This window comes from Myxocyprinus asiaticus, chromosome 24 (assembly GCF_019703515.2).
Source record: "Myxocyprinus asiaticus isolate MX2 ecotype Aquarium Trade chromosome 24, UBuf_Myxa_2, whole genome shotgun sequence".
NCBI classification, from domain to species: Eukaryota; Metazoa; Chordata; class Actinopteri; order Cypriniformes; family Catostomidae; genus Myxocyprinus; species Myxocyprinus asiaticus.
Genome location: NC_059367.1, coordinates 44,996,028 through 45,229,692, shown reverse-complemented (window position 1 = coordinate 45,229,692; position 233,665 = coordinate 44,996,028). Strand labels below are relative to the sequence as shown.

General features: G+C 39.8%; 2 protein-coding genes across 2 annotated transcripts; one reads left to right on the top strand and one right to left on the bottom strand.

Annotated features, from left to right (window-relative positions):
- Window positions 1–60,489: 60,489 nt before the first annotated feature.
- On the bottom strand, window positions 60,490–183,794 carry cfap74 (cilia and flagella associated protein 74). Its single transcript, XM_051652871.1, has 38 exons — window positions 183,720–183,794; window positions 183,556–183,637; window positions 181,248–181,394; window positions 178,358–178,456; window positions 178,179–178,283; window positions 162,108–162,281; window positions 160,676–160,786; window positions 160,462–160,564; window positions 159,609–159,766; window positions 157,690–157,867; window positions 153,619–153,807; window positions 142,475–142,633; window positions 141,037–141,155; window positions 139,383–139,449; window positions 139,096–139,185; window positions 138,197–138,355; window positions 135,335–135,455; window positions 133,514–133,629; window positions 131,566–131,688; window positions 131,201–131,322; window positions 124,437–124,565; window positions 106,035–106,122; window positions 98,741–98,914; window positions 96,862–96,995; window positions 88,299–88,569; window positions 86,757–86,903; window positions 86,573–86,661; window positions 86,333–86,461; window positions 83,672–83,781; window positions 82,647–82,702; window positions 81,571–81,690; window positions 80,968–81,120; window positions 74,124–74,235; window positions 73,328–73,482; window positions 72,960–73,098; window positions 61,377–61,492; window positions 61,148–61,282; window positions 60,490–60,853 (listed from the first exon to the last, which is right to left on the bottom strand). The coding sequence occupies exons 2-38, from the start codon at window positions 183,576–183,578 to the stop codon at window positions 60,758–60,760; spliced, it is 4,716 nt and encodes a 1,571-aa protein (XP_051508831.1). The 5' UTR covers window positions 183,579–183,637; window positions 183,720–183,794; the 3' UTR covers window positions 60,490–60,757.
- An 11,463-nt stretch (window positions 183,795–195,257) lies between these two features.
- LOC127415226 (gamma-aminobutyric acid receptor subunit delta-like) lies at window positions 195,258–230,956 on the top strand. Its single transcript, XM_051653882.1, has 9 exons — window positions 195,258–195,568; window positions 207,233–207,348; window positions 215,382–215,449; window positions 215,608–215,828; window positions 218,048–218,130; window positions 221,017–221,154; window positions 223,646–223,801; window positions 223,983–224,191; window positions 226,801–230,956. Exons 1-9 carry the CDS (start codon window positions 195,501–195,503, stop codon window positions 227,110–227,112), a joined length of 1,371 nt encoding a protein of 456 aa, XP_051509842.1. The 5' UTR covers window positions 195,258–195,500; the 3' UTR covers window positions 227,113–230,956.
- Window positions 230,957–233,665: the final 2,709 nt, after the last annotated feature.

Genomic DNA, 233,665 nt, shown 5'->3' with positions numbered 1-233,665 from the left:
AAAATACAATTACAGAGGGTAACAGGTGCATATTATGGTCATGTGTCCTAAGGGTCAATGAAGTGACGCACATTTTTGTCCTGATCTATTCAATAAAAAATGCAATTCACACAAACCATTTACTTCTCTATGATAAACATTTTTCAATTGCTGAGTTTAAAGTCATATTGATATTTTTCAGGGGCTTAAATTAAAAAATGTGATGTGGTGTCCAGAGACAGTTAAAAAAAAAAGAAAAAGAAAAGAAAAAGTCAGTCTCAATAAAATCTGAAATTCCTGAAAAAAGAAATGTTGGCATGACTAGTGCAGAATAATCTTTTATTGTTACTTCTTAAAAAAAAAAAAAAAGTTAAATAATTATTTTAAAATATAATTCATATTTTAAAATGCTTTTTGTCCACCAAATCAAAATCTTTGGGTGTAACCAACATGTAGGTAGCCATTTTGTTGTTTATGTTGACCATAAAAACTATAAAACACAGTAAAATAGTGTTTTGTCAGTATTTAGTTTGCTGATATAAACAATGGTACTGAGACTATTTAGTATAGACGGGCCACTTCTATTAAAATGAATGGAAGAAATTGGAATGCCCAGCAATCAACGGTTGTAGAAAGGAACATGTTTTAAAAAAACATCTGATATTTATTTTGACATGTTTATGAAAAGGCACATTTTGTTCATATGATGTAACCCTGAGTAAAATTATGTATATTTTTGACTCAAAAATTCATAATATTTATTTAAAAAATTACTTGAAAAATTTGTTTGAAAACTTTTTTGGAAATTAATGAATAAGTTGTTTATACTCTCATGTATTGAAGGTGTAAAGAAAGTATTATAATACATTTTACTTAATGGTTACACCACATGACAATTTGAAAGTTTATTTGTTATTATTATTTTTAGAAAATGGTTTAAAGGTTTTTCAAAAATGTATGAAACCAAATTGGACAAAGATTACATTTCTGAGAATATGACATAAGTGTTTTAAACTAGATTTTTAAAAGGTTTCTCATTTTAATTTTGGGTGTAATTTGTCAATGACCCATAAGTCAATTAACTATATCTGTCTTAATTTTACAATTTTTATTTTTTTCTAACCAAATTCTAAAAGTACTATTAACAAATATTATCTATTGATTTAAATTTGTTGCTTTGTTTGGGTAAGAAATGGGATATAGGTTCCCCCATTTGATAAATTTACATCTTCCTCCATTTCACTTTAGATTCTTCATTCATCCAAATCGATATAGGTTGAATTTGGGCAGCTTTATAATAATTTACTGAATTTGGGGATTCTAGTCCTCCAAGCCTTTTTAACAACTTAAGAATTTTAAGACTAATTCTAGGTTTCCTATTATCCCATATATATTTACAAAGTATCTTATTCCATTGCCTAAAAACACTTTGATATACAAACTGGTTGATTTTGAAAAAAGGAAAATAAACTTAGGGAGAATATTCATCTTTATAGTCTCTATTCGTTTTGTAATCAATAGTAGCCTATATTTATTTGTAATAGTTTTGAATGATATATGAAGTTTTCAATTCAAATAAATATAAAAGCTTTTATATTTTAAATAAATTTAAGCTTTAAAAATTAATAAGCCTGTGTGTTCTTGTTGTGGGCCTATATGAATTCACTTATGCATCGATATACCAGCTGTTTTATATATTTTTTTAAAATTATTAACAGTTTTATTGATTCCATATAACATATATAAATATAATAATAATAAAAAATACCAAATATATAGAATCACATTATATTATTTACAACCCTTCCTCCTGAACATTAACCCCCCACCCAACACGAACAGATCCCTCAGTGGTCAAACGTAATTGACAAGGACACACAAAAAGACAATAAAACAGTAGAAAACATTTAGAAATACATAATGGAAAGTATACATTCAAAAACAAAAAGGCTATAACACACACATTTAAAACAACACGTCTCCCTCCACTGCCCCTCCCCGAGAGCCCTCCAAAAAGGCCAAATAGCCACCCCACTTCCTGATGAACATATCCATGTTGCCTAGCCTTCTATATGACAACTCCTCCAAAGCCGCTACCCTGCCCATCTCCTCGTACCACTCACGAAACGAGGGGGCTCCAGCTGACTTCCATCCTCTAAGGATAACCTGTCTCAGAATCAGAATCAGAATCAGCTTTATTGCCAAGTATGCTTACACATACAAGGAATTTGTCTTAGTGATAGGAGCTTCCAGTGTACAACAATACAAAAACAATACAAAAACAGCAGCAAGACATAGATAATAATAAAAAATAAAAAATAAAAATTACAACTAACTATACACATACGTACAGACACACACATACATACATACACACATACACATGGGTAGTGCAAATCTAATACAATCTGTTATGTACAGTGCAAAAAAAAAAAATTTTTTTTTTTTCTTCAGAGGAATGAAATGGCAGAAGAGGTTGGATGTGTTGGATAAATATAAAAAAGATGAAACTGTGTATTGCTCATAGTTATTGCTCAATGGGGCAATTTAACTGTTCATGATATGGATAGCCTGAGGGAAAAAACTGTTCCTGTGCCTGACGGTTCTGGTGCTCAGAGCTCTGAAGCGTCGGTCAGAAGGCAACAGTTCAAAAAGGTAGTGGGCAGGGTGAGTGGGGTCCAGAGTGATTTTTCCAGCCTTTTTCCTCACTCTGGAAGTGTATAGTTCTTGAAGGGGGGGCAGGGGGCAACCAATAATCCTCTCAGCAGTCCGAGCTGTCCTTTGTAGTCTTCTGATGTCTGATTTCGTAGCTGAACCAAACCAGACAGTTATTGAAGTGCAAGGACAGACTCAATGACTGCTGAGTAAAACTGTATCAGCAGCACCTGTGGCAGGTTGAATTTCCTCAGCTGGCAAAGGAAGTACAACCTCTGCTGAGCCTTTTTCACAATGGGATCAATGTGGGTCTCCCACTTCAGATCCTGTGAGATGGTAGTGCCCAGGAACCTGAATGACTCCACTGCTGCCACAGTGCTGTTTAGAATGGTGAGGGGGGTCAGTGTTGGGGTGTTTCTCTTAAAGTCCACAATGATCTCCACCATTTTGAGTGTTCAGCTCAAGGTTGTTTTGACTGCACCAGACAGCCAGCTGTTCAACTTCCCTTCTGTATGCTGACTCATCGTCATCTCGGATGAGGCCAATGACAGTGGTATCATCTGCAAACTTCAGGCGCTTGACAGAGGGGTCCTTGGCGATGCAGTCATTGGTGTAGAGGGAGAAGAGTACTGGGGAGAGCACACACCCCTGGGGTGCACCAGTGCTGATTGTACAGGTGCTAGAAGTGAGTTTCCCCTGTCTCACAAGCTGCTGCCTGTCCGTCAGAAAGCTGGTAATCCACTGACAGATAGACATGGGAACAGAGAGTTGGTGCAGTTTATTCTGGAGTATAGCTGGGATGATGGTGTTGAAAGCTGAACCGAAGTCCACAAAAAGGATCCTTGCATATGTCCCTGGTCTGTCCAGATGTTGCAGGATATGATGCAATCCTATGTTGACTGCATCATCCACAGACCTGTTTGCTCGATAAGCAAATTGAAGGGGATCTAGAAAGGGTCCAGTGATGTTCTTCAGGTGGGCCAACACCAGTCTCTCAAATGATTTCATGACCACAGACGTCAGGGCGACAGGTCTGTAGTCATTAAGTCCTGTGATTTTTGGTTTCTTTGGGACAGGAATAATGATTGAGCATTTGAAGCAGTATGGGACTTCACACTGCTCCAGTGATCTATTGAAGATCTGTGTGAAGATGGGGGCCAGCTGGTTAGCACAGGATCGAAGACACGCTGGTGAGACGCCATCTGGGCCTGAAGCCTTCCTCGTCTTTTGTTTCCGAAAGACGTGGCTCACATCATCTTCACAGATCTTAAGTGCAGGTTGAGTAGCAGGAGAGGGGAGGAGGGGGGTTGCAGGAGGTGTTGGTGTTTGTGTGAAGTGAAGGTCAGAGTGGGTGTGGGGTGTGAGATTGGGCCTTTCAAATCTGCAGTAGAACACATTCAGGTCGACAGCCAGTTGTTGGTTCCCTACAGGGTTGAGGGTAGGAGTCCTGTAATTTGTGAGTTGTTTCATGCCACTCCACACTGATGCTTCTCAAAGGATCTTCTTTTAGCCACTCTGATTTCCCTGTTCAGTGTGTTCCTGGCCTGATTGTACAAGACTTTATCCCCACCCCTGTAAGCATCCTCTTTGGCCTGACGAAGCTGCCTGAGCTCTGCTGTAAACCACGGTTTGTTATTGTTGAACTTTAAATAATTCCTATTAGGAATGCACATATCCTCACAGAAACTGATATATGATGTAACAGTATCTGTGAGCTTGTCCAGGGGTGTGGCTGCAGCCTCAAAAACACTCCAATCCGTGCAATCGAAGCAGGCTTGTAGTTCCCACTCTGCTTCATTGGTCCATCTCTTTACAGTCCTTACTACTGGCTTGGTTGATTTTAATTTCTGCCTGTAGGTTGGAAGAACCAGACAGTGATCAGAGAGTCTCAAAGCTGCTCTAGGGACAGAGCGATATGCATCCTCTATTGTTGTGTAACAATGATCCAGTATGTACCTGTCTCTGGTGGGGCATGTGATGTGCCGTTTGTATTTGGGCAATTCACGTGTGAGATTTGCTTTGTTAAAATCCCCAAGAATAATAATAACTGAGTCTGGGTATTGTTGTTCCATGTCTGTGATTTGATCAGCCAGCTGTTGCAGTGCTGTGTTCAAACACGCGTTTGGTGCGATATACACACTCACCAGAATAAACGAGGAAAATTACCGCGGCGAGTAGAAAGGCTTACAGTTAATAAAGAGCGCTTCCAAATTAGGACAGCACATCCTCTTTAACGTTGTTACATCTGTACATCAACTTTCATTGATATAAAAGCATGTTCCACTGCCTCTTGTTTTCCCCGTTAATGATCCTCTCTGAACAGCTGGAAGCCCGGCAGATGTAATGCGCTGTCCGGAATGGCTTCACTCAGCCAGGTTTCTGTGAAGCACAAGGCAGCAGAGGTTGAAAAGTCCTTGTTTGCACGGGTGAGGAGATGTAGTTCGTCCGTTTTGTTAGGAAGAGAGCAGAGATTCGCAAAGTGAATATCGGCAGCGCTGTTCGAAATCCGTGCTGATGGAGTTTGACCAGCGCACCGGCTCGTCTCCCCCGCCTGCATCTCTTGAACAGGAGAGCTGCGCCTCCAACTAAAATGTCAGCAAAACATCTGAATATTCGAAAACCGGGAAAAGATTGTGTGGTACATGCTGCTGAATGTTCAGCAGTTCGTCTCTGTTAAAACTGACTGGAAAAAGATTTCTAAACACAGGACAAACAAACAAAAACAACAAAAGAACTGAGGAGCTCCACACCAAGGCAGCCATCCACGGCGCTATCATAACACCAGCCATGATCCAATTCTTCACGTATTTATCCCCTACAGCAATGACCGGCCCATCAGCTAAAATACAGAGTCTGGGGTAAAATGAAATTTGAGTACCTAATACATCGCCCATAAAACTCTGGACCCTCAACCAAAATTCTTGAATTGTAACACATCCCCAAAAGACATGGGTTCTTCTGATTGATATTGGCAGCATGTGGGTGTGTCTTTAAGACCAAGCCTATGCAATCTAGAGGGGGTCCAATAGACTCTATGTAAAATTGCATAAGGCGAACCCTTGCATCTCTAGATGCAGATTTGATGTTTTTTAGAATCCTAGCCCACACTCCCTCCTCCAAGTTTAGAACTTTCTCCCATAATCTCTTAAGAGAAGTTGAAGTTCCATCCCCCAGACTCTGAATTAGCAAGGAGTAATACACTGATGCCTCATGACCTTTTCCAAAAGCAGTAATCACCACTCCCAGAGTATCTGCCACTTTAGGGGGGTGTAAACCACTCCCAAAAACAGTACAGAGCAGGTGGCGCAGCTGTAAATACTTATAGAACTGAGATCTAGGAATCCCAAAAAGTTGAACCAAATTTTGAAAGGATCTCAACACTCCATTCTCATATAGGTCACCGAGTGTAGTAACCCCCCTCCCAATCCACTCTGACCAGCAAAAAGGGGACTTGTTGATGCATAATTTGGGGTTCAGCCATATGCTCGAGGCAACATTTAAAAAAGTGTCCGAATTAAACAGTCTGGACACTTTTATCCATACCGAGTTCAAGTGTGAGATAACGGGATGTAACTTATTTTCTCCGATTAATTTGATAGAGAGGCTCTGAAATGGCGAAATAGGGGCAAGAACTTCCTGTTCTATACAGAACCAGGGAGGGGCTCTCTCAGGTGGAAGCAACCAATGAGCCAAATGTCTGAGACCAAAAGCCCACCTTTGTCAGTCGGTCTATATAACTTATTAAAATGTAATTTGGGACGCTTATCATTCCAAAGGAAGGACTTCGCTATGCTATCAAATTGCTTGAAATAAGAGAGGGGGACATCTACAGGGAGAGACTACAACAAGTAATTGAATTTTGGAATACAATTCATTTTAATAACATTAACTTTCCCAATCATAGATAAATGTAATGAAGCCCACCTGTCCACATTGCTCGAAATTCATTGTTTTATTAAGGGGTCAAAATTAACTCTAACTAAATCAGACAATTTTGCTGGGAATAAGATGCCCAAATACTTAATGCCTTGTTTGGGCCACTGGAAAGCACCCGGCTGGAAAGCCGTTACTGGGCTGAGGGCTGTCAGAGCCAAAGCTTTGGATTTAGACCAATTGACTCTATAACCTGAAAATTTAGAAAATGAATTAATAATTATGTGGAGGCAAGGCATAGATCTAGTGGGGTCAGAGATGTAATAATAAAATATAATCTGCATAAAGCAAAAGTTTATGTGCCATACCTCCCGCCACCACCCCTGGAAAATAATCTTCCCTTCTTATCGCGGCTGCTAATGGTTCCAGGGCAAGACAGAACAATAACGGGGAAAGAGGGCAACCCTGCCAAGTGCCCCTATTCAGAGTAAAATAATCTGAAATTAGTCCATTTGTTTGTACCGCCGCTACCTGGTGTCTATAATGTAACTTAATCCATCCAATAAAAGTATTCCCGCACCCATACATTTCCAAAATCTTAAAAAGATAATCCCATTCTACCATATCAAACGCCTTTTCGGCGTCAAGTGAGATGGCAGCGACCGGAGTCTGATCATTCGCTACTGACCACATTATATTGATGAAATGCCTAATGTTGTCAGAAGAGCTGCAGCCCCGAATAAACCCTACCTGATCTATATGTATAAGAGATGTCATAACTTTACTTAATCGGTTAGCCAAAATTTTTACATCTAGCTGGATCAGGGAAATTGGACGGTAACTCTTACACTCGCTTTGATCTTTGTCCCTTTTAAGAATCAGACTGATCCGGGCTTGCGTCATGATTGGAGGAAGCTTTCCATTTTTTAATGATTCCATATAAACTTCTAACAAAAGTGGAGCCAGTTCTTTAGCATAAGATCTAAAAAAATTCAGCGGCAAAACCGTCTGGCCCCGGATATTTGCCTGTGGGCAAGGCATTAATTACCTCGTCAAGCACCTCCAAGGTTATCTCAGAATCAAGAGAATTTTTTTGTTCAGTTGTCAGCTTAGGAAGTTCTAATGATTCCACAAAGTGTCTAATATCCTCATCAGTAGACGAAGACATGGAACTATAAAGATCAAGATAGAATTCTTTAAAAGCATTATTAATATCGCTGGCTGAGGCAAATATTTCACCACCAGCAGATTTCACTGAGGGAATGGTAGAAAAAGATTCTCTCTGTTTTATATATCTAGCCAAAAGCTTCCCTGCTTTGTCCCCCAACTTGCCCTGAATAACCAAAACTCCACTTTCCATGACAAAATAGCATTATATCTGTATTTCAATCGAGTCAATTCTCTGAGGCCATTAGACAACATTCGGCGCTTCAGCTCTGCCTCTGCACTTTTAATATTCTCTTCCAACTCCACAAGTTCTCGTGCTTTGGATTTTTTGGTGATTGAGGCATATTGTATGATCCGACCCCTAAGAACTGCCTTAAGTGCCTCCCAGGCTACGCCCACGGAGGAAACTGAGGACCAGTTGGTCTCCATATAAACACTGATTTCAGTCTTTAACATCTGTTGGAAATCAGGATTTTTCAAAAGGGATACATTAAAGCACCAGCTGTATGATTTATTTTTCTCCGTATGCGGCAATATCTCTAAACTCACCAGGGCGTGATCTGAGACTAAAATGTTTCCAATTGAACAATCAACAACAGATGAAATGAGAGACTTAGATATAAAAAAAAAATCTATTCTAGAATAAATCTTATGGACTGATGAAAAAAATATATAGTCCCTACCAGATGGGTTCAAAAGTCGCCAGATATCAGCAAGACCAAGATTTTTACATATCCTATGAAGTGTCAGTGTTGCTCTAGTGGGCTTACACACTTTTGCTTCACTATGATCAAGGACTGAGTCCATCAAAAGATTCAAGTCTCCTCCCAATATTATATCATGAGGGGTGCCAGCGGCTTGCAACATCCCTTCGAGATCTATAAAAAAGGGCTGATCATCAGCATTAGGTTTGTAAATATTAGCCAAATCAACCTTTGCCCCTGAATTTCTCCTAAAACAGTAATGATTCTCCCTAATTTATCTTTAATCTGTTTGAGACATTTGAATTGTAGATGTTTACTTATCAATGTAATGACCCCCCTGCTCTTACTTAACATGTCCACCCCATATCTTCCCAAATATTTCAGCTTCCTGCGGGGAAAGATGCATTTCTTGATAAAACACTATATCATATTTCTTACGTTTAAGAAAAGAAATAACTTTTCTTCTTTTTATGGGATGCCCCAACCCATTCACATTCCACATGGAGAGAGACAATCCACTCATATTAACATTTGACATATTGATATAATAAAAAAAATAAAATGTGTGTCAAAAACAAAATTACACAGACCACGTTCCCCATAAGTGCAACAATCAAACCCCAAACTTCCCCCCGAACAAAACAAACAGAAAAAAGGAAAAACGTGCGCATTATCCCCACGCACGACAGCGCCAACCGGCATCAATCCCTCTAAACTCAAAAGGTCCATGTACGCATACAAGAACCCCCGCGACAACTTTGCCATCGGATTTCTCAAGTCCGGTGTTTCTATACAAATTCTGTGAGGCAAAATTACATAACAGAAATACTTTGTAAAACAAACCCCAGCCAACAGGCAGAATAAACACAAAGAACATGTAGATTCATTCACAGAACTGTCTTGAAGGTGTGTTCCTCCACAAAATAAACTCCAGCTGATATAAAGCCGTTCAGTTTCCTCGGACAGACAAACAAGTGTTACAACTGTTCAGTGAGCCAGCTGTTATGAGTGCAGCAGATGACGTAATCATTCTAATGTCCTTTAAAAATACTTCACAAAAATAAACTCCAGCCAACAGGAGGCATAAGCACAAAGAACAAACAGATTCATCCCTGTACCGAAGGAGTGTTACTCCACAAAACAAGCTCCAGCCACTAGGCGGAACCAGCACAAATAGAACAAAACAGGCGTCCCGGTTTCTCGAATGGTCCAGTGTGTATTAATCACTCGGAGGTCGAATAAAAACAAAATACACCATGACTTACTCAGTCCATCAACTTTATAAAAGACATCCTTTGTGTAGGCATGTATATATTTTGCAGTCCTTCTTAATATCTATTCTCAATCTGGCCGGGAACTTCAGTGTAAAGCAATCTTCCGTCCATGCAAACGTTTCTTGGAGTGTTATTCCACAAAACAAACTCCAGCTGCTAGGCGGAACCAACACAAACAGAAACAAAAATGGCGCCCTGCTTCCTCGAAAAGCCAAAGTAAATATAGCGAGTAATCCACTCTGGAGCTACATGAAAAACCCCAAATGGCTTACTCACCCATTGTTTTTATAAAAGACATTGCTTGCTTTGGACACATAAATACTCTGCGACCATCCTTCGTTTCTATTCTCAGTTTGGCTGGAAACATCAGTGCAAAAGCGATCTTACGTTGATGTAAGAGTTTCTTGCATTCCTTGAACCGATCGCATTTCTCTCATTGCATTCACAAAGTCCAGGAACAAGAAAATATTGTGATTCTTCCAAGAAAGCTTTCCTTTGCTCCTCGCCTGGTGCAACACGAGATCTTGATCTCAGAAATTTGGCCAGAATTGATTGGGGCATGTCTCCCTCAGCAGATCTGCGAGCCGGGACTCTGTGAGCTCGCTCGATTTCCAGTTTATGGCCTGTTATGTCGAGCAGACTCGGGAAAATCTCGTCCAGGAATTTCACCATATCTCTGCCCTCTTCATGCTCAGGAATTCCAACAATGCGAATACTGTTCCTTCGATTTCTATTTTCGAGATCTTCCAATTTATCCAAAACATATTCCAAGTCTGTTTTGGATGCGGGCGGATTAGCGGATTATTCCCTTTCCGACGACTCCAAATAATCGATCCGTTTCTCAATGTCTGCGACTCTTGTGACCAACTCAGAGAATTTTGTTTCTATCGCTGTAATCGATTGACGTATTACAGTGAGATCCTCCAAATCAGCAACAACCTTCATCAGCATCACTGAGATGTTGGACAGTTGACGCTGGATTCATCTCCCAACGATCCTTCCAAATCGAGTCCCCGGTCCGCAGGCCTGCCAGAGGCCTCATCTTGAGCACGTAAGTGTCTTTTAATGTCTCCAGAGTCTGAGGATTTTGACTCCTTTGCCATGTTTACCTCAAAGAGCAAATATGTAACTGGGTGTTTCGAATCTCACCGGATTAAACATGAAAATAATTAAAAAACTAGCAAAGTGCGCAGAGCCAGTCACTCACACGTCTGCTTCTCGCATGGCGTCACGTGACCCCCCTGTTTTATATATTTTTTTATCACATTAAGAATTTGTTTGCAGCAGTCCTCTTGAGCTCTCGTAGCAGCCGCTGTTTCTTCTTGTTGTGTAAAAGTCTTTAATTGCTTCATAATTTTACAGTTATCCCTTGTACTGTGTATATAATGTGTTTTAAGTCTTCATGATTTCATGCAGAACTCTTGAGCAGTGTAAATGCATTTAAATTTTTTAAAATATTTTTAAAACAATATCTTATGCAAAATAAATTTAAATTCTTATTTTCATAATCATCAGCTTTCAGCCCAGAGGTAAATCCCGCTGATTCTCTCGCGAGAAGTGAATCGCGTTCTCTCACACGATTGGTTGTGCACTACGAGCGCGTAATCTAATCTTAAAGTCAGGATCGAAGCCTGAGTTGACAGAGAAAGTTGATGAGCTGCATCATGGTACCAATTAAGCCTGACTGGACTGGTTTGAATTTGTCAACCTGAAACCAATCATAAAACACTGAGTTAATTCAGCAACCTTCATGGTACAGGCCTCAGGTCTAGCATTTTCTATATAGATATCTATGGTGTTGATGTCAAAGGGTAAGTGGATTTACAGGTTGTAGAGTTGCCAATACTTATCATGAGTATTTTAAAGTATTCAGGGGATGTCATAACAGCCCTTACAAAAAATCTAAACTAGCCGCAAATTTACCACTCATTATTTTCACATGCAAATCAGCTTTTGATTCACATGCAAATGTTTGCCAGAAGTTTGCAGATCTTCGCAGGTAGTGGTGAACCTCTGGGAAAGCTTTGGCAACAATGGACAATTTGCTGCAAGTTTGCCACAAAGCTCATTTGCATGTGAAAATTATCAGTGGCGAAATTGCCACAAACTCTCATTTTTCGTAAGGGAACTGGAAGCACAGCGGGGAGATTAAAAAACATGAGGACTACACACTCCTAAATCTACAAGATCATACCTTCACGCTGTGGACTTTTTGATGTCATGTCATTCACCCATCGTGTTATAAGCAGATTTTTTCTTTTTTCTTTGGTAGTTAACCAGGACTGGAGAAGAGGCGACACTATATTCATACACACTCACATATAAATTACATGTGAAAGTGTATGTTTTTATTTTATATTCCGTTTACAACTATTTTAATCACATTTGGGGGGAGTCACGTGACACCATGCGAGAGTCGGACGTGTAAACAACGAGCTCTGTGCACTTTGCTAGTTTTTAATAATTTTTATGTTATAATCTGGTGAGATTCGATACACTCTGCTACATATCTGTTATTGAAGTTAACATGGCAAAGAATTCAAAATCCTCACACTCTGGAGATGTTAAAAGACGCTCAAGCTGAAACCTCTGACAGGCCTGCAGACCAGGGACTTGGTTTGGATGGTGTGGCGGGATAGATTCAACGTCAACTGTCCAACATGTCTGTGATGCTGACAAAAGTGGTTGCTGACTTAGAGGATCTTGCTGTAATACGTCGATCGATTATGGCGATGGAAATGAAATTCTCTGAGCTGGTTACAAGATTGTTGGATGTCGAGAAATGGATCAATTATCTGGAGTCACCGGAGATGGAATTAGTTGCAAATCCGCTAACGACCAAGATAGACTTGGAACGCATTTTGGAAAAACTGGAAGACCTTGAGAATCATAGCCGGCGAAACAACGTCCGAATTGTTGGAATTCCTGAGCATGAAGAAGGCAGAGATATGGTGAAATTCCTAGACGAGCTCCTCCAGAGTCTGCTCATCATAACAGGCCACAAGCTGGAAATTGAGCAAGCTCACAGAGTCCCGGCTCGCAGATCCGATGAGGGAGACAGGCCCTAATCAATTCAGGCCAAATTTCTGAGATCATCCGATAAAGATCTTGTGTTAAGCGAGGCGAGGAGCAAAGGAAAGCTTTCTTGGAAGAATCACAACATTTTCTTGTTCCCGGACTTTGCAAATTTGACGAGAGAAACATGATCGATTCAAGGAATGCAAGAAACTCTTACATCAATGGAAGATCACTTTTGCACTGATGTTCCCGGCCAAGCTGAGAATAGATACTAAGGCTGGCCGCAAAGTATTTACATGTCCCAAGCAAGCATTGTCCTTCATAGAAACAATGGAATGAGTAAACCATTTGGTGTTTCTCATGTGGCCCCCGAGTGAGCTGTCTCGCTGTACATACTCTTGGCTGTCTGAGGAAGCTGGGCACCATTTTTTGTTTTTGTTTGTGTTGGTTCCACCTAGCAGCTGGAGTTTGTTTTGTGGAATAACACTCCTTCAAGAAACTTTTGCATTGACGTAAGATCGCTTTTACATTGAAGTTCCCGGCCAAATTGAGAATGGATACTAAGGATGGCCGCAAAATATCTGCATGCCCACAACAAGCGATGTCTTTTACAAAGTTGATGGATTGAGGAAGTCATGGTGTGTTTCTTATGTGGCCTCCAAGTTAACTTGACTCGCTCAATATACTCTTGACCATCCAAGGAACCGGGACACCTATTTTGTTTCTTTTTGTGCTGGTTCCACCTAGCGGCTGGAGTTTGTTTTTTTGGAATAACACTCCTTCGGGACAGTTGTGGATGAATCTGCTCGTTCTTTGTGTTTATGCCTCCTATTGGCTGGAGTTAGTTTTGTGGAGTATTTTTTGCAGGATATTGGAAGGATTAAGTCATCTGCTGCACTTTATGAAACAGCCGGCACACTGAACACTCGTTTGACTGCCTGAAGAAACTGAACGGCTTTTTTTTTTTTTTTTTTTTTTTTTTTGCTGGTTCCGCTAGAGGCTGGAGCTTTTTTTGTGGAGGAACACACCTTGAGACAGTTTTGTGAATTAATCTACATGTTCTTTTTGTTTATTCTGCCTATTGGCTGGGGTTTGTTTTACAAAGTATTTTCTGTTATGTAATTTTGCCTCACAAAATCTGTACAGAAGCACCGGACTTGAGCAATCCGACGGCAAAGTTGTCGTGGGGACTCTCGTAGGCGTACATGGGCTTATTGAGTTTATAGGGATAGATGCCAGTTGGCGCTGTCATGCGCAGGGTTAATGCGCACGTTTTTCTTTTTTCTGTTTGTTTTGTTCAGGGGGGAGTTCGGGGTTTGATTGTTGCACTAATGGGGAATGTGGTGTTTATAATCTTGTTTTTGACACACAGTTTATTTTTTCTAAAATATAAAAATGTCAAATGTTAATATGAGTGGGTTATCTTTCTCCACATGGAATGTGAATGGGTTGGGGCACCCCATAAAAAGAAGGAAGGTTATTTCTTTTCTTAAGTGTAAGAAATATGAAATAGTGTTTCTTCAAGAAACGCATCTTTCCTAGCAGGAAGCTGAAATATTTGGGAAGATATGGGGTGGGCATGTTTTCTTTAGTGCTGGCACAAGTAAGAGCAGGGGAGTCATTACACTGATAAGTAAACATCTACAATTAAAATGTCTCAAACAGATTGAAGATAAATTAGGAAGAGTCATTATTGTTTTAGCTGAAATTCAGGGGCAAAGGTTGATTCTGGCTAATATTTACGCACCTAATGCTGATGATCAGGGATTTTTTTATAGATCTTGAAGGGATATTGCAAGCTGCTGGCACCCCTCATGATAAAATATTGGGAGGAGACTTTAATCTTTTGATGGACTCAGTTCTTGATCATAGTAAAGCAAAAGTGTGCAAGCCCCCTAGAGCAACATTGACGCTTCACAGGATTAGTAAAAATCATGGTCTTGCATATTTGGTGACTTTTGAACCCATCTGGTAGGGACTATTAATTTTTTTCAACAGTACATAAGATTTATTCTAGAATAGATTTTTATTTTTTTTATCTAAGTCCCTCATTTCATCTGTTGTGGATTGCTCAATTGGAAACATCTTAGTCTCAGATCATGCTCAGTTGAGTTTAGAGGTGTTGCCACATATGGAGAAAAAGAAATCATATAGTTGGCCCTTTAATGTATCCCTTTTGCAAAATCCTGAATTCCAACAAATGCTAAAGGCTGAAATCAGTGTTTATATGGAGACCAACTGGTCCTCAGTATCCTCTGTGGGTGTGGCTTGGGAGGCACTTAAGGCAGTTCTTAGGGGTCGAGTCATACAGTATGCCTCATTTAATAAAAAATCCAAAGCACGAGAACTCGTGGAGTTGGAAGGGAATATTAAAAGTGCCGAAGCGGAGCTTAAGCGCCGAATGTCGTCTGATGGCCTCAGAGATTTGACCCAATTGAAATACAGATATAATACTATTTTGTCATGGAAAGTGGAGTTTTGGTTAGTTAGGGCATGACAGTCATATTTTGAGTCGGGGGACAAAGCAGGAAAATATTTGGCTAGATATATAAAGCAGAGAGAGTCTTTTTCTACTATTCCCTCAGTGAAATCTGCTGGTGGTGAAATATTTACCTCAGCCATTGATATTAATATTGCTTTTAAAGAGTTCTATCTTGATCTTTATAGTTCCATGTCTTTGTCTACTGATGAAGATATTAGAAATTTTGTGGAACCTCTAGAACTCCCTAAATTGATGACTGAGCAAAAAAATTCTCTTGATTCTGAGATAACCTTGGAGGAGCTTGACGAGGTAATTAAGGCCCTGGCTACAGGCCAGGCTCCAGTGCCAGATGGCTTTGCCGCTGAATTTTTTAGATCTTATGCTACAGAACTGGCTCCACGTTTGTAAGAAGTTTACATGGAATCATTAAAGTATGGAAAGCTTCTGCCAACCATGACACAAGCCTGGATCAGTCTGATTCTTAAAAAGGACAAAGATCCAAGCGAGTATAAGAGTTACCGTCAATTTCCCTGATCCAGCTAGATGTTAAAATATTGTCAAAAATTTTGGCTAACCGATTAAGTTATGACATCTCTTATACATATTGATCAGGTGGGGTTTATTCGGGGCCGCAGCTCTTCTGATAACATTAGGTGTTTCATTAATATCATGTGGTCAGCGGCGAATGATCCGACTCCGGTCGCTGCCATCTCACTTGACGCTGAAAAGGCGTTTGATATGGTAGAATGGGATTATCTTTTTAAGATTTTGGAAATATACGGGTTCAGGAATACTTTTAGTGAATAGATTAAGTTACTTTATAGACACCCTGTAGCAGCGGTACAAACAAATGGATTAATTTTAGATTATTTTACTCTCGATAGGGGCACCCGGCAGGGTTGCCCTCTTTCCCCATTATTGTTCTGTCTTGCCCTGGAACCATTAGCAGCCGTGATAAGAAAGGAGGATGATTTTCCAGGGGTGATGACGGGAGGGATGGTGCATAAGCTTTTGCTTTACGCATATGATATTTTATTATTCGTTTCTGACCCCTCTAGATCTTTGCCTTGCCTCCACAGAATTATTAATTCCTTTTCTAAGTTCTCAGGATACAAAGTCAATTGGTCTAAATCCGAAGCTTTGGTTCTGACAGCGTACTGCCCAGTAACAGCTTTCCAGCCGGGTGCCTTCCAGTGGCTCAAACAGGGCATTAAGTATTTGGGTATTTTATTCCCAGCAAATTTGTCTGATTTAGTTAGAGTTAATTTTGACCCTTTAATAAAAAGGTTTTCAAGCGATGTGGGCAGGTGGGCTCCATTAAATTTATCGATGATTGGGAAGGTTAATGTTATTAAAATGAATTGTATTCCAAAATTCCTGCTACAGTCACTCCCTATAGATGTCCTCCTCTCTTATTTCAAGCAATAAGAGCATAGCGAAGTCTTTCATTTGGAATGGTAAGCGTCCCAGATTACATTTCAGTAAACTGCATAGGCCGATTGACAAAGGTGGGCTAGGCTACCCAATATTTTTTAAATTTAATTTATTTAAATGTTGCCTCAAGTTTATGGCTGAACTCTAAACTACGTATCAATAAGTCCCCTTTCTGCTGGTCAGGGTGAATTGTGAGGGTGATTACTTCACTTGGTGACCTATATGAGAGTAGTGGGTTGAGATCCTTTGAAAATTTGGTTCAACATTTCAATTATCTCAATTTTTTAGGTATCTACAGCTGGGCCACTTGCTCTGTACTATTCTTGGGAATAGCATTCACCCCCCTAAAGCGGCAGATACTATGAGAGTGGTGATTACTGCTTTTGGAAAAGGTCATGAGGCATCAGTGTATTACTCCCTGTTAATTCAGAGTCTGGGGGATGGAACCTTGACCACTCTTAAGAAATTATGGGAGAAAGATTTAAACTTGGAATTGGAGGAGGGAGAGTGGGCCGGAATTCCAAAAAACATCAAGACTGCATCTAGAGACACAAGGGTGCACCTTATGTAATTCAAGATTTTACATCAGTTCTATTGGACCCCCTCTAGATTGTATAGGCTTGGTCTTAAAGACACACCCACCTGCTGGCGATACCAATCAGAGGATGGAGACATAACTCATGTCTTTTGGGGGTGTGTTGAGATTCAAGACTTTTGGCTGAAGGTTCAGAGTCCGGTGTCCGATGTATTAGGCACTTGGGTATCATTTTCCTCCAGACTCTGTATTTTGGGTGATGGGGCAGTCAATGACATTGAAAATAGATGCATAAAGAGTTGGGTCTTAACCAGTGTCATGATCGCCAGACACATCATTCTAAGGGGCTGGAGGTCGGAGATGAGAAGGGTGGCGGCCTTTGAGGAGGGGTCGTTTAGAAGAATGGGGAAATACAATGGGGAGGGTATATATCATTTATGGATGGGTGATTATTTTTATTATATTTTTTTTATTTGTTTATTTATTTATACATTTTTTTGTATTTGTATTTTATTTTATTTATTTTTTTGTGTCTGTGTGTCTATATCATTTGCGACCACTGGGATGTTGTTGGGGCCAAGGGTGGGGTTGGGGATTGGGAGGGGGAGGGGTAATAGTGGGGGTTAAGATTGATTCTGTGTATATATGTTTTGTTTTTCTGTGTTCATTTATGAGAATCAATAAAAATTGTTAATCTGAAAAAAAAAATGTATCACATTTAAGCCTTTTTAAAATGTGGAGTGACAAATTAATTTTAAAAAGTGCAAATGTAATTTCCTTTAATGCATTTGCAAGTTAAATAAGCTGTCATTGTTTGAAATTTCATGTCAATTACACATTTTAACACAAATTATTAACAAGTTGAAACCTAAAAAATAAAGCAGAATTTCACGTATAACAATTAAACGTTTTTATTATGAAAAAATGCAGTTTGTCACTGCTGTCTGAAGATGTAGAAAAACTAACATTTACAGTGACAGCAAAACACCTCACTAGCATTTTCACGTAGAAAAGGGGTGGTTTAGACTCACACCATCAACACAAAAATAATTTCTGTGTTCCCACATGTAATCCATTTTGATCGACTCTTCTCAGTAGCTTTAACCAGGAAGTAATTTTTTTTTTGTTGTCATTAATTGTCTATTAGTTTAAGTTTTGCGTCTTGCTTATTTTGTTTACCACTTGAATGTGTGACATGTCGAAATAACTAATGTCTGACTCAGAGGTAGTCTTCCCATGTCCACTTGAAAGCAGCATAAGGAATACAACAGTTTTCTGTTTTGTCAGGCACAAATCCTTACATGCTTGTGGTAGTTGTAGTCCTTATTTAGCAACTTGTTAGCAAAATATATATATATATATATTTTTTTAAACACTCCAAGTATCTTAAAAAAATGTTTAGCACATACCTTATTTTACACATAAATTGAAAAACCCTATTACAAAACCTCCTAAATAAAATTGCAGAGGGAACCCATGGCGATTTAGCCTTCTGGGTTCCCTTATAAATTTAAGTCATGGCTGAACAGCTCTATTTCGGACACCACAACAGACAGGATATGATGTCACACTCAAGGGCTTCTAGTTTAAAAAACAATAAATCACAAATAACAAAATGTATATTATATTCAAAAAGTTCAAATATATTGTATACTCACTTTCCTGCAACAATAAAAACATGCAGTTTTGAAATATTTATTCTTTGAACCAAGAGGTCAGTGTGTGACATTTCAATCTTCTATTATCACATTCGTCATTCAAATTCGTAGGTCTTGGTCACCAAACTTGAACTTTATTCCGCAGCAGAATGTGAAATTTCTTTGCATGAGCTTGCGTTTGCGGTTTCCCGTGTTCAGTGCATTTGAATCAGGGCTGGGCAAAGCTTTTGGTACAGGGATCACATCGGGCTTTAGATAGTATATGGGGGGGCACATTGTATTACTTTTGAGATACAATATATCGCATTGATTGATTCTTGTGTCTTTTAAGCACAGAAATACAGTAGGGGGTAGGAGAGAGAGAGAGAGTATACAGAATACAGTAGTCATCCTAATGCATGATGCACAGTGTTCTTAAGTGTATAGACCTTATTCACATTGCCAGCTTTGATTTTTGATGGGAATGACAAAGAGGCTGTGAGGGATAGGCGTACAGTCTCTTCAATGGGTTGTACAGTTATTTAAAGTGTTTTTGGATCGTTCTGCTGACAAAACATTGAAAAAAATTCCCAAGAAATTTCAGTAGACAAAAATCTCCAAACAACACGAGTTTTGGAAAATTACATGTGATCTAGGAGCTTTTTGATCATTTTAAACGCTGCATGTTATTGAAGATATGGTAAGTCTATTCCTCACAGCAAAGTTTTCATTCCCATCACAGTCAAAGACGGCGCTACTGTAAATAAGGTCTATATGTTATTGATGGAACTATTCTGCAACTGCCTGATTTATTGCTCTACAAAGATAGTGTTATATCTATAATCAATATATTGATAAATATTTTCTTATTACTTTGCTGTCACTCCATGCATTGACCTTTTCTTGACATTCTCTGTGTGTGTTTGCATGAGATAAGTGTGGTGTGGAAACTTGTGTTTCTACAAGAAGTGCTGATGTGTGACAAATCGCCGACCTTTTAGTGTGTGTGTGTGTGTATGTGCAAACAGACGTCTCATGACTTATGTGGTCACACCCCCATCACCCATTTAGAGGATATAAAAGTACAAGTACAGCTGTTGTTTTGCAGATCTCTCTTCATTTGTATATCAACCAGTGCTTGCTTGAGCTCTAAAAAAAGCCACTCTTTGGAGTCCTTCATCCTCGGTGTCGTGTGTCTCTTTCTGGGTTAAGAGACAAACATCACTCTGCTCCAACATTCTTGGCATAGTCGGCAGGATAGAAGACGGTGAACTGAGGGAACCTGGACTCATTTTCACACTGCAAGACTACGAAGGATAACGAAAGGTGCTGAGGAACTGAATGGTCTATGACGTCTACAGCGCATGCAATGTGTGAGTTGCTGACAATTTTATCTAGTTTCATCTCTCTCTAACAAAATGAGCAAAAAGGGGACAGAGAAGCTAGAGGCATCAGGTCCGGGATGAAGGGATCCGATCTCTCCTTAGAGGAGATACAATCATTATATGTAGAGCAGGTACAAAAATCCATGAGTTTAAAAGAAATCAAGCAAAAGATGTTAGTTGATATAACATCTTGTAAAAATGTAGTTGAAAGGTGGACAGCTCCAGAAATTAAACAAGCATACAAGAAAAGGCCAAAAGGGGTTTTAGTAAGAAAATTGCAGTGGGATTTTGTTGTTCTGTGTAAGGTTCGAATGCATGCAGAGGAACAAAAGAAGGAAAGTGACAATAGGGCTAATACAATTATGCAGACTAAATTGAAAGCTTTGTCAGCTGAATTGGAAAAGGCAAAAAAGAAAGTCACTGAGCTCGAACAGAAGCTGAAAGAAGTGAATGACCGAAATGAAAAGCATAAAACAGAAGAGAAAACTCAGTTAAACCAACCATGCAAGCCTTTATATCCTGTGTCTGAGCTAAAGCAAATGATGTGCATAGGGTATAATGATAATACTGACGATGATACCAGCACAGACCCCGATACAGACACAGATACGGAGGGTGATGAGCCTATTGGCCCCATACATGAGATTATCTGGGAGGGAGGTGGTCTTGAGACTAGCGCGCAGTTCAGACCCCTCAATGTCAAGCGAAAGGCGAGGAGGGCTGGGGAGGGTCGAGAAGAACAGACGGTGCATTATGTGTACACTGCTCTCAAGCTCAGAATGGTCTGCACCCTAGCTAAAGAGATTGATCCTGTAGGGAAGCCTACAGAAGCCCTAGAGAATATTCTCAACTATAGAGACATGTATAATTACTCATACAGGAATGCTTACAGCATAGCCATGACGTCAATGGGGGGTAGTAAGGCTCAGAAACGTAAATTAAAAATGTCCAAATTTTTTGCATATCATACCACCTTGGAAAATAAGAAGGATGGATGGAATGCACTCAGCCAGTATTTTAGGGGTTTGAGAAAGAGGAAAATTAATTGGTCAAAGATTACTGAGATAAAAGAGCAAGGGAACCCCGGTAAGGTAATAGACAATAGTACGCACAATGCAGCTAGACACGGTGATGACTATAATTGACAACCGCCCTGCACGTGGCAATATCCAATTGGCAAACAGACAGAAGATCAGATTATCCAGGTGGTAGAGGACCTTACAAAACAAGGTATTCTAAAAGAAAACAACTCTCCCTGTAATTCCACTGTCTGGCCAGTCAGAAAATCGGACGGTTCCTGGCACCTCAAGGTAGATTACCGGGAGCTAAATAAATGTGTAGATAAAATGACCCTATTAGTCGCTGACCCCAGTATTATATATTCAGCTGTCCTACAGCATGTGAAAATATTTTCAGTAATTTATATATCTAATGGACTTTGGTCCGTCCCGCTCCATCCTGATATTCAACACTGGTTTGCCTTCATTGTCAGAGGTAATCCATATATGTGGACTAGGCTCCCACAGGATTTCCATAATAGCCCTACTGTCTGTCATACAGCGTTGAAAATTCAATTGTCTGACCTACATCTCGAATCCACAGTAATTCAATATGTGGATGACATTTTAATATGCAGCACGGATTTTGAACAACATAGTTAAGATGTTGAGTCACTGCTAAACTTTCTGAATGAGAAAGGACACATAGAAATCTTCAAGAAAGCTCAACTAGGACAAAAAGCCATAGTTTATCTAGGACAGCAATTGACTGAGGGTGCTTGAGCACTCTTACCAGATAGAACAGCTGTGATCAAAGAAATGTCACCCCCATCGACTGTTAAAGAACTGAGAGCTTTCATGGGCATGTGTAATTACTGTAGAAATTGGATCCTAGACTATGCACACTATAATGCGCCACTCAATTAACTGTTAAAAGGAGATCCTAACAGCAAAACACCCATAGTGTTAGATAAAAACCAATTACGAGTGTTTACTTCTCGTCACTAGTCCAGCCCTGGGTATTCCCCGATCTGGTCAGCCGAACCACTTGTATGTTGCTAAAGAAAAAGGTTTTATGTCTGCTGTACTCACGCAGGAATGGGGAGAAAGGAAGAAACCAATTGCTTACTACAGTCAGAAGCTAGACTCAGTGGCATTGGGGTGGGGGCCTTGCTTAAGAGCAATGCAAGCTACTTGCTTAGCAGTAGAGTTAACTTCAACCTTTGTGCTAGATTCAGAGTTACATGTATACTGTCCGCATGCCGTGGTAACGTTACTATCTATAGGACAGGCGACCCGTGTTACAGCACTACGATGGGTGTGGTGGTCCACAGTACTAGAGGGGTCAAATATCAAAATACACAATTTAGGTCACGGGGGGCAGATCAGATGGTACATCAATTTAGGCAAACCTGGTGGGTGCCTGGTGTAAAAGCTAGGGCAGCAGATATTTGTAATAGATGTAGGATTTGTCAAAAACACTCTGATGCCACGACACCTGTGATCATGAAAAGTCTAACCGGACCACCAGGCCCTTTTACACACCTACAAGTAGACTACATCAGTCTGCCACCATGCCAGGGTAAGCGAGAAATGTTAGTGATTGTAGACATATTCTTCCGGTGTGTTGAGGCCTTTCCGGTAAACAGAAGTACTGGCACTCGGACTGCAAAAATATTGGTACAAGACTACATACAATGATGGGGTTTACCGAAAAAAATTGACTCAGACCAGGTTATGCATTTTACAGGAACAGTGTATCAGGAATTAGCTTGAATGCTAAAGCTTGACTGGGATTTTCATTGCCCTGATCACCCTCAGATGAGTGGTATGGAAGAGAGAGTAAATCGAACCATCAAAAATAGATTGTACAAATCACAAAGTGACGGACTACCATAGCCGGAAGCTCATCCTATGGTTCTATACTCTATTAGGGGGGCACATAACAAATCGACAGGGTTTAGCCCCTTTGAGGTGGTCACAGGAAGGCTCATGTATGTGCCTGGACACAATAATCAAATATTGTATGCAACTAACAGAAGCAGTGAAGGGAGTTGAGGGGCAAGTTAAGGCAGCACAAAAACCAAATGATGAGAGTGCAGCTCATGGGTTTTACCCAGGACAACACATTTTTGTTAAAATACTTAAGAGATGCGATGGGGCCAAAGTGGGAAGGACCATATACTATTCTGCTAATCACTTCTACCGCGGTAAAGGTTCAGGAAAAGAGACATTGTGTAAATGGCTCTCATTGCCAGCCAGTCCGAGGTGGGGATAGAAACTAGAGGCATGAGAAAGCTGTCAGGAAGAACTCACCTATTTGGTGAGGGGCCACCCTGCATGGTGAAGATATTCAACTACTCCATGTTTATGTTAGATTGCTCTACCACTCACTGCTGGTGCTAAAACAAACAAATTACTGCAGGGAGGAGTGAATACACTGGTCAATCCTCTGTAAAACAAATTACTGCCTATGTTTTTGTGCTTATGTTCATAGCTAAAATGTCAAAATTGAAGTAATTACGGGAAGTTCGCCAAGGGGAAGGACGACTCAAAACACACCCCGGAATTGGATGTGCAGGCTGTTTGGACACAGGCATGACTTCCAGACGCTGGAGGGCTGACTCGTCCTCTGGCACCAAATGAGCAAAGACTGGATCTCTTGGCTGATCGCTCAGAATCAACTCACAACAGCTCTTAAAAAAAAGACAACACCAAGATGAGGGAAAACACATGAGTTAGACAGATCTCTTGTATTTTTTCCACCCATGGTCTTTGAGTGAGCCTCGACGATATAGACTAGAATTGCGAAATTTACCAGAGGTTGTTTTGATGTAACTGTCTGGCCGTGCTTCGACACAGAAGCATATTTGTAGATACTCCAGGTACCTGGGTATCTTAGGGTGGGAAATGTGAGTGTGGTGATGTGGCGTGGTCATGTGTCTGTCTGCGGGAGAGAGAACGAGTGTGCAGCATTGTCAAACTGTTTACATTACTAAGTGTTTGTGAAGAAGTTTATGTTAATTTTGAGAGTGAATTATTGAACTGAGTGAAAAACCCAAAAGAGTGTATCTGCTGCACAGAAGGCAAGAGAATAAAAGCCTTACATGCAGCGTGTCACTGAGAGCCCACCCCGGCTGTCCAACCGGTCACCCTCGTCAAAATGGGGCCAGCCAACGATCCAGAAGCATACCTCAACCTCTTCGAGAAGACAGCCGAGGTGTGGGAATGGTCGCCTGACCAGTGGGCAGCCCGTCTGTTGCCACTACTCTCCGGGGAAGCACAGCTTGCGGCCCAACAGCTACCTGCAGCCAACTTCCTCATTTATTTGGACTTGAAGAAAGCCATTCTGCAACAGGTTGGCCAGACCCCCAAACAGAGCCGACAGCATATCCTTGCCCTGAAGCTGGGCAAACACGGCCGCCTGTTCGCCTTCGCACAGCAGCTCCAGGACACCTGCCGGAAATGGTTGCTGGCGGGGGAGCCCCACGGCACCCAGGACATTGTGGACAAGGTGGTACTGGAGCAGTCGTCTTCTCTCTCTTTCTCTCTCCTGCCCCCAATCCCCGCTTCCGCCCCTCCTCTTTCCATCCGATTCCTGCCCCCAGGAGGCTGGGCGGTCTGATGCCCAGGTTTCCTACCCGCATAGGGAGGTCTTCTCCCACCCCCTCTGTCTCCCCTGCTAACTCTGCCTCTCTCCGCTATCCCTCCCAGGTTGGCGAGTCCATGCCCATGGGTTTAGGAGGGGGGCCTGGGCCGGTCTGATGGAGCTGCGGGGATCCAGGGCATTTCCAGGACCGTTGCCCCGTAATGGAGGTGGGCACTCTGGTCCAGATTCTCGATGCTCCACAGGCTGCCCCTGATTGAGCTAGGGCATATCGGATACCGGTGAGTACACAGGGGGATACATATCAAGCTTTGGTGGATTCTGGCTGTTCTCATACCTCCATCCACCAATGTCTCGTACAAGATGGGGCATTGGGCACAAATAATTGGGTGAAGGTGCGGTGTGTGCACGGGGATATTCACACGTATCCAGTGGTTACCATAGAGATATTATTCAGGGGTAGAAAACATAGAATGGAGGCCGCAGTTAATTCCTGCCTCACCCATCTGTGAAATAATGTCTCGGTGTGTGATGTGCGATGCTATTTCTGGGGAGGTGGTGCCAGGGCCGTCTACGTTGTCTCTGCATCAAGATGATGCAAGGAGGGAGGTCCACGCCCTCAGGGAATTCCCTGAGGGGGATTACCCTCTAGAGCAGTCATGTGACGAGTCCCTCAAAAATGCATTTGACCAAGTGAGAGTAATTGATTGTCAACAGCTCCAGCCTAACGTCATGCTCACATACCCGTATTTTTCAGTTATCAAAGATAGGTTGTATCAAGTGATGCAGGACACTCAAACAAAAGAAAATACAACTCAGTTATTAGTCCTGAAGAACTGTTGGGAAGCGCTTTTCCAGGCTGCTCACCATAATCCAATGGCTGGCCATTTAGGATAGGAAAGAACATTTAAACTGAATAACGACCCATTTTTTTGGCCAGGCATTCAAGGGGACGTTCGCAGGTGGTGTGCGGCATGCCATGAATGTCAGTTGGTGAATCCACCGGCCATCCCAAAAGCGCCATTGCACCCTCTCAAGGTACACTTTGAAAGAATTGGTATGGACCTCATCGGGCCATTAGAACGGACCACATGTGGACATCGCGTTGCATTAGTTCTGGTGGATTATGCAATGCGATATCCAGAAGCAGTGCTCCTCTACAACTTCTCAGCACGTAGTGTTGTGGAGGCACTCTTCAGAATAATCTCCCAAGTGGGGATTCCAAAAGAAATCCTCACTGACCAGGGCACTACATTTATGTCACTAACAGTACGCAATTTGTACGACTTATTAGGTATTAAATCGATTCACACCAGTGTTTACCACCCACAAACCAATGGGTTGGTGGAATGATTTAATAAAACCCTGAAAAACATGATCCGTAAATTCGTACACGAGGATGCTAGGAACTGGGATAGGTGGCTCGAGCCCCTGTTATTTGCAGTGCGAGAGGTCCCACAAGCCTCCAAAGGGTTTTCCCAATTCAAGCTGCAGTATGAGCATTGACCACGCGGCGTGCTTAACATCATATGGGAAGCTTGGGATGAGGGACCTTCAAACAGTAAAAACGAAATTCAGTACATTTTTGATCTTAGAGCAAAACTCCACACTTTGTGTCAATTAACACAGGGAATTTGCTCCAAGCTCAGGAATTCCAAAGCCGGCTGTGTGACGGGCACTCGACTACAGGAATTCGCACCAGAAGATAAAGTGCTTGTATTACTGCCCACCTCAAGCTCTAAATTACTCGCCAAGTGGCAAGGGTCCTTTGAGGTCACACGGTGAGTTGAAGATCTCTATTTTGAGGTTTAGCGAACAGATGGGGCGGAGCACGTCAAGTTTACCATCTCAACCTCCTAAAATCATGTAGGGAGGCGGTCCATGTGGCTTTGGCAATGGTAGTTCCCAAGAGGGCGTAACTCGGGCCAGAGGTGACGTTCAAACCTAATCAGCTCACCCCGGTCCCGTGTGGAGACCACCTCTCACCGTTGCAGCTCACAGAGGTAGCCAAGTTGCAAGTGGAATTCGCAGACATGTTCTCACCTCTCCCCATTTACACAAACCTCATAGAGCACCACATTGAGACCACCCAGGGGGGTGGTGGTTCATAGCCTCTCCATTGCCTTCCTGAACACAAAAAAAGGTAATTCAGGAAGAATTAGAGGCAATGCTTGAGATGGGCATAATAGAAGTGTCACACAGCAATTGGGCCAGCCTGGTGGTTCTGGTACCTAAGAGTGACGGGACGGTACAATTCTGTGTGGACTATCGAAAAGTGAATGCTGTGTCTAAATTTGACACATACCCAATGCCCCGAATTGATGAATTGCTCGATCGGTTGGGCGTGGCTCAATTTTATTCAACACTGGATTTAACAAAGGGTTATTGGCAAATCCTCTTAACTCCAATATCCCGAGAAAAAACTGTGTTTTCCACACCATTCGGTTTACACCAATTCTTGACCCTTCTGTTCAGTTTGTTCGGGGCTCCTGCCATGTTCCAGTGTCTCATGGACAAAATTCTCAGGCCACATATGGCATATGCCGCCACTTATCTAGATGATATCATCATTTATAGTAATGATTGGCGGCGGCACATGCAACATCTGAGAGCCGTCTTGAGATTGCAGCGGCAGGTGGGGCTCATGGCCAACTCGAAGTATGCAATTGGGCGGGTGGAAAACAGCAGTGATCGTGGCCTGCCCAGCGCCCAAGACCAAAAAGGTGGTGGGACAGTTTCTGGGGCTGGCTGGCAACTACCGAAGGTTTGTGCCTAGTTTCTCTGATGTTACCAGCCCGCTGACTGATCTCACTCGAAAGGGAGCTCCCGATCCAGTCCAGTGGACAGAGTGGTGCCAACGGGCTTTTCTGAAAGTGAAATCTATGGTTGGTAGGTATGTGGTTATGGCGGCGTGGTCGTATGTCTGTCTGCGGAAGAGAGAACGAGTGTGCAGCATTGTCAAATTGTTTACATTACGTTTTGAAGCTATTGAGTGTTTGTGAAGAAGTTTATGTTTATTTTTGAGAGTGAATTATTGAACTGAGTGAAACACCCCAAAGAGTGTATCTGCTGCACAGAAGGCAAGAGAATAAAAGCCTTACCTGCAGCGTGTCACTGCTCCCCATCTCCTCATTTTCCATACCCGAACCTGAAGGTCTTGTTACAGTGAGATCTGTAATCAATATATCGATAAATGTTTTCTTATTACTTTGCTGTCATTCCATGCACTGACCTTTTCTTGACATTCTCTGTGTGTGTTTGCCTGAGATAAGTGTGGTGTGGATACTTGTGTTTCTGCAAGAAGTGCTGATGTGTGACAAACCACCGACCTTTGAGTCTGTGTGTGTACGTGCAAACAGATGTCTCATGACTTGTGTGGTCACTCCCCCATGACCCATTTAGAGGGTATAAAAGTACAGCTGTTGTATTGCAGATCTCTCTTCATTTCCAGTGCTTGCTTGAGCTCTAATAAAAGCCACTCTTTGGAGCCCTTCATCCTCGGTGTCCTGTGTCTCTTTCTGGCTTAAGACAGAAACATCACTCTGCTCCAACACTAGATATTTTTCATGCACATTAAAAATTTTTTAATAAAAGCTATGTTTTATTATAAATTATTTATTTTCCCATTCATAATTTATCATTCAAATTACAGTAACACACTCTACATCAGGGGTCGGTATTATTAAATAATAAAATAATGATAGAAAGATTCTGTAAGCTTATTTTATATTTGAAGCAAAGCACACTGGTTTACTTAATTTATTCTCAAAACATTTCCCGTTTACATGCTGAGTGGGTCATGATGCAGGCCTCGCAAAAAAAAAAAAAAATAAAATAAAAAAATAAAATGAGTTACGTTTTACTCATTAAAATCTCCATCTAGGGGCGTAGCCAAGGTGGGCCGGTTAGACCCAGGCCCACCCTTAATTTTAGAGATTATTCTTTGACTTCAAATATATATTTATAAACAGTTTTAAAAATGCATAAATTCTCATTTCTGAAAGTGTGAAAGAACTGTTTGAATGCATTTTTTAAATTTGATAAAAAAACATTGGGTGAAAACTTGGCCCATCCATTTTTTATTGAGGCCCACCCAAAAGTAATTTCCTGGATACGCCCTTGCCGCCATCTAATATTCACTTTAAAAATCTTGTCTGATTATGACACCATTTCACTCGCTTTTGGCGCCCCCGCTGGACATTTCACTAGGAAACTGCAACAAAAAATGTAATGAAGCTTGTAATTTCATTTTGCAAAAATGTTGCCACAGTCACGTAATTTTCAGGCTGATAATTTGACCTTTTGTATAAAAGGAGTTAACAGTTAATGACACAACTTTGCTTATTTGATTAATGATGTAGAAATTTTGTGGAATCTTAAAGGTGCAATAAGCGATTTTAGCTTTCTGATGCTTTCACATGACTGAGCTGTTGAATTAGCAATGCCCCATCATTCCAACCCTGCCCTCCAAAGATAATTTTGAGACCAAAACTGAGCAAAAGAGCAGCATTGTTTGTGGTTGTCAAATTCAACAGTGGAACAACAGTGCCCTCAACTGACAAACATTATGAATCATAGCCTCAATAATCCACTTCAAAATACAACACTATGAGAACAAACAAAATGATTGACAGGTGAAAAGCGTCAATGTCTGCGGTTTGCGGACACATTTTTGTTTGCTGTTTACAAAGTTTACATCTGTCAAAGTGAGATATCTCACTACACTTATTTCATTAATATCTTTAAGGGAGTAGGAAAATTTTTTGCATACTTTTCCATGAAAAAAATCGCTTACTTATCGCCTTTAAGTATTTCTATTCATTTTATGTAATACAATTTTAAAAATCCTGAAACCTTGTTGATTTCCAGGATTAATTTACATTTTGAATCAGATTTTTGAACTGCACTGTGTTTTTTCCTTTAATTATGTAGTTTTAGATTGAGAGTCTCCGTCATTGTGGATTAAGCAGCATGTAATGTGATTTAACATTGATTGCGTACCTTCTTATTTAAAACAAGTGTTGTTCTGAAAGCAAAAAGCAACAAATAAAATAAGAAAATGGATGTCATCCGCTTAACCGCACAGTGCAACCGACGCAAAGCAGATGCGTTTAAAAGCGAAAATTATTTAAAAGTGAAAATTATTTACATGCGCAATCTCATAACATTTTTCTGATGAAATTTTTTTTTTATTGATTCACATATTAAACACAGAAAAACAAAACATATATACACAGAATCAACAATTAACCCCCACCATTACCCCTCCCCCTCCCAATCCCCAACCCCACCCTGGCCCCCACCAACACCCCAGTGGTCATGACACACACAATAAATAGATAAATAAATAAATATATAATAAGCACACATATTGACAACTACACCTCTCTCTCCACTGCCCCTCCCCAAGAGCTCTCCAAAAACACCAGATATCCACCCCATTTCCCCATAAATGAGTTCAATTTCCCCAGTCTTCTAGATGACCCTTCTTCAAAAGCCGACACCCTCCCCATTTCTGAGCACCACTCCTGAAATGAGGGCACTCCAGCTGACCTCCATCCCCTTAAAACTATCTGTCTGGCAATCATAACACTGGTTAGGATCCAGCTCTTTGTGTTTATTCTCTATAACGATGACCGCCCCATCGCCCAAAATACAGAGTCTGGGGCAAAATTGGGTGAGTGCCCAATATGTCACACACAAAACTCTGAACCTTCAACCAAAATTCTTAGATCTTAACACACCACCAAAAGACATGGGATGTGTCTCCATCCTCTGATTGGCATTGCCAGCAGTGGGTGTGTCTTTAAGACCAAGCCTATACAATCTAGAGGGGGTCCAATGGAATCAATGTAAAATCTTGAAACGCATAAGGAGCACCCTTGCATCTGTAGATGCAGACTTGACGTTTTTTAGAATCTTAGAAAAACAATCCACTCTGTTAGTCGGCCTTTGTAATTTATTAAAATGTAATCTGGGACATTTACCATTCCAAATGAAGGACTTCGCTATGCTATCAAATTGCTTAAAATATGAGAGGGAGACATCTAGAGGGAGAGATTGCAGCAGGTAGTTACATTTTGGAATACAATTAATTTGAATAACATTAAACTTCCCAACCATAGATAAATGTAATGAACCCCACCTGCCCACATCGCTTGAAATCCTTTTTATTAAGGGGTCAAAATGAACTCAGACAAATTTGCTGTGAATAAAATGCCCAAATACTTAATGCCCTGTTTGGGCCACTGGAAGGTGCCCGGTTGGAAAGCCGTTATTGGGCAGTATGCTGTCAGAGCCAAAGCTTCGGATTTAGACCAATTGACTCTGTATCCTGAGAACTCAGAAAAGGAATGAATAATTCTGTGGAGGCAAGGCAAAGATCTAGTAGGGTCGGAGACAAATAATAAAATAAAATCTGCGTAAAGCAAAAGCTTATGCGCCATACCTCCCACCACCACTCCACGAAAATCAACCTCCTTTCTTATCGTGGCTCCTAATGGTTCCAGGGCCAGACAGAACAATAAGGGGGAAAGAGAGCAACCCTGCCGGGAGCCCCTATCCAGAGTAAAATAATCTGAAATTAATCCATTTGTTTGTACCGCCGCTACTGGATGTCTATAAAGTAACTTAATCCATCCAATAAAAGTTTTCCCGAACTCGTATATTTCCAAAATCTTAAAAAGGTAATCCCATTCTACCATATCAAATGCCTTTTCGGCATCAAGTGAGATCGGATCATTCGCCACTGACCAAATGATATTGATGAAACGCCTAATGTTATCAGAAGAGCTGTGGCCCCGAATAAAGCCCACTTGATCTATATGTATAAAATTTTACTTAATCCAGAATTTTTGACAATATTTTTATGTCTAGCTGGATCAGGGAAATTGGACGGTAACTCTTACACTCGCTTGATTCTTTGTTCTTTTTAAGAATCAGACTGATCCGGGCTTGTGTCATGGTTGGCAGAAGCTTTCCATTCTTTAATGATTCCGTATAATCTTCTAACCAAAGTGGAGCCAGTTCTGTAGCATAAGCTCTAAACAATTCAGTGGCAAAGCCATCTGGCCCTGGAGCCTTGCCTATAGGCAAGTATATACTTTTAATATTCTCTTGCAACTCCACGAGTTCTCGTGCTTTGGATTTTTTGATGAATGAGGCATACTGTATGATCCGGCCCCTAAGAACTGCCTTAAGTGCCTCCCAAGCCACGCCCACAGAGGATGCTGAGGACCAATTTGTTTGAGACATTTTAATTTTAGATGTTTACTTATCAGTGTAATGACTCCCCTGCTCTTACTCAAGCCAGCACTAAAGAAAACATGCCCACCCCATATCTTCCAAAATTTTTCAGCTTCCTGCGGGGAAAGATGCATTTCTTAAAGAAACACTATATCATATTTCTTACATTTAAGAAAAGAAATAACCATGATTTATATTTCAGTGATTATTATCATAATTATAATTATTATTTTTACATCTAGAATTGTTTTTATGTCATAATTTATATAAGTAATTTTCCACCTGCATGTTTAGACGGATACTTGCCTGACGGTAAATGGAAAGGTGTATACATTATTCTTTTATCACATTATTTTATTTGCTTTTTCATTTCGTTTGGAGTACAATTTGAATTTAGAAATGTATTTGATTTAAGTTTTTCTTTTTTAAAATAAATTAATTACATTTTCAATGCAAAATCACTAAAGCAAGAATATTCACCAATCCCTCAGCCCAGGGGTTGCCAATGTAATTGGATATTGCGAGATATATCTATACATACATACATATATATATATATATATATATATCGTGAAGGAGGGAACAAAACGAATTTATTCACACATGGTGTATTTTCCCGGACAATGAAAAAACCGATGGTAGAGAATGCACAGATTAAGTAGGTTCTTTGCCAGAGAGATGTTGTCTTTCACAACTGTTGTAAAGCCATCTTTCAAAAAGTTGAACAACACACATTTTAAATGCACTTATTTTTTTTCCAGTTTCATTTGAATTTTTAGTTAAAATAAATAAAAAATAAAGTTCTAAGTTTGAATCAAGGTGTCTTGCTTTATTGTGTAGGCTTAACCCTAACCCTGCTTAACGAAAATTACCCCATAGTAACACCTAGCGTCCAACCAGCGGTAATATCGGTGTTCAGCAACGTCCTCCGTCAGCATTGCCAACAAGTTCAACAATTCTTGCCGAATTTCCTGCATTGCTCCGGCCAAATCGAGTCCCTGGTCCGCGGCCATGTCAGGGGTGTCAGCTTGAGCACGTAAGTGTCTTTTAATGTCTCCAGAGCCCGAGGACTTTGAATTCTTTGACATACTGTCTTCCTAGTACAGTTAAGGATCAGAGTGTATCAAATCTCACCAGTTTAAGACATAAAAAGTATTAAAACCAGCAAAGTGCGCAGAGATCGCCGTTCACAGGTCAGAACCTCGCATTGCGTCACATGACTCAATCTCATAACACTTTAACAGTGTTTAGCTTATCATTCAATTCATAACCACATAAAACATGCAGCATGATTATGAGGAAGGATTACATCAAGAGGTGCAAGGGACTTCATATAAATATTATACTAGTTCCGCTCTCTTGTTATCACATGCAAGTGATTACCCCTTTGCGTGCCAATGATGGTAGGTTTACCATAGGTTGCTGACTCCTGATATAAAGGATGTATTTGGACAACTGTTTGAAAACTACGTTTATTTTTGCAATTTTGTTTGGTGGCGCAGAAATTATAAATTTCAACTTTAAGAGATGTTCTCATAGGGCACGTTTTTATGTTCCATTTATACAGATTAAACGCAATTTTGTTTGAATTGCTCTGTTAGTAGGAAAATTCCTGATTAAGGTGGTGTAAATTAGTGTTAATTTTTTTTTAAAGTGGCATTTAAAAAAATAAAATAATTAATCGCACTAAATTAATGCATTATATCGACATCCTTACAAAATACATGGCTTTAGACTACATTTTTTCAATTCACACTCCATTGGCAGGTATGGCTAAAAGTTACATTTTAGACTTATTTCTCTGTAGACTTGAGTTTTACAGTAAATACAGTTCTGGCACTGCAGCTTGACTAATGGAACAGGCAAAATGCTTTCTAATTTCCAGTGAACCCTGATGATGCAACTGGTCATTCAGTCAACACAGTCTGTGCAATTACATTAAAATTTGTATTTTATTTTTTATCAGAGAAAACACTCATTGGCTGGGATTGAGTAATTCATCCCGATTTATTTTAACGTAAAACTACAATATTAGCTCTTCTCACAATTATCTGGCATAAAGGTTTGGCTGCAAATTAAAGAATTGTTATTAGTGAAACATTTTATAAGTTAAATTATTATAAGTATTATTATTCATTATTATAATACTAAATAATAATTATTATAATGACTTATACATTATTATAAGTTCCTTAGATATTAGTACAAAACAAAACAAGAACTTTACAACAAACAACCTCTGCTGCCTCAGCAAGCCATGCGGGCAAATGAAATGGATCTCTAAATAGAGCATGTTCGTTGTCAGTGTCTCATACACAGCACTTGTTTTCGTTGACCACATGTACTCTCAACAACACTCACTGCGATCAAATCCCTCCGGACTGAGGTTGAAAAGAGTCGAGCGAGGCTATACTGTATGTGAGCCCTGTCGCAAAACAATAAAAGGAAAAAACAAACGACAAGTAGACAAGAGACCACCAATCTCAGGGAGCGGCGAAAGGAGACGGTTTTTAACCCACAGCAAATTATCATCAGCAGCTCGACTGAGATATTATTCCATGGAGATTTAGACGCACACTGGGTTACTTAGAGACGAGGAACACAATATACCCTGATCGATTACCCAAAGGATTTATTGGGCCCCTTGCATCCCTAACTCAGACTTTACCAAGGAGACTGGTATATCAACACATCTCTCTTATAGGAGCTATCATATAAGTACTACCAACCCACATTAGTTAGGATGAGGCAACTAAATCCAAAATCCAGATCTCTTGAGCATGAAACTACTGGATGAGATATCAAGACAAAAAATTATTCATGATGAGTCTTCTTCTGTTTAAACAAAAAATAACAAAATGATTTATACACAGCTTAATGACAATACTTATAATTTTGGGAGTTCAATCGGTCACATGTCGATGAAAAAAAAGAGCTTTAATTAGATTAATTTATTGTGTTTTGTAATTCTTTTTAAAAATGTAATGCTATACAGTAGACCTGTAGTCTGTATTGTGAATATCCTTTTATATATATATACACATAAGTAAATCTGTCTGCACGAGGCCTAAGTTTTTTTAATTTTTATTTTTTATTTTTATGATAATGCTGTCTAACCATGATTTTACTAGTAAAATAACTTGTGTACCATGGAAGAAAGAAAACTTTGGGCGTAGCACGAGACGAGGGAAGCGTATTACAGGTTATTGACATCAGTCATTTGTACTGCATAAAGAAATATTTGTTCACAGACGTTGCCTTCATAAAATAAAAGGGACTTTAACAACAGCTTTTGAAAAGACGGCTATGGCGTTCTGTGTTATATTGTACATGCACAACTTTAACCTTGTGCGACCCCACGTCCACATGTGTGGATGTTGTATTTTGGCTTTGCTACATGAAACGTATAATTAAAATTAATTTAAACTGACTGATCTCAGTTCAGAATACTCTGGACTGTTAGTACAGGGTTAAACTTTCAATGTACGGAGTCATGTGACCAAACAACATGGCGCAGATCACAGCGGAGTTTATCTTTGGGAGGAACACCAAGAAAACCACATCTGGAAAGAAACCTCATTACGTTTTTACATTGAAACATTGTTTGAGTCAAAACATTAGAGTCTCTAGTTTCATACGATATGCCATTTTTTAAATTTGAGTGATTTATCACAAAACGCCACACTGCTAAACACAATGTACACTAATGTGTACTTTAGTGCATAATTTCCTTAGATATCTTATATTCACTGTGCATTTTCACATTGAGAATAAATGGATTCATCCAAAAGCTGAACATTTTTGCTTTCAGAGGCTTTATATAGAGTTAGGATGAAAATAAGGTGCATTTCAAACTGTTCTGAGACCAGTGCAGACAGACAGCACACTAGAGGTTAAGTCATTCACTAAATAGGGAGCGAGGGAGCAGCTTTCTATGCAGCTAAGTGTAGTTACTCCTAAAATCCAACCAAAAGTTCAGTTTCAGGCTGCAGATGATGTTTGGATCACTCAACATGTTTGACAGACATGTGACAATGATAATCAGTACATAGATTCAGAATTTATAATGTATCATTTTATTTTAACATGGTTGGCAGTGATTGGATGATGTTGGACATTACTTTGAATCAGAATTAATTATGCTTATTTCTGATCTATTGTCTATAACGTCTCAAAAACATGAATAGCCAACACTTCTGGAAACATATTAAACCATTTGAAAAAATTAATAAATCTGACTTTCTATAGCTTTGTATTATTTAAAATTTCACAACTTAGTCTCACTGTCCACAGATGTGTACATCAATTTTACGAAAACTATTTGCTCTAGAATCTTTTTTTTTTTTTTTTTTTTTGCTTATTCATTAGGTGCTACTAGTTACAAATCAAAGAAGGAAATAGAAAATGCACACAGCAGTCACTCAGGTCTCAGAAGGTTAATGGTACTTCGGTACTTCTTGAACCAGAGAAACGCTACTTTTCTATAGTTGATACTACATGACAGATTAGGGAAGTAAATGTCAAGTTTTACAAGAGATGAAGTGAGCATAGTAATCAGCTTTAACATACTCCTCAACTTATATGTTGAGTTTATTACAAATGGTTGGTAAGAACAGACTTTTGAATGAAAAAAAAAACAAAACAACAATAATATTAATACTTTCTAGGTTTTTATACTTATTGCTAGAGTAAAAACTCTTCTGCTTACAGTAGGTTATTAATTAAAGGTGCACTAACTTTTGTCTTTGTGTCATCTTGGACTTACACTGGCACCAAGTGGCTTGGATGCAGCATCATTTTAAATCAGTAGTTTTACTGTAGTTTAAATCAGTAGTTTTACCACTGCCATTGTAATTAATTAGGAATGTTCCGATACCATTTTTTGGAGACCAAGAACGGCACCGCTACTTTTGTGTTTTTTTTGGTACTCGCCGATACCGAGTCCGATACCTGTTTTTTTTTTTTTTTTTTCTGAACTGCATATCAACCGTTCATTTCAATTTTATCATCAAAATGGTTTAAATAAATAAATGCATTACATTTTGATTAGATTCTTTAATCAAATGAAAGTATAACAATCAATTTTCAACATGAAACTGTATTATTTTTTATCAAATAAAGTGCTTTTATTCAGAACCTCACAGCACAGTCTAAAATACATTGGAGTTATTTTTTGTCGAATAAAGTGCTGCATAACAGAGCATCACAGATGTAAGATATTGCTTCAATATAATACAATTACTATTGATTTATAGTTATTATTATTATTAGTAGTAGTAGTAGTAGTAGGAGTAGTGTACAGTGAATATTACATTTCTGTCATACTTTTTTAATTTAAATTGAGCTTTCATTTTGGCAGAGCTTTTATTTTGAAGTGTTTCTGTGTTGTTATGACCAAGGAGCTCTTTTTCTCCTGAAAAGCCAGTCGCTACGTGACTCAAAGTGATTGTTAAACCACAAAAGGCTGCTATTTAAATAAATAAATATGTCAATGGAAGTGCCTCGCGCTACAAAGCTCTGTTCACCGTCTTCTGCTACAAACAGAAAGCTCAACTGTCTCCACACATTCACAAGTGCTCACATTTGCAGCGCGCTGCTCATGCAAACTATAGATTTATATCATTAAATCACAGCTTTTGCTGTAAAATAATCTCACTAGGACATAACGTGATTTTAATTTGTGTGCTGAATGTTTCTGCAAGGACATTCGTACATCAGATGGTACCGGTTTTTGGTATCTGAGCATTTTTACGAGTATGACTACATGAGCGCGGTATCTGACCTGATTCCGAGACCAGTATCGGAACATCCCTAACTTTAATCAATGAGTGAAAGTGTCAGGATGGTTACTGAGATTAAGTGAGTAGTATTCAGCTGGTCATGTGATTCTAACATGTGTGGACCCTCTCCATGTAGAATAAAACAGCTTTTATCAGGTTACTGATATGACTGGAGTCTTCATTTTAATGTGAGTGATCATGATTTCCTACATATATTGCAAAATTACAATTCATGTCTTTAGGAGTTAAACTTTTTTAATGAGGAAAAAATGACTTTTACAGATAAAAGCTACCCTTCTGTTGTTTTAAATGACATTTTTATCGTACTTGAATGAATGAGTGAATGTTCCATTCAGCCGTCCTGTATATTGATACTTTGTGATTTTTGTGTTTCTCGGTTACGGCGGTTGATCAGTTCACTTCCAGTCACCGTAGCCGTCCCCTCTGCAGCTGTAACTTAAAGTCCCTAAAGCGTTGTATGATTGCTTAGTCTAAAAGTCTTACCTTTTTCATACGAGCCAAGTCAAATGATATCTTACGAATTTGCCATCTTGTACAAATTATTATGAATTTGAACTTCTACGAGTTAGGGTTTGGGTAAGGGGTTATGTTTTATGGTTAGGTTTAGGTTTGGGTTAGGCATTAAACGTAGAAAAAAATTATTCGTTATTTCTTTTATTTTTATGGGAGTAAAAGTTGTACAAGATTTCTTATAAATTCACAATCTCGTTCTATTATTATATGTTGTCATGAGACCAGGTTGAGTCAGCCCTTACTGTACAACATAGTATGTTGAATGAATAATCCAAAGCAACTGAAATTAAAATATCCAATTAAATCAGGTTTTGGCCTCATTATTTTTTAATGGCTTGTAGATGAAACTGCACAATGCTTTATTTAGGCTGTAACTTAAAAAAGCAAAATATAAAATAATGCATTTATTGTATTCATGAAGAGGTATGTCTACTACATTGGTTAAAATACTGCTGAACTGACTTGGACTCAGCTGGAGGTAAGAAATTGCCAAAGGTGGATGTCAGTCCTTTTGAGAATTTGTTGTCCTGGATACGTTCTTTATCGAATGTGTTGTGCAGACACATAAAACGTCCCTCAAGAGCCTTTAGCAAAGCTGTTGCATTATTACCTGCCTCAAACAGGTAGACTGCATTACACTTACCAGCCAGTCTTGAAAGTTCAACTTATTCTTCGGTTCGGTTAATTCTGGAATTCAGTACTGAGGTTTTCTATCCTGACTTTTTAGATCCACTAACCAATAAAGCGAAAGAAATACCTCCTCAAATCAATAAAATGTTTCTAACTAAATCATACAGGTTTAGAACAATGTGAGGGTGAATAAATTATGACAGAAGTTTCCTTTTTGGATGACCTAACCTCACTATAATGCTATTGTTTAGTGTGTTGTAAGCACAAACAGACTTTAGGACATATTGTGCACTTTATTTATATCAAAGTTAATTAGTAGTTTATTTCCAACACACAGTGACACATTAAGTTGCTTAAACTTTCTAATACGTAATTTTCAATATGTAAATCTGGAAGTAGCAGTATCATTTGGCATTATCAGATTAGTCCTTTAAAAGAAAGTGAAATGGTACTACAAATACAACGTACTATGAGGCATTTCATAAAAGAGACTAGCATTATATTCGGCTAAGCTTATAATAACCTTGCTTTTTATAGCATGGTTGAGGATGCAGTAATCTGATTTAAAGTAATCTGCTCAAATCTGGCATACTGTAAATGCTGACCGTATGCTGACCGTATGCCTCTCTCTGAATGCATTGATCCTATTGGCTGAACCGCAGCATTACTGTTATGTACTGTGAAATTGGAGCATGTCATACTGACATTCAGTATTAGATCAGTCTCAAGGCTACCAGCTGTATCGCTCCTGAGATGGAGTCAGATCTGTTTGTGGTACAGTTTACACTACAAGGCCTAAATGAGAGCTGTTAAGCCATTTGTGGCAGTATTTTATATTTTAGAGCAATATATATCAGGTTATTTATGAATATCCTCAATAATCATTGGACCTTCCATGTATGTTGCCTAGCATCTTCTTTAAAATCTCCATTGTCACAAATCCCCTTTTAGTCCATTTGGACCTCATTGCCAGCATGATCATTTGCCTGTGTTGTCACCAGATTATTGCCAATGAGTAAAACTGAGCAACTCAAACTATTATGCATTTCACAAGAGTCTATATTCTCACTTTCAAACCAGATGCCACAAAGATAGCAACTTTTGGCCTCTAGTGGGAACCTCAAAACAAAGGTGAACTCAGGCCTGTTTACACCTGATGTGTTTTGGGTGATCCAATGCAAGTGGACATGCGAGACACATCACTGTTTACAGCTGGTTTCTTTTACCACTTGTGTTCTGATTTCAAGGGGAGAGTCTCTGATTTCAACACAGACGACATACATTAATCATTACATCAGTGTATAACTGGTTGATAATAAAGCGCAAAATATTAAAAGATGACAAATAAAGCACTAAAACCCAGCACAATGTTTCACCTTATTACACAAAAGGGATAACTGTCCTTTTTCGTGAGGTTCTTTACCTTCACGTTGTGCTTTAAGTAAGGGATAATGTACAGTCAGCTTGTTGTTGTACATTATCCAGCTTATTACAAGACTACTTGCCAAATTAATAAATAAATGTACATCAAACATTGATTTGAGTTGAAATGATTTTATTATCTTACTAGATATCACACAGTTATCCTCACAATACCCAGATGACCGATCTGATATGTCTTAATCCCCAAATGTGCGGTTATTATTCAGAAATATTAGACTGCTAGATGACGCCATTGACCAATCAGAATCGAGTATTCCAGAGACCTGTGTTATAAAATCATTTAATGCACAACTATCTGTGGATTATCCCACTTATACCATGGCCACTTGTCAGCATTGAAAAGTTAAAGATGTCATCGATTTTTGCAGCACAAATTGTGATTGGAAGAATAAAAATAACGATTAAATTTATATAAGATCTAGAATTCTGTCCGCTCTAAATCAGAAACAAAGATAAAGTAGTGCTAAAAGATTACATTTATTTGAATTAATTAAATAAAAAGCTGTATGTATAATTTGAAAACTAGACATGAGTTTTTGGGAGATCTCACACTCACACTTGGGAGAAAAATGCACAATCCAGAAATAATAATAGCCACATAATATACACTATATTGCTAAAAGTATTCGCTCATCTGCCTTTAGACACATATGAACTTAAGTGACATCCCATTCTTAATCCATAGGGTTTAATATGACGTCGGCCCACCCTTTGCAGCTTTCCACAAGGTTTAGGAGTGTGTTTATGGGAATTTTTGACCATTCTTCCAGAAGCGCATTTGTGAGGTCAGACACTGATGTTGGACGAGAAGGCCTGGATCACAAACTTCGCTCTAATTCATCCCAAAGGTGCTCTATCGGGTCGAGGTCAGGACTCTGTGCAGGCCAGTCAAGTTCTTCCACACCAAACTCGCTCATCCATGTCTTTATGGACCTTGCTTTGTGCACTGGTGCGCAGTCATGTTGGAACAGGAAGGGGCCATCCCCAAACTCTTCCCACAAAGTTGGGAGCATGGAATTGTCCAAAATCTCTTGGTATGCTGAAGCATTCAGAGTTCCTTTCACTGGAACTAAGGGGCCAAGCCCAGCTCCTGAAAAACAACCCAACACCATAATCCCCCCTCCACCAAACTTCACAGTTGGCACAATGCAGTCAGACAAGTACCATTCTCCTGGCAACCGCCAAACCCAGACTCGTCCATCAGATTGCCAGATGGAGAAGCGTGATTCGCTCTAGAGTCCAGTGGCGGCATGCTTTACACCACTGCATCCGACGCTTTGCATTGCACTTGGTGATGTATGGCTTGGATGCAGCTGCTCGGCCATGGAAACCCATTCCATGAAGCTCTCTACGCACTGTTCTTGAGCTAATCTGAAGGCCACATGAACTTTGGAGGTCTGTAGCGATTGACTCTGCAGAAAGTTGGTGACCTCTGCGCACTATGCGCCTCAGCATCCGCTGACCCCGCTCTGTCATTTTACGTGGACTACCACTTCGTGGCTGAGTTGCTGTCATTCCCAATCGCTTCCACTTTGTTATAATACCACTGACAGTTGACTGTGGAATATTTCGTAGCGAGGAAATTTCACAACTGGACTTGTTGCACAGGTGGCATCCTATCACAGTACCACGCTGGAATTCACTGAGCTCCTGAGAGCGGCCCATTCTTTCACAAATGTTTGTAGAAGCAGTCTGCATGCCTAGGTGCTTCATTTTATACACCTGTGGCCATGGAAGTGATTGGAACACCTGAATTCATTTATTTGGATGGATGAGTGAATACTTTTGGCAATATAGAGTAGATGGGTTGGCACTCATGTAATGTAACATGTAACACCCTGCTACATATCTGTGTAGATATTAAAAGACACTTACATGCTCAAGCTGGTGCCTTGGATGGGCCCGCAGACCAGGTACTCGGTTTGGACGGTGTGGCAGGAAAAATTAAACGGCAACTGGCGAGCATGACTGTGATGCTGACGAAAGTTGTTGCTGACTTAGAGGATCTTGCTGTAATACGTTGATCGATTACTGCGATGGAAATGAAATTCTCTGAGTTGGTTACAAGAATCGGGGACATCGATAGACAGATCGATTATCTGGAGTCATCGGAGAGGGAATTAGCTGCTAATCCGCTAGCGACCAAGATAGACTTGGAACGCGTTTGGGAAAAAGGATTTGGAGAATCGTAATCGGTGAAAAAACTTCCGAATTGTTGGAATTCCTGAGCATGAAGAAGGCAGAGATATGGTGAAATTCCTAGATGAGCTCTTCCCGAGTCTGCTCAACATTACAGGCCATAAGCTGGAAATCGAACGAGCTCACAGAGTCCCGGCTTGGAGATCAGCTGGGGGAGACAGGCCCCGATCAATTCTGGCCAAATTTCTGAGACCATCCGATAAAGATCTTGTGTTGCGCGAGGCGAGGTGCAAAGGAAAGCTTTCTTGGAAGAATCACAACATTTTCTTGTTCCCAGATTTTGCGGATTCGACAAGAGAAAAACGTGATCGATTCAAGGAATGCAAGAAACTCTTACATCAATGGAAGATCGCTTATGCACTGATGATTCCGGCCAAACTGAGAATAGATACTAAGGATGGCCGCAAAATATTTACATGCCCACATCAAGCATTGTCTTTCATAGAGACAATGGGGTGAGTAAATCATTTGGTGATTTTCATATGGCCCCCAAATGAGCTGTTTTGCTGTACATACACTTGACTGTCTGAGGAAGCTGGGCGCCATTTTTGTTTCTTTTTGTGTTGGATCTGCCTAGCGGCTGGAGTTTGTTTTGTGGAATAACATTCCTTCGGGACAACTGTGGATGAATCTGCTCGTTCTTTGTGCTTACGCTCCTATTGGAAGGAGTTTGTTTTGTGGAGTATTTTTTGCAGGACATTGGAAAGATTAGGTCATCTCCTGCACTCATGAAACAGCTGGTTCACTGAACATTCGTTTGACTGTCCAAGGAAACTGAACGGCTTTATTTATTTATTAATTTTATTTTTTATTTTTTGTGTGCTGGTCCCGCTAGCAGCTGGAAGTTGTTTTGTGGAGGAACACACCTTCTAGACAGTTTTGTGAATTAATTTACACGTTCTTTGCGTTTATTCGCCTATTGGCTGAAGTTTGTTTTATAGAATATTTTCTATTATGTAATTCTGTCTCACAAAATTTGTACAGAAGCACCGGACTTGAGCAATCTGATGGCAAAGTTGGACTGTTTGAGTTTAGAGGGATGGACGCCGGTTGGCGCTGTCGTGCACGGGGTTAATGCGCATGTTATTCTTTTTTCTGTTTGTTTGGTTCTGGGGGAAGTTCGGGGTTTGACTGTGGCACTAATGTTGGAATGTGGTCTTTATAATTTTATTTTTGACACACAATAAATTTTTTCTAATATGTCAAAATGTCAAATGTTAATATGAGTGGATTGTCTCTCTCCACATGGAATGTGAATGGGTTGGGGCACCCCATAAAAAGAAGGAAAGTTATTTCTCTTCTTAAACGAAAGAAATTTGATATAGTGTTTCTTCAAGAAATGCATCTTTCCCCGCAGGAAGCTGAAAAATTTGGGAAGATATGGGGTGGACATTTCTTCTTTAGTGCTGGCTCAAGTAAGAGCAGGGGAGTCATTACATTGATAAATAAGCATCTACAATTCAAATGTCTCAAACAGATTAAAAATAAATTAGGAAGAGTCATTATTGTTTTAGCAGAAATTCAGGGGCAAAGGTTGATTTTGGCTAATATTTACGCACCTAACGCTGATGATCAGGGCTTTTTTATAGATTCTGAAGGGATGTTGCAAGCCGCTGGCACCCCTCATGATATAATATTGGGAGGAGACTTGAAGCAAATAAATACTGAACTGAAGCACCGAATGTCATCTGATGGCCTCAGAGAATTGACCCGATAAATACAGACATAATACTATTTTGTCGCGGAAGGTGGAGTTTTGGTTATTCAGGGCAAGACAGTCATACTTTGAGTTGGGGGACAAAGCAGAGAAGCTTTTGGCTAGATATATAAAGCAGAGAGTGTCTTTTTCTACCATTCCCTCAGTGAAATCTGATGGTGGTGAAATTTTTACCTCGGCCATTGATATTAATAATGTTTTTAAAGAATTCTATCTTGATCTCTATAGTTCTAAGTCTTCGTCTACTGATGAAGATATTAGAAACCTTTGTGGAACAATTAGATCTCCATAAACTGACGACTGAGCAAAAAAATTCTTGATTCTGAGATAACCTTGGAGGAGCTTGAAAAGTTAATTAAGGCCCTGCCTACAGGCAAGGCTCCGGGGCCAGATGGCTTTGCCGCTGAATTTTTTAGATCTTATGCTACAGAACTAGCTCCACATTTGTTAGAAGTTTATACGGAATCACTGAAGAATGGAAAGCTTCCGCCAACCATGACACAAGCCCGGATCAGTCTGATTCTTAAAAAGGACAAAGATCCAAGCGATTTTCTCTTCGGAGCCGAACGGTCATGCTCATTGAGCTGAATAGCACTGTTCATTCACCTCTGCTGGATCTGACAGTGCATTTCAGCGGCTTCTCCCTCCTCTGCTCTGGTGCACTGCAGAGAACGCCCCTGGGTGCTTCGGCAGAAAAACTAGAGAGTATATTTTCTAAAAGAGCATTTTTCCCCTCTAAAAGAGTATATTTCTCTAAAAGAGCACACGCACGGAACGTCTTTTTAAAGACGCGTCTTTCTAAAGATGCCTTTCCGTTCGTGTGTTATTCCTGGTTGCGGTCGTTTTCTCTCAACTTCGGATGGTCATGATCGCTGTCTTTCGTGTCTGGGTGCGACCCACACGGAGGCAGCGTTTATGAATGGTTCATGTTCTCACTGCGAGAACATGACCATGGCAACGTTGTGGTCACGGCTTGCTTTCGTAAGGAAACAAGCCACCCCAGCAGCTCCCCGCCTTGGTCCTCCTACCTACGGGTTTGAGGTCAGCGCGGCTGGCGCTGGGGGCAATTTGGGGACCTCAATGGGATCGCCTCCGCCGGGTATCCCCCCGCGGACCTCCCATTCCCCAGCACGCTCGTCTGCCCCAATCAGGCTTCCGGATGAGTTCGTCGGCTCGTCGCACGGCGAGTCTGGCTTCTTGTTCGAGGCCCGCGAAGATGATGAGCTCTTGAGCGCAGCATCGGAGAGCGGGCTTGTCCAGTCGGACGCAGAAGCCTCAGCTGGGCTTCCCCCTTCGGGGACGGTCGCCCAGTTACAGGCCAATGCCGAAATGATGGACATGCTTTCCCGGGCGGCCGCGAGCGTCGGGCTAGAGTGGAACCCTCCGCTCTCCCCTGAACCCTCGCGGCTTGATGATTGGTTTCTGGGCTCGCAGCGCTGCTCAGACCAGCCGTGCCCCTCTCCAGTGCCATTCTTCCCGGAGGTGCATGAGGAGCTGACGAAGTCGTGGGAGGCACCTTTTACTGCCCGACCCCGACTCCGCAGTTCCCCCGCTCTCACTACCCTCGATGGCGGGGCGGCCAGGGGCTATACGGCGATTCCCCCGGTGGATAAGGCGCTCGCGGTGCATTTATGCCCGCAGAGCGCCGCCACCTGGCGTGGACGCACTAAGCTCCCCTCCAAGCCCTGTAGGCTCACATCGTCCCTGACGGCCAAGGCCTACAGCGCTGCTGGACAAGCCGCCTCTGCCCTGCATGCCATGGCTCTCCTGCAGGTCCACCAAGCCAAGGCACTGAAAGAACTGCACGAGGGTAGTTCCGCCCCAGATTTGATGCAGGAACTGCGCTCGGCGACCGACCTCGCCCTCCGGGCAACGAAGGTCACGGCGCGGTCTCTCGGGTGGACGATGGCCACACTAGTGGTCCAGGAGCGCCACCTGTGGCTCAACCTGGTCGAGATGGGCGAGGCCGACAAGACACGGTTCCTTGCTGCCCCCATTTCCCAGGCGGGCCTATTCGGCGACACCGTTGAGGACTTTGCCCAGCAGTTCTCGACGGTAAAGCAGCAGACGGAGGCAATCCGGCACATCCTGCCCTGGCACGGCTCAAAACCCCGCACCCCGTCTGCTCGTCGCCAAGGGCGTCCCCCTGCGGTGACTGCACCGGCTCCGCTGCAGCCTGCCCCTCCGGCCCGGCCCCAGTGTGGCGCCCACCGCAGGAAGCCGACGCCACCCGTCTCACAGCCGGCACCGAAGAACCCACGGAGGTCTTCGAAGCCCCCCAGAGACAGGCAACCCAGAGACGAGGGAACCCACTCACCTGGAGCTGGTAGAAAGACCACTCCATCCCCCGGTGGAGGGCGGGTGGAAAATCTTTTGTTGCCTTTTTGTTTGATTTCGCCGCACGCCTAAGTGGCTGCGGTACCCAACAGTTCAACAAAAGAGCGGCTTCCTTCCTCCCTGGGTCACATACCCGGTGTGTACGGTCGTCACCACGACTACCGTCCATGGGCTTTATCTTGCAGAATTGGCGCTCCAGCGGTGCCCTTTCCGCCCCTGAGCGCCCAGCTGTGGCACAAATCCACCCCCGATGTGACAGCCTCCACGGGTCGCGAGGACAGGCCTCTTCCTCCCCCGTCCCAGGCTGTTCCGGGGGTGGTCACAAGGAGCCAGGTAAGTGCTTCAATGTCCCTAGACTCAGCACGGCCACGACGTGCTGTGGCACCTCGCGCTCCACCCCGCTGCGAGGCCCTACCTGCCGGTACGTCCGACGACGTTGTCCCCTTGGTCCCCCTCGCACGGAATTTGGACGCATGGCTTGCGCTTCCCAATCCATCGCGGTGGTTGATCCGGACTGTCCGACTCGGCTATGCGATTCAGTTCGCCAGACGCCTGCCCAGGTTCAGTGGTATTCACTTCACCTTCGTCAAGGGCAAAAACACTATTACCTTAAACACTACTTACACTTAGCGGAAATCGCTACCCTCCTACGGAAGGGCGCAATAGAACCTGTCCCTCCAGCCGAGATGAAGAAAGGGTTTTACAGCCCCTACTTCATCGTACCAAAGAAAGGCGGTGGGTTGCGGCCAATCTTGGACCTGCGAGTACTGAACCGGGCTTTACACAGACTCCCGTTCAAGATGTTGACGCAAAGACGCATTTTAGCGAGCGTCCGGCATCAAGACTGGTTCACGGCGGTAGACCTGAAGGATGCGCACTTTCACGTCTCGATCCTTCCTCGACACAGACCCTTCCTGCGGTTCACGTTCGAGGGATCGCAGAGGCTGCCCTTGCCCCGTTAAGGGAGGTGGGCATTCGCATTCTCAACTGGCTAATCTTAGCTCACTCTCGAGACGTGTTATGCGCCTCGCACCTCAGCCGACTAGGGCTTCGGGTCAACTAGGAAAAGAGCAAGCTCCTCCTGGTTCAGAGCATCTCTTTTCTTGGTTTGGAGTTGGACTCAGTCTCCCTGACGGCATGCCTTATGAACGAGCGCGCCCAGTCGGTGCTGGCCTGTTTGAAGACGTTCAAACAGAAAACAGCAGTTCCACTGAAACTTTTTCAGAGGCTCCTGGGGCATATGGCATCCTCGGTGGTGGCCACCCCGCTCGGGTTGATGCATATGAGGCCGCTTCAGTACTGGCTCCAGACTCGAGTCCCGAGATGGGCATGGCAACACGGGACACACCGTGTGGCCATTACGTCGGTCTGTCACCGTCTTTTCAGCCCTTGGACCGACCTCTCGTTTCTACGAGCAGGTGTTCCCCTAGAACTGGTCTCCAGGCGCGTCGTGGTCACAACAGACGCCTCCAAAATGGGCTGGGGCGCTGTTTGCAATGGGCATGCAGCCACCGGCCTCTGGACGGGTCCGCGGCTGCGTTGGCACATCAACTGCCTCGAGTTACTGGCAGTTCTGCTCACCCTGCGGAGGTTCCGGCCGTTGATCCAGGGCAAGCACGTGCTAGTTCAGACAGACAGCGTGGCAGCGGTAGCATATGTCAACCACCAAGGCGGTCTGCGCTCCCCTCGGCATAGACGCACTGGCACACAGCTGGCCCCCTGAAATTCGCAAATACGCGTTTCCCCCAGTGAGCCTACTTGCACAGACTCTGTGCAAGGTCAGGGAGGACGAGGAGCAGATCGTCTTGGTAGCACCCTACTGGCCCACCCAGACATGGTTCTCGGACCTCACGCTCCTCGCAACAGCTCCCCCCTGGCAAATTCCCCTGAGGAAGGACCTTCTTTCTCAGGGACGGGGCACCCTCTGGCACCCGTGCCCAGACCTCTGGAATCTCCATGTCTGGTCCCTGGACGGGATGCGGAAGACCTAGGTGGCCTACCACCCACGGTGGTAGACACGATCACTCAGGCTAGGGCCCCCTCTACGAGGTGCCTGTATGCCTTGAAGTGGCATCTGTTCGCTAAGTGGTGTTAGACCCCCAGACCCACGAAGACCCCCAGAGATGCGCAGTCGGATCAGTGCTTTCCTTCCTGCAGGAGAGGTTGGAAGGGAGGCTGTCCCCTTCCACCTTGAAGGTGTACGTTGCTGCCATAGCAGCACACCACGATGCAGTTGACGGTAAGTCCTTAGGGAAGCACGACCTGATCATCAGGTTCCTAAGAGGCGCTAGGAGGCTGAATCCCTCCAGACCGCCCCTCGTTCCCTCATGGGATCTCTCCGTAGTTCTTCAGGGCCTACAGAGAGCCCCCTTTGAGCCTTTGCAGTCAGTCGAGCTTAAGGCACTCTCCCTGAAGACTGCCCTCCTGACTGCGCTCACTTCCATCAAGAGGGTAGGTGACCTGCAAGCGTTCTCTGTCAGCGAAACGTGCCTGGAGTTCGGTCCGGGCTATTCTCACGTGATCCTGAGACCCCGACCGGGCTATGTGCCCAAGGTTCCCACCACTCCTTTTAGGGACCAGGTGGTGAACCTGCAAGCGCTGCCCCAGGAGGAGGCAGACCCAGCCCTGGCGTTACTGTGTCCAGTGCGCGCTTTGCGCATCTATTTGGATCGCACGCAGAGCTTTAGACTCTCTGAGCAGCTCTTTGTCTGCTTTGGTGCACAGCGGAAAGGAAGCGCTGTCTCCAAGCAGAGGATCACCCACTGGCTTGTTGATGCCATATCTATGGCATATCTCGCCCAAGACATGCCGCCCCCGGTAGGGCTACGAGCCCATTCTACCCATGGTGTAGCGGCTTCTTGGACCCTGGCCAGAGGTGCCTCTCTAACAGACATTTGTAGAGCAGCGGGCTGGGCAACACCCAACACCTTTGCAAGGTTCTACAACCTCCGGGTGGAACCGGTTTCATCCCAGATAGTAGCACGCAACCTAAGCGGATAAGCCCGGGATAGTCGGCCGGGTGTATCGCTTGCACATAGCGCCTTCCACCTCCTTTTGAGCTGAAGACGTGCGCTATTAATTCCCAGTAGTGTTCACAAAAGTTGTTCCCTGGTTGACTTCCTCCGAGCCCTGTGGCAGTCGAGTTTTCGGAGAGACTCACTGCCGGCCCAGTACACGCACTAACTAAGAACCCGGTTCTGGGGTAGGTGCTCCGCATGTGGCGGTTCCCTGTAAGGCTAACCCCATGCAATCTATTTCTTCCGCTAATTCGTTTCCCTGCTGGCAAACTGCGTCTTCCTTGGGCAGAGCCCCTCTGCCCCAGTCTCCATGTTGTAGTACCTCCTCCCCCATTGGGCAGGATCTACCTTGAAGGCTCTCCACATGGTTGGAAAGACCATGTGACGTATTTTTCCACTTAAATATCCCCCCCTCTCTGGGGTGAGGTGTGGTCTCCGAGGTGTCCTCCCCTTGGGAGGGACACCCCCCGACTAGACCTGGCGGCCCAGTCGGATAATCCCCCTTCTTTTTTTAGGGAGTGGAAAAAGAGAATGGGAAAAGAGGCCACGACTGGGTTAAGCCCGTCTCTATCTTTGGGTAGTCGACTTGTCCCCAAAAAGGGCCATTCGACACTCATAACTGTGTTGGGGGAGGTTACGTGTCGACCTGGTGTGCTGGCTATGAGGCACACAGAAGTCTGTCCACCACACAACGCCAGTTCACGTCACACAGCTCAGCCTTGTGGCGTTTTGTATAGGGACCCCTAGTGTCACTACATCGACACCAACGTCGAGTGAGTGACAGATAGGGAACGTCATGGTTACTGGTGTAACCTCTGTTCCCTGATGGAGGGAACGAGACGTTGGTTCCTCCTGCCACAACGCTGAACTACCCGCTGAAATGGCCGGACCTTATATTGGCTCCTCAGTGTAAAACCTGAATGAGTGGTTGCATACCAGCTCCTTTTATACCCGTATGTTCGGGGGAGTGGCATGCAAATACCACTCGCCAATTTTCATTGGCCTTTTATCAAAGACCAGAGGTGTCTTGGGCTCCCAAGAGTGACCCCTAGTGTCACTACATCGACACCATGTCTCGTTCCCTCCATCAGGGAACGGAGGTTACACCAGTAACCATGATGTTATGACATCACTTATACATAGATCAGGTGGGGTTAATTCAGGGCCGCAGCTCTTCTGATAACATTAGGTGTTTCATCAATATCATGTGGTCATTGGTGAATGATCAGACTTCGGTCGCTGCCATCTCACTTGATGCCGAAAAGGCGTTTGATATGGTAGAATGGGATTATCTTTTTAAGATTTTGGAAATATATGGGTTTGGGAATACTTTTATTGGATGGATTAAGTTACTTTATAGACACCTAGTAGCGGCGGTACAAACAAATGGATTAATTTCAGATTATTTTACTCTGGATAGGGGTCCAGAATAACCATTAGCAGCCGCGATAAGAAGGGAAGATGATTTTCCAGGGGTGGTGGCAAGAGGTGTGGCGCATAAGCTTTTGCTATACACAGATGATATTTTATTATTCGTTTCCGACCCCACTAGACCTGTGCCTTGCCTCCACAGAATTATTAATTCCTTTTCTAAGTTCTCAGGATACAGAGTTAATTGGTCTAAATCCGAAGCTTTGTCTCTGACAGCGTACTGCTCAGTAACGGCTTTTCAGCAAGGCGCCTTCCAGTGGCCCAAACAGGGTATTAAGTATTTGGGCATTTTATTCCAGCAAATATGTCTGATTTAGTTAGAGTTAATTTTGATCCCCTAATAAAAAGGTTTTCGAGCAATGTGGGCAGGTGGGCTGTATTACATTTATCTATGACTGGGAAGGTTAATGTTATTAAAATTAATTGTATTCCAAAATTCAACTACCTGCAACAATCTCTCCCTGTAGATGTCCCCCTCTCTTATTTCAAGCAATTTGATAGCATAGCAAAGTCCTTCATTTGGAATGGTAAGCGTCCCATGTTACATTTCAATAAGTTACATAGGCCGATTGACAAAGGTGGGCTAGGCCTAACCCAGATTTTTTTTATTATTATGCATTCGGTCTCAGACATTTGGCTCATTGGTCACTTCCACCTAAGAGAGCCCCTCCCTGGTTTGGTATTGAACAGGAAATTCTTGCCCCTATTTTGCCATTGCATAGCCTCTCTATCAAACTAATTGGAGAAGTTAAGTTACACTCCGTTATTTCGCATTTGCACTCGGTATGGACAAAAGTGTCCAGAGTGTTTAACTTGGACATTTATTTAAATGTTGCCTCGAGCATATGGCAGAACCAAAATTATTAATTAACAAGTCCCCTTTCTGCTGGTCAGAGTGGATTGTGAGGGAGATTAATACACTCGGTGACCTATATGATAATGGGTTGTTGAGATCTTTTGAAAATTTGGTTCAACATTTTGGGATCCCCAGATCTCAGTTTTATAGGTATTTACAACTGTGCCACCTACTCTGTACTATTTTTGGGAGTAGCATTCACCCCCCAAAGTGGCAGATACTCTGGGAGAGGTGATTACTGCTTTTGGAATAGGTCATGAGGCATCAGTGTATTACTCCCTGCTAATTCAGAGTCTGGGGGACGGAGCTTTAACTTCTAACAAGAGATTATGGGAGAAATATTTCAACTTGGTATTGGAGGAGGGAGTGTGGGTTAGGATTCTTAAAAACATCAAGTCTGCATCTAGAGATGCAAGGGTGCGTCTTATGCAATTCAAGATTTTACATAGATTATATTGGACCCCCTCTAGATTGTATAGGCTTGGTCTTAAAGACACATCCACCTGCTGGCGATGGAGACATGGCCCATGTTTTTTGGTGGTGTACTGTGATCCAGAAATTCTGGTTGAAGGTTCAGAATGTGACGTGGTGGGCACTCGAGTTTAGTTTTGCCCCAGACTTTGTGTTTTGGGCAATGGTGCGGTCATCGATGTGGGGAATAGTCACATAGAGAATTGGGTTCTGACCTGTGTGATGATCGCCAGGCAGATTATTTCGAGGGGTTGGAGGTCAGCTAGTGCGCCCCCATTTCCGGAGTGGTGCACAGAGATGGGGAGGGTGGCGGCTTTTGAAGAGGTGTCATTGAGAAGAGGGGTTACTTAGATTTGTTTGTTGGGAAATGGGGCAATTATTTGGAATTTTTGGAGGGCTCTCGGGGTGGGGTGTGGAGAGAGTAGTGTAGTTTTGGTTAAGTATGATTATTATATATATATATTTTTTGTTTGTGTGTTTGTTTTTTTCTGTATCTCATGTGTGGATATGATGTTTGTTTGGGGGTGGGGTTGGAGGGGGGTGGTTGTGGGGTTTAAATGTTGTTTGTATATATATATATGTTTTTGCTTTTCTTTAATATAAGATTTAATAAAAAAATAAATAAAAAAAAAATCATGAAAATTTCCAACACAGTCATTTCCAGCTAATTTTAAAAACACATATATACACACACACTGCGTGCACAGTTATTAGGAAAATTGTATTCCTCAGGATTAATTTTATTGTTGAACAAACACAATGCTCTCAGTCAATCCAAAATGTTATTGAACTTCAAACCTGAATGTTTAACAAAGGAAAAGTGAGTTTTGTCTTTCTCAGGGGAATATATAAGTGTGCACAATTATTAGGCAACTATTAGTGTGTACAATTATTAGGCAACTAAATGACATAAAAAAATTCTCCCAACTCAATTGTTTATTCTCAATTTTTAGTGTAAGTGCAACAAATAAGTAACACAAAATGACAATTAAATAACATTTTTGGCCTTTCAAAAATATTCAGTGACCAATATAACCAGCCTTCTTTTCAGTAACTGCCATGAGCCTTCCATCCATCAGTTTCTTGATCTGTTCATGATCAACTTTCGCTGAAGCAGCAACCACAGCCTCCCAAATGCTGTTCAAAGAGGTGTATTGTCTTCTCTCACTGTAAATCTCACGTTTGAGAAGGGCCCACAAGTTGTCAATAGGATTTAAGTCAGGTGAGGAAGGGGGCCAAGTCATTATTTGGGCATCTTTGAGGCCCTTGCTAACTAGCCAAGTAGTGGAGTACTTGGATGCATGTGATGAGGCATCGTCCTGCATAAAGATCATGGCCTTCTTGAATGCTGAGTTCTTCTTCCTGTACCACTACTTGAAGAAAGTACTTTCCAGAAACTGGCAGTAGGTTTGGGAGTTGAATTTTAGTCCATCTTCAACTCAGAAAGGTCCAACTACCTCATCCTTAATGATAGCAGCCCATACCAGTCCCCCTCCTCCACCTTGCTGGTGCCTGACTCGAAGTGATGCCCTGTGTCCATTAGTGATCCAGCCACGGGCCCATCCATCTGGTCCATCAAGAATCACTCTCATTTCATCTGTCCATAAAACCTTTGAAAAATCTGTCTTCAGGTATTTCTTTGCCCAATCTTGACACTTCAACTTTTGAATCTCATTCAGTGGGGGTCATGTTTCAGCCTTCTTGACCTTGGCCATGTCTCTGAGCACTTGACACCTTCTACTTCTGGACACTCCAGGTAGGCTGCAGTTCTGGAATATGGTGGCATTGGAGGATAACGGGTTCCTGGTAGCTTCATGTTTAATTCTTCTCAAGTCTTTTGCAATTAATTTGTGCCTTTTCTTCTCCATGCGTTTTTTGCGCCCTAGTTGACTATTCGCAACAAAACGTTTGATTTTCCGGTGGTCACGCCTCAATAGTTTAGCTATTTCAAGAGTGTTGCATCCATCTGAAAGGCATTTTACAGTTTTTTACTTTTTAGTGTCAGTTAAATCTATTTTTTGGCCCATTTTACCTGAGGTAATGAAGCTGCCTAATAATTATGCACACATTGATATAAGGTGTTAGTCACTTTCACCACACCCTCCCTCATTACACAAATACATATCACCTGAAAATGATTGAATCCAATAAGCATTCAAGTTTATAAGGTTTGCAGTTGGAAAATGTGCATGGAAATAATGATAAGATCAGAATACTCACTTGCCTAATAATTGTGCACGCAGTGTATATTTTTGAGAGGCATATTAAAGCATTCTGGGGGGGGGGCACGCTTGTGAGTGTTTTCAGCTGTTGCAGAGCAGTTTGCAATCATTAAGCTATGATAAACAATCAATTAACAAAGCAATTAAAAACGTTTTTACCTTTTGCGCCAGAGAAACTAGCGTGCAGCCATCTTGAAACTTTGGTCTTTTCAGGTCTAGCGTTTTCTAAATAGATATCTATGGTGTTTATGTCAAAGGGTAATTAGCTAACAAAGTGGATTTACAGGTTATAGAGTTGTCAAAAGTTATCATGAGTATTTTAAAGTGTTCAAGGGATGTAATAATAACTGGAAACAGAGCGGAAGATTTTAAATAAGTATTTCATTCATAAATACACAAGATCCTGCATTCATGCTGTGGACGTACTGATGTGCCTCTGTGCTCATGAAACTCCAAGAGACAACACAAAGTCATTAAAAATATCTCTGTACGACACCTCTGATCATCTTTTCATGTCATTCACCCGACTGTGATCCGGTTAAGGTGAGCAGATTTTATGAGTGTTAAACCAAGACTGGGGAAGGAGTGCCACTATATTTATACACACACACACACACACACACACACACACACACACATACGTACGTACATGTGAAAGTCTATGTTTTATTTTATATTCAGTTTACAACTATTTTGATCACATATAAGCCTCTTAAAAATTTAATTTAATTTTAAAAAGTTCTAATGTAACTTTATTTAATGTAATGAACTACAATCTGCCACTGTTTGAAATTTCATTACTACACATTTCGACCAAAATATTAACAAGTTGAAACCTACAAATTAAGCGGAATTACACATAACAATTAAATGCTAGTATCATGAAAAAGTGCAGTGTGTCATAGCTGTCTGAATGTGATCTGCCAGATCCAGTTTACCTCTGCAAGTGTAGGAAAAAAACGAACATTTAGAGTGACAACAAAACACTTTACAAGCATTTTCACGTTAGGGGTGGTGCAAACTCACACTATCAACTCTTGGGGAAAAAATACTTTGAGCTCCCACATGTAATCCATTTTGATCAACTCTTCTCAGTAGTTTCAATAACAGGAAGTTAAATGACAAAATGCAGAAGAGCGGCACGCTGAAAAGAGGCGGGGCTGAAAAAGGTCAGTTGGCCGGCGATGAAAATTCAGTTCCGGAGTTTTTTTTTTTCTCTTTGTTTTGAAGTGCAAAAAACAACCCAACGTTGTTTTGTTAGGTTTTTATTGTTAAAATAGCCAACTCTATCTGATATTTCTCCCCGTTTTCCATATACGAATGAATGAGTGACTGTAACAACAGAGCTTTTCTTTCCCCCATCAGTGGGCTGGGCCTCCTTGCCAACTTTATCTAATGAGGTAAAGACAGTTTCAGGTTGGATATTCGATGGATATTCGTACTGTCAAACCTCAATAGCTTTCAAACCAGTTGAGCCACAGACTCCAAATAAGTGTCATGATATTGAAAAAATGGCACACAACATTGCATAGGTCTTATTTTCACAATTCGGACATTAATTCGCTTTCCAAAGCTAATGAAAACGTGAGCAGCATTCTGTATTCCTAGTTGAATTAGTTAGGGAGCATAAACAAAGTACAAACTTTTTTACATTTGAATTTCAATAGCTCCTTGGTCATGTGAACTACTGACCTCAAACAAGGGTGAGAATGTTCATTGACTACCCTTCTGTATTGCACACCCTTTAGTTTGTCCATTTTAATCTCAGGTGATTTTAAATGAATTATTTGAAATTTAGAAATTCAATAGCTTCTTGGTCATGTGACCTACTGACGTCAACCAAGGTTTAAAATGTCCACTCACTACCCTTCAATATTGTACACCCTTTAGTTTGTCCATTTTCATCTTACATGATTTTACATGAATTTTATAAACTTTCTAATTTCAATAGCTCTTTGGTCAAGTGGCTCAAGCCCCTATTATTTGCAGTACGAGAGGTCCCACAAGCCTCCATGGGGTTTTACCCATTTGAATTATTGTATGGGCATCAACCGTGCGGCGTGCTCCATGTCCTTTGGGGAAATTCAAACAGCAAAAATGAAATTTAATACGTTCTTGACCTGAGAGCAAAACTCCACATGCTGGGGCAATTAACACAGGATAATTTGCTCCAGGCTCAAGAACGTCAAAGCTGGCTGTATAATAGGGATATTCGGCTATGGGAATTTACACTGGGAGATAAAGTCCTTGTATTGCTCCCCACACTGAGCTCTAAATTACTCGCCAAGTGGCAAGGGCCCTTTAAGGTGAAACGAACGGATAGAGGCTGAACACATCAGATTTACCACCTCAACCTCCAAAAACCGTGGAGAGAGGTGGTCCCCGTGACTTTGGCGACGGTGGTTCTGGAGAGAAAGGAGCTCGGACCGGACATGTTCTTGTCTCTTCCCCATCGTACAAATCTCATAGAGCACCATATCGAGACGACCCCAGGGGTACTGGTATGTAGTCGTCCCTACCCACAAAAAAAAGTGTGGTTCAGGAAGAATTAAAGGCCATGCTGGATATGGGGGTAATAGAAGAATCCCACAGTGACTGGGCTAGCCTGGTGGTTTTGGTTCCTAAGAGCGACAGCTCGGTCTGGTTCTGTGTGGATTATAGAAAAGTCAATGCAATGTCTAAATTTGATGCATACCTGATGCCTCAGATTGATGAGCTGCTCGATCGGTTAGGCGTGGCTCACTTTTCTTTGACACTGGATTTAACAAAGGGATATTAGCAGATCCCCTTAACTCCCACATCCCATGAAAAAACGGCATTTTCAGGATTACACCAATCCGTGATGCTTCTGTTCATTTTGTTCGGGCCCCGGCTACATTTCAGCGGCTCAAGGACAGAATCCTCAGACCGCACACTGCTTACGCCACTGCCTATCTGGATGAAATTGTCATTTTCAGTAATGCGGCATCTGAGGGCTGTCCTGAGGTCGTTGAGATGGGTGGGACTCACGGCAAACCCAAAGAAGTGAACAAATGGGTGGGTGGAAGTATGGTATCTGGGCTTCCACTTGGGTCATGGGCAGGTGCGGCCCAAAATTGATAAAAAACCAGGAGGTGAGACAGTTCCTGGGTCTGGCTGGCTATTATCGCAGGTTTGTGCCTAATTATTCGACCATCACCAGCCTGCTGACTGATCTTACTAAAAAGGGGACACCAGATCTGGTCCAGTGGACGGAGCCATGTCAGCAGGCTTTCAAGCAGATGAAAGCTACACTTTGCGGCAGGCTGTTATTGCACTCTCCTGATTTCTCTCTCCCTTTTATCTTGCAGAAGGACGCATCAGACAGGGGGTTGGGAGCAGTACTCTCCCAGATGGTGGAGAGGGGGAGGAGCATCCCATGCTGTATATTAGTCGTAAACTCTCACTGAGAGAGACTAGGTACAGCACCATAGAGGAGGAGTGTTTCGCCATTAAGTGGGCGGTCCTCACCCTCTGGTACTATCTGTTGGAGCGTGCTTTCACCCTCTGTTCGGACCATGCCCCGCTCCAGTGGCTTTATTGCTTGAAGGACACCAACGCGTGGATCACTCTTCAGCCTTTTAAGTTCGAGGTAGTCCACAGGCCAGGGGTGCAGATGGCTGTTGCGGATTTCCTCTCCAGAAATGTGGGGGTAGTATGTGACAGGCCGGGGAGCCATCCAGCCTGAGTCAGGCGATGGGGGTATGTGGTGATGTGGGTGTGTCCGAGCGATATCTGAGGCCAGGAGAGGAAGAACGGTAAGGATTGACACCTGTGGGAAATCACCTCTAACATCTGTTTTGTGTTGCAGTGAGAGCTGGAGGGGGATAAAAGGGCAGTCCAAACCACCGGTGGGGAGAGAGAGTGAGTGAGTGAGAGAGAGAGAGAGAGAGAGAGAGAGAGAGACGCACGCACGCAGCAGTTTTGATGTGTGCCTTCAGTTGCATTAGTAAAAAAGTAGTAAATAGATTGATTTACTTTAGATTTTCAAATCACATCTTTGTATTTATTTTAAATGCAGTAAGTAACGTGTTCAATCGAAACCAGCTGTTATTAATTGAAAGGACAATCACACCAGGAAGCCAAAATGATATTATTGGCAGAGGTGCAAAATCATGCAAATAAATAGTGTTTAAGAGTGTACATAAATCAAAGGTTACTTAAAAAAAAAAAAGACCAAAAGCTAGACCTGATTCTGGTACTAGAGCAGTACACACTCCCCTCCCTCAACAATGGATGGCGGAGTTTCCTAAGCGTTCCAGCAGCGTTAAATGGTTTCACTTTTCATCTTGACAGCAGTCTCCTTGGTGATCATGACTTCAAGCTTGATTACACTTCCTAAAGTGCCATCTAATGCTCTGTGCATGCGTCAAGCACTAGGACGTGTAATCAAGCTTGAAATCATGATTGTGCCTAGAGACTGCAATGGCAAGTATTAAAATGAAAAACAAGTTATATTTTGGTCTGTTCTCACCCAAAACTAACTGGATCCCTTCAGAAGACATTAATTTGTATGGATTAATTTTATGCTGCCCTTTTCTCCTTTTTGAAGCTTCAAAGGCCTGATCACCATTCATTTGGACCTAAAGAGCAGTAATATTCTTCTAAAAATCTTTGTTTGAGTTCAGCAGAGGAAAGAAAGTCATACACACCTGGGATGACATGAGGGTGAGTAAATTATGAGAGAATTTTCATTTTGGGTGAACTATCCCTTTAAGCAGAACCTTGCCCCATATGCTCGAACACTCTTCGTCCATTTTTATCTCTCCTTCTAGTGGTGGCTAACTTGTACACATTTTCCCCATTGTTAAAAAAATTAACCCTCACCTCCCAAAGTTACAATGCATATAAATAATAAAGAGCACTTTTTGCCAGTCCTGTCTGGTCCAGTGAAGGTGGGTTTGTGCCCATAGGCGACGCTGTTGCTGGTGATGTCTGGTAAGGACCTGCCTTACAACAGGCCTACAAGCCCTCAGTCCAGCCTCTCTCAGCATATTGCGGACAGTCTGAGCATTGATGGAGGGATTGTGTGTTCCTGGTGTAACTCGGGCAGTTGTCGTTACCATCCTGTACCTGTCCTGCAGGTGTGATATTCAAATGTACCGATCCTGTGCAGGTGTTGTTACACATGGTCTGCCACTGCGAGGACGATCAGCTGTCTTTCCTGTCTCCCTGTAGCGCTGTCTTAGGCGTCTCACAGTATGGACATTGCAATTTATTGCCCTGGCCACATCTGCAGTCCTCCTGCCTCCATGCAGCTTACCTAAGGCATGTTCACGCAGATGAGCAGAGACCCTGGGCATCTTTCTTTTGGTGTTTTTCAGAGTCAGTAGAAAGGTCTCTTTAGTGTCCTAAGTTTTTATAAGTGTGACCTTAATTGCCTACTGTCTGTAAGCTGTTAGTGTCTTAATGACCGTTCCACAGGTGCATGTTCATTAATTGTTTATGGTTCATTGAACAAGCATGGAATACATTGTTTAAACCCTTTACAATAAAGATCTGTAAAGTTATTTGGATTTTTACAAAATTATCTGTAAAAAACAGTGTCCTGAAAAAGGGACATTTCTTTTTTTTGCTGAGTTTACTTGGTTGAGATAACATATAGACATAATGTGCTTATAAGTTCTATACAAGTTTATTAGTATATGGTCATGGGTTCTGGCTGATACTCACTGGATGAAACTATGATGCTGCTGTTGTCATTTATGCAGTATTAGCTTTGACTATCTGTCTGTGAGTGCTGTGATGTCCCTGTTTAGTTTTCTTGCTTTTTTGCTGCTGTTCGTTGAGACATGTCTCCTTGTCTTCCACAAAAGAATATTAAAAAAAAATCCTTGTTTATTGAAATATTTGTTTTACAGCATTGATTGTACAAAGGAAGCAAATCAGAAATCATATGTACCAGTAACCTACAGCATAAACACCTTGACTGTGTGTGTGTGTGTGTGTGTGTGTGTGTGTTTGTGTATATATATATATGTTTTATTATATAAAAACATTTTTCACAAGCTCAGACAATAAGTGTCAGGATTTAAATTGCTAAATGTAATCATGCAATAACTAATTAATGATATAATAATGAATAATAGCAAACATTGTAAATGTAATTCTATGCATGTGTATGGGCTGTTAGAATGACGCTGTATTCATCGGTCTCCTCTCCTCTCATGGTCAGCAGAGCATGTGCTTCAACGACTGCATACGGCTGAAGACAAAAAACACACATACACACACACACACACGCACACACAAATGACTACCTTACAATACACACTTCTGAGAGTGAATGCACATACACTAGCAGTCAAATTTTTGGACACACCAACTCATTCTTTATTATGACTACTTTCCATAATTTAGAATGAAAATAATGAAAACTATTAACACAAATGGGGTGTATCTTTAAGGTGCATCTTGGGATGCTTTTTAAACAGTTTTCCTTCACTATCTACCCCAATTCATCCATTAAATAAATATATTTCAGGAGCTTAATACTCACAGCGAGACCATTAGGAGGCATCCAGGTGACAGTGATGGTGCGTCTGTGTCCTGCATCTACAGTTCCTTGAGTTGGAGTCACACTGAAGCCCTGCTGCTCCACAGGCGACACATTCTCCCACAGAAACTCAATCGTCTGAGACGAAAGATCACATAAGCATGAGTCGGTTACCAACCGGTCACTACACGGACTGATCAGATGATAAAATGTTATTTAAATGCTTTCTTACTCTTTTTGCATTTGGCTTTGAGCTGTAAACGCATCCCACCTCGAGTTTGCGCGTGACAGTGATTGCTTTGCCGTCTCGATATTCACCACTCAGTGTTAGCAGCAAACTCTTTCTGTCTTCATGTGTTTGTTAAAAATAGAGAGACAGATCATGAGTAATATGCAGCTCAAAGCAATGACTGAGTTTGGAGCTGCACCACCCACCTATTGGTTTGTTTGACCAATGGAAGACTAGGGAGGGGGCAATTCTGTTTTGTGCCGCTATAGTGTGCAGATATCACAGATATATGTAAGAGTTGGGAATCAAGAACCATTCAACTTTGTTAAATCCAGGAGCTGAATGATTATATATATATATATATATATATATAATTTAACTTTTTTTTTTATTCATAAGTTAACACAAAAAATACAACAACATATATATATTGAATCAATCACTTTAAACATTAAACCCCCACTATATCCCCTAGCCCTACCAAACTCCCACCCCACCCTGACCCCCCCACGAACACCCCTGTGGTCAATAGAATATAGACACACACACAGATAAAAACACAAAACTAAAACAACAAAAAATAAAATAAAATACAATAATCAAGTATAAAAAAAAAATAAATAAAAAAAAACGAAACTCTAAATTACTCCCTCCACCGCCCCTCCTCGAGATTCCCCCCAAAATGCTAAATAATTCCCCCATTTCTTATTGTAAGAATCCCTAACTCCCATCCTTATGCTCGACCCCTCCTCGAAGGCAGCCACCCTCCCCATCTCCGCGCACCACTCCGGGAACGAGGGTGCTCCATCTGACTTCCAACTCCTCAAAATAACCTGCCTACCAATCATCACACTGGTCAAAACCCAGTCCTTCATGTACTTATCCTCCAAATCCATGACCTCCCCATCTCCCAAAATACAGAGTCTGGGGCAGAACGAGACCTGAGTGCCCAACACATCACACACAAAACTTTGCACCTTCAGCCAAAATTCTTGGATCTTATGACACCCCCAAAAAACATGGGTGGTGTCTCCATCTTCAGAATGGCATCTCCAGCAGATGGGTGTGTCCTTAAGACCAAGCCTATACAATCTAGAGGGGGTCCAATAAAATCTATGTAAAATCTTAAATTACATAAGGCGAACCCTTGTATCTCTAGATGCAGACTTGATGTTTTTTAGAATCCTAGCCCACACTCCCTCCTCCAATAACAAATTTAAATCTTCCTCCCATAATCTTTTGAGAGAATTTAAAGCTCCGTCCCCCAAACTCTGAATTAGCAGGGAGTATCACACTGATGCCTCATGACCCTTCCCAAAAGCAGCAATCACCACTCCCGGAGTATCTGCCGCTCTAGGGGGGTGCGTGCTACTCCCAAAAACAGTGCAGAGCAGGTGATGCAGCTGTAAATACTTATAAAATTGAGATCTGGGAATCCCAAAATGTTGAATAAAATTTTCAAAAGATCTCAATACTCCATCCTCATACAGGTCACCAAGTGTATTAACCCCCCTCACAATCCAATCTGACCAACAGAAAGGGGACTTATTAATACATAGTTTAGGGTTCAGCCATATGCTCGAGGCTACGTTTAAATAAATATCAGAATTAAACACTCTGGACACTTTTGTCCATATCGAGAGCAAATGCAAAATAACAAGGTGCGACTTAACCTCTCCGGCTAGTTTAATCGAAAGGCTTTGCAGTGGCGAGATAGGGGCAATAACTTCCTGTTCAATACAAAACCAGGGAGGGGCTCTCTCAGGTGGAAGCGACCAATGAGCCAAATGTCTAAGACCGAATGCATAATAATAAAACAAAATCTTGGATAGGCCTAACCCACCTTTGTCAATTGGCCTATGTAACTTATTGAAATGTAACCTGGGACGCTTACCATTCCAAATAAAGGACTTCGCTATGCTATCAAATTGCTTGAAATAAGAGAGGGGGACATCTACAGGGAGAGACTGTAGCAGGTAGTTGAATTTTGGAATACAATTCATTTTAATAACATTAACCTTCCCAATCATCGATAAGTGTAATGAAGCCCAACTGTCCACATCATTCGAAAACCTTTTTATTAAGGGATCAAAATTAACTCTGACTAAATCAGACAAATTTGCTGGGAATAACATTCCCAAAGACTTAATTCCCTGTTTTTGCCACTGGAAGGCACCCGGCTGGAAGGCCGTTACTGGACAGTACACTGTCAAAGCCAAAGCTTCGGATTTAGACCAATTGACTTTGTATCCTGAGAATTTGGAAAAGGAGTTAACAATTCTGTGGAGGCAAGGCATAGATCTAGTAGGGTCGGAGACGAATAATAAAATATAATCTGTGAAAAGCAGAAGCTTTATCACACCTCCCGCAATCACCCCTGGAAAATCATCCTCATTTTTTATCGCGGCTGCTAATGGTTCCAGGGCAAGACAGAACAATAATGGGGAAAGAGGGCAACCCTGCCGGGTGCTCCTATCCAGAGTAAAATAATCTGAAATTAACCTGTTTGTTTGTACCGCTGCTACAGGGTTTCTATAAAGTAACTTAATCCAACCAATAAATGTACGCTCGAACCCATACATTTCCAAAATCTTAAAAAGATAATCCCATTCTACCATATCAAATGCCTTTTCGGCGTCAAGTGAGATGGCAGCGACCGGAGATTGATCATTCGCTACTGACCACATGATATTGATGAGACGCCTAATATTATCAGAAGAGCTACGGCCTCGAATAAACCCCACCTGATCTATATGTATAAGTGATGTCATAACTTAATCAATTAGCCAGAAATTTGGACAAAATTTTTACATCTAACAGGATCAGGGAAATTGGGCGGTAACTTTTACACTCGCTTGGATCTTTGTCCTTTTTAAGAATCAGACTGATCCGGGCTTGTGTCATGGTTGGAGGAAGCTTTCCATTCTTTAATGATTCCGTATAAACTACTAACAAAAGTGAAGCCAGTTCTGTAGCATAAGATTTGAAAAACTCAAGAAAGCCCTGGAGCCTTGCCTGTAGGCAAGGCCTTAATTACCTCATCGAGCTCCTCCAAGGTTATCTCAGAATCAAGAGAATTTTTTTGCTCAGTCGTCAGTTTAGGGAGATCTAATGGTTCCACAAAGTTCCTAATATCTTCATCAGTAGACAAAGATGTGGAACTATAGAGATCAAAGTAGAATTCTTTAAAAGCATTATTAATATCAATGGCCAAGGTAAATATTTCACCACCAGCAGATTTCACTGAGGGAATGGTAGAAAAAGACTCTCTCTGCTTTATATATCTAGCCAAAAGTTTTCCTGGTTTGTCCCCTGGCTCTAAGTATGACTGTCTTGCCCTGAATAACCAAAACTCCACTTTCCGTGACAAAATAGTATTATATCTATATTTCAATCGGGTCAATTCTCTGAGGCCATCAGATGACATACGGCGCTTCAGCTCTGCCTCGGCACTTTTAATATTTCCTTCCAACTCTGATTTTTTGGTGAATGAGGCATACTGTATGATCCGACCCCTAAGAACCGCCTTAAGTGCCTCCCAAGCCACGCCCACAGAGGATACCGAGGACCAGTTGGTCTCCATATAAACATTGATTTCAGTCTATAACATTTGTTGGAAATCAGGATTTTGCAAAAGGGACACATTAAGGCACCAACTATATGATTTTTTTTTCTCTGTATATGGCAACACCTCTAAACACACCAGGGCATGATCTGAGACTAGGATATTTCAAATTGAGCAATCAACAACAGATGAAATGAGGAATTTGGATATATATATATAAAAAAAAATCTATTCTAGATTAAATTTTATGGACTGATGAAAAAAATGTATAGTCCCTACCAGATGTGTTCAAAAGTCTCCAAATATCCGTAAAACCAAGATTTTTACACATCCTATGAAGTGTCAGTGTTGCTCTTGGGGTTTACACACTTTTGCTTCACTGTGATCAAGGACTGAGTCCATCAAAAGATTAAAGTCTCCTCCCAATATTATATCATGAGGGGTGCCAGTGGTTTGCAGCATCCCTTCAAGATCTATAAAAAAGCCCTGATTATCAGCGTTAGGTGCGTAAATATTAACCAAAATCAACCTTTGCCCATGAATTTCATCTAAAACAATAATGACTCTCAATATTGACTCTAAAGACAATAATGACACTAAAGATTTATCTTTAGTCTGTTTGAGACATTTGAATTGTAAATGTTTATTTACCAATATAATGACTCCCTTGCTCTTACTTGAGCCAGCACTAAAAAAAACATGTCCACCCCATATCTTCCCAATTTTTCAGCTTCCTGCGGGGAGAGATGTGTTTCTTGAAGAAACACTATATCATAGTTCTTACGTTTAAGAAAAGAAATAACCTTCCTTCTTTTTATGGGGTGCCCCAACCCATTCACATTCCATGTGGAGAGAGATAGTACACTCATATTAACATTTGACATTTTGATATAGTAGAAAAAATAAATTGTGTGACAAAAACAAAATTATACAGACCACATTCCCCATTAGTAAAACAATCAAACCCTGAACTTCCCCCTGAAAAAAAAACAACAAAAAAAAAAAAACGTGCGCATTAACCCCGTGCACGACAGCACCAACCGGTGTCAATCCCTCTAAACTCAAAAGGTCCATGAACGCCCACGAGCCCCCACAACAACTTTGCCATCGGATTGCTCAATTTAATTATATAACAGAAAATACTTTGTAAAATAAACCCCAGCCAATAGGAAGAATGAACACAAAGAACGTGTAGATTCATTCACAGAACTGTCTCAAAGGTGTGGTCTTCCACAAAACAAATTCCAGTCGATATAAAACCGATCAGATTCCTCAGACAGACAAACGAATGTTCAGTGAGCCAGCTGTTATGAGTTCAGCGGATGACGTAATCATTCCAATGTCCCGTAAAAATACTCAACAAAACAAACTCCAGACAGCAGGAGGAATAAGCACGAAGAACGAACAGATTAATCCACAGCTGTTCCAAAGGAGTGTTATTCAATAGAACAAGCTCCAGCCGCTAGGCAGAACCAATACAAAAAGAAACAAAACCGGCATCCCGGTTCCCCGGATGGTCGAATCAATTCACTCGGAGGCCACCTAAAAGTATATACCATGACTTACACAATCCGTCAACTTTATAAAAGACATCCTTTGTGTGAGCATGTAGATATTTTGCGGTCAACCGTAGTGTCCACTCTCAAACTGGCCAGGAACTTCAATGCAAAAGTAATCTTTCGTCAATGCAAAAGTTTCTTTAAGGAAAAGTGTTATTCATAAAACAAACTCCAGGCGCTCGCAAAAAGAAACCAAAATGACGCCCAGCTTCCTCAAAAGCCAGAGTAAGTACAGCGAGTCGACCCACTCACCCATTGATTCAATAAAAGACATTGCCTGATTGGGACATGTAAATACTTTGCGACTGTCCTTCATTTCTATTCTCAGTTTGGCCGGAAACATTAGAGCAAAAGTGACCTTTGCTGATGTAAGAGTTTCTTACATTCCTTGAACCGCTTGCGTTTCTCTCTTTTCGAACTCGCAATGTCCGGGAACAAGAAAATATTATGGTTCTTCCAAGAAAACTTCCCTTTGCTTCTCGCCTGGCGCAACACAAGATCTTTATTGGATGATCTCAGAAATCTGGCCAGAATCAATCGGGGCCTCTCTCCCTCAGCAAATCTGTGAGCTGGGACTCTGTGAGCTCGCTCGATTTCCAGCTTGTGGCCTGTTATGTCGAGCAGACTCGGGAAAAGCTCGTCTAGGAATTTCACCATATCTCTGCCCTCCTCATGCTCAGGAATTCCAACAAATCGAACATTATTCCTGCGGCTTCTATTCTCAAGATCTTCAAGCAATTCAAGGAGATGTTCCAAATCAACTTTGGTCGCGGGCTGATTAGCGGTTAATTCCCTCTCCGAAGATTCCAGACAATCGATTCGTCTCTCAACATCCGTCACTCTTGTAACTAAATCAGAGAATTTTATTTCCATTGCCATAATCGATCGACGTATTACAGCGAGATCCTCCAAGTCAGCAAGAACCTTCGTCAAAATCACCGACATATTGGACAACTGACGCTGGATCTCCTCTCCCACCGCGCCATCCAAATCGAGTCCCCGGTCTGTAGGCCTGTCGGGGCTTTCATCCTGAACACATAAGTGTCTTTTAATGTCTCCAGAGCCTGAGGATTTTGACTTCTTTGCCATGTTATGCCGCAAAGAGCAAATGTGTAACTGGGTGTATCAAATTTCACCAGATTATAACAGGAAAATAATAAAAAATTTAGTAAAGTGCTCAGAGCTTGTCACTCACACGTCTGCTTCTTGCATGGTGTGAGGAGCTGAATGATTAATTTTGACAGTTGGTTCCATAAATGGTTCTTATCCGTCTGCATTCTTCTGCCGATGCGTGTTTGCCCAGTGTAAATACATAAGCGGTATTGCTACTGAATCTGAGTTGTGAGTTGGCAGTCTGAATTGAATGTGATAAAGAGAAAGACTGCTACACCTTCTCATGAATAATTGAGGCTGTACAACAGTGTTGGGGAAGCTACTTTGAAACAGTATCTTGCCAAGCTACTCAAAACTTAAAGTAGTTCAGTCATGCTAACTCTTGAAAAGATTTAGCATGTGAATGTGGGTATGACATTGATAGGATATTGGTGGACTAGATCTGCCTCGCTGCTGCAGAGCAAGTACGGAGTTCGCATATGGACATACTGCTGCTGCACAATGAGACAAAACGCAAGACCTGCTGCATCGAGCATGTGATGCATGCTGCTGCACAAACAATTCCCCTACAAAGCAGGGAAGCTGCACAAATGCATAACACATAAACACAAACCCCCAACCAAGCAGATCTGTTGCCAAGACTTATGTACTGCTGCTGCTCTGAAGAGCTGTGTGCACTGAGTGTTTGTGTAATGCTAATTAACAAATTTTTATGCGTGTCTCGAGTTGCTTAGCCGAATAGCTTAAACTCTAGTGACCTAACTCATACTTTGTACCTGAGCTAGGAAAGCCCGAAGATTATTTAACTAGTGACTTAAACTAGCTATGCATGGATTTATTTAATCTAATGACCTAAAATAGTGATGTGGGCCAGCCAGATTTGGCAAAAGCTTACCTTATTAAGACGCGCTTCTATGCATCATGGCCAAAGCAGACCTTACCGTACAAGCTGATAGAAGGAACCCCCAGCAAACCACCTGAGCACCTTTTTTACAGAGAAAAAATCTCACACAGTGTGCTGCAGAGAAACCAGCTTAACTACAAAATTGAGCCATTTAAATTAAAGACAAGGAGAGAGATGCAAGACGATTGTCACATGTGAATGAACTGATTGGCTAACAGTTAACTATGTTGCGCCACATAGAGATGCATGGTTGAACTTTGGCCATTTAAACTACAGTCAAGCTACTCTTTTAAAAAAGAAAAAAAAAAAAAAGAAGTTAGCTACACTACAAGTTACTAACAAGAAGTAACAAACCTCTACTAACAAAAACTACACTGAAGCTGTTTAAAGAAGAAAATATTTTTAGAAATATAACAGTTGGATGATGTTAACTTCTGCAATCAGTTCTTTTTTCAAAATTCCATAATATCACCTAATAGTTATATATTTACTAGGGCGACATTCCCATAATTATAGAAAATAACCATCATTTTACCATGGTATTCGTAGTAAAACCATAGTAACCACAAAATTAACCATGGTTACTACAGTCATGTTACTACAATATTACTATAGTAAAACCATGATTAATTTCTGTAAGAGTTAAACAATTATGGTGTCAAAATTAAAGCTGCTGTATACGATTTTAGACGTTCTAACTTCCACAAGACTGAGCTGTTGATTTAGCCATGCCCCCTCTTTCCAAAACACCACACCGAAACCGTTGAAATTGGCACATGCACAACAGTAGTGAAATAGCGCCCTCAACTGACAAATTATACATCAGAATATGGCATTAGGCCTCAATAATTTGCTGCAACGACAACACTATGAAAAAGTGCAAAATGAAAGCGTAAGAGACCGTGGCCCACGGACACATTTTTGTTCACTGTTTACAAAGTCTAGCGCTGTCACAGAGAATGGTGAGATATCTCATGACACTTACTTTAGTGATATCTTTCAGGGAGTAGGAACATTTTTTGCATACCTTTTCATGAAAGAAAAAAAAATCGCTTACAGCACATTTCAACTGAACAAATTTATACTTGGTATACAGTAATAAACTAGAAAACACCCTATTATATTTACAGTAACTGAATGGAAATATAGTGATAAACAGCAGCAGTTAACTACTGTCACACAAAAGTTGTTAAGTCAGTATTACTACTTTTAGACAAATCCCAACTCTGTTTTGCATATCATGTTTATCTCTACAACACACTGCGACATTCACTCATTACTGATTTCAAAGCCAGATAAAAATATTCCAATCCCTATTCCTGATTTGCTAAATAACAAAAATTTTCTTAAAATGTAAAATTCATTAATGTTATCATCATAAGCATCTTTTTTTTTTTACTCAGAGACTTAACAAATCAAGTTGCTGTTTGATTTCATGTTTACAAATGTTTCCATAAAACATTTAAAATTAATGATTCGACTTTCAACAAAACATGCAATAAGTAACCCAAAAGTAATAGATTACTTAAAAAGTGTAATCTAAAAGACAATGTAACTGATACATTTTTGTAATTTGTCATCAGTACCTGATTACATTTTAGAAGTAATCTACACAACACTGACAAAAACAAACAGGCAGTATGAACGATTCCTGAACTAATGACTGTTATGGATAGGTTCTTTCATGAATTGGTCAAAAGGACAAATGATCAGTCTTGAACTAATGAGTTATCGGTTTAGTTGCACTTAAGGCATGTTAGACGTAAAGAGGTTATGGCATGCCTTTTTTATTATTTGAATATGTTGCTTAAGGTTCACAAAATATTAGTAAAGGTTTTTTTTTTTTTTGGTTTTTTTTGGTTTTTATAATAATTTCCACCCTAATTCTGACCCTCAGTCAGTGAATTTGCTGCTTTGGTGCTGCTTCTCCTTTATGACTTGACAGTAAATGGCCAATGTTATGATTGGCTCTCTGCTCTTGATTGATCTGCTCTCTCCCTCTTGCCATCTCACTGCTAGTGGGAGGGCTATGAGAGTGATTAAAGGTAAATTAGGCATTGATGTGGTGTTATTTAGAAGGTCAGATGCAAATGTCTACCACAGTGTGACATCACAATGTGGAGGAAGTGGTGAAAGCAGCTTGGTTCAACAAATGCTCTTTTGCAGTGAGGAGGAAGTTTTGAGTTCTGAAACTTAAAAGTATGATTTTATAGTACAATGACCTATTATATGTCAAAAGATCAAGGAAAATTGTATTCCTCATGTCATGACCCCTTTAAAGCAATGTAGTTATTGACTGGTTGATCATGTGACAATGTGTAGTAAAAACATTTCTTTTTGTTTAGCATTTTTATTGAGTTAAATTAACTAAATAAAAAGGTAATGAAAGAATTCCTAAGGAACCAAAATCATTATGTTTTTTTTTCTTCTTATCCTTATGATTCCCTGCCCAACCATTTTTATGTAAAACAAATGTAATTTATTTCTGGTCGCATCCTTAGCACTGTTGCCAGACTCGTTTAACATTTTCCAGCCCAATGATTGCTCAAAACCTGCCTGAATGCATTAAAAACCGCCCAAATAGTGTATATGAAAATGAAATGCACATTAACAATAATACTACAGCATTGCCTTTACAACCTTGGCAACAAAATTAAGCGACGCAAATATAAAGTTTCCAAAAACCTTTCCATTTACCCATTTTTCTTTATTCACAAATATAAACAAACACACACGCACAGAAAATGAACAAATATGCTGCCCTGGGATTTCAAGAAGCCAAATAATGCAAGTATGCCATTGTGCTATGATTGCAGTTATGTTTTTGCCATTCAGTAGGCCTATTTTTGAATTAATATGTCATATAAAGGATATATATAATCTGTCCTACGCTATTATGGCTCAATCCAAATTCCAAGAAAAATTTAAATCTTTGTAGTCATTTAAGTAAGGTGAATTCACCAATACATAGAACAGTCAAAGTTCCTACATAGCTGTCATTGTGGACGTAATGCAGCTGATTTTCAATCATTCCATGATCCTGTGCATGAATCAAGAAAGAGCAGCAAATTCAAGAGTCACGTTTAAGTCGTGTTACTTTATGAAACTACTATGATCACCATGAGTGCCAAATTCACAATATATCCCACAGTGTTCTCAACAGCATTAAACTTCTACCAAAAGGCATCAGTGTCCTGGTCATGGGAGAAACTCAAAAGTGCAATTTCTCCAAGAAAAACTCCACAGATAAGTCCTGGCATTAACCACCACTTGATATCAGGGTCATTTCCCCATTTTCAATATGTTCTCTTACATTTTTACCGCTTTGTCATTGTTAAGATTGCCTCATTTCTATCACAAAAATCAACGAGCAACACCTGCAGATCGCGCACATTCAGAACTTACTGGTGGGTGTGGCAACTCGTAGCTCCTCTGAACAGGATTAAACACATTTTCTGTCAGTCAGTGTTCTGGCTATTTGATTGAATGATTGTGTGTGGAGACATTTTCTTTATTTTAGTTGCATGGGCATGGAAATTCTTAATTTTATCATTAAAAAACCTGCCAAAATCATTCCAAAGCAGCCCAAATTTTGACCACCCACCCAAGCACATTTTTCCCCGCACAAATCTATTGAAAGTAGCCCAATTGTGTGGGAACCCTAACCTCTTTTCAGCCATTGGGCCGAACAGTTCTCGTTGTGAATCCGTGCCGTTCCACATTTTGTTTTCCTACTACAGTGCTGAAAAATTAGCATTAGAATGTGCGTAACAAATACATCAGTTGGCAACGCCGCGAGAGGTAGACATTAAAGCGAGTGCGCTATGGATGAAGATCACATATTCCAGTTTTCAGGACTGATTTTTCCCTGGTTTTTACTCTGCTAAAGCACAGGAGATACATGTCTCCATGTTGCAAAAAGGAAAGAAAAGAGAAAAAGGCGAGTCTAATGCTGAGGGTTCATTTATGCCACCAAACACAAAAACACAGAAAAGGTAAAAGTTCCCAGACTAGCTAAAAAGGACAAAATATTATATGAGTAATGTATTGACATATGAGTTTTAATGAGCCAGCTAGCGTAATCTATTTTCCTGACGAAAAGGTTTGTAGAAAATTCATGTATTATTCTAGTTAAACCAACATCATTAAATAATGAGGATACAATAAACATACACACATTTTTATTAACTTTAAGTTTACCTTGGCATTGGCAAATTGACAATCGTGAGTCGCCACATACTAAAGTCATTCCACCTGCACGGTTGAGAACGGTAAGATAACCGTACTGAGAAATCTGGGCCGAGAACAGATTGAAATCGTACCTTGATGATCCATGATCAGAAGCGTTTGGCCCAATGGTGGAAAAGCGCTTCTTGTCTTGTGAGTTAAATAGAAATACAACCTTCACACAACTATACACAAACATAAAACAGAGAATCAAGTACCTTTGTGTTTTGTGTGTCCTGAAGTGTAAATGTGAGACGGGATAAGTGATTCACAACACACATTTGACGGATCGCCACCACAGGCAAACATGTTGTTTTCAAATGAAGAACCTCTGAGCTGCAACACATACACCGTTTGCTATCGGCAGGTTCACAAACACACACACAGACACACACACACACACACACACACACACACACAGAGTATTCTCAGTTATTCTCACTGTAAAAACATTGTCAGAGGCACATATATAGTATATAATCTTGACTTTAAATAAAAAGAATTCATGCAAAGGAAGGTTACAAATCTTATTCTATAATCATAGTGTAGTAGTGTACAGTATATGTGAAACAGGAGTATGTCTAACTTTGTTGATGAGTTGCACTCTGAGCACATCTCTGTAATGAAGGCTCTGGTGGTCTGGATGAAAGGTCACAGTAATGTCAACAGTATCAGCAGGCCATATAACGCCCCCTGAGGGTGTCGCACCAAACACACTCATCCCGCTGTAGTTCTGAACACCTGAGAGGATGGAAGAGTACTAAATTAACTGATGATTTCACACATTAGGGCAGGTCACTGTTTGGCCCTTTTTTCACCAATAGGGAACAAAATAAGTTCTGAAACTGAAACTAAAATAAGTCATTTTTTGAGAGGTGTTGATTGTCAACCATAGGAGGTCAAACTGAATATTATATGAGGTTTACCATTTTTGTAACTCTGTTACCACATGTTGGGACATGTCTCAATTCCTAAAACCTTGATTTTTGTGTTTTTGTTATTTTCAAGCTATGAACATTAAATAAACATAAAAAAATTAAACTGACCAAATGTAAAATAAATAAATAATAATGAACAAATCCTATGCCTTAGTTTGCTAATTAAGTAATAAATAAATAATTAAGTAATATTGGCATCATATTCATGTTGTTAGCCAGAGGGGAACTGGCCTCCACAGTGAACCTGGTTTCTCCCAAGGTTATTTTTCTCCATTAACCAACATCACATGGAGTTTTGTGTTCCCTGCCACAGTCGCCTTTGGCTTGCTCACTGGGGTTATGAATACAATTATTGACCCCCGCCAAAACTCCCTGTGATTCGCACCCTGCTCACAGGCAGAACCTCCATTGACGTGTGTGCAGCTGTGTGTGACTCTCACTTACCCACATGTGCTGTAGAGTCTGTGACCGCTGGGAGCCAGCCATCTGATTCATTACGACAGTGACTCTCTAACAGCACACTGAACTGTACAGTCACAGACGACATGTTCTGCAGCTGAGAAATATTATAAGAAAAATAAATAGTACAAATAAGAAATAAAAATAAGACTTCTGTATAATAGACAAGCAATCAAATGCATTATTAAGAGCAGAAATCCATGCATACAATGCAAATCTTATAAATACACATGGCAGAATCTCACGAAACCTGTCAAGAACATGTCCAGGTTGTCAGAGCTGTGGTGCAATGGGTTGTGCATAAAAAATAAAGACGTTTAAGTATATTTATAATTACCATTATTATCAATGATGATTCACACTAGATTATTTTTGCTGTAATACTGGAATAAAACTTTTTACTGTTTGACATTAAAAACAGTATACTCTAATACAATGGTTTGTCTTTAAATCCAAAAGGCAGTACAAACAAAAACTGCCATGTATCAATACTTTACACTTTAAATAATATATACATGTAAAAATATATACATATTTGCAAATGGAATAAGAAAAAGAATATATTTTCCCTTCAAATCAAGTTTTTTTCTTACCCAATTAGCAAATAGTTTTTTTCTGTTATAAGCATAAACATTAAAAAATTGTTTTACATTTCTCTGAAAACAAGACAAAATATCTGATGTAAATTTACTTCTCAAGTAAATGCATCTTGCTTCAAGAATGTTTAAGTATTTTTAATGGTAAACAAGACAAAACCATTTTTTTTATTTTTTTTTATTTCACATTACAGTATTGAGATTTTGGGGGAAATGTGCTTAATTGTCATGCAAATGTCACAAGACAACAGCATCTTAATGGTCCAAAAGTAGGTTTCACTGACTTTATGCAAAATATTATTTATTACATCTTTTGTTTGATTTGGGGATGAAATATGAGTCAGATATTTTGTTAATATGTTTCATGAGATTCACCTATATTGTAATATGTCCAGTAACCACCACAAGCAGCATATAAATCCAGGAATAATGAGTCAACACATAATCCTAATGTTAAAGTAAATACAACGAGATGCAATCAGGAGTGATAACACATACAAAGGTTTGCAGGGACTAGACAGGAGCAGTACATTACATGCAGAGTACAGTAGACCTATATACATTACTAGGTAGTACTCAAAGCCACAATGGTGACTGGAGCTATAAATTCGTGACAACCTGCCATACCTTTAACCTTAATCCCTTAACCACTCCACAACCAATAATACACACTAGACAGGGAGTAAAACAAAGACCTACAGTAAGCACTAAAAATGCCCAGAAACTATGACAATGGAACTAATCTTATGGTAACAGCGACCTCTGGTGTTGAACTTAAGTGTAGAAAACACTTGACTGAATTTAGGATTCTCATGATTTTAAAAACATTTCTAAAGGCTTTTGATTAAGTGCTTGAAATTAGCTTTGTCGTCATATATCAGTTTATTTACAAAACCAAAATACTTCTTCATATTACTCTTTTATGAACGAGCTGGAGCAGAGAGAGAGGGGAAAGCAGTCAGACAAGAAAAGCAGTGAACAAGTATCCAGCTTACATGTTCACTTCTTCAATACTGTTTAAGAAGAATCTCAGGATGAAGCACCTCATGAACTTGCTTGAGGGTTATTCCATGTCAAATCAACAACATTTCAGAAACTTCCCCGGCTGAAATGTTTGACTTTTAAAATAGTTTTTCTAAAGAAAATGATGATGATGATGAAAGCCAAAATAATTAAATGCCATGAATCAATACTTACTGAGTAATCTGTTAATCTGTAGAGGGGGGTAAACATATTCACCTATAATTTTGGAGCAAAACTTCAGCTAAAAAATAAGCTTAGAAAGGTGGCAGCATCATTATTTTATAGGTTTATTACTCAAATCTGTTCCTGATACAAGTCTGAAAGTGGAAAAAACACCTTTTTTGTGTTGTTTTTCCAAAGTTGTAGAGTCTATAATTCCAGAAGTATTAAATACCTGTATATCTTAATATACTTTTAGATTCTGCTTTCCTTTATACATTTTCATTTTGTAACGCCCTATTTGGTTAAATCCCAGATATATGGGACTATCACTGTGACTCCATCTGTAAATTGTTGAATTTGACATATTTTCAGTGGTCGAAAACCAAACGTGGGTCACATGGTATGAAGCTAGTTTTTCTTGTCCAACTAAACAAAGGTCAGAAATGTACTTTTACTGATTCACATAAGAACACAAAATGTCAAAATCTCAATTTTCAAGAGTCCAAAAATACACTATTATTAAAAATAAGTAATGTATATCTGTCAAGCTCTGTAATGTATCATTAGGGATCCAAACACCAAAGGTGGTGAAGCCCAACTGTATTTGTTCTTATTTTCATCATCATTTACATCACTAAAAAAATGGGGAAAAAATTTGAGCCGTGAACCTCTGGTTGAGTTGACACAGAACGACCATTGAGAAAATAAAAAAAGTGTGCAGAGCTGTAATCTACACAAAGAAGCACAAATATGAGATAGTTTTGTTTGTTCAACATTTTTGGGTCATTACATAATTCCCATTCTGTTTGTGTTATATTTCATAGTTTTGATGACTTTATTATTACTCTAGAATGAGTGTCTTGTAGAATGACAACCTTTTGACTGGTAGGGTACACTGTAAACCCTAAAGTTGTCATTACTGTAAAAAGTTGTCTTAATTATTACTTGAAATGTCAAGTTTTGGACTCATAACTCAAATATTTAAGTTCATTGAACTTATTTTTCTTAAAAATCCATAGACTTAAGATTTAAAGTGTTAATAACTCAAACTATTGAGTACAAAATTGAGGCTATGGGGAATACCCACAATCCCTTGCTGCTTGAATTATGTTTTCTTGGTCAGAGGGAACAGATTGGGGAATTTAAATAATTGTTATTAAGAATTCATAGATGTTTTAGCTCTTTTGTTGTATTATTTATGCTTTGTTGCAAATAGTTGTTTGGTGTAATGTCACCATAAGGGTGATCTGTGTCTCTTTGGTCAAGTTGGACCCTGGTCACACTATCTTATGGCACTTTTCCACTGCACGTTACAGTTCGACTCGACTCGACTCTGCTCGCTTTACTTTTCTGAGCTTGCTTTTCCACTGCAGTTTAGTGCCACCTCAACTTGGATGGGATTATGTGGTGATCGTCTTAGATGCGCCGCCTCTACTGCCGTGACATCATCTTTAACGCGACACAAACATTACTGACCATAAACAATAACACGACTGCTAGCTGTTAGCTACTAGCTCATTATGCTGCATAAAGCAGTTGTTGCATGGTGATTTTACACAAGTGTAACAGTTAAATTGGCCTGGTTGTTTTAGAAGCAAGCTTTCCAGTAGCTGGTCAACTAAAAGTGAAGCTTTCAAGCAGAATATAGAGTTAACGTAACAAAACGTACCATCCTCCATCGTGGACTCCAACAACGCCGAGTCCAGGGCACTCTCCCTCCCATTGCTCGCCGGGCTATTGCCATAGATAGCGTCCATTTGGTCGAACCACTTCCACTTTCTTCTGTTTGAACTACTCTGGCTGTTGTGGTCTTTGATGGTTCTGTAGTCACGTAAGTTTTTTTTAACTTTTCCCTACACTGTTGGTAGGTCCGGTGGTAGCCGTGTGCGGCCAACAGCTGGGACACTTCCTGAAAGACTTTTTCGTTTCGCGTCGTTTCGTTCGTTGCTAACGAGAGGAACGTCTGCACCTCGTTTATTGACCACGGCGTGGTTTTGCGCACAGCCATTTCTTTTTACAATTCGAAAGTTGCGTGAACCAATGATACTGCTATTACTGTTGCTAACTTTAAAACTAGCGGGTTGATGTCCCGTGTCGCAAATCCAGTGACGCTGGTAGTGACGATTCTCTCTGACCAATCAGTGATCTGCAGGGTTTTGATGTCACATTTAGTATCGGGTCACTTGGAACCTTGACCGAAGTGGTACTAAAAAAAGTATCAGGTACCAGGAACTATCCACAGTGGAAAACCCCCAAAAAGCGAGCAGAGTCGAGTTGAGCTGTACCGTGCAGTGGAAAAGCCCCATTAGTTCTCTTTGTGCATGTGAGCTGAAGTGCATATATGCATTTCTGTAAAGAATTATTTAATAACTGACCTAGAATCAGTTATCATCTTTATTTGAACTGTGCTGTTGCTTGATCTAAAATTTTATCAATTCAATTAAAATGTACAACAGTAGAAACAACAATATTTAAATTCAAATCTGAGTTAAGTCTACTTGCATGTAGTTAACTCAGCTTAAATAGTTAAGTTCACTCTACTTGAAAACCAAGTTAATTGAACTTAAATACTCGAGTTTTGGGAGACCCCATTACTCAATTGAATTGAGGAAATGAGTTTACTCAATCAAATGAGTGCAATTAACTTATTAGGGTTTTCAGTGTATATTAAAACATAATTAATTTTCTAATCACAAATACTCAGATTTATGTACTGAAAAATAGTTATAAAAGTTATATAATCAAGGATTAAGCTGAGCATTCCAGTTTGTGTATGATCAATTTCACACATTTTATCTCCATTTAGGCCCCGTTTCCACCTGGTATTAAAGGAATAGTTCACCCAAAAATGAAAATTTGCAGAACATTTGTAGTATTGTTTTGTTTCTAAAAATAATCAATCATTTGGGTTCAGAAGAACTTTATTTGTCGACTGGAGTCGTGTGGATTATTTTGATGCACCCTAAATATACATTTTGGACCGTCAAAAAATGGAGTACATTCACTTGCACTGTTTAGAGCAGGAGGCCTGAAATGAAATCCTAAAAATCTTAAATTCTGTTTTGATGAAGAAAGAAACTCAGATACATCTTGGATGGCCTTAGCGTGAGTAAATTATCAGCAAATTTTCATTTTTGGGTGAACTATTCCTTTAAGATGCGTTTTGGGTGATCTGATCACATGTGGTCAGCCCTAAATACAGGTCTAAAACATTTTGTGATCGGATCACAAAAACCACATACGAATGTGGTCAAAAACGCATGTGACCACATCATATTTGAGAGGTAAACACTAATCCGTCCTGGCAGCAGAGAAGCGCCACCCCTCACCTGTCAATCAACTGCTGCACCAAAACAAGAGTTTAAACTTTGTCGTTTATGAATGGCTTTAAAAGGAAATAACCGTCTGGTCATAAAATAAAAAAAGTGGATACACAGCTTCAAAGAGCTTTTTTAGTGTCTGATATCAACACAGATGACAAGCACGAACACCTGAACCTCCTTTAATACAGCTGATCCACTAAAATAACAGATAATTCTGCTTGACATGTTGTTTTTATATGCTTAGATTAAATTTCAATCGCATCAGCGCACCATTTTTTCCGCTTTCTTTGTCTTTTCTGACTTTGTGCTTTAATATCTTTTAACACTGACATAGTGATTGATGTATGTCATCATGAAACCGATACCCTCCACTCCAAATCTGAACACAAGTGGTCACAGGAGATGCATTTAAATGACCAGGTGTAAACAGCCATGTGTCTCACCTGACCACATGTGATCACCTGAGACGCATCTTAATACCAGGTGGAAACGGGGCCTAAGTGAGTGTACTTGCTCAAAGAATCTTTCAAGTTCATACGCTTCGCACTAGGATGATGGTTTGGAATTTTACAGTGGGCCCCACTAGTAAAAATGCTTTTATTTTGCACTCTTTTATAATTTAATATATATATTTTTTGAATGATATCAGTGTAACAATTTGAGTAAAAGGTTAAAAAATATACAGAATTTCCAAATACCAAACACTTAGAAAGCCTTTTATGCTGATAATATAATGATAAAATCTTATTATAATGGTTTTTGGGGGAGGGGGGTCATGTCGTATCTCACTACCTGATTTTAAGATTCCAAAATCCAGTTTTAACCACTGTACATATTAAAACTACAACGATTTAAAGGTGCTGTAAGCGATTTTATTGTTCTGAAGCTTTCCCTTGACAGAGCCGTTGAATTAGCCACATCCTGTCATTCCAAAACCCCACCCTCCAAAGATAATTTTGAGACCAAAGCCGAGCAAAAGAGCAGCATTGTTTGTTCCCGTGGCTGTCAAATTCAACAGTGGCACAACAGCGCCCTCAACTGACAACCATTATGAATCATAGCCTCAGTGATACGCTTCAAATACAACACTGTGAGCCTGTTTACATGCATACCAATATGCTGATTACTCTCTAAAATCAGCTTATTTAAAGAATCTGACAAGGCAAGAAATACGTGTTTACATGACATTTTAAAATAATTGCATTATTCTCTACTTCTGACGTCAAACTGTGAAGAATCATGCGCTCAACACTTGCTCTCATTGGATGAGCCAGTAAGAACACCGGGTAAGGTGTTTACATGGCACGCGAAATCAGCATAATGGCCAAAAATCTACCCATGCCGATCGGTTATTCATAAGCCGTTTATGGCTTTTATGCCGATAAAGGAACATGGTTTATTGCATTTACATGACCACATGCGTTGTCGGCTTATTAAGCATAACTGATGTAAGAACGTGCATGTAAACACAAGAATGAGCAAAATGATTGACAGGTGAAAAGCGTCAATGTCTGCAGTATGCGGACACACTATTGTTTGCTGTTTACAAAGTCTTCAACTGTACAATTATTTCACTAATATCTTAAAGGGAGTAGAAATATTTTTTGCATACTTTCCATGAAAAAAATCACTTACTTTAACTAATTATATAAAAAAAATTAACATAGATATCACTTGATTTTTGTAAGAACACTGAGCATAAAGTTGGGAGTGTAGTGTGAATACCCTGAACACTTGAGTGCTGCTCTCATTGACAGGAACACAGTGAAAGTCCATGTGTCCATCATTAGAGCATCTGATAACAGGCTCCACAGCTTCAGCACACAACACGAGATCCAGTGACATCTGACCACAGCTCACCTCAAGTGTCTCATGATACTAAAACAATCATACAAAACACACAATACTAGGTAAATATAGTTCTTTGTGTGGTGACTGTAAAAGTGTATTTCTAAGAAAAAAGGACTTCTATCATGGTGAATTAATAGGCTGGCGAAAAGTGATCTCTTTATGACAGGTGGTTGAAAAAAAGAGGGAGCAAATTATTATGTGTTAATGAAACATTAAAAAGACACAATTTTATTCTTTGCAATAATATGCACTGATAAATAATGCACAATAAGACCAGGAATATCCGTGGGTGATTCTCACGAACCCCGTCAAGAAAATGTCCTGGTCCCATTTTACATGTTGACTTACACATTTCTCTTTAAATTTGAATGTCTTGCCTAATAGTGTCTAAAGTCTTGAATAAAACAGGATGAAAGGCAACAATGAAACAAGACTGTTTGCTCTCATGTGTTGTGTATGATTGGCAGCAGTGCTCACCTTCTTTTCCAGCAAAGGTGTAAATGCGATCAGGAGTGTGTGTGTCTCTCCAGGACAGACGGATCGCATGGCGTTCAGCACAGAAAACGGCCCCGTCACATCCAGCAGTGATGATGAAAGCTAAAGCTCAGGTTAAGACTCATACTTTTCAAAAACAATAACTGAACATGGCCCTGTCATTTACTGGTGGCAGGAGTATTTTGAGAAAGAACACCGCAGATGGGCTGTATTTAGTGTAAAACTACAATAACCTTCATTAATAACATTAACAAACATCATTACACATTACATTACATAATGCTTAACAGGTCAGTAGTTACTTCACATTAAAATAGTTAGAAATGCAATAAAACATTAGTCCCTTTCACACATGCATGAAATACTGTATATTGCATTATTGTGGCAGACGAGGAAAGCATTGACAGTACAAAGTGTGGCTTTAGAAGTCAATATATTGTTTGTTTAATTCCCATATCATTGAACAAGCCAACAGTCAACAATCCATTTTGCAACTGAGTTCGTCAATATGTCCTGTTTTCACAGGACGTGTTTTTATGCTCCGTCTGCACTATTTTTAATTATATTTATGGTCTTTGTACATATGTGTTAGACAGACACTTTTGAAGCATCTCACCGGTTTTATAATGTCATAAACACCACGCTTTTAGGAAACTGTGTCAAGTTAAAGTGTAAAACAAAAATCATGATCCCTGCATTCTGTCGTGATTTATCCAGCTGTCAAGAACACGTCCTGCATGAGTGACTCTCATTCTGTGGCTGCGCTGCTTTAATGTTTGTTGAGGCATGCTGACTGCCCCCTACTGGCTTGTAAAAATACAACGTTACATGTACTTCAAGCTTGAATTGTTCCAATTGTTGTAAAAAACTTTTATTACTAAATTTACACACGGGTTAGGACGCATGATAAATTACATAATGTTTTAATGTGTTATTTTGTCACATTTTTAACATAGAATTGACAGCCCTAAATATTATTATTATTGATATACTGTTTGTTTTATTGAATTAATAAAAAAGGTTCTTCCCTGGCGAGTAAATAGCAGGTTAATGGATACCTTCAAAGGCTCTGTGGAAATGTTCTGGATTATCACCTTCTTCAACACCTTTTGACCTATGAATTTCAACACAATTAAAGTGACATAAAAATTACACATTAAGGGTGTGTGGTGATGTGGGTGTGGCCAAGTGACGTCTGTGGAGAGCAAGGCCAGGAGAGGAAGAGCGGTGAGGATTGACACCTGTGGGAAATCACCTTTAACACGGTTTTGTGTTGCAGTGAGAGCTGGAGAGGGATAAAAGGGCAGTCCAAACCACCAGCGGGGAGAGAGAGAGAGAGACGCACGCAGCTGAGTTCTTAAGTGTGTGCACTTGATAAGGTGAAAAGCAAACCTGTTTGTGTTACACTGGAAAGTGTGGGAAAAAAAGACTTGTGTTGTACATATACCCGGCCCTTGCTTCCTCCTTGAGAAGAAAGTCAGAGACCTTGTCACAGGGTGCTTTCACTCTTGGTTCAATTGCTTGGACTGAACCATAGTTCATTTGCTCCCTCTCTCGCTGCCCCGCTGGTCTCTGTTCACATCATATTCGAATCGCGGTCCGATTACTTCATTAACGTGAGTACAAGCGGCAGCTGTTTACTGCTGTAACTAGGTTTGTCTGTTTGGATTTACCACGAAAACTTGCCATGCACAGCACGACACTTGTGTTTGTCTCCCACGGATGCATTGAATGTGCAATGATGTGATGAATGTTAGCGTTTGTCTGCCGCGAGCCTGTAGCATTGCACGAGTTGTGAAGAATGTAAGCTGCTCTCCGATGGCAGTTTATTTTGAGACAAGCAGGTATGAGAAATGCATTATACCATAATAATTGTGCTAGCGAGCAGGCAAAAAAGCTAAATATACGTCATCACAAGTGGTTCACTTCCGCGATTTGGTATGACTGGGTTCATATCAGCATTCACATCATCCAAACAAACCGAACTTTGACATTATTCGAACCCGGGTGCGCACCAAAATTTCTAGTGTGAAAGCACCCTAAGAAACTAGAAGAACAGGTAAACAGGTTAAATGTGCATTACCTACTGGCACCTGGTTAAAGTCAATGATGTTGTGTCCATTATCAGAGATGAGCAGTAGTGCTGGTCTGACGGCTGGACAGCGCAGCTCCACATACAGTGTGTCATGAGGCCTGTAAAACAATGTTGACTCTAATGTGTTTGATTTTTCTCCACTATTGTTCAACGTTACCAGTACAAGAAGATCATTGTCCAGATCTAAACTTTTATCGCAACTTCTACTTATTTATTTTTTTTATTTTTTTTAAGAAGTTTAAAGGTGCACTTTGTAATTTTATCCTCTTCAAAGGTTTTCCTCCTAAATAAATAAACAGCACTTGTGACAAATCAGTTTAAAATGTTGTACACTCACTTGAGATCTCTAGTCATATCAGTGTCCTAGAAAAAGCTGTTTTATAAGTGGGGTCCCTCATCATGGTGGGGGCCATTTTGAGATCAAAAGACCAGCACAATAATGTAGAATTACCGCTCTACTATCAGACACTTTCCGTTGTTGGAAAAATGAATCATGCATGTGAATGGAGTATTTCAACAAAGACATCAGTAACTTTTGCTTTTGCCGAGCTACAATCGCATTATCTAGATCTGTTAGTCCGAATTCACAAAAAGTTTAAAAACATTTTGCAACACACACAAAAGTTACTGCTGTCTTTGTAGAAAAACTCTATTCACATGCATGATTAATTTATTTCACAACTGAAAGATTTGTCCAATTGCAATAAAACTTTTAAAGTACATGTAAACATACTGAGTATAAAGTCTAAGACCACTGTCATATCAATGAGAAAAACATAAACAAAGATTACTAAGTGTATGGCAAGCTGAACTGACTTTTAATAATTTGCAGGATTTAAATTATAGGTATCAACAATTAAATTTTCACTTTTTGATATAAATACATTTCTACTACTGAAACATTAATTCTTTATATTCAAAAACAACGTCATTACTTGAAGAAATACATTCTTAATATAAAATGGAATTTCAAATAGTTAAAAACAAAATTATTGATATCTGTAACTGCATTTTTACTAGTATAATATCACAATGATCTGTCATTCACTCAAAACGCAATTAAAGATATATAGAATTAATTTCTTGCTAGTTCAAATTTCACATATTAGCTATGTACATTTTACTAGTAAAAATGATCATTTTTGATATGAATAATTGTATTGTTACTAGTGTTACTAGTTCATTCCTGGTACAACAACTAGTGAAAATGCTAATTTTTAAAACCTGTAATATAGTTTTCATTAGTGGCAATGTTTATTTTAGATTGATTATTTTAGAATGATTTTTTGATTTTAAAATACATTTACAGATATAAAAAAAATTGCAACATGGTCTCAAAGTGAATTTATTTATTTATTTATTTTTTTTTGCAAAATTATTTTTACATGCCACTTTCCAAGAATCGCTTCAGTTCTCTGGTGAAATGAACACTAGAGATGCTACAACAACAATGACATTTATTCACCTCATAGATTAGACACACTGTACTGAATTTGTTGCTCGTGGTATTAAAAAAAAAACTTTTGGTAACACTTTCTATGAAGCCCATATTTATAATCCATTGTAAAGGTATTATAATTCATTAGCAATGTCTCATACTACACCTTAAAATATATGTTAACTTCTCATAAATAATTGCAACCACAATTATAATACATTATAATACTTACCTATTCATAGTTATACCTTGGAGTATAATGAATTATAACACAACAAACATCTAATTTTTTCTGCAGAAGTTATAATGTATTATATATACTGTATTTGTAATATATATATATATAATAGGTATGCTTTAAGTAAAGTGACAAAAGCAATGCCTCCTTATAAACATCCATAAGATATTTACAAGTTAAGCTGGAAGTTATATACCGTTATATAGCCAATCTTCTGGGGTGTAAACACACCCAAGAATACTATTTTTTTTTTAAATCAAACTGATTCTATACTAGACTCTATTCAATAAACTTTAATGTTTATGCATCTTATTTGGAGACTTATTTTATAAAAAACTTCCATTACATATGTTTGAATTGAAATGTATTTTATGTTTTTATTTTTATTTTTTTATGGCTGTTTATAAGAAGAAACTGAATGTTTCTTGTGTTATAATGCATTACACTAAAGCATAACTATGAATACGGAAAGTCTTATAATGTACTATAACTATAGTTATAATAATTTATGATAGGTTATAACTTATTATAAGGTGTATCATGAGACATTATTAAGTCAGTATAATACATGTAGCCATAAATATGGGCTTCACAGAAAGTGTTACCAACCTTTTGATCTAAAGGCTTCTGCTTCAATGCTTCAAATTAATTTTATAGACAGATATTTATTGTGCCTATGTATGAATTTCTTTTTCAAACTAACATTTTATTTCTTTTTAAATGGATGACTTTTTGCAGATAGTGAAGGAAAAGCAGTGAACAATTGTTCAACATTCATTTGAACTCCTGCAATACTGTTTAAAAGGCATCTCAGGATAAAGCACCTGATGAAGTCTTTTGTTCTTTGATTTAAGTCACTGCATAATTCCTACTTCTGCTTGTTCATGGTTTCATTGTTTTGGTGACTTTACTATCATTATAAAATCTGGAAAAAAGTTATATTAAAGAATGTCCTGTGCATTTCTCATGTCACCTGTATGTGGGTTCCTCTGACATGTCCAGCACGGAGTCTGATGAGGTAAAGCAGGGTATGATGTAGCGACTGGAGCGCTCAGTAAAGGACTGCAGAAGCGATACCTTCCCAGCCAAATATTCTAAAGAACTACGAAGGAAAACATATCAAATGAATCATATTTTCAATTGTTGTTTGAACAATTCACTTTTTTCCCTCTAAATCACGCCCACATCATTAAACACAGTTTAACGTGTGTACCCTGTTTGAATGTCCGCTGGATTCGGCGAATGGAAAGGGGTGGCCGCTTTGGTGCCTTGAACATGCTCTAATGGAGTCTCCATTTTCCTCTAAATGTACAAAGACAACACAGCAGTCACAATGCTTCACAATGTTTTGTCTGAAGTTACATGCTTGTATTTGTGGATCTCGAGAAGGTTTTTACTCTTGTTTCTGGTTGTGTATGTTTGCTACTGGTGGTGTCAGTTTCGGCTCTATGAAGATCCTCATTAAGACCATTTAAGCGAAGAGTCTCTGCTTTGATGGCATCATCAGAGAGTGTTGGGCTGAATGTGACCTGGACCAGACATCTCTGTGGAGATACACACTGGCAAGATGATGATACAAGTTTTGCTCCTGAACCTGGATTTTACATTGGACATCAAGTGGCAACACAACACATTACCAAACCTGATATCCGTATTTAATGTAGTCTGGGTGGTATTTTCTTTAACCTTGTGTAGTTTAGTTCATGGTTTTTGAGGATGAGGGCATGTTACACAACCTGTCCATTTTGGCATCTATCTGATTTATATAGCTTCTACCAAGTACCCGATAGATTTAGACCAAAATGCTCTACAAAATATATGGGAAGCGTCCCTTTTAAAAGTTATTAAGCCTTTTTCTTTCGCTATCATATTATTCACATTCATGCTGATCACCCACTTTTTTTTTGAGAGACCTTTTTTATTTGTTTTTATTTTTGAATATTTTGTTATAAACTTCAAATATATTGTATTAAAAATCATTTGTACACTGAGTATTTTGTCTCGTTTTCCAGTAAAAAATATTAAAAAATATCTCTTCAGCATTGATATGATAGGTGTGGGTGAGAGACAGATCAATATTTTAGTTCTTTTTTTACTAGAAATCTCCACTTTCCCTTTCACATTCTTCTTCTATTGTTTTTGGCGATTCGCATTCCTTGTGCATATCACCACCTACTTGGCAGGGAGGAGAACTGATAATAAAAAAAGAACTTTCTTTTTACTAATATTGATCTGTTTCTCTCGCACACCTATATTATCGCTTCTGAAGATATGAGTTAAACCACTGAAGTCATATGGATTACTTTTATGCTGCCTTTATATGATATTTGGACCTTCAAAGTTCTGGCTACCATTCACTTGCATTGTATGGACCTACAGAGCTGAAATATTCTTCTAAAAATCTTCATTGTGAAGAAAGAAAGTCATACACATCTGGGATGGCATGAGGGTGAGTAAATGATGAGAGAATTTTCATTTTTGGGTGAACTATCTTTAATATCTTGTCATTCTGCATTTTTTTTCTTGCTTTAAGGATGTTTAGATATTTTAACCAAAAAAAAAAAAGATAAAAAAAGATATATATTTTTTTAAAGTGTATTAGTCAATGACTTATAGTCAGTAGTTTTATACTGTATAGTCATTGCTGATTTAATAACATAATTCACAATTCAGGCATTTTTCACTGACCACCTGAATATTTGAGACTGGCCCCTGCGGATAAACAGACCCCAGTTTAAGAAATACACCTCAAAAGATTGAAGATGCAAAAATTGCCACTATTCACAATAATAAAAAAAATTATTATAATTTAAGGCAAACAAATAATTGATGTAAGGCTGAAGCATGAACAAACTAAACCAAAACAAATGTTTAAGAATGAAAAAAAGGTTTGTGAAACAAAGACTGTAAATTGCAGCCACATTATTAGCAGATAGTACCTGTCCAGGCAGCACACGTCCTGAAGCAGGTGTGAAGGTGATTTCAGAGTTTTCAGGTACAGAGAACGCAAAGAGCTGCGCACCTGCACCAGACCTCTTGTTGATATTTGTCAGAGGTTGTGTAAACTCTTTCTGTGTAGCGTGCGGGTTCTCCACATACATCACTGCAGTGGACCGGTCACCTACCGCTGTCCTTCCAAACTTAACCAACCAATCAGAGAGCTTCAGTGAAGGCTGGACACCAGTAGCACGACAAGACAGCAGGAAGTCTCTGTTTGGAAACAATTACCATAGAATTAGACAGTTTATGTTAACTATGCCATGTGCAATGTTTACTCTTAGCAGTATCCTTTCAGAGTAACCACAGGTAGAGTACAGCACATGAAATATTAAAATGTTCCAGAAACGTTTGACAACCACAAAGTATCAGCTATACGTTTTGTTTTCATTTTGAACATCTATGGCTAGAGATTTTCTCAGCGCTAACTGCACTTTGCTGAGCACCTTTTGCTCAATGACTTTTAAAGGAATATTCCGGGTCCAATACAAGATAAGCTCAATCGACAGCATTTGTGGCATAATGTTGATTTCCACAAAAAAATTATTTTGACTCATCCCTCTTTTTCTTTAAAATAAATCTGGGTTACATTGAGGCACTTACAATGGAAGTGAATGGGGAGGGTTTATAGGCAGAAATGTGAAATGTACATTAATTCTACTGTTAAAACTTGTGTATTATTTGAGCTGTAAAGATGTTTAACTTGTTGTTTACCGGGATTACAGGGTTTACGGCGTTATGTCATCATGGCACAAAGTTGTACAATTGAATATATCTTAGAAAAGGTTAGTAAACTATTTTATGACACTAAAATCATGTTAACACACACATCTTTTTTACAATCTTTTGGCTATACTTTTGATACAATAATCTTACATTTATGAACTTTTTAAGCACTCTGTACAGTGAGTAACTAATTTAAATAACCTCTGACCATCGCTTCATGTCATTCACATACTCAGGTGAGGCACTGTAAAAAAAACGGTCATCTCAACTCTGTGAAGTATAGGCACCATATAGCCACATGTTTTTTGACAATTTCTACAAATGTAATACTTTGCTCGCTAACAATATACGCAGATGTGGGTGAAAACACTGGAGACCGGAAACTGAAAACAGGTGAATCGTGGAACACTTCCGTGTTCAGAAAAAAAAGTATGAGTAAAGAAACACAAACCTCTAACTAGACTTGAATTTTTTTATTAAATAACAGTATAGCAGCAAAATAACAGTAATTCCAGTTAAAATCTTCAGTAGAAAAGAAGCCAGTTCTCTTTGCACATCTTCTTTTTTTTTCAGCTTGTATCTGGATTGAAATGGATTCTGATCTCTTTGTTGTTTACTTTAGTTATAACAGGATAAAAGTCCACTTTTCATTCACACAATAATGTTTTGGAACCCAGTCAACTTTTGTCAAATCTGTAAAATAATAATAATAATATTGTATTATTATTATTATTAGTAGTAGTAGTATATCTAAATATAAAAAATATATATACAAAAATGCTATATTTCAGTTTTAATTTCTTAATTTAAAACCCTCAGACTTTTATTTAGGTGAAACAGTCCAGAGAGACTTTTGAGCCTGGAGTAGAATTGGAGGAGACAGGGGGCACACGTCCCATTTTAATATTTTTTAGCTGTGGTGATTTTAAAGTGATGAATCAAAGATGCCACTTTTTGTATTGATTAAGCATGCTGGCAGAGCGCAGTGCATTTGCGTGTTACTATCAGTGAGTAAACTTTGAAAAGTTGCGTCTTAAATCGTCCTCATTATTTAAAGCATTGCTTCTGTACAAATTCACCGCATTCAACAATAAATGTCAATTTTAGTCATGATCTTTAAATTGCCTGCTGTAAGCAATGTTTTCGTTATTATGCTTATTTGTAAGGTGTTGTGGACAGTTGTGGACAGTAATTTTATAGAGTCTGTTTCCGATTCTTTATGTTGGGGTGTCTGACAGAACAATGGATTGCTTTAATAAACTGATGCAGAAGAAAAAACTGTTTAATGCCGTGAACTACACATTGCACCCCTACAATAATCTTACATTTACGCACTTTTGAAGCACTCTGTTTACACTTAAGCACATCACTGAGCTCGGGATGTGCATAAGCGGTGTTGTGCCCTAGATTAGAGCGTCTCTTATTAAGTCCTTTGTGTGTGTGTGTGTGTGTGTGTGTGTGTGTGTGTGTGTGTATTTATCAGTTTTTTTTATTATAGGGCTTCCCTAGGTGTCCACATACACCCCAGAAATACGTCCACTTAGACATTTAGACAATTGTTATATGATATGCACCCCACCAAATCTACGCCATTGCTTTTGAGTGTTTGAGACACCTCGGCAGGCAATACATCCACCTGAGGAGGGTAACAAGGAAAGGCAGGTGAAACTGATAAACAGACAACGAGGCAAATGAAGGGCCGGGGTTTCACTCAAGACTGAACAGACAGGAGTGTACATGACAAATGAGAACACACAAAGCCAAGTGCACTCACACAACAAGAGACATAACACAAGTGCCAGGATTCAACCACAAAATCATAAACCAGGCCAGCTGAAGTGGCCGAATCCTGACCCAAGAGACACAATACAGAAACAAACACAGAACACAGGTGCCAGGTCCCGACACTAAAGAAACAATTAACTACAGTATCGGGAACCTGACACTATCCCCTCTCCACAGGAAGAATTCCAGGCATCCCAACCTGACCAAAGATAAACAAATAAAATAGAGGCAGGTATTAACACAAACACACAAAAAGGTTTGACAGATAAAACAGTTCAGGGCGGGGCCAGAGGCACAGACCAAAGCAGAGCCAAGCAGAAGAGGGCCGGCAGGGCAAGAGGGGAGTAGACAGCCCAGGGGGAGAGGGTGGGGGAAACCAAAGGGAGGCTCCAAGGTGGTAATGGTGTCTGGCGGCCAGGGAGGAGGATCCAGGAATGGGGCGGGGTCCGGCAGCTGTGGAGGAGGGTCCAGGAAGGAGGTGGGGTCCAGGCAGCCTCAGGACAGAGATAAAGTCAGGCAGCCTCAGGACAGTGATAAGATCAGGCAACCTCAGGACAGGGTCGCTGGGACCCATCTCTTCCTCCTCCTGCTCCTCCTGAGGGTGGAGGAAATAGCAGTGGGCTCGTTCGCCTCCTGGCGGTCAGCACTGAGGACAGGCACCCCCTGGTGGACAACACCGAGGACAGGTGCCTCCTGGCGGGGGTCAGACGTGGGCTCGGCGGACTTCGGCAGGGGTCAGATTTGGGCTTGGTGGACGCCTCCTGGCAGGGGTTAGACTGGGTGGCAGCTGCTGGGCAGGGGTCAGACTGGGTGGCAGCCACTGGCCAGGGGTCAGGAACGGCTTCTCTCGAAGGGTCAGAAGAGACCTGTCTCTTCCTCCTCCTGCTCCTCTTGAGGTTGGAGGAAATGACAGCAGCGGGCTCGGCCGACTCCTGTCGGTCAGCAGCGGGTGCATCCAAGGGGGCTGTAGCAGGACCGTTCTTCCTCCTTCTCCATTTACGGGTCATTGGAGGGCTGGGGACTTGGCTAGTTGAGGGTGGGGTGGTGGTACGGTCATCATGGGGGGGGGCTTCCCATAGTGGGGGGTTATCCACTCTTTCCGATGGGACACATATCCCACAAACCCCAAAATGAAAGTATCCCCAGCCTTCCCATCTCCCAGGGGCCAAGGGGGTTCTCGATGCAAGAATTAAAAATGTCCTTGAGAGTGGCTTCATTAAAGTCTAGCCCTTCGCAAGCAAAGTCCCTCACGTCTGCCTCCCCTTGATGGAGGGAACGAAGTCGGCCGAGCTGGGCCATGCGCTCCCTAACAAAACAGCGGGTGGTAGGAGATGTGAAGAAGATGATGCCCATTAGCTCTGCTGAGTCCTAAACTGGCCAGTTTGTTCTGTCAGGTGTGGGTGAAGGGAGGAGAATGGACTCAGATGCAGAGTGCTGTATTGGACTTTATTATAAAAATAAGCAAAAACAAACAAAAACTACCCTGAAGGGGAAAAAAACAGTCCCAGGGCAACAATCCAAATGGTCAGGCTGGGCTGGAGAAGAGAAGACCCACAGGCCGCACAGTCCAAAGCCAAATGGACCAGGATCAGCCGGAAAACAGAAGTGAGGCTTCAGCCAAATAGGAACAAATAGACGGGCGGACGGACAGACATACAGAGGGTCATTTAGGGTCATGATTAGGGTCATTGTCATGGTGAAAAGCGAACCAACTGCCCATCATCAGTATTCAATATTCAATATTATTTATTGTAGTGCCCCCACTAAACATCTAGCTGTGCGTCAACTACAATCGGCGTTTGATGTAGTGCAATATAGGCTTTATAGTTTAAAACTGGTTTTAAATGTGGATAAACGAAATCCATGTCAACTCAAAGAAATCAGCAACAAATCTTGCTCTACTCTGCACTTTGCAGGGTAATACGATACAGTCTGTCTGAATATAAATATCTTGGTTTTAAACTTGATGAATCATTATCTTTTAAGTTTCATGTAAACCAGTTAAGAAAAAAACTCAAGGTAAAGCTAGGGTTCTGTTACAGAAATAAGTCCTGTATGTCATTTGATGCAAAAAAGAAAGTAGTTTCTGCCACTGCTAGATTATGGAGATGTTTTGTATAAGTCTGCACCTTTTTTGATTTTCTCCCCAGTTTGGAATGCCCAATTCCCAATGCGCTCTTGGTCCTCGTGGTGGCGTAGTGACTCGTCTCAATCTGGGTGATGGAGGACGAATCTCAGTTGCCCCCATGTCTGAGACTGTCAATCTGCGCATCTTATCACGTAGCTTGTTGAGCTACCCAGGCCCCCAAGTCTGCACCTTCTTGTCTTTTACATTCCCTTGATACTATTTATCATGGTGCGTTAAGATTCATCTAACAAATTGTAATGTTGCTACTCATCATTGTGAGTTGTACAATATAGTTTCTTGGCATTCTTTGTCCACACGCAGACTTATGCATTGGTATTTGTTCATCTACAAATCTATTTTGGTTTTATCTCAGTTCTCTTATCCAAGAAATATATTTCTCTTAGAAAATTGTTGCGACGTATTCCCTACGCTTTCAGAATACTTATATCCTCTCGGTTCCATTTCTTCAAACTGAACTAGGGAAGCAAGCTTTTCGGTATGCTACCCCTTATGATTGGAACACTTTACAAAGTAATTTAAAGATACAAAACCTGGTGACAATAAGTACTTTCAAATCTGTCATTCGAGAATTTGAGAAAGATTTATCAATTTGCAATTGTTTTTAAATACTATTCCAACTTTTTGTAATTACCCTTGAGAATGCATTTGCATTTAAATGTCGTTTGCACTGTGCCTTGATATGAATTTACTTGATACAAATAATAATAAAAAAAATGTATAATTGTTTTATGTTATTTAAAACTGTAAACATCTGTGTTTGCCTATTTTAGCCAGGACACTTCAGCAAAAGAAATGTTTAATCTCAGTGAGTTTTATTCCTGGTTAAATAAAGGACAAACAAAATAAATACAAATAAATCTTCAGCTGTCGAGCAGAGGACCACAGATTTTCCTCAAGAATTTTGGTGTACATCGCAGCATCCATTTTCGCTTCTATCCTGACCAATTGCCCAGTCCCCGCTGAAGTGAAACATAATGTTACCACCACCATGCTTCACAGTAGGTATGAAATGGTCAGGGTGGTGTGCTGTGTTTGGTTTTTCTCCAAATATAGCACTTTGAGTTCAGTCCAAAAAGTTTATTTTTTGTCTCATCTGACCATAAAACCTTTTGCCACATGGCATCAGAATCCTCGATCCTCTAAGATGTCTTCTTATTGAGTTAAAAATGTATCCACCTCAAGGGACCATAAGAAGATTTCATGTAGATTTTGGAGATTTTATTCACATCTTGGCATTTCCATCAAGCATTTTTTATATGATATCACAAAATAAAAAAATAAATAAAAAAATGTGGATGGAACCCCCACTGATATATGGCATTTGAAATGCAGGGCTCTATTTTCGTAAGTGCGCAAAGCGCAGTGCTACGCACTATGACCATGCACAGTGTCTTATCCAATTTTCATGAGAGCGCTAATTCTAAGTGCAATTTTCGTGCCAGAGCAAAGTGCAAGTGAGCATGCTACTGTGGGTGTACACATGCAAAAAGAATTTGGTATCTCAGCGCAAAGTTTAAATTCAGTTCCGGCTTTTGCAGTTTGGAGATTCCACCAGCAGATGGTAATAAAGTTCATGTCCAAACTCTTTAAATATAGTGGAACATGAAATTGAGTCCCTGACCATCACTTTCATAGGCGTTTTGAAAAAAAAAAAAAAATGATGAGTCATGGCTTATTTTTCATTTATTATCACTATGTTTATATTTACAATTGTATTTATGATCTAAGTTAGATTGTTTTGTTTTTTTGTTTGTTTTTAGTGATTTTTAAGTCACTGCAAAAGGGGCCGGTGGAACAAGTTGGACAGAGCAAAATGTTTGGATTTGGTATGATTTTTTTTTACCACTTCATTATTTGTATTATATTTTCGTTTCATTTGAAGTTAATTTATAAATATATTTGGTAGAAGTGAGGTGCGTTCCAATACAATCACTGTTAATACTAGCCATGGTTTGTGTGTCAGTAGATGAAAATAAGTTAATAATAATTACATTCTCTATAATTTAAAGAAGCATACATCCGAATCACATTTTCTGTGTGTTTAAAAGAAGCGTGTCACTGTCATAGAAATATGCCTGGCATTCATCAAGGACGCAGTTAATGCACAAAATAATGGAAGTCCATATTTCTATTCTTTTAATTCATTGCATACAGTCCATTTAGGGGCAGTGGTGGCTCAGCAGTTGAGGCTCTGGGTTACTGACCAGAAGGTCAGGGGTTCAAGCCCCAGCAACACCAAGATGCCACTGTTGGGCCCTTGAGCAAGGCACCATATCATGGCTGACCCAGTGTTCTGACCCCAGCTTAGCTGGGATATGTGGAAAAAAAAAATTTCACTGTATATGTTCATAATGTGTGACAAAAAATAAAGGCTTCTTTACACTACCAGCTTCTTATTAATGTGCTGTTTTAATTTAAACTGTTGGTGCTCGAGGGAATGGACTATATAATAGGACGCAGATGGTGGAATAACCGGAGATGAAGCTCAGAATTAAACTACACTTGGTCCAGCCTTTTTGCGCATTGCACCCGTGATTTTCCCAAACCCACTTGCGCCTAGACTTAGCACATGCTTGCAAGAAAATACCAAAACTTCATGGCCATGCCCACTGACTTGCGATTATGACTTAAGGCACTGCATTGCACATAACGCTTGCATTCTTAAAATAGGGCCCGCAGTGTCTGTTAGTCAAATGCCATGTTTAAGTCAAGCTCACTGATGTCATTTGCCATTATCCTATGATTCCATGAGAATATCAGGAAGGATTTAGTGGGACGGCTGCCAACATTTGTCATGAAATCATCCTGTGATTATAGATGACATCATGCAGTATGCAGAAGTACCAGATGTGGGCCCCAATCAGCTTAATATAGAGCTAGAACAATGACTAAAGTATTTGAATCTAAACTTTGTTCACTGCAATTCTAGACATGACATTTCACAAAACTGAAGATTTCTGTCACTTATTTTATACATTTGTATTTTTAAACAGAAGATTTGTTTAGATTTTTTTTAAAGGTTGAATTAACTGTAAATATTCAAATTATAAGATTACAGGTTCATGTTTTCAGCTTAAAAAGAAATTCAGAACTCCAAATGCAAATCTCTCAAATTCATATACAAACTAGGTCAAAGGTCAAGCCTACGTTTTCCACAGGGGAAAATAGGGGTTATCAAAATAGTCAAATTTAATATTATATCCGATGTAGACATTGGACAATGCCAGAGAATTCTGTTAGCTCTGTGATAGGCCAAAATGCTAAGTTCGACTATAAACTCTACTTTTCTCAATACTGCTTCTCACTCCTCAAAATAAAGCTTCCTTGTTTTCTCTCTCCTCCGTCCTTGAGCCTGTGACCTGGAAATCAGCCGTCACCATGAAGGACGTATCAGTGCACTGGGAGGAGGTGAGGATAATAGAGAGGAAGCTTCCAGAGGAGCCTTGAGTGAGGATGTACAGGAGCATCCTACACGGAAGTCTCTTTTGCTTTACACTTTGCTTTGATTCCTCCATCCTCACATCTAAAGAGGAACGAGGTAAGACACAAGGAAAGGAAATGAGGATGCACAATTTTAGAAATAAGAGTAAGTACCCAGAGTGTCGAGGAGGAGAAAAGAGAGATAAATCCTTTACCCACAAACCTCAAGATTAATTTAGACTGTTGCCCACAAGAGGGTGCCATTTGAATATGATCTAGTTCCTGTTGTAGATATACGTTAAATGTGACGTGTTTTATATCTGAATATTTTAAAGAAAAATAATAGCCCAACAGTATGCTGTCTGTAAGTATTCAGTCGCTGTGTTGCACAATAGAATTCTAGTAAATAGTTTCTAATGTCTTACCTGTTAATGCCTGTCTTGCATGTAAGAGTAAACTTGTATTCACCCGCTTTTGACACGCTGAAGATCAAATGAATGTTCATGCTTTGTGAAGGCAGCAAAGTGCCAAAACCATCATTAGGCTGGACATCAATAAACTAGAGAGAAAAAAAAAAAACCTATTTTAATTATGTAACCATCTCTGAGAGTAAATCCCATAATCAAAACTGAATCTTCACATGTGGTTTTTTTTTTTTTCTTAAATTTTGTCTCTCCTTCACTTATATACTGTACAGTGGACTCAAAAAGTATCTGTACACTTAAAGCAATATTCCGGGTTCAATACAAGCTCAGTCGACAGCATTTGTGGCAAAAAGTTGATTACCACTAAATTAATTTAGACTCCTCCCTCCTTTTCTTTAAATAAAGTAAACAATGAGGCACTTACAATGGAAGTGAATGGGGTCAATCCTTAAACGTTAAAATACTCAGTTTCAAATGTATAGACACAATACGTGTTAACTTTTTGTGCGATAAAATCGCTTACTAGCTTTTTTTTGGGTAAAGATTTGTCCAATTTTTCAACTTCATTGCCATGACGACATAACGCTTTAAACTCTAAAAGCCTAAAATGACTAAAAATTACTTTTTTTAAAAAAGCTCTGATAACACACAGGTCTTAACAAAAGAATTAATGTGTGCTTTTATAAAATTATAAGCTTCACATTTCTTCCTTTAAACCCTCCAAAATGTACCCCATTTACTTCCATTGAAAGTGCCTCACTGTAACCTCCATTTTTCCATTTTTTTTTTTTTTTTTTAAAGAAATGGATGTCAATTTTTTTGTTTTTTTTTGTTTTGTGATAATCAACATTATGCCACAAATGCTGTTGATTGAGCTTAACTTGTATTGAACCCGGAATATTCCTTTAAAAGTCATCAAGCAAAAATGGCCCAGCAACATGAAGTCCTGAGAAAAGATTTCAGTCATCATAGATGACACTTGCTTTGATATTTTGTTATCTAATGCAGTGACACTCAGACATTTTTAAGTGTTCAAATGCTTTTTGGGTTCACTGTATATTATATTTCATTTATTTTGATTTATCTGATAATGGTACATTTAACCAGAATCACAACACTCTAAACTTAAAAAAATCATAACATTATAAAGCCAGAATGTATCTTTATGTTTGTTGAGCAATATTACATGTTATGTATTGTTTTGATATATTTGAGAGCTATTGTAGTGTTACATGTGTGATGCACTTGTGGGATTGCAAATTTAAGTGTCACTATAAGATCAGGTGGTCCATGGTCTGTCATATTACATCACATACAAAAAACTACAGTTATATACAATTCAATATACAATTCAGGATAAGCACAGATAAATGTTACCTGTTTCTTAGTTTATTCTTGATAAGAATCAAACTGTGCGTGAATGTTGACCTGTCTCAAGTTCTCGGGACCAGGTGGGCCTCAAGCCCTTTGGTGATACTACTCATCTAGATTAGGCATGCTGGAGCTCACAAGGCCTCAAGCCATTTGGTGACACTTATCCTGATTAGGTCTATTTGAGCTAACAGTCAGGGGTACATTTTCTCACCTCTGTTTCATCCCTGTTTCTAAGGCCAATATGGATAAGGACTGCCCACTGAATACCTATAAAATACAATGTATGCCTCCCTTAGTTAGACTTGTTGACTGCTGCACAAGACAGCACATTCTGACCTGTAGACTGATGCCTTGTGATGTTCTACAATAAAGAATCCTGGTTTACCCAAGTCTCCTGGTCCTCTCTGAGAAGCTTCCAACACACTGAACTGAATCAGGCGATGCTGTATATGGCATTTGTTTACAGTATATTTTCAGTGTTTTGTACAGTGGATATTGTGCTCACCTTTGGAACACCCACAAAGCCAAACTCCTGAGGTAATAATGAGCAGTTGGTGAGACGTACAGTAGTCTGAACAGACTCGTAAATGGAGCAGTGGCCAAAGTCCACGTCAGTGCGGTCGAACTGCAGGTCAGAGCTGGTGACCACCGCGTGAACCGTTACCTCAACAGGCCTCACCTGATTACAGTATAACATTTATTACAATACATTTAACGAAGTGACTAATGGTTCAACAAATGTACTGTACAGGGAAAAACCAATCTAAACAGTGCTGTATCATTATAAGGAAGTGTGCATTTCTATGTGATACACACCAACAGCCAAAAGTTTGAACACAACTGACTGGATCTAAATTTCTCATGTTCTTAAAATCCTTTTGATCTAAAGGCTTATGCTTAAGAATTTGAAATTCATTTGTAGATAAATATAAATTGTGCCTACATATACATTTCTTTACCAAACTAACATTTTGATTTCATTTTATATACGTTGGATAAGATGAAGCAGTCGGTAAAAGCATTGAATAAGTGTCCAGGATGCACATCATTTAGTTGCTTGAGAGAATAAGTGTCCAAACCTTTGATTGATAGTGTAAATTCCATAATTTATTTTTATAAAACCATCACAAAAAAATCATATCTCAGCAATTCAAGTAATGCTATCAAACATGTATAGACATGTACATGTATAGAAACATGGTACAGAAATCTTTAACATTTTAGACAACCACGTTGTCAATTTAATTCATTGCTGTGATAAAAACAAAACACATGTTTTTCCCAGGCATATTTTGGCTGAATATATTCTGCTTTGCTTTATAATGTGAGCTAGTAGCAAAGAGTTTCGGCTAGAAAGAAGGCCGTAATATAGACAGGGTTTTAGTGCTGTCTTCAAATATATTCAATCTTTATGAAATGAATTACCCTTCTAGATTATTAGGAGATCAGGGCCTGGTTGCATACAACACTTTAAGTTTTTCCCTTAAGTATAACACTTAAAACATGATTTCCCCTTACGTAAAGAAATTACTTGAGGGTGTTGCATAAACCCCCTTAAACTCTTCTCTTAGGTAAGGGAAACCGTTAAGAGATTTACTACAGTGAGCCAGGTTTTACTGTACTTAAATTTGACTGTTACCATGGATACGACATGTCCCTACCAACTTTCACAAGATCGGAAATGTCCCGACCAACATTTGGGCAATTTTACCACATAGAATATACTTAAACTATATACTACGCTTTTATTTAGATTTTAATGATTATTAAAGTTCACAGCGTTTGTGATTACTGTTTTCAAACAAATTTCTGGAGGAAATCTGGGCGGATTTCTTTTGTCTCTGAAGTACAATCCTCGAAATTAATAGATTCAAACACTTTTTTGTGTTCAAATCTTTCCCGTGTAAGTAAAAAAAAACGTCCTGAGTTTTGCATGCAGACCAATTAATGAAGGATTCTGCTTTCGTTAAGCGCCCCCCTGAGGAAGACACCTTTGAATTTGAATAACTGTGCAGAGAACTGTTTGTCATCCCAAATTACGAATATTAGTGGTGGTCAATGAGGCTGTAGGATATACAGTATAGCCTATATACATATTCGCGTTATATCGCAAATGAACTTGCGGCATGATTTTAATGCATCCATCCATTCGTTCAGTTTATTAAGAATAAAGATGCAGAGAGCAGAAAATACTAATAGCTATTTTCTGCAACACCCTTAAATTTAAGGGAAACTTTAGGGTTATTTTAAGGGAAAAATTACACTTAAGGTGCTTTATGCAACCGGGCACAGATCCTAGAGTCTCTTAACAAAGCTTGTGTTATGCTATTGTGCTCTGTTCAGGTACAGTATGGCAATCTTTTTTAATGTGTCTATTATTAGGTTTTATACAAGGTTATCCTTGTGTGGAATGCCACAGGCTCTGTTCCCGATATGGTCAAGTGTTGGATGTTAAAGTTGAAGTTTTATTATTCAAATAAAAAATTGCAACTTGGTCTAATAAAATTACGTTACTAAACCTACATTTTTGCAAAATAATTTGTATGTGGCTTGTTATACGTATCGCTGTAGTTTCCTGATGAAATGTACACTAGAGGCACTAGAACAACAATTACTTTTATTCACTTTCACACAAATCATGAGTAAAATGGCAAATTATCAGTTCATAAACACTTACAGTACTTTTCACCCTGTTCCTCAAAGTTCACAATGATACCTTATGACATCAAAACACTTTTACTATAGCACATGACTCATTTTAATGTTTGCATTACATAATCAACTACTGTGATGAGGAGGAGGGCGTGGCCGGGCCGTGAGGGTGCACGGCTGGCGCTGAGTTGCCCCAATCAGCGGGAGAGAGAGATAAGGAGGAGCCATGGACGCCAGAGAGCGAGAGAGAGAGACAGACACAGAGACACACACGGAGCTGTGAGTGTCTCTCTCTCTCTCTCTCTCTCTCTCTCTCTCTGTCTCTCTCTCTCTCTCTCTCTCTCTCTCTGGCGTCCCCGGCTCCTCCTTATACCTCTCGCCTTTTACCCCGATTTCCCGTAGCACGTAAACACCTATACCCGCATACATAGTTTTTGTTTCAGGTTTCTGTTCTTGTTTGGCTTTGTTGAATATGGCAAGGTGGTATGTACTGTAATTTGCATCCCATTAAGATTTCAGCAGCAGATAAGCCATGCTCAAGTGGAGAAGCTCGGTAGTTCAACAGAGCTAAATAGGGATCTGATCTACTGTTGGCTGCTTTCTTGAGTAGTTGTTTAAATATGTGTACTCCCTTCTCTGCTTTTCCATTTGACTGGGGATAAAGCGGACTGGAAATTACATGCTGAATATCATACTGCTCTGCAAAGTTCTGAAATTCTTTGCAACTATAGCATGGTCCATTGTCACTGCAGACAACCTGTGGGATTCCATGTCTTGCAAAGATTGATTTTATCTGTTTGATCACACAGGCAGCAAATGCATTGGGGAGCAGTGCCATCTCTGGATACAATCTATCACAAGCAGATAATTCTTTCCATCCAGGAGGAACAGATCAGTCCCAACTTTCTGCCATGTTTCATCTGGTGGTTCAGTGATGTTCATGGGTTCCTTTTGCTGTTTAGCCTGATGCTTTACACATGTCTCACAGGTTGACACCATCCTGTCAAATTCTGCATTTATTTCTGGCCAATAAATAGCAGTTCTGGCTCTTCTTTTACATTTTTCAACTCCAAGGTGCCCCTCATGCAGTCTTTTCATCATATCCCGTCACATTGATTAAGGAATAATAATTCTGTTCTGCCTCAGTAGAAGTCCATTAACAACATTTAACTGTTCTTATGTTGTAGTACTGTGGACACCCCTCTAGGCCAGCCCTCTTTCAAATGTGTGATAACCATTTGTAGTCTTTTGCTGTTTCCACTGTAATCTGCTTGGACTTCATGTCTGTGACTGGAAGAGCTGCAACAACCATATTCACATGGAGATTCACATCAGCTTCGGAGGAACTATCATTGTGTGCTTCATTCTGTGTTGTAGCCCTGGACAGGGCATCCGCCAGCACAATATACTTTCCTGGTGTGAAAATCAGTTTAAAATCATATCGCTGAAGCTTCATCATCAACCGTTGAATTTTTGGCGAAATTTCACTCAAGTTCTTTTTAATGATGACTATCAATGGCTTGTGGTCAGTCTCTGCCATGAATGTTGGTAAGCCATACACATAGCTGTGGAATTTTTTCACTCCATATACCAGACCCAGGCATTCTTTTTCAATCTGAGCATATTGACACTCAGATGGAGTCATCGTTCTTGACGCGTATGCGACTGGCCTCCAGTTCTCTCCCTCTGCCTGTAAAAGCCCTGCACCCAATCCATCTTTGGATGCATCTGTAGATATTTTAGTTCTCTTAGTTGGATCAAAAAATTTAAGTACAGGCTCTGTAGTCAGACAAGTTTTCAGTCATCCCCATTCTTGTTCATGGTTGTCAGTCCACTTGAACTCACACTTGTCATGCAAAAGCTCTCTCAGGTATACCGTTTTTGAAGACATGCTTGGTATGAACTTTCAGATGAAATTTATCATCCCCATTACTCTTAATAAAGCCTTTTTGTCTGCGGGCTTGGGCATTTTGAGGATTGCCTGTTTCTTAGTCTTGTCTGGTTCCACATCTCCTGTTGACAACTTATCTCCAAGGAATGTGATTTCCTTCACCCCGAACTGACATTTTTCCTTATTTAATTTCAGTCCATATTTCTGCACTCTCTGTAGCACTTCAGTGAGCCTTTTATAGTCCTGTTCCATTGAGGATCCCCATAGCACAATATCGTCCACATAAACATGCACTCTTTCTATGCCTTCAATGATGTGCTCCCTGGCTTTGTGGAACACTTCAGGAGCTGAAGAGATTCCGAAGGACATCCTCAAGGAGTATCGGGCATAAGGTGTGTTGAACGTACAGTACTGTGTGCTATCCTCATGTAGTTTCAGCTGCCAAAAGCCCTGGGATGCATCCAATTTTGTACAAAATGTGCACCTGCCATCTCGCTTATAATTTCTTCTCTCGTCGGAATCTTATAATGTTCCCTCTTGATATTTGCGTTTAAGTCCTTTAGGTCCATACACACACACACGTAGATAACCATTTTCTTTTTTTTCACACACATCATAGAATGCACCCACTCTGTAGGCTTTTCAACTGTCTATGTGACTCCAAGTGAAGACATTCTTTCTAGCTCTTGCTTCAGTTTGTCACGAAGCGGTGCTGGAACCCACCTGTGAGCGTGGACTACTGGCTCTGTGTCTTCTTTCAACTGTATCTTATAGGTGAATGGTTGAACACCAAACCCTTTGAAGTTGTCAGGAAACTGCTTCACCATATTATCTACACTACTCTTTGCCTCTGTGTTATTAATGATATACACCCATTTAACAAGACCCAAGTCTTCACATGCCTTGTCAACCAACACCTGGAACTACTTCAAACAGAAGGTGATGTTCTCTGTTTTTTACTTTTATTTTAAGTTGACATGTCCTTTGTGTTTCAATGCATTGTCCATTGTAGGCTTTGAGCAGAACAGTTCTCCGTTTAATGTGTGGCTTTATTTTCACTGCTCTACTATCATGCCCACAGATCACATTGGCTTTTGCTCCTGTGTCCAACTTGAGTGAGACTACTGCTCCATTTATTTACAGAGCTGTCATCCACTTATCCTGTGCAACACTATTTACATTAGACTGTTCAGTCTTACCTTGATTGGACTCGACCTGCTCCACCATGCCTATAAAGAATGTGTCACTGAGATCAGTTTCTTCCACTGTATGGACACATTCACCTCGGCTTTGTCTGCTCTTGGAAAAGCATTGTTTGGAAAAATGATTCTGTCCTCTGCACTTAGCACAGACTTTGCCATAGGTTTGGCACTGTTTTGGCAGATGCCTTTTGCCACATCTCTTGCAATTGAACATTTCACTCTCCTTATGCTGTTTTTGCTTACTGGCTCTGTATTTCTGTGTTTTCCCAGTCACTGCAGCTACAGATTTACTGTCACTTATGCTCTCACTGAACGTCTTGGCATGCTGAAGAGCCAACTCACTGGCGTGGCATATCCTCACTGCTTCAGTTAAGGTAAGCTCTGTCTCTCGCAGTAACCTCTCTGTCACTTATCTGTCATATATTCCAAACACGATTTGATCACGGAGCATTGAATCCTGCAGCAATCCAAAGTTGCATGTTTTAGCTTTCATCTTTAAGTCCATTAAGAAACTATCAAAAGTCTCTCCCAGCTGCTGCAGACGAGAACAAAAAACATACCTCTCGAAGGTCTCATTCTTTTTTGGGCATCAAACTTCTCCATAACCACATTTATCCTTGTCTTCTACTTGATCAAATACGAACGTGTTAAATACCTCTATTGCCTGAGGTCACGCGGCAGTGAGTAGCAATGCTATCCTTCATGCTTTGGACTGCCTATCAACTGCTCTCAGATACAGCGTGAATCTCTGTTTAAATGTTTGCCACTCACAATCAACATTACCAGTGCAGTTCATGTCGTCAGATGGTTTTACACTTTCCATACCGGCTATAGGCGATCATCAGCACTCATGGTAAATCAATCAAGAAACAGTTTCATTCAATCATGTTTATTCCAACCTCTGGCATAGCATTACAACTGACAACAACTCTTCTTTAGTTGTCTAGAGCACACATAACTTATAGGTGAGTATGCTGCCACTGGCACCTAGTGGTCAGACTAGAAATATACTAATAGGTCATAAACGTTTTAAGCATAAACCTATCGGCACAGGTAGATTTACGCCTTTTGCCCCGATTTCGCATAGCATGTAAACATCTTTACCCGCGTTCTTACCGGCTAATTCAATTTGCGCAAGTGCTGTGCATATTTACGTTTTGATGTCAGAAGCTGAGAATAATCAAATGATTTCAAGTCTTCCATAAAAGGGTTTTTCTTGCGCTATCAGAATTTTTGAATCAGCTGATTTTTGGTAGTTATCAGCGTATTGCTGTACATGTAAATGCACTTAGTGATGCTTGAATTAACAAACACAGCTAATAATTTATAGATATGGTGCACATTTGTAAATGTCCAGCTAATTCCTGCAGTAGAGTTCATATGTTGGAATGAAGACGAAGGTTATTTTGAGATGAGGCTGGTGGGGCAGCAGGGTGGTTGTGGGTTTGTGCCAGCGCTCTGATCCGGGCACAGGCTTGACACCAGTGAGTGTCCTGGCACAGATGAATAGTCTGACCGAGGAAGAGGATGAGAGGACTAGGTGAGATCTGATCTGTGCGTTCACATGCTGAGATATAGCGATGATAATCAGCGGCTAGATCAGAGCATTTTGGCACTCTTATCACACGGATGTGTGGGTTTATAAACATTGTAAAGGTCAAGAGTGCGGTTAGCTCATACATTATACAAGTGTTGTGTGATTAATTACAGTGTTTGCAAAACAGTACTTTTATTGAGATTCCTCAAACATTCTGGTAAGTCTTGGTTCTGAACCCCTAGCCCACTTTGTGTGGTGCCCCTACGTATTGCATACATTGCATATTTAGTTTTTGTGACTCTAAGTGGTGCATGCACTGAAACATTTAATCCGCAAATCTAGTTAATGTGTTGTATTAAATGAATGCACATCATGATTGTTTTGCATGTCATTTTTAGGCCCAGACCGTATCTGCTGAATTTTTGTTTTTTTTTGCATTGATTTTAGGGGTAACTCTGTGGAATTATTTGGAATGTATTTAAAGATGACAAAACATGTTTAACAGAGAATGTGCTACCTGATCTGCCACCTGTACAAACAAAGGAACCTCCAAAACTCCTGTGGCCTCATTGAAGAAGCGCTTGGCATCCATATACAAGCTCTGTCTATAAAGAGGGAGACAAAATATAAAATATAATTTGATCAAGAACTGCAAACAAAATGTGATTATTAAAGCTATCATTAATGTGACTATAAGAATGTGATTACAAAAGGATTTGGTTATAAAATTACAAAACATATTTTAAAACATCATTTGGATTAGTGTTGTCACGATACCAAAAGTTCAGTAGTTGGTACCGGTACCAGTGAAATTTCACGGTTCTTGATACCAATATCGATATTGCAGCAAAAACATGCTAATATGGTAATGTACTATTGAACATACTCTTTTAACCTATTTAAAAAGTTATATTTCGTGGGTCTGGGTAGCTCAACGAACAATGACACTAACTACCACCACAGGAGTCGTGAGTTCGATCCAGGGTGTGCTGAGTGACTCCAGCCAGGCCTCCTAAGCAAACAAATTGGTAGGGAGGGTAGAGTCACATGGGTTTCCCTCCTCGTGGTCGAGATATAGTGGTTCTCGCTCTCGATGGGGCACATTGTCAGTTGTGCACGAAGATTGCTGGGAATAGCGTGATTGCCTACACATGCACTAAGTCTCCACGTTAACATGCCGAAAAAGCCACGTGATAAGATGGGCGGGCTGACTGTCCCTGAAGCGGAGGCAACTGAGATTTGTCCTCCGCCACCTGGATTGAGGTGAGCAACTGCGCCACCATGAGGACCTATTGAGCTTTGGGAATTGGGCATGCACAATTGAGGATAAAAAAAAAAAAAAAAAAGTTACATTTTAATAATAAAATAAAACAAAAGCATGCGTCCTTCAAGTTTTTCTCAAAAGATTATGCATTGCTTAAGTGTTTTTAAGTAGGGCCCTACAGAAATCTGTGTTTTCCCTTTTTATTTTATTTTTTAGAATTACATTTTTTAAAGTTTAATTTAATTTCATCATCAAAATAGTGTCTAATTAAATTAATTCCTAAAACTTTTAACAAATGAATATAGAATAATTACTTTTCAACATACAATAAAAAAAATTTTACCAAATTTTATTCAGTACAACAGCACTCTTGCTTGCAATATATTGCTTAATTATTATTATTACTTATTATTATTATTACTATTACAGTTAATATATAATTTTACTATTCAGGTGTAATATATTTCTGTCTCAAAAAGCTTTTATTTTGAATCGAGCTTTTACTTTGACGTGTGTTTTTGACGGAAGCTTCACTTGTCTGAAAAAACTGTTTGCTACATGGCCCAGTGTGACAGCGCATGCAGACAAAGTTTGCAGTCTCTTGCGGTTTAATTATCACATTAGGAAATATCACGATTTTAATTTTATTAATCATACATTAATTATTTCTCCAATATGTCAAATTTGTGTGTGAGCATTTTGAAGCATTTGTGTGTCAGTCAGACAGCACGCAGGTCTCGAACTGAGTCAGTGCTCAGTACTACCAGTACTGTGGAAACACTGGTATCATGACATCTTTTTTATTTTAATACTGACTTGGTACCAAAGTACTGTTAATTTTGACATCACTAATTTGGAGTCAATCCAAAAGGATCATAATATGATTAAATAAGAATCTTCTAAGAATCAATCAAGAATGAAGAAGATACTGGATGAACCAGAATTCCTAAAGGTGATTTCTGTATATTCTTATTTGATTATTTGAGTCCTATTAGATATTGTTTGATCTTTATCAGAAACCCTACTTGTTGTGTTGGAATTGTGTCAGAGAACAGCGTAGAGAAATCTCATGCTGTGCTATAGATTTGATGTGCATTTTATCCTATTGTGATTAAAATAGTCACATTAGGAACTGTGTGTTCTTACAGATCTAGTATTTGTTGGAAACCTACAAGAAATTCCCAAATAAATCCTTTAGGATTTACCTTTAACAACAAAAACTAACATTTTGGGAAATGTTCACAGAATGGATGTTGGTGTGTGGAACTGCCTCATGGCGAGGATTGTGAGAAAGACAGAGATGCTGTTGCTGAAGTAGGTTGAAACTCTGGTTACCATGGTGATATGGGGTATAGTGTACAGCGAAGAGAGATGGGTGCACATGTGAATGCAATGCCACTAAATAAAACATTCAAAAATCTTGACAAACACTGTTCTGATGTAGTTGTTGAAGAGTTTGTATTTTCTCTTCATATTTCTAAATTTGGTCATTTAGAAAGTGTAAATCTGGTAAGCTATAGCAAGTCAACAGCAGGTCCCAGAGATTTACATTTTGAACCAGTACCCTGTGATATAAATGAAAGGGAAATTATTCTGCAGCAAAGATTAATGTTAAGAGCCCTGCTCTAAAATCTTTTCTTTTCATCTCAGGAAAGCAGTCAACCTGGTAAATGCTTTGACAGCAGCTCTGTCAAGACAATCAGCGTACATCCTGCTTTCTGTCTGCTGCACATACGAATTAACAATTAACATTTGAGCATGTAATTAATTGTTTCATGTGGTTGTAAAAAGGTAAAAATGGTTTTGCATGTAAATGCATTTATGCTGGTCCTGGATAGTATTAAATAAGCCTATGTAAACACAATGTGTATATGCCTCTTAGATGCAGTGTAAACACACTTCAGATCAGTGCTCCAGACAAAAAAAAAAACTGCTAAACTGAAACATTTAGAATGGCTGTTTTATAGAATTTCTCGATTTAGATGGATGTTTAGAAGCAAGATAGAAAGCCGAAGAAACACAGCTGATAACTGGCCTATAATATATACAGTACATATCATGGCAGAAGCTATTTACACTACAGTAAGTGCAAATAACAATAGATGCTATTTGCACTGTGTAAATAGCAACAAAAAGCATTTTTTTTTTTTGCATTAAGTGCAAATGCTATTTCAGACAATGAGCAGGGGACGAATTTCCGAAACATAGGATGGCAGGGTAAGAGTCATTTATATTCATGAGGAAAGCGATACCTTAATGGATGATTTGGTAATCTTCATCAGGAAAGTGCTACCTGATTAGTTAGAGAAAATACACTTACTGAGGAACACCTGTACGCCTACTTATTCTTGCAAGCTGACAAAATGTCTATGGTAACTCAGATAAGCCCTCTGTACAATTTTAGTGGACGGAATATCATCTCGGAGTGCACAACACGTCGAACCTTGAGGCAGATGGGCTACAACAGCAGAAGACTACATCAGGCACTTTATTAGGACCAAAATGTTCCTAACAAAGTTCTCAGTGAGTGTATAACACATGCCTAAACCTACGTAACTCTAACCAATCAGGTAGAACTTTCCTCATAAATATGAAGAGTCCTCCCTTGCCATCCTACGTTTTGGAAACCCACACGTGGGGGAGCCAAAATGAGGTAATACAAATTGATCTGTAAGATTCTCCTTATTTGTGTAGTTTCTTTCTCTACTCACTTTCCCTTTTGACCTATTAACCAGATCAGCCAGTGGTTGTCTTGTGATGTAATCTACGCAATGAGCACCCCTGCCCTACACCAACTCCTAACCCTAAACCTAACCCTCCTTTACAAAAATTAACCATGGTTTTTCTACTGTAACCATACTGTAGTATCAACATGGTATTTTGTAGTAACCACAAAATTAAACATTGTTACTATATTAACACCATATTACTGTAGTAACACCATGGTTAATTGCATCAAAACTATTAGTTTCTGCCAAAACATTGTTACTACAATATTACTATAGAAAAACCATGGTTAAGTTTAGTGGAGCGATACAGTGTACACATGACCGATAGAGCTGAGTTGCACAAGTTGTAGGTTAATTGTGTTTTTCCACCCACTTTTGATTGACAGGAATTAGTCAGCCCTGATCATTGACAGTTTTTATACAATCTGCCGGTGTCCGATAATGCAGAAAATTGCTTGCATCGCAAATTCTTTTAGAATAATAATAATAAAAAAAAATTAAAGACCTTTTTTTACATTTTCAAAGAAATGCGATTATATTTAGCTTTTCATAAAGAAAAAGTACTTTAACTGCTGTAATCTTCAAATTTATATTTGCCTGAAAAGATAAATAAATATATTCAACAGACAGACAGAATGTCTTCAGTTAATGGAGTCAGTAGGATAAGCTCTTGAATTAGCTTGGCACAGCACTGTGGAAAAGCTTTGCGGGACGCCACACAGCCCATCTGTCGAATGGAACAAACACACCTAATGGGAATCTGATGAGATCTTGCGGGTGAATATACACCGACAGCCTCTCTGTTCAAAAAAGCTGTTTATAAAATCTGCTTCTTCAGAAATCATGTGCTTTTAACTGATTTTGAACTGAAAACACTTCAGACATCCATTTTTGCAAGCTACTGACACAGCGTTGAAGTGTCCGACTTGAAAGGGAACCGTAACAAACTAATGGACTGTTCCAATCAATTCTTTCTAGATTTCTATTTCTTTCAAAAAAATAAAAAAAATAAAAAAACAATAAACAGTGTTAGTGCATTGGTAATATCTTGCAGTATAATTTTTCTCTTCTTATTTTCATCTACAGTATGTTTTAATTAAAACTGTTTGATTATTGTTATGTTGCGTCTTTTTCATCAGTTATTGAGGAGATTAACATTGAACAAAACAAAACAAAATCAGCTCATGTAATATTTAGTTTGACCTCCTGAGGTTGACAATCAACATTTTCTAAAGGTTAAGCACCTCCTTTCATTGTTCATTTCAATTGTGCATGCAGCAGAGTTCTATATCACTGCAGAGATTTTCAAGCACAGGACAGATGTAATCAGCAGTAATGAGGGAATCACAGCTGGAAGTGTGTGTGATTAAAATGGCCAGTGTCTACCGCTGTAAGTTTCACAATGATCAATGCCGATATAATATCTAGAGATCAGAGTGGCAGATGGCTGATATAATGCAAATATACTACACTCACCGACCACATTATTAGGTATACCTTTAACATCTCAGAATGCACGACATGTCGAAATTTGAGGATAATGTGCTACAACAGCAGAAGACCACATCAGGTTCCACTTCTATCAGCCAAGAACAGAAAGCTGAGGCTGCAGTGGGCAAAGGCTCACCAAAACTGGACAGTTAAAGACAAGAAAAACATAGCCTGGTCAGATGAATCTCGATTTGTGCTGAGGTACACAGATGGTAGGCCCACTGCAGCCTCAGCTTTCTGTTCTTGGCTGATAGAAGTGGAACCCAACGTGGTCTTCTGCTTTTGTAGCCCATTCACCTAAACGTTTGACATGTTGTGCATTCTAAGATGCTATTCCGCTCACTACAATTGTACAGAGTGGTTATCTGAGTTACCGTAGTCTTTCTGTCAGCTCGAACAAGTCTGGCCATTCTCTGTTGACCTCTCTCACCAACAAGGCAGAACCACTGCTCACTGGATGTTTTTTGCTTTTTGCATCATTCAGAGAAGACTCTAGATACTGTTGTGTGTGAAAATCCCAGGAGATCAGCAGTTACAGAAATACTCAATCCAGCTTGTCTGGCACCAAAAATCATGTCACGGTCAAAATCACTGAGATTTTTCCCCATTCTGATGGTTGATGTGAACATTAACTAAAGCTCCTGATCCATATCTGCATGATTTTATGAATTGCACTGCTGCCACACGATTGGCTAATTAGATTGCATGAATAAGTAGGTGTACAGGTGTACCTAATAAAGTGGTCAGTGAGTGTATGATACACATAATACTATTCAATGACAGAAAATGAGACACAAAATTGCTGAAATAAAATCCATTATATCCAATAAAATCTATTTTATCCACAGATAAATCTTTATTAGATTCTGAAACTGACACAAGGTGGAGCTGTACAATATAACACTTCTGTTATACAGACATGGTTATCTGCCAATGCTGATAATCTCAAAAAGTTGAAATATTGGACAGTTATGATTGGCTTGGCCAGTCATATATCAGTCTAATTCGACTGCAATAAAAATAGTAACTATATCATTTTAACACACGCTCTTATAGTCTATAAAACCAACCCAAAAAAGGCACAAGAGATAATGAGGCATGTGAAGTGCATTACATAAGCAGAAGTCCAGACAGATCTTCGGGTTTTGGATGAGAGGAAGAAGAAAGAGAAAGAGAGAGAGAGAGAGAAAGAGATGAGTGAAAAAGAGTGGATGCTAGTAATGCTGCTCTAATCTGCATGGTAAAGCCCTCTAAAGCAGATTAGTGCATTTTGACTCCCTCCACTGCAGTCCGTCAGCTCACAAAATGTTCCATTAACTTTTCTCATGTAATGACGTTCTGACCTCAAATCTTCTTAGCTATCAATATGCCGCTCTGTCAGATGAAAAATGTGGGCGAGGAAAAGGGCACAACATTCACACACACATACACACTTGTATGCCTCTCAGGAGCCTACAGCGCTGGAGCTCAGCATGCTGCAGTTTGGGTTTAAAAATATCTGAGCTGCCTCATTCAAATTCAGCTCCTCAAAAGGGTCCAAATGTTCTCACAGGAGCTTTTGTTTGGAAGGTTTTATTGCGGTGAGATGTTTGTTACGATCCGAGTCAACTTCTTCGAGGAGGGGAATAGTTAATTTTTCACAACTGTCATGGTCTTATAGGTTAGTCATTCTGGTCTGCTTAAGGACCCAGATTTTACTTTAGACATTAAGTGGTGACCCACCAAAATTGTTTATCCAACAAAAGTAAACAAAAATGTCCTTGGAATCAAACATTGAAATGTATATTACCATGAAATGGAGTTAGTTAACAGAGGTTCAGGAGGAGCATGTTAATTTTAATCTGAGAAATCACAGCCAACGAGCAGGAGTATATAAACCGCTGCTTACCTGCTTCCTGTGACAACTCTCCTCCCATTTCCCACGAACAGTCCCAGGCAGACGGATCATGGGATACAACTTCCCTGCAAAGCATTCGGCTCCACCAGAACAGCTCTTCCATCCAAACAGTCTCATTATTCAACAGAAGCTGCCATAGCAGCTCTTTGTTTTTTAACAGTATTGACGGCTACCATGTTAAGTGATATATATATATTTCTTTTTTCTTTTTTTTATTTACCCTGTCTGTCTTTCTATGCTCCATTCGACGAAGCAGTTTATAGCGTAAAGTTGCTGCCACAAACTGGCGCTCCTGCACTTTAAAACCCACCCGGAAAGCAGTGCCAGCTGCCTCCGCGAACGGGCACCGTTCTGGCTTCATGCCATTAGAATTACATTTTTTGAAAGCGAGAGAAACAAAGATTAAAGGTGCAGTATGTAAGATTCAGAAACCCTTGTTATTAATGACACCTGTGGCCGTTAAGTGAACTGCAGCCAGCTACCTGTTGCTCGTGCTCGCGCACACACTCCATAGGGATGTAACGTACAAAGAGGTTGAACGTGATTCACCGGCATCATGATGACAGATGAGGTAGCATAATTAAAATTACACAGTTATGATTGTTTACTACAAACTTTGAGACTGTATATTATATTTGACTCTCTGGTGCTGGAACAGGGCTAAAACAAAATGTGGATATAGGTCTGACTATGTGAGACTGTAGTTTGAAGTAATCACTTTTCTTTGCATGATACATTGACTGCATTCATACAATAGCCTATGTCGGCGTTAGCTAGCTAGCCTGCTTTATCAATAGCTGTTAGCTAAGTTTGGTGGATGATGACAGTTAGCTGTTTATAAAATAGACTGTACATTATAAATATGTTGACACAATTCAGTATTGATGTGATTCCATCACAACTGTCATTTTGATATATCGATGCACTGTTGTTTTATAATAATAGAATGTATATATTTTCTGTATAACCAAGTTACGTTACACTAATGAATGGAGCTTTTTGCATTATATTGAACATTGTCTAGCATTCATTTAATGTATTATTGTAGTTTACCTTGCTGAATAATTACAGATTAACATTGACATTAACCTGACTTTTAGAATAATGAGAAGATCGTTGAAATTATTTCAAAGTTAAAATCCCCAAAACTGGTTTTGATCCCCAAAACCGAACGACGGTCTCTCCAGGAATCAAATGCCCTGCCGATGTTCACTCTAGTTTTCGCTCGACCACGATCACATTCCCGCTTAGCCAGACGGGATTTAGTAGATAAATGTTTTTTGGCTTACTCTGAGTTTGTATAGGAGTTGGTGTTGTGCTGGGATCCGGACATTCGCTGGATTCCATCTCTAAGATAACGTTACCTAGCGTTGCAGACTGTCTGTTGACGCTGTTGAATAGTGGAAGAGAAGCTACTGTCTGAGGCAAGGCTCTCGGGAGCACGTATAAACACCAAAAGCGACCCGCTCCCTTTGCATGAAAATCAGTCTACAGGATTTAATAGGCAACCTAGGAAGTCCGGGAAGGGCTCATTTTTTAAGTTGCATTACAAGCCATTCACACACTGGCAAAAAAAAGGCGAATATTACATGAAAAATGTAACATATTGCACCTTTAAATATTAAATCCAACCACCATTTCAACCCCCAGCATTTTTAATCTAGTTCTGCCGCATAGGTGATGCCCGTCAGCCTCATTACCTCGCTGCAGTTTGTTCAGGGCGTGCTCTATTCAGTGATTGTTCTTCATCTTCTAACATGAATATCACGATTATTTCTCCCTCCAAAGTGCACAGAACTCCTTTCAATCGACCGATAATCTAAAGACAAATTCTTTACAAACCAACGCAGACATTTTAATGCAAGCTTGCTGCCGCGCAGCACTCGCTCTGACCATTCCACACTGTAGTTATACATGGCCTCTGTCCGAACAGACATGAGCCAAATTCGGCTAAACAAGAGGCGGATCATGCGCCATGTCCCAACTCATTCATAAACATCCTGCAACGTGTCTCGCTTGCTTTCAGCATTATTGACATATATTGTACAGCAGGGGGCAGTCATACTCCTAAGGAGTGAATGACCACAAGTGTATCCTTCAGTAATGATTGCAAGTCCATTTCTCCTGCATATCTGCATGCAGTACAGAGCCAAAGCTCTTATTTCTCAGATCATTTTATGCTGTTTTTCACATTGTTTATTAAGACGTACTGTATTTCCCAGCACATTTCTCCTGCATTTCTGTATGCAGTGCAGAGCTGCAGCTCAATGCACTCCTAGATAATTCACACCCATTGTTATGCGAAGCATTTCCTATGCAAGATGTATATTGTACTACAGGTGACAGTTATACTCCTAAGGAGCGAATGGCTTAAAGTGAATCCTTCAATGATGATTGCAAGCCCATGCATATCTGTATGCAGTACAGAGCCAAAGCTCTTATTTCTCAGATCATTTTATGCTGTTTTTTTCACACTGTTTATTATGATGTACTGTATTCCCTAGCACATTTTTTCTAAAGTTTCACCTAAATATTATTATTTTGTCTTTTCTACAGCAACGCCTGAAATTGTGCCTTCCGCAGGGGTCACACCAATATTACTTCCAGCAGGAAAAAAATCAGCAGAAATCAGCAAAAATCCAGCAGAAATCCCTGTCACTAGACTGTACGCAGGTTTACCTCTCACTTTCTCTATCTAGGTGTCTTTCTAAGACATCACCATTACCTACCGAGGAGCCAAAGATGGCAATCATTTTAGTTAAGAAAGCACAACTGAGGTGCTTCTGCCTTCGGCTCAAAACATCCCTAAGCAGCACAAATGTGCTGTCCATGTGCCACAACTGTGGCGTCTTTTGGGTCATGTAACAAACTCCCATGACACCACAAAGCTGCGCAAATGTGCTGTACAGGTGCCGCAACTGCGGTGTCCTTCGGACCATGCGACAAACTCCCACCACACCGCAAAGCAGCACAAACGTGCTGTACAGGTGCCGCAACTGCGGTGTCCTTCGGACCATGTGACAAACTCCCACCACACCACAAATCAGCGCAAATGTGCTGTACAGGTGCCGCAACTGCGGTGTCCTTTGGAACTTGCAACAAACTCCCACCACACCGCAAAGCAGCGCAAATGTGCTGTACAGGTGCCGCAACTGCGGTGTCCTTTGGACCATGCGACAAACTCCCACCACACTGCAAAGCAGCACAAATGTGTTTTTCATGTCATGTGAATGATTTCATGTCATTCACTCCATGGGCTCTCCAGTCCGAAACGCAGTATGAGCTCTCCTGTTCGAGTGCAGTGGTGGTGCAGTAATCTTAAGAGCCTTTTAGCTTTTCCCGTTAACCTTGGCATTGGCATTTCCTTTGCTCATGGTCGAAATGAGCCCGACACACAATAAGGTGTGCCTAAATGTGATAAACCATGTGTGCCCTATTTGATACTGCAGCCACAGTGCCCCAGCAGATAATGTGCTGCAGCGCCCGCCCACGCTCGATACTGCCACAGCATTGCCCTCATACTCTCGGTAATGCCACAGCATCACCCCTTTCGCATTTTGATACTGCCGCAGCAGTGCCCTGCCATGACAAACATAATAAAGTTGTATTCTTAACTAACCTTTCGCTTCCCTCAAAGCTGCATATAAACGTAATTGACACGTTTCCATAACTAACCTTTTGCTTCCCTTACAGACATATAGAAAGGTAATAAATTAACATATTTCTAACTAACCATTTGCTCCCCCTACAGGTAAGTACAAACTAACCTTTGCTTCCCTTATAGGTGTTAATAAATCTAATGAAGTCTTTTGTGCCCTACTCGATACCACAGCAACAGTGTCCCACCCGTACCAAATGTGTGTACACGGTTGTTAATATTTTCTCCACAGGTGCTTTCAATGTCTAAGTTCCATACTTTCTTAGAAGTGTATCTACAGCAATGGAAACACAGCAGCGCTCCCACAGGAGCTCCTTCACTATGCCCCCAAATACTCAATCCACTGCCGCAGCAGTGGTTTAAACTCTGCTCCCGCAGGAGCACCCCTCCCCCTCCTTTTTATTATTCCATCTCCTCTACTCCACTGCCACAGCACCGCCTTAACTCTACTCCCACAGGAGGCCAACTTTACTCTACTGCCATAGCAGTAGTTTAAACTCTGCTCCTGCAGGAGACCCACTTACTCTACAGCCGCAGCAGAGTTTTACCATGCTTCCGCCGAAGCCTTTTGTCTTTGCTTCTCAGCAGCTGCAGCTAGCATTACAGGAGACAGCGGTCACCACCTCCTCTTCTCAAAGCACCATATTTCCCTATCTACGGGTATTCTATTGAGTGAAGCTACCTCTACAAACAAGTCCCGTTCAATCGCTTGCTGGGCTTACCCGTTCAAATGCCGTGAGCTCTCTCTCTTTATATAGCAGTCTCCCATTCAAATCGCAGTGTGAGCCCTCCCTTTCGAACGCAGAGCGAGCCAACTCTCATTCTCACCTTTCCCATTCGATTGCTTGCTGGGCTTACCCGTTCGAATGCCGTGAGCTCTCTCTCTTTATAGAGCAGTCTCCCATTCAAATCGCAGTCTGAGCCCTCCCTTTCGAATGCAGCATGAGTCAACTCTCATTCTCACCTTCCCCGTTCGATTGCTTGCTGGGCTTACTCGTTCAAATGCCGTGAGCTCTCTCTCTCTATGAAGCAGTCTCCTGTTCGAATCGCAGTGTTAGCCCTCCCTTTCGAACGCAGCATGACCAACTCTCGTGCTAATTTTTCGCCGTTCAATTGCTTGCTGGGCTTACCCATTTGAATGCTGTGAGCTCTCTCTCTCAATAGAACAGTCTCCCATTCGAATTGCAGCATGAGCCCTCCCTTCCGAACACAGTGCAAGCCAACTCTCGCACTTATTTTCCCCACATGACTGCTTGCTGGGCTTACCCGTTCGAATGCCGTGAGCTCTCTCTCTCCATAGAACAGTCTCCCGTTCGAATCGCAGTGTGAGCCCTCCCTTTCGAATGCAGCGCAAGCCAACTCTCATTCTCACCTTCCCCATTTGAATACATGCTGGGCTTACCCGTTCCAACGGCGTGAGCTAAACCGCTCTCTCTTAGAACAGTCTCCCATTTGAATCGCAGTGTGAGCCCTCCCTTTCGAACGAAGCATGAGCCAACTCTCATTTTCACCTTCCCTGTTTGCATACCGTGAGCCCATCCACTTCTATGACGAGTGGTGGTCTCTCGTTTGAATCGCAGCATAGCCCTCTCTACCAGCCATCGTACAAGAATACACCTTCAAACAAATGCATAAAGCACTTCCTCTATACAGATTTTGAGGGGGAAGAACAATTCAGAAGCATCCGCCAAGCCAATTACCATATAGAATTGTTGCTGGCTTGCTGTCCTAAATACTTCCTGCCATAGTCATGGTACTGTTCTTTCATCATAATGCCTTTTTGGGGGTAATCAGGACTCGAGTTGAGTCTCGAGCTCCGAGCCCTCCAGTATATGGACAGCAAGCCAAATACGTTTACTGCTTCAACACAAGATTACATTAATATACGAACTACTGAACCGCATAGGCCCAACCATATGCAAAATTATCAATATGCTTGGTCTCTTGAACTTCAATGGTTTCATAATAACCACTGAAGTTCAATAAATAACCACAACAATCCTAGGTGTTTATTCAGTACTATGGCTAAATTGGTTAGGAATAAAGCCTCAACTGAACCAGATATTCTGTTGCAGCACAATAGTAATAACTTCATGAATTTCTTTATTGATAAAATTGAAATAAGAAATAAACTTGGAATTATGCAATCATCTGTCACAGTATCTCAGAAAACAGTGTCTCATAATTTTCTACATGTGAAACTTCAAACCTTTGCTGTCATAGGTCATGAAGAGCTAACAAAACTTCTAAAATCAAAAGCCATAACATGTATGTTAGATCCAATACCAACTAAGCTCTTAAAAGAGGTATTCCCTGTAATCTCAGAACCTCTTCTTAATATTATTAACTCCTCACTATCCTTAGGACATGTCTAAAGAAACTTTAAAATGGCAGTTATCAAACCGCTTATTAAGAAGCCACAACGTGATCCTGGAGAATTGGCTAATTATAGACTGATTTCAAATCTCCAGTTTATGTTGAAAATACTAAAAAGTTTGTGTCCTCTCAATTATGTTCATTTCTACAGAGAAATAGTATATATGAACAATTTCAGTCAGGATTTAGGCCACACCACTGTACAGACTTCACTTATCAGAGTTACTAATGACTTGCTCTTATCATCTGATTTCGGCTGCATTTCTCTTCTAGTGCTTTTAGATCTTAGTGCTGCCTTCGACACGATAGATCACGATATTCTCTTGAATAGGCTAGAGAATTATGCTGGCATTTGTGGACTTGAATTAGCATGGTTTAGGTCCTATTTAGCAGACTGCTACCACTTTGTCAGTGTAAATTAGGAATTGTAAAATCAAACAAAAGTTAAGTATGGAGTGCCACAGGGATCAGTTTTAGGGTCTCTGCTTTTCTCCTTATATATGCTCCCCCTGGGAGATATTATCAGGAATCGTGGAATAAGTTTCCACTGTTATGCAGACGATACCCAAATTTATATTTCTTCGAAACCCGATGAAATTTCACAATTCTCCAAATTAGCAGAATGTATCAGTGAAATCAAAGATTGGATGGCCAGAAATTTTCTTCTACTCAATTCCGACAAAACTAAGCCGCTAAAATATTATTTGACTCTCGATGGATGTACTGTTACATCATCTTCAACAGCAAAGAAATTAGGTGTTATATATGATACAAATATGTCATTTGGCTGCTTTAGTTAGGTCTGCCGGAACCTGAAACATTGATCATGATCTATAACGCTGCAAAAAATGTAATGGCATCTACGCTAATATTATTCTATTTGTTTCCATGTCTCAACCTCGGGTCTCCTATACCAAGGTCACCAGAACCGGCCGGATCCAGCTCCATTCCTGCTTGGTATCGGACTCCACTGCTATGTGTCTCTGAGTGATGATGACAAAATGCAAACGGTGCCAGCCAGACATCACTTCAGTCTATTATGATGGACCTCAGAGGATGAACTGATGCCAACTCCAACCATAAGACATGGGATACTTCATATGCCATAGCCTGAACCTTTGACATAGGATAGACCTCACCGAAATTACCGGCCGGTTGAACTGCGAAGCACCTCACTGATCTCGGCCTGCATCACCTTGGTCTAATGATGGACTACACTCTTAAAATGGAATACATAGTCTATCAATAAATTGCCAACAAAAGCCTTCATCAGCCAACTAACAAAGGACAATGCATCTATATGAACTTCTGCAGTAAATCCAGGATGAACTTCAAAGACATTAGTCATTAATCTTACAGTTCTTACAAAATCTTTGGTTAAACACTGGCCTTTAACGTTTAGTTTAATCATTTTAAACCATGACTTGCACTACACATATATAAGTAATACTGGCATTATATTCATGCTGTTTGCCAGAGGAGAACTGGCCCCCACAGTGAGCCTGGTTTATCCCAAGGTTATTTTTCTCCATTAACCAACATCTTATGGAGTTTTGTATTCCTTGCCACAGACGCCTTCGGCTTGCTCAGGGGGATTCTAAATACAATTATTATTTAATTACTTATTTTTATACACACTTCATAATTGTATTTAATCAAACTATTCAGTGATGACTCTAAGACTTTATAGATATTACGGTTTCATTTTCTGTTAATGCATGATTATCTGTAAAGCTGCTTTGAAACGATGTGTGTTGTGAAAGGCACTATATAAATAAAAATTACTTGACTTGACTTTCATGGTCACTCCAGCCAATAATTCACAGCACAAAACACATAGTGGTCTTAGTTAAGACCGTTACCTTGGTTCCCTGAAAGGAGGGAATGAGATGCTGCTTAGCTTTGCCAAACTACTGATTTCTTGCTGTCCTTATCATGGGAGGAACACCAGTAAGCAGAATTTGCTATTTTAAGGCATAGAGCCACCTCATTGAGGGAGCCCTGGCCTGTAGTAACCCTACAGTGCCAGACGAGTCCCGTTCTTGGGCCAGACATGTAGTTTCCACATCTCCGGCTGGGGATGCCAGATCGTGCCTCAGGCTAGCGAGAGCAGATCCCTCCTCAAAGGACTTTTCCATGGGAGAGCATCCAAAAGCTCTACCAGCTCCGGGAACCAATGCCTGTTGGGCCACTCCAGCACAACCAGCAGCATGGTTTCCCTGTCTTCTCAAATCTTGCACAACACTTGGTGTAGCAACAGGATGGGAGGGAATGCATATTTGCATTTCGCTGGCCATTTGTGAGCTAGGGCGTACAAGCCCAGTGGAGCCTGGGTCATGGAGTACCACAGGAGACAGTGTATGGTCTCTAGGGCCACAACTGCAGTACTGTCCATGCAGATAAGACCGTTAACCTGCATGTCTTACCAGAAAGCTCTCAGAGCCAGGAGGACTGCAAGCAGTTTTAAGCGATTATGTGCCACATAGTTTGTGCATCTGTCCAAGTGCCAAAGATCAGACAACATTCGAACAGGGCTTCCCAGCCTTTTTTGGATGCCTCCGCCATAACAACTTTAGGTCTGGCCACTTGGCAAAGTGCAACGCCCTTCTGATAGAACGCAGGCGTTATCCACATAGCTAGCGCGTCTAAACAACTGTGCATCACTGGGAGGCGTAATGTCGCCACATGTGATGAGGGACTCTCGAGTTGACACAACATATGTAAAAAGCCAGGAGGGGTTATGGCAGCCACGGCAAACTGTCGCAGTGGTAGGGCTACCCCCGTTTTGTAACTCGTCAAGCACAGGAGGATAGATTGAGTGCGTTTGTCTGTGAGATATTTTGACATGGCCATGAGTCGAGTTTCATTCCCAAGAAGGAAACTTGCTGACTGGGCACCTACACACTTTTGCCCAATTGACTTTGAAGCTCAAACGCTTGAGATCCCTGTGCTTGCATGCTTGTTCCTCAGATTGTGCTAAAAGCATCCAGTCATCGAGGTAGTTCAATACATGAACATGGAAACATTTCGTAAATGTGCGGGTAGCCAGGGACAAGCTTAAGGCCAGGACTATGAACTGGTATGCAGTCCCCTCGAAGGTGAATCTCAAGAATGGCCTGTGGCGAGGGACTACATGCATATGAAAATACACATCTTTCAGATTGATTGACACTAACCACTCCAACGAACGGACTTGAGACAAAATCTGTCTCTGGGTAAACCATCTTGAATGGAGACTTTCTGAATGTTCGATTCAAGTGCCTCAAGTCCAGTATAGGCCAGAGCTCACCGTCCTTCTTAGTGACTAGAAAATAGTGTCTGTAAAAGTCTTTTTGTGAGTTACATGCTGGTACTCTCTCTATTGCATCTTTGGTGAGGAGATATTGTACCTCTGAGCATAAAATTGGTGCATCCCACACGGTGCAGTGGAGGAGAGGACAACGTAGAGGCGAGGTGGACACCCCGTGAACAGAAGCGAATAGCCGTGTATGACTGTGTTCAGTACTCAGCTGGAGATGCCCGGGAGATCGCACCACACATCTGCATAGCGGGCCAGGGCGCACAGGGCTCACCTGTGCCCACCAGGGTCCAAATGCCACTCTCGCCAAATGCGGTCCCATAGCACAACCATGTTTTTCGGTTAAAGCTGGAAATTCGTGAATTTTTGTGTGTAACTTTGTGCTTTGTGCAACAGGGTTTGAAAAGATAGATATTCCACTTGCTATAAGGGTGCGAAGCAGTGATTTGTGTTCAAAAGGCGTTGTGCTCCGGTTTATATACCCACGATGATGCAAGCACAGGGGTGGAGCATCAAGCTCCACCTGCCAATTGCAATTTGCATGATGTTATCGGGTTTCAGAGATCGGCACTCCCGAGAGGAGCACCCATAGCATCGTAAAGTCTCTAAGGCTGCGCGGGACTCAGAACTGTAAATCAGTGGATCATTTATGTGAACAAGTTCATTTAAAAGAACTTTCTGATGTAGTGAGCCTCTTTTTGTTAGTAGCTTGTAGTGTAGATAAGTACTTCTTTAAAAGAGTAGGTTAACTTTAGTTCAACCGCTTAAAGTTATGAGTAAAAAATTGAAAAAATTACAAACCTCAAACAAAACTACTTTTTTTTATTGCAGTCATAATTTGTCTTTTGACGAACATGTTCTTTAAAGGGGACCTATTATGCAAAATTCACTTTTACATGGTGTTTGAACATAAATGTGAGTCGGCAGTGTGTGTACACAACCACCCTACAATGTTAAAAGTCCACCCACTCCTCTTTCTTATATTTCTATTAATCTAAAACAGTGTCTCAAAGTGATTGGTTTTCGTTTCTGCTCTAACGTGTTCGCCCACGACTGGTGACGGACTCCACCCTATTATCATAGATCCTCCCCTGAGTGATCTACACACAGTCCGCCATTTTTTTCCACGCTGGAGCAACTACGGTGAGAAGAATAATGTCTCAGCTTCGTAAGCGTCATAAGTGTTCTGTTGTTGGCTGTAAAAGTGAACATAAGAGTCTTCATGTACTCCCGGCATCAGAGCCACTGAAGACACAGTGGACAAGTTTTGTTTTGAAGCAAATGTGCCCCAAAACATACCAAAATTCGTGTATGTTTGTGCAAATCATTTTACACCGGACTGCTTTGTTAATGAGGGTCAATATAAAGCATGACTTTCCAAAAATTTAATTCTCATGCATGGATCAGTACCAACTGTTTGTGTTCCCGCTTTATATCCTGAAGATGTATCTCACTTTTTATTTTGTGAATGTTTGCAAATCGCCTTTCCGAATGTGCTTGTTAGCTGATTCCACGGCTAATGCAGCTAGAGCTATGTCATTATTTTTATGCTTACTGTCTGTGTAATTCATAACCACACCTTTATTATGCACAATACAGTAAAGTGATTGTCTTTTTGAAAACTATGTACGTTTTCTGTGAACATAAGAGAGTTGTACTAAAAGTGGTTCTGATTTGTTGTTGCTGTAGTATCCGAAGCGCAAGCTGTAAAGGCACAGCCCTCTTCCGGAAAGGGGGCGGGGAGCAGCAGCTCATTTGCATTTAAAGAGACACACAAGAAAACAGCGTGTTTTTGATTCCACCAAAAAAGAGGCATTTACAACATGGTAAAATAAATTATCCGTGGGGTATTTTGAGCTGAAACTTCACAGACACATTCTGGGGACACCTGAGACTTATATTACATCTTGTAAAAAGCGCGATAATAGGTCTCCTTTAAATTTAGTCAAAATTTTGTCATGTCACATTCATTAATTTTAGTCAATTGTACTACAATTTTACTTGACTAAAATAGCATATAATTTTTGTCAATGAAAATAACATATTTTAGTTTACGATAATAGTATAGTTGTATAATAGCTAGTAGCTTGGCAAACAACAGTTTCAAAGTAGCTTCCCCAGCACTGCAACTGTGTACAGTGTGAGAAATAAAAAATATTGATGCGTACATAAGTTATATTATAGAGTAGATGATTATTGAGATTACCTGGGCTGGAATTTGAGCTGAGCACTGAAACTATTTTTGGCCTGAATAAAGCCTGTTTTAGGCAGGATGGACATGTGCTTCTTCATCTCTTTACACACTCTGAACATCAGCCGGAGAAGTGTGCTCGCCCTGAAACAAACAACACACATATTCACATAAACAATCACATAGGAATAACTTGTAAAGAGATATGTACATTTTAATGTTTGCATTAAATAACCAACTACATTTATAAGTCATACACTCTAGAAAAAGTGTTTAGATGTCATAAGATAGCACTGTGTGAGGAACAGGGCAAAAAGTGTTAATTAACTAATAATCTGTCATTTTACTCATGATTCGTGTGAATGTGAATAAAAGTCATTGATGCTGTAGTGTGCATTTCACCAGGAAACTGTTGCAGTAAGTACAACGAGCCACGTAAAAAGAATTTTGCAAAAATGTAGGTATAGTAACAGGATTCTGTGAGACCAGGTGGCAATAATAATACATAGTATTATTATTGCCATAGTAAGGCAATGAGGCAATATTTAAACATCAAGAACCATCATATTCTTACTAGAAAGATGAATTATATTCATTTTAAATATTAATTTTATGTAATCTTCCTGCAACATACAGTACAGCCAATGATTCTCAAGTATTATTTAAACCTAACAAACTTCTTTTTGTGTTTGGTTGAAATGTGTTTGTGCTTTCTTTCTATTTAAAGAGACTTGCTTTGAAATGTTGTTATTTAAAGCAATGACATACAGACATTTGGAATGCATTAGGGTCACTGACAAACAATGTTGTCTAAGTTAATAAAAATGTGAAATCTTAAAAAAATATATAATTTATATATATATATATATATATATATATATATATATATATATATATATATATATATATATATATATATATATATACATATAGCTTATATATTTCCTTAAAAAAATGATTGAATGACTTAGCAAAATGTTTCATAAATTATAATATTAGTAATTTAAATGATAACAAAATTATTATTATATTAAAATAATTTCCTTGCACCTTGAATACATGAGTGTACACAGCTTAATCATTCATTTCACAAAAGTTTTCAAACATATTTAAAAGTAAAAAAAAAAATTTACAATTAAAGAAATAATAATAAATATATTAATAAAAAATATACATGCCATTTCTTTTTCAAGAATTTCAGATTTTAATGTGATTTTTTTTTACTGTCTCCAGACAGTTACACCACATGACATTTCTGACATAAAGCCCCAGAAAAAATATTAAAATGACGTTGAACTCAGTAATTGAAAACATCAACAGAAAAGGTGCACTCAAGTAATTGTTTTGTGTGAATTGCATTTTGAATAATTTAATAGATCTGAACAAAAATTAGCATCATGTCACTGATCCATTACATTTATAAAAAGAAAAATATTTAAGGGATGCAATGCAGAGGGGTGTTGTATAATCCTGAAGAGATAGAAGAGATAATGAGTGTCTTACTGTACATTTTCCTACTTATTACATGGCTACTTAAATAATGAAATACATGGACATGAAATATTGATTTGAGTTGAAATTATTTTACTAAATTTCTTGTAAAGACTGCGGAGAGACAGAACATGAGCACAGCTATCCTGGATGAGTGGTCAGTTATACAGTGTTGCCAAGGAAAATGTCTTCCCTGGTTCCCTGAAAAGAGGGAATGAGACGCTGCATCAGTAGCAATCCCATGTTGACTGTATCATCCACAGACCTTTTTGCTCGATAAGCAAATTGAAGGGGATACAGAAAGGGTCCAGTGATGTCCTTCAGGTGGGCAAACACCAGTCTCTCAAATGACTTCATGACCACAGACGTCAGAGCGAAAGGTCTGTAGTCATTAAATCCTGTAATTTTGGGTTTCTTTGGGTCAGGGACGATGGTGGAGCATTTGAAGCAGCAGGGAACTTCACACTGCTCCAGTGATCTGTTGAAGATCTGTGTGAAGATGGGGGCCAGCTGGTCAGTACAGGATTTTAGACAAGCGGGTGAAACACCGTCTGGGCCCTGTGCTTTCCTTGTCTTTTGTTTCAGGAATACCCGGCACACATCCTCTACACAGATCTTAAGTGCAGGTAGAGTAGCTTCTTTTAGCCACTCTAATCTCTTTTGTCAGTGTGTTTCTGGCCTGATTGTACAAGATTTTATCCCTACTTCTATAAGCTTCCTCTTTGGCCTGATGAAAGTGCCTGAGTTTTGCTGTAAACCATAGTTTGTCATTGTTGAATGTTAAATAAGTCCTAGTAGTGATGCAAATATCTCCACAGACTGTAAGCTCGTCCAGATTGGTGTCTGCAGCTTAAAAAATACTCCAATCAGTGCAATCAAAGCAGGCTTGTAGTTCCAGCTCTGCTTCATTGGTCCATACCTTTACAGTCCTTACTACAGGTTTAGCTGACTTTAGTTCCTGCCTTTAGGTCGGAAGAAGACAAACCAGACAGTGATCAGAGAGTCCCAAAGCTGCTCTTGGGACAGAGCGATATGCATACTTTGATGTTGTGTAGCAGTGATCCAGTATATTTCTGTCTCTGGTGGGACATGTAATGTGCTGTCTGTATTTTGGCAGTTCATGGGTGAGGTTGGCTTTGTTAAAATCGCAGAGAATAATAATACGTGAGTCCGGGTATTGTTGTTCCATGTCTGTGATCTAATCAGCCAGCTAGTAGAAAGGCTTATGGTTGATAAAGAGCACTTCCAAATTAGGACAGCACATCTTCTTTAACTTTGTTACATCTGTATACCAACTATCATTGATGTAAAAGCATGTTCCACCACCTCTCGGTTTCCCCGTTAACTCGCAATGCGATCCGCTCTGAACAGCTGAAAGCCTGGCAGATGTAATGCACTATCCGGAATGGCTTCACTCACCCAGGTTTCTGTGAAGCACAAGGCAGCAGAGTTTGAAAAGTCTTTGTTTGTACGGGTGAGGAGATGTAGTTTGTCTGTTTTGTTAGGAGGAGAGCGGAGATTTGCTAAATGAATACTCGGCAGCGCTGTTCGAAAGCCGCACGCCAGCTCGCTTCCCTCGCTGGCGTCTCATAGCGCACTCGAACGACACCGCTGCTCCTCCAACTCAAATGTCCAGCAAAACATCAGAATACTCAAAAAACGGGAAAAGAATGTCTGGTATGTGCTGCCGAATGTTCAGCAGTTCATCCCTGGTAAAACTGATTGGAAAAAAATGACTAAACACAGGGCAAACAAACAAAAACAACAAAAGAATTGGAGTGCTCCACAACAAGGTTGCCATCTGCAGAGCCATCTTGAATCAACATAAGCTATGACACTGGCCATCTTGGGTATTGAAGCATTGCAGAAAACTGTATTACGCACATAGTGGTAAGGGAAGCAATAAAAATCGGTCATAGACTGTTAATGTAATGCCATGACACTAGCATACAGGGTAGTGAAACATGGATAAATATCACAGGGCTCACCTTCAGGGGCAGTTGTTCAGCACAACTGTGTTTTTTGGTTAAAGCTGGAACTTTGCTAATTTTTGTGTGTAGTTCTGTGCCTCATGCAACCCCAATGGGGTATGAAACTTTGTTGGAATGTGACAATCATGACACGGAGCCAACAGCAACACAAACAGTGAACACACTGTGACCGTCTCTCGTTCCCAGCTCGTTGATGGCGGGGAAGGGAGAAGACTGCTTTACCAGGCCTTCTTGAAGAAGGCCTGAAGAAAGCACTGTGTTCGCCTTAGCACAGTGTACACCTTAAAATCCCCATGTACGACATAGCAGTGTTCTGGCATGGCACCAGCAACAGTTAAACAGGCACTAAAAGTGACCTTTGTCATGCCGCCAATGCATTGCCGCTTGCAACACCGGGGAAAGCGAGAGGGCTGCATTGGGAACACAGAGTTGTTTTTTCTTCCTTGGCCTTCTCGAGGGTCGATGAAAAACACTGCATACATCTTAAGCATGTCACTAACAGCAGGACAGGTAACAAAGTGACCAGCGTTATGCCGCAAACTCATTCGGAAAGCAGGGAAAGGCTGCTGGGCGACATGGAGGCCCCTTAAATCTCTGTGACATGGTAGTCTTCTGGCATGCCTTCAACATTAGTACAACAGGAGATATCACACTCGTGTTTCCGGCTCACATGGCGGGGAACAAAAGAAGTGAATTCTTGACAAATTTTGCCAGGGGTGTCACTCCACAGACACTGGACCGTCCATAGTGCTGCAAATTTTCTGGGCAGGGACCTTGTTGGCTGGTGGACCAATTTGTGATGCGGCACATTTAACAAGCACTGAAAAGGCTGTGATTGCCATGATTGAATAGGGCTTCAGAGATTGGTACTCCTGAGAGGAGCTACCGCAGCTTCAGCTACTGATGCAGCGTCGAAGTGACTTAAAAGGGAACAGTCAGAGAGCCGTGTAAAATAAAATAAATATGAAATATGGAAAGCAACAAGAGATACAGTGGTGTGAAAAAGTGTTTGCCCCCTTCATGATTTCTTATTTTTTTGCATGTTTGTCACACTTAAATGTTTCAGATCATCAAACAAGTTTAAATATTAGTCAAAGATAACACAAGTAAACACAAAATGCAGTTTTTAAATGAAGGTTGTTATTATTAAGGGAAAACAAAATCCAAACCTACATGGCCCTGTGTGAAAAAGTGATTGCCCCCTAAACCTAATAACTGGTTGGGCCACTCTTAGCAGCAACAACTGTAATCAAGCGTTTGCGATAACTTGCAGTGAGTCTTTTACAGCGCTGTGGAGGAATTTTGGCCCACTCATCTTTGCAGAATTGTTGTAATTCAGCCACATTGGAGGGTTTTCGAGCATGAACTGCCTTTTTAAGGTCATGCCACAGCATCTCAATAGGATTCAGGTCAGGACTTTGACTAGGCCACTCCAAAGTCTTCATTTTGTTTTTCTTCAGCCATAACAGAGGTGGACTTGCTGGTGTGTTTTGGATCATTGTCCTGCTGCAGAACCCAAGTTCGCTTCAGCTTGAGGTCACGAACAGATGGCCGGACATTCTCCTTCAGGATTTTTTGGTAGATAGCAGAATTCATGGTTCCATTTATCACAGCAAGTCTTCCAGGTCCTGAAGCAACAAAACAGCCCCAGACCATCACACTACCACCACCATATTTTACTGTTGGTATGATGTTCTTTTTCTGAAATGCGGTGTTACTTTTACGCCAGATGTAATGGGACACACACCTTCCAAAAACTTCAACTTTTGTCTTGTCAGTCCACAGAGTATTTTCCCAAAAGTCTTGGGGATCATCAAGATGTTTTCTGGCAAAAATGAGACGAGCCTTAATGTTCTTTTTGCTCAGCAGTGGTTTTCGTCTTGGAACTCTGCCATGCAGGCCATTTTTGCCCAGTCTCTTTCTTATGGTGGAGTCATGAACACTGACCTTAACTGAGGCAAGTGAGGCCTGCAGTTCTTTGGATGTTGTTGTGGGGTCTTTTGTGACCTCTTGGATGAGTCGTTGCTGCGCTCTTAGGGTAATTTTGGTCGGCTGGCCACTCCTGGGAAGGTTCACCACTGTTCCATGTTTTCGCCATTTGTGGATAATGGCTCTCACTGTGGTTCTCTGGAGTCCCAGAGCTTTAGAAATGGCTTTATAACCTTTTCCAGACTGATAGATCTCAATTACTTTCTTTCTCATTTGTTCCTGAATTTCTTTGGATCTCGGCATGATGTCTAGCTTTTGAAGATCTTTTGGTCTACTTCACTTTGTCAGGCAGGTCCTATTTAAGTGATTTCTTGATTGAGAACAGGTGTGGCAGTAATCAGGCCTGGGTGTGGCTAGAGAAATTGAACTCAGGTGTGATAAACCACAGTTAAGTTACGTTTTAACAGGTGGGGCAAACACTTTTTCACACAGGGCCATGTAGGTTTGGATTTTGTTTTCCCTTAATAATAACAACCTTCATTTAAAAACTGCATTTTGTGTTTACTTGTGTTATCTTTGACTAATATTTAAACTTGTTTGATGATCTGAAACATTTAAGTGTGACAAACGTGCAAAAAAATAAGAAATCAGGAAGGGGGCAAACACTTTTTCACACCACTGTATGTGTATGCCACTGACTGACATGTACATCAGTGGGTTTGTAAATGTGCAGCACCCCCATACTCTCCCTCTCTTTTTCTCTCTCTGTGGATGTATATGACCCATTTTCCCTGGGTTGGGAATCGCCTTCAGCAAGAAACGGATATAATGGAACTCCATCCTGGGAATTCTCCACATAAATCATACCACACACACCTACATGCATGAGCTCAGATCATGCTCTTCTCGCTTATAGGAGGTAGGCTGCTGTTTTGTCAACGTTCAAAAGAACGGTCTAGCAATATTTATTGAGGCAGAAAGTAAGTTCAGGTCAACTGATTAACGAATAAATACTCAATTTACAGACACAATTTAAATATTTATGTTATTAATAATAATGTTCTGTAATGTGAATCCTGAATTCATCATGAATCTCATGTGCCTCCCAAAAAAGAAAGGAGTTTTTTTCTCTCTCTCTCTCTCTCTCTCTCTCTCTATATATATATATATATTTATCAGTATATACTGTATATATATGTTCTGATAATTAGTTTTAGCTGCCAGCAGCAGCAAATCCGGCTTGGTGAGGTAAGAACACACACACACTGATGGCAGTATTTTCTCAGTGTAGTGATGACTACGTCATATATTTTAAGAGTATAGGTTTTATCCTATACATGAGTTAATGTAGTAAATGATGAAATTCACCTGCTTTGAACTTCTATGTTGTCCTGATAAAGACGATCATACATGCAGATTTTCAGGTCAATATTTGGCTTGGTCACCCACACAGGTGCACTCTCTGCCACCCCACAAACTGAAACCACAATCTATACATAAAAAAAGAACCAAAAACGTTTAGTTAAGCTGCTGTGCGATGGACTAAATACATGTAAAACAAAATACCACTGGATATGCCAAAAATATATATATATATATATATATTTTATGTAAGAAGTCTCAAAATTCATCCACAAACCTTAAAGACAAATGAGAAAAAAAATCTAGATATTCTAGTCGACCATCCTGACCCGTTCCTAATAATGCTGTTTATTACAGTTTGAGTACTTTACCAGTTCACAACCAGGTTGAGAAAACATGATTTGGAAATCCAGTTTTGCCTCCCCGGGGATGGTTGGTGTGAAGATGACAGGTAGTTTGACGGTCATAAATGGGCCGATTTCACCTTCATAAACCTGCTGAGAAATGACATACTCAACACTTACTCTGAACACTCACTCTAAGGGCATTTTCACACCTGGCTCATTTGGAGCAGCTGTTAAGGAACCTGGTGCGTTTTCACCCTTAGTTTGGTTCGTTTAGGCATATATGAACATGGCAATTGCACTCGGATCTGCACCAAAACAATCAGTCTGAGACCACCAAGATGAGGTGGTCTCGGACCGATTGCAAACGAACCCTGGAACGGTTCGCTTGTGGTGAGAATGCAATCCAACCCAAAGGACCAAACAAAATCCCTATAAAAACCATGAACATACTTGATGGATCTTTGAAGAAGACATCTGTAGGTCAGCACTTCACTGTAATTCATCATCAAAATGCGTATATAGCCTTTTGGGGACTAAATTGGACATAGTTGCATGTTTGAAATAGGAGCTGTTTTATAATTCCTGAGGTAATTTTAGTATGCTTCTATCAGATAGCAGCAGAACACAGGTAGGACGTGTCAGCAACTTTTTGACAGATGAAAAAAACAATCTGTGGCTTCAACCTTGCTGTCTGTGTGTGTGTGTGTGTGTGTGTGTGCGAGAGCCAGCACTGTGACTGTGAGAACAGGCACTTTTCAAAGCAGAAATAATGCAAAAGATGGATTAAAATAGTAGTGACAAATTTTACATTGCATTTAATTTGTGTGTCAGATAAAGTGTATTTGCCGCACAACCTCTGACTGGAATGTGCATTCTGTACCATGCAGTGACGTTTTGCATAAGTGTGACAAAAACAACACTTGAAAATGTGTTACAGTTGGCACAATTTTACAGGTATATCATTTTAACCAGTATATCAATGGATGCGCTAAATCCCAGAACAACGCCCATGCATTCTAACCAATAAGGGGACAGTTTGCTTACATGTGCCTTTTATGTGCTCCTCATAGGAAAATCTGTCAAAGGACTTTAAAAGACTTGCAATAACATTTGTACGGACCATATTTATAATCCTCAGTCCCAATGCATTGTAATTGCATGGAAAAGAGCGACTACTGCAATTCTGCAAAATTTCTCCTTTTGTGTTCCGTGGAAGAAAGTCATATGGGTTTGGAACGAAATAAGGGTCAGTAAATTATGACAGACCCTTACAAAAATTTGGCAAACCCCTGTGGCAAACATGCCACCAATTTTCCACTCATTATTAGCACATGCAAATGAGCTCTGTGCCAGATTCTTCATTGTTGCCACAGATTTGCCTCCATTCTCTGACTGGATCATGCGTAGTGTAGTTCTTCACCAGAAATTCTGCTATTAAACACGATTTCTAAAAAATTGTTGAAATAATGTGGACTGATTGCTTAAACTGAGGCATAGGACCATATTATTGATTAACAACCTGAAAGCTCATGTTTAAGAATGAATTCGCCTATGGAGAAAATGAATGGGGCTTTTACTTCCGGAACCAGACTGCTGCGCTCTATTGTTTTGTTTGCTGCAAACTAACCACATATTAAATGTCACTTTGTCACAAATAAACAATTTTTGCAAGGTGAATTTTCATTTTGAGCATACTATTTCTTTAAGGTTTTAGTTCATTTGATTTCTCTTGCTTTTTATGACCGCTTACTACAGAGATACACAGGATACTAATTTTCTCCTTTTTTTTTCACTACAGCAAAACATCAGTTATATATTCACATTATTCATACTGACACATTTCTGCATTTGGCCAGAAGCTGGTTTTGCTCATGCAGTCAGTTTTCATGTGATATTTTAGATTAAATGCTCGTCATTTCTCAGTTGTTCAAAGAAAGCAGTAAAGTAAGATGAGGTCATAATATGGTAATACCTCACCAATGCTGAACTCAGTCTGCTCAAAGCCACTCTGCTCTGCTTTAATATCCTCTGATCCTGGACCAGCCATCAAATCCTCATCAGGACTGTGAGCACTCACAGGACAAACATCTGACATCATAAACACAATTTACTAATAACAGCAATGTTATTCACACATTTAAGTTCCATTAAGGGCTAGTTCACCCAATGGAAGTGAATGGATCATTCTCCATAACATCTCCTTTTATGTTCCATGGAAAAGAAAGAAAATCATACATTATGTTCCAAACGAACAACATGAGGGTAAGTAAATGATGACAGAATTGTCCTTTTTGGGTGAAATATCCCTTAAATACACATAAAACAAAAGAGTAAATGAATGCATATTTTGATAATGTTGTTTTAATATATATAAAAAATAGGTAAATGTCAAAGGCAAAAAGAACATGTGGACTAAGGTTTTAGTTGTTATGATTGTGAGTTCTGACAATTTAAGAGAGTTTAATTATAGATTGCTGTTCTCACACTTGTTTATAACCATATTGTGTGTGAACATAGCTGTATTTAGCACTCGATAACAGGACTGACAACCGTATTCTGCTGATGTGTAAATGTAGCCATTATTAAAATAATTGTATCATATTGCCATGGAGTTTAAAAGGATAGTTAACCCAAAAATGAAAATTCTCTCATCATTTACTCACCCTTATGCCATTCCTAGAGCTTGCCGCATGTGCAGAGTGTTAGATGGCACTATAGGAAGTGTAATCGAGCTTAAAATCATGATCGCCAAGGAGACTGCTGTCAAGCTGTACAATCGAAAAGGAGTTACATTTTGGTCTGTTTTCACCCAAAACCAACTGGAGCGCTTCAGAAGACCTTGATTAAACCACTGAAGTCTTATGTATTATGTTTATGCTGACTTTATCTTTTGAAATTTTTGGAGTTTTGGTCACCATTCACTTGCATTGTATGGAGCTACAGAGCTAAAATATTCTTCTAAAAATCTTTGTTTGTGTTCAGCAGATGAAAGTCATACACATCTGGGATGGCATAAGGGTGAATAAATGATGAGAGAATTTTCATTTTTGGGTGAACTATCTCTTTAAAGGAATATTCATGGCTCAATTGACAGCATCTGTGGCATAATGTTGATTACCACAAACATTTATTTTGACTCATTGCTCCTTTTCTTAAAAAAAAAAAGAGCAAAATCTGTGTTCCAGTGAGTCACTTACGATGGAAGTGAATAGGGTCAATCCGTACACATTAAAATACTCACTGTATCAAAATTATAGCCACAAGATGTAAACAATATGAGTGTTAACATGATTTTAGCGTGATAAAATCACTTGCTAACCTTTTCAGTATAGTCATATCCAATTTTACAACTTCATAACCATGACAATGTAACTCCGTAAACCTTAAAACATACATAAAAATTACATAGAAATATACAGCTCAAATAATACAGTTACAGTAAGTATAAGTTTTAATGGTAGAATTAATGTGGTTTCTTTTATAAAATTATAAGCTTCACATTTCTGCCTTTAAACCCTCCAAAAATTGTCCCCATTCACTTCCATTGTAAATGCCTCACTGTAACCTCGAATTTTGCTTTTTTGATAAAAAATCATCGTTTGTGGTAATTAATATTATGCAACAAATGCTGTTGATTGAACTAAATTTGTATTGAACCTAGAATATTCCTTTAATGTTAGCATTGATATTATTTAAAAATATTTGCCACTAAAACGACAGTGAATACAAATTTGCCTAGAACAAAATGCACAATACAAGAGAAATGCATTGTGTCAATTTACACAGAGTTCACCTGGTCTGAGGTCAGTGTGAGCAATGTTTTCTGCGATTTCTAAGGCTGATGGGATTTCTGTTGCGTTCTCAACAACTGGATTCCCACTGCACATCTGAAAACTTTCAGTGTTACCAGGAACCTGGAAAGAGAGACTGTCTGTAAAAATGAAATCTGAACAGTACAACTGTTAGGCCCTATTTTAAGAGTGCAAGCGTAAAGCACAGCGCAATGCTTTAAGTAATTAGCACAATGTCAATGGGCATGGCCATGAAGTTTTGGTATTTTCACGCAAGCATGTACTAAGTCTAATTCAAGTGGGTTTGGCGAAATTGCCCGGGCAACGCGCAAATGGGATGGGTTAAGTGCAATTTAATTCTGAGCTTCTTCTCCGGTTATTCCACCATCTGCGTCCTATTATATAGTCCATTCCCTCGAGCACCAACAGTTTAAATGAAGACAGCACATTAATAAGAAGCTGGCAGTGTAAATGGACTGTATGCAATGAATTAAAAGAATAGAAAATTATGTTCTTTTGTGCATTAACTGCGTCCTTGATGAATGCCAGGCATATTTCTATGACAGTGACACGCTTCTTTTAAACACACAGAAAATGTGATTCGGATGTATGCTTCTTTAAATTATAGAGAATGCAATTATTATTAACTTATTTTCATCTACTGACACACAAATCATGGCTAGTATTAACAGTGATTGTATTGGAACGCACTTCACTTCCACCGGTCGACATTGATTTTGAAAAATTGTATTTTTTACCGAAAACAATTTATTTAACCAAAAATATTTCTAAATTCAAATTACACTTCAAACGAAAAGAAAATATGATCAAAATAACGAAGTGGTCAAAAAAATCATACCAAATCCAAACATTTTACTCTCTCTTTCTTCCACCGTCCCCTTCTGCAGTGACTTAAAAATCACTACAACAGGTAGAAAATTACTAGTAGGCTACAAATAAAATAATAAATATTATTGTAAATAAACAATAATAATAATAATAATTCATATAAACATAACAATAAAAATAATAATAATAACTGAAAAATAAGTTTAACACATCTCATAATTTTTAGTTTCAACAAACGGCTTCAACAGCGATGGTCAGGGACTTAATTTCATGTTCCACTATATTTAAAGAGTTTGGACATGAACTTTATTACCATCTGCTGGTGGAATCTCCAAACTGCAAAAGCCGGAACTGAATTTAAACTTTGTGCTGAGTTAAGACATGGTATCGAAATGTCTTTGCACAATGGCATGTTTCTCAGGAAAATAGCAAATTGCACTTCAAAATTGGCACTTCATTTACATACAATTCACCCACAGTTTGCGTGCCTACACCCACTGCAGCGCAAACACTTCCACCCATGCCCAGTTGTGCTTTGTGCTGGCACAAAAATTGCACTTAGAATTAGCGCTCTCATGAAAACTGGATAAGACGTAACTTACGGAAATAGAGCCCTTCTTCAGTATAGGTACATTTGAAACCATTTGATAACACAGATGCAAACAGTTCTCTGTGTCCATAGACAATGTCACTGTTTACAAACAAATGCTCAGTCGTGGCACTTTTGCACTTTATTTTTTATTTTTTTGGTACCCTCAGAAAATAACTGCTTTCAATGCATTCAAATTGAGCTAAGAATGCCCAAAATGTGCTGTTTGAGTCAAGTCATTTTTATTTGCATAGAGATTTTCACAACACACATCATTTCAAAGCAGCTTTACAGAAAATGATGCTTTAACAGAAAAAGAAGCTCTAATATAGCCAATATTAGTTATTTATGTGTAGTACAAGTCACGATTTAAAATTAGTAAACTAAGTAAGTGTTAGGAGCCAGTGTTTAAACAAAAATATTTTGTATGAACTGTAAGATTAATGACTAAAGTCTTAGAAGTCCATCCTGAATTAACTGTGGAAGTTCACACAGATGCATTTGAGCAGTTGAAACACCCTGTTTCCACAAGATTATTGGAAATATGGGATTTTAAAAATTTCTTGAGGATCAGGACAAACTTGGGGTCTGACATAACTTATGATATTTCACTGATCTCCACCACTGTTATCGCATCTGCTCTAATAAGACCTAATTGCACTGCAGCTGCTGTTGGTAGATTTGAACTTTGCACAGAGAAATCGCACAAACTCTGTTCTGTTTTTAATTTAAAAAGTGTAACCACCGTGACAGAAATGGGGGTAAATATAATGTAAAAGATCTAACAGGACCTCATCTCCACCGCCGCAACATGTTCTGGCTTTTTGTGAATGGATATGCAAATAAAAATAATGTACTACTACTATATTTATTTTGAATGCAGTAAGTAGCCTAACTTGTTTTGATCTAAATCAGCTGTTTGCATGTCAAATGCTATTATGTAGTGTACTGTATTTGGACCAATAATTAAAGCAGTAAAGACACATATGATGGTAGTTGTTTTATTTTGACATACCACATTTCTTAGGCTTAGAAGTGTGTTAATTGTGTGAGGATGCATATTCATCGCTCTCTTACATGTCCAAACATAATCATACAGGCCTAATGAATCAAGTTAAAACTGATTTTGTCAATAGTAAAAAAAAAAAATAAAAAAAAAAAACCTACTTTTTCTTCACTATAAACCATAGACAAACTTGTATCAACATAAACATTTTTAGATTATACAGTATAATGCTTAAAATATTATTCCTGTAATATAATCTGCTCATATCCACCATTGAAAGCTGGTGACGTCATGGTTATTTCATCTATACTATGCTTAGGCAGTTGGTTAAAAGCAGAAAACATTTCATAATGTATCAATGGCTACCATGTATACTGGAGACAGCAGTGTAGAAAATAGTGGTGTGTAGTCTTCTGTTACCTGTGTGCTTGTAGAGGTCTGTTGAAGGGGGCCAGTGATGATGGGGGTCAGTGTGTAATGAGTGCTCAGGGCCCCTCTGTTAGTCAGAGTGATGATTCGTGAAACTGTCTGCCCGACCACATGAGTACCAAAGTCCACAAGACAGCGATCAACAACTATCTGAGGAACGATTGAGTCAAAAACAAATTCAAAACTTTTCAAACCTCAAAAATGTGCATTTATGTTGAAATATGAAAATAACTAAAACGGAATACATGAATGATATGTAACTTAATGTAAACCATAAAAACCCTCTTAAATTAGAATCATTCTTGTGAATTCTATCCTAACAAAAATTTTAATGACATATTTCTTAATAGCTGTTGGGTAAACAAGCAAACATAATCGAACCACAGCGGCATACACTGTACATTCAGGCAAAGATCAGATATATAATGACGGTAGATTTTAACCAAAAGTTTGAACTATGTTGTCAGAACAAGAGTACATTTTATAAAAGTAAGGTTGGGGCAAGTTGCCACATTTTTACTGGGGCAGGTTGTCACATGTGTTTTAAAAGTCAAACATGTATACAATTTATTTAAATTGCAATATTTGAAGGCCAAAACAATGGTTCGATAAGTTTATAAGTTACCATTTTTGCTGTTTCATTAATCATTTTGAGCCTTATAAGTGGGTGGCATAGATTTTGTTTTGGTGGTGGTGATGGTGGCAGTGGCGGTTCAAGGGGGGGGGCAGCGGCCTTAAACAAACGGTATCTTTTTACCTGGGCATTAATAGTGGAAATGTTCAATAGCTTTTTTTGTAACCAAGGTATGTGGCTCTGCAGAAAATGAAAGAGTCACTGCAGTAACAAGTGTGACAACTATCCCCAGTCACCACTATATGTGAACTCTTACCTCACATTTTTTCTTGGAGCACTTTATGTTTACAGAAAATGAGCCTGTAGCTGATTGAAACTGAATCACACCGTCCAAATCCACATCGAGCTAAGAGAACAAATACTGAACATTGTGAAGAAGAATTCACCAATAAATTATGTGAGAGCAGACAGATCAATGCTGTCTGAAACTTAATTCATTTTGCATTTCATTCCACAAACAAGAGAAAAGTTTCTTTATAGAGATTTTCCAATGTGATGACCAACACCATTGGTGATTGAAGTATGGAGTGGTGACAAACTTACCAAAGGTCTGAATACAGCCTCCAGTTCACAAGCCATTCCTGCAGACATGGGCCCTGGCGGCTCAAAACTGTTGGAAGAACAGAGTTCCAATACTTATTAAAATTTAAATAAAAGGAAAAATTTCAAATTCACAGAGAGCGACTCAGTAACATTTAAATGAAGAATTGCATAACAGACTCGCCCTACGTTTACATCAGACTTTGTCCACACATTAGCTAGCTACATGTTAAAGGGATAGTTCACCCAAAAAGGAAAATTCTCTCATCATTTACTCCAACTCATGCCATCCCAGATGTGTATGAATTTCTTTATTCTGCAGAACACAAATGAAGATTTTTAGAAGAATATTTCAGCTCTGTAGATCCATACACAAGTCAACAGGGTCCAAAACTTTGAAGATCGAAAAATATATAAAGGTAGCATAAAAGTAACCCATTAGACTCTGAGATAATCTGTATCTTCAGAAGCGATACGATGGGTGTGAGTGAGAAACAGATCAATATTTAAGTCCTTTTTTACTATCAATTGTCCTCCCTCCCAGTAGGTGGCGATATGCATGAAGAATGTGAATCGCCAAAAAAAATAAATAAATAACAAAGTAGAAGAATGTGAAAGTGGAGATTTATAGTAACAAAGGACTTAACTATTGATCTGTTTCTTACCCATACCTATCATATCACTTCTGAAGATATGGATTAAACCACTGGAGTCTTATGGTTTACTTTTATGCTGCCTTTATGTGCTTTTAGACCTTCAAAGTTCTGGTCACCATTAACTTGCATTGTTTGAACCTACAGAGCTGAAATAATCTTCTAAAAATCTTTGTGTGTGTGTGTGTGTGTGTGTGTGTGTGTGTGTGTGTGAGTGTATTCAGCAGAAGAATGTCACACATATGTGGGATGGCATGAGGGTGCATAAATGATGTGAGAATTTTCATATTTGGATGAACTATCCCTTTAACATCACTCCATCAAAGCAAAGTATACATACCAAACACAAGTATTGGGTGATATGCATCTTTAAGTAGCAGTATCAATTTTCTATCACCACTGTTAAGTGCTAAATTAAAATATACAATTTAGAAAGAAATATTTTCAAATCCCCTTATACTTATCAGGTATATGCAATGAAATGTGTTTGATAAGCTAGTTACAGTAAAGGAGACTCAAATTTGAGTAAAAATTATGTATTTTAGGAGGCAGTAGAATCTGCTGCCAGTAACTGTAGTAACCAACTTTACTAAACTAAAGTAACTAAAGTATCTATTCTCCACTCTGTTCGATTCTGAAGTTTGCCATTCTACATTTCATAGCTTAAAGGATGCAAAATTCACTCATTTATATTGTTCGGGGAGCGTACAAATTCAAAAAACATGTTTGAGGAGATACACAAAATACAACCCAGCACTAAAATGTAACTGATACATTTGTCAGGAAGTAACATAGAATACTACAAAAGTAATTATGTAAATAGCACAGAAAAACATTTCTCATCAAAATTTGGACAATCATGGCAGTATCAAACAAAAATAACAATTCCTACTCAAACAATGGCAAATAAACTAATACCTAAACATATGGTGTTGATATGATATTAAAAGCACTAAAGCAACACAGGGTAGATTTGAGCATCTGATTATATTGAGCAGCTTTACCTCACTGACACATAATCCTTCAGATTGTGTGAAACTCCCAGTAGTTTACAGTAATTAGTCATGTATGTGACGTTTGTCAGTGTGACTTTCTTCTTGTATGTCTTTCCAATATCAAAATCCTGTAAATATAATGCAGAAGCAATATCCAATTACTATTATATTACTTCTGGAGTATATTATGTGTAGCATAATGAATTCAAGTGGTAAAACTATAGAAGCATGATGACCCCATGAAGACCCCATGAAATCAAGTGCTTTTCATTCATGTCTGACAGCTTTGAAACCATCTACATGCTAGTGTCCTCCTACAGTTTGACTAGATGTACTTTAAGCAGACAGATGCATTTAAAATGTACATTCTCTTCCAATAATACAGATAAAAAATAAATAAATAAATAAAAATATTATGACTCGCACAACACACTCACTTTGTCCAATCAAATGCTCTTTAGAATGAGAGACTCCCTCCCCTAATACCACCTATCTCTGACTAGCAATATCAAGTAGAAAATCATGTTCATTGCTGTGACATAAACGAAATGATGTTGGTTATTTAAAAAAGGGATGAGCCCTTCGATATGTCCCACCCCAGCTTCCTGTTTCGACAGAAAATATCTTTGTATCTCAATCAGCTCCCTAGCTTATAACATACTTTCAACTCCCTAGCTTTTATCCTACGAATTTGTGCACTGGCAACTGGCAAAGTTGATCCACTGAGCAATGGGACACTGATGACTTAATCACATCAAACTACAAGGTCGCCCTTTTAAACACAGCTGGTGTTAATCGGCAACATCACTTTATAAATGACACAATCATGTGTTTTCGTTTGTAATTTTCAAACGTACAGTGTTGTTATTAAGGATAAATGACATAAATTAAAAAAGAAATATACATAGGAGTGTATTTTTTATCTTTTTTGACAACTCTAATATTAAAAATATTGTTTTTAAAGAGAAAATAAGGCTTTGACATCCTATATTTACACTTGTGCTTGTCCTCTAACGACTTGAGAGACTTCAGAAGACCTGATGACATTTCCAGTAAGGGAACAACGCGAGCAACGATGCTCTCTGGTTTTTTATGCATACTGGGAAATTTTATGAAGTGAACGTTTCAGTGCAATGGAACAATTTTGCGATTGGGACAGCCCTAGAAATGGCCTGATAAGTGCCCTGACTACTAAACTAGGGAGCTGATTGAGACGCATTCTATGTCACCACAGGAAATAAAACTGCACTCATCAAGCTATTTTATATGGTCTTTAATGCAATGATGTCTTTGCAGATTTGCAGGTTTAATGAGATGGTTGTTTCTCAAAGGCCACATTTACACTGCATCAGAATACGGCTGTCAGTCCTGTTTTAATGTAGAATGCTAAATACGGTTACGTTCTGTTATTTATGAGAGTGACAAACAAGAGTAAAAAGTTCTGTACCTTAAACAAAATTATCTCTGGTTTGCTGATGAACGGAGGGCCTTTTGATTCTCCAGCCTTCACAGATTTCTTCATTGCTTTTGAAACCAAACCTTTGTCCATGTCTGTCTTTATAGTGGTATAAGATGCATTTAGATGGAAGTTTTCATCTGATGTTGCCTAGAGAGATGGATTTGACAAACACACACACACACAGTGATTTTGTAATTTTATGAAAGAATTATATTCAATTTGATGAATCAGTGATCAAAGCAGTATTGACAGAAAGTCCAAAAATTAAAACCAAAACTAGATTTTTAAATTTTCAGTGAAGAACTGCACCTGTGTTGTGCATGGTTTGCCAAGGTGTTTTCAGTGGTTTTTAATGCATTGCTATGTGGTTGCTATGTAATCCCAAGTCAAAAGAGTCCACCCCTAAGTCTCTCTGATATTCTGGTTTCAAGATATGGCTCAGGTCCCTCTTTCAATATAAATCTATGGGATTATACACTCACTCAGCACTTTATTAGGAACACCTGCACACCTACTTATTCATGCAATTATCTAATCAGCCAATCAAGTGGCAGCAGTGTAATGTATATAATCATGCAGATACTTGTCAAGAGCTTCAGTTTATGTTCACATCAACCATCAGAATGGGAAAAAATTTGATCTCAGTGATTTGGCCCATGGCATGATTTATGGTGCCAGACATGCTGGTTTTAGTATTTCTGTAACTGCTGATCTCCTGGAGTTTTTACTCACAACAGTCCCTAGAGTTTACTTAGAATGGTGCTAAAAACAAAAAACATCCAGTGAGCAGCAGTTCTGCAGATGAAAATGACTTGTTGATGAAAGAGGTCAACAGAGAATGGCCAGACTGGTTTGAGCTGACAGAAAGGCTACGGTAACTCAGATAAACAACTCGACTCAATTGTAGCGAGCAGAATAGCATCTCAGGATGCACAACATGTCGAAACTTGAGGCGAATGGGCAACAACAGCAGAAGACCATGTTGAACACTTTATTAGGACCAAAGTGTTCCTAATTAAGTTCCCAGTGAGTGTATATTCTTATTTTAGCATCTGCCAGATCAAAACTGCAAATCTGATTCCTAAAAATAGGAACAGCACACCTCTCCTTAACAAGCCTCATAATTTGAAGTATCACTCATATGTATAGCACAGACAGTGCAAGTTATGCAATAAAGTTATTATACTTTGCGTTAGGTGTCGGTTCAAATCCAATAACCATAAGTATGAGCAATGCTTGCCTTAGCAAACACAAAGAGCAAATTACAGATTCCTGAATATAATAGACCATTTCAAAGGAAGTGATGTCTTTGTTCCTTAGTTAGTTGTCAAACACATGTGGCGGGGTGAACAAGAGACAGACACAATGGGTGTGGCGTCAGGCCTCGGAGAGACTTTATTGGAAAGAATTATAGACATAAAATGTTAAAAATGGGGAAAATAACATTTCATGGGGAAAATGTGTTCAAAATAAAGGGGTATCTGGCGTCCTCGCGGTAAAAGGGGGTGTTATGTAAGATGGGGAGTGTCCAAAGATATGGTCCAGCAATGGGGCGGGGTCCGGCAGCCGCACGCGCTCCTCTCATTGGTTTCTGGGGGGCAAGGGGCGGTAACTTCTTTGGCGGCTCTGCTTCCCTGGGGCTGCATTGTGTGAGTGGAAGGGCGGCACATCATACATGCCCGTCGGCTACAACGCATCTCATCTAACTTGCGCCAGGGTTTCCGGCAAAGCGTTTAACATAGCCGGACTGTCAAGGCTCCGTTACTGCACATGCCAGGATGCCAGTGTGTGCACACAAGGAGATAGAAGCCGGCTTCCCGAGTAGAGGTGCATTCTGCGTTTTTATGCCAGAGTTGATGAGGCTCCACTCACATCAGGTGTGCCTCATCATCCGCTGCCCAAACGAGGCTCATAAAGTCTCCTCTCTCTTTTGCCCACTCCCGTTGTGAGCCTGGCTGAAGGATGGCCCTAAGAGGAAGGGCGACGATGATGAGAGGGAAGGGCGGATCGTTCCGACATAACCCCCCACCCCCCAAGGCACCTCCTCCCATGCCCCTATTCAAACATGGAGTCCGGCTCACTCCCTCGCTCAGACCCGGGCGTAGACAGAAAAAACATGGGTTAAACATGACAATCAATCAACCGCAGGGTAAATGCTTATTAAGTGGCACTTAACCTTTTGGCGGTTGGGAGGCCGTCCCCATGGATTCTCTGCTCCGCTCCGCTCAAGGCTTTTCATCTAACCGGTGGTCTCTGAAAGATAAGGAGCTTGGCAGAATAGATCAGGGGCTAAATCTCCCCAAGGAAATAATTGTAAGAATATAAGAAATAATTGAGAGCATATAAACTACTTCTACGCTTGTGTAGATGCACACAGTGTCAACAAGACAGTGGTACACATCAGGATGAATTTCATCAGGTAAACCTTAAATGTCCTTTGAGAAAATTTGTTGCCTCAAAGTCTTAAAGCATCCAACACCGTAACGACACCTCATTGTTTATTTTGAGTTTTTTGCATAAATCGTCCTGGTTACTTTCATAACCTCCATTCCCTGATGGAGGGAACGAGACGTTGTGTCGATGTAGTGACACTAGGGGTCAGTCATGGGAGCCCCAAACACCTCTGATTTTGAAAAAAGGCCAAGTGGCTCGCAACCACTCATTCAGGTTGCGAGACAAGGTCCTGGCCATTTCAGCGGGTAGTTCAGTAGGCAAGAGGGTCACAACATCTCGTTCCCTCCATCAGGGAACGGAGGTTACGAAAGTAACCAGGACGTTCCCTATCTGTCAATCACTCGACGTTGTGTCGATGTAGTGACACTAGGGGTCCCTATACGAAACGACAAAATAAGCTGAACTGTGTTACGTGGACTGGCTGTGCGAGACGGGCAGACCGCTGTGTGCCTCGTAGCCAGTGCACCAGGCCGTCACGTAACCTCCCCCAACGCTCTAATGAGTGTCGAATGGTCCCTTCGGGGACAAGTCGACTGCCCAAAAAATAGGGACAGGCTAGCCCAGCTGTGACCTCTCTTTCCTCCCCAAAAAGAGTGGAATTTGTTTACCGACTGGGGGCCATAAGTGTCTATGTGGAGGGGGTGTCACTCCCAAGGGGAAGACACTGCAGAGACCACACCCCGCCTGGGGGGGGGGGGGGTATTTTGAGTGGAAATATGTCACATGGTCTTACCGAGTTTTGTCGGAAGTATGTCATGTGGAGAAGTCCCATGGTAGGTCCTACCTAAAGAGGGAGGAGCTCTACAAACACAGAGGAACCTCTGCCCAAGGAAGACGCAGTTTACCGACAGGGAAACGATTTAGCGGAAGATATATCACATGGGGTCACCTATGGGGAACCAGCGCATGTGAAGCACCTACCCCAGTACAGAGCTTAGTTAACACATTTACTTGGCCGGCAGCGAGTTTCTCCGCAAACTCATCTGCCACAGGGCTAAGGAGGAAATTCATCCAGGGATCACAACTTGGAGTCAAAAGCGCACGTCTTCACCTCATGGGAGGGGAAAGGTTCTATGCGCAAGCGGAACACCCGTCCAGCTGTCCCGGAACTTACCTGCTCGTACCTGACAATACACAGGACGAGACCGGCTCAACCCGGAGATTGTAGAACCTCGCAAAGGTGTTGGGTGTTGCCCAGCCCGCTGCTCTGCAGATGTCTGCCAAAGAGGCGCCATTGGTCAGGGCCCAGGAGGCTGCCACACTCCTAGTAGAGTGGGCTCAAAGCCCCACAGGGGGCGGCACGTCCTGAGCGTGATATGCCATCACAATGGCGTCAATGACCCAGTGGGCGATCCTCTGTTTGGAGACAGTGCTCCCTTTCCGCTGTCCGCCAAAGCAGACAAAGAGCTGCTCGGAACATCTAAAGCTCTGCGTGCGATCCAAATAGATGCGTAAAGCACGCACCGGACACAGAAACACCAAGGCTGGGTCTGCCTCCTCCTGGGGCAGCGCTTGCAGGTTCACCACCTGATCCCTAAATGGGGTCGTGGGAACCTTGAGCACATAGCCCAGTTGGGGTCTCAGGATCACATGAGAGTAGCCCAGACTAAACTCCAGGCACGTTTCGCTGACAGAGAACGCCTGCAGGTCCCCTACCCTCTTGATGGAAGTGAGCACAGTCAGGAGGGCAGTCTTCAAAGAGAGTGCCTTAAGCTCAACTGACTCTAGGGGCTTGAAGGGAGCCCCCGTAGACCCCAAAGGACTACAGGGAGGTCCCACGAGGGGATGAGGTGTGGTCTGGAGGGATTCAACCTCCTAGCACCTCTCAAGAACCTGATGATCAAGTCGTGCTTCCCCAAATCCTTACCATCTACTGCACTGTGATGTGCCGAAATGGCGGCTACATTCACCTTCAAGGTGGAGGGGGACAGCCACCCTCCTGCCTCTCCTGCAGGAAGGAAAACACTGATCCGACTGCCCATCTCTGGGGGCCTTAACGTCAGGAAGAACGCCCCTAGCCTGAGTGATTGTGTCTACCACTGCAGATGGTAGGCCACTTAGGTCTTCCGCATCTCGTCCAAGGGCCAGATGTGGAGATTCCAGAGGTCTGGTCGCGGGTGCCAGATGGTGCCCCGTCCCTGAGAAAGAAGGTCCTTCCTCAGGGAAATTCACCGGGGGGGCTGTCGCGAGGAGCGTGAGGTCCGAGAACCACGTCTGGGTGGGCTAGTAGGGTGCTACTAGGATGACCAGCTCCCTATCCTCCCTGACCTTGCACAGGGTCTGTGTAAGTAGGCTCACTGGGGGAAATGCATATTTGCATAGTCCCGGGGGCCAGCTGTGTGCCAGCGCGTCTATACCGAGGGGTGCCTCGGTCAGGGAGTACCAAAGTGGGCAGTGGGAGGATTCCCAGGAAGCAAACAGGTCTACCTGTGCTCGACTGACTCGACTCCAATTCAGCTGGACCACCCGGGGATGGAGTCTCCACTCTCCCCTGAGCGTAACCTGTGTGACAGCGCGTCCGCTGTGGTGTTGAGGTTGCCCGGGATATGAGTGGCTCGCAGCGACATGAGGCGCTTCTAACTCCAGAGGAGGAGACGGCGGGCGAGTTGTGACATGCAACAGGAGCGTAGGCCGCCTTTGCAGTTGATGTACGCTACCATTGCCGTGTTGTCTGTCCGGACCTACACATGCTTGCCCTGGATCAACGGCCGAAGCCTCCGCAGGGCGAGCAATACTGCCAACAACTCGAGGAAGTTGATGTGCCAATGCAGCCACGGGCCAGTCCAAGAGCCGGTGACTGAGTGCCCATTGCATACGGCATTCCAGCCCATCTTGGAGGCATCCGTTGTAACCACGACGCACCTGGAGACCTGCTCTAGGGGAACCCCTGCCCGTAGAAATGCCAGGTCAGTCCAAGGGCTGAAGAGGCGGCGACAAATCGGCGTGACGACCGCGCGATGTGTCCCTCGGAGCCATGCCCATCTCGGGACTCAAGCCTGAAGCCAGTGCAGAAGCGGTCTCATATCCATCAACCCGAGCTGTGTGAAAAAGTTTCAGTGGAACCGCTGTCCTCCATCTGAACGCCTTCAGACAGTTCAGCACCGACTGTGCGCACTCGTTCGTGAGGCGCCCCGTCATCGAGACTGAGTCCAACTCCAAACCAAGAAAAGAAATGCTCTGAACCGGGGAGAGCTTGCTCTTTTCCCAGTTGACCCGAAGCCCCAGCCGGCTGAGGTGCCTGAGCACCAGGTCCCTGTGCGCACACAACACACCCCGAGAGTGAGCTAGGATTAGCCAGTCGTTGAGATAGTTGAGGATGCGGACACCCACTTCCCTTAGCGGGGCAAGGGCTGCCTCTGCGACCTTCGTGAAGATGCAAGGGGACAAGGACAGGCCGAAGGGGAGAACCTTGTACTGGTACGCCCGGCCCTCAAAAGCAAACCACAGGAAGGGTCTGTGTCGAGGTAAAACCGAGACGTGGAAGTACGCGTCCTTCAGGTCTACCGCCGCGAACCAATCTTGATGCCGGATGCTCGCTAGAATGCGTTTTTGCGTCAGCATCTTGAACGGGAGTCTGTGCAAAGCCCAGTTCAGTACTTGCAGGTCCAAGATTGGCCGCAACCCACCGCCTTTCTTCGGTACGATGAAGTAGGGACTGTAGAACCCTTTCTTCATCTCGGCCAGAGGGACAGGCTCTATCGCACCCTTCCACAGAAGGGTAACGATCTCCGCACACAGGGTAGCAGCGTTCTCGTCCTTCACTGAAGCGAACGCCGTTGAACCTGGGACGGCGCCTGGCAAACTGAATCACGTAGCTGAGTCAGACAGTCTTGATCAACCACTGCGATGGGTTGGGGAGCGCAAGCCACAGCCCCAAGCTCCGAGCGAGGTGGACCAAAGGGACAATCGCATCGGACGTACCTGCAGGAAGCCTGAGGTGCCACGTTGAGGGGGCTGGAGCCCCGACTTCATGGCCGTGCTGAGTCTGGGAACATCGAAGCACTTACCTGACTCCGGATACCCACCATAGGGCCGGTCAGGGAGGGGGGAGGAAGAAAGTCATCCCCGCAGTCCGTCAGAACCGGCCTGGCATGGGCGTGTTTGTGCCACATACCTGCCATAAAGGAACGGTGGCCAGTGGTCATGATAACGACGGCCGTGAGCACCGGATATGTGACCCAGGGAATGAGGAAACCGCTCCTTTTTTGAATGTGTAGGTGCCGCAGCCCTTCGGGCTTTCGGCGAATCAAAGAAAAGGCAAAGGATTCTCCTCCCGGCCCTCCACCAGGGGATGGAGTGGTCTGCTTACCATCTCTAGGCCTGCAGCAGGTCTCCACGTGCCTGGGTCGCCCATCTCAGGGGCGCTTCGAAGCCTTCCACGGGTTCTTGGCAGCCGGCCGTAAGATGGGTGGCATCTGCTTCCTGCGGGTGGCTCCATGCCGGGGCCGGGCCGCGGGGGTGGGCTGCGGTGGAGCCGGTGTTGTTGCAGCAGGAGGACACCCTTAGCAAGGAGCAGACGAGGTGCAAGGTCTTGAACCGCACCGATGCAGGATGTGCTGAATAGCCTCCTTCTGCTGTTTCACCACCAAGAACTGCTGGGCAAAGTCCTCGACGGTGTCGCTGAACAGGCTGACCTGGGAGACGGGGGCATCAAGGAACTGTACCTTGTCAGCTTCCCACATCTCGACCAAGTTGAACCATAGGTGGCGCTCCTGGACCACCAGGGTGGACATCGCCTGCCCGAGAGTCCGCGCCGTGACCTTCGTCACCCAGAGAGCGAGGTCAGTCACCGAGCACAGCTCCTGCATCAATCCCAGGTCAGAACTACCCTCGTGCAGTCCTCTTAGCGCCTTGGCTTGGTACACTTGCAGCAGAGCCATGGCGTGCAGGGCGGAGGCGGCCTGTCCAGCGGCTCCGCAGGCCTTATTCACCAGAGACAACGTAACTCTACAGGTGCTGGATGGGGGTCTCAGGCGGCCCCGCCAGGTGGCAGCGTTTTGCGTGCACAGGTGCACCACAACTGCCTTATCCACCTGGGGAATCACCGAGGGTAGTGACCGCTGGCAGCCCCACCATCGAGGGTAGTGAGAGCGGAGGAGCTCAGAGACCGGGTCTGGGCAGTGAAAAGGTGCCCGCCACGACCTCGTGAGCTCCTCATGCACCTCTGGGAAGAAAAGGACCGGGGCAGGGCACGGCCGTGAACAGCGCTCCGGGCCCAGGAACCAATAGTCAGGCTGTGAGGGTTCAAGGGGGTGGAGGGTTCCACTCCAGCCCGACACACGCAGCCGCCCGGGCAAGCATGGCTGCCAGCTGCATGTCAGGCTGCAACTGGGCGACTGCACCCGAAGGTTGGAGCCAAGTTGAGTCCTCAGCGTCAGACTGGACAGCCCGCTCTCCGATGCTGCAATCGAGAGCTCATCCACTTCGCGAGCGCCGAAACGAGATCGCGAACTCGCCCTGAGATGAGCCGGCAGTCTCATCCCAGCAGGGCAAACAAGCGTACTGGGGAATGAGAGGTCCGTGGGGACACAACGTCAAGTGAGTGACAGAATGCTTAGTACCACACATGTGCAGTAGCATTGTAATTCGTTAAGATACTTGAAAAGGCCTATAAACAATGTGTAGCCAAACTACTACTAGAAATAATTATAATAATAATGCACATCACATTGCACATCATTTAGAATGTATTCAGCATCTCAAGAGGTGTATAAAGTAATGAGAAAATTGACTTTTTCAAGAGAGAGAATGAAGAATAGTATTTCCCTTCAGATGTAAAATTAAAAAGGCATCTTCAATCAACTGAAACTTGAAAAAGGGCAAAAGTCCCATCAGAGCAGTGCCAGTATTGTTGAAGGATATATTGCTGTCTTTCAGTCACTCTGAATGAGAGTTAGCTCTGTCCTGACACTGAACTGACAGAATGACTGACAGCTTGGAGAGCAGAAGCAGACTCTGTCCATCTCACGAGTCTTATCATCATGACCTCTCCACAAAACCAGGATTCATAACCCTCCCTGCTGTTCAATCACATTTGACAAACTGGGGGTGAAATCTAGCTGCTGAACTGAACCTTGTCTGGCATACAGGAGACTTCTGGACCTTTACATCATACATGCTGAAGCAGAAGGTACGTGCAGCACAGACTGACACTCCCTTAACCCACTGTCTCAATAGCTGACTCAAAACAATTTCATTTTGGCTGAGGGTGTCAAACCTACCTCTGTTCAGTCTGATGTCTGTCACTCTCACTGGTTCAGAATGGAGGAGGGGTGACAGACATACCAACTCCCTAGGACTTTCTCTCCGATTCCTTGTCACGTAGAGCTTGCCGAATTTGTATGTGATTCATACAGTTTCCCCTTGAACGTGAATTTGGAAACAGTAGGTTGACATTTCTTGAGCTAAACTTGGTCTGTGCTTACTGAAATTCTAAGCACTGCCCCCAGTGGCCAAAGGGAGAAGTATTTTTGAATAAATGTGCATGTGTGAGCTCCAGTTTCCAGGTGAAATGCCCACAAGGGGGTGCCAAAAGTGAGTTGTAAAGCAAGTTTTTTTGAGGTAATAATGTGAAGAGGAATGCATATTCAATTAACTCTACCCCCAAACTCAAACCTCAACCATAAACCTAAACGTCAGTGGAAAAAGAATATATTTTAGAGGGAAAATGGAACCTCTGAATCATGCTCATCGCTAATTACGCAAACTCACTTACTTCCTAGTTTCAATGGGGGACGAGACCCCAGGTCTCCAATGCTGCTGACGTAACATGCTACCAGTCGCATCACAGGAGAATGTAAACATTTTTGAACCAATGCAAAAATGTCTAATGGGATATGGCACTTGTCAGTTCTAGGGTAGTAGAAAAGTCGGAAGCAACATGTCAACTTAACGTGTGATCATGTTGGTGATTGTGTACTTTTTCATTTGGGATTTCCATAGAAAGCATCCATATGCTGCTGTCAGTGAGAAAATAAACAAAGACTGTTCTGCCTCCGCTTTCTGATTAGTAATTTAAGTGTAGGAGAAACCCAGAAAACGCTTGGTGACACAATCACCATGGATTACAATTGGCATTTGTAATATGTGGCTTTTTTTGCGTTCGCTGAAGAAAATGTTCAGATCGCCAATTTTAGAGTCCTCGATTATGGACTGCTTGATCTCCAGGGTAGGGTTGCAACAGCTGTGCATAAGGTCGCACTTAAGATTGGACGTAAAGTTCACACTAAAGGCTTAGTAACTACTAGTTAGTTTGTAGCTAAGTCAGTGCTTAATTTGGTTGCACCACCTGTTCTTAAGCAAGACTTAGCTAACAGGTCGTAAACTCTCCGTAATGTAATGCATAGTTGCATAATGTGAAGCTTACCTGTATTGATCCAATAAGCCCTGCTCGCCACATTTCTCACAGAGGGAGAAAGAGAGAGCAGAGAGAGAGAGAGAGAGAAGAGGGCTCAGCCAGCTGGACTGCCTGCGTCAGCAACAGCGGGTGATGGCAATAGACGCACTCAGTTGTCCCTTACGGTCGCCAGATGACGAACTGCTCCAGCACCACCACCATCACATACTCCATGGCAGCCCATCCTTCCTCCTCCAAAATCGCAGGTTTCGGCACTAATGTGGCAGACCTCTGCCTTTCGTATGAAGGAGGAAGCGGGAGTCGGGTAAACATTAAAAACACTTTTCAGTGTCACACATAACGGTGTGCTTTTCAGCACCCTCCTCAACATAGACGCACACAAAGACAGCTTTGTGGGTCTCTCTCAAACTGCGGCTCTGGCTCCTCTTTATCTCTCTCCTGGCTGATCATAATGATCCACCCCAGCTGTCCAACCTTATCGCTCGGCCACGCCCTGCTCGCCACATGTGTTAACGCATTAATTCTGACAGCTCTAATTTAAAGTGATTTATATGTAGTAGATCATGTGTAATTTGTAATGTTTACCTTCTGCATTCATGGCGCTAATGCACTAACATGCTTTACATGGCCATCATAAGCACCGGTTATCTGTTATTTTATTTTATGATGATACTGCAAAGATGGGTATATAAAAGGGTGCCTGACAGGAGTCAATGGGCAGAAAACAGATACAAGAATGATGATTAGAGGTGTATCTCGCTATGGGCAGAAGGTTGAATAGCTTTCGGCTGCTGACGGCACATGAGTGAAGCAGCACAATAAACAGCAGATTGAATGGGCACTTAAGAGTATTTGAGTATATTTGGTATAGTTATATTATTACTCAAACTCATTGCCAAAAAACCATTGCATTGTTTCCTGCTTCTAACACTCAAAAACAACCCAAATGCCTTGCACATGATGCACACAGCGCTAAGAGGGTCAACATGTCATAATGGATTTACAAAACTCTCGTGAGTGCCAGCAAAAGATGTGTGGAAGAATTAAGATCTGATCACAAGTGCACAAGTGAGACGCATCAGTGTTTACACCTGGTATTAAAATGCATCTCAAATGTGTCTTCTGTGACCTCTTGAGCTCGGTTTTCGAGGAGGGTTTCTGATTTCATGACTGCATACATCTCTCACTAAGTGCATGTGTTACCGCATGATGATAAAGCACAAAAAATTAAATAAAGGAAAAAAAGTCTCTTTTCTGTGCTATATTGAAATAACCTAAATGATGCAAATGTATGTGCTTGTGTATTTTATTGAATTGATACCGTATCATCTATGTGTTTGTGTTTCCAAAGGCCAGTAAACTCGGGCTGGGCCAGACTCCGCTCTTCTCCATCCTCTTCCTCCATGTCCTCTCGCTCTGCCAACATCATCTCTGCTGAGTCTGATGAGAAAGTGACATCACTGCCGGGTCTGACACAGGATGCTTTGGGGCTTGAGGTTACATGCCTTTCCTGAATTAACCACAACATGTGAAAAAACAGTGATTGTGAGTGATTTAATGTTATATACTTTCAACAACAGCTTTAGTTTGGGAGTTAATTGTACATTACAAGCTACTGTATACATGACTCTGCTACTCTACATTAATACACTGCAGACATCTTTCGGCCCGACATGGCCTGATATAATGCAGTTACTACTGCAGAATTCATACGCTTACTATTGTTATACTGTATGTTGAGCAGATAGCATCATACAGTCACCTAATTCATTATATTACTTACATCTGTTCCACTGTCTTACATCAACTTCATCTGCACAGACAATGAAGCCACTGAACAGGTGAACTGAAACAAAATTATGCGCTAGTCAGAATGCTTGTCTTACGTTGTGGATGCGTTGTTTCCTTACAAACTACACTACACGTAATGCAATATCCTAAACTGTCTAAACGTGAGGGATTTACAACAGAGTAACTTGTAAAAGTAGCTCATAATTTAGTATACTCATTATACGTAATTATTTCAGGAGCTCAGGTTTTCCGGACAGTTTTCTCATGTTGTTTAATCTTACATATTTAACATATTAATATTTAATATGCTTGATACATGTTTAAATATTTTTAAGTAGTTTATACCTTTTTCAGAATATTTGAATATTTGGTTAAAGTTTGGTCTGTTACAGTGTGATAATTTTTTTTGTCATTTTGCACATTATTATCAACTTATGTATTTATGTTCATTAAAATTCTATGCCATTTTAGTCAAAGTAAAACTGACTAAAATGAATAAATATGACAAGATTAAATATTGATTAAATATAAAGGACATTCCCTATCTGTCACTCTCTCGACGTTGTAGTGACACTAGGGGTCACTCTTGGGAGCCCGAAACACCTCTGGTCTTTGAAAAAAGGCCAATGAAAATTGGCGAGTGGTATTTGCATACCACTCCCCCGAACATACGGGTATAAAAGGAGCTGGTATGCAACCACTCATTCAGATTTTCTCTTCGGAGCCGAACGGTCGATGCTCACTGAGCTGAATTCTCACGGTTGTTCATTCACCTCTGCTGGATCTGACGGTGCATTTCAGCGGCTTTTCCCCTCTGCACTGGTGCACTGCAGAGAACGCCCCTGGGCGCTTCAGCAGAAATAAAAGAGTATATTCTAAAAGAGCATATTTCTCTAAAAGAGTGGCACACACGGAAAGTCTTTTTAAAGATGCCCTTCCGTTTATGTGTTATTCCTGGTTGCGGTCATTATCTCTCACCTTCTGACGGTCACGATCGCTGTCTTTCGTGTCTGGGCACTACCCACGCGGAGACAGCGTTCGTGGATGGATCATGTACTCATTGCGAGAACATGACCATGGCAACGTTGCGGTCGTGGCTTGCCTTCGTAAGAAAGCAAGCCACCCCAGCAGCTCCCCACCTCGGTCCTTCTACCTACGGGTATGAGGCCAGCACGGCTAGCACTGGGGGCGATATGGGGACCCCAATGGGACCACCTCCGCCGGGTATCCTCCCACAGACCTCCCATTCCCCAGCACGCTCATCTGCCCCGATCGGGCTTCCGGATGAGTCCGCCGGCTCGTCTCACAGCGAGTTCGACCTCTTGTTCAGAGCCCGCGAAGGTGATGAGCTCTCGAGCGCAGCATCGGAGAGCGGGCTCGTCCAGTCGGACGCGGAAGCCTCAGCTGGGCTCCCCCCCTCGGGTACGGTTGCCCAGTCACAGGCTGACGCGGAGATGACGGACATGCTTTCTCGGGCAGCCGCGAGCATCGGGCTAGAGTGGAACGCCACTCACAGCCATGCCCCGCCCCAGTTTTTTTCTTCCTGGAAGTGCACGAGGAGCTGACAAGGTCGTGGGAGGCACTGTTTATTGCCTGGTACCGATCTTTCAGCTCCCCCGCCCTCACTACCCTCGATGGTGGGGTGGCCAAGGGCTATTCGGCGATCCTCCCGGTGCATAAGGTGCTCACGGTGCACCTATGCCCGCAGAGCGCCGCTACCTGGCGCAGGCGCCCATTGCTCCCATCCAAGGCCTGTAGGTTTACGTTGTCCCTGACCGCCAAAGCCTACGGTGCCGCTGGACAAGCCGGCTCCGCCCTGCACACCATGGCTCTCCTGCAAGTCCACCAAGCCAAGGCGCTAAAGGGACTGCATGAGGGTAGTTCCGCCCTGGGATTGATGCAGGAGCTGCGATCGGCGACCGACCTCGCCCTCCAGGCGACGAAGGGGGGGTTACGTGTCGGCCTGGTGCGCTGGCACAGTTCAACACAGTTCAGCTAGTTGTGGCATTTCGTATAGGGACCCCTAGTGCCACTACATCGACACAACGTCAAGTGAGTGACAGATAGGGAACGTCCTGGTTACTTTCGTAACCTCCGTTCCCTGATGGAGGGAACGAGACGTTGTGTCCCTCCTGCCACAACGCTGGACTACCTGCTGAAATGGCCGGGACCTTGTCTCGGCTCCTCAGCACAAAACCTGAATGAGTGGTTGCATACCAGCTCAATTTATACCCGTATGTTAGGGGGTGTGGTATGCAAATACCACTCGCCAATTTTCAATGGCCTTTTTTCAAAGACCAGAGGTGTTTCGGGCTCCCAAGAGTGACCCCTAGTGTCACTACATCGACACAACGTCTCGTTCCCTCCATCAGGGAATGGAGGTTACCAAAGTAACCAGGACGTTTCCATCAAAAGACAACATGAATGACAAAAAAAAAAAAAAAAAACCTTAATGCCATTGGTTCATGTGTGCCTAGTAACTGAATGTGATGTGTCAAGTTTAAATATGCAGAAGTATGAATGAAATATAGCGTACATATTGTACCGACCATTTATATGTTGCTTTACTGTCCTTTTTGGAGTTTTACAGCCTGTGGTCATTGTATACTCTTATTGTAACTAAAAAGAACAGAATATATATTCTGTTAAATATCTTTTTTTTTTTTGGCCTGGGAAGATCAGCGAGTATTGACGCTGACTACCACCCCTGGAGTCACGAGTTCAAATCCAGGGTGTGCTGAGTGACTCCAGCTAGGTCTCCTAATTGGGGAGAAAAGGGGATAAAAAAAAAAAAAAAACTTTTTTTTTTCACTGCAGAGAGAAAAGGCCCTCTCCCACTGCAAGTACTAAAGCCCGTTTTATGTACTTTTACAAAAACTTTTCGTCGCTTTAGCTGTTTTAGGGGACATTTTTAGGTCCTACTCCAGGGTAGTAACAGATTGTGTTGATAAATAGGTTTATAGTGCATTTTCAACATGTTGCTGAGTTCAGTGTGTGCTGACTAGAGGCGAGGCATCTCTCCTATCACTCTTGCTGCAGCATGGAGCACGGCATGCACCGCTCACGTGCTTAGTTTAAACTAAAAACTGGAAAATGCTGCCTTCGGAGGCTGTATAATGAGTTAGGATGAAATAAAGTGATTTTAAAACTGTTTTTTCTTCAGAGTTCCATTCATACAGCAATGCTGTCATTGAAACCATTAACTAATTAGGCATTAAGACAGCTGCCTAAGTTTTCGAATGCAGCCAAAGTTCACATAAAACAGCCCTAACAAAAGTGTAGCTCCGATCCTGGTGTCCTCCATCAGTGCTGTTGATTTTGTTGTTGCTATTGAATCGCGAGTTGCAACAACATCAGAAGAAAAATGGTTGATAATAGATGACGTCACTACAGGGGGTACCCTGCAACAGGGGAAAAGTCCCTCGGGTGTGCTGTTCCTCGAATTCTCATCTAGAAAGTTACTATGGGAAAAGTACCGGGACTGTATGTGGGAAAGGGCCAAAAGTCATACAGGTATGGAGCGACATTAAATGACAGTAAATAGTGACAGAATTTAAATTTGGGGTGAATTATTCCTTTAAGCATCACACTAAACACTCACTGTCATCCCTCTCCATGTGTGGGATGATGGAGGAAGAAAGTTCTGCAAGTGTTTCTCCTCATGTTTCTTCTCACGGATCAGCGCAGGAGATTTTCTACGTCTCTCTTTCATGTCTTTTTCTGACAGCAGTTTAGCCACGATCTCCATTCTCCCCATCCTCTGCTGCTCTGCAAAATGCCTTTACAGATGAAGATAGAAGACATGAAAATTATACACTGAAAAATCATATTCTTAATGAGCATCTTTGTCTTGTTTTCCAGTAAAAATATTGAAAACATCTTGTATGGCTTCCAAGGTTTCTTTCTAATTTTTTAGAGCATATAGATCCTTGCCCATATATTCAGTATAAATTCTCTGAAAACAAGTCTTCGTATATTATACAGTTTTGCTTTTTCATCGAGTTTTAAGGATGTTTAGATACACTATATTGCCAAAAGTATTCGCTCACCCATCCAAATAATTGAATTCAGGTGTTCCAATCACTTCCATGGCCACAGGTGTATAAAATGAAGCACCTAAGCATGCAGACTCTTCTACAAACATTTGTGAAAGAATGGGCCGCTCTCAGGGGCTCAGTGAATTCCAGCGTGGTACTGTGATAGGATGCCACCTGTGCAACAAGTCCAGTCGTGAAATTTCCTCGCTACTAAATATTCCACGGTCAACTGTCAGTGGTATTATAACAAAGTGGAAGCGATTGGGAATGACAGCAACTCAGCCACGAAATGGTAGGCCACGTAAAATGACAGAGCGGGGTCAGCGGATGCTGAGGCGCATAGTGCGCAGAGGTCGCCAACTTTCTGCAGAGTCAATCGCTACAGACCTCCAAAGTTCATGTGGCCTTCAGATTAGCTCAAGAACAGTGCATAGCGAGCTTCATGGAATGGATTTCCATGGCCGAGCAGCTGCATCCAAGCCATACATCACCAAGTGCAATACAAAGCGTCGGATGCAGTGGTGTAAAGCACGCCGCCACTGGACTCTAGAGCAGTGGAGACGCGTTCTCTGGAGTGACGAATCACGCTTCTCCATCTGGCAATCTGATGGACGAGTCTGGGTTTGGCGATTGCCAGGAGAACGGTACTTGTCTGACTGCATTGTGCCAACTGTGAAGTTTGGTGGAGGGGGGATTATGGTGTGGGGTTGTTTTTCAGGAGCTGGGCTTGGCCCCTTAGTTCCAGTGAAAGGAACTCTGAATGCTTCAGCATACCAAGAGATTTTGGACAATTCCATGCTCCCAACTTTGTGGGAACAGTTTGGGGATGGCCCCTTCCTGTTCCAACATGACTGCGCACCAGTGCACAAAGCAAGGTCCATAAAGACATGGATGAGCGAGTTTGGTGTGGAAGAACTTGACTGGCCTGCACAGAGTCCTGACCTCAACCCGATAGAGCACCTTTGGGATGAATTAGAGCGAAGTTTGTGAGCCAGGCCTTCTCGTCCAACATCAGTGTCTGACCTCACAAATGCGCTTCTGGAAGAATGGTCAAAAATTCCCATAAACACACTCCTAAACCTTGTGGAAAGCCTTCCCAGAAGAGTTGAAGCTGTTATAGCTGCAAAGGTTGGGCCGACATCATATTAAACCCTATGGATTAAGAATGGGATGTCACTTAAGTTCACATGCGTCTAAAGGCGAATACTTTTGGCAATATAGTGTATTTTCACTGGACTAAAAAAAGATTCTTGTTAATATCATGGGTTCATGTAGCTCAACTGGTAAAGCATTGTGCTTACAACACCAAAATCGGTGGTTCCTTTCCCAGGGAACATACAAACTGATAAAATGCATACCTTGAATGCACTGTAAGTCGTTTTGAATAAGAGCATCTGCCAAATACATAAATGTAAGTGTAATATCATTTTCGTCAAAATACATTTTTTAGCATTCACATGAAATGTTAGTAGAAAATCCTCACGCATTTCTCTTATTCAGATCCTCCTGTAGTTTCTGTCGGTGGATGAGTTCAGTGCTGTTTAACCCTTTGGCCTCTAGTGTGTCTCTCATCTGTTGCTCTTGCTCTTTCTGTTTCTGTTCATAGAGTTTCTGTCGTTCTTGTCTCGCACGTAGAGTCTCCTACACAGATAGAGTGCGGCTTATGCATGTTCTTGATCTTCTGCTAAAAGAAGTCTTTCAGAAGCACTAACAGCTCTTCAAACACAACTAACAGCACAGAACCTCAAGGATCACCTACTTTAGCCTAGACTTGTCAGATTTTGTGACCAATCAATGCATCAATGTGTTACTCAAAAAAGTACTCAACTACAAATTACTAACTACTCTAAAATTTTAATGAGATTACTTTGCTAATCACCTCATCAAAAAAGTAATCACATTACTCAACTTTGAAGTTCCTTTCTAAAACACTTTTCTCAGAAAAGTTTATTTTTTCCTTCAACGGATTCAAAATAATGTCTATATTTCCTCTTAGTTTATTGTTAGCACCACTCATATCTCCATAACAATGACTCGTTAGGAGGGGCACACACTTCAGCTGTCACAGAAACACTAACAGACATACACATGAACAATTCATGTTTAAATGTATTCTACATAAATATTATTTTGGAAATACAGTATGTGAAACCCAACTAACGTACTTAAAAGTAATTAACTTAATTGAAAGTCAGTAACTGTAATCTGATTACAATAATTGAAAATGTTTTAATCTACTTTTTGACTAAAAACTAATTAGGTTACAGTTACTAATTTGTAATCGGATTACACCCAACACTAATAGTTTCGAAAACACACCCAGTGATTCACTGTACCTGATTGGCAGTAATACTGGCTTTGAGTGTCATCACTGCAGTCTGTCTCTTCTTCATGAGCTCATTCCTCTTCTCTTCTGTTTCTGCCTCTTTCTGTTTCATCCTAAAACCCATGAGCTCTAAGAATAAGCTCAATATGATCTATATTGTACACATTAATGTTGTCACGTTCATCAAAAGTGTGTGTGTGTGTGTGTGTGTGTGTGTGTGTCACCTCTGTAGAGTGTGTTTGAGGTAGACAGCTGCTTTGTGTCGACTAGCACGAGTCTGTTCCTGTTGTTTCCTGTGAATTTCCACCTGCTGTTGTAAAGCCTCATCATGTGCACTGTCACATACAGTTCATACAAGTTAGTCTGGAAAATCTCAACAACTGCTATAACTACAATCTGCAAGAATATGTTTGTACATTAATGGTTCAATCACACAAAACATATTTCACCCCACATTTTTTAAAATGCTATTTTTAGACTATTTAAGGAATAATACGGTTTCAGTACAAGTTAAGCTCAATCGACAGCATGTGTGGCATAATGTTGATTACCACAAAAATCATTTTGACTTGTCCCTCCTTTTCTTTAAATAAAGGAAAAATCTGGGTTGCAGTGAGACACTCAAGATGGAAGTGAATGGGGTCAATCCGTAAACGTTAAAATACTTACTGTTTCAAAAGTATAGCCATGAGATGTAAACATTTTACATGTTAACATGATTTTAGTGTGATAAAATAGTTTACTAACCTTTTCTGTTTAAAATGATATCCAATTTGACAACTTTTGCCATGACGCCGTAAGGCAGTGAACCCTAAAACCCTAAAACAACCGTAAAAACGACGATTTACACAAGTTTTAACAGAAAGAAATAATGTAAGTGCTTTTATAAAATTATAAGCCTCACATTTCTGCTTTGAAATCCTCCAAAAATTGGCCCCATTCACTTCCATTGCTCCCATTCCATAATATGTTTTGGCATTGTAACATTATTTTCATGACAATCAAGCACATTCCCCCAAATTCTTATTATAATGAGAAAAAAATCTCTGTAATTACTGTAATACATCCAGACTCAATTTTACTGTTGAGTTTTGTTATTCTGATTATTCTTAATGGTGATTCTCATTACAGTTTCATTAATGTACAGTATTGTTTTATTTATTTAAATCATAAATTAAAGATGGTACAAAAATGCCACATAAATACTTTATAATTATAAACTGTATATATAATTATACTTTTAAATAATATGACACGCTTTTCGCATTATAGTAATATGAATGAGATAGGGGGTAATGTACAGTACTTAAATGTCATGAAAATGTCACAATGTAAACAAAATCTTAATGGTTTCAGCATCATTTCCTTTAAGCAAAATATAATTTAATATTTTTTCTTCTAAATTTTGAGGAGAAAAATGAGCCTGACATGTTCTTGACAGGTTTCGTGAGATTCCTCCATTTACTGTAAATATTCGTCCATATCTTTCCTGAAATCACATGTACTAAACTTCCACATAATGGAGCGGACAAGAGATTTTAATACTAGCATAAAGTATACTAGTATACTAGCTATTCTTTTTGCTCCAGGTAAACATCAGTGGGTGTCACAAAAGCTTTTTGCCATTATCAGAAACATTTCACATGAAGCTCTTACATTTTTTCATGTTGTGCTTTGTGTTGTCGTCCTTTGATAATAATCTTCTCATGCTGGATTCTGAGCTTCTCTTTCTTATTGTCTTGAGATTGGATGTTCTTCTCCTCCAGCTGAAGCTCCTGACGCAGCTCAAGGAAGTGACCCATTTCCACCTCCACCTGAGACAACTCCAGCCTGAAAACAACAGCCGAATGCACTTTAATCCCTTACAACGATACACTCATGACCATTTTATAAGGAACACCTGTACACCTACTTATCCATGTGATTATCTAATCAGCCAATCGTGTGGCAGCAGTACAATGCATAAAATCATGCAGATATGAGTCAGGAGCTTCAGTTAATGTAAACATCAACCATCAGAATGGGAAAAATTTGATCTCAGTGATTTGGACCGTGGCATGATTGTTGGTGCCAGATGGGCTGGTTTGAGTATTTCTGTAACTGCTGATTTTCACATACAACAGCCTCTAGAATTTACTCAGAATGGAGCCACAAACAAAAAAATATCCAGTGAGGGGCAGTTCTGCGCACAGAAATTCCTTGTTGATGAAAGAGGTCAACGGAGAATGGCCAGGGCAGCGTTTCCCAAAAGCATTGCAAACTTAAGTTGATCGCAGAGACCAATGGCTAATGGTTTCTACGATCTACTTAGGCTTATGATGCTTTGGGGAAACACTGCCCAGATTGGTTCGAGCTGTCAGAAAGGCTACGGTAACTCAGATAACCCCTCCGTACAATTGTAGTGAGCAGAATAGCATCTCAGAATGCACAACACGTCAAACCTTGAGGCGGATGGGCTACAACAGCAGAAGACCACGTCGGCAACTTTATTAGGTGTTCATAATAAAGTGCTCAGTGAGTGTTTATCAAAGGCTTTCCTATACATCATAACTATATATCAAACTATATAACAAAAGCAGCCATAATATAATTTTTATGTTAAAGAGTTAATCTAATGTAAAACAGGATTTTCCTTATTCTAGTTTGTACTCTAAAATTATTTAAAACAACATTTTGCTGATACTTTTATTTTAACTATATTTACTGCATGCAGTTTTACAATCTCAAGTAAGAGACTAAAGAGACTTTTTTTTTTTTTATTAAACAATGATTCCATTTCTTCTTCCCTGAAGTATTAACAATAAAATGATGCACTTCTTTTGGAATTTTATGCTATTTTGATCTTATTTACAAGTAAATGTCTCAATTTTACCATTATCTGCATATGCAAATGAGCAAATTTATGAAACTTTAGTACAGAAAAACACACTTCTATAAAATAAAACATTAAGAAAATATGAGAATGTGACATATCGGAGGCAGATTGCTGCCATCTGGTAAACAAAATATAAATAGCATGACTTGAAAATCATGTCGTTACAATAATAGCCAGTAGACGGCTGCAGGGTCTCATGAACATTAAAGCGTTTTATTATGGTGCTGCTACAGAACGAACTGTGAGCAAGGCTGTGTTTGTCTGGAAGGTGAGGAACCTGCATCTAAGCATGAACTTTTCCACAGTGGAAAAGGTATACTTTCGTTCAATGGGGTCACACAGAATTTGTTTTTTGATCTTTGTTCTTTGAGTGTGTGTGCATGAGTGTGTGTGTTCTGTGTTCACCCTTCTGGCTGTGTTAGTCTCACCCATTTATTTCTTTGTGTGTATATGTGTGTGTGTGTGTGTGTGTGTGTGTGTGTGTGTGTGTGTTATGTTGTGTGTTCTGCCTCCCGGCAGTTTTATTCTCACCCATTTATTTATTTGTGTGTGTGTACTAGTAAAAAAGGCTCATAAATTGGCCAAATCATGTTTAGCTTTAAATCTACTGATGTGCACAGGTTTCTGTGAGGGTTAGGTTTAGGGGTAGGGTTAGGGAATAGAAAATATCATTAGCCTCTATGAAATCAATTGACATCTATGAGATGTCCTCACTTATATAGTTAAACAACCCTATGTGCGTGTGTGTGTGTGTGTGTCTTTTGCACTCTGCATGTTTTCTAGTCTCATTTCTGTGTGTTTGTTTTCTGCATTGTGGCTGATTTATTTATTATATTTGACAGATTTTGTTTTGTGTTATGGTCTTTCAATTTTGACAGCGAAGACAAAAGTTGTCACTTTTTTGACCACTTAGACTTATAAAATCATGCCCAATAATTTTTTTTGTATGTTCAGATGGCAAGTGGAGGAAAAGTCACCAAGTCTTGTACTGCTCAGGGGTGCTTTCCCAAAAGTATCGTTAGTGAAATACGGTCGTAAGTTTCATCGTTACCAACATAGTTCAACTCTTTGACTGTAGTTCCAACGAACATTCCACTTTGTGAGCTTTGGAAGGCTTAAAGTTGTGGGGCTCAAATATCACATAATTCACATTTTAAGTTATTTTTATTGACATGCAGTTTGACACAATCTTCCAGCATGACTGTCACAAATGTTCTCCCTTCGAAGTGCCCTCTGAAGGCATTATTCATGCTGTTTGGAATGCAGGATTGGCTTCATTTCCACATAGAAAAGGTGAGTTATTTTATTATTTACAAGCGAATATCTTTGTTACAACATTCCCAAAGAGAAATTTCACATATGGCAATATATGTAAAACACAATATGCATGTTAATGGTTTTCACCAATATAAAAATGTATCTGTACTGTACTATACATACATTATATGCAACATATCTGCAGTATTTTGAGTTTAGTGTCAGAAAAGCGCTATGGAAGTGTAAAATTCATTCATTCACATATTCCAAAATATTACACTTTAATAAACTGTATGTAAAACATAATTTCCCAAATCACAGTGTAAAGATATATAGCCAATATGCCCAAATAAATAAACAATAATTGTAGAAATATGTACATGGCCATATATCTGATTTCTGTATGGGATTACATGTCTGTGTAAGTGGTTTTGGTTTATTGTGTCATGTTCACAGAAGTAGAATATAATAGAATATGGAATATTCTCAATAGGCTTTGTTATAGATAACAAATGTACAGTAGGCTTCTTGTATGTAGTAGTCTTTCAATTAATGTTTGCGGGGGGGGGGGGGGGTTAGGCAATTACACAAAATGTTTATTAACACAAGTTATGTCAGTCAGATGAAATAATAGAAAATACAATATATATATATATATATATATATATATATATATATATATATATATATATATATTTAAATAATAATTTGTTGTATTCTGAATTAAATGTTCTCTGACTTCTGCTCCTGCAGGATGCATTCTGCCTTTATGTCAGTTCAGAGGATCATCATAAGCAGCAGCATCATCATCAGCACCAGCATGAACCCCCTCTTCCTTCTCAGGAAGTTGAACATGTTCCCTGACTGTAATGTTGTGGAGAATTGCAGTAGCCACTACAACAGCACAGGTTTTGGAGGAGTTCAGCTTCAGGCCGCCACTGGACTTGCTGATGCAGGGAAAACGTTGTTTCCACACATCTATAGCCCTCTCCACTACAGAGCGTGTCCTTCCATGGGCCTGATTGCACCTTTCCTCTGCAATGGTTGCTTGATGCTGCACAGGTGTCAAGAGGTATGGGTGAAGAGGATATCCACTGTCTCCCAACAGCCAGCTGTCACCAAATTGCTGAATTGGCCCACTTAAAAGAGTCATGTGTGCTTCCAGGCCATTTTGCCACAATGTCAGTGAAGACCCCCAGGTGATCACACACTACTTGAACATTAATGGCTGGATACCCCTTCCTGCAAATGTACAAGGACTCATTCACCACGGGACTTACCACTGGGATAAGGGTGCCATGGATGATGCTAATCACTCTGGGGATGTTGGCAATATTATGGAACTGTTGATTGGCCCGCTGGATTTCTTGAGGCGTTTTGGGGAAAGTCAGCGTGGTGTTCATAAGCTGTAAAAGCAAAGGTGTTATTGCTGTCACAGCTTGCTGACCGAAGATTTGCTAAGCCAAAGGCCATCACCAACACCTCCTTAAAACTTCCCACAGCATTATAACAGTGCAGCTAAGAACTGCATTGCTGGACTTAAGGCATAGTTTCTTCTTGTGGCCCTCTCAAGGATCTATTCTTATGATGTCGTCATCAGATAGAGAGTCAAGTGGGGTGAACGTTGTCCTTTTGTAGGCATTTATGTACACTGCCTGACTTCTGCGTCACCTTCTGTGCTCAAGCTATAGAATACTTTGTAAAGCCACCATTGCTGAGTATTTGAAACAACGCATAAATACTGTTTTATTAGGAGAGTTATTAATACACCTGCTACTGATGTACCTGAGGGATGGATAGAAACACCTTGGTGGCTACTAATCATTCTAAATTAACTAGCTAAACATGGTCGATTCATCAGTGATTTGTGACAGTAATAGGGCACAGCTTAATTTGATTATCAAATTACTGTATTCATCTGTTAATGGGTTTTGGTTTTAAAATAGGCTGTTTTCATGCTGTTTTTTCAGTTTTCATGCTGTGGCTTGGGAGAAATGAGAAGTAAGCCTCTCTTGAGAATTGTCTGAGGATTTAAATAAAGGATATATACATATTATCATTATATTATCATGGCTATATATTGTGTATTGAGAAAATCTTTACATAGTAAACTTTAGTTACTTGACTGTTGTAGTGTATGTGATGGTGGGTCATCACTGCAAAACAATAAAGGTTTGTATTTCATTCCATATGATTCATAATCATACTTATTTAATTTATTAATGACATTATTATGGTAGTTAATATTGAAGGGATGACATTGCATCACATTTTGATCTGACATGCAACTGTGATGCACCAAGTCACAAGTATCACCTATTATGTGCTCATTTCTATATGTTAAACTTCTGGATGAATTCCCAGTGTATTAGAAAAGCACTAACTCAAAACACATGTTAAAAAATGATAGAGTATTTTTGGTCATCAAATGGGATATTATATTTTGATTTTAAATTCAGATCTTGAAGGGTTTTAACTTCTCTGTCACTGAAAAGCATGTTGAAAATCATATGTTTGTTGCCATGCAACACCACACAGCTTCACCAGAGCCCCATTTGCCAGACCCAGTCTGTATCTTTCACTCCATATATGGGTGCTTCTCAAACGGAAGGCTGGAGCCTAGTAAGGCTGTGTCCTTCCTAGGCTAGTCATTCGGAGGCTGTAGGCTAGACTCCTCCTCAGCATTTAGCGCTAGAATGAGATGAGTCTAGTAAGTGCATATGGCGAACCATAAGCTTAGAACCATTGATATTTTACTTTGTTTAGAAAACGCATATACTTCAGAAAACAAGAAATATGTCCTTAATCCCTTAATTATTTTAGCAAAATGTTTTATTCACAAAGCTAGAGTCACTCCAAAGCCTGTATATAATACATTTTGCAACACTGATCTTAGAATTTACATTTAAACCCTTTAAAATATGAAATATGAACCCTAAGCTTTTCAAATGTATGCAATTGCCCTTTTATTAATTTTTTTTTATTTTTATTTTTTATTTTTTGTTGTGCTTTGTATCTTCTAATTTGTTGTATTGTCAAAACTACTTGCATTTTTTTTTTCTTTAAAAATAATTTGGGGCATGTGCAAAGGATTGTGGGTAATTGAAGGCCACGAAGAATACACCCAATGCATCCTCCAAAATATGCCAAACGAAGGCTGCAAAACGAGGCTGCCTTCCAAGTGTCCTCACAATTGAGATGGCCTTCGACGGTGCTTGATTATGTGGCAGTCGAGATATTCAGCCTAACGAGGCTGCAGCTTTCTGTTTGAGAAGCACCATATATTTCATTCTATATCTCTCATTGTGTCAAGAATAATAGTGGCGTTCTTGGTTTTTGAAGAGTGCACATATGTATGTGTTCAAGTGTGGTAAAGTGAGGTAAGAGGACATCCCACTATTGCTGTGACAGGTCACGATGAAAACAAACACACCAGCAACAGAGGGACATGTGAAAATAAAGCGAAACAACAGAGAACAGAAAATAGCGAAGTAGTCCTCAGATGCCATGTTCATTATTAACAGCAGCGTCGTGGGGAAATAACGTTGCTATGGAACTGCTTACTGACCAAACCACTTGTATACTGGAGCAAAGAGTATGCCACTTACAAAATGCATATAAATGTAAAGGTTTATTTCGTGTCTTAAACAGCTGTCTCACAATAAAAGGCTTTCTGACCATGTACACTACCGGTCAAAAGTTTTGAAACACTTGACTGAAATGTTTCTCATGATCTTAAAAATCTTTTGATTTAAAAGCGTATGCTTAAATGTTTGAAATTAGTTTTGTAGACAAAAATATAATTGTGCCACCATATTAATTTATTATAAAACTAAAATTTTATAAAAATAAAAATAAAAAGTTTTGAAATTGATGACTTGGACCAAATAATAAAGAAAAGCAGCCAATAAGTGCCCAGCATAGATGGGAACTCCTTCAATACTGTTTAAAAAGCATCCCAGGGTCAAGAGTACATGTCTGAAAATTCTAGGCAAAGGGTGACCACTTTGAAGATGCTAAAATATAACACAGTTTTGATTTATTTTGGATTTTGTTTAGTCACAAAATAATTCCCATAGTTCCATTTATGTTATTCCATAGTTTTGATGACTTTACTATTATTCTAAAATGTGAAAAAAATTATAATAAAGAATGAGTAAGTGTTTCAAAACTTTTGACCGGTAGTGCATATGAGCTGTTATAATTTTATATCCATTCGATCTCTGCAGAAGTTATTACTCAACCCCCCTGCGTAACATCATTAATGACACCTCTACATTGTTGAACTAACGTGGTTCGAACGATGGATGTGCGATATAGTTACTATGGTTTTGGGAAACAGTCGTGACTAGCTAGTTAGCTTCTCTAACGATGCATCATTCTATGGTGGTTCAACAGTGAGTTATGTTGTTGTACTGGAAACGTACCCCAGATAATGGAAACCATGTAGGGGGCCTGGGTAGCTCAACAAGTAAAGACGCTGACTACCACACCTGGAGTCGCAAGTTCAAATCCAGGGTGTGCTGAGTGACTCCAGTCTGGCTTCCTAAGCAACCAGTTGGCCCGGTTACTAGGGTGGGTAGAGTCACATTGGGTTAACCTCCTCGTGGTCGCTATAATGTGGTTCTTGCTCTCGGTGGGGCGCATGGTGAGTTGTGCATGGATGCTTCACGCTATTCTCTGTGGTAACACGCTCGACAAACCTCGTGATAAAATGCATGGTTTGGCTGTCTCAGACACAGAGGCAACTGAGATTTGACCTCCGCCACCTGGATTGAGGCAAGTCACTACACCACCACGAGGAATTAGAGCACATTGGGAATTGGGCATTCCAAATTGAGAAGAAAAGGGGAGAAAAAAAAAATGGCTTCCTTTGGAGGTCACATGACACCATGCAAGAAGCAGACGTGTGTACGACAAGCTCTGCACACTTATTATTCTCATGTTATACTCTGGTGAAATTCAATACACCCAGTTACACATTTGTTCTTTGAGGTAAAACATGGCAAAGAAGTCAAAATTATCGGGCTCTGGAGACATTAAAAGACACTTACGTGTTCAGGATGAAAGCCCCGACAGGCCTACAGACCAGGGACTCGATTTGGATGGCGCGGCGGGAGAGGAGATCCAGCGTCAGTTGTCCAACATATCGGTGATGATGACGAAGGTTCTTGCTGACTTGGAGGATCTCGCTGTAATACGTCGATCGATTACGGCGATGGAAATTAAATTCTCTGAGTTAGTTACAAGAGTTCAGATGCTGAGAAACGAATCGATTATTTGGAGTTGTATGGCTTTACTGGTTGTTTAGATCAGTGTTACTATCAGAAATAATTAATAATTATTTCTTTAGTTATTAATTAATATGTAAATTAATTAATTGAATCTAACTCATTAAAACCTCATATGGGGCTCCAGTAAATGTAGTGCGCTACGTTTAGGAGTGGGTTTGGTTATTAGCAATAATTAATAATTATCAAAGATAATTATTAATTATTAAAATCAATAGAACATTGATGAGAATCAATGTTAGCATTTTTAATCCTTTAAATCAACAATTATCAAAGATAATCACCAATCACTAACATCTATGATACATTAATTAAAATTAACACTAGCTTATTGATCCTTCAGAATCAACAATCGTCAAAGATAATTATCAATTATCAAAAATCAATAGAATATTAATAAGGATCAACATTGACGGGGCACCACCCTGGAATCAGGGACTAATAACCAGATAGTATAACAGTCTCAATATTAGATTGTTTTCTTAGGAAAATTGACATCCAAAGAATATCGATTTTTGGGGAAAAAACAATGAATGAAGGCTTGAATCCGAGCACTGACTTCCCATCAGCATGACACAGATGTATGCAAAACAAACCAAAACACTTCTCTTTGTAATATAACGTTTACTTATGCAGTAATATCAATTAATAATGAATACAATGCAGTCAATAAACTTCCAACTTCCAACTACAAACTAAACAGTGATATGATTAGATATGGAAATCAAAATAATCCTATAACGCATGAGGGTGTGTGTGTGTGTGACAGCGAGTGTGTGTGTGTGTGTGTGTGTGTGGCGGACGTGACTCTCGTGGAGATTATGTCACATGAGACTTCTGGCCAGAGAATATGGCCGTGAATGTGGGCGGAGAGAAACCAGTCAATGGCGTCTACCAGTTACCGCGTGTATCCGCTTGTACGATAGCTTAGGGACAAAGCTGAGCTTTATCAAAAAGCTATCTACTAGCCAAAAATGTGTGCCAGAATGTTTGTGAGCGGTCGCGTGTGTGTGTGTGTGTGTGTGGTTAGTATGAGAGAGAGAGAGAGAATTAATCGGCCCCAAAGCCGATTTCGCGATCGTGGGAGAGAAAGCAGCTGTTAGTTTATCACTCAGTTTGCCGGTCTCACCCGCGATGGCGGAAATGCACAACAGCCCAATGTGGTTGGACCACAATACAGCAAATCAAATTTGTGATAATTAATACCCTGAGTATTAATAATGAGCGGACATGGCGGTCCATAAACTGTACAAGCAATAACCTCGGTACACAAGAATAACACACTATAATATTCTATCTCTGCCCAGACGTAAATCTCTTACTTGAATCGCATGAGGATGCAGAATGTGTGTTCATCCGTCCTTTAACTCAGACTCGGTTCCTCGAGGCTTGGGTAATGACGGGAGGCCGTTTCCTCGCTCTGTCGGTGGGCGGTACGGCTGCTGATTCTCGGTGGGCTGGCGGAGAAATTAGCAACATCGACTTGATTGAAGATGGAAGAGAAATCTTTTATCTCTTCACTTCTGTAGGCAAACGGATGAAGATGCGGATTGCTCGGCGGTCTCCTTCGGATCCGTTAGTGTTCGGTGGAACACAGAGTAATCTCAACTCGTCCAGCGAGATGGAGATTGTATGGCCACAGTTTCAAGTCGGACGTTACTTCCTTGTGCCACGAGGCTGCACCTGAGAGCAGCGATGAGCTGCATCTACACACGGCGAGCAAAGTTGCTGGAATCAAATCCCGGAAGCATTTCAGAGGTATTTCTACTCCTGATGATGTCATGGTTGAGGTGCGTTCTGTCGTGTGCCTCATCCAATAGGAGTTGAGAGTTCGATCCTTTAGTGAGCAAGGCTTCATGGGATTTGTAGTCTGTTTTGGACTCCCTTTGTTTGATTTTGGCGCGATTTTTATCAGTATAATTTATGACCTGGTATGTGGGGGCCTGAGTTAGGTTTTACGACTGTGTTAGGCCTGCCTTTGTCTTCTATCTGAATACATGAGGCCCAACAGAGTCTTCGGAGAGGGAATTATCCGCTAATCCGTCTGCGACCAAAGTTGATCTGGAACGTATTCTTAAAAAGCTTGAAGATCTTGAGAATAGAAGCCGCAGGAATAACGTCAGAATTGTTGGAATTCCTGAGCATGAGGAGGGCAGAGATATGGTGAAATTCCTAGACAAGTTTTTCCCGAGTCTGCTCGACATAACAGGCCACAAGCTGGAAATCGAGCGAGCTCACAGAGTCCCTGCTCGGAGATCTGCTGAGGGAGATAGGCCCCGATCGATTCTGGCCAAATTTCTGAGGTCATCCGATAAAGATCTCGTGTTGCGCCAGGCGAGGAGCAAAGGAAAGCTTTCTTGGAGGAATCATAATATTTTCTGCGAGTTTGACAAGAGAGAAACGTGATCGGTTCAGGGAATGCAAGAAACTCTTGCATCAGCGTAAGATCACTTTTGCATTGATGTTCCCGGCCAAACTCAGAATAGAAACGAAGGACGGTCGCAAAGTATTTACATGTCCCAATCAGGCAATGTCTTTTATTGAATCAATGGGTGAGTAAACCATTGGATGTTTCTCATGTGAGTGGGTCGACTCTGGCTTTTGAGGAAGCTGGGCGTCATTTTGGTTTCTTTTTGCGTTGGCTCCGCCTAGCAGCTGGAGTTTGTTTTGTGAATAACACTTTCCTTAAAGAAGCTTTTGCATTGACGGAAGATTACTTTTGCATGGAAGTTCCCGGCCAGTTTGAGAGTGGACACTACGGATGACCGCAAAATATCTACATGCTCACACAAAGGATGTCTTTTATAAAGTTGACTGATTGAGTAAGTTATTGGTATATACTTTTATGCAGCCTCCGAGTGAATTGACTTGACCATCCGGGGAAACGGGATGTCGGTTTTGTTTCTTTATGTGTTGGCTCCGCCAAGCGGCTGAAGCTTTTTCCGTTTACAGGACACTGGAATCATTACGTCATCCACTGAACTCATAACAGCTGGCTCACTGAACATTCGTTTGTCTATCCATGAAACTGAATGATTTTATATCAGCTGAAATTTGTTTTGTGGAGGATCACACCTTTAAAACAGTTCTGTGAATTAATCTACATGTTCTTTGTGTTCATTCTTCCTTTTGACTGGGAGTTATTTTACAAAGTATTTTCTGTTATGTAATTTTGTTTCACAAATTTGTGAGGCAAAATTGTGCAATCCGATGGCAAAGTTGTCGTGTGGGCTTGTGGGCGTTCATGGACCTTTTGAGTTTAGAGGGATTGTCGCCGGTTGGTGCTCTCGTGCACGGGGTTAATGCGCACGTTTTTCTTTTTTCTGTTTGTTTTGTTCGGGGGGAAGTTCGGGGTTTGATTTTTTCACTAATGGGGAATGTGGTCTGTATAATTTTGTTTTTGACACAGTTTTTTTATTATATCAATATGTCAGTTGTTAATATGAGTGTACTATCTCTCTCCACATGGAATGTGAATGGGTTGGGCTACCCCATAAAAAGAAGGAAGGTTATTTCTTTTCTTAAATGTAAGAAATTTGACATAGTGTTTCTTCAAGAAACACACCTTTCCTAGCAGGAAGCGGAAAAATTTGGGAAGATATGGGGTGGGCATGTTTTCTTTAGTGCTGGCTCAAGTAAGAGCAAGGGAGTCATTATATTGGTAAATAAACATCTACAATTAAAATGTCTCAAACAGATTAAAGATAAATTAGGAAGAGTAATTATTGTTTTAGCTGAAATTCAGGGGCAACGGTTGATTTTGGCTAATATTTACGCACCTAATGCTGATGATCAGGGATTTTTTATAGATCTTGAAGGGATGTTGCAAGCTGCTGGCACCCCTCATGATATAATATTGGGAGGAGACTTTAATCTTTTGATGGACTCAGTCCTTGATCATAGTGAAGCAAAAGTGTGTAAGCCCCCTAGAGCAACACTGACACTTCACAGGATGTGTAAAAATCTTGGTCTTACAGACATTTGGAGACTTTTGAACCCATCTGGTAGGGACTATAAATTTTTTTTTTAGTCCATAAGATTTATTCTAGAATAGATTTTTTTTTTTATATCAAAGTCCCTCATTTCATCTGTTGTGGATTGCTCAGTTGGAAATATCTTAGTCTCAGATCACGCCCTGGTGAGTTTAGAGGTGGTGCCACATAAGGAGAAAAAGTAATCATATAGTTGCCGCCTTAATGTGTCCCTTTTGCAAAATCCTGAATTCCAACAAATGTTAAAGACTGAAATCAATGTTTATATGGAGACCAATTGGTCCTCAGTATCCACTTTGGGCGTGGCTTGGGAGGCACTTAAGGCAGTTCTTAGGGGTCGGATCATAAAGTATGCCTCATTCACCAAAAAATCCAAAGCACGAGAACTTGTGGAGTTGGAAGGAAATATTAAAAATGCCGAAGCAGAGCTGAAGCACCATTTGTCATCCGATGGCCTCAGAGAATTGACTCAATTGAAATACAGATATAATAATATTTTGTCTCAGAAAGTGGAGTTTTGGCTATTCAGGGCAAGACAGTCATACTTTGAGTCGGGGGACAAAGCAGGAAAACTTTTGGCTAGATATATAAAGCAGAGAGAGTCTTTTTCTACCTTTCCCTCAGTGAAATCTGCTGGTGGTGAAATATTTACCTCGGCCATTGATATTAATAATGCTTTTAAAGAATTCTACTTTGATCTCTTTAGTTCCACGTCTTCGTCTACTGATGAAGATATTAGAAACTTTGTGGAACCACTAAATTGACAACTGAGCGAAAAAATTATCTTGATTCTGAGATAACCTTGGAGGAGCTTGGCGAGGTTATTAAGGCCTTACCTACAGGCAAGGCTCTGGGGCCTGACGGCTTTGCTGCTGAGTTTTTCATATCTTATGCTACAGAACTGGCTCCACTTTTGCTAGAAGTTTATACTGAATCATTAAAGAATGGAAAGCTTCTGCCAACCATGACACAAGCCCGGATCAGTCTGATTCTTAAAAAGAACAAAGATCCAAGCGAGTGTAAAAGTTACCATCCAATTTCCCTGATCCAGTTAGATGTAAATATGTTGTCAAAAATTCTGGCTAATCGATTAAGTAAAGTTATGATATCTCTTATACATATAGATCAGGTGGGGTTTATTCGAGGCCGTAGCTCTTCTGATAACATTAGGTGTCTCATCAATATCATGTGGTCAGTAGCGAATGAACAATATCCGGTCGCTGCCATCTCACTTGACGCCGAAAAGGCATTTGATATGGCAGAATAGGATTATCTTTTTAAGGTTTTGGAAATATACGGGTTCGGGAGTACGTTTATTGGATGGATTAAGTTACTTTATAGACACCCAGTAGCGACAGTACAAACAAATGGATTAATTTCAGATTATTTTACTCTGGATAGGGGCACCCGGCAGGGTTGCCCTCTTTCCCCATTATTGTTCTGTCTTGCCCTGGACTCATTAGCAACCGCGATTTTCCAGGGGTGGTGGCGGGAGGTATGGCGCATAAACTCTTGCTTTACGCAGATGATATTTTATTATTTGTCTCTGACCCCAGTAGATCTATGCCTTGCCTCCACAGAATTATTAATTCCTTTTCTAAGTTTTCAGGATATAGAGTCAATTGGTCTAAATCCGAAGCTTTGGCTCTGACAGCGTACTGCCCAGAAACGGCTTTCCAGCCGGGTGCTTTTCCAGTGGCCCAAACAGGGCATTAAGTATTTGGGTATTTTATTTAGTTAGAGTTAATTCTGACCCCTTAATAAAACAGTTTTCAAGCGATGTGGGTAGGTGGGCTTCATTACATTTATCTATAACTGGGAAGGTTAATGTTATTAAAATGAATTGTATTCCAAAATTCAATTACTTACTGCAGTCTCTCCCTGTAGATGTCCCCCTCTCTTATTTCAAGCAATTTGATAGCATAGTAAAGTCCTTCATTTGAAATGGTAAGCATCCCAAATTACATTTCAATAAGTTACATAGGCCGACTGACAAAGGTGGGCTAGGCCTACCCAAGATTTTATTTTATTATTATGCATTCGGTCTCAGATATTTGGCTTTTTGGTCGTTTCCACCTGAGAGAGCCCCTCCCTGGTTCTGCATAGAACGGGAAGTTCTTGCCCCTATTTTGCCACTGCAAAGCCTTTCTATCAAATTAATCAGAGAAGCTAAGTTACATCCTGTTATCTCACACTTGAACTCGGTATGCACAAAAGTGTCCAGACTGTTTAATTCTGACATTTTTTTAAATGTTCAGCATATGGCTGAACCCCAAATTATGCATCAACAAGTCCCCTTTTTGCTGGTCAGAGTGGATTGGGAGGGGGGTTACTACACTCGGTGACCTATATGAGAATGGAGTGTTGAGATCCTTTCAAAATTTGGTTCAACTTTTTTGGGATTCCTAAATCTCAGTTCAATAAGTATTTACAGCTGCACCACCTGCTCTGTACTGTTTTTGGGAGTGGTTTACACCCTCCTAAAGCGGCAGATACTCTGGAAGTGGTGATTACTGCTTTTGGAAAAGGCCATGAGGCATCGGTGTATTACTCCCTACTAATTCAGAGTCTGGGAGATGGAACTTCAACTTCTCTTAAGAGATTATGGGAGAAAGATCTAAATTTGGTATTGGAGGAGGGAGAGTGGGATGGGATTCAAAAAATGTCAAATCTGCATCTAGAGACGCAAGGGTTCGCCTCATGCAATTTAAGATTTTACATAGAGTCTATTGGACCCCCTCAAGATTGCACAGGCTTGGGGGGATAGTAGGGGTTGGATATTGATTCTGTATATGTGTGTTCTGCTATTTATATTTAATGGTTGAATCAATAAAAAAAAATTAATAAAAAAATAAAATAAAAAAATAATAATTATTTATCTGCAAAAGTGATTCCGGTCAAAAATTACCGAAGACCATAGGAGGGTAAAAGTAAAAAGTTAAAGTTAAACCCTGGGGTAAAATGCACAACCTTGGAATTGGGGCTAAAGGCCCCCAGTGAAATGTTGTTTCTGGTGTTATTATTATTTAATTTAAAAATTATTATTATTTATTATTATTGTGTTCGATTTAAAGCATCTTCACAAAAATATTTACAATCCATAATAACCTATACACTTAATTGAGTGAAAAGTTTAATAAGTATTGCTATAATGACATTTCTTAGATCGAAAAAATGTGGGCATCTAAATATGTATATATTAATAGGCCTGTTCAGTATAATTCACATAATACGTTTACCTCTTTTTATCTCTTTGGGATTCTGTTTTTTTATTTGTCTGTCATTATTTAATTATTCAATTATAAATTAGTTTGATTTAGTATTTTACATTAAATTATATATATATATATATATATATATATATATATATATATATATATATATATATATATATATATATATATACATATAAATAAATAAATATATATATATACATATATATATATATATATATATATATATATATATATATATATATATATATATATATATATATATATATATTATTTATTTTTTTATTTTTTTATTAAGAATGATATCAGATGTATTTAATACATTGTGTAAAAATCAGATGAAAGCTGGGTTCAAGTTTAGCCCGGGGGACCTCTTGCTCCAAGTAGGGAATTATCTTAACCCAGTAGTGGGGTAAGATGGCCCCTTTTGTGCTATGACAACTAAACTGCAAATCTTTCTACTTATTTCCCCTGATAATATAGTGGATGATGCATCATCATCCTGTACATGCTAAACGAATAGACAGTTGTCCTGACCAACCGCTGGACGTAGCCATGATGATTCTGATTGCCACTGGACTGTTTTCTGATTCCGATCTCCATAAGAAGCAATGTAAAACTATGGAAACGTGCGTTCCAGACAGAGAACAACATATATTTTAATTGTTAGTTGGAGTAAAAATAAGTTCAGGCTCCACTTGTGCAGTTATTGGCTGTCATGTTTAAAGTAGGGCCATCGCTTCACGTCATTTTTACAAATTTAATATACTAAACATCACATTTTCTGCTAAAAACATACAAATAAAGCTTGAAGGGGAAAAACATATGCCGATATGAGTGAAAACCCTGGAGATGAAAAATGAAATCAAGGTTCCGTTATGAATTGTGGAACACTTCTGCATTCAGGAAAAAGGTGAATATGTAAATATGTTAAATGTAAAATTTTAAATTCCCCCATCTTTCCCTACATTTTAATCTAAAATCTTGTTAAAATAATTGATTGATTAAAACAAAGCTCATGGAGATGTCATGTGTCAACTAGCTATAAGGAAATTTGTGCAGGTACTGTATGAACTCACTCATGCTCTTTCAGAATCATTGCTAAATGAGTGCCCAGATCTTCCTCCACCTGCAGCTCGGCACACACACGCTTGTGTTGAGCACGCAGCCGGAATACAGCCACACTGCACACAATACAGCAGAATAAGAGATTTGTCTTTCACGGGGATCTCTTTATCAGAATACTTTAGAATTTCACCTGTTCTCAGCTTGTTTTTCTCTCTCTATATCCATCTCAATCTTGTCTCTCATTTCCACTAAATCTGCCATATGAAGGTGAAATACTTTCAGTTCCTCCCTAGAAGAAAACACAAGGAATTCTGTAATGATCATATACATTTTAAAGTAGATATCAGACGTATATTCTGTTTGTTGACTTAGAAATGCTGTTATTCTCATGTTATTTTGTACATTATTTAGCAAAACGAGATTTGGTCCGTTATCCCAAAAGCTGTAGCGTTAAATTGAACATACACTGTAGATAAATCCTACATGCTACATCTTGTATGAATTATTCTGGATCATATGGACACATTTTTCCATTGATTGAAGACATTTTGGCACCCAGCAGTTTTTAGCCAATTAATGATTCAAATAAGTCGCAATTAATTGCAAATATCAACATTTGCTGAGAAAGGCCCCCAAATTAAGATAATTTAATATAAATAATACATAATAATTCAAATAATTGTAAATAATATAAAAATAATTCAGATATTCAGATTGAAATATTTAAATTGCATTATTGTGGCAGACAAGTTGATTAGACAATATAAAACATGGCTTTAGAAGTCAATATATTGTTTATTTTATTCCTATATAATTGAACAAGCCTAGAGTCAACAATACATTTTGCATCTGAGTTCATCAATCTGTCCTGTTCTCACCAGATGCATTTTTATGTTCTTTCCGCACAATTTTTTTTTCTCCCCAATTTGGAATGCCCAATTCCCAATGCGCTCTAAGTCCTCGTGGTGGCGTAGTGACTCGCCTCAATCTGGGTGGTGGAGGACAAATCTCAGTTGCCTCCATGTCTGAGACCATCAATCAACGCATCTTATCATGTGGCTTGTTGAGCATGTTACTGCAGAGACATAGCGCATGTGGAGGCTTCACGCTATCTCTGCGGTAACACGCTCAACAAGCCACGTGATAAGATGCGCAGATTGACGATCTCAGATGTGGAGGCAACTGAGATTCATCCATCACATCCACGCACAACTCACCACGCGCCCCACCGAGAGCGAACCATATTATAGTGACTACAAGGAGGTTACCCCATGTGAATCTATGCTCCCTAGCAACTGGGCCAATTTGGTTGCTTAGGAGACCTGGCTGGAGTCACTCAGCATGCCCTGGATTTGAACTCATGACTCCAGGGGTGGTAGTCAGCGTCTTTACTCACTGAGCTACCCAGGCCTCTACACTATTTTTTTAATAGTGTCGGTCTACATGTATGTCCTTCTGCATCAAATGGATACTTTTTGAGCATCTCACTGGTTTTCATGGTCATTAACGCTGCGTTTACGTTGAAAGTATTTGAAACTATAAAATAGGCATCTGGAGATCCCTGCAGTCTGTTGTGCTTCATCCAGCAGTCAAGAATATGGCTGAATTCGAAACTGCATACTACCCATACTACTCGTACTATATCTGCCATATCTGTCTACGGCAGAAACAGCAAGAGTAGTATTTCCGAACTCAGCTTGTGTCCTGTTTGAGCGGCTCTCATTTTGTGGCTGCACTGCTTGTAAGGTTTGTTGAGAGGTGTGCTGACTGCCCCTTGCTGATGCAGCTCGTAAAAACACAAAGTTACATGTACTTCAAGCTTGTAAGAAAATACATACTTTTACATTACAAAATTTGCATATCAGAAGGCATGATTAGTTCTGTTAATCTATTCACGTTTAATTTTGTATAGAATTAATCACACTAAATTAATGCATTAAATAGGCAGACCTCATTTTTACTGATCAGATATCCAATTATGAAAAGTCTAAGAGCAAATGCCATCCAAAATGCACTCAGACAGCAGTACAATCACTCAAACCACTTCAGGAGTTTGTTTGAGACGCACACAAGACGCGACCTACTCGGCCAAGTAAAAATGCATCTGGTTGTTCAGGTCACACGTGTAAACTTCTCCTAAACAGAACTACGTCAGCATACAGTAGTTGGGGAGCCCCAGAATCACTGATGGAGCTACTGTGAAACTCAAACACTATTTGTCCAGCATTATCATCATTATCACGGAAGTAAACTCTCTTATGCTTACATTTAGTCGGAGACTGTTTAGCCAGAGACGGAGCATGAATGGGAGAAATTAAAACACCCAATATGACGGGTATGGAAAGGCGTGATCTTAGCTGAAGAAGCAGAATTTATGATACCATTGTTGTCAGATTTTACTGATGATTTGAAATATGTTACTTGATCGTAATCTTGAACCATTTTGGATATTTCAGTCTTTCTCTATTCAAGCAGATAGGAGCTGTACTTTTATGCTACTTGTATACATAGAAAATAGCTGCCAGGGTGCGTGTCAAGGATGGCCACTAAGTGGACAGACTTACCTTGAAAGGGACTTTGATACAGTGCAGGAATAATAGATTGGATTTATATCCTTTTTACAGGGACACATTTATGATGCCAGGTATAAATGGAATTTGCATACCCAGTCGTATAGCAATCCAATCGATCAAGATGCATTAAGTGACTAAAAGTAAATAGGCCCTGAGACATCATAACAAATCACTGTGCCACAGCCATAACCAGAAATGCTGTGCCTACTCAAAAAATAACTGCTGTTAATGAACTATTTTTAACTGAGATGGTCATTCTAATGCATTCAGCCTACAGTACATACAGTCATACTGTACATGGTGACAGTTCTGAACTCCCATCAGTCCACCTACATAACAGCTTTTCTATGACATCAAATACACTTGATAACATATTATGGGAGATAGAATTCCATAGTTTTATTTGTTGTAAATATTTTGGTAATATATTGTCACTTTTGTCATGCCAATAAAGCACATTTGAATGGAATAGAATTGAGTTCTTCAGGTTTGGGCTGTTATACAGACCTGGCTTTTAGCACATTTAGTTGCTTCCGCTGATAAAAGCCATCCAGTTGGTTCAGAATCCTTCTTAACTTGAACACACGCTTCTTGTCAGTGTGGCTCTTCTCCTCTCCTATTTCTGTCCCATTGTCTTCACAATCACTCATTTCCCTTATGGCAGACAAGAGAAAGTAATCCAGACAATTTATGGACTACATTAATATCACTGGTGATTGAGGCAGTTGTAAAACAAAATGTAATAAATGGTTGCAATTAATTTAACAATTATAATATGAATGTCAATATTCTAATTAATAACACTAAAAAAAAATCGCTTTCACACTTGTCAGTTTTACTGAATCCTTCCATGTTCATATTACTCAAAGAATGCATGTTAACCCCTTTAATAAAAAGGTTTTCGAGCGATGTGGGCAGGTGGGCTTCATTACATTATTGATGATTGGGAAGGTTAATGTTATTAAAATGAATTGTATTCCAAAATTCAACTACCTGCTACAATCCCTCCCTGTAGATGTCCCCTTCTCTTATATCAAGCAATTTGATAGCATAGTGAAGTCATTTATTTGGAATGGTAAATGTCCCAGATTACATTTCTTTACAGTTCTTTAAGTATTTACAGCTGCGCCACCTGCTCTGTACTATTTTTGGGAGTAGTATATACACCCCTAAAACAGCAGATACTCTGGGAGTGGTGATTACTGCTTTTGGAAAAGGTCAAGAGGCAACAGTGTATTACTCCCTGCTAATTCAGAGTCTGGGGGATGGAGCTTTAAATTCTATCAAGAGATTATGGAGAAAGATTTAAACTTGGTATTGGAGGAGGGAGTGTGGGCTAGGATTCTAAAAAACATCAAGTCTGGACTACAAGGATCCGTCTGATGCAATTTAAGATTTTGCATCGATTCTATTGGACCCCCTCTAGAATGTATAGGCTGGGTCTTAAAGACACATCCACCTGGTGGCGGTGCGAATCAGAAGACGGGGACACAACACGTTTTTTTGGGGATGTGTAAAGATCCAAGAATTTTGGCTGGGGGTTCAGAACATTATGTGTGAGGTATTGGACACTGAATTTTCATTTAGCCCCAGACTCTGTATCCTGGGTGATGGGACGACCCTTAATATTGGAGACAGATATTTAAAATGCCCGGGGGAGGGGGTTTAATGTGAATAATTGATTACGTTTTTTATGTTGTGTTTGTATGTTTTATGTTTGGAATAAAAAAAAAAAATGTTAATAACAAAAAAGAATGCATGTTAACACAAGACCTTAAATTAACTTTTTTTGTTGTTGTTGTTTCAACAAGTAAAAAGGGTCTTGTCAGCTTTACTTAATCCATTTGTGCTGGGCAAAATTAATATCTTTTTGTTTGGTTAACTGACAATGGGCTTTACATGAGGCTCGATAGAGAGAGTAAATGTTACATTTTGGTGTTATTTTATGTGAGTTTGTGCAAGATGAATATATAAAAGGATGAGACTTGTTAGGATTTAAATATTGTTTTGTTATGTTGAGATATAAAATAGTTTCTGTTATGTTGGAGTTTTGGGGGTTACAATTATGGTGAAGAGTAGAGCTTGAGCTTAGTTTAGGCCCAAAACATATTAAGTATTCTACACATGGATTTATCCATTGAGCAAATGCTGTGCAAATTATAGGACAGAGACCAAGCTGCGTGCAGTAGTGCTTCCCAACAACATGTATTTAATATGCCAACATACAGTTGAGATGGTCATTTTAATTTAAGAAAACTCATTTCAAACATGAGGAACCACTGTCCATGATTGAATCAAGTTTTCTTGAATGAAGTATGACCAATTTTTTACTTACTGAGATCAAAGAATAAGTTCCAATTATCCATTTTAGATCCAAGATGTCATGAATGGAAAACAAAACGTTGTAAACTCTCTAAAATATGCTTTTTTGTGTGTGTTCAAACATCAAACACTACAACAGTGCTGAAGCATTTGCAATCCAGAATTTTGAACAGCAACATGTTTTAATAAAATAGTTTTTAAAGCTCCAAAAAATAAAAAAGAAATTAGGCCTTATATTTTTAAATTCACATTTTAACACCAAGTCTATTTGTGTACATTATTATTTATTTGTGAACAATTTTCTTTACATTACTTTATCTTTGTTTTTTATATGTATTTTATAATTATCCTATATGGTGTGGTGCAAAATCGGCTGGTGAGACTTTCAAAATATGTTTAGACACAAAGTAAATAAAAACAGTTTATTTTTACTTGTGTTTCTGTCTTGACACCTGTGAAAAAACTGTGACTCAGAGAGTGCTTGAACACTTACCACTCAAGGTTTTCAAAACCCATGGACAATCCATCAGGGAAATCATCCTCAACCCTGAAGATATCTTCCCAAGTGTCTCCCTCTAAAGTAAATATAATGTATTATTATTACTGTTATTAGCCTATTATTATTATTATTATTATTATTACATTATATGTATTTACCCTCTGTGTCCTCCTGTGTGCCAGTATAAGGCTCATGTTCAGCAGTAGGTGTTGAGAGATCTAAACTGAGCTCCATATCCAGATCTCCACATGAACTGCAGATGTAAAAGATTAATCAATACTTAATTATTGTATAGGGGGATTAATAAGAAATATTAATCAAGCCTACATCAACAGGATCAGCCGTCAAATTTGATAACAAAACCTTTCAAACGCCAAAACGCAATTTACTTAAGAAATGTATTTTAAACGATTCTACGACTTTATATTGTTACCATCACATGGGCAGCCCGACGGTTCCTGAATATTTGGCACGCTTGTTCTCAGTCTTACATTTAATAAATCTGTACAAAGGTAACATTTATACACATAATATTCACGAAAATCACTTTAATATATGACACATTTGGTTGACCTCACCGTTTCCTGTCTTAAGTCGCAGCGTGTCAAACCGAAAACTTTCTGTTTAGCCGTGTTTCCATGGAAACAGAGCTGCGCATGGCATCTTGGGATATGTAGTGTTCTAAACTATTGTAGCGTTGGAGGCGGGACCTGTCGACTTATCCGCATTATCCAAACCCTTTATCTTTACATACTATAACATTCAAAGGTAACAGTTTTCCTAATGTAAACTAGCTTTTTAGGTTTAATGTCTAACTTTACCACTCTGTTATGAATTGCAAACAAGATTATCCTTTACTTTCTATTCAGAATTTGCGGTTAGACATCAATAAATATGTAATTCCAAACTAAGTTAAACAGATTAATTTTAAAGTACTAAATCGATCCCTGCAATGCCTTTAGTAGTAAGTTTTGTGAAGCTCTTCCATCACGATGTTTCTTTTGCGATGAGGAATCAGAAACAGTTTCACATCTTTAATTGTATTTATTCAAAATAAATTTGGTCTCAAGTATTGCAAATTATTTTTGGGGTTTTTCATAAAATTGTTCAAATAAGTGATGCTATGGTCTTGTTTTTGGATTGTGATACCGGTTTGTTGGCGATTGACAACACAGTTAAAATTCTAGTCTTGTTTGGGAAATATCGTATACATAAAGCAGAATATGTGTCAAATATGCCAAACATTAGACTATTTTCCATTGACTTTGATCTTTTATGATTCATTAATTTCCCTAAAGAATAATAAAAAAGCTAATAAGATATCTCTACTTTTGAAATAAAGAAACATTGTATGGAAGATGGCTGATGTATTTCTGTTTGAATTTGTTAGATCAATCAGGTGTTGTAAACATGATTGTTTGATTGTACTTGTTTTATGACTATGTATTCTATTGTTAAATATCATAATAATAATAATAATAATAAAACAAAAAACCTTTACCATTGTTTAAAGGTGCAATCAGTAATTTTTTTAATATGTCGTCTTGGACTTACATTGACACTTAGCGGCTTGGATGCAGCATCATTTAAAATCAATAGTTTTCAGTTATCGATGCCATTGTAAAAAGTCACAATTCACAGTCAGCCAGGATTAATTTTATCCATGAGTGAAAGTATATTTTAATTGGATAGTTACTGAGATTAAGCGGGTAATAATCATATGGTCATTGTCACGGATCCACCGGTCTCTCTCTCTTGCTCCCTCACTGCTGACACAGCGCTCACTCTCCCCTGAGTTCTGATTACACCCACCTGCATATCATTAGTGGCTAATCAAGGACTGCATATATATCCCTCTTTCTCACAATCTCCTTGTCTGTTCTCATCAATAGTATCTCAGACTCCAAAACGTTCTACTATGTCAAACATACCTGTGTCTTCATAGTTGCGTGCAAGTATCATAAGACTGTTGTGAGTTATCTGTTTCATCTGTTCATCGTGTCTATACCCTGTCTGGATATTACTCACCTGCTGTTTGCCACTCTGCTCAACTGGATTTACTCACATGATGTTTACATCACTGTTTCAATCGTCTGTTCGATAAACCCTGCTACTGAGTTCGTATCTCTGCCTCCGTGAGTCTTTCTGTGACAGAAGAACAGACCAACCAAAATGGACTCAGCAGGGTTTTCCAACATTCCACCAACAACGATGAGCACAGTCATTGAGGGGCTAGTGAGTGAACTTCATCGGGTCATCTCTCCATCTAGAGCTTCGGACGCCAGAACCACCACTCCATCTCCGGTTTCTCATCATGCCAGTCCCGTGGTCAATCCTTCTCCTTATTCGGGTGCAACGGAGGATTGCAGCGGATTCCTGCTGCAGTGTTTGCTGATGCTCGAGATGCAATTGCAGACGTTTCAAACTGAGAGCGAAGATCACCTACATAGTTTCTTTACTTTTCGGATGTGCACTGCAGTGGGAAAATACTCTGTATCAGAACGGCCCAATCACCCAGTCATTGGATGCTTTCCTCACACATTTTAAGGAGGTTTTTGGATTACCCATTGGTGAGTTGTCGGAGAGTGAACAGCTTTTTCATCTCAAACAAGGGAAGAAGTCGATCACAGATTATGCTCTACAGTTTTGTACACTTGCAGCAGTGAGTGGCTGGAATGAACAGGCGCTTCTAACAACCTACCGACAGGGGCTGGAACCTTCTCTACATCTGCAGCTGGCGGTGCACGACGACTCCATCGGCCTGGAACGCTTTATGTCCCAGCGGATGAAAACCTGCATCAGCGAACAGAGTAATATGCAACCCCCGCCTGCACGCCGTTATCCATGATCTCTGGAATCAGAAGAACCGATGGAAATTGATTCATTCAGATTGTCCCCACTCGAGCGTCAATGGAGGCTACTAGAATGGCTATGTTTGTACTGTGGTGCTGGTGGGCATGTGATCACCGAATGTCCTGTTCGTTCCTTGCGACATACGGTGAGTCATGCTATATCTCTTATACATGCTCCGTTGTCTACTATATGTCTCAGTGATCTGCCTACATGTTTCTCCTTCAGTCAAGGCCTTCATTGACTCCGGGGCGGCAGGCAGCTTCATCTCAGAACAACTCTGCCACCGGCTCCAACTCCAGACGATCAAATATTCCTCCCCAATCTCCATCCACTTAGTGATTTGAAAAACCACTTGGAAGAGGAATCGCACATCGGACTCAATCAGTTACACTTCAAGTGGGTTGCACACATTTTGAAGAGATGTAATCATCCTGGGGTGTCCTTGGCTACAACTACACTCACTGCAGCTCTCATGGACTACAGGAGAAGTGATGGCTTGGGGTAAGGAGTGTTTTCATCCCCGTCCTAAATGTTCCAGCGACGCCGTATCTGTGTGTGCCATGTCAGTAGAGAGTCCTATGAGTAAGCTTCAAGTAGATGTTCCCCAGGAATATATTGCATTCCAAGATGTCTTCAGCCCACAAAAAGCAGCCAGTTTACCTCATCAGCCATGGGACTGTGCCATCGACCTTATGCCAGGAGCACCATTGCCCTAGGGTTACTGTCAAGTTACTGTCAAGTTCCGGTATCCCCTTCCCCTGGTCCCAGCAGCTCTAGGACTCCTAAGAGGAGCTACTGTGTTCTCGAAGCTGGGCTAATATTAAAAACTAGCAGAATCTTTTATTTTCAAACCAGTTATTTTCCACATAGTCTGACCTCAAAAATGATCCAAGCCTTTTGTGTCTTGACATACAGGTTTTGGTTGGTGTGCGTAAGCGTGCGTGTGTGTATGTTCTTAGGTTTTTTTATTCTGGGAACTAGGCAATCAGAAAAGACTCTGTATTGTGAAAGTACTGCACCACTGCTCACAGATACTCTGAGCAGACCTGATAATACAGTAGTTTCAGTAAGGGGAACCATCTCTCTCTCTCTCTCTGTCTCTCTCTCTGTTCTTGTTTTTATATTTCTTTTCGCCCTCAGGCAGCCACAGACTCTCAGAAAACAACAGCTTATTATGATTCTTTCACATCAGTTTAGAATACAGCACAAATAATATTAAACTATTCAGGATGGGGTTTGTATTGGTGTGATTTGTTTTATTTTTTTTATATGTATTTTATTTTGATTTTAACATCTTCATGATAAAAACACATCCTGTAATGGTGTGATTGACTATAAATTCAGCCAAGTAAATCATATAAACTCAGCAAAAAAGAAACGTCCTCTCACTTTCAACTGATTTTATTTTCAGCAAACTTATGTAAATGTGTAAATATTAGTATGAACATAAAAAGATTCAACAACTAAGACATAAACTGAACAAGTTTCACAGACATGTGACTAACAGAAATGGGATAATGTGTCCCTGAACAAAGTGGGGGTCAAAATCAAAAGTAACAGTCAGTATCTGTTGTGGCCTCCATCTGCATTAAGTACTGCAGTGCATCTCCTCCTCATGGACTGCAGCAGATTTGCCAGTTCTTGCTGTGAGATGTTACCCCACTCTTCCACCAAGGCACTTACAAGTCCCGGACATTTCTGGGGGAATGGCCCAAGCCCTCACCCTCCGATCTAACAGGTCCCAGACGTGCTCAACGGGATTGAAATCCAGGCTCTTCGCTGGCCATGGCAGAACACTGACATTCATTTCTTGCAGGAAATCACGCACAGAACGAGCAGTATGGCTGGTGGCATTGTCATGCTGGAGGGTCATGTCAGGATGAGCCTGCAGGAAGGGTACCACATGAGGGAGGAGGATGTCTTCCCTGTAATGCACAGTGTTGAGATTGCCTGCAATGTTAACAAGCTCAGTCCGATGATGCTGTGACACACCGCCCCAGACCATGATGGACCCTCCACCTCCAAATCGATCCTGCTCCAGAGTACAGGCCTCGGTGTAATGCTCATTCCTTCTACAATAAACACGAGTCCGACCATCACCCCTGGTGAGACAAAACCATGACGTGTCAGTGAAGAGCACTTTGGTCCAGCGAAAGTGGGTTTGTGCCCATAGGTGACGTTGCCAGTGATCTCTGGTAAGGACCTGCCTTACAACAGGCCTACAAGCCCTCAGTCCAGTCTCTCTCAGCATATTGCGGACAGTCTAAGCACTCATGGAGGGATTGTGCGTTCCTGGTGTAACTTGGGCAGTTGTTGTTGCTATCCTGTACCTGTCCTGCAGGTGTGATATTCGGATGTACTGATCCTGTGCAGGTGTTGTTACATGTGGTCTGCCACTGCAAGGACGATCAGCTGTCCTTCCTGTAGCACTGTCTTAGGCGTCTCACAGTACAGACATTGCAATTTATTGCCCTGGCCACATCTGCAGTCCTCATGCCTCCATGCAGCTTACCTAAGGCATGTTCACGCAGATGAGCAGAGACCCTGGGCATCTTTCTTTTGGTGTTTTTCAGAGTCAGTAGAAAGGTCTCTTTAGTGTCCTAAGTTTTTATAAGTGTGACCTTAATTGCCTACTGTCTGTAAGCTGTTAGTGTCTTAACGACCGTTCCACAGGTGCATGTTCATTAATTGTTTATGGTTCATTGAACAAGCATGGAAAACATTGTTTAAACCCTTTACAATAAAGATCTGTAAAGTTATTTGGATTTTTACAAAATTATCTTTAAAATACAGTGTCCTGAAAAAGGGATGTTTCTTTTTTAGTTGTGTAAATCATTTACTAGAACAATCATAAAAAAGCAAAGAAATAAACCTGTTATGCAATGGCTATTAATACATGCACCACATAATTTCCCATACAGACTATGAATCTATGCAAAACACATTTATGAAATATAGTTTAGAATGGCCGTTTTCATATATGCATCTAAAATACATTTTCCCAAACACTGGTGGAATTTTAATATGTAGCCTATATGTACAGTATGATCAAAAGCATGTAAGGGTTCAACAGGGCTAAAGGCTCCCCGGGTTTAAAACCTCCTTCCAAAACACTAAATAGCATCAAAATCTACCACAGCACTTTCATAAACACCTGTTTGTCACTATGAACTGCAAAACATTTTCTGATTAATGAGATCTTTGCATGTGGTGTCTAAAGGTTGATTTTGAAACAACTTTATTAATTTTTTATATTTTTTTAAATGTTGTACATTTATCTAGCTAATGGATATCCTGGAAAATATCACATTTATTTTTAAACAAAATACTTATTTGTCATTTTCAGTTTTGTTCAAGGTGATATATATATATATATATATATATATATATATATATATATATATATATATATATATATATATATATATATATACAGGTATATACAGTATATATATATCCACCTGCCTAATATTGTGTAGGTCCCCCTCGTGCTGCCAAAACAGCGCCAACCCACATCTGAAAATAACATTCTGAGATGTTTTTCTTCTCATCACAATTGTACAGAGGGGTTATCTGAGTTACTGTAGACTTTGTCAATTGGAACCAGTCTGGCTATTCTCTGTTGACCTCTCTCATCAACAAGGAGTTTCCATCCACAGAACTGCTGCTCACTGGATGTTTTTTTTTTTTTTTGGCACCATTCTGAGTAAATTCAAGAGACTGTTGTGTGTGAAAATCCCAGGAGATCAGCAGTTACAGAAATACTCAAACCAGCCCATCTGGCACCATAAATCATGCCACGGTCCAAATCACTGAGATCACATTTTTTCCCATTCTGTTGGTTGATGTGAACATCAACTGAAGCTCCTGACCCGTATATGCATGATTTCATGCACTGCACTGCTGCCACACAATTGGCTGATTAGATAATCACATGAATGATTGTTGGTGCCAGATGGGCTGGTTTGAGTATTTCTGTAACTGCTGATCTCCTGGGATTTTCACACACAACAGTCTCTAGAATTTATGCTGAATGGTGCCAAAAACAAAAAACATCCAGTGAGCGACAGTTCTGTGGACAGCTGCTCAGGCGTCACTCATGTGGCAGAAACTCAGATGGCAACAGGTAACTCCAACAAGTAAATCACTTTTCTACATGTTTTAATGCAAATGTCCAAAGGACTCCTTGAACTTCATCTTAAAGGGAAACCAGCTCACATTAGCTGAGTGTTGCTTTATGTTCACGGTTAACCCTTGTGTGTCAATAAAAAAAAGGTAATCGGAGGTCCTTAGAAGACAAAAATGTCAGCGTCAAAATACTGTCATAATAATATTATATATTAATATTATTTTCCACTTTCAATTAGTAATTTTTTTTAACCAGCATCAGTCCTGATCATAACTACCAAATATTCATTTATTTTCAGGATTTTAACCCTTTAAATGCCAGTTTGTTTATATAATGCCACTGTTGCATTTTATATAAAAAATAATAATAATAAAATTTCTTTTAAAAAAAACCATTTATTATTTTCCATATACTAAATGTTTTTTTTTTTTTTTTTATTATCACAGTCTGTGATATGTCAGTGATTAGCAACAACATTGATTTTGAGGCATTATTATTTTTTATGTAGTGTCAGAATTTTTTTTTTTTTTAACTCGTACTCAGAACCTTAGAGGACAAAAATGTCTGCATCAAAAAACTGCCATAAAAATATTATATATTAATATTATTTTCCACTTTCACTGACTTAGAGTATTTAACCAACATCAGTCCTGATCATAACTACCGAATAATCATTCATTTTCAGGATTTGAACCCTTTAAATGCCAGTTTGTTTAAGTAATGCCACTGTTATTTTTTACACACACACACACACACACACACACACATTTCTCAATACACACATATAAAACACATTTTGACATCCATATCAACACACCCACACAATTTTAGCTGCATCATTTATTCAGTTGGCCTGCAGTGCTCTATAATACAGCAAACAGAAAATAGGGAAAAAGCATGTATTTGCTCCATAGGTTAAACATGAAAAAAAAAAATGGCACCATCTGGTGGAAAATATTAAAAATGTAAATTTTGAAACCAGGGCTCCGGAATGAAAGCATAATATCATAGAATTCATAATTTTATTCTTTAATGGCACTGGGATCAAATATTGCAGTTTTAATGGGTTTCAATGAGTTCATTTTTGTCCTGAAGAACCTGAGTGTAACTATTTTGTGTACACAGTGTATTATAGATGTATTATAGGAACTGAGGTTGAAATATCAAAATTCCCCAAAAAATACACACCTTTGGCAAAATGTATGCCGTTGGCATTAACACAGAAAAAATGATCGAAAAAACAAAAATGAAAAAGACAAAAATGTCCTGAAGGTTGCACAAGGGTTAAGCTTAATCAAAAGATTTTAGTAGTTCACCCAAAAATGCTATTTCTCTTGTCATTTGGCCTTCTCACCCCTTTTGCCTTCTCAAACTCGTATTACTTTCAATATTTTGAAAGTCAAATGAGTTTGACATGGCATAAGACTGCTTAAATGATGAGAGAATTATCATTTTTGGTTTGCCCCAAGGAGACACCCAGATATCAACATGCGTAAGTTGGTTTGTAAAAAAGTGTCACATTATAAGTATAATATTGTTGCAATATGTAGCGGGGTTTGCAGTGGTCTCGTCATGACTCTTAAATGTAAACTAGCCATACATGTAGATTATCTTGTCAGTTACAATTATACTAATTTTGTTTTTTGTTTTTTTGTCTAACAGGATTTGGTCATTTAGGAAAAGGAGCTTGACGAGCATAGACAGGAGCAGATGCCAACATAGCTGTAGAGCAGGAAGAGCGAGAGTTGCCTTTCAACACATTGGATGCATTGATAGTCCTAGAAAATGAGTTGGGGACATTTGTCAAAACTTGGGTTAGTGCATTGACTTTTTGGGCTACTTTATGCCCTTCACATTAGCTATCCAATGAAGCTGACACGTTCTCTTTCTTTTCTTTTTTTTTTTTTTTTTTTTTTGAGGTTATACAGTAAGTGGTGTTGAATCTTGATGATGGCAAGGTCTGGCTAAATTTAAAAGATCTTTTGAATGAATAGTTTCATTTATAAATACAAACTGTTTCTGGTGTTTTTGTTACAGCATTAGTTCAGAGAGATTTCTCCTACCTGCATATATTTCTGCAGTGTGCAGTCTGTTAAAATGCATTTTGAATTGTGTTTATTTAGATTTACTGAAATTCTTTCAATCATTACACAGCCCACTTATTTTTATGTTTTATGTTTATCGTCATGATTTTGTTACCATTTTTGTATTTGAGAACATATTTTGGTTCAGGGAGAACAGGAATATCTATGTTTGATTGTAAATTTGTAAACAACAATAAAAACCTTTGACATTCATCAGTTGCCTGTTATTTCTTCAGTTCATTTTATTTTAAAATTAACTGAAAGTAAATGAACAGAACCTAAAATTTGAAGCTGTTAATAGCACTTACAATTGAGCTAAATGAGCTTAAAATGCATAGTTGGGTAAACCTTAAATGTAGTAGCTGGCATGGCACAGTATTTTAAGTAAAAAAAATAAAATAAAATTGAATGGAAGATCATTAATTTGGGCAAAGCCAACTATGTTTTTTTAGGTAACGTTGCTTAAAATTCCTGGTGGAATTTTCTTAAGTGGGATGCAAAAATGATGCACTATATTTTTAAGCAAATCCAGCACATTATTTTTTTCAGTATATATATCCAGTTAGTGAAAGGATAGTATTTGGGGTAAAAATCCCCCCTATTGCAGTTACTAAAGAACCCTTTAAAACATTGTTTTTCTTAAGTGCGGTAAATAGATTTATGTTGCTCCATCAATATTCAATGAAAATAAATGTATTTCTTGAATCTTGATACATTTTGTGACCAGAAAAAAAAAGCACATTTTCCTTAAGGTGTGCCTTTAGCCCTGTTGTACCCAACTATAATTTTATATATGTCCATATTTAAATATACACAATAGGCTATACATGAAAAAGGGGTGCCAAACATTCATTTGTAATTCAAATTTGTGTAGTGGTAGGCTAAAGGTTTGATCAAGGATTGATTATTAAGTTGGACAGAATGTATTGGCACATCCTGCATGCATTCTCCCTTTAACAAAACACCATCTCTTCAGCCAGTAAATGCTTATTGAAAAAGCATCACATGCGCACAGAAAATGCGCCACCTGTGAGGATAAATACATCAGTAAAATCTTTCCACTGCTTTGAAGCAGCCTTGGCATGATCTAAAGGTGACGGTGGGGTCTGCGTTATATAAGAGCGTTGTTTTATCGTGCGTGGCGTGGTTGTGCTCTCCACAAGTGGAGGATTTTAATCTGATGTGAGCAGTGAGCACTGAGATGAGGGAATCCCTGGACATCTTTTGTAGCGATTCATGTGAACGAATCGATCCAGTTCTTTTTATTGAGCCGATTCACTGTTCCTCACACGATACAGTTTACATGTACTTTTCATTCTTTTGCGGTTACTAAAAAAAAAAAAAAAAAAAAAAAAAAAAAAAAAAATCAATGTTATCAATGTTTTTTATTTGGTATACATTTAAAGGTATATCACGGGTTATGCTCAATCGACAGCATTTGTGGCGTGTTCATTACCACACACACACACACACACACACACACACAAAAAAATATTTCGACTTGCCCATCCTTTTCCTTAAAAACATAAATAAAATAAACCGAGATTACAGAGAGGCACTTACAATGGAATTGAATGTGGCCAATTTTGGAGGGTTTAAAGGTGAAATATGTCATATATTTTCCATACTAAAGCATACAATTATCATAATATGTTATCAGAGATTTAGGAAACATCTGACTTCTCCGAAAACACTGCTACAGCCAGTATATTCTACTTTGAAATGTCCGTTCTGGGCCGGAATTTCTGTTTGTGTTTTGGCCTGTGTGATCCCGCCCACTGCCCATTTCCCCATAGTATTTTGACACCCCGGGTTGCCAGATTTGAAACAAGTTAGCGGGAAAAACACAGCGCTCTGCAGCCATGAAGTCAGCAATACATCTAGCTAACATTGACAGAGTTATAAAAAATCCGCATTAGCTGGTTTATAATTTGCAAACAATAAAGACATTGCAAACATATACATTAGCAGATCAACATACAGTGTAAGGCTTGTCGCTTGCCATTGTCAGTTTGCTCGTTCCTGTTGCGTGTCCTCAACCTGGCAACCCGCGTGAGCTTCGAGTTTAGGGAGGAGGGGGCGGGGAGACAACTCTCTCCAATATTTTGAATTTGGGCTGCAGTACCCATTTTAAACGCTTGATATCAATATTACATATTGCTCCTTTAAAGGAAGAAATGTGAAGCTTATAAGTTTATAAAAGCACTTACGTTAATTCTGCTTGTGTATTATTTGTTCTGTGAAGCTGTTTAAATCGTTTTAAATTAAAGTTAATTTAATAGTTGTTTTAGGGTTTATGGCGGTACGTCGCCATAACAGCGAACTTGTAATAGTGGATATCTGCTTTACAGAGCAAAGATTAGCCTACTAAACTGAACCCAGAACATTCAAGTGTTTCAGTTTGATTCTATCGCGCTAATTTAGAACCTGATCGTGTTTTTAGCCAAATAAATGTTCTATCATGGTTTTAAAAACACTGAGAAAAAATAGTTTCATTCTCAAAGAAAGCAAATTCTCGTGATTTAAGAAGGCTTCGCGAATCGGTTCAAGCGAATCCCTTAAAAGAACCGGCTCAAAAGGACGATTCGCTCGCGAACCGTACATCATGATGGTTCAGCCTTTAAATCTCTGAGGGAGTTAATGATGTGTGCGAGAGAGAGAGAGAGAGAGATATAGAGAGAGAGAGAGAGAGAGAGAGAGAGAGAGAGAGACGTGCAGGTTTGTCTGCGGTCGGAACAGTAGCGCACATGCAGGCTGAAACATGGATCATTATACTCGCTTCCCTGCTGTTCTCTTGAGAGACGCGCTATATTGTGGAAACTAGGATATTTGGATCAACTGTCTGCCGGAATCAACTTTATACCCTTCTCAAAATGGAATCGCTGTGTTTTGGCGTGTCGATCTTCTGGTTTGTGCTTGTCGGGGGAAACAGATCGGCCAGGTGAGGATGCGCGTGTCCTTCATCTTCATCAGAGAGAGAGAGAGAGAGAGAGAGAGTGTGTGTGTGTGTGTGTGTGTGTGTGTGTGTGAGTGTGAGGATGCTGCAGACCTGTTCGAACATACGCACATATATGAACAAATACAATAGTTGAATTTTCAAAATTTTATCCAGCAATTAGTGACGTCTTGATCAAGTAGTCTTTTAGATGTGAATCAACGCGTTTTGTGTCTTTTCTGATGTTGCGCTGTTTTTGAAGCAGTGGATTTGAGTTGATCTGTCAATATCCTCTTCTGTTCTCGGAAATGCTTTAAGCTGAGCTATATACGCGTCATTCACATGACAAGTTTAATGTTAAACACAGAGCATGCGATACATTTGCTAAAACTGTTCCAGCACCAGAAGATACTGTCCCTCCGCAAATGTCATTCTGTAGATGATCAATTGGTAACTGCATCTCTAGAGCGTTTAAATATATAAATATTCACATGTTAGTTACAGTGTGCTCATATCTCCTATTCCAATTGTTGCGTGGAAACGGAGGCAGTTTTTTGTAATGTGCAAAAGCAATACATGAGCAAGATTAGTCTTTTTTTGTTTTCTATATAGTCTACATGCTGATTATGTATTTCTGGTGGTAGAGTTTTAGATTTGAAGACAATACTGTCATATACAGCTCTATGCTACATTTTTGTGTGGTGTTCTTCACCTCATTTTAATAAATGTGCCATTTATCCAGTGAAACACTGTACACACACACATGATTGTTACACAGTTCAGTTCACTTGTACTGCGTGCAAACACATTAGACTCTTTTGTTCCCTTCTGCATGAGAATTATCACACGTATGAGCTTTTATGTCCTCTTTTATCACAATCCTCTGTGTTTTCTCTTGATTTTGCATTGTTTTGCCCCCCCGCCCACACACACACACACACACACACACACACACACACAAACCAGACCAAGGCTGTCACATTTTTACTCCAGTGAATATTTCTCTGAGCACATTTATTTGTGAAAGTCCATTTCTAAAAAGCCACATACCATAAGTCTTGACAACAGAATCTTTGGAACATTCCCAATTTTATTGCCCAGGAAAAAAAGATATAGTTCATTAACATTTCTACTTTTTGAATTGTGGCAACATGCCCCAGTGTGGATGTCCCAGTAAAAACCTGCTATTAACTGACACTAATGTGAGAAGAAAACCATCTTTGAAATATGAATTCATTTAATAGACCTTTTTTAAAATACTTTCTAATGCAAAAAATCTATCTTTCACAACATGTATTTAAAATGTAAGCTTTAAAATAAATAAATAAATAAATAAATAAATTGAGGTCATTTTAAATTTTTACTAAATTTAAACAGTATTGGTGAATTTTCACTATGAGGATATAAGTTATACAGTGGCAAGAAAAAGTAAGTGAACCCTTTGTAATTAGCTGGTTTTTAATTTCTGCATTAATTGGTGATAAAATGTGATCTCATCTTAATAAAAGTCACAAGTATAGACAAACACAATGTGCTTAAGCTAACAACACACAAACAATTCTAATCTTTCATGTCTTTATTGAACACATCCCATTAAACATTCACAGTGCTGTGGAAAAAGTAAGTGAACCCTTGGATTTAATAACTGGTCGATCCTCCTTTTGCAGCAATAACCACAACCAAGTGTTTCCAGTAGCTGCAGATTCGACCTGCACGACAATCAGAATGAATTTTGGAACATTCTTCCTTACAGAACTGCTTCAGCTCAGCCATATTCTTAGGATGTCTGGTGTGAACAGCTCTCTTGAGGTCATTCCACAGCATCTCTATTGGGTTAAGGTCTGGGCTCTGACAGGTACAATCCAAAAGGTGGATTTTCTTTTTTTGAAGCCATTCTGTAGTGGATTTACTTCGATGTTTAGAGTCATTGTCCTGCTGCATCACCCAACTTCTGCTGAGCTTCAGCTGGTGCACAGCCACCCTGACATTATCCTGTAGGATATCTTGATAAACTTGGGAATTTGTTTTCCCTCGATGATGGCAAGCAGTCCAGGCCTCGAAGCAGCAAAGCAGCCCCCAATCATGATGCTCCCTCCACCGTACTTCACCGCTGATATGATGTTTTCATGTTTGTATGTGGTGCCCTTTTTACACCATATGTAGGGCTACGTGTTCTTTCCAAACAATTCAATCTTAGATTCATCAGTCCACAAAACATTTTCCCAGTAGTGTTGTGGAGTGTCAGGGTGATCTTTGGCAAACTTCAGGTGCACAGCAATGTTTTTGTTGGAAAGCAGTGGCTTCCTTCATTGTGTCCTGCCATGGACACCATGCCTGTTTAAAGTTTTCCATATAGTAGACTCATGAACAGAGATGTTAACCAGTTCCAATGATTCCTTCAAATCTTTAGCCGTCACTCTAGGTTTCTTTTTGACTTCATTGAGCATTCTGCAGTGTGCCCTTTGAGTCTTCTTGGCTGGATGGCCACTTCTAGGGAGAGTACACAGTACTAAATAGTCTCAATTTATAGAACAGTGGACAGATGAATATCTAAGCTCTTCGAGATAACTTTTGTAATCCTTTCCAGCTTTATGCAAAGCAACAATTCTTGATCGTTGGTCTTCTGAGATCTCTTGTTTGCGAGGCATGGTCAACATCAGCAGATGCTTATGGTGAATTGCAAACTCAAAATGTTTGAGTGCTTTTTATAAGTCAAATTAGCTCTAGCCGACACCACCAATCTCATTTCATTAATTGGATGCCAGGTTTGCCAACTCCTGACTCTAATTAGCTTGACCTTTCAGTTAAAATCTACCTTGATTATATATTGTGTTCACTTGTTTAGCTATGGACCCTTTTCACGAAGCAGAAGTCACCATAGTTAGCTAAACTTGATTGGCGGTGAATGGGAGACCACAGCAAATTAAATTTTTGCTTACCTGTTTGCTCCAACAGCAAAAGAAAAAATCAAATGATTATGCTTTCACAGCTTTGCAAAAGAAGATAAAAATACACAGCACTGGATAACAGTCACTCCCTCAGCAGCTGTATTAGAAGCCTCATCACATCTATGGTAACTGATTTTATAAAACTTATTCCAGGCTAATATAATACAAAATACAATGTTATAAATTTACATTTAAATTGGAAATATAAAAAAGTTTGCAACATTTATGTTGTTAAAGAAGGTGGAACTGGGAAAGGCAGAAACATGCAATGGAAAGAGAAACAAACTATGCAATAAATAATGACCAGTTATGTAGAGGAAGGGTGTAAAACATATTTTAAATTGATGGCTGGATTGGACTAAAACTTACCTTATGCTGGCCAAATAGTTTGCATTTGTTAAACCTTGATGTACCCATGGATGAAGAGTGGCTGAACAAAAAATGTTATTTGAGCTAATAAAGTCCTGTATAACCTTTGTCACTCCTGTATCACCTTTATAATAATCAGTCTGAAAGCCAATGTAGTGATAATCACACTGGGCACCAGTTGAAATGAACTGGGCCTCAAACAAGACACCAAAGTATGTGGTGATTTTTGATCACATGTCACTTAAGGCATTGCTATTGTCTCCTGTTGTGAGACTTGGTACTTGTTCAATCTTCTGCTGTCTCTCTTGGATGAAGACTCAGAATGTTTGATGATCTATTATTCTTTCTCTCTCTGTGAAGTGGAGACTCAGAATGTTGGAAATTCTGTTTGTGTCTCTTTTGATGGGAGACACAGAACTTCTGATGTTTTGTATTCTATTAGTATCTCTCAGGACAGGCCAGAGACACAGAACACAGAAGCATTATTCTGTTAGTGTCTCTTGAGGAGTAAGACTCAAAATGAAAGTTTCATATTCTGTTATTGTCTCCTTTCTCTCGGGATCGGAGACACAGGATGAAGGTGCTGCAAACCGGAGGATAGTTTTATACCTTTCCAGTAAGGTGGGCATTGAAATCTGTCACCTTTCCATACCAGCAACGTGACTGGCTGTTGTCATCAAAGGTAGCCACAGTATTGGCTACTTTGGCTACAGGTGGTGGTTGAGGAGATTCCCCCTATACTATGAAAAGCACTTTGAGTGCCTAGAATAGCACTATTGAATGTAAAAAAGTATTATTGCCCCCCCTTGTGTAAAATTTATTTACATATTTTTAAGTACACAGTTGGATCTTAAAGTTTTATCTATGCATTATTTCTTTTCCAAACCACTTCCAAAATATTCTTGCCATTGTTCTAAATGTATAGGGTCTAAATATTGTACTGAAAGATTAAATATTACCCATGCATTAATTAATAACTTAATAGTTAAATTTGTGTGAACTATTGTGCTAAACAAACAACATGGAGTGGTTTTGTTGCAGTTGATATCCACTTTAGGGGATATACACTCACTGAGCACTTTATTAGGAACACTATGGTCCTAATAAAGTGCCCAACATTGTCTTGACCTGTTGTAGCCCATCCGCCTCAAGGTTCGACATGTTGTGCATTCTGAGATGCTATTCTGCTCAATAAAATTGTACACAGTGGTTATCTGAGTTACTGTAGCCTTTCTGTCAGCTCAAACAAGTTTGGCCATTCTCCGTTGACCTCTCTCATCAATAAGGCATTTTTGTCTGCAGAACTGCCACTCACTGGATGAGTAAATTCTAGAGACTGCTGTGCATGAAAATCCCAGGAGATCAGCAGTTACAGATATACTCATACCAGCCTGTCTTGCACCAACAATCATGCCACGGTTGAAATCATTGAGATCACATTTTCCCCCCATTCTGATGGTTGATGTGAACATCAACTGAAGCTCCTGACCCATATATGCATGATTTTATGCATTGATTTGCTGCCACACGATTTGCTGATAATCACACGAATAAGTAGGTGTACAGGTGTTCCTAATAAAGTGCTAAATGTGTGTAGTATATGCATGAATTTGTCTTCCTTTGTGGCTTCTTTGTTTCAGCTTTTGCCACATGATAAGTTAATGTTTGGTTCACTTAGTTTGCCTGGAAGTCCTGGGGAATTTCTGATCCTTCTTACCTCTGGACTTAGGGTGGGGGATTTGAGAGATTGCGAAGAATAATTGCGATAAGAAACCACTTGTGGACCAATGAGAAGTCCTTTCCTATGTGTTGGAAGATCTTCCTTACTGTACTGTAAGAGGTGTCTTGCAATTGTCCGAGCAGCTTATCTGATGGCTGCTTGGCATGTATTTGTGTTGGCCCTGCCACAATTCAATCAAAATGGAGCCACTTTTCCTTGCCTTGACAGTTAGGGAGGGGCTCTGCCATAAACTGGCTCTGGAATGTCATTTTGTCTGATTGTTCTCCACACAAACATGACAAAAAGAAATAAACTGTACTATGCATCTGTGGCGGGGTTCCGGCCATGTCTGGCCTCAAAGAGGCATTCATTTAAAATAATAATCAACACAAAATTTTCAAAATCAGGAAATATAGTGTTCATGGGGGAAAAGTGTCCAAACAAAAGGGAAATCTGGCATCCACACGGTGAAATGGGGATCAGTGCATGATGAGGATTGTCCAAAGGAATGGTCCAGGATGTAGGTGGGGTCTCTGCTGTTGTACGCGCTTCCCTCCTAGGTTCTGGTGCCGTGGTGTTTGAAGGGAATGGCTGCCCGGCCTCCTGACCTGTCAGCTGCAATGCGTAATCCAGTCCGGGATGTTTTCTATAAATCACAAAAAAAAGTCTTCTATTTCTCTGCCAACAGGTAATGTTTCTGGGCATGGAGATTGAGTCCACTCACAACAGAGCTTATCTGTCATGACAGAGAGTAGCTGCGTTTCACAACTGTCTTTCTCATTTCAGCCTGGCAACAAACTGTTTTTGCATGTTTTTGTGCTTGCGCCGATTGATACACTCTGTGATATCGGTAGTCAAACAGGGCCTTGTGTTGATGTGGGATTTTCAGTGCTGAATTCTGTCCAGTTGTCTGTGTGCATCCCGTCATGCTCACAGAATTTTGGAAGTGACTCCGTCGTGCCTAAGTGCTCTGATCCCATGGAGGATTCCCTCCTGCTCACGCAAAGGGTTCCACTGGAAAGGATTCTCTTTTGCCTAACTATGACATCAGATGCATCATTACTGGGTTGGGGAGCCCTGCGCAATGGAGTTTCAGTGAGAGGGGTGTGGTCGGCCACACAAGCAACTTTCTACATAAACTATCTGGAGTTTCTGTCTGTTTTTCTAGACCTAAAGCATTTTCTCTCCACACTGAGAGGCAATCATGTTCTAATACAAACAGAAAACACGATGGTCGTGTCATATATGTATAGACAGGTGGGGTCGCGGTCCCTAAGTCTATTACGACCATGCTTTTGATCTGCTATCTCTTAGAGAATGTGATGAGCAACCTCTCCAGGGGAGGACCCCGCGTCAGGGAATGACGCATTTACCCCGTTTCTCAGATCTGGGATCAGTTTGGCAAGACCAACGTAGATCACTTCGCATTGCAAGAAAACGTGCATTGTCGTATGTTCTACTCCATAATGGATTGATGTGCTCCCCTGGGAATAGACGCTTTCATGCATAAGTGGCCAAAAACTCTTCTTAATGCATTTGCCCCACTGGACAGAGTGCGTCTGGAGAGTTTATCACTAATTCTGGTAGCCCCTCGTTGGCCATTGAAAACATGGAATGCGGACACGATCAGCAGTATTGGGGGTAACGTGTTAAAAGTAATGCGCGTTACGTAATCAGATTACTTTTTTCGAGTAATGAGTAAAGTAACATGGTATTTTTTATTTGAGTAATATCTGTATTATTTTTTTAAATTAGTAATGCGTTGCTTTTGTATGCCTCTCCTTTCCCCGTATTGTGATAAATCAGGAGTAAAAGTGTGCAAACTTCGGGGAGGAGATGTAGTGCATGATGGGCATTGTAGTTCTAGAGAGTGTGAGGCTTGATTACCAGAGATACACAATGAAGTTGTAGTATGTGTGAGTATGATGGGTATTGTAGTTCTAGAAAGTATGAGCCATGCTTATCAGCCATGCTCAAAGCACAACAAGAATTCTTTTAGCCCACCCTGAGAATTATGTTTTAAAAACTGCAAAATATTGCTAGTAAAGGAATGTAAATCTGAATGCTTCAGTGAAATCCAGTTGTAGTCATCATTTGCAGCGGTTGATATGTTGTGCACTAGAGCTTACATGAGCAGCCCTCATACCCTTTGCCATTGTCATGACAATCACATCAAGAGTTAAGAGATTTGTCCTCATAAGGCAACATTTTGTCAAATATATAACATTCAGGTAAGTGATACTTTGATTCTCGTGATTGATTCAGGTACACACATTTTCGTGGTATAATATAGCACAGGCATAAGCCCGGAGAAGTCTTCCCATGGCCACGGCATGATTATACAGTTAAATACAACGTGGAATGATCGCTGACTGTTTGTGCATCTGAATTGCTTTGTTTTAAAGCTGCACGTAACCACTGTGTAACCACTGTTCTAGGATCAGTTTGCATCCGAACTGCTCCGTGTTAAAGCATTTAACATTCAACATTCGGTTGAGTGAAACGCGATTGATTCATGTGTAAATATATGCTGCATTAAAAAATCAGTAAATACGTTTAGGCAGATGGATTATATATACCTCTTTTGATTATAAACATGAACAGTGACATTGGCTTGTTTTTCACTCTAAACACAACCTTTTTTCAGTAAAATGGCATTTTATCATTGGTTGTAGGCTCCTTTTTTTTTTTTTTTTTTTTTATACAGTAGATTTACGGTAAACCACTAATTTTTAATGAAAAAATGATAATTCGAATACAAATTGTATCTGATTGAAACAAATACAGAATCATGGTTTTTATTAAAAAAAAAAATGTTTTTCTGCCTGGCGGATGAAAAATTAGCAAAAAAATACACTTCCATTAAAAAGTGCCCACACATATCTAGGGATCAGGATGTCATAGAGACTTTGGGATGGCCTCTTATGACTTAGGCCAGTAAGCAACAGGTCTGTTCCAAAACGTAGTCATCTTTCCCCGGAAGCGGCATTTTAAGGCATCATAAGTAGCTTTTCCACCATCTGGCTGAACGGTTCTGAGCACGGTTGTCACAAACTGCCTTGTGTTTTTCCCTCACCTTCAGTTCAGTTTCAATGACTGTTTAGTTTTCCCCTTGTTTATGGACAACATTTTCCAGTATGCACATTTTATTACACTCACCTGCCCTCCATCTTCCACAGCTGTTCCCTGTTCCCTCATTATTCGTCTGTGTATATATATCCTCTTGTTTCCTTCACTCATTGTCGGTTCTTGTTTGTTTGTTAGCATGTTAATTTGTTAATGTTACATACAAGTTAGCCAGCAAACTGCTGTTGCGTTTGGTTTATCTTTTTGCTCAGTGTTTTATTTTCATCATTTCTTCGGCATCTTCTGAGTAGCATAATAATTACTTCTGCATTTGGATCCACACACTCTCGTCTCATCCTTCCCATTAGCATGACAACGGTACAGAACGGTTACAGTAGCATTTCCACTAGAGCATGGTTCGGCACGGCATGATTATAAACCATTCTTGGCACAGTTAGCTAACTGTACTCAACCGTTCTCAACCATGCTGGTGGAATGTCTTTAGTATGTGGCGACTCGTTTAGTGTATCGTCATGGATTTATTATTGTGGTTTTAACTAGTATTGTTGCCTGCATTTATTTTTCTAAATGCCTTTTCCATCAGGGAAGTAGACTACTAGCTCATTTAAACTCAAAATACATCAATATATTCTCATATACTATTTTCATGTAATACTTATATAATATTTTGTCAATAAATATCCTTTTTAGCTAGTCTGGAAACTTTTACCTCTCTGCATGTTCATGTCCGGTGGCAAACACAAGCCCTCAGCAAAAAACCTCCCATTTTTCTCTTTACTTTACTTTTTGCGACATGGTCCATGTCTTTGCTGTTTGTTAGCAGAGTAAAACAAAAAGTGGAAAAAGAAATCGTAATCGCGCCGGCTGGCCCGGAACAGCACGGAACGGTATGGTTTTGCAACGAGAACTGTTCGGCCCGATGGTGGAAAAGCGGCTATAGGTGCGCTTCTGGCTGTTCCAAAAGGTAGGTGTCTTAAATATGCTTCCTCCTTAGACATCTTGTTTTGGCTATAGGTAGTATCGTATGTATCCTACCCCGGGTTGGCGATCCCAGAATGCACCGCGATGAGCTCAGTGAAAAAATAAATCCAAGATGTCGGACGAAGCGAGAGACATTTTGATTGTATATATATTTATATATACTTATATGTTAAATACTATAAAATGAATCGATAAAAAATGGTTTAATATGATATAAACTGACTATTCTACCCAAAATGTGCATGTGCTATGTATATTTATGCTCACTAGTGTACTGTGTTTTTTCTCTCATGTCACCTGTACTGAAATCAGTTGAGAGTTGTGTCTCCCATGTGCTGCACGTGAGGACTGCAATTTGAATGTCGCGTGCAGTTGCTGTCTTTGAGCATTCCAAATTGCTCTCTTATGAGGCTCCATTAGATTTAGGATGCTGCCATAGAAGACAGCTTTCTGTGTAGGCAGCGAGGCAGCTCACTATATTTTAGAACAGACCCAACATCTAGCAGCCATTTAGTAATGCCCATGCAACACCCTAGAAATCTTGAAATTGTACATTTGCACAAAATTGCATAGAAAGCACACCAGAGGTAAATGAAAATGAATAAAAACGCCAGCGTCTCGAACACCTTTTGTTGATTTTAGCATTTATTTTAGCCAAACTACAGTATACAGTACATTAGTACTCTAATGATTGGGAAATTTCCCTCTTCTCTTCCTGTGAAGTGCTATTTCGATGAACACTTATTTCCTATGCTGTTTAAAGTGACCTTCCAACTGAACATATACACTCCTTTCAGACTGGAATCTCACTTAAGATGGCTAAATGCCATGTGAAGTCCACTTCACAGGCCAAGGTTGACTGAAATGCACCTATTGGGTGCTTCTCATTTCTTAAATTGTGCATCCTCATTTCCTCGCTCCTCCATCCTTGAGTCTGTGACCCGGAAACCCATCGAAGTCTGCCATCATTAAGGATGTATCAGTTCTCTATTTGCACCGCGAGGAGGAGAGGATCGAGAAAGCTTACCGAGAATGCTTGAACGAGAAAGCACAGGAGCATCCTATGCGGAAGACTTTTTGGTCTAAGCACCTGACACATGCCTAAATTCTCCTACCCTTTTACATCTGGTACAATAGTTTTAATCAAGTTCACCTTTACAGTTTAAATAAAACATAATTGTCACATACTTCTTGAATTATTTGTATTTATAGTGAATATATTAATAAATAAAGTTTCAATAACATAATGGTAAGCAAGCCGAGGTACTGCAGCTGTGCAAAAACGCGCTCTGAAGTGATGCTTGAGTGAGCAAGAACATTCTATTTTACAAATACATCTTGCTGGGGGCCTGGGTAGCTCAGCAAGTAAAGACGCTGACTACCACTCCTTGAGTCGCAAGTTCGATTCCAGGGTTTGCTGAATGACTCCAGTCAGGCTTCCTAAGCAACCAATTGGCCCAGTTTCTAGGGTGGGTAGAGTCATGTTGGGTTAACCTCCTCGTGGTCGCTATAATGTGGTTCTCACTCTCGGTGGGGCGCGTGGTGAGTTGTGCGTGGATGCCGTGGAGAATAGCGTGAAGCCTCCACACATGCTAGGTCTCCGCGGTAATGCGCTCAACAAGCCATGTGATAAGATGCGCTGATTGATGGTCTCAGATGCGGAGGCAACTGAGATTCATCCTCTGCCACCCGGATTGAGGCAAGTAACTACGCCACCACAAGGACCTAGAGTGCATTGGGAATTGGGCATTCCAAATTGAGGAGAAAAAGGGGAGAAAAAAAAAAAAACATCTTGCTCCTCCATGCTCGTTTCCTTTCCTTTCATCCTGTCCTCGTTTCCTATGAGGGTGGCACTAGGAAACGAGAAAAAGGAAGCAAGGAAAGGAAACGAGGATGCACGATTTCAGAAATGAGAAGCACATTGTAATAACTTTCTTATTCTATGACCATCTTCAGTACGAGATGTGCATGTGAGCGCCAAAGGTACAGCAGCAAAAATAGCAGGAAAATGGTCATGTAAAGCTAAAGTACATTACCATGTTTTTAGTGCAAGAATTCTTGACTAACATAAATGGACTTCAGGGGGGATGTCACGTATTCCCTGTGTTTTTTTTCTTAGACTTTTATGTTGAAATTCTTGTTTAGTTCCTGTTTCCTGTGGTTTTGTAGTCCTTTTGTAGTTTTTTCCAATAATTGGTTCTCTCTGTTTCCCCATGTGTTCCTTGTTCTCTGATTGTTTCCCCAGGTGTTCCTTGTCTTCCCTTGTGTATTTAAGCCCTTGTTTCCCCTGTTTAGTTTGTCAGTCTTTACATGTGTTTTCATGTTCTTTGCCTGGTTTTCCATGTTTTTGTTTAATTTAATTCTGAGTTACTTTGTTCACCTTTTGTTTTTCATTAAAGCCGCATTTAGATCCTCATTCCTCGTCTGCCTTGTCACAGGGGAAAAAGTGCTATGAAAGTGTAGAATATGGTTATGGATACAACTACAGTTCCGTGTCAGTCTTGCAAAGGTTCACATGATAAGATTTTGTGAAGATCTTAAAATGAAGATGTTTTATTTCCACAGGGCCATGCCGACTGATATTGGGGACTATGTGGGCACAGACATTGAAATCTCCTGGTTGCCTAATCTGGATGAATTAATGAAAGGCTATGCTCGAAACTTTCGCCCAGGGATCGGAGGTGAGTTTCACATCTACAGCTCACGACATCGGCTTACCATTCACTTTTCAACACATTTGAGAAGATGGTAGAGAACACGATCAGAAATTAACAACCTGGTCCGATAGGATCATGTGACCATACAGTTTTTCAAAATGATTTTACATGGCTCGTTGTATGTATCGTAGCAGGTTCCTGGTGAAATGAGGTACTACAACAACAATGACTTATTTTCTTTTACAGAAATCACAAGCAAAACGGCAGATTATCAGTTCATAATTACTTTTAGCCCTGTTCCTCATACAATGCTATCTTTTGACATGTAAACACTTTACCTCTAGCCCTTGATTTTAGCGTTTCTATTACATAACCAACTACATTTATAAGCTTGTTCAATCAAAATGATTCTCTCGTCATCGTCGCCCCGCCTCTTAGGGCCGTCCTTCAGCCAGGCTCACAATTGGAGTGGGCTGGAGATTAATGGGAACTACAGACTAATGGGAAGAAAACCAAACTGACACCTTGATAGGGAAAACATCCACAACAAACTGGCACAAGACAGCACACAGGGAGATCAAATCGAGGGAGAGGAGGGTTAGCACTCAAGACAGAACTGACAGGAGTGCACGTGGCAAGAGAACAAAAACAGAAACCATGTGTTCACATAGAACAATAGAGACAAGACTTGGGTGTCAGGATATGAGATTTGTCTCTGCAGTGGTCCAATCAGTGGGCATTTTTCAACCGCTTTACATGATTTGCCTTCTACATCAAGTATAGGTTTCTGTGGAACAATAATGGGTGTTTTCCAATCTGTGGGCATCTTCAAACCAGGATGGCCATTTCTAAACTATCTACTGAAAGAAGGGAATCTCAATGTAATAATCAGTGGGCATTTCCAAACCAGGAGGGGTGTTTCTTAACTGTCCAATGAAAGTAGGGAATCAGATTCCCTACTTTCATTGGATAGTTTAGACACGCCTATCCCGGTTTGAAAATGCCTACAGATTGGGAAACACCCCTTACTGTTCCACAGAGACCTATACTTCCAGGATCCTGACCAGAGCATGTGAGCAGAGTGGTGATAATTTCACCTGAGCAGAGAGCACCTTTTTGAAGTCTCCGCTCCACTCGCTCAGGCTGCTTAGAGCCGCTCGCTCAATCCAGAATGTGCTTCGTGATATACTGGTTTGGGAATCTGCGAATTAAGCAATAGGCCTGAGGTTATGGAGCTCAAACATTGTTTTAGTGAAGTTGCAAACCTTATAACCTCAAATGCAAAGTATAAATCAAAGTTAAGAACGAGGAAATCGAAAGGGAGTGTGGAGAGACCATGAGAATTAGCAAATATTCCTTTTGGAATGTGTCACATTGCCAGAGAGAACGAGAATGTGCTATGTGAACATGGTAGTGCAGCAAAAGGTGAAATAATAGGCTACACTACTGTTCGATAATAAATTAATAGATAAGTAATGTGTCTTGTTGTTTTGCCATGTCAGTGCATCATATTGGCAAAGCATTTTTCCTTCAATCCCGGCAAACACACACAAAAAATCCCTGCATCAAAACCAATAAACATGTATGATCATGCAGTGTCCTAATTTGCAGGTGGAGCATTCTGCTTTCATGCCTCTTGTACAATTGATCATTTGATTGGTAAAGATTTCCGCTCTCGCATAGAGAATTTCGTAGCGGAATTATCTCACTTAATCGACCAGTTTTCAATTTCTGCTTCGGGATTAAGTGGCACATAAATGCTGGTCAGTTTCCCAAAGCCAAAGCCACACCTTAACAAGAAGTGAAATGTAAAAAATGACTCTAGATTAGTGTTTGCAGACAACATCTTCGACATCGCTTGCTGCATTCATGCGCAGAGAAAAAAAACCTATAAATGATTGAACATTAGAAAAAAAGCTTCTTAAACGAAGGCAGTGTAATTTGTGAATTAAATAATTTGATTTGTTTTAGGGTCATTAAACATGATTTCATCTAATATATTACATACTGGACAAACTCTCTGCAGGACACATTTGTATTAGTTAACTCCATGGTTAAACCCTGCTGTACATATAAAGAGCACATGCACAACATATGAAAATTTGATGCATATAAAGTCCAGATTCACTTTATGCTGCTTTACAAATATCAAGGAAAAACAAAGGGGCACATGGTATCTACTAATATAAGAATTATTATAGAAATAACCACAGTCCTTTAGATTGCATACAATTCCTACATATAAAATTTAAGGGAATATTAATCAAACAACAATACTTAAAAAGAGAAAAACATTCACTGCTCTTTTCTGATAACTTAATACGCCATTTAAAACTGAACACAAAATTAGGATGAGAAATTGCTCATTTTAATTTACAGACCCAAAGTCTGATAGCATTAAATCAGTAACCTATTAATGTATCAAATCTACAGTAGCCTAATAATCATTCCGTGGAGACAAGTGAAGAACAATTATGATTTTCACTTTTACCTGTATTTCCTGGTACCAGTCCATGTTTTCATTATTGCCATAAATGACTTGAACAAACTCGAAAAGATTGTGTTTTTCTGGGTCAGTTGTGTCACTCAGATCCAGTTTATTCTGAAAAGCGGGAATTTGCGCCTATGTGACTTTCTGCGCCAACGCATATATGTTTTATCACTTGTAGAGGCATGTTTGATGACTTGTTTAAAGTATATAAAAGTAATTTAGAACTGAAAAAAATGTTAAGGCATTATTTGAAGATTTTCAATGGCATATTTGCTGACAGAAATATTTGACTGATTACAAATGATAATGAAGGTCTGGTATACCTGATTATCTAACAGCCGTTGTAAACCATTACAAAATAAACAGTGAGATTTTATATACAAAAACACAATAATACAATCACATAATTTCAGATGTGTACATTACTAATCATTTGATAATTTAATAAATGTGGGCCTATAGCCTAAATTTCACCCAGAGGGGCACCTCAGTCCATGTGGGCAAAGAGGCAGTTGCTTGGGCCACTGTAACTACACCCTCTGTGCGTGCTTGGTACCAAGTATACTACAGAGAAATTTAATGTCGGAGCGGGCGCTTTTTTACCAATGAGCGTGAGCGTTACTTGAGCGGCGCGTCTGTTTGGGCTGTGAGTGGCTGAGCGGAGCGCACACGCATGGAGCAGGTTATTGATTGGAGTGTCACACCGCTCTGCTTCGCTCGCATGCTCTGATCCTGACACAAAGAACTATTAACAAACCCAAATGTTTTGACAGAATCCTGACAGGAAATACATTTAACTCCCTTTTAGCGTCACACATTGGACATTTCACCTCGAAACTGCCATGATGTATGTAATGAATCATGAAATATCATTTTGCAAAAGATTTGACAAAATGCCCCTGAAAATCAATTCCAGGGGCCAAGTATTGCCCAATATTAAAAACCCTTTGGTAACACTTTACAAAGGTTTTATTTGTTAACATTAGTTAACAACATTAGTTAACATGAATTAACAATGATCAATGCTTTTTCATTTTTTTTTATTTTATTACATTATTTCAACATATAGGAATACATTTTTTAAATCAAAAGTTGTATATGTTAACATTAGTTAATGCACTATAAACTAACAATGAACAATTTTATTTTTATTTACTAACATTAACAAAGATGAATAAATGCTGTAAAAAATATATTGTTCATGATACCTAATGCATTAACTAATTGTTACGAATGAAACCTTATTGTAAAGTGTTACCAGCATTTTTTTTTTTTTTTACACCGGTAGAGAATGATGGTTGTTCCTAAAACCCTCTCTTTTCTCTGTAGCTCAGATCTCACTCATACAGTTCCTGCCAAACCTGTGCCCCAGTTTCTACAGTCTATTTTTAGAGCATTAAATTTAGTCCACATATATTATATTATAGTTTTCAGTCACACTTTATATTGGGTTGCCTTAACTACTGTGTACTAACATTAAATACATACAAGTATATGTATTTATTGTGTAACTACATGTTGTTCTGCAAAATTCCCACATTTGCTGCTACTGAGGTTGAGGTACGGGTAGGTTTAGGAGTAAGGTTAGAGTTAGGTTTTGGGGTAAGGGTTGGGTTAGGGTTAAGGGTAAAGTTAACAGTGTAACTACAAATGTAATTAAATGCAGGTACTTTAAATATAATTACAATGCAACACCATGTATGTACATAAGTATATTGTATTAAATGGTTGAGTACATTGTAGTTAAGGCCACCCATTTATAAAGTGTGTCCTAGTTTTCAAAGAAACAAGCACATGATATGTGAGAGGCAAGATAAACCACACAAACAGAATGATCACAAATCTGTAGAGAATGCATTACATAATGTGTTAAAGTTACAGTCAAACAGTAACCCTTGTCATGTGTAATCTTGTCATACAACCTCAATCTCACAGTTTAGATCAGTTTAACCAAAGACTTGCTTTTGCATCAGTGAACTGCTATACAAGAAGTGAACTGAGCCAGACTCCAATGCCGTTTTATTCCTACAGTACGTTCTTCAAAGGAACAGTACCCCAAAATGAAAATTCTCATCATTTATTCACCCTAAATCCAAACCCGTATGACTTTCTTTCTTCCATGGAGCACAAAAGGTGAATTTTTGAATAATGTACTGGATGCTTCTTTCATTATAATGAAAGTGAATGAAGACAAGGTGATAGCCTACTTTTATGGTGCTTTTTGTTCAAATTGTTCAACATTTCTTTTTTTTTTTTTTTTTTTTCAGAAAAGTGAAAGTCATATGGGGTTTAGGAGCAGTAAATGATTAACAGATTTTCATTTTGGGGCAAACTATCTTTATAAGGTACACTGATTCAAACTGGCCTTTTGACAAATGACCATTTGATTTTCTTTTGCCATGGTTTAGATAAAGATTTGGAGAGTAAAGATTAGAGTGAAATGAAGTAGCCTAGAGAGAAAAATGCCAAATTTACTGTCACTCCCTGAGCAGCTTAATTTTAAAAGTCCATCGCAGCTGTGTTGACTAGTTTGCTGGATTATTTTTATCAATAAGAAGGTAATATTGCACAAAGCACAGTGATAAAACATAAAATAGTGTACAATAATAGAGAAAAAATAAAGCTTTTCTTGATTAACCCAGGTAAAGTAAGGTGGAAACACGTCATCGAGCTCTGTGAACAGACTTCACATCTGTCCCTTACAGCCTTGCTTAAAATTAAATAAGACCTCTACTATCTTACTGAGGTCCATTGAGAGTGCACTATTTATTCTGTTCCATTTCTTTTCTAATGGTTTAAATGGAGCATGTGTAATGTTATTTGTGAGGCGTTGTAAGTCATCTATGGTCACAAACCTGCTTCAGAAGGCTTTACCATTTCAAATCATGGTCTTAAACCTTAAAGGAATAGTTCACCCAAAACAGGTAATTATCTCATCATTTACTCACCTTCATGCTCTCAAACTTGATGACTTTTTCTTCTGTGGAACACAAACAAAGATTTTGTCATAGATGTATTGTGTTTTTGTCCATACAATGTAAGTCAATGAAGATCAAATCTTTCAAGCCCCAAAAGGACATAAAGGCAGCATAAAAGTAATATATATGACTCGAGTGGTTTACTCCACGTCTTCTGAAGTGATACAATCAGTTTTGTGAGAAACAGACCAAAATGTAAGTCCTTATTCACTATAAATCTTGACATCTGCAGTCTCGTAGTCTTCATGAGAGAAGCTAATTCACACTTCCACACGCCCATTTGGGCTGTTTTGAAAAGAAGACGCAAGTTAAAATGAAAGGCTGGAGTTTTTTTTGTGGGGGGGGGGGGTACCGCAGTCAGCAAAATTGAGAATTAAAATGCAAAATGCAATGTCTTATTGATGTATGATACCAGGATTGAGTACTTAGCAGCAGGGGTGCAACTACACATTTGTTGATGTATGCAACTTAATGTGATGCCAATTATTTCATTCAAACTTTTTATATTTAGAATTTTTATACGAACAGTCATGTACAGTACATAGCAATGAAATCATTTAGTTAAAAAAACAAAAATAATTTTATCTGCATCGTTATTTTACATCCAAACAGAAAAATACAAAAATAATGAGGCTTAATTGTTCAACAAGACTGATTCTGAAGCAATCCTCTCCATCACAGATTTCTTTCTTTTTTTTTTTTTTTTTTTATTTCTTTTTTTGGATTCAGTCAATAATTCATCCAGGTGTTATTTAATAATTCCTGAGGTAATTTACTCACAAAATATCCAATGGTTTCTCATGTCGTGTTTGACAGCGAGACGACGACGACAACAACAGGCGAAGGTAGGAAAGCGCAACAACATTAGTTATGGTCAGTATGATGAGCCCAAGTATAGGTTGGAGATGGTGGAGGGTCAGTTAACCACTTTTTAAACAAGCTTTTCTCTCTAAATGTAAAGCGACTGAACGGCCATTCCCAAACATATGGTGACTTTTTGCATAACCGTGACAGAAAAGATACTCAAATGAACTGATTTATCTTAGCTGGCAATCTCTACTTCTTGGTAATGTTAAATGTCAGTTAACTTAAACTTTCAAGATTTTCTGTGAAAGTGATAAGTTAAGCCATTAAGCAAGATTAATTTTAATGCAATGTTTTTCATTTTCCATCTTCCTTTTTCTGTTCTGTGCCCCAGGCCAGAACACATTCCCCCTCTGCCCATTTGACCTTTTAAAAATGCTAATAAACTAAAATACTGTACATCCTTTCATTATTGTTTAAAATGTTGCTTTTGGTTATTTGTAAGATATTATAGGAGATTTAAAAAGTATGATTTTGAATTTCAAAATTTATAGTGAATTACAGCATGGTCGGATGTTGAGCGCATGTGAAACCAACAAAAAAATAATTTAAAAGCAGCCTCTTTAGTGTTGCACTTTATACTCTGGTAGACTTGAGTTAAAAAGAAACTCGCCGCTAAAAGGATATCCTTGTCCACCGTCCACACAGAGGTCACTGCCAAACCAAGCTTCTTCCTATTGGTCAACGCGGTGAATTTGCCTGTCAAAGTTCACCAAATTGAACTCTATGTGAAAGCTTTGAGGGGAAATTCTTTGCCACCTAAACGTGAAATTAACGATCGCATGGATGAGATGACTGTATTTCGCCAACGGAATATCGCCGTGCGAAGGGAAATGTGACTGTGCCTTAAGGACATAAATGTGTCTATTTCTCACAGACCTTAAATCTTGACATTCAGCTCGACTAGAACACAGTGCAGGCTTCAAGGCAGTGATTCTTTGATGCTGAATGCGACTGCCAGGTACTCAATCCCGGTATCATTATACATCAATGAGACATTGCATTTTCATTTTATCATCAACCTTTTGGCAACAACGGTACATTTTAAAAGTGTCCCAAAAAAAACTTGCATTTTAACATGCGTCTGAATTTTCAAAATGGCACAATTGGCCATGAATTACATTTTAATTTGGTCTGTTTCTCACCCAAAACCAGTCATATCACTTCAGAACACATGGACTAAACCACTTTACCATTATGACAAGCTTGAGATGGCATGAGGGTGAGTTATCATTTTTGGGCGAACTATTCCTACTTTTGTCTTTGTGTCATCTTGGACTTACATTGACACCTAGTGGCTTGGATGCAGCATAATTTAAAATCAATAGTTTTCAGTTTCTGATGCCATTGTAGAAATTTTGTATTCACAGTCAGCCATGATTACTTTAATCAATGAGTGAAAGTGTCCAATAACAGGACAGTTACTGAGATTAAGTGAGTAGTATTCAGCTGGTCATGTGATTCTAACATGTGTGGACCCTCTCCATGTAGAATAAAACAGCTTTTATCAGGTTACTGATATGACTGGAGTCTTCATTTTAATGTGAGTGATCATGATTTCCTACATGTATTGCAAAATTACAATTCATGTCTTTAGGAGTTAAACTTTTTTAATGAGGGAAAGTTACTTAGTGCACCTTTAATAATACACATAATGCACAAATGAGAAGGTCCCAGGGTAGATTGAGGAGAGTTATTTCCTTTTCTCACACATCTCTTCACAGGACCGCCTGTAAATGTGGCCATGGCTATTGAAGTAGCCAGCATTGATCATATCTCAGAGGCCAACATGGTAATGTATGAATATTGTAATGAGTTTGGATTTGAGTTCCATCACTGATATATCTGGCACATGCTTTAAATATATTCACACTGCAGAGTAATTAAATGTTATTTTAATGTTTAAATTAAGCTTTTATAGAAAATTCACAGTCTGAACTGTGTCGACAGGAGTACACCATGACAATATTTCTGCGTCAGAGCTGGAGAGACGATCGTCTTTCCTACAACCACACAAACAAGACCCTGGGTCTGGACAGCCGCTTTGTAGATAAACTTTGGTTACCAGACACATTCATTGTGAATGCCAAATCCGCCTGGTTTCATGATGTTACAGTGGAGAACAAACTCATACGGCTGCAGCCTGATGGAGTCATTCTGTACAGCAGCCGGTACGTACGTGTGTGTGTGTGTGTGTGTGTGTGTGTTTCAGAAATGCTGGTATGTTGACAGATTTAAGGAAAAGTTCACCCAAAAATGAAAATTCTCATCATTTACTCACCCTCATACCATCTCTCATCATGACTTTCATTCTTCTGTTGAATACAAACAAAGATTTTTAGAAGAATATTTCAGCTCTGTTGTTCCATACAATGCAAGTGAATGGGTACCAACATTCTGAAGCTCCATAAAGCACATAAATGCAGTGTAATGGGGTAAGGTGGGCAAGGAGAAGGCGGGAACCGGCTGAACAGTAAACGTAACTTTTAATAACATAAATTAACTTAAATCAATGTAAACACAAACACATAGAAACACACGCCCGGTGGCCACATGTGGCTGCTTCCCTGGCGGATGGCCATGGCAAGGACTCCACGATAGCTCATCCCTCCTCCTTCCCGGGTTTCGGCACCAATGTAATGGGGTAAGGTGAGCAAGGAGGCGGGAACCGGCTGAACAATAAACATAACTTAAATCAACGTAAACACGTAGAAACACACGCCCGGCAGCCACATGTGGCTCTCTCTCTCTCCCGAACTGGCGCCTCCGGCTCATCTTTATCCCACTCCCGGCTGATTAGTCCGATTCGGCCCTCCTCCTCGTCAAATGCAGCATAAAAGTAATCCATAAGACTCCAGTGGTTTCTGTTTTTCATAATGTCCATTTCATGCACATTATGGATGAAGGATTTGACAAACAACACTTCTTTTAAAGAGAAAAGGCTTTGACTTCATAATTTTACATTTGCACACATCTTCCAACAACTTGAGAGACTTAAGACATGACAGTGTTTCCAGTAAGGGAACAAAGTGAGCAATGATGCCCCATGTGTCACAGATCGCTAAAAGTGAAGTGAGGAGGACCCAAATGCAAGAGCACATGATAGGCTTTTGTTAAAAGAAAAACTAAACAGAACACAACTCTCACGGGTGAGAGAAAAGGAAAACAAAACCAAAACGATAACAAACCAGAACAGGAACCAGAAATGAAAGCTCTCAAAAGGGAGAAACAAAAGATATACAAAACCTACAGACAAATAACAAACACGACTGAAATGACTAGACTGGTAATAAACATGACATGACCAATATGACTGAAGAGAGACAACGAACTGACACAAGACAGAACACACAGGGAGAATATATGGGAAAGAAATCAGGAGGGAAAACGAGGAGAACAGGTCTCGCAGATGATTGGCTAACAAGGTAATGAAGTAACCAGGGCAACGGGGCTGAGATCACTGCGGCACCTGCAAAACAAAAAAGAGAGAGACAAAAGGGCAGGGTATGACGTAAGACTGAGAGACACGTGGCAATACGGGAACAAAACAAAGCCACACGCTCTCACAGACACCAACATGAATGACACGAGCACAAATCGCCAGAGACAATGGCAACATGCACTCATGCCAAACGACAGACAAGCCGGGACATTTGTGTAGGGATTTGGCCACATAAAAACAGGCAACCAAGACCGAAGCAGCCAAACCACAGCACAACATGACAACGGATCGCTACCCAGAGGTGCAGCGCAAGGCGAGCGCCACGCAAAGCACGCCTGAGGTCGCGAGAGACAAACAAAACAATTGACAAGTGCATGCTGCAAGAATGACATAAGAGCAATGCACTCGTGCCAATAACCAAAATGATAAGAGAATGCATGACAGCTTCAAAAGGACGAGCCATGCACTCTCACAAAGACTAGACAAGACACTAAACAAGAGTGTCAGAGCTCAGCCACAAAGACAACAAAATACAATCAACAAGTAGTTGAACTCTGACACCCTGGTTTTTACAGTCACACTTAAAAATGAATTTCATAGACACAAAATATCAGTGCAAGTGTCATCTGCGCTCAAATGCTAATGTCTTCATTTATAACATTATATATATATTGTTTTATCATTTGGAACCTTTAAATACACTTTGGGCCACTGTACATGAAAATAGCATTTCCTGCACTGCAGCTAACAATGGACCTTTTTAAAAGGGTTTCCCCTAAAAGAGATTTGTCAATAATTACAAAAATGGGTTCTCTCTCAAGCATCTTTCTGATATTGAAAATGTTAAAACAGATAACATTTTTTTAAATCTCTATTACTTTATATGCCAGAGAGCACAGAATAAAGTATTTTACTGCTCTGTTTCTTGTGTTTTTGTGTCACTTTCAGAATTACATCTACAGTGGCCTGTGACATGGACCTTACCAAGTATCCAATGGATGAACAGGAATGCATGCTGGACCTGGAGAGTTGTGAGTTAAAAAGGGAAAACCTTTATATGGCATTGCCGTTTGCTCTCCCTTTGATGTGCTCTGTAATTTTGATTGCAATTAAATCATTTAATAGAAGGCTTGGAGAATGAGATGACTGTATTAGATCAAAACATTTGTTCTTTCAGAACACAATGCATCCCAGCAGTCACAGACAATATGACAATAGCTGTAAATACTCTAAGCAATGATTGAACAAGGACAATATTGCATGCACCTACAGTAGTCAAGTTCACTATTCAAATATCATCTGCAAATTAAAAATGATATGTGGGGATTTAAAGGGAATTTTTTCTATAACCCAGTATGTACATAGCATGACATGCAATAATTAATTTAGAAACAACATAACTATCAATACAAATTTTAAAGCAAAGTATAGAATAAAACGGACTAGAATAGAATACAGTGGAAAAAGTGGGAACCTGCAATTGTTCTATTTCTACTTGATCTAACCAATAAGAATTACTTGCGTTGGCATAAACTGATTTAGTCAGATTACAGAAAGTAATAATTTTTTACTTGAATAAAACCAGTTAATTTAGATGTTACCATATGAAACATTTTTAGGTTACCTGAGAAAACATGTTTACAGTGTAGAGTAGAATAGAATGTGAAATTTAAATATGAAGTGCATGGGAATTAAGTCAACCATAACCCTAAGTCAGTAAAAACACTTGTGAATTTACCATGTTGGTAATAAATATGATAAAAACATAATGTATGCTGTAATTAACAATCATCAAGTATCCATGCAAGTTACAAATATGCCTAGATATAACAAATGGTTGTGAATGGAAACGAAAGCGGTACATTATTATAAATGACAAAAAGTATAAATAACACAGATTTAGTTACTTCTGCCTCATTTATCATGTTTTTTTTTTTTTTTACATTTGTATCCTAAAGCCAAATGTCACTCAAAAAGACACTCAAATTGAATTGCCTCATTTGAAGCCAAAGTGTATCCTTCTGTTCATAATTAGGGATTGAGTCTGATAATGCAAATTAGTGCTCATAATTTTCTGATACCAAAAAAACAATACCATCTGACATAATGTCATTGCGTAAATATTCAGCGCACAAATTTAAATCACAATATGTCCTGTTGAGATTATTAAACCGCAAAGGCTGCGATTGAATTAGATATAGTTTGCATGTGCTGCGCGCTTCAATGTAAATAGATCTTGTTTTAAGAATGTTTGAATGTAATTGTGAAGCTGGCATCCCAAAGAGCTCTAAAACACCATCATGAGCATTGCGCTCTCTGTTTGTAGCAGATGACAGTGAGCAGAGCACTAATTCACTTTGTAGCATGTAGCACATACAGACTACATATGTTTAATTAAATAGCAGCCTTGTGCAGTTTAATAATCACACTGGGTCACATAGCAACCTGCTTTTCTGGAGGTGAGAATCTACTGTCCAAAACACTCAGAAACGGAAAGTGCTTCACTCCAAAATAAAAGCTCCATTTACAGTAAATGGAAAAAATTAACAACAGAAATATACAGTTGAAGTCAGAAGTTTACATACACCTTAGCCAAATACATTTAAACTCAATTTTTCACAATTCCTGACGTTTAATTGCAGAAAACATTCCCTGTCTTAGGTCAGTTAGGATCACTACTTTAATTTAAGAATGTGGAATGTCAGAATAATAGAGTGATTTATTTCAGCTACTATTTCTTTCATCACATTCCCAGTGGGTCAGAAGTTTACATACACTGTTGTTAGTATTTGGTAGCATTGCCTTTAAATTGTTTAACTTGGGTCAAATGTTTTGTGTAGCCTTCCACATGCTTCTCACAATAAGTTGCTGGAATTTTGGCCCATTCCTCCAGACAGAACTGGTGTCAGTTTTTTTTAGGCCTCCTTGCTCACAAGCTTTTTCAGTTCTGCCCACACATTTTCTATTGGATTGAAGTCGGGGCTTTGTGATGGCCACTCCAATACCTTGACTTTGTTTTCCTTAAGCCACTTTGCCACAACTTTGGAGGTATGCTTGGGGTCATTGTCCATTTGGAAGACCCATTTGCGACCAAGCTTCAACTTCCTGGCTGATGTCTTGGGATGTTGCTTCAATATATCCACATCATTTTCCTTCATGATGCCATCTATTTTGTGAAGTGCACCAGTCCCTCCTGATGCTGCCACCCCCATGCTTCATGGTTGGGATGGTGTTCTTCGGCTTGCAAGCCTCACCCTTTTTTTCTCCAAACATAACGATGGTCATTATGGCCAAACAGTTCAATTTTTGTTTCATTAGACCAGAGGACATTTCTAAAAAAAAGTAAGATCTTTGTCCCCATGTGCACTAGCAAACTGTAGCCTGGCTTTTTATGGACTCTGTGTTTTACTGTGGATATAGATACTTGTCTACCTGTCTTTTAATGACTTCAACCTAAGTGTATGTAAATTTCTGACTTCAACTGTATCACTACTGTATATAGTTATGTAATATTTACTGTACTACTACTACAACTAATAATAATAAATCAATAATTATCTTATATTTAAGCAATATCTCACATCTGTGATCATTTATGCAGCAGTTTATTTGACAAAATAATACAATATTATGCTGAAAATTAAATGTTCTGTAAGTTTTAATGTATTTATTTAACCACCATTTTGATGATAACATTGAAATTTATTATGCATTTCAGAATTCTTTTTTACAAAAAAACAGGAGAGTACCGAAAAGGAAGTATCTGTACTCGTTCTCCAAAAAATGGTAGCAGACATCCCTATTCATAAAATCGCATGATGTAACCTTGGAAGAGCAGCATATTTTATCAAACAGACAGGAATTACAGTTTCAGCTGAGGGCATACTGAGCTGTTTCTTTGAATGTTGACTTTGCAGATGGCTACTCTTCAGAGGACATCGTATATCACTGGTCAGACAGTCAGATACACATCCACGGCCTGGACAAACTGGAGCTGTCTCAGTTCACCATCACAGATTACCACTTCGTCACAGAGATGATGAACTTTAAATCCGGTGAGGTTTTTCCATCTACACTGACTGTGTTTACATTCACAAGAATATTTCAATTTACATCAGAAAATGGTCTTATGTATGCATCATGTAAACATGATAACCCAATTGACAATATACTGTTTTTTGAAAAATTAGCTGGCATATGCCTGGAGTCGTGTCAACACATTACTTAGAAAATATCCACTGTAACAATATTAATTTATACTGTCATTGCCCATGTCAATACAAAAGTAATTCTGGGTGTTACAAAGGAACAAAAATATGAATACAGATGAGCGAAAGCAACTCGTGACCTACATTTTGCCATTCATTGCGTTCTTGTGTGCTGTTGTCGAGTACACTAATGAGTTAATGAAATTACTGTGCAGAATTAAATAAAAAATACAATGCCATAAATGGCAAGAGCATCTCTCTTATATTCACAAGAGAATAGCTGGAAAAGAATGCACATGCCTTAGTTTATAAGGAGCATGCTCTTTACTTGTATACAGGAATATTCTAATAACCTTTTTTTCAGAATATAGGTTTAACCAGAATAATGCCTTAATTGGAAAATGATGTGCATCAAATGTTGTCAGTGACTGCTTTTTCACGCTCAAGAATACTGCGACATTAATCAGAATTTTTGGATTATATAAGCGTCATGTCAGAGCATTGAAAATGTATCCATCGTAACTGAATATTCATTTATATCTGTGCATGTCTAAACAAAGGTAAATCTGGGTGGTATAAAACAAATTTTTGGAGCGAGAAAACATTTTATAAACATATTCTACGTTTAATGTCTCATGACCTACATTCATGGTGCTCTTGTGTGTTGTTATCAAGGACATGAATGAGAATTAATGGGTGATTCTCACAAAATGTGTCAAGAAAATGTTCTGGTCTTATATTTTACTTCAGAATGAAAAACAATAAAAACTTATATTTTGCATATAGAAAATGAAGGCTATCTTTAGGGCCATTTTGATGTTTTACATGTGTAACATTATCTTCATGACAGTTACGCACCTTTTCCCCCAGTTCTCATTACCACAATTCGAAAAAACATGGTTGTTAAATTCTCATTATTGCAACATTAAAAACTATATATATTTGATTTAAATTTAAGTATTTATACATCTCCCTCTGCGTTCACTGCGTCAGTGTTCTCACAAAGACTATGGACTCCCTAGCCCTTCTATACTTACCTGTTGAAATACTTACCTTGTCGTTTGTTTACTGTTCCTGAGATTACTGCGTGTTTCATCCTGTGTATTCCTCCAGCAATGTATTCTGTTCCTCTTTGTTGCAATGTTTGCTACAAAGACTAAAAGACTGTTGTGAGTGATGTGATCATTCTGTTCATTGTCACATACCCTCTTTGAAGTTTACTCACCTGCTGTTTGTGCCATACCAGTGTTTGGATACCTCACCTGTTTGTTTCACCTCTCACCCATTCCCTTCATCAATAAAACACACGATTGAGTCCAACCTTCTGCCTCTGAGTTTTCTCCCTTGAACATTTGATGTTTTGCTGATTTTACTTAAATCATTGTAGAACAGCATCTTTTTGCTGTAAAACAGTGAAAAAAATTATAATATTGTGTTACGGTAATGAGAATTGGGAGGTAAAATGTGCTGTAAATGTCACAATCCAAAAAAATCATAATGGTCCTAAAGGTAGGCTTCATATTTTTTATGCAAAAGGTAATCTCATTTTTTTCTTTTTATTTGGATTAAAAAAAATTATTTACAGGTTTTGAATAAACCTAATAAGTTGATTAAAGATGCACTCAGTAAGTTTTTGTTCATGTCACATTAGACTTACACTGAGACCTAGTGGCCTGGATGTAGCATCATCTAAATGCTGTAGTTTTCAGTTACAGATGCCAGTGTAAAAAATTCAATTAACAGTCAGCCGTTATTAACTTGGTGTCCAATAACAGGACAGTTACTGAGATTAAGCGAGCAGTATTCAGCTGGTCATGTGATTCTAACATGTGCGGACCCTCTATGTAGAATAAAACAGCTTTTATAAGGTTACTGATATGACTGGAGTCTCATGAATTTTTATATATGTTTCAAAATTATGATTCATTTCTTAATGAGTTCAGCTTTTTTTAATGAGGAAAAAATTACTGAGTGCACCTTTAAATCACTGTCCAAAATAACAAAAATCCAGAATAATAAATTGCAAGAGCATCTCCAGTACTTCCAGAAGAGAATAGCAGGAGAAGAACGTGCACAGTTAGTTGCATGAATATGCTCATTACATAGACAAAGTCCTACAATAGCTGTGGGGCATATACTGTAGGCAAAATCTGTTTTTAGGAATAAAGGCTTTACCAGAATATGGACCTTAATTTGAAAATGATGTGCATCTGATATGGTCACAGAAACTCAAATTTAAGTATTTTTAACTATTGCCAAAATAAAACGCTAATGCTAACAACTGACTTCAGCTAACATCTTTTCAAGCGAAATCTTGTTATTCCCATTCTTGAAACAGCTGGGCGATTTCCACGCCTTAGCTTACGTTTCCAGCTGAGGCGTAACCGAGGAGTTTACATCATCCAGTCCTACATGCCCTCCATCCTATTGGTTGCCATGTCGTGGGTCTCTTTCTGGATCAGCCAATCAGCTGTGCCGGCAAGAGTGTCTTTAGGTCAGTCTGTCAGTGTTCACACAGTATACATTATAAACTCATGTAAATTTCTAAAATATTCTCCATATCGACAAAACTGCAGTAAAATTTAATTGTAACATTTAGTTTACAAAAGAAACAAGACAAAGTCATTTTTGAAATGGTAAGTTAAATAAATAAATGTGTTCCATATGCCCTTTAGGTATCACCACGGTGCTCACCATGACAACGCTGATGGTCAGCGCTCGTTCATCGTTGCCGCGTGCCTCTGCCATCAAAGCTCTGGACGTGTACTTCTGGATCTGCTATGTGTTTGTGTTTGCTGCCTTGATCGAGTATGCTTTTGCTCACTATAATGCAGACTACAGCAAGAAGGAGAAAGCCAAAGTCAAGACAAACAAGAGTGCAGAGGTACTTCAGCAGAATCCAAGACACTTTTAATTACTAGCTGGGTTTCCATTCATGTATTTTTATGCAAATTATAGGACATCACAGTAAAAATGCTGGATGGAAATATGCATAAACATTTAATGCTTGCTTGAGGTGGATAGATTGTTTATTTGATAAGAAGATATGTGCATAAACTACGATGGGAAAGCATTTACCGAATATGTTCCTATACAGTTTATATAGGAAAAATAGAGGTGCATCAAAAAAGTCATGTGAATACATAATCAATATCATTGCATAGCATCTCAAATGTTGCTCTGGTTATTCTGAAATATCAAAGTCTGTCATCAAAATGATTATCTACTATTAACTCCCAGAACTGTGAGACATGCTTTCACTCCAGACATGAGACATCTGCCGCTGAACGCTAACAAACAAGAGGTTTGTCAGAGCATTTAGTCTGTGCTCTTTAAACAGCAAGTCATTTATTACATTTAATAAAAGAGACACAGTGCCTTCAACTTCCATTTTCATTTCTATTTTCCGCTAGTTTCCCCAGAAGTATGATTTTGTTCTCTTGAACACATGGAATGCTGAAAGATGGAACGCTGCTTTTTTTTCAATTTGTTTTTTAAATATTACGATTTTTCGCATAATTTCGCAACTTGGATGGAAACATTACTGTAGCATTGTAGTACATTTCATTGACATTTATGAATATTTGTGAATAGTGACCAGACCTTTCAAGCTCCTAAAATCACAAAGGCAGCATAAAAGTAATCCTTAAGACTCCAATGGTTAAATCCATATCTTCAGAAGCGATATATGATAGGTGTGGGTGAGAAACAGATCAATATTTAAGTCCTTTTTTACTATCATTCTCCACTTTCACATTTGTCGTCTTTTTGGCATTTCACATTATTTGTACATATCGCCACCTACTGGGCAGGAAGGAGAATTTATATTAAAAAAAGACTAGTAACTGTGTCGCACATCCATTGTTTTCAGGGGGTGGATTAATAACTTTTGCAGAGATGGAATGGATGTCAAATTATAATAGCTCATTTACATTGGCACCACAAAGCCAGTTACTGAGAGAAAGCTGCTTAAGACACAAAAGCGGTGTTCGCATTTACATGCAATGTGTTAGCAACAGCAGCAAACCTCGGTGTGTTAAACTTCTTCCTCTAAATCCCTTAAATGGCGCAAGGAAAACGTTTGTTTATATGAACAAGCCCAGAACAAGCCATTCTTAAGTGCATATAAACGGGGTCAAAAGACTCGACAGAATGAAAGATATAGAAGCCTCAGTGAATTAAAATGACATGGACACGGCAAACAAACAAGAAACTTCTAACCACTGGTGGAGAGCTGCAGTTCCAACCACACAACTTTCCAGTACTGTTTGCAAATGTTTGTTAGAACTACGGTTTCAGGAAACATCAAATTATTAAACTATCCATTCAATGCATATGCAATCTTACCAATCTGTAGAGATTGTCAAGCAAGATAAGTTTTTGGAACTGCACTTGATGACAAATTAAATTAAATTAAAATAACTTTTTAGGCCAATACTGATGCCATTCGAGGGAAAGCACTCCAGTGCGTATTACCAGAGACTATTTAGCCAAGACGGAGCACTTGTATCTGGAGAAATAAATGGGAGAAATTAAAACTTCCAATATGGCGGGTGTAGCACAGGTAAAAGAACCAACCACCTTTGGGAAATAGTCATTGCCTGTCAGACAATTCGAAAACAAATGTGCACATTAGCTGGACCAGCCTGAAAAATAGTGTTTTTTTATTAGCATAACTTGAGCTAAAGAAGCACAATATATGATATCATTGTTATCAGATTTAAGTGGTGATTTGACATGTGTACTTTGATCATAATCTTGACCAACCATTTTGGAGATTTCGGTCTTTTCTTTTTTTCTTTTTTTTGGGGGGGGGGGATTTTTTTCCCCCATTTTCTCCCAATTTGGAATGCCCAATTCCCAATGCGCTCTAAGTCCTCATGGTCGCATAGTGATTCGCCTCAGTCCGGGTGGCGGAGGACGAATCCCAGTTGCCTCCGCGTCTGAGACAGTCAACCCGCGCATCTTATCACGTGGCTTGTTGAGCGCGTTGCCACGGAGACATAGCGCGTGTGGAGGCTTCACGCCATCCACCGCGGCAACCACGCTTAATTCACCATGCGCCCCACCGAGAACAAACCACATTATAGCGACCACGAGGAGGTTACCCCATGTGACTCTACCCTCCCTAGCAACCGGGCCAATTTGGTTGCTTAGGAGACCTGGCTGGAGTCACTTAGCATGCCCTGGGATTCAAACTAGTGAACTAGCGAACTCCAGGGGTGGTAGCCAGCGTTACCACTGAGCTACCCAGGCCCCGAGATTTCAGTCTTTTAGCCTTTTCAAGTAGATAGGAGCTTTTATGCCACTTGTATCCATAGAAAATAGCTGCCCAGGAGCATTCCCAAGATGGTCACCAAGTGGACTGACCTGTCTTGAAAGTCAGGATCGCAGTTTTATCATTGACGTCTTTTTTTATGAATTTTTTTACATTTTTTTTTATTCTTGATTCATTGAATCTGTTTGAACCTTTTGCTTGATCTTGTCTTGTAGTCTATGGTGAAGAATGGAAAGCAGGCCATGGTTCTGTTCTCTCTGTCTGTGGCTGGCATGAACCAGGGCCTCCTGATCTCAAACAGGCAGAATCGATCCCAGCGCTCCACCGAGACTACTGCAGAAGCAGCAGAGGAGAGTGAGTTGCGTCCCCCTCAGTCCCGTCGAGCTCAGAAGGAAGACAGCGAGGGGAAGAAATGCTGCAAGTGTAAACCCATTGATGCGGACACCATCGATATCTACGCTCGCGCTGTCTTCCCCTTCACCTTCGCTGTGGTTAATGTAATTTACTGGGTGGCGTACACAATGTGAATGAGTGCTGCATGTACAGTACTGTATATCCATCAATAAACTGATGTGCCACCACTTGAGATTATGATGATACAGGAATATCTACAGTACATTATTAAACTAGAATGTGATTTCATGAGTATTCATGTTTTTGTACGTGAAGTTTGGTTCTAGCACATTTACATTTTCATGAGTTTGCGTAGACACTGAAACAAACAGTAATGTAACGTAAGCCCTTTTACTTGTTTACAACTTTAGAGACTTACAAATATTAACAAATAATTTGAGGTTCACTGAATATTGAGTTAATTGGTGGATTTAATTTTTTATAGTAGGGCTGTCGATTTAACACATTCATTATATATTTATATATATTATAGAATGATAAATTCAGTTACAAAATGGATTGTTCAATGAAAAGGGAAATAAATAAAAAAAACAATATTGACTTCTAAAGCCACTTTGTATTTTCTAATCGATGCTTTACTCATCTGCCACAATAATAAAAATGTATTTTAATTTTCCGAATTATTCTGTTTATTATATATATATATTCTGTTTATAATTGTTTAACCCTTGTGCGCCAATTTAAAAAAAGTTACTCCGAGGTCCTTAGAGGACAAATGTCTGCATCAAAAAACTGCTGGAAGAATGTAATATATAAATATTTTCCACTTTCACTGACTTTTTTAACCAACATCAGTCCTGATCATAACTACCAAATATTAATTTTTCAGCCAGTTTGTTTACATAATGCCACTGTTGTTTTTTACACACATACACACATTTCTCAATACACACATACAAAACACACTCTGACATCCATACCAATACACCCACACAATTTTAGCTGCATCATTTTTTCAATTGGCCTGCAGTGCTCTATAATATAGCAAACGGAAAATAGGGAAAAAGCATGTATTTGCTCCATAGGCTAAACATGAGAAAAATGGTGCCATATGGTGGAAAATATAAAACATTTACATTTTGAAGCCAGGGCTCTGGAATGAAAGCATAATATCATAGAATTCATAATTTTATGCTTTAATGGCACTGGGATTATTGCAGGTTTCAATGGGGACATTTTTGTCCTGAAGGTCCTGAGTGAAACTATTTTGTGTACACAGTGTATTATAGATGTATTATAGGAACTGAGGTTGAAATATCAAAATTCCCCAGAAAATACACACCTTTGGCAAAATGTATGCCGTTAGCATTAACACAGACAAAATGACAGAAAAAATGAAAATGAAAAAGACAAAAATGTCCAGAAGGTTGCACAAGGATTAAATATAACTATTTATAATTATTTCATTATTATATTTTACATTCTTTTTATTTGGGGGCCTTTCTTGGGAAATATTGATACGTGATTCATTGCAATTAATTCAAATCAACATATCATGTGATTAATTTGACATCCATAACTCTAAAGTAATCTCTAAAGATGTAGCCTACGTTTTACATCGTTTCAGTGTCTATCCAAATATACAAAAATAAGTGTGTAGACTTTACGTGCAAATACATGTGAATTAGATCACCCTGCATTTATTTGTATAATTATATGGACTGATGTAGACTTTAGAATACACTGAATGCATTATATTAAATTAGATTTGTTTTGGGGAGTATTGCATTTCAAGGAGACTGACACATAGTCTGCATCTTTGCAACGACACTTTGTTGCTTTAAAAAGACATTCTTCTACATTAATGCTCTTAGTTGCCATTTAGGCCAAAAGAAAATACTCTGCACAAGTACACGAGCCTTTGCAGGCAGGCTGTTCTGAGCATATATTCTAGTGTTATTGTGGTGATAATAAACCTTAGTACTCAAGGGGGGATATATTTACCTTCAAATGTCTGTGCCATTAATCCGAATATTTATTACAGAGTAATTGAATTATTACTGAGACAGCTAGCTGTAAACAACAGCATAGTGTCAACAGTTTAACTTCATTGCTCAGCAAGATTCTTTTCATACTGTTGACATTAGTTGAATTGAAAGATAAAACAGTTGCCGAAACACTGAAATGCTGTGGGTACTTACGTTGTGTATGAATTTTGCTCGGACACATTTCTGATCACAACAACATGTGAAATTGAGCTGGCGTACCTAGAAGCATCTGCTTTCACGTACGTGCCAAGAGGTTTTTTCAGGCCTCAATTTCTTTATCCTGTTTTCATCTTCATAATATTTGCACCAGAATGGACTTTCTCTTGGTTCTGAAATGAATGGTCTTAAACTTGGCATGAAATGGAAATTTGCCCTATCTATTTTCTAAATGCATGTTATTGATCTTATTGTGAACGATTCATCCATGCACATGTTTTATTTATATTTTTATTTATTTTTTGACCTCGTAATCTTTAATCAAAATGTAATAACTCGATCTTCCGGTGAAACGACAGACTTCTCTCTGGTGACGTATGCAGGACTTCTCCAATCGTTTAGTCCGCTTAAACCCTTCCCCTTCCTAATAAATACCACAACCTTGCGTAGAGTTGAACGAAGTGTCAGTCGCATGTTGGTGAAGATGTCATGGTGTATTTTCATCTGTTTTCCTTCAAAACTATCGTTCCTTAACCCAAATTTCCTTGGTTACGAGTCAGCTGGCTTGAATTTACATTTCGAATAAGGAGGAATAACGGTGAATTTGCGATTGTGTTCGAGGTGATCACTAATGAATACAACACTTCGGATGCCTCTGGAGTTTATTTATATTTTTGGGATGCACAGCACGAGTAAGTGTTTTTTTCCTTTATATTTAGTGTATTGTGATTAAAATATGGCTATCTTTTGCTCACTCGTTTTTCAACGGCTTTAGCCTCTTCATAAGCAAAGACTGCCATGTGGTCTTGCATTATGTTGTCAGTTTGATCATAAATGTGTTGAGATCGCTGCTCAATTTCACAGATAACCAGCTCTAACTCGGGCAGTACAGTGGTCGGGGTGTGTGTGTCAACTGCAAACTTGCATTCAGATGTGCCTCCGTTCCGCTATGCAATGCCCATATTTTCACAATCCAATCAACAACCACTGGATAAACTCAAATCCCGCCCTACATTGTTTTCTTGTTCGATAAGCTGTTTCACTCGGATATACGTCACAATACGGAAGTAAAGTCGGTCACAACTTCCGTTTCATGCCGACTTTAAACAAACTTTACTGAAAGACTCTGCTGCTGTCTTCATCATCATTAAATATCTGGAAGAAAATTTCAAGTCTTTTTTCCTTTTAATGGGAAGTGTATATCTGTGTTTTGGAACTACATGAGGGAGAGTAAATTATGACAGAACTGTCATTTTTAAGTAAGCTTTTCCTTTAACAAAAGTAAAGTCAGCTGGAGATTTTGTATGGTGGAATTATCATCGAAACTCAATTATGAAACAAGTCATTTGCCAAAAAAATAATAATAATAAAAGCGAGACCAGCGTTGGGCTCCAGCAGATACATGAAAACAAACGATCTACAACCAGTCAGGTGTCTGACCTGAAGCCTAGTGGTCAAAACAAGACTTTTGTCTAAAGTCTTTCCATCGCATTACACATGTTCGACCAGCAGATGTCTCCAGCGAGTCATTTTACGAAGCCTCACTTTTGGGCCGTGGACATTTAGAAAATAATCTCTCCTAAAACACACTTTATTGACACACAAGCTTTGTCCACTAACAGTGTCTATACGTGCATAACAGGAGAACTATAATGCACAATGTCATCTCCATCCATCTCAATTTATGTACTGTATTGTGTGGTGGAAATTACATTTAAAAGAAATGTTATATTTAAATGACAGACTCATTTGCCTTTCTAAGGCCAATTTCATGGCATTTTATGTATCCTAAATACAGTTGCATATTTTCACACTTTTTTTGTATGTGCATAATTTGACAGCTTTATTCGAAATGACACATAATACAAATATTTTGTACACAATTGATATTTTCTTGATTTTTCTTCACACATCACATGACTCATATTTCACATCAAACTGACACTTTTGTCTCCTTGGGAACCAAAGTACACTTGAACATTAGTGGGGTAAAATTGTAAATTGTGGTGGAAATTACACAGTTGTTAAATAAATGATGAAGGTCTAGTAAAAAGTTTCCAAGGCAGTTGCCTCATAGAACAAAATGGAAACAAAAAGTTTTAATAAAAAAATCAAGAAACACCCCACCGCTAGTACTGAATGCTGAAGATTTTTTCAATTAAATACAAAATCAATACACAACCAAAAATGCATTTGCAACAGTGTTAACATAGTCAATCTATAATGGAAGGCTCTGCAGAATACATAAATAAAACAACAATAAATAAAAAAAATAAAAATAAAATTATATATATATAATAATGCAATGAGATGAAGTGCAGTAATAAAGGGCATCTCCAGATATTTTACAACAAATAATATTTTACAAATAAATCCAATAATTTCAATGCTTTTTATTTTTCATTCATATCAGGGCTATTATAAATTTTACTTCATTCCTAAATACTATACACAGTGGGGGAGATATTTGATAAATCATTTGTGGATAAAGTGTTTAGCCAGTGTGGTAACATAATTTATAATGTATTGTATTGTATACCATATTTAAATCTTCAAAGGAGAATGAATCAGCATTTTTTTTATTAACCAATCCTGCACTTTTTTTTATATATCTTTATATCTGTGCAGCCTACATACCTCCATCAGAGTCTCCGTACTACAAGGACAATCACTTAGATCAGCTTAAGACAGAATCCAGCCAATTCCAGGCCCAGGAGAATGTGATGTTATGTGGGACCTAAATGCAAGGACAGGTTCAGAATCTGACATTATAGATATGGGAATAACTACATACTGAAAGCCAACACACATCTAACCCCCACCACTACAATACAGAACAATCTAGACAGTACAGTCAACAAAAACAGTAAGGAGTTAGAGGCCTGGGTCTGTATATACTTAATGGTAGGATCCGAGGGGACTCTTTAGGTCGATTCACATACTGCTCAGCTCTTGGGGCTAGTGTAGTCAACTATGCCATTACACACATGGACCCCTCCTACATACGTGCATTCACTGTCAGACCACAGTCTTCCTTATCAAACCACTGTCAAATTAATGTGTTCCTAAAGAAAATCCAACACCATAGGCCCAGCAACCTGTTCAAACTAAACTCAACATACAAATGGTCCCCAAAATATGAGTCTGAATTCCTTAGTGCAATTAGCTCCAAAGAAATGTCCAACCTAATCAACAGATTTCAAATAACACAGTTTATGGCTAACAAGATTGATGTAAAGTCCGCAGTACAACAAATAATTGATATTTATCAAAGGTGCTCAATCAAAGCAAACCTACTCCATACAAACAAGAAAACTACTCAGACAGCCCTCAAACCAAAAACACAGAGAGCCACACAAAGCTGAAACCAGACAAAATTATTGTGAAGCACTCAGGGATTATAAAAATACAATATGCCACAAAAAGCAGCAACACCTAAACCACACACTTAATGAAACTGAAGACTCAATTAATAATAATCAGTTCTGGGAAAAATGGAACAGTCTGAATAAACAACACAGCCAGGACATAGCCATACTATTTACTATTCATACTAGCCAGTCTATTTTAAAAACTTATTCAAAGAAATTTCTCCAGAAAATCTCACACCTGACCAGAAAAACATGCTAAATAAGTCAATTGGAATCTACAATAAAAAATAACCATAACCCTTAAGATGCACTTAAGAAACTAAAACCCAGAAAGGCTTGTGGTTTAGACAACATTAGAACAGAAATGCTGAAGCACAGCCCTGAACGCAGGAGGCCTTGTTAAAACTGTTCAGTCTGGTTCTGCAAACTGGCTATTTTCCTGATACCTGGAGTATGGGCTTAATACACCCATTATAAAAGAGTGGAGACAAATTTGACCCCAATAACTACTGAGGCATTTGTGTGAACAGTAATCTGGGGAAGACTTTCTGTTGGATCCTGAACGCCCGGATACAGGCCTTCCTTACCAAGCACAATGTCTTGAGTAAGAGTCAGATTGGATTCCTACCAAACCACCGCACCACGGACCACATTCACACGCTACACACAATAGTCAACCAGCACGTTCATCAAAAAAGCAAGGCAAAATTTATGCATGTTTTGTTAATTTTAAAAAAGCCACTGGGCCCTGGCAGTCAATCCTATTAAAAGCAAAATTATGATTTTTCAGAAGAAAGCCAGACTTCAAGATAGCAAATATATTTTCACACTAGACAACACCACCCTAGAACACACACTAAATTACAACTATCTTGGACTAAAAAAGAGAGTGTCAGGTGGCTTTGGTCTGGCTGTTAACACACTGAAGGAGAAAGCAAGGAGAGCATTCTATGCCATTAAAAGAAAATTTCATAACATAGAAATCCCAATCAAAACCTGGAACAAAATATTCGACAGTGTCATTTTACCCGTTGCCCTGTATGGACGTGAGATCTGGGGACACCTCTGTAATCATGACTTCACTAAATGGGATAAACACCCTGTTGAGGCCCTCCATACAGAATTCTGTAGGAACATTTTAAGAATCCAAA

Coding starts and splice junctions, on each gene's coding strand:
- cfap74 (XM_051652871.1), bottom strand. CDS start 183,578: ATGGGTTTTGAAAACCTTGAGTG. Junction 139,450..141,036: donor AAGGATTATGTGTCAGTGAG/GTAAAGCTGCTC, acceptor TTCTTCCAACAG/TTTTGAGCCGCCAGGGCCCA. Junction 106,123..124,436: donor CAGCTCAAATTCCAGCCCAG/GTAATCTCAATA, acceptor CCCTCTTTATAG/ACAGAGCTTGTATATGGATG.
- LOC127415226 (XM_051653882.1), top strand. CDS start 195,501: ATGGAATCGCTGTGTTTTGGCGTGTCGATCTTCTGGTTTGTGCTTGTC. Junction 207,349..215,381: donor CTTTCGCCCAGGGATCGGAG/GTGAGTTTCACA, acceptor ATCTCTTCACAG/GACCGCCTGTAAATGTGGCC. Junction 215,829..218,047: donor GTCATTCTGTACAGCAGCCG/GTACGTACGTGT, acceptor TGTCACTTTCAG/AATTACATCTACAGTGGCCT.